This window comes from Notamacropus eugenii, chromosome 3 (assembly GCF_028372415.1).
Source record: "Notamacropus eugenii isolate mMacEug1 chromosome 3, mMacEug1.pri_v2, whole genome shotgun sequence".
In the NCBI taxonomy this organism is placed as follows: domain Eukaryota; kingdom Metazoa; phylum Chordata; class Mammalia; order Diprotodontia; family Macropodidae; genus Notamacropus; species Notamacropus eugenii.
In genome coordinates this window covers 184,835,888-185,124,245 of record NC_092874.1, presented here as the reverse complement: position 1 = coordinate 185,124,245, position 288,358 = coordinate 184,835,888, and the positions used below count along the sequence as shown (strand labels likewise).

General features: G+C 35.5%; 3 protein-coding genes, 1 long non-coding RNA gene and 1 pseudogene across 11 annotated transcripts; 4 read left to right on the top strand and 1 right to left on the bottom strand.

The window, feature by feature from the left end:
- Nucleotides 1–3,007: 3,007 nt before the first annotated feature.
- On the top strand, nt 3,008–89,816 carry LOC140533611 (solute carrier organic anion transporter family member 1B3-like). Of its 3 annotated transcripts, none has more exons than XM_072653559.1 (15): nt 3,008–3,094; nt 24,843–24,983; nt 26,923–27,064; nt 28,039–28,171; nt 33,961–34,070; nt 34,327–34,473; nt 40,016–40,114; nt 50,100–50,345; nt 52,565–52,729; nt 60,775–60,970; nt 61,760–61,925; nt 63,086–63,270; nt 66,854–66,918; nt 71,116–71,233; nt 89,164–89,816. In XM_072653559.1, the coding sequence occupies exons 2-15, from the start codon at nt 24,867–24,869 to the stop codon at nt 89,381–89,383; spliced, it is 2,109 nt and encodes a 702-aa protein (XP_072509660.1). In that variant the 5' UTR covers nt 3,008–3,094; nt 24,843–24,866; the 3' UTR covers nt 89,384–89,816. The 3 variants fall into 3 exon arrangements, with proteins under 3 accessions (XP_072509660.1, XP_072509659.1, XP_072509661.1); XM_072653558.1 differs by lacking the exon at nt 3,008–3,094 and adding an exon at nt 7,629–7,748; XM_072653560.1 differs by lacking the exon at nt 3,008–3,094 and adding an exon at nt 14,634–14,759.
- Nucleotides 7,761–9,739, top strand: LOC140533614 (anaphase-promoting complex subunit CDC26 pseudogene; annotated as a pseudogene).
- Nucleotides 89,817–93,251: 3,435 nt separating the features above from the next.
- LOC140533612 (solute carrier organic anion transporter family member 1B3-like) lies at nt 93,252–186,967 on the top strand. Of its 4 annotated transcripts, none has more exons than XM_072653562.1 (15): nt 93,254–97,517; nt 104,764–104,904; nt 112,420–112,561; nt 123,626–123,758; nt 138,606–138,727; nt 139,226–139,372; nt 143,735–143,794; nt 146,945–147,190; nt 148,416–148,580; nt 153,542–153,734; nt 158,559–158,724; nt 164,387–164,571; nt 176,037–176,101; nt 178,673–178,790; nt 186,801–186,967. In XM_072653562.1, the coding sequence occupies exons 2-15, from the start codon at nt 104,788–104,790 to the stop codon at nt 186,913–186,915; spliced, it is 1,974 nt and encodes a 657-aa protein (XP_072509663.1). In that variant the 5' UTR covers nt 93,254–97,517; nt 104,764–104,787; the 3' UTR covers nt 186,916–186,967. The 4 variants fall into 4 exon arrangements, with proteins under 4 accessions (XP_072509664.1, XP_072509665.1, XP_072509663.1 ...); XM_072653561.1 differs by having other exon boundaries at nt 93,255–97,517; nt 143,696–143,794; XM_072653563.1 differs by lacking the exon at nt 176,037–176,101 and having other exon boundaries at nt 93,252–97,517; nt 143,696–143,794.
- Nucleotides 143,643–152,749, bottom strand: LOC140533615 (uncharacterized). The gene is made up of 2 exons (XR_011977003.1): nt 152,087–152,749; nt 143,643–145,734 (listed from the first exon to the last, which is right to left on the bottom strand). It is a non-coding gene; the product is annotated as an uncharacterized lncRNA (long non-coding RNA).
- An 8,745-nt stretch (nt 186,968–195,712) lies between the features above and the next one.
- LOC140533610 (solute carrier organic anion transporter family member 1B1-like) lies at nt 195,713–262,953 on the top strand. Of its 3 annotated transcripts, XM_072653554.1 has the most exons (16): nt 195,714–195,811; nt 209,707–209,850; nt 214,883–215,023; nt 222,036–222,177; nt 223,474–223,606; nt 228,849–228,970; nt 229,203–229,349; nt 230,138–230,236; nt 234,245–234,490; nt 237,018–237,182; nt 243,542–243,737; nt 245,958–246,120; nt 249,944–250,128; nt 253,064–253,128; nt 257,473–257,590; nt 259,418–262,953. In XM_072653554.1, exons 3-16 carry the CDS (start codon nt 214,886–214,888, stop codon nt 259,632–259,634), a joined length of 2,136 nt encoding a protein of 711 aa, XP_072509655.1. In that variant the 5' UTR covers nt 195,714–195,811; nt 209,707–209,850; nt 214,883–214,885; the 3' UTR covers nt 259,635–262,953. The 3 variants fall into 3 exon arrangements, with proteins under 3 accessions (XP_072509658.1, XP_072509655.1, XP_072509657.1); XM_072653557.1 differs by lacking the exon at nt 234,245–234,490 and having other exon boundaries at nt 195,713–195,811; XM_072653556.1 differs by lacking the exon at nt 195,714–195,811 and having other exon boundaries at nt 209,683–209,850.
- Nucleotides 262,954–288,358: the final 25,405 nt, after the last annotated feature.

Genomic DNA, 288,358 nt, shown 5'->3' with positions numbered 1-288,358 from the left:
GAATCCTAAAGTGGTGTTTTATTATACTGAATCAACTTCTTATTTTAATCATTAAACAATATGCACATTAGAATCTCATATTCTCACATTTTTCAGTTAAATGTGAGATAGTAAAGATGAGGTCCATTTTTGAATATCATTTAAGGATTTCTACTAGTTCTTTACCAATGTCTTCAGGAAGGATGTTTAATATGTATTTATAAAGAATTGTCATAATGGTTTGCATAGAAACAAGATTAGACAGACAGGTCAATAGTTATTGATGTCTTCACAGTAACCTTTTTTCAGTAATAATAGCATCTAAAAATTTTTCCCTTTGGTTTCTTCCTTTCATTCAGTTGTATTACATAAAAACCCTCAATGCTCTCATAATTGTTTTGCCTCCAGCATGAGTCTCCTTTCTGCCTCTACCTCTTTTTGTCTTTATCTTTGTCTCTCTCTACATAGACACACACAGATAGATGCATACATACATACATACATACATACATACATACATACATATATTTATATATAAATGAATAAGGCACGAATGTGGTTTAGTAGATAGAGTGCTGGGTCAGAAATCAGGAAGATCCAAGTTCAAATCTGGCCTCAGATACTTACATTTTCAATGCTATATCAATCAAATTTCCAAGAACATAATTGGTATATACGTACTATGAATATTCATTAATAGAACTAGATTAAATAATAACAAAATTGATTTAGAAAGAAAAGATCCAGGATATCCAAGGGAAATTAAGAAAAGATGTAGGGATGAATGAAGAATAGCACTTCCACATCTCAAACTATATCATAAAACAATAATGATCAAAACCATCTTGCATTGCTTAAAAATTGAGATTAACCAATGGAACTGATAAGGAAGAATCAGAAATAGTGGAATGCAATAACCTGGTGTTTGATAAACTAGAAAACATAAATCAGGAAAAAACTGGGAAAACTGGAAAGCAGTCCGGAAGAAATTGAGCTTTGACCAGTACCTTATACTACATTCCACATTATGTTCTAAATGAATATGCAACTTTAATATTGAAAGTCATATTATTTTTACAAAATTAGAAGAGAAACAGATCATATATATTTCACAGTCATGGATAGCATAGTCTTAATCAAACAAGAGATTCTCTCTCTCTTTCTCTCTCTCTTATATATGTGTATATGTACACGCACACATATGTATATTCCAAACAGTTAAATATTACATTCACAGACATACGTCTGTCTTTATAAGTAATAGATATTCCCAAAATTAAAAGTAGACAAGGTACATAAGAGCATAATTCTCAAAAGAAAAATTATAAAGTATTTACAGCCACTAAAAGAATGCTCCAAATCACTGAGAAGAAATTTGTTACTCAAAACAATCCTGTGGTTCCATCTCACTCTATAAATGGACAAATGACCAAAAAATTTGCAATAGTCACAGCTGAATGTGTGATAGTGATAGTCACACTAATATATTGTTATTGAAGTTGTGTATTATTTTTGGAAAGGAGCTTGGAACTACTCAAAGTAATCAAACTATCCATACCCTTTTATGCAAAGATTCCACTACTTGGCTTATACCACAAGAAAACCATTGACAAAAAGAAAATCATTATATATATCAAAATATTTATAACAGAACTCCTGTCATTGCAAAGACTTAAAAACAAAAGAAGTGCTCATCAGTTAGACAATGGCTAAACAAATTATAGGACATGAATACTCTCATGTAAAAATTGTAAGAAAAATGTTCTCATGTAAGAATATGATAATTACAGAGAAGCATGGGAAGTTGGTAAGCAAAACCAAGAAAACAGTAGACTCAAATGACTCTAATAACATAACTGGAAAGAATAATCATATATAAAAGATAAAGCACAACTTTCAAAAATAAATATGCAACCTTTCCCTTAAAGCTGAGGCGTCCACAGTTGTTATATAATAACTGTGTTTCCAGATGTTTTCAATATATTGAAATATTTTTTTGTGTTTCTCTTTTTTGTAATTAAAATACTGTATGTTGTATAAAATAGCTCTTTAGGAGGGGAGGAAGAAGGACTGTAGAAAATTGTGAGAATAGAAAAACAAACAAAAGACATTATTAAAAACTTTGAATACAAATAACAAATCAATGGCTCCACAAGAAAGCAAAAATACTGAAAAAATCTGTAAAACTGATTGTAAAATTTCTACATTCTCTTTATTCCCATTTAGTAGCATGATGAATCCATGGTGGAAATTTTACTTTTGCCAAGTTTCTTGACATGATAATTGGGAGAACTTATCACCTGTGCAAATAGTCTTATATCTCTAGCAGGGAACTGAGTATCAGCATCCTATTGGCATTTTTAACTGCAGAAGGCATTAAAGTAGGGATTTTCAAATTGAATTTTCTAAAAAAGATATTTTTAATAATATTGTTTTAATATTTTATGTATTTTGTTTTATTCAATTTTTTTCCTGAGAAGAGGTCCATAAGATATTGCCAAATGTCCAAAGGGATTTATGACACAAAAAAGTTCAAATCTCTTGAATTAGACTATTAAGAGAAAAAGGTAGCAAATTTTATACTCCTAAGAGTTAAAAGAACTTGTAGAAGCAATCATTTCTTTTCTAAATTCAATTCTTTTATATTAAATGACTCAAAAAATTGGGAGAATTTGAGAGAAATAATTTCTTGGAGTAGAAACACCAGGTGACTATAACTCACCAACATTGCCCAATGGTAGCCTACAAATAACTCTCAGAGCTAACTTAAACAATCATTTTTTAATGTCTGTTATGTTGCAGGTCCTGTCCTAAGCTCAGGTGATGAACTTTAATGTATTTTAACATTTTTTGAAAATATCAATGTGATTATTTTATTAACCTAAGTTTATAATAAATGGAAGTAGCTGGGAAACAAATAAAAGCTCTCTTCCAAAGTTTTCATTAATGAGGTACTTTACTTCTATTTATCTAGGACTTTGGCCAGACAAATGGTTAATGATCACTAGAAAATTAAAAAAAAAAAAAACCAAGCTGACTGTTTAAAGATAGTTTATTTTATATCAGTACATAAAGGCATGGATGTGTTGCTGCTGAATTATAATTCTAAATCTAGGTAAGAACCTCTATATTTGTTAATCTAAATATTTTTTTCAATATTTCACTGTATGTACCTGATGTTTCTTTTTTTGTATTGAAATTTATTTATTTAAGTTTTCAACATTCATTTCTACAAAATTTTTGGTTTCCAAATTTTCTCCCCATTTCTCCACTCCCCCCACCCCAAAATGCCTAGCATTCTAATTACCCCTATCACCAATCTGTCCTCCCTTCTAACATCCCTCCCTTCCCTTATCCTCATCTTCTCTTTTGTCCTGTAGGACAAGATAAATTTTTATACCCCATTTCCTGTATTTCTTATTTCCTCATTGCAAGAACAATACTCAACAGTTGTTCCCAAGTCATCCAAGAAATACAGAACTATAGGAACTGGAATCATGCTATCAAACAAAGCAAAACCAATATTCACAATGTAAAATGGATGAGTTTTGAAGATTTTTTCCTTTTCCTCTTTTTTCTTAAAAATGTTATTGTAATATGAGATGGATTTCTGCTATAGGAAAGAAGGAAGTATATTGGGAAAATTTTTGGTGATGTAAAAAAGGAAAATATAAATGAAAATGTAATTATCAAAATAAGGCAATCTTTGTTTTTAATAGAGGATCATCTAGATTGATTGTACTGTTAGGTGTAAATCTATGAGAAATGCTGTATCTCATTAATTTTAGAACCAACTCAGCCTCAGAAGTCCATGGTGTAATTGACATTTTCACTTTCCTATGATCAAAAGTGGTCCCAGGAAATTAAACTCATCCAGAGAGGAAACTTAGGCTAAAATTGTTCTCTCAAAGCTAGTGTTTTTCAGGTCTGGAAAGGCATTGACATTCATCTTAAACTATGCCTAGAGGTCTGGTTCAGTTAATAGTGTCTCAATTCATGTAACTAGTAAGTGGCAGGTATCAGCATCCACATCTTCTGTCTCTCAGTCCAACAATTTTCTCACTATACCCACTAATCAACCTATCAGCATAACATTTTTCTCTTAATATTTATGTTACACAAACATTTCTTCTTTTGAACTCTGTAGAAGGCAGTTACATAGTGGGAAGCTAGGTGGCACAGTGGATAAAAAGTCTGGAGTCAGGAACACCTGAATTCAAATCCAACCTCATACATTTACTGTGTGACCCTGGGCAAGTTACTTAACTTTGCTTGCCTCAATTTATTCATCTGTAAAATGATCTGGAGAAGGAAATGGGAAACCATTCAAGTATCTCTTCCAAGAAAATCCTAAAAAGGGATCATGAAGAGTCAGACTTGACTGAAAAACAACAACAAAAAGTGTTGCATAGTGAATACAATACCAGACTGGAGATAGGAAGTCCTCAGTTCAAACCAGACAGCCTAAACGGCCTGTCTGAACCTGTTTCTCTCTCTAAAAGGTAGACTGTGTAACCTCAACTCTGAATCTACAGCCTCTGGAATTCTAGCTCTCAGTCTGTTTCATCTCCCTAGAAAGGATCAGATTCCTGATGAACTTAGGTAGAGTGTGCTAAATTTCTGAGATATCAGAAAGATCTGCTGCACAAAATACTGTCCTTACCTATTATGTGATGCTTGTAATTTTTTTTCTTTCGGTACTCATTCCTTTAATTTACAATGTTAATACTGTTATGATGGAAATATTACTGTGAGAAGTCAAAATCTGAACTATTCTCAATATATAGAGAGAGGAGAGTGTATTATAAAAGAAGGCTCTGTTTGAAGTTACAAGATCTGAATTCAGATCCTGGTCTTGCTACTTGGATGATTTTAGGGAAGTGATGTAACTTATATAGTCCTTAGTTCTCATTTCTTTTTTTAAAAAATTTCTTTATTTAACTTTTGACATTCATTTTCACAAAATTTTGGGTTCCAAATTTTCTCCCCATTTGTCCCCTCGCCCCACCCCAAAATGCCGAGCATTCTAATTGGCCCTATCACCAATCTGCCCTCTCTTCTATCATCCCTCCCTTCCTTTGTCCCCATCTTCTCTTTTATCTTGTAGGGCCAGATAACTTTCTATACCCCATTACCTGTATTTCTTATTGCCTAGTAGCAAGAACAGTACTCGGCAGCTGTTCCTAAAACTTTGAGTTCCAACTTCTCTTCATCTCTCCCTCCCCACCCATTCCCTTTGGGAAGGCAAGCAGTTCAATATAGGCCATATCTGTGTAGTTTTGCAAATGACTTCCGTAATAGTCATGCTGTTCAAAACTACCTATATTTCCCTCCATCCTATAATGGCCCCCATTTCTTCTATTCTCTCTTTTGATCCTATCCCTCCCCAAGAGTGTTGACTTCTAATTGCTCCCTCCACCCCCTGCCCTCCCTTCCATTATCCCCCCACTCTGCTTATCCCCTTCTCCCACACTTTCCTGTATTGTAAGATAGGTTTTCATACCAAAATAAGTGTGTATTTTATTCCTTCCTTTAGTCAAATGTGATGAGAGTAAGGTTCATGTTTTTTCTCTCACCTCCCCCCTTTTTCCCTCCACTGAAAAATGTTTTTACTTGCCTCTTTTATGTGATATAATTTGCCCCATTCCATTTCTTCCTTTTCCCTCCCAATGTATTTCCCTCTCACTGATTAATTTCATTATTTTAAGATATGATCCCATCTTATTCAATTCACCTTGTGCTCGCTCTCTCTCTCTCTCTCTCTTTCTCTCTCTCTCTCTCTCTCTCTGTGTGTGTGTGTGTGTGTGTGTGTGTGTGTGTGTGTTTTATCTCACCAGCTACCCAGATACTGGAAAAAGTTTCAAGAGTTACAAATATTGTCTTTCCATGTAGGAATGAAAATAGTTCAACTTTAGTAAGTCTTTTATGACTTCTCTTTGCGTTTACCTTTTCATGTTTTTCTCCATTCTTGTGTTTGAAAGTCAAATTTTCTTTTCAGCTCTGGTCTTTTCATCAAGAATGCTTGAAAGTCCTCGATTTCATTGAAAGATCATCTTTTCCCCTGAAGTATTATACTCAGTATTGCTGGGTAGGTGATTCTTGGTTTTAGTCCTAGAGCCTTTGACTTCTGGAATATCATATTCCACACCCTTCAATCCCTTAATGTAGAAGCTGCTAGGTCTTGTGTTATCCTGATTGTATTTCCACAATACTTAAATTGTTTCTTTCTAGCTGCTTGCAGTATTTTGTCCTTGACTAGGGAAACTCTGGAATTTGGCCACAATGTTCCTAGGAGTTTCTCTTTTTGGATCTCTTTCAGGTGGTGATTGGTGGATTCCTTGAATACTTATTTTGCCCTCTGGTTCTAGAATCTCAGGGTAGTTTTCCTTGATAATTTCATGAAAGATGATATCTAGGCTCTTTTTTTGATCATGGCTTTCAGGTAGTCCCATAATTGCAAAATTGTCTCTCCTGGATCTATTTTCCAGGTCAGTTGTTTTTCCAGTGAGATATTTCACATTGTCTTCTATTTTTTCATTCTTTTGGTTTTGTTTTGTGATTTCTTGGTTTCTCATAAAGTCATTAGCCTCCATCTGGTCCATTCTAATTTTGAAAGAGTTATTTTCTTCAGTGAGCTTTTGAACCTCCTTTTCCATTTGGCTAATTCTGCTTTTGAAAGCATTCTTCTCCTCATTGGCTTTTTCAACCTCTTTTGCCAATTGAGTTAGCCTATTTTTCAAGGTGTTATTTTCTTCCGCATGTTTTTGGGTCTCCTTTAGCAAGGTGTTGACCTGCTTTTCATGCTTTTCTTGCATCTCTCTCATTTCTCTTCCCAGTTTTTCCTCCACCTCTCTTACTTGATTTTCAAAATCCTTTTTGAGCTCTTCCATGGTCTGAGCCCATTGAATATGTATTTTAGATGTTTGGGATACAGAAACCTTGACTTTTATGTCTTTCCCTGATGGCAAGCATTGCTCTTTCTAATCCAAAAGGATGGGAGAAGATATTTGTTCACCAAGAAAGTAACCTTCTATAGTCTTATTTTTTTCCCTTTTTTTGGACAGTTTCCCAACCAGTTCCTTGACTTTTGGGTTTTTTGTCAAAAGTAGGGTGTACTCTGGGAATCTGTAAGATCTCAGTTCCTCCAAGGTGGCACAATCAAGTGTGTATTGGTCAGGACATAGGGAGGGATTTTTTGTGCCCAGAATCTTAACAGTTACCTGTCCACAGCCACTTGGCCTCCAGTTCCACCAAGTAAGCACTGGGGGCTGATTTTCAGATAAGCTAGATGGGTAGGGCCACCATTCAGTGTGAGACAAAGACCAGCTCCCACAGGGCCTCCACATAGATCAGAGGCAAGAATCAGCTCCTCATTGCCCCCAGGGTTTTTACGCTCCAGCTGTGGAAGCAGCTTCTGTGCCTGCCAATGTAGCCTCCATGGTGGCTGCCTAAGGCCAGAGCTATGGGAAGGCCCTTCTCCCTTCCTGGCTAACTGAAAAAACCCTGTCACTGACCTTTGGTACTTGTGGGTTGAGGGATCTGTGAACCTGCTGCTGCTGGGACTGAGGATTCTGCAACTGAAGTTTCCACCCCTAAGGGCTGTTCACTAGCAACGCTGCACAGCCAAGGCTGGACTGGGCTCCACTCAGCATCTGGTGCAACAGATGTTTCCTGTGGGCCTTTCAGGTCACCCTGGGCTGGAAATCTCTTCCACTCTGTTGTTCTCCACTTCTGCTGCTCCAAAATTTGTTGAGAGTCCCTCTCTACAGGTATTTTATGGGCTGTGTGGGGGAGCCTCCCAATCTGTGTCTTTCTGCTCCACCACCATGGCTCCATTCCCCCCTGATGTTTCTTTAAAAAAATGTTTGGGGAAGTCTTTTGCAAAATGACACATATATAGCCTGTACTGAATTGCTTGCCTTCTCAGTGGGAATGGGGAAGGAGGGAGGGAGAGAGAGAACTTGGAATTCAAAGTATTAGAAACAAATGTTGAGAATTATTATTGCATATAACTGGGAAATAAGAAATACAAGTAATGGGGTATAGAAATTTATCTTGCCCTACAAGAGAAGAGAGAAGATGGGGATAAGGGAAGGGTGGGGTGTGGTAGAAGGGAGGATACATTGAGGGAAGGGGTAATCAGAATGCAAGCTATTATGGGGTGAGGGAAGGGGAGAGATGAAGAGAAAAATCTGAACTCAAAATTTTGTGGAAATGAATATAGAAATCTAAAAATAAATAACTTTTAAAAAATGAAAAAAATGTTTGGGAGAAATGTAGTCCTTGCAGTCAAGCCTACCATAAGTTGACACATCCATCCCCACCACAGTATGCTTGTTGTAGAGCCTCTTCCTTCTCCCTAAATTTTGACAGTTCAGTGGATTTGAGTTGTATGTATTGAACTGCTACCAGGATGCTCCAACGAAAACCCACTCATCTGGAGCTGCAACTAGATGACATTGAGAAATTTGAGTATCCAGAAGGATCTGGAGACTCATAAAAAACAAAGGGAAGAGGTGGACATGGTGGGAGCCAGTGATGGGAAAAGGAGCTATTGGTCTGAGCGGTGACCACAAGACCTGAGAACATATGATCAATGACTGAATTGGTTATAAATCTCAGCCCAAATCCAATAATAATTCATCTCAGTTTGGAAGTTATGAGTTTTAGAGTTTATGGATAAATTATCCTGTGTGCTTGCCTTTGAAAAAGCAATGAGATGAAAGCAAAAGTTAAAATATTATTTAGAGAACTGAGCTCTTGAAAACAATCAGAATATTTTAACTCCATGACATCCTTGTAAGGCTTAACTTCTTTATTCAGGAAAAATTTGGACTCTAGTTGGTATCTGAAATATTTTCATCTTCCTCTCCAGAAAACTTATTTTTTTAAATAAAGACAACTTTAGAAAACTAATGTTTCCTCCATTTACTTAAAGCTTATTAAATTATCTGTCTATGTTCTGATTTTACTTTTTCCTCAAACTTGAGAATTTTGCGTTAATCAATTTTGAAGTGAGACGCACTGTTTATGTTCTTTAGTAGCCAATTTAGAGTTATACCAAGAAACTAAAGTAAGATGGGTTAGGGTAGGATGTCTAAAAGATGTTACTATTCTCACTCTCTTTTTAACTAATTCCTAATACATTGTACCCGATTTCTTATGTGTCTGCAGTCTATTTAGGCAAATTATTCATTAAGGAAGTCTACCTATGCCAGAGCTAATATCATAGATAATAGCAGATCCCAGGGAGCAAAGGCACTGATGATAGTTGGGGTAAAGGTAACTGTTAGAAATAGTTGACTGAAAATAGGAAGATGCCAAGAAACCTCTGAACTCATTCTGGGAGATATTTTTTTCATTTTGACAATAGTAATATGAGTACAGGAAGAATTAAAGTTTCGAAGTAAATAATGGACAGAAAACATGAATAGTATCTCTCTTCCCTCCTTTTCAATTTCCAGAGATTCATGGCCTTCTCTTCGTGGGATTTTCTAAGTCGTAAATAAATTCCATCCAGTTATTCTTTGGAGTTCAGGAAGTTTATATATGGGATTGTAAATATACAGATGACTTGTTATTGAGAGTAATTTTGGTTGAATAGAAAGAATTGAGATAGCTAGGTAATAGTGCCAGATGTGATATTTAATAACTATGCATACTCAGGAAAGTAATTATATCCACTACCTCAAAACAGCTTTTTGGATTTATTCTTCAAATTCCTTCCCAAATTCCTTCTTTGCTCCAATTCTATAAGAAAGCTTTCCATGTGATTTCATTCATCTTGTTTATTTTAATTTTATATGGTAATTAATTTAAAATATCTATTAAAATATATTAGTTGAACATACTAAATATCTATTAAAATATTTGTCTTTCAAACATTCTCAAAGACCAAATATAACATAAACTTTGTTAGACCAAAATTCCCAATTGTTGACTCAAACATGGTTTATATATCCTCCCTTCTAATGGTTCTGTATGAAATATAACTTAATTAATTGAAATAATGTATTGGGGAATCAACATAATTCACTAAGTAACCATATTTGATCAATTGCACGTTATTTTTCCCTTTTCATTTTTTTCTATATGCATAATCCAGAAGCAATTTAAGGAATTTTAAGTAATTAACTTTGACTAACGTCCTGTTTCACTAAAATATTCTCAATATCCTATCATTCCTCCTTGTGATATTATATCTTTCATCTTCTTGTGAGCTAAAATCATTGAAAAAAGTCATCTACAATCAGTGTCCCTATTTCTTCTCCCCTCACACTGTTTTAAACCTATATAAACTGACTTCTGTCCTTAACATCCAACTTAAACACATCTCACAAAGTTACTAGTGATCTGTTTAACATTCAATTGTTAAAAATTTTGTGTTCCAAATTCTCTCTTCCTTCTACCACTCCTTCGCCCACTGAGAAAGTAAGCAATATGAAGTCATGCAAAACATATTTCTACTTTAACAATGTTTTTTTTTTAAATCAAGAAAGATGGTGAAAAAATATGCTTTAATTTGCATTGAGTTCATAAGATTGATCTCTCCCTCCCTCTCTCTCTCTCTCTCTCTCTCTCTCTCTCTCTCTCTCTCTCTCTCTCTCTCTCTCTCTGAATGTGGATAGTAATTTTCATCATGGATCCCTTGAAATTATCTTGGATCATTGTCTTGGTCAGTGTCATGAAGTCTTCACATTTGAGCTTCTTTACAATATCGCTATTACTGCTTATAAGGTGTTCTTGCTAATGCTCATCTCATTTTTCAGAAGTTCATATAAGTCTTCCCACCGTTTTTGAAATCACTCTACTCATCATTTTTTACAGCACAATAGTATTCCATCATAATCATATGCAACACTTTGATCTTTGATAGACAGTCTTTCAATTTCCTTTTTTACCACTATAAAAAAGTGCTTTTTTTTGTACATATAGGTCCTTTTCCTTTTTTCTAATTTATCCATTTCTTTTTTTTATATGTAATCCCAATGCAATCACTAACTCCTATGCCCTCTGGCTATGTAGAATCCTTCTAACTACAGTAACAATCACAAAGTTCTTAGGAGTCACATGTATCATCTTCCCATCTAGGAATGGAAAGAGTTTAATATTAAGAAGCTCTTCATATTTTATTTTCTCTGTTTACCTTTTCTGTTTCTCTTGTATCATGTAGTTGAAAGTGAAAGTTTCTATTTCTATCTCTGGTCTTTTCATCAGCTATGATTAAAATTAGTCTATTTCATTACATATCCATTTGTTCTCCTAAAGGATGATACTCAGTTTTGCTGGGTAGGTTATTCTTGATTGTAATACCAAGGATTTTGCTTCCTAGAATATATTCTAAGGCCTCTACTCCTTTAAAATGATAGTTGCTAAATCTTGTGTGAGCCTGACTGTGGCTCCATGATATTTGAATGGTTTATTTCTGACTACTTGCAGTATTTTCTCTCTGCCCTGTGAGCTCTAGAATTTGGCTATAATATTCCTGGGAGTTTTCATTTTAGGAAGTGATTGGTGAATTCTTTGCATTGGTATTTTATCCTCTGGTCCGAGGATACTGGGGCAATTTTCTCTCATAATTTCTTGAAATTATATATATATAATATCTGTCTTTAATCATGCCAGACAGGCCACTCATTCTTATTTGATCTCACTTTGATAGATTTTACAGATAAGTTGCTTTTTTGTTCAATGAGATATATCATAGTTTCTTCTATTTTTTAGTCTTTTGATTTTGTTTAATTATCTCTGAATGTCCTCTGGAGCCAATAGCTTCCACATGCACAATTTTAATTTTCAAGGCATTCTTTTCTTCATTGTGCTTTTGTGCTTACTTTTCCATTTGGCCAATTATGCTTTTTAGTAAGTTGTTTTATTTAGTGAATTTTTATTTCCTTTTTAATTTGATCAATTTTACTTGCTAAGGAATTCATTTCCTTAGTGAATTTTTATATATCTTTTTTTCCCATTTGTGTGCTTTCTTTGCCCAGCTGTTGACTCTTTTTGCATGATTCTCCTATATGACTTTCATTTCTTTCCCCAATTTTTCTTCTGCCCCTCTGATTTTTAAAATTCTTTTTGAGCCCTTCTAGGAGTTCTTTTTGGACCTGACATTAATTCACACTTTTCTTTAAGGTTTCACGTGTAGCCATTGTCATCCTCATCTGAGTTTTGATCTTTCCTGTCACTAAAGTAACTTTATATGGTCAAATTCTGTCTTGTTTTTGTTCATTTTCCCAACTTATATCTTAACTTTAACCTTATGTTCAAGTTGGCCTCTGCTTCAGGGGCCAAGGGGATACTGTCCCAAGCTCCAGGTTTTTCATGCTGCTATTTTTAGAGCTAATTCTGGAGACCTGCACATTTTCAGTCACTCCTATCTTGACTTGTGCTTTGATGACCACAAGCCCCTTTTTAGACCTTGCACCTGTGACTAGGATGTCTGCTCCCCTACAACCTCATGCTCCACTGGGCTAATGATCCTCCTCACCCTCAGACTTTGACCTGAGTCTGTGGACCAGATCATCTTTCAGGCAATGCAGTCCTGTACACAATGTCTGATCCCCTTACCATTTGTGGGCTGAAAACTCCAGGAGTGTTTGTTGCTGATTTACTTCTCCCTACACTGCTTTTCTGGGGCCTGATGCTGGTTTGCATGGACCACCTGTTCTGAATTGTGCTCCACTTTCACATCTGTGAGAGAAAGACAATTCCTGTTGACCTTCTAAGTTGTCTTGGGCTGGAAAATTGTTTCACCTTCTCTTTTTGCTTGTTCTGCTGCTCCAGGATTCATTTTGAGGAACTATTGTAAAGTTGTTTGGAGAAGAATTTTTGAGAGCCCAGGCCAGTTCTTTCCTTACTCCACCATCTTGGTTTCTATTCCATTATCAACCTTTTTTTGGCACTATTTTAGAACGAGTTCTGGTGGTTTATAAATTTTTGATGTTTCTTAAGTTGGTGTGATCCAGATAGAGGTGTGATACCTGCTCCACTGATACCTCAGGCAATTCAGTTCCTTAGGACCCCTGCGCCCTTCGGAAAGCAATGCTCCTTTTAGCCCTGGAACTGTGCCCCAGAAATAGGTATAGGCCATAGAGGATGCCAAAATATACCCTGTATTGAACTCACTGCTATGCTGGGAGTCCTCTGTAATGTCTTTCTGACCACTTGACAGATTCCCTTACTGTCTCTGTCTTGAGATTTTCCAAATTCACTATTGCTGTTTTTTCCACCACAAGGCCCACCAATGATATTGCACCACACGGACTCTGAGCTAATCAATACACTAGTGTGATAGACATTTCCTTCTGGCCTTCTAATTTGGGTTGAGTTGAAAAAAGGCCTCACTCCAACCTTTTGTTGGTTCTACTACTCAAGAATTTGATTTTGGGTATTATTTTAGAATTTGTTTATAAGGGAAATTTGGAAGATCATGACTCTGCCATCTTGGCTCCTCTACCTTAAATCTCCTCAATGATCTCCTTACTACCAAATCTGAGCTTTTCTAGGAGAACTTCTTCGGCTTGGGACCAATTCATATTTTTCTTTGAGTCTTTGTATTTAGATGTTTTGACATTGTCCTCTTCTAAGAGGAGGGAGAACATTCAAAACATGGAAAATATTCAGAGAAAATGACAGAAGTCAAAAGATGGGGTGTGTTGTTTAAGGAACAGCAAGAAGGCTTGTGTCACAGGACTGAAGGAGTATGTTGGGGAGTAAGGTGTAACAATACTGGAAAGGTAAGACAAAGATAGGCTAAAAAGGGCTTTGAGCGCTAAACTGAGCATTTTGCATTTGCTCTTAGAGGAAAGAGGAAACCATTGGGGTTTATTGAGAAAGGGAAGTGTGTGCATTTTAGGAAAATTACTTTAATGGTTGACTAGAGAATGAATTGGAAAGAGGAGATTTTGATTTACATATTTTGTCTTCCCCATGAAGATGTCAACTTCTTGGAGCAAGGAGTGTTTTTGCTTTTTCTTTGAATCTCTAGTATTTAGCATAGTGCATGGCATATGGTAATTGCCTAGTAAATGCTTGTTGATTGACTGTTCTTTCTGAGATGATCCTCAAACAAGAGCCACAATTTAGGCTATGAAGTCTATGTTCAAAATTCTTCTAACTTAGGAATATGTAAATTACACATTGATATGTATATTTTAAATGAACTTTGTTTTATCTTAGATTTCTTCTTTTCATGTTTATTTCATCTTCTGGCACTCTGGACAACAAACTCCTCCCCCAGAATACATGTCTTCCCTATTCTTCTCTAGTACAGAGTGTACTTTTTCTCATATCTCTGTTACACTAAAAGAGGTAGGTATGTTTTCTTTTCAACACTGATAGTTCTTCTGACAACACTGACACTTTCTTTTTCAGCACTGTTACTCTGTCTCTGCTTCCATCTCTCAATAACCAGTCTTCCTTTGAGGTTCACTATATCAAAATACATCACTTTCTCAGAATCTCTGTGAAAGTTATTGATCAATCCTCCCTTCATTCACCCTTTTTTCTCAAGAAAAAATATAAAAAATTCCTCTTCACCATAACCTCTGTGTTAATAATTAAGAACTTAATCATAGATAGAGATATATAGATATATTGACGATCGATTAAGTATTCTGACTTTCCAGTCCACAGATCTCCTCCCAAAACCTTTACCTTCACTATAGTTATGATGAACAAAACTAAGAAATAAACAAAAAAAAAAAAAACCTGACCCTTGGAAATTATTATGATGACAGGGAAGAACAAAATACAAACCAGATCTGCGTCCTAAAAAGGTAAAAGCAAAAGGAAAATAACCAATATGTTAAAAAAAGTATTTATAGAAGTTTTTATGTGGTGTTAAAGAATTGAAAATTGAGAGGAAGACAATCAATTGGGGAACGGCTGAACAAGTTGTGGTATATGATTTAAATGGAATATTATATTTATTGTACTATAAGAAATGATTACCAGAATGTTATCAGAAAAACCTAGAAAGACTTACACGAACTGATGTAAAGTAAATTGAGCAGAACTAGGAGAACATTTTGCACAGTAACAGCAATGCTGTAAATTGACCAACTATGAATGACACCTATTCTCATCAGCACAATGACACAAGAAAATCCAAAGGCCTTATGATGAAAAATGCTATGTCCAGAAAAAGAACAAATGGTGTCTGAATTCAAATCAAAACATATTTTTAAACATTATCTTTCCAGAGTTTGGAAGAGTTTGTTTTTCTTTTATAGCATGACTACTTCAGAAATATGTTTTACATAACTGCACATGTATAATGTATATCAAATTTCTTGGCTTCTCAATTAGAAGTGGAGAGAGGAAGGAAAAAAATTTGCAACTCAAAATTGTAAAAAAAAATGAATATTAAAATTGCTTTTATACACAATTTTAAAAAATTAAATGTTGAATATATTTTTAACAAAGCTCACAGGAGAAAATACTTCCCTAAAAATTAGATTTGGGCAAGTGGAAGCTACTGATTGCAGGAGACATCAAGAAGCAACAAAACAAAGTCAAAAGAATGATGAAAAGGGAAAAGAGGAAGTATATCATTGGAAAAACAATTGACCTAGTAAATGAATGAGGGGAGATAGTTTAAAAATTATTGGACTACCTAAAAACCATGATAAAAATGAAAACAGCCTGGAGAGAAGAGGCACAGGTCATAGGATGTGGGAAAATTCACATTAATCTTAACTGTGGATGTGAATGGGAGGAACTCACTCATACAATTGATGTGGATAGCAGAATGGATTAAAAACTACTATCCTACAATATGTTGTTTTTAAGAAACATAGTCAAATTGAGTCACCTATGGAGTTAAAATAAGGAGCTAGATCAGATTATATATTTGCTTTAGCTGATGCAAAAAAAAGACAGGAATAGCAATCATAACCTCCGACACTGTAATGTTAATTATGTTAAAGAGACTTAAAGATCTTCCCTACCTATTAATGAGTCTGCCAATAAAGGAAGCTTGATTAGGAGAGATTTGTTTTAGAGGAAGGCCCACACCTTTTGTTAATTTCTAATGAGGTACTGGTTCTCAAGGGTTGTGATGCCTTCTGGCTCTGAAAAGTGTATATATACTCTGAGGTGAGTTTTTTGTTTTGGTGCTTGCTCATTGCAAGTGTTTGTTTGGCCAGATGAGAATCTGAGTAGCCTGCTAAGGGCTTCCCTGGCTTCGAAAATTCAGAGGTTGGTACTTCTCTTTCTGGTAACTATGTATGTATGTAATGGTCAGACAGTTGAATCTGTCTGTTGATCTGTGATGTATGTATTGCTTGGTCAGACAATTGGAAGCTCTGTCTGTTGGTCTTTATTTCTCTGTTTATATTTCTTTGAAGTTCAGGTTGTTGACTTTCCCCCCTGAACTAAGTGAATGATATAAGCTCTTGATTAAAGTGATTGTTGACCCCTCAAAAGTTTCTTTCCTTTTAGAAAAGCAGATGTAAGAACCTGTGCAGCAGACCCTCCTGCATATGCTAGAGTTCTTTCTGTTACAGACACAAAAGCAAAACTATATCTAATTAAAAGAGACAAGTAGAGAAACTACATTTTGTTAAATAGTACCATAGATAATGAGGTAATACCAATATTAAAAATAGGCACATCAAATGGCACAGCATCTAAGCTCTTAAAAGTTAAAAGACTTATAGGAGGAAATAGAGAGTAAAACTATAAAAATAAGGGACCTCAACTTTCCCATCTCAAAACTACATGAATCTAGCCACAAAATAAGTAAGAAAAAAATTAAGGAGATTCATAGAATATTAGAAAAGTTGTTTATGATCATCTTCTAGAGAAAATCAAATGGGAATTAAAAGAAATACACCTTTTCTCAGCAGTATATGGTGCCTGCACAAAAATTGACCATACGTAAAAATCTCATAACCAAAAGCAGGAAAGCAGAAATAATAAATGCCTCTTTTTCAGACCACAGTGCAATAAAAATTACCTTCAATAAAGGGCAATGGAAACAAAGATTAAAAACTAATCAGTAGCTAAATAATAGAATCCTGAAAAGCAAGCAGCTCAAAGAACAAATCATAAAGATTAAAAATTAATTAGGCTAAAGAGAAAGGCAATAATTATATAATGCATGCAAATTTATGGCATGCACTCAAAGCAGTACTTAGGGGAAATTTTATAAATCTAAAAACTTATGTGAATAAAATAGAGAAAGAGTAGAGCAATGAATTGAGCATGTAAATTAAAAAAAACTAGAAAAAGAACAAATTAAAAATCCCTGTTAAATACTAAATTGGAAAACCTGAAAGTGAAAGGAGACATTAATAAAATTGAATGTAAGAAAACCATTGAACTAAATAAATGAATAAATAAATAAATAAAAGTAGGAGCTGCTCCTATGAAAAAAATTATGATAGATAAACCATTGCTTAATTTGATTTGTTTTTAAAGAAAGGAGCAGGACTTCCAGGAGCCAAGATGGAAGAGAAGGCAGTAAATAGCTGTCACTTTCCCATATTGACTGAAAAAGTAGAAAATAGTACCCCAGAGAAAACTTTGGAACAGCAGAGCCAGCAGAAAGATGTGATGGAGCAGTCTTTTTGCCAAGAAATACTGAAGGATCAGTAAGAAAGGTCCCTTTCACACAAGTAAAAGGAGAACATATTCCAGGACAGGAAGCATCTCAACAAGGCAGCAGCAAGCCCAACCTTAGCAAACCTCTGGGAGATTCTGAGCCCCATTGTGGTGGAACAGGTAAATGTCAACACCAGAACCCACCATAGGCTCTACGATAATAAGGGGAACTGGTAGACTCCAGTTCTGAGAACTGCCATATGCTCCAGTGCAACCTCTGGCAAGCAGGCTTCCTTCAGAGGTCAAGTCTCCACATGCTTCAGTGGTGGTTGGACCTCCCCATGCTTCAGTGTAGATCTGAGAAAATGTAGAAAAAGTTCACCTGGCCTCAGCACTCACCAGACAACACCACTAGAATATCAGCTCAGCACAAGGTAAGCTGCCAGATGCCTACAGTCTCTAGCTGCCAGCGTCTGAGGCCCCAGCAAACAATTCTAATCTCAGACAAATCAAAAGCAAAAGTAAATCTAATTAAAAGAGATAAAGAAGCAAATTGCATCTTGCTAAAAGGTACTACAGACAATGAAGCAAATCAATCCTAAATATGTATGAACCAAGTAGTAAAGCAACCATATTCTTAGAGAAGTTAAATAGACAATAAAACTCTATTAGTAGGGGACCGCAACCTCCTCCTCTTAGAACTAAATAAATCTAATCCCATAATAAACAAGAAGAAAGTTAAGGTGGTGAATATAGTTTTAGAAAATTTAGATATGATAGACCTCTTGAGAAAACTGAATGGGAATAGAAAGAAATCTACCTTTTTTCTCAGTGGTACATGACACCTACACAAAAATTGACCATGTATTAAGGTATAAAAAATTCACCATAAAATGCAAGAAAGGGCAGAACTATTAAATGCATCCTTTTCAGGTGATGATGCAATAAAATTACATGTAATAAAGGGTCATGGAAAGATAAATTAAAAATCAATTGGAAACAAAATAATATAATTCTAAAGAATGAGTGGGTCGAAAAACAAATTATCAAAACAATCAATGATTGCATTACAGTGACAATAATGAGACAATATACTGAAATTTATGGAATGCTGCCAAGGCAGTATTTAGGGGTAATTTTATATATCTAAATGTTTACATGAATAAAATAGAGAAAGAGGAGATCAGTGAATTGGAAGTGCAACAATAACAACAACAAGGAACAAATTAAAAATCCTCAGATAAATACCAAATTAGAAATTCTGACAATCAAAAGAGAAAGTAATAAAACTGAAAGTAAGAAAATGAATTATTAAAAAAAACCTAAGAGCTGGTTTTATGGGAAAAAATGAATAAAATAGATAAATCTTTGTATAATTTGATTTAAAAAGAAGAAAATTGAATCACCAATATCAAATATGTAAAGGGTGAATTCACCACCAACAAAGAAGAAATTAAAGTGATAATTAAGAGCTATTTTGCCAAACTGTTGGCCAATAAATCTGAGAATTTAACTGAAATAAATGAATATTTAAAAATATGAATCAACATGATTAACTGAAGAGGAAATACTTAAAAAATACAATTTTAGAAAAAGAAATTGAACAAGCCATCAATGAACTCCCTAAGGAAAAATCTCCAGGGCCAGATGGATTTACAAATCAATTCTACCTAACATGTAAAAAACAATTAATGCCACTACTATTTAGTTATTTGGAAAAATAGGTGAAGAAATAGTTCCACCAAGTTCCTTTTATGACACAAATATGGTGCTGATACCTAAACCAGGAAGAGACAAAACAGAGAAATAAAATTAAGGCCCAATTTCCCTAATGAGTATTAAAGCAAAAATTTTAAATAAAATATTAGGAAAGAAATTACACCAATTTGTCATGAATAGAATACACAATGATCAGGTGGGATTTATACCAGGAGTGCAGGACTAGTTATTGAACTGTTAAGAAAAATATAAGTATAATTGACCATATCAGTAACAAAACTAACAGAAATTATATATTTATCTCAATAGTTGCAGAAAAAGCTTTTGACAAAATACATCACCCATTCCTATTAAAAACACTAAAGAGCATGGGAATAAATGTAGTTTTCCTGAAAATGATAAGTGATATCTATCTAAAACCATCATCAAGCTTTCTATGTAATGAGGAGAAATTAAAAGCTTTCCTAGTAAGATCTGGAGTGAAGTAAGGATGCCCGTTATTACCATTATTATTCAATATTGTCCTAGAAGTGTTAGCTGGGCCAAGAAGAGAAGAAAAAAGAAATTAAAGAATTTAGAATAGGAATAGAAAACAAAACTATCAAACTCTTTGGAAAAGGGAAGGATTTATGACCAAACAAAAGATAGAGAATATTATGAAATGCAAAATGCATAATGTTGATTACATTAAATTAAAAAGGTTTTGCACAAAGTCATTGCAACCAAGATTAGATGGGAAGCAGGAAGCTGGGAAGCATTTTTTTTAAAGCCTGTGTTTCTGAACAAGTTTTCCTTTCTCAAATATATTGAGACCTGATTCAAATTTATATGACTATAAATCATTCCCCAGTTGATAAATGGTCGAAGTATAGAGTTTTTTTTCAGATAGTTTTCAGATACAGAAATTAAAGATATTTATAGTCATCTGAAAAAAATTCTCTATAACACTGTTATTAGAGAAATGCAAATTAAAACAGCTCTGAGGTACTACCTTATATCTATTAGATTGGCTTATTTGATAGAAAAGAAAAACCAAAATTTTTGGAGAAGTTGTGGGAAAATTAGAACACTAATTCATTGTTGGTGGAGTTGTGAACTATTCAAACTAGTCTGGAGAGCAATTTGGAACTGCTCAAAGGGCCATGAAAATGCATATCCTTTGATATAGCAATACCACCACTAGGTATGTATCTCAAAGAGATCATAAAAAGGTGAAAGGATCCACATGTACAAAAATATTTATAGTTGCTCTTTTTGTTTTGGCAAAGAATTGGAATTTGAGTAGATCCCCATCGATTTGGGGAATGGCTGAATAAGTTGTAGTAAAATAAAGTAATGGAGTTGTATTGTTCTATGAGAAATGATGAGCAGGTAGATTTCAGAAAAATCTGGAAAGACTTGCATGAACTGATGCTGAGTGAAGCTGGCAGAACCAGGAGAACATTCTACACAGTAACAACAACATCATGTAATGACCAACTTTAATAGACTTACATAGTCTAAGCAATGCCATGATCTAAGACAATTCCCAAAAACTAATGATAGGAAATGTTGCCCATATCCATATAGTATGAAAGCAAATTGAAGCATACCATTTTCACTTTTTTTCTTGTTTTTTCTCTTGGATTTTCTTTTATTGTTCTGATTCTTCTTTCACAAAAAGACTAATGTGGAAATGTAATTACTATGATTTTATATGTATTACCTATATCAGATTGTTTGATGTCTTGGGGCAGGGAGAATGAACAGAGGGAGAAAATTTGAAACTCAAAACATTATAAAAGATAATATTGGAAACTATCATCACATGTAATTGGGAAAAATAAAATATTATTGCATGGAAAAAATATATTTTAACCTTAAAATGGTATTGCATATGAAATTCACATCTGTTATTGTGGAATAAATGAAAATCAGGAGCAAACCGAGGTTTCATTTGAAATAACATAGCAGTCAAAATACCAAAGATTCTTTTACAGAGTTTGAATAAAATATTGGAAAATTCATCTGGAAGATCAAAAGATCAAGAATATTTAGGAAATAAATGAAATGATATGAAGGATGGGATCTAATATTAGGAGATCTCAAACTACACTACAAAGCAGTAATCATCAAGACAGTCTAGTAGTAGAAAAGAAATAAAATGGTTGATGTGTGGAATAGATTAATTATACAATATGCAAAAGCAAATCAACACAGTAAACTAGTGTTTAATAAACCAATGATCTCAGTCAATGGACTAGGAACTATCTGTTTAACAAAAAGCCACCATGAAAAATGGGAAGTAGTCTGGCAAAAATTAGATATAGATCAATATCTCACACTATATACCAAGACCAGGTCAAAATGGATTCATGATTTAGATGTAAAAGTTGACATCATAAACAAATCATTGCAGCATGGAAGAAGTTATCTGTCAAATCTATGAAGAGAGTAAGAGTTCACAATCAGACAAAAGACAGAGACATTCACAAGAAATAAAATGTACATTTTGATTACACTAAATTAAAAAGATTTTGTACAAATTCAGTGTAGTTAAAATTAGAAGAAAATCAAGAACTAAGAAAAACTTATAGTAAATTTTCTAATAAAGAATTTCATTTCTCAAATATGTAGGGAACAGAGCCAATTTTATGAAAACAGGAACCATTTTCAACTGATTGATGAACAGTTTTCAGATGCAATCAGAGCTGTCAATATCCACATGGAAATTTTTTAAATCACTAACAATTAGATAAATGAATAATAGAACAACTTTGAGATGCCACCTATCGACAGATTGGCTAAGATGACAAAAATGGAAAATGAGAAATGTTGGAAGGGATATGAGAAAATAGATACATTAAGGTACTCTTAGTAGAGCTGTAAACTGCTCCAACCATTCTGGAGAACAATTAGGAACTACTGACCCAACAATGACACTTTTAGGTCTATATGCCAAAGACGTCAATGAAAAGGAAAGTAATTCTTATTTACAAAAATATTTATAGTAGCTTTTTGTGGTGACAAATGATTATAAAATGATGCCCACTGGAAAATGATGGATATCTATTTATATGGGATATGATTATGGTGGAATACTATCGTGCTGGAAAAATAATGAAAGGGATGGTTTCATAAGAATCTGCAAAGATCATAAAATGGATGCAAAGGGAAATAAGCAGAACCAGGAGAACAATGAACATTGCAACAGCAATATTAGTCATGCTAATCAACTTTTAACAGTTTAGCAATTCTCTTCAATGAAATGATCCACCACACTTCTCATGATGAAAAACTCTATCCACCTCCAGATAGAAAACTGATGGACTCTGAGTACAAAATTGAAGTATATATTTTTCTCTTTTTTTCTTGCATGATGTCTTATGTGGAAATATATTTTGCATGACTTCATGTGTATGATGACCATCATATTTGTTGCCTTTTGAATATGTTAGGGAGGAGATGGAAGAAAGAATTTGGAACTGAAAATTAAAATTTAAAAATAAATACATAAGCTATGAGAACAGCTGGGACTAATTTTATAACATTCCATCCTTCAGTTTCCTCATCTTTAAAATGAGGGAACTGGATCAGATAATTTCTAATTTCCTCCCCTGTTTCAACCTTTGATGTTTCTCCCAGTAGAGCCAAGAGTAGAGAGGTAGAGTCATGCAATTTAAGAATTAAACAGGACTTTTGGGCTCATCACATCTAACCTTCACATTTCATAGATAGGTGAACTGAGGCCAAGTGACTTCATCAAAGTCACAGTTGTGAACATACATACAAATTACACATCTGATTAAATTCCATTTAATAAACATTTATTGTCTTTATAGTGCATAAATCTCCAGGCTTAGAGCCTGAAAGAACAAAATATTTAGAAAAGATAAGTTTCTAAGCTCACAGAAATTGCAATCTAGTAGAGGATTTTTTCATATACACAGATCAATAAAATCCATCTTAGAATAAGTGCATTCAAGAATGGCAATTAAACTGCTTCAGCAGCTCTAAAAAAGGTAAAATTTTTACTAAGTGGGTTGTCAGGAAAGGACTTCAGAAGAGAGACGAAGAAATATTTAATTGGGGTTTTAAAAAGTGACTCTACACAGTAACAGCCACAGTCTGAAATGACAACTTTTGATAGACTTAGCCCTTTTCAGCAATGCAAGGGCCTAAAACAATCCCGAAGGACTCATGATGGAAAATGCCATCCACTTCCAGAGAAAGAAGTATGGAGTCTGAATGCAGAGAAAAGCAGACTATAATTCTTTCCTTTTTTGTTGTGGTTTTTTTCTCATGGTTTCTCTCATTCATTATAATTCTTCTGTGCCACATAACTAATGTGAAAATATGTTTAATAAGAATGTCCATGTAATACCTATATCAGATTGCAGGCCATCTTGGTGAGGAGGAAAAATTTAAAACTTATGGAAACAAATGTTGAAGACTAAAAATAAATAAATTAACTTAATAAAATAAAAGTGAGTAGAAATTCAAGAGTTTGAAAAGTGTATATGTGGGGGAGGAGTGGCAACATCATTGGTACAAAGCTAGCAGCCCATATGAATAACATGTATATGAAAAAATTGTGTTCAGTACAGTCTGGTGAAAGACTGGCATTTTTTTTTCATTCAAGCCATTTATTTGGGCTTGAATTTGGACCCACTATGGAGAAAGTTTCAGAGTAGAGTCTCCCTCTGAAGAAAGCTCATGGTGAATTATCCAAATCTTACCAAAGGACAATGATTAATTTAAGTTCCACCTCCTCCATCAGGTATATTTCATCCCTCAATGATCTCCCCCTTCTCTGAATTCTAGTTTTCACTACACAAACTAACACACAATATTACACATTTTTGTACTTTCTGTGGTTTCTTGTGTATAAGTATTATCTTTCCATTTGCATTATACATTTCTCAAGGCAAGGCTTGCTATTTTATATTTTCTTTATGTCTACCTATTGATAAATTCAAGGGCTGGAAGTCAGTACTGTTCAACAAACATTTATTATCAAGGCACTGTATTTGGTACTTGGGAAAAAGTATGAGCCTGTCCCTAAGGAACTTATATTTTACCTGGAAGTGACCTTAGAATCAGGCCATTTAACCTAACTTCATCATTTTTCAGATGAGAAAACTGAGACCCCAAAATATCTAGTACCATTTTGGGTAGTACAAGGTCACACAGATATTGACAAATCTGGTAATATAAACCAATTTTCTTTTCCCAGTGTTCTTTCTCTAAATCATGCTATTTCACAATTGGGCCTACAAAGGTACTGAACTGACAGAAAACTTTCCAGAAATTCTTGGTATTTGATTGCTGTGGAGATAACAACTACAGGAAAATATAGCAGGAAAAATGTTCTGTTTTTACTTTAGCTCTCTTAGTAAGATTAACTACGTGACGTACTGAAGCCACTTTACCTGAGTCTTAGTTCTTTATTTATAAAATGAAATGATTTGATGAGGTGTTGTCAAACATCTCAAGTGGTGCTCATTTTTGTTGCTCCTATTATATAGAGAAGTGTATCACAATCTAGGTTTGGGAAAAGTATTTCTATCCCCTCACACATTAAAATTATACAAAATTTGATCTTCTCCCTCCAGGTTATAGTTTCAAGACAAGAAAGAATGGCAGCAGAAACAGATATCTCATGTTCCAGAAAAGACTCAAGTCAAAACTCAACTGAGCAAACAAACATGGATTCATCTGTAAAGGAGAAAACCAAGTGCAGTAATGGCTTTAAGGTTCAAGGAGTTATATTCATGGAGTATAAAAATAATTACACCTGTAATTTTAGCTGAAAAAAAATAAAAACTATTTTAATTTGAAGGGAATGATATTTTCCAGGGGAGGGAATGTTGCAGAGTGGATTGAGAGCTAGTCTAAGAGTCAGGAAACTCTGGGTTCAAGTCTCACATTTGAAACATACTGCCTATGTGGCCCTGGGCAATTCACTGAAACTCTTGGTGCCATGGGAAGTTCTCTAAGACTAAGTTGCAGAAAAGGTATTTAATTACATTACTAGAAGGAGCTGCTTCATTGTATTTTCTCATATTGGTGAAATCCTAAGTTTGGGAGTGCAGGTAGAACTTTCCAGTATATTCCTAATTTGAATTAAAGTACTCAAAATCTAAAATCTTCCTTCACATTTCCATTTAATATGACAAGTTCTCAGAACTTTCAGAGAGGCTTAGAAGTATTTCAGTGATGGTTCCTTGATTAAACTACAGATTTAGAGCTGATTGAGATTAGAAAGCTGAAACTCAGCATTTTGATACCTTCACTCTACTAAATGGCAGATAAAAATGCAGAATTGAAGGGAAATGAAAGACGCTTTTTAATTTAATAGAGCCATTTGAAAAAGTATCAGGACGGGTTTATTCACTCATAACCAAAAACTGACCTTGTCAAAACAGTGAACAATAAATTTCATATTTGAGACTTTCTCAGTGGAAGCAGAAGCATCTCAGAAAGAAGAAATTTTGTTCCAAGGTGGAATGAGGAAGACCAAATAAAATATTGATTGTTTTCACTTTTTGCTTAGGGGTACCAAAATGGTTATATATTGACTAGACACAGTTGGCTTACTATCTTCCTGAGACACATATGAATCAATCAATCAATCAATTAATGAAGTGAAAATGTAATCAGGCCCTTATTCTGTGCTAGGAACTATGTTAGATAGTGGAGACACAAATACCGAAGCAAAACAGTCCCCATCGTCAAATAGCCATGCTAATAAGGAGAGACAACACATATAGGGCAGTGGAGTCCCTGAAAGGAGTTTCTGGTCTGGTGGTTGACACTTGAGAGCAGATTGCACAATCACGAGGGTGAATGATGGGATGTGACATAAAGCACGATCTATTCTGGGGCCAGCTAAATCTAGTGGGATAGGTGAATTTGCTCTCAGTTAAGAATCAAGATAGCTCAAGTCTAAGGCCAGAGTTCCAAAACTTGGTGGATTAAGTCCATCAGGGAACGGAGGCATGATTTCAAGAGATCTAATGCCAGTGTGCTGTCCTAAATGGTAAGAGTAAAAGCAGTGGCAGAAGAAGCAGTAATAAGGAGTTACAAAAATCATAAACTGATCAATGGATTGGAGTAGTGGAGGAGCTTTAATAGCATACAAAAGGAAGCACTACAACTGAGCTCTCCCAGTATTGCCCTCCAAACAACTTTCAAATATCATCTCAAATCAAATTCTGGAGTTACAGAGACAACAAAAGGTCAGGGTGAGACATTTTTCCAGCCCAAGAAAATTTAGGAACTTGGAAGAAGAAGTTTGAAACACAGGTGGGAGCCAGCCCACAACTGATGTAGCTGTAACACTAGCAGTGGATCTTAGAGGGAGCTAGAGTCAGCAGCAACTCCAGAAGCTTTCAAGACAGATATACTCCAGCACGTAGAGGAATTCTTGTAACTACAAGCTCATATAGGCCTTCAGGAGCATTATTGTTTGAAGTCACAAAGGATTAGGAACACTGAGAAGCATCAACATGTAAAGCTTCAAAGGATCAGAGACCCTTTCTTGGTAAGGAAGAGTAGAACAGTGGCCCCATTTTAAAAATGAAGGCCATATTTTGAGTAAGTAAAGATAACCTAAGTTTATGTATGCAAACACAGAAACCCTTCTGAGTTGTTATTCAAAAATTTTTCTTTTCCATTTTATCCCCTGCATAGATGTTCATGGTTGCCATTATCTGGAGCTTTATGTGCAAAGCACTACTAGCAATTTTCATGAAAAGTTCCATCACTCATATAGAAAGAAGATTTAATATAAAAACATCTGAAGCTGGTTTAATTGATGGAAGCTTTGAAATAGGTAATTTTTATTTAATGAAAATTACTATATCAGTGCTTGAAAAGAGAAGAATTTTGTAGATTTATACTTTATTAACACTAAATATTTGTTGTCTAGTTTCAAAGTATGTTCTTAACATTTTTTTCTCTCTCCCTCTCCTGAATTCTCTTCCTTCCCCAGTTCTTTTTATAGGTTCCAATATGCAAATAAGCAATGGCTGTCTCAGAACTCTGAATAAGACTTAACTCAGAACCCTTAGGGAGTCTTATTTTTATTCTAAAGATTAAATAGATTCATTTAGACTCATTAAATAGATTCATTCATAGATTGTCCCATTTTCGCATTTTTTAAAACCAATTTTCTTTCAACTTTGTCACCTCTGATCGTGTGTAATAGCCTACCACAATTTTACCAGGTGATGACCCATCCTTAGATGTGACCTGCTTACTATCTTAACATATATTGCTCCCCCAATCATTCAAACTATTTGGCCATACTAAATAACAAATATACTGAAACTTCTTATCTTTATCATGAAACTTGATTGATATTCTTTCTTTTTTCTTCCAAATAAACCCTAATAAAGCTTTAATACTTAGTAAAAGCTCCACAAACTCCATGAGTCTTTCCTTGATTATTTGTCCCTTATTTGAACTGACTATGCCATATTATTGTACTTAGCATCAGGTTTACTTCATATATGTAAGTTTTCTGTGCTTAGGTCATAAGATACTTGAGGAGAGAGATAATAGCCATAATATTTAACATTTCATTTGTCTGCTTTTAGTTTTATTTCATATATATATATATATATGTAAGTTCTGTATCCTTAGATCATAAGATACTTGAGGATAGAGATAACAGCCATAATATTTTGTATTTCCTTTGTCTTCCTGTAGTGTTTCCCAATGTAATGGCCTCACATTATTAGGTGCTCAAGTCCGACCGTTGCTATTGAATAGCATTGTACTGAAAGACAATTGTTCTTCTTCCAGGCAATTTGCTGGTCGTTACACTGGTAAGTCATTACGGAGCCAGATTTCACATACCAAGAGTGATTGGAATTGGGTGTTTCATTATGGGAATTGGAAGTATTTTAACAGCATTGCCTCATTTCTTCATGGGACAGTAAGTATTTAGCCATTATAACAATAGCTTCTATTTCAGAAGAGCTAAATTTGTGAAAATGTGGTTAGCTTTGTGCTTATAGTGGTATGTTTTAGAGCTTGCATAAGCTTATAAACAACACATGTTTAAGAAATGACAGAAACGTGAATAAGGCGTTTATAACTTTCAATACAATGTGTGCTTCACTTCAGTGTTTAGCAACCAGTAGTTTTATCAGTGAGGGGAGGAGAAAAAGCATCGGTTAAGCAGGTCATCTGACTGAATATTTCCCTTATCTTGGAATATATGGCACAGGAAAAAAAAAACAAAGGACTGAGGTTCAGGCTTAATAGCGGGCTTCTTTCTAATTCCACATTAAATATTTTCTGTGTACTAGTTTTCAAAATATTTAATTTTTAAAGAATCTATGGTATTATTAGGATAGGGAATTCCTAATGAGGAAATTCCCTCTATGATAACTGAAACCTAATTTTCATAATTTTCAAAGATTGCCAGGAGCACTGAGAGGTTCAATGATTTTTCATGGGTTACACTGCAAGTATGTATCAGAAACATAACATGAATCTGGCTTCTTGATATTGAAGCCAAATACCCATTTTTCAACACTGCTCATATGAAATTTTTAAATGAATATTTATGATTCAGGTGTTGTTTAGATGGTAAAAGTTCTTTTTCACCCTTAACAGGTAGGACAAACTGTATTCATTTCACTGATTTGAGGTGATTCTCATTTCCAACTTTGAACCATTATGCCTCTTAGAGGAGCATGATAGATAAAATGCTTGTGGTACCCTATCAATGTGTTTTGCAAACATTTTAGTGTCTGGTTTACTTTTACGTGGCAAAAGAATTCTCCAAATTAAATATTCAATCATTATAGAACAAAACAGTAGGATTTATTGTAAAGAACATGAGTCCTGGAGTCAGGGCAACTACACCTTAGTTTTGGCTCTGCTTTTACTAGCTGAGTGACCCTAGAAAAGGCCATACAACTCTCTGAGGTTTAGTTCCTCATTTGTAAAATTAAGGGATTATATGGAGCATATGGAAATTTCCTGAGATTTCTCACATTCTATATATGATATTCATCTGAAATATTTAGTGCCCATTTCATGATTTTTTTATTTGTGTTTTTTTTTTCTGTGTAGGCTTTTCAGAGTACTTCTAAATATAAGATTAATAGGCAGCTAAGCAGCACAGTGGATAGAGCACCAGTGCAGGAGTCAGGAGGACCTGAGTTCAAATCTCACTTCAGACACTTGACACTCACTAGCTGTGTGACCTCGGGCAAGTCACTTAACCCCAATTGCCTCATCCAGGGTTATGTCCAGTCATTCTGATGAATATCTGGTCACTGGATTCAGATGGCTCAGGAGGAGAAGTGAGGCTGGTGACCTGCACAGCCCTACCTCACTCAAAACAAAATTAAGTGCAAGTCGTGTCATTATTTCTCTGACGGCATGGTCTTCTTTGGCAATGAAGGATGAACATGAACACAGAAATATAAGATTACAACCCTGAATATTCTAGTACAATGAAGAGATTACTAGACATGGAGTAAGGAAAAATGGGCTTTTTGAATCCTGCCTGTGTTAACATTATATCCTATTCTGATCCCCTTGACTACCTCCCCAATTCAAGTTAGAAAAGCAAGTATAAAGTAGCCAGAATAAAGGAGCTGTCGCAGGAAATAAAATTGCAAAGGGAAATCAGGAAGTCACATAAAAACCATCCCAAAGATTGAAGGAGTACAATTTATAAATTATATCATATACTAACCAAAATTCACATTGTAGATTACTAGGATGCCCTGAATTAGGAGAGGCCATCTAAGTGCCCTTTGGACTTCTTATATGCAAGTACCAGATGGCAGACCTTTACAGCAAAGATGGATCTTTCAGATTCCCAAATGTTGCTGAAAATTTTAAGATCATGTGGACACATTAATTTAAAGATTTTTTGAAAACTTTGAAATTATTTTGGATATTTTAGTGAACTAATACTATGGTAGCACAGATAAAAGTAAATCTTAATTCTCTCCAAAAAAAAAAACAAAACCTCTATAAATAAGCATTCAAACACTTGCTCCCTGAGCACTCTTCCATCTCCATTAGGGTCCATGTTCACTAGTGCTCCCAACACTCATCCATGATTATGTGAGTGACATTCTCTGCCTTTATCACTTTCCAACCTCTTTTTCATGCTGTCTGCCTTCCTTTACTATCCCATCTTTTGTCCCCATGTTATCTGCCTTTTGATAGATAGATAGTTTTATAGAAAGATAGATATAGATATACATGAAAACACACACATATGTGTATGTGTATGTGTGTGTGTATAAATTAGTTCAGTCATCCTCTGACTGATGGGCATCTTCTGTCTCCAATTTTTTTGTTTCAACACTTCAATCAAAAGAGCTGATTATAAATACACATGTAAGTACATCTGTGGGTGGGTGTGTACGTGTGTGTATGTGTGTGTGTGTGTATAAAACAGACTTTTCCTCCTTTGATTTTTTAAGGTATAGTCCTAGTAATGGTATTGCTCAGTCAAAAGGTGTGCACAGTTTACTTTTCTAGTGGACCCTCCAGCATCTGTCATTTTTCTGTCAGTTTTTTTTTTATCTTAACCAATATGATGTGATAGTACTTCAGAGTTCTTTGAATTTTAATTTCACTATTCATGATACAGAGCATTTTTCAGGTCTACTGATGGCTTAGATTTCTTCTGAAAACTGCCTATTCATATCTTTTGATCATTTATTAGTTGGGAAATAACACTCATTCTTAAAAATTTGACCTAGTTACTTATGGTTATTAGAAATGAGACCTTTAACAAAGAAACTTGGTGCAAAGATTTAAAACATATTGAAACAATAAATAAAATGGAATATTTTTGGAAAAAAGCAATAGGTACATTTTTATCTAATTTGATTTAAAAATGCAAATCAACTTACTAGTATTAAAAATATTTAATGTAAATTCACAACAGATAAAAAAGAAATAAAATGACTTATTACAATCTATGTTGCTCAAATGTGTACCAGTTAAATTGACAATCTAAATTAAATGGATGAATACTTACAAAAATATAAATTTCCCACATTATTAGAAGTAATATAATACTTAAATAACCAAATCTTAGAAAATGAAATTAAACAAGATATAAATGAACTTCCCAAATGGGAAACAAAAATGCATTGCTAGATAGAATTACATGTGAATTCTACCAAATATTTAAAGAGCAATTAATTCCAATATTACATACGTCATTTGAGAAAGCGGTAATGAAGTGATCGTTGCTTTCCTTTGGAGAGAACCATTCAAGCTGATGAATGAGCTCCAAATATAGATTGAAATGGATGAGAAAAAGAAATATAGCAACAAATGTCTGTAGTTTCTTTTAGGAGTTTTGGTTGAGAAAGGAGGAGAAACAGGAGTGCATCTCGAAGTCATGGTAGGGTTTGTTTGTTGTTCCTTTGCTTGCTTGTTTGTTTTAGAATGGGAAAGATGTGCATATTTGAAGACAGACTAAAAGGGTTCATGAGACTGAGAGAAACTGAAGGTCAGAAAAAGTGGGGTTGATTGATGTAATATTTTATATGCAATAGCAGTACTATATGCCCTACAATACTTGGTAGTGCTTAAACTGAAATATATTCAGGTACATTCAAATACACACACATATCCATGTGCCTATGTATGTAATACATATATATGCATGTGTATTATAAATTAAATATATGTATTAATTAATTTATGTCTTGCTGTCAGCAAAGTAGGTGTTCAAAAACCATATTACATTCAGAAGAATGGAATAGGGATATGAAAGATATAAAAAGAAGTACGATCCAGTAAATTTGATTTAAGACTTTAAGAGCCCAAGACAAAACCATACTCTTGCTTAATCTAACTACAGAGTTTCATGATAGCAGACTTTCTAGCAGTCGTACAAGAATGGTAAGAGATATGTATACCACTACCTCACTCCTATTCCAGTGTCTCACTTAGATCTTCTTTGAGACACTGAAGTCCCATGTATGTATGGGAGATAACAAGAATTGATAGAATTCAAGCTGCTATTGTTTCTCTTCCCTCCTCCTCCTCCTCCTTTTTTATTATCTTCTCTCTACGTATTATGTGTGTATATGTTACTGTACATATGCATACATACAAAGAGAGAGAGTTGTATGATAATAATATTTAATAGTTAACACTTACATAGTACTTATTATGTACCGTGAACTGTGCGAAGTGCTTTACAATTATCCCATGTGGTCATCACAACCCTGGGGGGGAGATGCTATTATTATTCCCATTTTGTGATGAGAAAACTGAAGCAAACAGATGTTAAGTGAAATGCCCAGGGTCACACAGTGTTTGAGGCTGAATTTTAACTTAGGTCTTCATGATTCCAGGTCTAGCATTCTATCCGCTGTGCCACCTAGCTGACCTACCATGTATATACATGTTGCCTCTCCTGAAAGAATTTAAAATCCTTGAAGACAGGGATTACTTCATTTTTGTCTTTTACTCCTAGGAATTGATACATAGTATGAATTCATAAATTAGTGTTGTTTAATTGAGTGAAGGGCTATACTCATAAATATACATCAGTCACACTATCTGTCACTCTACATTCCCCTTGTTCTCATCCTATAGGTCCAAATGGCTCTACATTAAGTAAAGCAAATAATCTTATGGAGAAAGTACCATCTACTTTCTCCTATCTTTTTAGCTTCGTTCATGGTCATATGGTTAAATGACTGATCAATTTCAAGTTTAGATAGGAATTAATGTATTCCGATACTAACATGCAGATCCTTATGTCCTTGGAACTATTTTCACACATGTCATGTTGAAGGCACACAAACACAAATTATATAGAGGAGAATTTTTTCTTCATCCCTTTAACTGTACTTAAGGGCTTCCTTGAATTTTAGTTGCTGGCATTACTTGGGAAAGACTATATTGCTGTTCCTGAGGGGCATTCTTTGTCCATCATCACTCACTAACTCTAAAAGACAGGAAAGCAGGGTTAAGTCCCATGTGTAGGTGAATTGGGGTAAGAACAGTGTAAGATGAAATTGATCTACAGTAGAGATTTCCAAACTTATTTGGCCTACTGTCCCCTTTAAAAAAAATTATTAACCTCCCCCCTCTGACCCCAGAAATCTACTTTCCAATCCTTTAACATTTTTTAAAATTTGCATAATTTCAAAATATATATATATAATATTTTAAAAGATACATCTTAAAGTTAGTAATTTATTGTAAATTTCTTGTTTTTTTCCTTTGTTGAAATTTTGATGATACAATATTGTATAATTTAACTGTATAGTATCAGCATCACATTGTAAATAAGTTATTACATCTTAGTATGCATATATTCCTGGTAATGCATGCTTTACTTCCTAACAACATGCCACATGCTCACCTCCCAATGTTTACTTGCTAAGTCCTGTCGGCAGGACAGGTTATAACTTGAACTTTATGTTTTTATTTGGAAAATAATGTAATCACTGCAACTTTAATTCTATTATACAACAGATGAAATATGTACAAATGCATTTTTCAAAATTTTCTTATATTTTCTTTCTTTACGCTTCCACTGCTCCCTTATTTTTATTCAGTGCCCCCCAATTGTACCTGAGGTTACTACTGTCCCCCACTAGATCATTCCAGCACCCCCCAGAGAGTGGCATTGCTCACTTTGGGAACTTATGACAGGATGAAGGTGTATACAATTATGAATATCTTGTAACGAGTATTCCAAATATATTATCCTAGTTACACATATGATACATCATTAGATGATAATGCAACGGTTACCTACACTCCTTGCACAACTGTTCAACATTCAGCTGAAAATGAAACAACACCAATACTATTAGAATCAGGTATGTATTATTATTCATGCATTAAACATTATTCTTTAATTTAAAAAATTCTTTAAGAATGGTTCAAAAACAGAAATATTTATTTTTCAAGATGGAGCATTTGATAGACTATGACACTGCATTTGTTCTCTAGTTGAATCAATAAAATAAGCTCAAATTAAAGAGATAATGAATATTACATGTTCAGGCATATGGCTGCATAATCAAGGGCATTATGCTAAAAAAGCACAACAACCCTAATTTTTTGTGTTCCAAGGTTGCAAAAATGAATCTGCTTCACCCATGTGGATATATGTAATGATGGGAAACATGCTACGTGGGATTGGGGAAAGTCCACTTGGACCGTTGGGAATCTCATATATTGATAATACTGCTAAAGAAGGACATTCTCCTTTTTATATAGGTAATGTAACTTTCTCATCCTTGGGTCTGTTTTATCCTTTCACCCTATTCCTTTTTTTCAGAAACAAATAATAAGCAACCTATCAGAAACAACTACTCAGTTTAAAAAAAAAGCCATCATTTATTTATTTTTAACATTTTTTTGAGTTCCACATTTTCTCCATCCACCTGCCTCTCCCCCACCCACTGAGAATACAAGTAATATTATAGCATTTATACATGTGAAAGCTTGCAAAACATTTGTACATTAACCATATCACAAAAAAGCAAGAAAATAAAGTGAGAAAACTATTCTTCAAATTTGTACTCAGAGTTTGGAAATTCTTTTTCTGAAGGTAGATAGCATTTGCATCATAAATTCATTGGAATGAAGCAAATCTTTCACACTTGATTACTACTAAAATAATGTTACTGTATATAATAACCTAGTTCTGTTCAGTTTGCTTTGCATCAGTGCATAGAGGTTTTCCCACGTTTTTTTTTAAATCACTGCCCTCATTTTTATAGCATTATGCATTATTCTTGTGATGTTGTTGTATTCTTTTCGCTAATATCTTATTTAAAATTTTTGCATCTATATTCCTTAGGGAAATTGATTTGTAATTTTCTTTCTCTATTTTGACTCTTCCTGGGTAAAGGTATCAGAACTGTAATTGAATCATAAAAAGAATTTGGTAGGACTCCTTCACCAAATTTCCAAGTAGTCTACATAGTATTGAAATTAACTGTTCTTCAAATGTTTGATAGAATTCACTTGTGAATCCATCTGGCCCCAGAGATTTTTTCCTAGGGAGTTCATTGATGGCTTGTTCAATTCTTTTTTTTGAGATGAGGTTATTTAAGTATTTCACTTACACTTCTGTTAATCTGGGCAATTTATGTATACATATATATTTAAAAATATTCATTCATTTCTCTTAGATTGTGAAATTTATGAGCATGCAGTTGGACAAAGCAATTGATAATTATTATTTTAATTTCCTCCTTGTTGGAGGTGCATTGGTTTTCTTCATTCTTTGTTTAAATCAATAGACCAATGTGTTATCAATTTTATTGGTTTTTTTTATAAAACCAACTCTGAGTTTTGTGTATTAGTTCAATAATTTTCTTAATTTCCATTTCATCAATTTTTCCTTTCCTTTTCTGTATTTCTAATTTGATATTTACTTAGGGATTTTCAATTTGTTCTTTTTCTAGCTTTTTCAGTTGCATGCCCAATTCATTCAGCTTCTCTTTCTCTATTTTATTCATGTAGGCATTCAGTGATATAAAACTTCCCCTTGAACTGCATTTGCAGTACCCCATAAGTTTCCATAGGTTGTCTCATTATTGTCATTCTCTTGAATGAAGTTATTGATTGTTTCTATGATTAGTTGTTTAACCCACTCCTTCTTTAGGATATTATTTAGTTTCCAATTAATTTTTGGTCTGTATTTCCATAGCCCTTTATTACTCAAAATTTTTATTGCATCATGATCTGAAAAGGATGAGAGTATTTTTGCCTTTCTGCAGTGCATTGTCAGGTTTTGAATGCCCTAGTATATGGTAAATTTTTGTGTATACACCATGTGCTGCTGAACAAAAACATTTAATTTTCTTCAGAGATCTACCATATTTACCTTATCCAGAGTTCTATTCAGTTCCTTAACTTCTTTCTTGCTTATTTTGAGGTTAGATTTATCAAATTCAGAGGAGAGTTTGAGGTCTCCCACTAGTATAGTTTTGCTCTCTACTTCTTCATGTAACTGCCTTAACTTCTCTAAGAATTTGGATGCTATACCACTTGGTGCATGTATGTTTCATATATTGCTGCACTGTCTGGCTCCTTTTAGTAGGATATAGTTTCCTTCCTTATCTCTTTTGATTAGATCTATTTCTGCTTTTGCTTTGTCTGAGATTATGATTGCTACCCCTGCTTTTTTTTATGTTAGTTGAAACATAATATATTCTGCTCCAACCTTTTACCTCTACCCTGTGTGTATTCTCCTCTTTCAAATACATTTCTTGTAAGCAGCATATTGTACGATTATGGTTTTTAATCCATTATGTCATCTGCCTTTGTTTTATGGGAGAGTTCATCCCATTCACATTCACAGTTATGATTACTTATCTGTCTCTTTTTTTTCTCCATCCTACTTCCCCCGTTTGTGCTTTTATTTCTCCTTTCTCCCTTCCCTTGCACAAATGAGTTATATTTTTGATCACTGCCTCCCCCAGTCTTTCCTTTATATCAGCCCTTCTTCATTTTATTCCACTTTTCGCTTACTACTTCTTCCCTTGATTTTAATACCTCCTTTTCCTTCCTATTGCCTATAGGGCAAGTTAGATTTCTATACTTGAGTATGTTGTTACCTCCTCGAACCAAATCAGATGAGAGTAAATCTCAAATAATTCTCATCTCTCACCTCTCATTCTCTTTATTATAATGTGTTTTGTGCCTCTTCCTGTGACATAATTTATCTTTATCTGCCTCCTCCTTTTCTCTTCTCCCATTACAATACCTTCAAACCCTGTAACCATGTTTTTATCATCACATCAGTTAATTTATACCCACTCCCTCTATCTATGTATATCCCTTTTAAAAGTAATAATGAATGTACAATTCTCAAAATTGACAAGTATCACCCTCCCATATAGGAATGTAAACAGTTTGGCCCTATTGAATAACAAGATTCCCCCCCACCCCCACCCCGTTTACCTTTTTATTCCTCTCTTGAGTCTTGTATTTGAACATCAGAATTTCTATTGAGTTCTGTCCTTTTCATCAGAAAGGTCTGGAAATCCTTTATTTCAATGAATGTCCATCTCCTTGACAGAAATATTATGCTCAGTTTTGCTGGTGATTGATCCTTTTTGCTTTATGGAGTATCATATTCCAATCCCTCCAATCTTTTAATGTAGAAGCTACAAAGTTCTACGTGATCCTGACTGTAGCTCCTCAATATTTGAATTGCTTCTTTCCAGATGCTTTCAGTATTTTCTCCTTAATTTGAAAGTTCTGTAATTTGGCAACAATATTCCTTGGTCTTTTCAGTTTGGGATCCCTTTCAGGGGGTTTTTGGGGGAATTCTTTCTATGACTATTTTGTCCTCTGGTTCTAGGATCTCAAGCTTTCCTTGATGATTTCTTGGAAGATATTTCCCAGGATAATTTTTTCGTCAGGGATTTCTTGTAGACCAATAATTCTTAAATTTTCTCTCTTTTGATCTATTTTCCAGGTTAGTTGGTTTTTTTCAATGAGATATTTTAGATTTTCTTCTTCTTTTCATTCCTTAGATTTTTTTTTGACTGATTCTTGATGTTTCATATAGTCATTAGCTTCTACTTGCCCAATTCTAATTTTTAATATATTGTTTTCTTCAGTTAACTTTTGCACCTTCTATTTCTATTTCTCCAATTGTTCCTTTAAAGGAGTTATTTTCTCCAGTTAGATTTTTGTATCTCCTTATCCATTTGTCCACTTTTCCTTTTTAATTCTTCAGTGAATTCTTTTGTCATATTTTAAAAATCATTGGCCAATTTTTCTTCTACCTCTCTAATTTGGCTTTTAAAATCCTTCTTGAGTTCCTCCAAAAATACTCTTTGGACTTTAGACCAGTTCATATTCCCTTTTGAGGTTTCAGATGTTAGTGAAGTCTCAATGCTGTCCTCTTCTGAATTCGGATTTTGGTCTTTTCCCCCATAGTGAGATTCTATTGTCTTTTCTGGCTGTGCTATGGCATGACTGGGGTGCTGGTGTTGGCACTTATGGGCTCCTTCTCCTTGGACCTCTGGATCTCCTCCTGGTTCCCTGAGGTGTGGCTGTCTGTGACACCTCTGTTCCTGCACTGGCCAACTTCAACCACAACAAGAGGGACTCTCCTTGATGATCTCCCTAGCCTCCCAAGCTCAGAGACTATTTACCCCTTCAGCTGATCCCACTATTCCAGAATTTTCCTGGAGCAGTATCCTCTATGTTTTTCAAGGTCAACAAGGGAAGGGTGAGAGCACTTACAATTCACTCCACCATCTTGGCTCCCAGAAGTTCAATTAGGTGACTTTCAAACATTTAATCTGGGGGCTGATAGTCTCAAGAGTGGCTGATGCTGTTATCTAGGGTCTGGTGCTTCTCTCTCAACTCAGTTCCATTGAACCCCCCCTAATGGACTGATATGTTTGAGAATCCACACTCTTGCTCCTGATCTCGTGTGCCTCAGTGGTTCCTGCTCCACTCTGCTATGATGGAGTCTGTGCTGGTGCAGACTGTGTGCTCTGTGCAACCCCAGTCATGTTTAACAGATCCTTCCCATTGACTTTCCAGCCTGTCCTGGGATGCATATCTGCCACATTCTGTCTCCTTAGCAGATTCTCCCCCTCAAAAGTTTTTTGAGATTCTCTTCTTAGACGTATCTGAAGGAATTTGTGGTAGCACTCAGTTGAGTCTGTGCTCTCACTCCACCATCTTGGCTCCAGCCCCATTTTTCTGCATTTCTCTGGGGCTACACTTATGCACACAGAGGTCTGCTTGCTGGAGGATGTCTGCTTACCCAGGGCTGCACTGAAGCACAGGGAAGTTCACTGCTTGAAGATGCCTGCCTACCTGGGCCTTCACCAGAGCGTGTGGTGGTTCTCCCAGCCACAGTGTGTCAGTTCCCCTGACTATGCTAAGGCATGTGAGGTGACCTGATGTTAGTACTTGCCTTCTCTAACCCCTTGGGGCTTGGGATCTCCTGTTTTTTTTCTGAGGTGGAGCTTGTTGCTAGCTCCCTGGAACATCTCCATTTTGGACTTCACTCCTCTTTTACTCTCGTGAGACTGACCTTTCTATCTGATCATCCAACTTTCCCGGGCTAAAAGTTCTGCCCATCTTTCTGCTGGCTCTGTTGTTCCAGGATTATTCTGGCTGCTGTTTTCTGTTTCCTTCAGAGGTCAGTAAGGAAGAGTGACAGTGATTCACTGCTTACTCTGCCAACTTAGCTCCCAGAAGTAAATATTCTAAACATCTAGTAGTCATCTACTAGAGCCTCTTTGAGTTGTTGTCAGAGATGCAGGAGTCTCTCCCTTAATCTTGACCCTGACTGAAGCAAATCCCACAACCAATTTTTCAGTAGGTGGCTCTGCACAGAGATCACAAATTGCTGTTGCTATTTACTTTAGTAAATTCGCATATGTACTACTTACTACCTAAAGGTTATGTGACCCGGAGCATAAGGTGACTCTTCTGACCTCATGGTTCAAATGCTTATCTGATAGTCCAAATATTGCCTTGTTATTGGCTAATGTTCACATCATGAACCATAAAGTAAAAATACTAATTATTTATCTCACCACAAAAGGGAGGATGTAGTGTTTTAATATTAGAATACGTAATAGTAATCATTGTTTTAAATCTTTTTTCTTGACTTATCTTCATAATAACCTTCCATCAACATATTTTGCTGAAAAAAAATTGTTCTAAGGAAACCTGTTTTTTCAGTAAATGATCACAGTGTTATATTTACCAAACAAGGATGTTGAAGCCATTGAAACAATGCTTTTAATGATTTGATTATTTTATATTTCAGGTCTTTTGCAATCATTGTCATTGGTTGGCTCAATACTAGGCTTTCTCCTAGCAGCATTATGTGCAAAATTATATGTGGACATTGGATATGTAGACCTGAGTAAGTACAAAGAAATCAAAGAAATTTTTTAAAAAAAATTTTCCTTATTCATCATGCTTTGAAAGAATTCAATTCTAATTACAATTTATAATATGTCTATATTGTAATATAAGATGAAATGATATTTTTTCTCATTTTCAGATGTTGAAATCATGGAGAATGGTAGCTTAAATAAATTTTAGTTTCTGTGTAAATAAGTTTAATAAAATTTACTAAAAATAAAACATTCATATTTTGGGAGGATTTTTATTAGTTGCCAAATAACTATTTTTTTGTAGCTTCAGCTAACCCAAACTACCAATGATTTATATGAATAAATAGTTCTTTTGGTAGAATCCAATATGAAAGTGAAAATCATTATAGAGTTATTAACGTGGTAGTTAACTATATACTCAAAATATTTCATTTAAGTTTTCCAGTCATTATCTTTTCATGAAAATGAAGGACATTTCATGACACTGAGAACATAAAACTGCTTTTATAATTTTTTTTTATCTAAATCTTCCTATGCACATTCTTGTTTAGTAATGGCTAGGGTTGATAGATACATTTGTAGTTCTTGTTTTAAAGTTTCTGTGGAGAGTAGTATCCAGAGATCACTTAAGAAAAATCACAAGGGTCATGTTCAGATTTATTTGACTAGGCTTACTGCTCCCTCTGGTCCAATTTATGAAACCACTTCATTTGGAATAGAATCTTACTCAAATCATATAGGAATTACGCTTTTTCAGATCCTCATATTCAGGATTAACAGTTAGATTCCTTTCAGCAAAAACCCTTTCCAAAGGTCATAGTCTAAGTTTTCCTTGGAAAGAGGCCACACAAGGGTGCTTCAGTTAAGGCAATATCGGAAGGATTGCTCTGCAAGTTAACCCCATCAGATCACTTTTAAAAATAGCTGGGCACCAAATCTCAGACAAATATCAGCTTGGTAATCAAGACTGCCTGCTTACTGGAGTTAGATTTAAGGTAGAAAGAACCTAATACTCTTTAGTGCATATATGTCTTTACACCTAAAATGTTTATTTAATGTTCCAAATTTTTTTCTATTGTATATGGGTAAAAGAAGTGATTAAACATTTGAAACAAAATACAAACTACTGGATTTACAGAAAAGAGAATACTTAAATAGCCCAATCTTAGGGGAAAAAAAATATGACAACTCATAAATTAACTCCCTAATAAAAAATCCCCAAGACCAGATAGATTAACAAGTGAATTCTACCAAACTTCTAAAAAATAATCTCAATTGAATAAAAACTGTTTGAGAAAAAAGAAAAAGAACAAGTTCTACCAAATTCCTTTTATGATATAAAAATTTGTTTTAATACCTAAACCAGGGAGATGGAAAAATAGAGACATAAAATTGTAGAACAATGTCCTTAATTAAGATTTGTGCTAAATTTTTAAATAAAATATTGGCAAAGAGATTACAGCAATTTATCACAAATATCATACACTATGACCAGGGAAGATTGATATTGGAAATGAAGAGCTGGTTAAATATTAGGAAAGTATATGAATTATTGACAATATCCATAATAATAACAACAGAAATATATGGTTACATCAATAGATGTAAGAAAAAGCTTTTGATGAAATACACTACTAATTCTTTTTTGAAATATATATTTATTTTTCAGTTCTCAACATTCACTTCCACAAGAATTTGAATTCAAAACTTTCTCCCCATCTCTCTCCACCCCTTACCCCAGGACACCATGCATCCCATTCACCCCTTTCTCTAGTCTGTTCTCCCTTTTGTTACCTTCTTCCATCCCCTTCCCCTCTAGATTTCTATACCCCATTACCTGTATATCTTGTTTTCCAGTTGCATGCTAAAACAATTTTTAACATAAATTATTAAGCTTTTCAGTTCCATACTCTCTCCTTCCCCCCCCCCCCCCACATCATTGAAAAAACAAGCAATTCAAGATAGGTCATATATGTGTGACAAAGCAAAACACTTCCATAATAGTTATGTTGTGAAGGACTAATTACATTTCCCTTTGTCCTGTCCTGCCCTCTATTCATTCCATTTTCTCCCTTGACCTGTCCTCCCACAAAAATGTTTGCTTCTGATTATCCCTTTCCCCAATTTGCTGTTCCTTCTATTATCTTCCCTCTCCTATCCCCTTCCCCCTTGCCTTCCTGCAGAGTAAAATAGATTTCTGTATCCAATTGAGTGTGTGTTATTCCCTCCTTAGGTCAAATCCCATGACGGTAAGGCTCACTTGTTTTCTTTCATCTGCCCCCTCTTCCCCTCCATTATAAAAGTCCTTTCTTGCCTCTTTTATGTGAGATGATTTGCTACATTCTACCTTTCCCTTCTGCTTGCTCCTAATACATTCCCACTCAGTAGTAATTTTTTTTTAGATATTCTTCCTTCATATTCAGCTCACTCTGCACCCTCTGTGTGTGTGTGTGTGTGTACCCATGCACACATACAAAGCTATATATATTTGAGAGTCAAATTTTCTATTAAGTTCTGGTCTTTACAACAAGAATGCTTGGAAATCTTCTATTTCATTGTAATTTCTTTTTTTCCCTGAAATATTATACTGTTTTTCTGGGTAGGTGATTCTTGGTTTTAATCCCACCTCCTTTGACATCTGGAATATCATATTCCAAGCCCTTCCATCCCTTAGTTATAACACTAATTCTTGATAAAATGGCAAAAAGTATAGGAATTGATAGAGCCCTTTTAAAAATGATAAATAGTATCTTTTTAACATCAGCACATAATAGTAAATAACTATAGTAATCTAGTGTTTGATAAACACCCAAATCCATGATTTGAGGGTAAAAACTCAATGTCTGACAAAAAATTACTAGAAAAACTGGAAAGCAGTTTTCAAAAACTAAGTACAGACTAATATCTCACACAGTATTCTAAGATAAAGTCAAAATGAGTACATGATTTAGACAAATAGAGTGATATCATAAGTAAATTAGGGGAACATGAAAACATGTATCAGTCAGATCTAGATATAAAGGAAGAGTTTATGACCAAACAGAGATACAAAGGATCATAAGAAGTAAAATATATAATTTTGATTATATGAAATTCTTTACTTTTGTACAAAAAAAAAAAACAAATGCAGCCAAAATTAGAAGGAAAATTGGAACCGGGGGTGAGGAGAATTTCTCTGATAAATGGTTCATATCTAAAATATATAGGGAATGGACTCAAATTTATTTTAACAAAATAGTCCTGTGCAAGTTCAATAAACCAGGTGATAAGTGGTCAAAGAATACAAATTGGAAATTTTCATTAGAAGAAATTAAAACTATCAAAAGCCACATGAAAAATTGTCTACACCACTACTGATTAGAGAAATGCAAACTAAAACAACTCTAGATACCACCTGACATCTGTCAGATTGATTAACAAGACAGAAAAAGTAAATGACAAATGCTGGAGAGAATGTGGAAAAATCAGGACACGAATTTACTATTGGTAGAGTTGTGTACTGGTTCAAAAATTCTGGAAAACAATTTGGAACTATTCTAAAAGGGTGATATATCTGTGCATACCCTTTGACCCAGCAATACCATCACTAGGTCTGTGTCCCAAAAAGATCAAGGAAAAGGTAAAAGGACCAACTTGTACCAAAAAATGTATAGTAACTCTCTTTAGTGGCAAAGAACTGGAAATGGAGGGGATGCCCATTAACTGGGGAGTGGTTAAAGAAGTTGTGGTATATGACTGTCATGGAATAGTATTGTGCTATAAGAAATAACAAACAGAATGGTTTCAGAAAAACCTGGGAAGTTCTATATGAAATGAGGAAAAAATGGAAAACCCAATAACAGCAATATTGTAATGATCAACTATAAATGATATCATATTCTAATCAAATCAAAGAAAAACAAAAACAAAGAACAAGACAATGATCAAAGACAGTTCTAAATGAACCAAGATGGAAAATGTTATGCATTTTGGGTTTATCAAATACTAAATTAGTATTGACATTTAGTACAATTTATCATGTACCAAATCTATTCTACTGATCCACCACTATTTTTTTATTTAGTACCAGATTGTTTTGATGATTACCTCTTTATAATACAGTTTAAGATTTTGTATTACTAGGTCACTTTCCTTCATGTTTTTTTTATTGATTCCTTTGATATTCTTGACATGTTGTTCTTCCTGATGATTTAAATTTTTATTCTCTAATTCTGTAAAATATTTTGGAGAGTTGGATTGATATGTCACTGAATAAGTAAATTAATTTAGATAGAATTGTAATTTTGCTATATTGGCTCAACCTACCCATGAGCAATTAATATCATTTTTTTCTATTTGTTTAAATCAAACTTTATTTGTGTGAAAAATGTTTTGAATTGTGTTCATGTAGCTTCTGGTTTTCCTTGGGAGCTAGACTCCCATGTTTTCTATTGTCTGCAGCTATTTTAACTGGAATTTCTCTTTCTATCTTTTTCTGCTGGCTTCCAACACTTCTTAGGGATTAATAGTTTAACTTCCAACAAGACTGAAACTAAAATTCTTAAAGACAGGATCTGTCCAGACCTCCAAGTGCTTCAGTACAGTCCAATGCAAACAGGCCCTCTCCAGTGGTCAGAAATCTACATGCTTCAACATAGCACCAGAGAAATGCAGAAACATCCCTCCAGACCACCAGACACCATCACTAGAATGTCAAGTCAGCATCAAGTAAGCTGCCAGACACCAAGAGTCACCAGTGGCATCAGTCACCACCCCCACAAATGCCTCAATACAGCAGCAGAAACAAGGGTCCCCCATGGGCCTGAGGGCAACATAAGGGCAGCAGCAGGTAAACAGCCACTGGAACAAGAAACCTATCACAGAACCCCTTCTACCCTGGGAGCAGAGATCTAACTTGAAAAGTCTGAGAAAAGGCCAAAAGAAGATGAGCAAACAACAACAAAAGAATTTTACCATAGAAAGTTATTATGGTGATAGGGAAGGCCCAGGCATTAACTTAGAAGAGGACAACAATGTCAAAATACTATTGGGTAAAACCACAAAAAAAAAAAAAAAAAAACCAAAAAAAAAAACAGGTAGTGGTCTCAAGCCAGAAAGATCTCATGGAAGAACTCAAAAAGAAGCTTAAAAATCATATAAGAGATGTAGAAGAAAAATTGTGAAAAAAAATGAGAGTGATGTAAGAGAAATATTTTTGAAAGAGTCAAAAAGCTTGGATAATAGCTTAAAAAGTAGAATTGACCAAATGACAAAGGAGATACAAAAATCCACTGGAGGAAACAACTCCTTACAGAGTATAATTAGCCAAATAGAAAAGAAAGCACAAAAGTTAGCTTAAGAAAACAAAATCTTAGTAGATGTAACTGGGCAAGTGGAAGCTAATGACTCTATGAGACAGCAATAATCAATCAAACAAAACCCGAAGAACAAAAAAAATTGAAGAAAATGTAAAATGCCTCATGGGAAAGAAAACTTACCTGGAAAAAAAATCTAGGACAGACAGTATCAGAATCATTGAAAGCCATAATCAAAAGGGGGACCTGGACAGCATCTTTCAAGAAATTATCATGGAAAAATGTCCTAATGTAATGGAATCAGAAGGTAAAATAGGCATTGAAAAAATTCACTAACAACCTCAGGAAAGAAATCCCCAAATAGCACCTCCAAGGAGCATTATAGTCAAATTTCAGAACTATCAGGTCAAGGGAAAAATGCTAGAAGAGGCCAGAAAGAAAAAAAAAAATCCAAATATCAGGGATTCACAGTCAGTATTACACAGGACTTCGCAGTCACAACATTAAAGAATCAGAGGTCATGGCACATGATATTCTGGAGGCAAGGGAGCTAGGACTACAACCAAGAATCACTTACCCAGAAAAATTAAGCATAACACATCAAGGAGAAAAAATGATCATTCCATGAAACAGAAGTATTTTAAGCTTTCATAAGAAGAACAGAAGTAAACCAAAAATTTAACCACCAATATCAAGACCCAAAAGAAGCATAAGCAGGTTAAGAAAGGGGGTGAAGAAAGCAAAAGGGATTCAGCAGAACCAAACTACATCCCACCACAGGAAGATACTTGTAGTTCTTAAAAATTATATCACTAATAGAACAGGTAGAAGGAACATACATAGACAATGTATGGATATAAGGTAAATTTGAGGGAATAACAAAAATTAAGGGATGAGAAAGAGGAGTAAAATGGGTGCAGAAGGAAGGAAAAACTAAAATGGGATAATTATTTTATGTGAAGTAACACAAAAGTCCTATTACAGTGGAGAGGAAGATGGAAAGAGAGGCGATAAGTATTGCTTGAGCCTTGCTCTCATCATTATTTGACTCAAAGAGGAAATAATATACACAAGTAGCTGAATATAAAAATCGGTCATACCTGACAGGGAAGAAGAAGGAGAGGAAACTGAAAAAAGATGGGTCAGATCAGAGGAGGTGGTAGACAGAAGCAAAACACTGATAAGGAGTGAAAAGGGAAAATGAGAGAGAAGACAAACAGGAAGAAGAATGGGATGGAGGGAAATGCACAGATAGTGATTATAATTGGGAATGTGAATTGGATGAAATCTTCCACAAAACAGAAAGTAAAGTGGAACAAAAACAAGAATCCTACAAAATATTGTTTACAAGAAATATACTTGAAGCAGAGAGACATTGAGAGAAAACATAAGGGACTGGCACAGAATCTAATGATTATTTACGAAAATACAAATTACCTAGATTGACATATCAAGAAAAAGTGCTTAAATAACCCCATCTTAGAAAAAGAAAGTGAACAAGTCATTTACAAAATTTCTAGGAAAAAATTCTCAAGGTCATGTGGGTTCATGAGTGAATTCTGCCAAACATTTAAAGAACAATTAATTCCATTACTATATAAACAATTTTTTGAGAGATTGGTAAAATAAGGAGACCTACAAACTTCTTTTATGATGCAAATATGGTACTGATACCTAAACCAAGAAGAGCTAAAAAACAGAGAAATAAAATAATAAACCAATTCCCCTAATGAATATTGATGCAAAAATTTTGAATGAAATGCTGGCAAGTCAATTACAGCAATGTATCGGAAGAATTATACACTATGACAAGATGGGATATATACCAAGAATACAGGGTTGGTTCAGTATTGTGAAAAATTTCAGCATAAATGACCATATCAATAACAAAAGCAACAGAAATCATATGATTATATCAACTGATGCAGAAAAAGCTTTTGACAAAATTCAGCAACCATTCCTTTTAAAAACACTAGAGAGCACAGACATAATAGGAGTCTTCTTTAAATTGATGAGTAGTAGCTATCTAAAAACATCAGCAAGTATTATCTATAATGGGGATGAACTAGAATAGAAGTCTTCACAACAGGACTGTGATGAAGCAAGGATGCACATTATCACCACTACTTTTCAAATTAGAACTAGAAATGTTAAGCTATGGCAATAAGAGAAGAAAAAGAAACAGAAGAAATTAGAATATGCAATGAGTAAACAAAATTATCACTCTTTGCAGATGATATGATGGTATACACAGAGAACTCCAGAGAATCAACTAAAAAATTACTTGAAATAATTAAGAACTTTAGCAAAGTTTCAGGATAAAAGATAAACCCGATTAAATCATCAGCATTACTTTATATGACCAATAAAACCCAGCAGCAAGAGGTAGAAAGAGAAATTCCATTTAAAATAACTGTAAAAAATATTAAATACTTAGGAATCTACCTGCCAAGACAAACCTAAGAACAATGTAAACACAAATGGATAATATTTTTTACACAATAAAATCAGATCTAAATATCTGGAAATTAGCAATTGCTCATGGGTAGGCCAAGCCAATATGATAAGAGTGAGAATCTTACCTAAACTAATTTACTTATTCAGTGCCACACCTATCAAATGTCCAAAAAAGTATTTGATACAGCTAGAAAAATAACAACACAATTCATCTAGAATAATAAAAGGTCAAGAATATGAAGGGAATTAAAGAAACAAAAGAAAGGTGCTCTAGCAATACCAGATCTCAGACTCTATTATGAAGTAGTAATCATCAAGAATATCTGGTATTGGCTAAGAAATAGTGGATACAAGAGATGTCAGGTATATATATTAGATATTAGGTATACAATGACCATAGTAACCTAGTATTTGATAAACTCAAAAACCATAGCTTTTGGGATAACTCACTATTTGATACAAATTTTGCTTGGAAAACTGAAAAACAAGAGGACTCAATCTAGGTAGACCAATATCTCACAACATGTACTAAGATAAGATCAAAATGGGTGTATGATTTACACATATAAGTTTATACCATAAACAAATTGAAGAGCAAGGAATAGTCTGCCTGTCAGATCTATTGGGATGGGAAGAATTCATGACCAAACAAGAGAATGAGAGCATTATGAAATGTAAAATAGATAATTTTCATAGTATCAAATAAAAGAGGTTTTATACAAACAAAGTCAATGCAACCAAGATTAGAAGGAAAGGAGAAAGTTGGGAAGTATTCTTTACAACAAGTATATCTGATAAAGGCCTAATTTCTCCAATATATAGAGAATTGAGTCAAATTTATAAGAATGCAAGTCATTTCCCAATTGACAAATGATCTAAAGATGTGAACAGGCAGTTTTCAGATTAAGAAATCAAACATATCTAAAGGCATACAAAGAAGTGGTCTAAATCACTTTTGATTGGAGAAATACAAATTAAAACAACTGAGATAGTATCTCACATCTAACAGATTGGCTAATATGAAAAAAAGGAAAATGATAAATGTTGCAGAGAATGTGGAACAATTGGAACACTGATGGACAACTAATAGAGTTGAGAACTGATCAAACTATTCTGGAGAGCAATTTGAAGCTATACCCAAAGGGCAGCCAAACTGCACACCCTTTGATCCAGCAATACCAAAACTAGGTCTGTTTTCCAAAGCAATCATAAAAAAAGGGAAAAGGATCTACATATGAAAAAATATTTATAGCAACCCTTTATGTGGTGGAAAAATATTGGAAATTGAGGGGATCCCCATGAATTGGTGAATGGATGAACAAGCTGTGGTGTACGAATGTAATGAAATACTACAATACAATAAGAAATGATGAACAGACAGATTTTAGAAAAAAATCCTGGAAAGACTTGTATGAAGTGATGCAAAGTGAAAAGAGCAGAACAAAAAAAACATTGTACACAGTAGCACCAACATCATATGATGATCAGCTATTAATGATTCAGCTCTTTTCAGCAATACAATGATCCGAGACAAATACAAATGACTCATGAAGGAAAATGCTATCGATATTTAGATAAAGAGCTATTGGACCCTGAGTATAGAATTTTACTTACTTTATTGTTTTTCACTTTTTTCTTTTGATATGTTTGTTCTTTCACAACTGTGACTAATATGGAAATACATTTACGTGACAGCACACTGCCTATCATTTTCAGAAGAGAAGTGGGGAGGGAGGAAAATTTGGAACTCAAAATCTTGTATAAGTGAATGCTAAATTTTTCTTGACTTGTAACTGAGTGAAAATAAAATACAATTAATTTTAAAAAATAAAAACAGTTTTAAAAAAACAGTGCCTAGTTCTTATTTCATCTTCAGATTCCCAAATTTGATCATTTATTATTGTAGTGCATTCGCTTGCATAGTGCATTCCCTTGCACAAACATGAATGTTTGTTGTACTATGTTATATTGAATTAAATATCAGAAGTAGAATGATGCATTCTTTTCCAATATGATTTTGACATATTAAAGTTTTATTATTATTAATCTTTTTCATTGATCTCCTTACTTTGTTGTATCCCTCATTAACCTATTGTTTATACATAATTTTTTTCTTCTGTGAATGAGTTTTCTCATTGCATAAAGATAAATGTGGTAATTTTAACTTCAGTGAAGGAAAATGGTAGCAATTCTTGCATGCCACATTTACATTGTGAAATTTATTTCTAAACAGATTTTTTAAAATAAATTTCTATTACAGGCAGTATAACAATAAATCCACGTGATTCCCGCTGGGTTGGTGCTTGGTGGCTTGGCTTTATCACAGCAGGGATCTTTACCATTCTTTCTGGAGTGCCATTCTTTTTCATTCCTAAGAGCCAGAAGAAACCAAAAATGGAAAATAAAGGTCCAGAATCTTTGGATAAATCTATTATAAATGACAAAAGCAGCCAAAACCTGAATTTAAAAAATCCTGACCAAACAAAGGATCCTCAAGAATTATCAGGTGACTATTTAACAAATGAGTCTTACTCTTATTTATCTATGTAAATTAAATGTTGCAAAAGATCATTTTAAATTACAATTAATCTAAAAACTACTCCCTTTTGGCTGTGAAATGAATCTGGATTCAAGTAATGATTTTCAAACTTATTTCTTTTAAGTACAATGGCTTCAATTACAGTCTTATTAAATTTAGTTTGTATATGTGGCTAATAGAAGAGAGAAAATAGTAAAAATTCAATCAATAATGTCCAAGGGTTAATATAAATCATCATAATAAGTGTTTAATCCTTATATAGATGATAGAACCTGGAATCATAAAACTGAAATGAATATAAAGATCATGCATTACAGTCTTTTCATTATATAAATCAGAAAACTGATTTATATCAAATGGTTGAAATAGTTTCTCCAGACAAACAAGATCAGTGACAAAGCCAGTAATGGAACCCAAGTCTTCTGATTCCAGAATGAAGCAAACTGAAAAAAAAAAAAAAAGCTAAAAGAAGCTTTATCACAGTCTGTAGATTGCCTTAAATGCTGAAAAAAGCTTTCCCTTATGTCTCCTCCCCTGCTCAGAAATATGTATATCTTTTAGGGAAATTTGGTGAAGCCAAGGAATTTATGTTTTAATATGTATAAGGAATATTATCTATTTAATGCATCATAGGATTTAGTGTAAAAACAGACCTTAGAGTCCAATACCATAATTTTACAGATTAGGAAAACAAGGATTCAAGAAGTAAAGTTACTTGTTCAAGGTCACATAAATGATATGTAATGGAATTAAATTCAAACCTAGGTCATCTAACATCAAATCCATCAAATAACATTGTTCCTAAGTGCAATTTGGATAAAATTTAACTGAAATATTGTGAGGCAATGTCTAAATCTAATTTTATATTTGTTGTCTTACTATTTACATTTACTGCATTATACACAGTAACTCATTCCTGACTGAGTAAAATTTAAACTTTTTTTATTGGTATTCAAGATCCTCCAAAGCTGATACCACTCTATCTATCTAACGTTGCCTCAAATTATTTCTCTCCAAAAACTATAAGTTATAGTCAAATTATATTATTTTCTTACTAACACTTCTTATACTGCCTTGGGTAAATCTATACCTTTACCTCTACCTCTTCCCTACGTCTATAATATACCTCTTTATCATCTTAATTGATTGCAATACATTTCCCTGACCATAGACAATAAAAAGAATTAAATACATCTGTATAAACTTGATAATTTCTCTTTCCCCATATAGTCTTCATCACTAACATCTTTAAAAAAATCAGTTTTCACACTCCTATTACTTTGTTCCAGTTGTAATAATTCTATGGATTATCCTATGGATTCCCACTTCTCTCTTCCCATATCATTCACTCCTCCTACACTATATTATTTGACTATGATGCTACAATTCATATATAAAAGGACCCAAAAGCATCTGACTCTTTTAATGTTAGGATAATAATGGGTGATCATATGAAAACAAATAGTTGTATTATGGGCATAGTATGTCTTCAGTATATTACCAATGATCAAGAAGTGAAATAACGAATATTATCAAGGAAATCTATACTCCATAACTAAGGAGAGCTGCTCATATGATAAGCACAATGAATAATGCATGAAAAGCAAACATGTCCCACTGGCATCCAAAAAATGTAAATGACTCAGTGGAAAGCCAGCAAAAGAAGTGGAAAAGTGGAAAGCCAGTGGAGAAGCTGTAGAAGAATATGACTATATGCTCAGAATAAGAAACCCTCCTACAATATGAACTGTATTGATTACAGGAATATCAACATTTATAAGACCATGAAGCCATTGAAATATTAAAGAAAGAAAGTCGCATAACTGCCAACACATTTGCACCATTTCAATGACTATCCCTGAGGAAGGAGAGAAAGATCCAATGAGACAGCATCATGTTGCTGAAAGAGCAATGGGGTGAAAGTTCGAAGACATAAATTTTTTTTAAACCATCCTGCCATTAGCTAGCATTGTGACCTTGAGTAATTCATATTATCTCTTTGGGCCTCAGTTTTATCCTCCAAAATTAAATAGAATTGGTGTTTAGCTCTAACACTCCATGATTCTGTGAATAATAGTTTAATATGTGAAAGTCTAATACCTATATATCCACAGAGCAAGGAAAAAGAGGGATTTTTTAAATCTGTTGAATTATCTTTTTCAATAAAACTTTTATCTTTTTTCTAGGTTATTTCCACTCCTTGAAATGTCTGCTTAGTAACTCGATGTTTCTCATCTACTTGATTTTATCTTTGTTGGTATATACAAGCTTAATTGGAAATCTGACATATCTACCAAAATATTTAGAACAAGGATATGGCGAGTCAATTCCTAAATCTAACTTAATATTTGGTAAGTCTTAGTATTTTACTTTTGCTCTATCATACAAAATGAACCATTCCTGAATAAAATCTAAGGCTTTTTTGATTGGTATTTAAGTTCCTCCAAAATAGGTACCACTCTCTCTCTCTCTCTCTCTCTCTCTCTCTCTCTCTCTCTCTCTCTCTTTCTCTCTCTCTCTCTCTCTCTCCAAAATTACCTCATATTATTAACCATCAAAATGTTTTCATTCTCCCCAAAAAATATCATTCTCTTCCTAATATTTCCTGCACTGCCTTGACTAAGTCTACACATTTACCACCAGTTCTTCCCTATGCCTGTAATATACCCCTTTTCTTCTAACTGCAACAAATTCCAACCTACTTTTTATATTCAAGTGTCACTTTTTGCAAGAAGTTTTTATCTCCTTGGTCAGTAATGACGTCTCAGTTCTAACTTTACATAACACGTTCCTTCATACCTCTCCAATTCATTTATAATATGTTCACTATAGCTATCTATATTTGTGCTTCATACCCATGGTAGACGCTAAGCTTCGTGAAGGCAGGAGCTCAATTTTGTCTAAACATCTCATTTCCCAGGCTATGCAGCGTGCTTTTCTCATAGCTGGTGCCTAATAAATGTTTGTCGATTTGATCGCCTACAAAATGATTTTGTCTCTCTCCAGGTAATTGCTCCCACAATCACACCCCATTCTCAGTGGATAGAGCACTGAGATTGGAACCAAAACAACTCATCCTTATGAGTTCAAATCTGGCCTCAGGTACTTACTAGCTGTGTGACCCTGGGCAAGTCACTTAACCTTGTTTGCCTCAGTTCTTCATTTGTAAAATGAGCTGAAGAAAAAAATGGAAATGGAAAAGCACTACAGTATCTCTGCCAAGAAATGAGGTCATGGAGACTTGGACATAACTGAAAAATGACTTAGCATCTAGTGGAATTCCTTCCCTAGAGACCAACCACTCAAGGTTTATTGCCATTCATCTTTTATCCTTTTTCATAACCAAACTCTCAGAAATAAAGCTATCTACTCTTTTTACCTTCATATCCACTCTTTTTACTTTTTCCTCAATCCTGTGTAATTTGACTTTGGATCTCATCAGTCAACTAAAGCTGGCCTCTTCAAAGCTTCCAGTTATGCATCATGGCCAAATCTGAGGATTTTTTCTTTGTCCTTATTCCCTTCTCTCTCTCTCTCTCTCTCTCTCTCTCTCTCTCTCTCTCTCTCTCTCTCTCTCTCTCTCTCTCTCTTGCTCTCTCTCTCTCTCTCTCTCTCTCTCTCTCTCTCTCTCTCTCTCTCTCTCTCTCTCTCATTAGCATGTGAACAATTTTCCTGGATTTAATTATGATCTCTGTGCCGACAACTTTCAGGTTAAGGTCAATACCATCTATATCATTCAGTTTCATTACTTTGTTATTACCCTTGACTTTCTTTTACTTCATACAGTGGACAGAGCACCAGTGCAGGAGTCAGGAGGACCTGAGTTCAAATATCACCTTAGACACTTGACACTCACTAGTTGTGTGACCTTGGGCAAGTCACTTAACCCCAATTGCCTTCTCCTGGGTCATTTCCAGTCATCCTGATGAATATCTGATCATTGAATTCAGATGGCTCTGAAGGAGAAGTAAGGCTGGTGACCTTCACAGTCCTCCCTCACTCAAAACAAAGTCAAGTGCAAGTCATGTCATTATTTCTCTGATCACATGGTCTTCTTCAGCAATGAAGGATGAACACACACACACACACATCTTTTACTCCACAAATCCAATTAATTATCAAAATGTCTCATTTCTATTACTATAATATCTCCTTTTCTTTCTCTTTCTCTTTATTCTTATGATTGTCACACTAATACAGTCTCTCATCACTTCAAGGGTGTATTATTTCAAGAGCCTTTTGATTCGTCTTCCTGTATCAGATATCTCTCCATTCAAATCCCTTCTCCACACAGTTGCCAAAGTAATTTTTTAAAAGGGCAGATCTCACTATATTACTCTCCTGTTTAATACAAGTCAGTGGATTCTATTGCCTCTAGGATAAAATATAAAATCTGCTTAGTTTTTAAATCCTTTCCCAACCTGGCCCCAACCTATCTCACACATCACTGTTTTTTATCTTGTATGATCCAGAGAAAGTGGACTTCTCTTTATTACTTTGCACTCTTTCCCACATGTCTGTAATGTACTTTTTTCTCACACTCACCTCACAGAATCCCTTATTTTCATCAAAACTCAGTTTGAATACCATGTCCTAAACAAAATCTTTTATGATCCTTTCAGCTACTGTTGTCCCTCTGATAAAGAAAATACAATAAAACAAAAAAAACATATTTTATATATATATATTTGTGTATACTTAACTTGTTCATGTTGTCTCCTTTGATAGAACATAAACCTTTTAAGGTAATAACTCACTTTTATCAATCCCCCATAACTTGCACACTATCTACCATAAATTTGAACTTAAATAATATGTTTTGATCCACTGATTATGGTTTGAAAGCAATATTAAATGTTTCATTTTAAATAATATATATGTTCCTGAAAAGCTACAGGCAAAATGAAAATTTGTATATTGAAATAATTAACTCATATTTTTATGGGGAAGCTTACAAATTATTTTTGTGAAGTAACAAATACCCTCAAAACTGTGTTTTGAAAATAGACAATTCTTATACATAAGCAATGGAAAGTTTTGAAAAGTTGTATTCTTTCTGACATACTACTGATATTATCTGTCTCTGTCTCTTGGTCTCTGCTCTCTGTCAGTCTGTCTTTCTGCCTCTCTCTCTCTCTCTCTCTCTCCCTCTTTCTCTCTCTCCCTCTCTCTCACATACACAAACACACACAGACATACGCACACAGAGAACTATTTAAGTAATTCTTTTAAATATGATTGCTCCTTAAAACAGCATTTTTCCCAGTCTACCTTATGAGGTTTCATTACTACATTCATTTTACTCGTACTTTCAGATACATTTAAGCAAAGTCACCTGATCTCATGACTTGCATTTCAAGCAGTATTCACAAATTGCAAATCATTGATAATATGATTGACAAAAACACTAGATCAACTCCCAAGTTATTCAATGTCCCAAAGAGATAGTTTTAGTATTCAAGTAAAGCTGCTAGTGTAACCATTTTTCCAGCACCTAATCAATATTCCAACAATTTCTTTTCTTTGAGTATCTTATTTATTACCAATACCTTTTGCTAGAAGACTCAAAAGACAGAAAATTCAGTGTGAAGGTCATGCATGGCCTTTTCCTATCCCCTCAGCTACTAGTCCTTTCACCTTTAAGATGTCTTTGCATTTTTAATATATTCTTAGGTATTGATTTTTGAAAATATTCATAGAGCCATTAACAGGTACAGTAGTATCATATCAGCTAGCCATACCTATCAGCACACACACACATACACACACACACACACACACACGTATAATAGCCAATTTATTATGTGCTAGGAGCATAGTTCCATGGTTAAAGAAAATCAATGATCTATGAGTAACATTTTCAAAAAAATCTTATAAAGGACAAAGCAAGATGAATATAATTGGATTGTAGAGAGGGTAAAGAGAAAGGTAAAAATTTTTTGTTATTATTTTATTTGTTTTCAGTGTTCTACAGTCACTATCATATAATTTAGACTTTTTCCTCCTCCCTGCCCCTTCTTCCCCCCTCCTTCCCCTAAGAGAGCATACAATTTTATATAGGTTCTACACATGCATCCTTATTAAATGCATTTTCACCTTAGTCATATTGCATAGAAGAATTAAAATGAATGGGAGAAATCATAAAACAAACCAAAGAATAATACAAAAGAAAAGCATCTGCTGCATTCTGCAATCAAATTCCATAGTTCTTTCTCTGGATGTGGAAAGCATTTTGCCTTAAGAGATCATTGGGAATGTTTTAAGTCCTTGCATTACAATGAAGTTCTAAGTCTACCAGAAAAAATTCTTGCACACTGTGGTTGTGGCTGTGTATAAAGTTCTCCTGGTCCTTTCGCTCAGCATCAGTTCATATAAGCCTTTCCAGTCCTCTCTGAAGTCTTCCTATTAATCATTTCTTATAGTGCAACAGTGTTCCATTACATTCATATTTGACAGTTTATTCAGCCATTCACCAATTGATGGGCATCCCCTTGATTTTCAGTTTTTGGCTACCACAAAGAGTGCTGCCATAAATATTTTTGTACCATTTTTATGATCTCTTGGGGATACAGTCCTAGAAGCGGTGTTGTTGGGTCAAAGGTATAAACATTTTTATAGCCCTTTAGTCATAGTTCCAAATTGCTCTCCAGAATGTTTGGATCAGCTCACAGCTCCACCAACAACAGATTGGTGGTCCAACTCTCCCACACCTTCTCCAACATTTATCATCCTGTTTTGTCATGTTAGCCAATCTGATAGATGTGATGTGGCATCTCAGAGTTCTTTTGATTTGCATCTCTCTAATCAATAGTGATTTAGACCATATTTTTCATAGGTCTATAGATAGCTTTGATTTCTTCCTCTGAAAACTGCCTGTTCATATTCTAGACTATTTATCAATTGGGGATGACTTGTATTCTTGTACATTTGACTCAGTTCTCTATACATTTTAGAAATGAGACCTCTATCACAGACACTAGTTGCAAAATTATTTCCCAGGTTTCTGCTTCCCTCCTAATCTTGGTTGCATTGGGTTTGGCTATGCAAAAACTTTTCAATATAATGTAATCAAAATTATCCATCTTGCACTTCATAATGCTCTCTATCTCTTCTTTAGTCAAAAAGATCTTTATTCCTAGATCGTGTACCCATTTGGGCTTTATTCTTGTGTATGGTGTCAGGCATTGGTCTATGCCTAGTTTCTGCCACATTGTTATCCAGTTTTTCCAGGAATTTTTGTCAAACAGTGAGTTCTCATCCCAGAAGCTGGAATCCTTGGGTTTATCAAACGGTAGATTGCTATATTCGTTAACTACTGTGTCTTGGGTACCTAACCTATTCCACTGGTCTATCTTTCGTTTTCTTAGCCAGTACCAAGTGGTTTTGATAATTGCTGCTTTATAATACAATTTCAGATCTGGTAGAGCTATGCCCCTTTCCCTAGCATTTCTTTTCATTTAGTTCCCTTGATATTGTGGACCTTTTGTTCTTCTAGATGAATTTTGGTATAACTTTTTCTATCTTTACAAAATAATTATCTGATAGTCTAATTGGTATGGCACTGAATAAGTTAATTAATTTAGGTAGAATTGTCATTTTTTATTATATTGGCTTGGCCCACCCATGAGCAACTGATGTTTTTCCACTTACTTAGATCGGACTTGATTTGTGCAAAAAGTGTTTTGTAATTGTTTTCATATAGTCCCTGGGTTTGTTTTGGCAGGTAGATTCCCAAATATTATATAGTGTCTACCCTAGGTTTAAATGGGATTTCTCTTTCTATCTCTTGCTGTTGGGCTTTGTTGCTAATATATAGAAATGAAGATTTGTGTGGGTTCATTTTGTAACCTGCAACTTTGCCAAAGTTGTTTATTATTTCAAGTAGTTTTTTTTACTTGATTCTCTGAGATTCTCTAAGTATGTCATCATATCATCTGCAAAGAGTGATAACTTAGTTTCTTCTTTGCCTGTTCTAATTCCTTCAGTTTCTTTTTCTCCTCTTATTGCTACAGCTAACATTTCTAGTACCATATTGAATAATAGTGGTGATAATGGATATCATTGTTTCACCCCTGATCTTATTGTAAATTCATCTAGCTTATCCCCATTGCATATAATGCTTACTGAAGGTTTTAGGTAGATACTGCTTATTATTTTATGGAAAGTTCCATTTATTCCTATGTTCTCCGGTGTTTTCAATAAGAATGTGTGTTATATTTTTTTCAAAAGATTTTGCTGCATCTATTGAGATAATCATTTGTTTTCTATTAGTTTTATTTTGATATGATCAATAATTTTAATAATGTTAACTCATGGTAAGTTGCTGTATTCTTTATGCTAAAGTCTTATTTTTTTGCATCTATATTCATTAAAGAAATTGGTCTATGATTTTCTTTGGTTTGGCTCTTCCTGGTTTTGGTATCAAAACCATATTTGTGTCATAGAAAGAATTTGGGAGAACTCCTTCTTCCCTAATTTTCCCAAATAGTCTATATAGTATTGGAATTAACTGTTCTTGAAATGCTTGATAGAATTCACTTGTGAATCCATCTGGTCCTGGTGATTTTTTCCTAGGAAATTCATTGATGGCTTGTTCAATTTCTTTTTCTGAGATGGGTTTATTTAAGTATTCGACTTTCTCTTCTGCTAGTCTGGGCAATTGATATCTTTTAAAGTAATCATCCATCTCATTTGGGAAGGTAGAGTTTTGTAGACCAAAGGTCTGCTAGCAGAACAGGAAAATCTATCACAGGTAAAATAATAATTGGATCATCAAATATTAGGGGATTTTGTCTGGAATTTGTAGGCAGATAGAGCAAGAATTAATCAAATCACACAAAGTTTAAAGTTAGATGTCATAGTTAAAGTAAATAATGGTAATATAGCTGAGGCAGGATTGCTTATATTTTTAACTATAGCTAAATTTTTAATGTCTCCATTAAATTCAAGAGATTTTAGCTTTTTACATGGCTTACTGTCACAGGAAAATTTGTGGCAATGCTAAAATTTTCTAATGACTTTCTCTGCTTCTGATACTAGATCATATGAAATGTGTATCTTCACCATTGATTTACTTCATGGATGCCTGAATACAAGTTTTCTGATAAGCATTTCCACAGACAGATTCAAATATTGGAAAGTATTTAATATAACAGTAAAATAAAAGCAATACAATTATTAGCATTATATTACATAGGATTTTCAAAATTTCCTTGATCCAACCCACCATTGGCAGAAGAATGAACAAAAGTATGAAGGTGGGTGGGAGGAGAGGTTGGAATCCTCAGACTTTTTTTCTGCTAACTCTTGAAATTTCTCTTCTCCTAAATAACTAAGGTGATAGTGGAAGATTGCTTTACAGGTCAGCATCAGAGCTTCAGTAACCACAGAAAATCAGAGCAAATGAAGATTCAGTAATTAAATCAAGTAAAAACAAGATTTTAATTGCACAACGTCTTCCAAAGTCAAGGATTTCAATTGTTTTCACAATTCATTTTTTTCAAAGTTTAACCATACCAGAGCTCTTTTATCAGTAGTAGAGTCAACCAGAAATAATTTAACTTGCAAATTTAGAGGCAACTGTTGCAATCAGAATTATCATATCTTTCTCCAGACCACCCCAGGACTAGTCAGTAGTCAAGATAGCTCAATGACCACCTTGAATTTTTTTTTCTGTCTAAATAGTAGACAACTCAAAGGGATGTCTTTAGAAGGAGTAGTAACCTGACCAAATACTATGATGGGAATAAATCTAACCAGAAATAATCTAACTAGAAGGTGATGGATATATAAGTGCTCTCTGAATTACCAGATCAGAATTACTGAGTAACCTGTGGAATCCCTCAGAAAATGATTACAGGCCACAAATTTTTATGTAAATCTCAAACCAGACCAGAAATTTTTTTAATTTGTTTTTTATGTCCTCAACGTAGTAATTTGATAGGTGGACAATCAGACCAATCGAACCTGAGAGATTCAGAAAACAAATGTTGATTCTCCCAACACAGAATTGAGGTTTATGTCAGATTTGCATTATTTTAACCAGATCATACCAGGCCATTAGTGATGCCCAAATTGATTACTGATCACTCAAATCAGAGTTTTATGTCAATTTTAAACTAATCCCCAGACTAGAGCTACTCATAAAGGTAGATAGAGAAGGTAGCGAAAAAGCACAATAATGACAAATGACAGTCTTTTGTTTATCTGTCTCCAGTTCAAGAGATAAGCAAACAGATAATACAGGCAGTCAATACAGGCAACAAAGGACAAAGAATATCAACCTATCTCTGTGATTTTCAGCAATTCAGTTAGAAAATACCTGTATTGATTAACATTTGTCAGAGAGCTATAGCTACAAACTTTCAGCATTTCCCCCCTCTTCTTTCCTTTTCAGGAATAATCTTGTTTCCTGCTACTTGTATTTCATTATTCCTGGGAGGATTTATTGCCAGAAAATTCAAATTGGATATATTTGGAGTTGTCAAATTGTCCCTCATTTCTCAGTGTTGTGGCTATGCTGTACAGATGCTGATTTTGACATTAGACTGTGGAAACAGACCAGTAGCTGGGTTAACAGTAACCTATAATGGGTATGTATTGATGGAATGCTGTAAGGTGGTACAGAGTACTGGAACTAGAATCAGGAAGATCTCAGTTCAAACCCAGCTTCAGAAACTTAACTCAGCATGTGACCTGGAAAAGTCACTTAACCTCTGGTTACTTCAATTTCTTCGCCTGTAAAATGAAGATAAATCCCACAGTGTTATTAGGATAAGATGAGACAATATTCATAAAAGACTTTGCAAACTCTCAAGCACTGCAAAATGCTACTGGAGAGTGTTAGAAAGAAAGGAAACATTTTGAGCACCTATAATATGCCAGATACTGTACCAAGCTCTTTAATATGACAACAATGAAATCTGATCATAATGTCTAATCATGTTTCCAAATACGATAGAATGCTACCTATTTCAAATACTACATAATATGAATACATGAATATTTTCATTAATATAATTTCATAATCTGTGTCAGATAAGAAAGTTGTTACCAAAAGAGGGGTACTGAATTGTCTGGGTTAATATAGCCAATTACACACAAAATGAAAAACTGAACTTAAACCTATCTGTACAATACTCTTTTTTGGAAAAATGATATCTCTTCAAAAATCCTTAACTAGTTCCATTATTTTTCCTCCTTAAGTTATATTTGATAACTGTGATATGTCCTGATATTTTTTGTAAGTATAGAGGCAAATGTATATTTTAGAATGTTGCCTTTGTGTTATTTTTATCATCTTTGTTTTCTTCATCTGTTTAGTATATAATTTGCTCTGATCCTTCCCTTATCTCTGATAAATGTCTACATTTTGTCTACAGAAATAACCCAGGGACAGATTTTCAAAATGTCCCATTTTCTTTTTGCAATTCAAACTGCAATTGTGATGCCAACGTATGGGATCCTGTCTGTGGGGATGATGGACTCTCTTACATCTCACCCTGTTTAGCTGGATGTAAATCTTCAGTAGGCCATGGAAAGGACATGGTATGTATGGTGGTTATGATTCTCTCTTCTGCATTGCCAAGTAAGTACCTTCTCCTCCCTTTTCCAGTAATTAAACTCCAAACACATAAACCCTATCCTAGTTCCATGAAAAGGTATTTCAATCTCTTCTATTATGGTTCTATTTAAATTTGCTGTAATTTTCTAAAACAAAATGCCACCACTGGCTTATATGTGTTGTAGCCCTCTAATGGAATATGAACTCCTTGAGTTCTGAGATAGTTTCCTATTTTTATCCTCAACTGTACTATAGTCTTTGTTACATTATAATTATTTAATATGTAATTTTTAATTTATTTTATCTATATAAGCATATACAAAATATAAACAATATTAATATAAAGCATTTTGAGAAAGTAGGAGATTGTGAACAACACAAATATGAAAATCTCCTTTCTCATTTGCATAAATACAATCATAATTATACAGATTCAAACTTACATGTATGTATATATATTATGTGTGTATGTGTGTACATATATGTTTCTATTAACTTATACAAATGTTTATCAAATCTTGATCCACAATCACAACAAACCATGAATAAAGAATTGTGAGTTAATGCTCTTACATAACAGTAAATAAGTGAAAATTGACGTCAAAGAGATGAATACAAATGTGATTAAGTTTTGGTGAGGTTGGAGCATGGTATTTTAAGATGATCAGCTAATTGCTCTTCCTTTTGCATTTTAGATATTCTATACTGATGCTTTTTTTTAAATAACTAGTCTGAAAGTAACAGTTTCTTCCAAATATTTTTTCATTGATAGATAAGACCATAAAGTACATAGAGAGGTAGAAGGAAACCAATTTACCATTCATCTAAGTCACAATAGTAGTGGGAAGAGCACTGAATTTGAGTCTTAGGACCTGAGTTGAAAAGTCCATTTTGATAATTTATTATTTCTGTTACCCTGATCAATTCACTTCCTCTCTTTAGATTTCAGTTTCCTTATCTATGAAGTTTATATAAATGAACTCCAAACTCTAAAACTGTGATCAAATCAAAGACAAATAAAAGATATTTCAAATCTCTAGTATTTTGTTTAGTTGATTGATCCTTTATTTTTTACAAAGACTTTTTCAATTCTGTATTGTGCCTTGTAAATTGCATTCTGTAATAAATCAAAATTTGTTTTTAGGTGTTTCATAACTGTAGCTGCATTGAAGTTAACAATTACCACTCCAGAAATGCTTCAGCTCATTTGGGTGAATGTTCAAGGACAAAAGATTGTTCAAAAATGTATATTTATTATGTGGTAGTGCAATCTTTGGCTTATTTTTGTTATGGAATAGGATTTGCTCCTGGAATTTTGCTGGTTTTTAAGTAAGTAGTATGAAAATCACTGTATATAAGTCACCAAATAATTCTGTCTTTCTTTAAGAATCAAACATAAAAAGGTTACATTGACCTTCCTTATTTTCATGAAAATTAGGAAATACTGAATTGGAAAGAGTAAGTTACCCTAGGAGTTATATGGTGGGTTTCTTTCTAGAGGCAAAACTACTTTATTTTGGTTTTCTGTTTTTAAAAAATGATTCGTATTCATTATAGTAAATATCTAAACTCTGATGTCAGTTTTAGCTGATATAATCTCTTATTTAAGAAAAAAAAGTTGATATTTTTATGTTACCTCCATGACAAATGATATTCCTTTTCAAGAATTTATAACTGAACAAAGACATGAACTACCCAGAAGTTTCAGGTATTTACATTACAAATATTTCAAGAAGAAAACAATGGCAGTGAAGGAGTGGAATATCACTAAAAATATCCTTCCAGAAAGGAAAGGGTTTCTTGTTTATATGAGAGTTTCTTCAAAATCAGCTTATTCAGGAATGGGGGAAAAGGAAGATCAGACAGACATTATAAATAATTTTCAAGTATTTGAAGGTCTATAAAATGAAAGGTTGACTAGACTTCCTATGTCTCAGAATATAGAACTAGAAGCAATAAGTACAAGTAACAGACAGGCAAATTTAAACTTAATGTAAGAAAAACCTTCCTAATAATTACAACTGTTTAAAAGCAGATTTTTAGAGTCAGTGAGATGGTATAGTGAATAGAGTGACTGGGTGTGGAACCAAGAACACTCATCTCCTTGAGTTTAAATCTAGTTTCAGACACTTGTTACTTACGTGACCCTGGGCAAGTTACTCAACCCTGTTTGCCTCAGTTTTCTCATCTGTAAAATGAGTTGGAGAAGGAAATAACAAACTACTCTAGTATCTGTGCCAAGAAAACTCTAAATGGGGTCACAAAGAGTAAGACATGACTGGAATGACTGAACCACAACAAGAACAAAAGTAGATTTGGTGGATACAGGAGACTGCAAAATTCTCTTTCTCTAGATGATCATATATTGAGTGCATTTAGGAGAAAAACTTACCTAGATATAAGAAGGCTTTTGTAATGTCAATTTTTAGTGATTCTGTCTATATAAAATTGCTGATAGCTTTCGATGGAGATAAAAATTAATTCCAACTGAAGTGAGAGGACTGATAAATTAGGAAATATTTATTAAACATTTACTATATGACAGAAGTTTCAAAACTCTGAAGATACAAAAAGTAGGAAAAAATTATTTCTGCCCTGAAGGAGCTCACATTTTAATGCGAGAGGCAACATAGATAAGTCATACCCTACATATCCAGCTATACACACACCCATACACACTCTTATGCGCACGTGTGTGAGTGTGTGTGTGTGTGTGTGTGTGTGTGTATAAAATCAATGGAAAAGAGTACTAGATGAGATGATACTAGAAGCTAGAGGCACCATTAAAGACTTCCCTGGAAAAGATGGTGCTTACTAAATCTTGAAGAAAAGTAGAGATTATATAGAGTGGAAAGCCCAGTCTAGGCATGGAGAACAACCATTGACAAGGCCTCAAGATGAAAGATGATATGTTGTGGGGGAGTAGCAGCAAATAGACCAGTATAACTTAATCACAGAGGGCATAGAAAAGAGAAGAATTCAGAAAGATTGGAAAATGGTAAAGGAGCAGTTTATAAGAAGTGGAAATGCAAATGCAAACAAAAAAAATCATCCTGGAGATAATGGAGAGATCAGAATTAGGAGGTTGGGAGGTAGAGGAGGTTAATATAATTAGACCTAAACTTTGGGAAAATAACTTTAGAAGTTTAGTAAGGGATGAACTGAGTGAGGGAGAGACTAGAGGCAGAAATGTTGGTCAGAATAATATTGTAGTAATCCAGGCAAGAGCTATGATAATTCAACATAGGCCTGAGTTAGGAAGGTTAGTAATACTAACTAATAATGTTAGTAGTGAGAAGGCGATATATGTGAGATCTAGCAAGAATTTTTTAAGTATGCATCGGACTTAAGTCTGTTTGTAGGCAGAAGGAGCCAATATATAGAGAGAGTAGGTAATGATGGGTACAGTCTTCTGGAGATAACAAAAGTGAATGTAATCAAAGACATATGTATAGGGATTTGCCTTGGCAATTAGAAGGGGCACTTCATTATCAGAAGCTAGAGTCAAAGAAGAGATAATAGGAAATTATGTCAGAGCAACGTGAGGGAAGGAGGAGGGTCAAAGAAGGATCCTTTAGTGAATGTCCTCATTATTTTGGTCAAGTATAAGGGAAGGTCCTCAGTGGAAGGTATGGGGGAGTGTCATGTGGCAGTCTAATAGAGAGAAGCAGTAAGTTTGTGTTGTTATAGTAATGTTCCTATTGAAATTTAAAAGCATGAATTTGAAGCAACCCCAGTTAAGTGCAGCTTTTTAAAATTTTCTCAAGTTCCACTCAAGAGCATGTTAACACAGAAGACAAAGATTCTAGCAATTCTATCTAGGCTTTTATAAGAAGCTAGAAATTTATTATTGAGTACTTTTAAGTGGGTTATCTCCAGAACCCATTTCTCCTGTATGTATTTGGTCTGGCCTAAATATTGTCAAAGATTTTATTTTCTTAAATGCTGTGATGTTTTTCTCACATAGTACAGGGGATACTGTAATAGTACAGTAAAAATGTTGTAGTTCCACTATTGTTGCTGATGAGAATAGATCATCGTAGAAATGCCAATATGTATCTTCCAATACTCATCTACTTTTATTTCAGTTACAAATAATATCTGAATGGTTTTGCTCAGTGGGACTCATGCTGTCGTCTCACTCATTTTCCTCTATGCTCTTCTCACTCCTTATTTTTTTAGAAGCATCATAGCCAATAATCTGATATATTCTAAAATAATGTTGCCTTTGTCTCTTTTCTACACAAATAAAACATTTTATTTTGACTGAGGAAATCTCTGGGTTATTTTGGCCTCCTCAGTTGTCATGACTGGTTTACAACAATAACACATTTCTAGGAGATTATGAAATAAGCTCCCTATAAAATGTCCATGACCCATAATAATATAACCTGTAGTTAAATACTTCATTATTTACAGGGAAACAAATTCCATTTTAGCTCACTTGCAATTATTGGAAATTACTTTAAATTGAGATAAATTCTACACCCCCCCCATAACTTCTATCTAATGTTTTGCCACATGAGAGCTCTTATTTGTACTTTCTCTTGTTAAATATCCCCAATTCATTTTCTGGTGACAAGCATATCTATAATTACACAATTCAATTTTTATATGATATTATATCACTTGGTCCATAGTCAAAATCTTTCCAATTTATTAATATTCACTAGCTTCATGTTCTTATATATTAATATAGCTTTCAAATGTCTTTAAAAGTAGACATTTTAATCCTTGTGGAAGGTTTAATGAATTTTGAGTCATTGCTTACATATACCAGTTTTAAATTGGATCATTTAAAAGTATTACTTGGTTAGAAGATTTACCAATATTGCAAGCATATGAAGTATAATAAAAATTGTGTTTATTACATAATGTGAAGATGTCTTACTGGTCTTTGTTTATATTTCAGGAATGTTGAGCCTCAACTGAAATCACTTGCACTAGGTGTGTTTTCTCTGAGTTTGCGAGCACTAGGTATGATTTTTTAAATTGCAAATTCAAAATTCAAAAATGTTTATGAAATTAAATGCGACAAATATTTATTAAATGTGAGAAATTGCATTAGGGGTTAGAGATACTAGGACTTGACATATCTTGCCTTTAAAGAGCATACCAACTAATAAAGGAATAGATATACATAAATAGAATACAAAATATATTGAAATAGGGGCAATGGATGGATCAAAAGTGTTCTAGAAAAATCTAAGTGGCAAGTTACCCTTTTTGACTGAAAAAATCAATAAGGCCTACATGAAGCTTCTGAGCTTGGAATTGAGGAATGATTTCAATAATCTAAAGGAGAAAGACTGAATCCTAACCAGTTGTGGGAGAGTGTAAGCAAAATCAGAGGACAGGTAACGGTCAAACTTAGCTAAAACAAAAAAGTTTTCAATGAAAGGCATTGTAAATAAAGAGGCAAAGTTTGATAGAAGTAAAATTGTGGAAGGCCCTGACATTTAGGCTGAGGACTAGTTCCTTTCATTGGAAACATCCACTGGATTTAATTTTTTTGGCAGGAAAGTTACATGGTCAGACCTATACATTAGGATGTGAATTTTGGCGACTATGTGAAGGAAGTACTGAGAGAGGGAGAGATTGGAGGAAGGAGGAAAAATTAGGAGGCTCTTACAGTAGTCCAGGTATGAGATGATGAATTTCTAAAACTAGATGGTTGCTGAGTGAAGATTAAAAAGATGGGTATGAGAAATGTGGGGGCAAAACCAATAAGCTTTGACAGTTGATGGAGATGATGGAAAATAAATATTTCGCAATGAAAGACCTTTGAAATGGAATGACTGGGGATGATGGTAACATCAAAGGAATAAGTGAAATTGTGAAAAGAGACCTGAATTAAGGAATTCCAAAATGTCAGACCTGACATGGAGCTGAGAGATAATTCTCTTATGAATTAAGAAAATATGATTTTTCTGATAATTTCTTACATTTCTTAAAGACTCTCCAGTGCTCCAAAATAAAACCCTCTCTCGTACCAAAGGTAACCAAAGCAAAGCTATACATTGACCAATATGCATCTATAGTCTGCCACCTTTCTTCTGAGAGTAAGAAGACTTGAAGTTATGTATATACTGAATCATGGAATTTCAAAGTTGCAAGGAAAACCATGGTCCTGTAGCCTAACCTGTACCCAATGAAAAAACTCTCAATATATATTTGAAAAGTTATCATATAATTGAAGATATACAATGAAGCTGAGAAACTATTATTGGCACTTTGATATAATGCTATTTGGGTAGAGTTTTGGATAACTTTTGGGTAGCTCTAGTTGCTACCTAACATAGAGTTTTCAAACTGTCCATAGGGCATGATGCAGATTAAAATATAATTGGAAAACATTTAGCAAAATAAGTATACAATGTAACATAGATAATATTAATTTGTGATTTTCTAAGCCAATATGCTAGCTGTAGGAATCCTTTTCTGAGTTTGACACCAGTAATCTACCTTTTCTTTACATCAAGCCTCAAATTGCATTTTTGCAGTTTCTTCAATTTGCTCTCAGTTCTTCCCTCAACAGCAAAAAAAAAAAAAAGATAGCTATCATACCCCTCCCACCAAAGACCTGGCTTTTCTTCTCCAGGCTAAACATTCCCATGTTCCAAATTCATGATCGATCACTAAATTCATCAGAATTCTGAGGGTCTTTAAAGGTTTTCATTTTCCTTTATATACTTTTGGTAACTTTTTAAATGAATTGTTCTTCTGGTTCTGCTTCCTTGCTCTGCATCAGTTCATAGAAGTCTGTCCAACATTCCCTGAATTTTTCATATTTATGGCTTCTTGTTCCACAATTATATTATTACATTGCAAGAACACTACTAGGTCTTTATCCAAAAAAAAATCAAAGAAAAGAGAAAAGGACCTATATGTACAAAAGAATTAAATAACTTTTCTTGTTGGCAAAGAATTGGAAATTGAGTGGATACTGATCACTGAGGAATGGCTGAACAAGTCATAGTTTATGACTGTGATGACATACTGAGTTCATGCCTGTGTAAACTGATTGAAAGTGAATGAGAACAACCAAGAAAACATTATACATACTGTGAAAGACTTAGCCACTCTGAGCAAGACAATGAACTAAAACAATTCCAAAGATCCATGATGAAAGATGAATTCTGAGTGCAGATTGAAGCATAGTTTTAATTTTATTTTTCTTCCTTTTTATATGTTATCTTTTTCCACATGGCTAATATGGAAATGTTTTGCATGATTTCATATGTATAATTAATATCTTATTGCTTGCATTTCCAATGGGTAGACGTGTGGAGGAAGAGATAGAATTTGGAAATCAAAATTATTTAAATGAATATTACAAAAATAAATGTACATAGATAAATAAAAGGGGAAAACAAAATAAATGCAATGCCATTTCAAAGGATGGAACACTAGCTTTTAGGAGGATCAGGGAAGGTTTTATATGAGAAATGGTATATAAGCTGAAGTTTGAAAGAATCTAGGAATTCTGAGAGCTAGAGGTGAATATAGAATGCCTTCTAATCATGGGAAAAACCTGCTTAAAGGCAAGAAATTGGTAGAAGTATGATATAGAGGTATAGAGATAGGAGGTGAATTTGGTTGAATGATAGAGTGAGTGACAAAATAATATATAATAAAACAGGAAAATTAGATTGAGGTCAGGCTTTAAAGTTTTGTAAATATCTAGGGGTAGTTTGTATTTGGTTCTAGATATAACTAGATGTCACTGTAGTTTATGCAATAGGGAGTATCATATAGTCAGCATATTACTTTGGCCATTGTGTGAAGGATAAAACAGAGTAGAGAAATCTGACCAAGTAAGATCAATTAGGAGTTTATTATAATACTTTAGTTCTGAGGAACTGAACTAAGGTTGTTGCTGTGTAAGCAGAGAGGAGGGAATGGAATACAATAGATGTGATGGAGGCAGAACACACAAAATTTGGCAATTGCTTAGCTATATGGCATTAAGGAAAATGAAGACTCAAAGATGACTTTGAGGTTGCAAACCTTGCTGACTGGAAGGATAGTGGTTCACTCAACAGGAATATCAAAGTTCAGATTTGGGGGAATTTGAGAGGATGTTAATGAGTTCTGTTTTGCACATATTTAGTTAGAAATATCTACAGGAGTCTCTGATCAAAGTGTACAAAAGGCAGTGATTTATAATGGCACTCAGGAGAGAACCTAGGGCAAGATGTATATATCTGGAGTTTTATATGCTTATGGATGATGATTAACCCTACAGAAACTGTTGTTACTTTGAGGAAAAGTATAGTAAGAAGAGAAAGCAAGGGCAGAGCTTTGGGATCTAGTCAAGGAAAGAGAGATAAATAACTCCAGAAAAGGAGACTGATAAATGGTCATATAAGGAGAAAACAAAGTGAGAGTAATGCCATGAAAACCCTGAGAGGATAAAGCATCCAGCAGGATAACATGTTCAACATTACCAAATGGTGCGAAAATGTTGTGAATGATAGCATTGAATTGAATGATTTGTGGCATTTAAGTAAATTGGAAACATCAAGGAATAAAGTTGGAAGGCACTGAAAAGGGAGGAAAAATGAGTGAGAGGAGAAGATGTGGAATAAACAAAGACAGACACTTTTTTCCCTAGTAGTTTGAATAAGGGAACAGAGATGTATACTCTTGGAATGCCCTTACTAATTGCCCCTCAACACATTCCCAGCTATGATTTCCAAATTCTTATTCCCATGTTTGTAGCTCAGGTTCAAGGTAAGAGCTGGGGGCTATAGTGTTTAGAATAGCAGATCATCTCTCTATACTTTCTCCTACTCATGCTACATATATTACACCGTGTTCTATGTGTGCATTTTAAGAAAGGCATGGATGAATTTTAATGAGTCCACACAGAAGCACCTAGAATTGAGCACAGTATTCCAGATATGGTCTTCCTAAGGCATAGTACAAGAGGACTACAGCCTCACTTGTTCTGAATAAATTTAGTGATTAACCTGGGGTCTCTGAATGTTCAATATTTTAATAATCATTTTTCAATCTTTTTGTTTTCCTTTGTAATCCTATGAATTTTATTTTATGTGCAAAAAAAGTATTAATCTGAAAAGAAATTGATTAGTTTCACTAGGCTACTAAAGGGATTCATGACAAAGGAATCCCTGCTTCAGTTTGACGTTTGGTTACTTGATATTGCAGGAGGAATGTTAGCCCCTATTTATTTTGGAGCAGTGATAGATTCAACATGTCTGAAATGGGCCACTAATACTTGTGGAGATCAAGGAGCTTGTAGAATATATGACCCCATATCACTTAGGTAAGTTACTATAAAAAGATTTCATAAACTGATTTTTTCCCAACAAACTATCCACATTCCAAAAGAATGCAACTGAATCATCTTTCAATATTGGTCATTACGATTAGTTGGTCATATATTGTTTTGGAGAACAGATAATGACAAGGTTTATTGTAGCTTGCATTATATCCAGGAATTGTAGATGAAAAGACAAAGATAGTAGTAATAGAGAGGTCCATTCTCATATTCATTATTCACAGTTATTTTATCATGGTAGAAACAAAGACGGATGTCTTTGCTTTTTCTATCCTACAAAGAGATAATATGTTCCAGCAAAAACAACTGACATTTACATTGCACTTCATTGCATACAGAAGCACTCGTTATCTACATAATCTCTTTAAAAATAAAATAGGAATCAAAATATCTAAATTTGAGTCTAAATCTAGACTCAACCAAAGCTACTTGAACAAGTAATTAACCTATATCTATTTACTCATATGTGAAACTTATTACAGCAGCTCCTCTACATACCTCAGAATATTGTATATCAATTCAATTTAGTTAAAACATATATAGTTGGTATCTTATATATGCAATACACTGGAGATATAAAGATGAAAAAGGACAAGTTTTTTTTCTTTACAGTACCTATGAACTAAGAGGAAGGGGTGAGACAGATGCAGAAATAGTTATAATTAAGCATTAAAATGAAAAAGTGCATAGAAGTCAAACAGAGGGATATGGAAGTAGGGTTCATTGTAGCTAAGGGGAGCAGAGTCGGCATCGTGAAAGAAGCATAAGGGGTCCAGAGCCTTGGAAAAAGTAAAGGATTTCAGTGAGTAGAGGTTGGGGACAAGGCATTGGGGGTGGGGACTGAATAAATAATCTGAATTTTATTGGGTAGGGTTCTAGGGATGGAGTCAAAATTGCAGAGGAGAGGATACATTCAGTCAAGCTCTCCCAACATTCTTCTCCAAATAATTTCAAAATAATTAAGTTCTAGAAAGTCAGAGCCAACAAAAAGTTAAGGTGAGATACTCTTCCATCTCATGATAACTTACAAGGTTGAAAGGGGGCATCTGTGACACTGGGCCAGAGGCTGGCCCAGAATCCTTGTGGATGTAACACAAAGGATGGGACTGAATGATGGTGGCATAGGCAAAAGTGGGGTTGGCAGCTCTCAATCCAGAGACAGCTAGAGGTCACAGGAAGAGAGGAGCACCTTTGGTCCTGATGGAGAAGGGGCTCTGAGGAGCAATATCAATTGCAATCCCAAGAAATCAATGGACCAGGAGAGCAGTGACCACATATCTTCCAGTATCATACCACTTTGGAAGCACCAAAAACTTCCAAACTCCTGGAATTACCTCTGAAAACACCAGTGCAAAAAAGTCAAATGCTTGGGACTGTGTCCCTCTCTCTCTCTTTACATCACAAACAGAGTCAACTTTAGCATAAAGTTCAAAGTTTATAAATAGGCTGGAAAAATTGCCAAACAACAACCACCACAAAACAACCTCACCATAAAAATTTACCATGGTGGCAGAGAAGATCAAGACACAAACTCAGAAAAAGGAAATGACATCAAAACAGTTACAAGCAAAGCTTCAAAGCTATGTGAGTTGGACAGAAGCCCCACAAAATTCCTGGAAGACTTTAAAAAAAGGTATTTTGAAAACCAGAGTAGCAGAGGGTGGTCGAGTTTCAGCAGACTTCTACTGTTCTGTTACTGTTAACCTGCTGGTAGGTTTTACAGGGTCAGAGTGATTGAACTCTGGTTCCTCTTTGGTATTGTTTTCCTGCCATGGTTATTTGACTGTATGCCTTTGTACTGAATTAAAGGTTAGAATTAAGTTGCCCCTCTGCTCTTGGGGCTTAGAGTCACACAACTAAATTTTTGCAAGGTGTTCTCTGCTCTGTACATAGCTAGGGTCTCTCTTGCTTATGATTGCAGACACTCCTCTTCATTGTGGAACTGTGCCCTGAAATTAGGTAATGGATGACAAAACTGCCTGCTGAATCCCATTTATTTTCTCAGTACTGGTCTACATGTCCCCTGGGATGTCTTTCTTTCCCAGTGCTTCCAGCCCTGGTGATCTATTAAAGCCCTTCTCCCTTTCCAGAACTCTAGGATGCTCCAAATTGCTATCCCCAAAGCTACTGTCTCCCATGCTGCCTCTGTTACTATAGCCAATGTGGCTACCTCTGCTATTGCTATGCTCTAATACTAGCCAGCCCCCACCTCAGTGTCCATTGATTTTTCCATCTATCTTTGTAAGTTCCTTTGAGCTGGAAAAAATATTCACTATGTCTTTTTCTTGGTTTTTCTGATTAGAATTCAATCTAGGACATTTTTATGTTGTTGTGGAGGTAGCATGTTGGGTGAGCTAGACAAAAATTCTGATTCATCCCAGTATCTTGACTCTGCCTCTCCTTGACGCTTTTCTTAGTCTGTGATGAGTCATTTTCTCCCTGCTGCTACCTCAGCATGGGAATCCACAGGCCTCTCTTCTCTTTTTGCTTTTATTGTTTTTTGGGGGGAAGGGGGGGGTTTTCTCTATTCTCACAAGTTTCAAATTCATCTGCATGTAGATAGCAAAGTTGTATGTGCAAAACCTTAATCTGCTTTCTTTTTTTTTAATTTATTTATTTTTGTTTATTTATTTTTCATTTTTAACACAGTTCATATCACATAATACAATTCCAACTTTTGGTCAGGTGTTACTTCTTTTAAAGCATTTATAATATAGAACACAAACAATTTTTTTAACATTAACCAACTGAGACACAAATAATAACTATGCCCTTAACCTAATTGTCTCCACTCTTTACTAAGAATTAAAGGACCCTAACTTATTGTTGTTGGTCTACAGTCCTAAGCCTAATAGCTTAATTTTCCCTTAACTTCGGATGTTCCCCTACCAACAATCTATAATTTAATGGCGCTAGTATTAAGCTTACAAACCTTTTGATTATAGGAAATTGCCATTAAGAGTAGGGACATTGCAAGGAAACAATATCTCCCCAACTTCATGTTAGTTCCAGGCAGGAATAGACTGTCAACTTGCATTCAGTCAGGCTTAAAGTCTGCCAGGTGTCAGTGGGGAAATTGAGTCAGGAGAATCCTACCTTAGCCCAGACTGAATGCTGCTCTCCCATCTTTTCCATGAGATCACCTTTTGCAGTTCATACCATCATCTCACAGGTTTACTGGCATCATGATGTGGAGGCTCAGACCGCCTTTCTTGCTATCCATACCTGGAGTTAGACTCAGAAGAACAGTCAGTTAATAGTCCCATAGCATCTTAAAATAGCAAGTTCCAATAACCAGGTTTCAGATATGACTATAATTTCACATTGGCTAAGGAACATCTTTTGAGGCAAGTCTTAAGTGGTTTACATGCTTTTCTATACATGCTCTAGTTCCTGATTAAATAACAATCATAAAATCAAATTTACCATTAAAACCTTAACTTTTCCATCAATGCCAAATTTTACCTGAGGTTATCTTCCTCTAGGAAACTTAGACTAAAATTCTTTTCCCCAAACTAAAGATGTCTCTGATTTATTCTCAGTAATTAATTCAGTCAATTGTTTTAATACTAATTGCTTTTATATCACTTTGTAACATGTGCAATTTTTCTCCCCATCTCTCCCCTCCTCCCACCCCTAAAATATTGCATTCTGATTACCCCTTTCCTCAATGTACCCTCCTTTCTATCACACCCCACTCTTCCCTTATCCCCATCTCCTCTCTTTTCTTATAGGGCAAGATAAATTTCTATACCCCATTACCTGTGTTTCTTATTTCCTGGTTATATGTAATAATAATTCTCAACATTCATTTCTAATACTTTGAATTCCAACTTCTCTCTCTCTCTCCCTCCCTACCCATCCCCACTGAGAAGGTAAGCAATTCAATACAGACTAAATATGTGTCGTTTTGCGAAAGACTTCCATAATAATCAAGTTATGTAACACTAACTATATCGCCCTCTATCTTACCCTATCCCCCCTTATTTTTTTATTCCCTCACTTGACCTTGACCCTTCCCAAAAGTGTTTATTTCTAGTTACTCCCTTCTCCCATTTACCCTCCCTTCTATCATTTCCTTTACCCCACTTGTCATCTTCTCCCCTACTTTCCTATAGTGTAAGATAGATTTTCATACCAAATTTAGTGAGCATGTAAATTTCTCCTTAAGCCATATGTGAAGAGACTAAGCTTCACTTTTCCCCTCTCCTTCTCCCTTTTCCCCTTCATTGAACAAGATTTTTCTTATCTCTTTTATGAGTTATAACTTGCCCCATTTCCCTTCTCCCTTTCTCCTCCCTCCCTGACCCCTTAATTTTTTTTTTTTTGTGGATATCATCTCTTCTGATTCAACACAACCTGTACTCTCTGTCCATATGTGTGTGTGTGTGTGTGCATGCATATGTACAATCCCTCCATCTACCCAAATACTGATAAAAGTCTCAAGAGTTACAAATATTTTCTTTCCAGGTAGGAATGTAAACAGTTCAGCTTTAGAAAGTCTTTTATGATTTTTCTTTCCTGTTTACATTTTCATGCTTCTCTTGATTCTTGTATTTGAAAGTCAAATTTTCTCTTCAGTTCTCGTCTTTTCATCATGAATGCTTGAAAGTCCTCTATATCACTGAATGACCATTTATTCTCTTGAATTATTATACTCAGTTTTTCTGGGTAGGTGATTCTTGGCTTTAATCCCAGTTCTTTTGACTTCTGGAATATCCTATTCTAAGCCCTTTGATCCCTTAATGTTGAAGCTGCCAGATCCTGTGTTATCCTGATTGTATTTCCACAATACTTGAATTGTTTCTTTCTAACTGCTTGCACTATTTTCTCCTTGACCTGGGAACTCTGAAATTTGGCCACAATATTCCTAGGAGTTTCTCTCTTCGGGTCTCTTTCAGGAGGTGATCAGTGAATTCTTTCAATATTTATTTTGCCTTCTGGTTCTAGAATATCAGGACAGTTTTCCTTGATAATTTCATGGAAGATAATGTCTAGGCTCTTTTTTGATCATGACTTTCAGGTAGTCCCATAATTTTAAATTGTCTCTCCTGGATCTATTCTTCAGGACAGTTGTTTGTCCAATGAGATGTTCACATTATCTTCTATTTTTTCAAACTTTTGGTTTTGTTTCTTAACTAGTTGGTTTATCTCATAGTCATTAGCTTCCCTGAACTTGATTCTCTCTTTTAAAGAACTATTTTGTTCAGTGAACTTTTGAACTTTCTCCTCCATTTGGCTAATTCTGCTTTTTAAAGTATTCTTCTCCTCATTGGCTTTTTGAACCTCTTTTTCCAATTGAGTTAGCCTCTTTTTAAAGGTGTTATTTTCCTCAGCATTTTTTTGGTTCTCCTTTAGCAAGCTGCTAACTCACTTTTCAAGCTCTTCTGTTGCCTGAGCCCATTTTACATTCCATTTGGAGGCACTGGAGGCAGGGGCTTTGACTTCCTCTGACAGTATGCCTTGTTCTTCCTCATCTGAAAGGATGGAAGAAGACACCTGTTCACCAAGAAAGTAACCTTTTATGGTCTTATTTTTTTTTCCCTTTTTTGGGCATTTTCCCAGCCACTACTTGACTTCTGAATCCTTAGTCAAGAGGAGGGTCCTATTGCCCCTCCTTTCCCTGGTATTGTGCTCAAGGCTGAGATTCAGATAAGCTGCTTGATTCCCACAGGGGCTTTGAGTGGGGGCAGAGCTGTCATTAAGGGCTGAGGTTTAGATCAGCTGCTCCCTACCAGCAGAGGCTTTAAGCAAAGCTGCCCGGACAATGGACGCAGATTGCTTCCCAGGCATTGTAGCTATCTGCAGCCTGCTGCTGCCTCTGCTGCCATTGCCTGGGACTGTTGCTAGAGGAACCCCATCCCCCTCTTGCCCAGCTGGGAAAGCCTTCCCACACTGACCTCTGGAGCTTTCTTTGTTTCTTGTGGTTGAGGGATCTGGGGCCCTCCCTGCTGGGAACTCTGCCCTGGAGGTCTGTTCAGGCCCTGTTCCTCCCAGTGCTGTGGGGCCAGGGCTGGGCTCAGCACTGCTCAGCATCCTGTGAGATAGACCTTTTCTGGTGGCCTTCCAGATTACCTTTGGCTGAAAACCTCTTTCACTCTATTGTTCTGCGGCTTTTGCTGCTCTAGAGTTTGTTGAGAGTCATTTTTTACAGTTATTTTGTGGGCTCTGGGGAATCGCTAGAGTATATGTGTCTTTCTACTCCACCATCTTGGCTCTGTCCCCCCTTAATCTCTTTTCTGTACTCCACTTATACAGCAACATTAAACTCTTGGATCTAGTCCCAAAATTACAGAATGCCTATATTGGAAGTTTCTTTAGTTCCTACTTAGTCCAACCCCTAACCCCAAAAAAGAATCTCTACTATGACATACCTGACAAATGCTCATCATAGACAAGAATATATAGAAATTTCCACTAGCTTATGTATCCCCAGGGTTATAAATAATTTGTCAGGGAGCATGGGGAATACTTTGATAGGATTTTTTTGAAATAGTTTCTAATGTTAGAAAGTTTACTGAAAGTCAGTGAATACATAGAGTTTAAAAAGTTGGGAACCCTGGCACTATACCCAGGATAATAGTCAACACTAATATTTTCCTCTAAGTTTGCAAGGAAATATGGTCTATGTTCCATGTATTGGTATGGTGGTCATCTAGTCCCTATCTGAAGACTTCCAAAGAAGAGGAAGCTGCTATTCCATGAGGCACCTTATTTCATTTTTGCATGACTACAAATGTTAAGAAGTTTTTGTTTTGTTTTCCATTATCAAACCTAAATTTCACTCTGAAATTTCTACTGTGTACTCCTAGTCACACTTGGACCTGACAGACCTCCAAATACTGAATATACCAATCATGTCCACAAGACTTCCCTTCTCTAATCTAAAAATGTAGTCCTATTATCCCTAACAAATTATCATATGATACTAATCCTCATATAATATTTCCTGGATATATCATTGGTATCTCAATCTTAATTGGTTTAACAAGTATTTTTTTTCCTCTGAACCTTCCCGTACCACAGGCATCACTATGCACTTACTTATTTTCTTAAGGACACCACCATCTTTAAAATCAGCCTAGCATGCAAGTTTCTTTTCTCTCACCTTTGTTGATTCTGCCTTCAGAATATTTCTTATAGCACTTCCTTACCTCCCATACCTCCCTCCTCAATCTTCAAATCCATTTCATTTTCTCCATTCCTATAATCAGTATCCTTATTAAATTCACCATCACCTCTCTCCTATACTATTATAAATCTCTAAATGTTTCTCCCTTTTGTCAGTCTCTTTCCTCTCTAATTCATCCTTGTCAAACTATTACTGTAGTCTTATCTTTTTTCAAATTTATTTATTTATTTTTTTTCAGTTTTCAACAATCACTTTCATAAGTTTTAAATTTTCTCCCTTTCCCTAGCCCTTCCTTCCCCAAGACTTCATATAATCTTATATGGGCTTTACACATGCATTCTTATTAAACACATTTTTACATTAGTTATGTGGCACAGAAGAATTAAAACAAATGGGACAAACTAAATAAAAATAAACATAACAAAAGAGAAAATAGTCTGCTTCATTCTGCATTCCAGCTCCACTCATCTTTTTCTAGATGTGGATAGCATTTTGCATCATGACATCTTTAGAAATGTTTTAGGTCCTTGCTGTGCAGTGGAGGACTATCTATTAAAAACAGTCCTTGCACACTGTGGCTGTTACTGTGTATAATGTTCTCCTGGTTCTGTTCACTTCATTCACTATCAGTTTGTATAACCCTATTCAGGTATTTCTGAAGTCTGTCTGTTCGTCATTTCTTATAGCACAAAAGTATTCCACTACATATGTATACCACAACTTGCTCAGTCATTCACCAATTGATGGGCATTCCCCCAATTTCCAGTTCTTGGCCACCAAAAAAAGAGCAGCTATAAATATTTTGTGAGTCCTTTTCCCATTTTTATCATCTCTTTGGGATACAATCCTAGATGGGTCAAAAGGTATGTTCATTTTTATAGCCCTTTGGGCATAGTTCCAAATTGCTCTCCGGAATTGTTGGATCACTTCACAGCTCCACCAAATCTCCCACATCTTTTCCATCATTTATCATTTTCCTGTTTTGTCAGGTTAGCCAATCTCGTAGGTATGATATGGTACCTCAGAGCTATTTGATTTGCATCTCTCTAATCAAAAGTGATTTAGAACATTTTTTTCATATGACTACAGATAGCTTTAATTTCTTCCTCTGAAAACTTCCTGTTCATATACTTTGTCCATTTATCAATTAGGGAATGGTTTGTATTCTTGGAAGTTTGACTCAGTTCTTTTGTATATTTTAGAAATGAGGCCTTCATCACAGACATAGTTGTAAAAATTCTTTTCTGTCTTCCCCCTAATCTTGGTCGGATTGGCTTTGTGCAAAACTTTTTCAATTTAATGTAATCCAAATTATCCATTTTGCATTTCTTAATGTTCTCTCCCTCATTTGGTCATAAATTCCTCCATTCTCCATAAATCAGACAAATTAACTATTCCTGGCTCCTCTAATCTGTTTATAGAATCAGCTTTTATACCTAGATTGTGTTACACATTTGGATTTTATTCGGGTATACAGTGTCAGGCATTGATGTAGGCCCAGTTTCTGCCACACTATTTTCTAGTTTTCCCAAACAGTTTTTGTCAAACAGTGAGTTCGCATTGCAGAAGCTGGAGTCCCTGGGTTTATCATATATTAGACTGCAGTAGTCTTTGACAACTGTGTCATGTGTACCCAATGTATTCCACTGATCTACATCTCTATTTCTTAGCCAGTACCAAGTGGTTTTGATGATTACTCCTTTATAATGCAGTTTAAGATCTGGTATGGCTAGGACACCTTCCCTAGCATTTCTTTTCATTAATTCCCGTGATATTCTGGACCTTTTGTTCCTCCAGATTAATTCTGATAATTGTTTCTCTAGATCTATAAAATAGTTACTTGATAGTTGGATTAGTATTACACTGAATAAGTATATTAATTTAGAATTGTCATTTTTATTATATTAGCTCAGTCTGCCCACAAGTAACTGATGTTTGTCCAATTTAAATCTAACTTGATTTGTGTGAAAAGTGTTTTGTAATTGTGTTCATATAGTCCCCGGGTTTGTTTTGGCAGGTAGAGTCCCAAATATTTCATAATGTCTACCGTAGCTTTAAACAGGATTTCTCTTTCTATCTCTTGCTTTTGGGCTTTGTTAGTAATATATAAAAAAGCAGATGATTTATGTGGGTTTATTTTGTATCCTGCTACTTTGCCATAGTTGTTCATTATTTCAAGTAGTTTTTCCTTGATTTTCTAGGATTCTCTAAGTATATCATCGTATCATCTGCAAAGAGTGATAACTTACTTTCTTCTTTGCCTACTCTAATTCTTTCAATTTCTTTTTCTTCTCTTATTGCTAAAGTTAACATTGTCAGTACCATATTGAATAACATTGGTGATAATGGACATCCTTGTTTCATCCCTGATCTCACTGGAAATGCTTATTTGCATTCCATATAACATTTGCTGATGGTTTTAGGTAGATGCTACTTTTTATTTTAAGGAAGGCTCCATTTATTCCTATGTTCTCCAGTGTTTTCAATAGAAATGGGTGTTGTGTTTTGTCAAAACTTTTTCCTCATCTATTCAGATAATCATAGTTTCTGTTAGTTTTGTTCTTGATATGATCAGTTTTGCTGATAGTTTTTTCTAATATTGAACCAGCCCTACATTCCTGATATAAATCCTACCTGATCAAAGTATATTATTCTCTTGAAAAGTTACTGTAATCTTTTTGCTAATATCTTATTTAAATTTTTTGTATCTATATTCATTAAGGAAATTGGTCTATAATTTTTCTTCTGTGTTTGGGCTCTTCCCAGTACAGGTATGAAAATCATATTTGTATCATAAAAAGAACTTGGTAGAACTCCTTTGTCAATTTTCCCAAATAGTCTATATAGTATTGGAATTAACTGTTCTTTAAATGTTTGATAGAATTCATTTGTAAATCCATCTGACCCTGGAGATTTTTTACTAGGGAATTCATTGGTGGCTTGTTCAATTTGGGGTTATTTAAATATTTTACTTCCTCTTCTGTTAATCTAGAAAATTTATATTTTTAAAATATTCATCCATTTCACTTAGATTGTCAAATTTGTTGGCATAGAGTTGGGCAAAATAATTTCTAATTATTTTTTAAATTTCCTCTTCATTGAAGGTGAATTCACCCTTTTCAATTTTATACTGGTATTTTGGTTTTCTTTATTTTTAATCAAATTGATCTAATCTGTATCAATTATTTGTCATAAAACCAATTCTTAGTTTTATTAATTAGTTTAATGGCTTTCTTAATTTGCATTTTACTAATCTCTCCTTTGGTTTTCAGAATTTTTAATTTGGTATTTAATTTGGAATATTCAATTAGTTCTTTTGCTGGTCTTGTTTTGATGTTTTGTGTTTGTTTGTTTTGTTTTTTGCTGCATGCCCAATTCACCAATTTCCTCTTTCTCTATTTTATTCATGTAAACATTCAGACATATAAAAATTCCCCTAAGAACTTCCTTTGCTGCATCCCATAAGTTTTGGTAGGCTATCTCATTATTGTCATTCTTTTGAATGAAGTTATTGATTGCTTCTATGATTTGCTCTTTGATCCATTCATTCTTTAGTACTAGATTATTTAATTTCCAATTAATTTTTGGCCTTTCTGTGGCCCTTTATTACATAAAATATTTAATCCATCCTGATCTGAAAAGAATGCACTGACTATCTCTGCCTTTTTGCACTGTATTGTGAGGTTTTTATGCCCTAGTACATGGTCAGTTTTTGTGTATGTGCCCTGTGCCTCTGAGAAAAAGATATATTCCTTTCTATCTCCATTCAGTTTTCTCCAGAGATCTATCATATCTACCTTTTCCAGGAGTCTATTAACCTCTAGCTTCTTTCTTTTTTTATTTTGATGTTAGATTTATCAAGTTCAAAGAGGGGGAGTTTGAGGTACCTACTAGTATAGTTTTGCTGACTATTTCTTCCTGTAACTCCTTTAACTTATCCTGTAAGAATTTGGATGCTCTACCACTTGGTGCATATATGTTCAGTAATGACATTGTTTCATTGTCTATGGTGCCTTTTAGCAGAATATAGTTTCCTTCCTTATCTCTTTTTATTAGATCTATTTTTGCTTTTGCTTTGTCTTTTATTAGGATTACTACTCCCCTGCTTTTCTAACTTCAGCTGAAGTGTAATATATTCTGCTCCAGCCTTTTACCTTTACTCTATGTGTATCTCCATGTTTCAAATATACTTCTTGTAAACAACATATTGTAGGCCTATGGTTTTTAATCCATTCTGTTATCCACCTCCATTTTATGGGAGTGTTCATCCTATTCACATTCATAGTTATGATTATTATCTGTGTCTTTCTCTCCATCCTATCTCCACCCCCCATTTATAGTTTTATTTTTCCCTTTTCCCCCTCCTCAAAACAGTTTGACTTTGGACCACTGTCTCCCTCAATCTTCCCTCATTTCTATGAGGCACCCTCTATTTTCTTTCCCTTACTACTTATTCCCTCCCTTCTAACTACCTATCCCTTTTCTCTTACCCCTCCTACTGCCTATAGTACAATTTAGATTTCTAAATTTGATTGAGAATGTTATTCCTTCCTTGAACTAAATCTGATGATGGTAAAGCTCAAACAATGCTCAGCTCCCTCCCTTCTTTTCCTCTCCTATAATATGTTTTTGTGCCTCTTCACCTGGTATAATTTACACTTTCCTGCCTCCTCCTTTCCTCTTCTCCTTCTCCTCCCCTTAATTAGCTTTTTTTTTAATCATCACATCAGTTAATTAATACCCACACTTTCTATGGATATCCCTTTTAAATGTTATAATATACAATTCACAAGATTAACAAGTATCATCCTCCCATATAAGAATGTAAACAGTTTGACCATATTGAATAACGAGGTTTTTTTCTTTTTTCCCATGTTTGCCTTTTTATGACTCTCTTGAATCTTGCATTTGAAGATCAAATTTTCTATTGAACTCTGGCCTTTTCATCAGGAAGTTCTAGAGATGCCTTATTCCATGGGATGTTTATCTCCTTGCCTGAAAAATTATTTCCAATTTTGCTGCATAGTCGATCCATCCAAACTCCTATCATATTCCAATCCCTCTGATCTTTGAATTGGAAGCTGCAAGGTCCTGTGTGATCCTGACTGTGGTTCTTCAATGTTTTAATTGTTTCTTTATAGCTACTTGTTGTAGTTTCTCGTTACCTGATAATTCTGGAATTTGGCAACAATATTCCCTGGTATTCAGGAAGTGGATTCTTTGATGACTATTTTGCCCTCTGGATCTAGAACCTCAGGGCAGTTTTCCTGAATGATTTCTTGGAAGATACTATCTAGGCTCTTTCTTTCACCATGGCTTTCCAGTAGACCAACAATTCTTATATTTACTCTCCTGGATCTATTTTCTAGGTCAGTTGTTTTTCCAATGAGATATTTTTATTTTTTCTTCTATTTTTTCATTTTTCACATTTTATTTGACTGATTCTTGATGCCTCATAGAGTCATTAGTTTATATTTGGCCAGTTCTAATTTTTAGTGAATAGTTTTCTTTAGTTACTTTTTGTACATTCTTTTTTAAAGAGTTATTTTCTCCATTTGGATTTTGAATCTCCTTATCCATTTGGCCAATTTCACGTTTTAAGGAGCAGAATGTATTTTTAAAATCATTGTTCAATTTTTCTTTTACCTCCTTAATTTCATTTTTAAAATCCCTTTTGAGCTCTTTGGAAGAGCTCTTGGGGCTTGAGAGCAATTCATATTCCTTTCTGAAGTTTCAGATATGAGTACAGTGTCAATGCTGTCCTCTTCTGAAATTTATATTTTATTCTTCCCTGTCCCTGTAATAAGATTCTATGGTCATTGCTTTTCTGGTTTGATTCTTGCACATGATGATTGCCTTTTTCTTGGCTTTTAAAGTGGAACTCCACTTCTTGGGCACTGGAACTCTGTCCCATGTTTCTTGCACTGGGAGCTAGGGTCCAGCTTACTGACTTTGTGTTCTGTGGTCTCTTATTCTTTCAACTAGAAGCTATATAATGCTGCAGTTTATCTGGTGTTGAGCTAGATGGTGTGTGCTAAGGCTGAATTCAGGTGAAGTCTGAGTTTTCCCCCTTGAAGGTCCTAGCATGTGATGTGGGGGAGGGGTGGTCCAGCTATTGGAGGTCTCCTCCTCCCCTAGGGCTGCACTAGTCCCATCTGGGCTGGTATCTGCCCAATTCCTCTGGCTGTGCTAAGGCACGCCTGAGGTCCTGGTGTAGGTGCTTACTGACTCCTATCCCTCCATGGACTCAGGAACTCCTGCTGGTCTAGTCAGGTGGGGCTTGCTGGGATGTTTCTGGTCATGCACTGGTCCCATTCAGCCACAGCAAGAGGGACACTTCACAGTGGTCTCCCTAGCCTCTCAAGCTAAAAGACTGTTTACCCCTTCTGCTAGCTGTACTATTCCCAGATTTTTCCTGCTACAATATTCTCCAGGTTTTTCAAGGTTAATCAGGGAGGGTGAGAACACTTACAGTTTACGCCACCCTCTTGGCTCCTGGAAGTTCAAGTAGGTGATTTTCAAACATTTAGTCTGTATGCTGATGGTTCCAGGGGTAGCTGCTGCTGTTGTCATGGGCCCCATGCTTCTCTCTCACCCAGTTCTGCAGGATTCCTATACTGTGCTGAGCGGTTTGAGGATCCGAACCGCTGCTGGAGATTCAGCCCTCCCTTTGCCATTCCTATTCTGCTATGGCCTCATCTGTGCTGGTGCCTCTGCATGTTCCCCCAGCCTGGTGTAACACATCCTTCCTATTGATCTTTTGGGCTGTCCTGGGCTAGATATCTGCCACACTCTGTCTCTTAGTGGATTTTTCCAGTCTAAACTTCGTTCAGATTCACTTCTTAGAGGTATCTGAGGGAATTTATGGATGACCACAGATGGGTCCCTGCTTTCACTATGCCATCTTGGCTCTGCCCCTCTCCTTCACTGTAGTCATCTAAAATACAAGTATGTCAATTGTCAACCTATGTTCTATGTATTTTTAAAACTATTTTTATAAAGGAATTTCAACAGAATTTATTTCCTTTGTAATCTATTGCAACTTAGTTTATGTGTTAAGAAACATTCTGAGAAGACTGCCATAGTCTTGACCAGACTGGAGGATCCCAGGATATAAAAATGGTTAAGAAACACCACACCAGAAGCTAATATAAAATACAAACTTCTCAGGATTTCATTTAAAGTCCTAACAACTTTTGACTATTTTCTAATGTCAAAATTACTTCTCCTTGTTCTTTACATTTGGACAGGACCTTCGCCATTTGCACTTCAACCTTATGCCTCCATCTTTATAAATTCTTCTCTTCATTCAATGCTCACCTCCTCTCTTTTCCTGATGCTGAACCAAAAATTCAAAATTATTAGTACTTCCTCCTTATTAGAACATCTTAAATTATCTCATATTTGCAATTAACATCATTTGCATTATCCTAACCAGTCTGAAGATCAGTCCTAAGATCACTTGAGAGAAAAAAGGAAAACAGAAAACTAATTTTTCTTTCTCCATCATACATTAATTATCTCATCCAGCCAGACCAATAATCCTCTGCTACTTTTTTTATTTTTTTTACTTCTACCAAAGATAGCCTAAAATATACCATTGATACTTTTTGTGCCCTGAACAATCATTGACAGTCTCATAATTGGAATGTTACTATTAATATTCTTGACCCTAGCATCACAAGACCATGCAACTCTATTGTATTTCTTTTCTGTTACCTGATATCTCTATCACTTGTAAATTTCTTGACATAGTCTATGCTTTCTTCTTTCTGTGTCATGGTAATAATTTGTATACAGATATTTCTAATGAATGTCCCATAAATAACTTGAACTCTGAAGCCCCAATCAAAACTCATTATCTGTCTCTTCCCCTACCAAAAAATATCCCCTCTTCCTAGTTTCTCAATGATTATCTAGGACACTATCATCTTCCCAGTTACCCAGGCTCTCAATTTTATTGTCATTCTCTACCTCTCACTCTGTAATGCCCCATGTCTAATCATTTGCCAAGATCTGACTATTGTAGCTTTGAAATATTCTCATACATGCCCTCTTATTTCTGCTGACCTGGTCACCAACCTGGTACAGAGCTTAATCAATAATCTCCTGGTTGGTCTCCCTGGCTCAAGTTTCTTCTTACTCCAGTTCATCTCCCACTTAACTGTCATTTTGATATTTCTAAAGTGTATATCCAAACATATCATCATTCTATTTAATGATGTTTGGCAACTCCCTATTACCTCTAGGAACAAATATAAAATAGTCTATTCTTTAAAGCTCTTTATAACCTAGCCCCTTCCTACTCTTTCATTATTATACCTTAAGCTTTGATACCTTTATTATGATCCAGTAATATTGGCCTCCTTGCACAAAAGTCTCCAACTCCAGCACTGTATTTTCACTGGCTACCTTTCTTGCCTACAATTCTCTTCCTCCTGATTTCTGCCCTCTGACTTCCATAGCTGCCTTTAGCCAGATATTTATACATAATCGTTTGTCTATTGTCTTCCCCTTTAGACAGACTTCCTGTACAGCAGGCAGGCACTGTTTCCTTTTCTTACATTGTATCTCCAGCACTTAATGAAATGCCTGTAATAGTTAAACACAATAAAAACTTGTTAATTTGAGTTGATCAGAATTTCACTCTTGAAAATATCTCATTTCAGGGGCAGAGCCAAGATGGTGGAGTAACAGTATGCACTTTCTAGAGCTCTGTCCCCAAGCCCAGTCAAATACCTGTAAAAAATGACTCTAAACAAATTCTGGAGCTTCAGAACCCACAGAATGATAGAGTAAAGCAAATCCCCAGCCAAAGACAGCCTAGAAGGTCACCAGGAAGTTTCTATTGTACCACACAGGGGGCAGACCACAGTCCAATGTGGGCCCCGCCAGCACAGACAAGACTTGAGCAGCCTTTGGGGAAACTGAATCTCTCACACCTGTGGCAGTTTCCAGACTTCAGGACCTCAAAATGCCAAGGACAAATTGGAAGGTCAGTGGAAAAAGCCTGTGGGACCAATGTGGGAGAGTGCAGTGGTCCAGCGCCAGCCCCAAGGTGTCAGAGAGGGGAGGGGCGGAAGAAACTGAAGCAGCCAGAGCAACAGCAGGGGCAGAGACAGCAACTGTTTCTGAAGCTCTAGGCCCACATATTGTGGGAGAATTCAGCCACTGACAGTACACCCCCACCCCACAAACAAAGAGCTCAAAAGTCGAGTAAAGGGATGGGGAAATGAGCCAAACCCAGAAAAACAATCAGACTATAGAATCTTACTTTATTGACAAGAAAGACCAAATCAAGCAAACAGAAGAAAAAGAAGTCAAAGCTCCTTCATCAAAAGCCTCCAAGAAAAATATAAATTGATCTTAGGCCATGGAAGAGCTCAAAAAAGATTTTGAAAATCAAATAAGAGAAATAGAGCAAATATTGGGAAGAGAAATGAGAGGGATGCAAGAAAATCACAAAAAATAAGTCAACTGCTTGCTAAAGGAGATGCAAAAAATTGCTGAACAAAGTAACACTTTAAAAAATAGACTAACCAAAATGGCAAAAGAGATCCAAAAAGTCAACAAGAAGAAGAAGCTGTATTGGTCAGATGGAAAAGGAGATCCAAAAGCTCACTGAAGAAAATAATTCTTTAAAGATTAGAATAGAGCTGATGGAAGCTAATGGCTTTATGAAAAATCAAGAAATTATAAAACAAAAAAAGGAATGAAAAAATTTCTCTTCCCAAGTGGATTATAGCATATGTACACCATGATATTGCTTCTGTTTTTGCTATGAATAACCTTCACTCAAGATTCTCAACTTTAGCTCATGCTTTTCATTCCATAAGGACATTTTTGTAATAAAAAGTCATTTTCTACCATCCCATGAATTTAATTTGTTGCTTCTGAATAAGTTATACTTTCCTCTGTCCGTGGATTATCCATGAATTTCATCCTCAAACATCTCAGTGGTATCCATGTTACTCTTGTATTAGAGATATTCATTACATGAAATTCCCAAACCAATTTGGGAGATTCCTTTACTTTTTTTGGCTGATACTTCCAACCAGGTGACCTAGGGAAATGTGTTTATGAAGCCACAAAATATACTGGAGCTGATTCCCTTCTTGTAAGTACATTTTTTATAATAGTTCAGATGACAGTAAGAGAGGTATAATAGGATTAAAATAAAATGAAATTCCTTGAATTAGCAACAATTAGTATGAAAATGTGTATGTAGGCAAAGTGGCATAGATAGAACATGGCTGGAATCAGGAAGATCCAGATCTAAAACCCTTCTTAGTAGCTTAATAGTTATGGACCTAAGAAGTAATTCAACTCCTCTGAGTTTTCCTGATATGTAAAAATGGAGATAATAAGATAATCTGACTCATTAGATTGCTGTGAGAATCATGACATAGTAAATGTAAAGTATTTTGCCTACCTTAAAGCAATTTATAGGATGTCTCAAAAGTCTTGGGGCAGTTTTAAGTTATTAAGGGCTATTAGAACTGAAAAGTACAGTAAGATTTTTGTATAAATGTTAACTATCAATACACATACACACATATATACGTATATGCGTCAGAAATTCCTAAACTGATTTATAAAACTACCTTTTTGGGTCCAGTTACTATAGTCTGAATGCGAGATGCGTTCTAAGGGGAAAAAACATGGTTCTCATTGTTTTTGTAGTGTATACACTTGTATTATTTCTATACTTAACAATTCATTGTAAATCTTATAATAGTGCATCAATAGCACATTTCAAAATTTATGATTATCTTTTTTACAGAGACAAGTTCTTTGGCATGATTTTTGGAATAAGAGCACCAGCGTTCATCTTATATATCTTTTTATTCATTGCTATGAAGAAAAACTATAAAGAAAACAACACTGGGCCTTCTAAAAGTGAAGAAAAAAATGTGGATGAATTTCAAGTACCCTTAAACAATATTGAACAGCTGGGACCTCCTGCTAGTGATACACATCCTGATAATGAAACACATGTTTAAAAAAGCCTAAGTTAAGCTATAATACAATCTTTGATTCAGTTACCATCCTCTTGTTGAGCTCAGCAGTACTGATTTCTGCTGCTTTTCTCTGAGAATTCTGAAATTTTGTCTCATAAAGCATTAATTAGAAATATGAAACTTATACTGGCACAAAATCGAGGTGAAATGGGTATGTTGGAATATGCCTTGCTGCAGCATAGCCCTTCAATTATAATGAAGATACTTTGTGCATATACATATCATTGATCAATAAAAGTAACTTCTGAGATTAACAAACATTTGGAGGTTAGGATTTTCTCTGTTAATTATTTTGCTGAAGTAGTCAAATAGACAAAAATTCTGGGCACAGTTCAAAAGAGCAAAACTTCCAATAGTATTTAACTCCCTTGAACCAAAAATAAAATGCTGCTGTTCTGTTTTTTGACAAACTTAACACATCTCCCAATATGTGGAATCTAGCACCTACCACGAGACTATAGCTTTCTTTCCCTAATGTTAGGATAAGACCATTTACAGATAGGTGCCTACTATGTGCCAGGCATTGATTGAATCTCTGAGGATAAAAATAAGAATGGAAAGACAGCCCCTGCCTTCAAATAGTTTACAATGAATTGGGGAAGAAAATACACAAAAAGAATAGGGTCAGCCAGTGGTTAACTGGTGTGGAAACATGATGTTTGTGGAACTGAAACCAAGAAGAGAAGTTAATGGATAGTGACATATTTAACTGGAAAGTTCTGAGCTTTGAAATAAAGAAAAACTGAAAAAAATTTATTGCTTCACACTCCAAGCCTCTAATCAGGGAAGCAAGGCAGATGAGAGATAAAGTGCAAAATTCCTGCAAGAGTAGTAAGGGGCCAGGTTACAAATAACTTTAAATGGCAAACAGAGAAGTTTATATTTGATCTTGAAGGTAGTATTGAACCAGTGGAGCAGGCAATTGACATGGTGAGATTTACGTTTTGGAAAATTTACATTGGTAGTTTGAATGGTTGCTGAATCAGAGTATGGAGAAACGTGGCAGGGAAATTAGTGAAAAGGCTGTGGCAAGTGGTACAGGTGAGAAGTAACCTGGGTTTAATCTAAACTTGAGTCAGATCTCTGCATGGAGAAAAGAGGACATCCACAAGTGGGAAGGGAAAGGGAATAAGCATTTTTATATAGCACCTACTATGTGACAGACACTATGCCAAGTCCTTTACAAATTTTACATTTGATCTTCACAATTCTCTGAGGTAGGTCCTGTTTTATGTTCAACTCACAGTTGAAGAAACTGAGTTAGACAGAGATAAGCGACTTGCCCAGAGTCACAAAGCTAGTAAGTTTCTGAGACCAAATTTATATTCAGGTCTTCTTGAATCCAGTACCAGCATTCAATATGATTCCGTTAGCATCCTCTATGCAACTGAAAAAGTGAAATATAAGTCCAATAGTATATAATTAGAAATGGCAAAATTTGGCAATGGGAGGTGAATGAGAATGAGAAGCAAAGGATGAAAAATTATAAGCATGAGCAATTAGGAACTTCTAAAGATAGAAGTTCTTGGGGTGAAAAAGTTCTCTTTTAGCTATCTTGTGGGATTATGATTCTTATGGCATATACTATGTAAAACAGTCAAGAGACTTTCTACGTGAGCATGAGTCAGCAATATAATGTTGAAATAATTAAACGACTAATGTTATCCTATACTTCACAATGAGAAGATTTCTTCTAAGAATAAGAATAAAATAATATTTCTGTATTCTTTTGTTCTATTTTGATGATGTAATCACATGTAATCAATTCTGGGGGAGAGGAAGAAGGAGAAAGAGTAAAAGACAATGAGGGAGGAAGAGGACACAAAAGAGAAGGAAGAAGATTAAAGAAATTTAGGTTTGCTTTTTCTGCTCTACCCTCAAACTTGACACAATAAAAAACTTCCTAAAAAAGGCAATGAAAGAGGCTGGAAAATAACTTGGAACAATGCACAAAAATTACCAAACAGTCTACCCTTTGACCCAGTAATTTTAATACTAGACCTATATTCCAGAGAGATAAACAAAACATTAAAAACGGTCTTATATGTCCAAAAGGCTGGATATCTAGATGGCATTGCGCTCCACCAGGAGTCAGAAAAACTGTTCCTGAATTCAAACCTAGCCTTAGACACTTACTAACTGTGTGACCCTGGACAAATCACTTAACCAGTTGACCCTATTAGCCTCAGTTTCAGAATCTGTAAAATGAGCTGGAGGAGGAAGTGGCAAACTACTCCACTACATCTTTGCCAAGAAAACTCCAAAAAGGATCACAAAGAGTTGGTCACAACAAAAAAGCAATGCAACAACAGCAAAATACATACAAAAATATGGCATCTAGTTTTGTGATAATGAAGAACTAGAAACTAAAAAATATTCATCAGTAAGGAAATGGCTGACAAATTGTGGCATATGAATGTAATGGAATAAAATTGCATCATAAAAAATATGAAAGTGATGGTTTCAAAGAAATGAGGGCTAGGGAGGAGCAGCAATCCAGAGAGGAAGTGGGATCATTCCAGGTATGGAGGACTGTCAGAGAGAATTCCAAGAACCAAGAGAATGTTTTGTTTGTGTGATACCTAGAAAAGTCAATGGCGCTGAATCAGAGAGTATATATTGAGAGGAAAAGACTGGAAAGGTAGGAGTGGGGCTAAGTTATGAAAGACCTTGCATACCAAACAAAGCATTTTGTATTTGCTGCTGGGGCAATAGAAAGTCACCAGAGTTTATTTAAGTAGGGCAGTGACACAATTAGACCTATGATTTCGGAAAATCCATTTAGTGGATGAATGGAGAGTTGAGTGAGTATTTTTGGTAAACTTTTTATTCATTTTAAACTTTTATTACATTCATTATATAATTCATCATATAATATTCATTATAAACTTTGATTCATTTTAAACTTTAAAAGAGGAAAAAGAACATTTCCATGTATGCAGCAGAACATAAGAGGATTCAGTATAAAATAATAACTTTCCATTTCAAGAAAACCCATATAATAAATACTACACCTTGTTTTCAGAGCTGCCCAGCTTTTCTTTGCTTCCTTCTAGACTTTCTTTTGTTCTCTGTTGTGCACTTTGAACTTTATTTTTTCTTTCCTACTCTCTTCTCCCTCTCCTGTCCTTCAGAAAGCTCCAATTAAATGTGGATATATATATATGTCATATATATGTCTATATAGATCTATATAGACATATATAGACACACACATACATATATGTACAAGCACATACATATAGATATCTATAAACATGCACATATATATACATAAATATACATCCATACATATATGAGACCATACTATGCATATTTCCACTTGTCATCTCTTTCTCTGGAGGTGGATAACATCTTCCTTTGAAGTTCCAAATCTTTCCATGTTTTTATAAATCAACTAGCTCATTTTCTACACGACAATCATATCCTATCTGAGAGACTGTCAATGAACACTTTTCCTCCCAATTTTTTGCATTCCTTCTATTCTAAGAAAATTTTAATTTAAAAGAACCAAAATTATCCATTTTACACTTCAACAATGTTTTCCCCTCATTACATAGGTTAATATCTGAAACTGTTGATTCTACTTCCTTTATATCCCTTTCCCCATAGTTTCTTTGAAATTCCTAACCTTTTGTTCTTCCAAATGAATTGTCATTTTTTCTAATTCAGTATGTTTTTTACTTATGTAATTAGGATAGCGTTGAATTAATAGATTAGTTAAAATTGTCATTTGTTTTATTATAGTGGCTTTGCCTCTCTATGAACAATAAATATTACTCCAATTATTCAAATCTGACTTTATTTGTGTAAAAATATTTTATATTTATATTCATGTAATTCTTGTATCTGTTTTGGCAGGTACACTATCAGATATTTCATACTATCTAGTATGTTTCCCTGTAGTTTCCCTATTTTTGTCTTACATTTAAATCTATTTTAGCTTTAATTTTCAGGTTGTGCTTCCTATCCTTTTTTTTACATAATTATTTAATCTGTGTGGTGTGGCTCTCTCTTTTTATTGTGTTTCCTGAAAGCAACAAATTGTTGAATTCAGATTCTGATCCATTTCTATTTTATGAATGAATTCATCCCATTCATATTCTAAGCTATTCTTGTGTATTTCCCTCCTTCTTATTTTTCCTCATTATCTTTCTCATCCTCTTTATCCTATCCCTCCTCATTCCTCTATTTTACTTCTAGCCATTATCTTGCCCTCCTATTCCTTAAACTATCCACCATTGTAAGAATTCCTCTCTTAATCTCTCCCTCATTCTCTTTTTATGTTCAAAAACTTATACTCTTCTAAATACATGTTATTCCCTCTTTAACCCATTTCTGATGAAAATAAGATCCCAGCACTACCTGCTTCACTTGCTTCATTTGTGTCAATTCTTCTTTTCATGCTTCATTTGTATGAGATAATTACTCCTTTTTACCTCTCCTTACACAATGATTTATTTTAGAATCACCCCACCATATTCAGCTCAAAACAAGCCTTTCAAACCACCCAAACCACCCAAATAATGATGACAGTCGTAAGAGCACAGTTTACATTTTTATGTATAAGAATTAAACAATATGAACTTAGTGAGTCCGTTAAAATTGATCCTTAAGGTTTAATTTATATTTCTCCTGTATCTTATAAGTTGATTTTTTCCATGAACTTCTACTGTTTTTTTTCCACAGATCTTTAAAGTCTTTCATTCCATTAAATGTTCATTTTTTTCATTCATTTTTTTCATAAATTTCATTCAGGATTATATTTAACTGTACTGGATAAGTACCCTTCGTCATAACACTAGCTCTTTGGCTCTATGAAATATAGTATTTAAAGTCTACGGGTCCTTCAATGTATTACTTACTAGTCCTTGTGCAATCCTTATTGTAGCTCTATGATATTTAAATGGTTTCTTTTTTCATGTTCGTTTCAGTATTTTCTCCTTAATCTGGCAACTTTGAAACTTGGCTATGATAATTTTGTTAGTTTTCCTCCTGTGATCTCATCCAGGTGGTGAGAGCTGGATTTTTTTTTCTATTTTTGATTTGCCTTCTTGTTCTAGAACTTCAGGGTAAATTTCCTTTATAACTTCTTAAAATGCTATATCAGGATCCTTTTTTTTAATAATAAATTTCAGGTAGTCAAACTATTCTTATATTGGCTCTCTTCCATTTGTTCTCTAGATCAGACCTCATTTCTGATGAGATGTTTCACATTCTCTCCTATTTTTTTCATTCTTTTGATTTTGTTTTATTATTTCTTGTTGTCTTATAATATCGTTATCTTCCCCTTGCCCAATTCTAGTGTTCGAAGAATTATTTTCTTCCTTAAAATTTTGATTCTCTATTTCTAATTGGTTCACTTTCTTTTCATAATTTTCTGGATTTTCTTGGATTGCTCTTATTTTTTCCTATTTTTTTCCTTGATCTCTCTGATTTTAAAGTTCTAAGTTCTTCCAAGAACTCTTTTTGTGTTGCCTCTCTGTTACAACACTCATCAAGCATATGCTAATTCCTTCTCCTATACAACCCCAATCTGAGACTGAGTCAGGACAGCACAGCTGTGCTTGATGTCCCTCCACCAAGGAGATCCTCAACAGTTCAAAGTCTTTTAATCTTTTCCTGCTCAGTCATGCAATCTCCACACTGTCTATGAGGTCAAAATTCCTGAGGTTGAGGCTTCCTTCCCAACCCACCTGCCCCCAGGGCTTGTTGATTCTGAAGAGTGGGCCTGGAAGTGTTTGCACTTCACATAGGCTGAGCATCCACCCCTGGAGGTTGAGTCTTTCCTGGGATCTTCTGAAGTTTAGGAGGACAATTAACTGCTTTACCCCAACTCCTGTTTATTTTTGCTGCTCTGCATTCACTCTGAGGTGATGTTCTGTCTTTTTTTGTGGAGGAAATTTGGAAACCCTAAAGTTTTCTGATCTACTCTACTATATTCCCAGAATACTCTCTGAGTGGGGAGAGCATTAAGGCAGGCATACCCACCAGAAGGTTATGGCAATAACCAAGGTTTGAGGTGATGAGGGTGTGCAGTAGGACTGTGGCAATGTCAGAGGAGAGAAGGGGGCATATTCTAGAGATGCTGCAAAGGTAAAATTAGCCTTGACAACAGTTTTGATGGAGGAGAGTGGGGACTATGAGAAGTAGTGAGGAAGCCAGGATGAATCCCACCTTGGTAGCCTGAGAGACTGGGAGTATGGTGTTTCTCTCTAAAGTAATGGGGAAGGTAGAAGGTGATTGGGTTAAGGGGAAAAGATAATGAGGTCTGTTTTGGATGTATTTAGATTAAATGCCTACTTAGTTCAAGATGTCTGAAAAGCAATTGGAGATGTGATATTGCAGGTCAACAGAGATACTGGGACAAGAAAAGTAGATTTGTGAATCATTAGCACATAGGTGGTAATGAAATCCATGGGAGCTGATGAGATCACCAAGTGAAGGGTTATAGAGGGAGAAAAAAAAACAGCCCAGGACAGAACTCTGAGGGAAACCTATATTTACAGGTCATGATCTAAAGAAGCATCCAGCAAAGAAATAGAGAAGGAGCAGTGAGATAGGTAGGAGGAGAACCAAGAGAGAGTGGTGGCCCAGAAACCTAGAGAGAGGAAACTATCAAGAAGGAGAGAGTGATCGACAATGTCACAGGCTGTGGAGAGGTCAAAGAGAATGAGGACTGAGAAAAGGCCACTGGATTTAGCAGCTAAGGGGACATTAATAACTTGGAAGAAAGCAGTTTCAGGGGGATGATAGAGTCACAAGCCAGGTTGTAAGGCATTAAGAGAGTAAGAGGACGAAAAATGGAGACACCCGTTGTAGCTGGCCTTTTGGAGAAGTTTAGTTAAAAAGGGCAGAAGAGATATAGAGTAATAGCTAGCAGGGAAGGATGGATCAAGTGAGAGGTTTTGTTTTTTTTTCAGAATGGGGGAGATATATGTATGCATGTGTATGTGTATGCAGTAGGAAATGAACCAGTAGAGAGGGAGAGAATGAAAATAAGAAAAAGACTAGACATGACAAAGGTTGTAGTACCAAGCAGAGTTCCTAAGTCGTTTGATACTGATTTTCATTTCAGTTCCTGTGTAAAGAAAGGCCTGTGACCCAGCCAGAGACATCAGGAAAAACAATCCTTTAATGAAACTTTCAGCAGAAAAAGTCTTGCTCTTTTCACCCTTTCCCATAGAAGCTTGCATAGATATATGTTAAAGAAGTATGGTGGAAATAAGGTCTTAAAGTAAACATCATTTGGGTAATATGAAACATTCACCATGACCATTCATCATGCTTGTCCAAATTTCGGAGGCTATGAAGCTAATCAGAATATATGATAAAAGGATAGCTCAATGTACCAGGACAGAGAATGCATTTAATTTTGACAGCATATACCCTAGATTACCCTATAACCTGAATTTTAAAAAATATTTGGATAAATGATTTCTTATATAATGCTATGTATTATATTTTATGGATTCAAAAAAACAATATTCTGAGAAAGGATCCATATGTTTCTCTACACTATTCATGACACAAAAACGTTAAAAGCCTTCATATTAGTATTAAGATAGAAAGTGATTGAGTTTTATCTTCTTAAAATATAAAGGTATCAGGAGAAAAATTTATCTTTTTTGCTGAATTTCTTGAGTTCCTTTCTGTATCGGATATCTTAAAATACCTGGGAGAATCCGTGTGAGATATTCTCTAGGAGCAGATATATAAGACAAACATCCCTCTCTCAGTATTTAAGTAAACAAACGCTGAGTGGTAGCAGATAATTCATTCATATTTCAGGCATCTTGCTAAGTTTGTAGATGAAGGAACTTCAATATACTTAATATAATTTTAAAATTCTGTGAAAATGTAAATGCTGAATTTTTATTGACATTGGCTTATAATAAATTGAGGAATCTGGAAAAGAATGAAAAAAATTTCCCAGAAGTTTTCACTAGCTAGATCACTTATTTCTATTTGTCCAGGACTACGGCCAGATTAGATTGTTAATCATCACTGAACTGATTAAAAACAACAGGATGACTATTTAAAGACAATCTCTCCAATATTAACAGATCAACAGATGGATGAATGTGGTACTGCTGAAGCTGAATTCTGAGTATAGGTAAGGATCTTCAGAATTTTGAATTAAATATTTTTCTGCCTCCCAAATTTGGACAAACATTATGAAGGGTCATGGGAAATGTTTCATATTACCCACATGATGTTTATTTTAAGACCTTATTTACACACAGTTTCTTAAACATATATCTATGCTGTTGGTTTTTACTTTGTAATTTAAAATGAATTTGAGAAATGTGCATAGATCAGTTTTGAAGTGAGCAGTATTGTTTCTGCTCTTTGGTAGATTATTTGATAGATAATTTGTCCCAAGTAGCCAAGGCAGGTTGTGTGAATGGGGTCCTCATTCCTATGCCCCTTTTATTCTGTTCCTTGCACAACCTACCCCACAACTATTCCAAAGACACTTTCTCACATCCTATATTTGCTTAATTTCTGAGCAGGTCCCATAGAGCAAAGGCACTGATAGTAATAGGGATGAGGGTAACTGTAAAAAGTAGGTGAATGATAATATGACGATATCAGGGAATTAACTTTGGCAATAGTAGCTGTAAGCATAAGGAGAATTAAAATTACAAAGTAATAAACAGATGGCAAATGAAAATAGTATCCTTGAATCAAAGTGTACTAAGTAATGGCAGCTAGGTGGTGCAGTGGATAGAGCACCAGTGCAGGAATCAGGAGGACCTGAGTTCAAATCTTACCTCAGACACTTGACACTCACTGGCTGTGTCACCTTGGGCAAGTCACTTAACCCCAATTGCCTCATCCTGGGTCATCTCCAGTAATCCTGATGAATATCTGGTCACTGGATTCAGATGGCTCTGGAGGAGAAGTGAGGCTGGTGACCTGCACAGCCCTCCCTCACTCAAAACAAAGTCAAGTGCAAGTCATTCATTATTTCTCTGATGGCATGGTCTTCTTCGGCAACAAAGGATGAACACACACACACACACACACACACACACACACACACATACACTAAGTAATACAGTCAGATATGTGATTGTTACCCAGGCAAAGACCTTCACTCCAAATACAGTGATTTTTCCCAAGATACTGGAATCACTTGATGCTTCCAAACAGAAGCTACCTTGGATTTTCCTTGGAACTTCATCGAAAATTCTCTCCAGCTGTGTAAATATTATCTTTTTATGTCATAATCTTGTTTCTTTCTTTATGATCCAGAACTACAATTTCATTGATTTAGGAAACTCCCAAAGACAATATCCCTTCTATCACTACAGATCAACAGTTGTTTCACAGCACCGTTGCAGAGAATTACTTGGGGCACTGATGTTAAGTTACTCATAAGAAAAGTAGAAAGGGGTAGGACTAAAATCTAGGTTTCCTTGACTCAAATATTAGCTCTCTATCCCCAATTCCAGGCTATCACTCTGTAGTATATACTTGAACTGTCTGTTCTCTCTTAGCAGATCATAAACACATTATCTATGATAAGCTTGCCAGCTATTTCTTTTTATATGCCTAACACAATGTTTGGGGTAGAGTAGGTGTGCAGTAATTTTTCTTAATTAGCTGAATTAAATAACATAGAAAAATGAATATATCACTAGCTTTGGAGTCAGAGAAACTGAGCTCAAAACTTGTCTTCTATGCTTATGTCCTTGGGCAATTTTTTAACTTTTTTAGGATTCATTTTCCTCGTCTATAAAATAAGGCTATATCTGTTGATCCTTGAGATCCTTTGCATCTCTATATTTATGATCTAATATTACTTAATTAATCAATTTTGTTATTGTTGGTACATTACTGGCTGATGAGACTACTCCAAAGACCTGTGATTAGGTTAGTGTGAACATTTTTCCTACCCAAATGTAATGGCAAGTAAAATGGGATCTTTTGCTGTTTTTCTTTTAGTATAATCAAGAAATATAATGTCTCTATTTGAATGTGACTGGGGAGGATCTTTCCCACCTATTGTGTGGCCTGGAAAGATTTGTAAGAAAGTCCAAGGCTTTTGTTAATGAGGCATTGGTTCTCCAGGGATGTGATGCCCTCTGGTTCTAAAAAGTATATAAAGATTCTGAGATGAGGTTTTACTTTGGGGCTTAGTTTTTAGTAAAAAGGTTTGAGTGCCAGATGAGGACTCTGGGAAGCCACTAAGGAGCCCCCACTTTAAGAACTCAGATCTTGTGCTTCCCTCTCTAGTAATTATGGTCAGACAACTGTCTATCTGTTGAATTATGGTCAGTCAGAGGAAGCCATGTCTGCTGATTATTTTGGGGTTCAGGGTGTTGACTCCCCTGAACTAGGTGAATGATATAGGTGCTTGGTTAAAGGATCGATACATGTGCTTGACTGAAGTGACTGTTAACTCCTCAAAAGTTGCCTTTCCTTTTATTAATGAAGATCTAAGAACCTGTGGTAGGAGGCTCCCCTGAGTATGTTGGCATGTTTACTGGTACACCAAAGCACAGGGAAACCCTGCAACAACATAATAGATATATCCACAATTTTTCATGACTAAACAGATTTATCCACAAATGGCCAGCCCTTCCTATATCTGCTCACATCAGTCAATCAATCAATAAACTTTTATTAAGGAGGCACACCTGCTGTGTGCCAGACGCTGTGATAGGCACTGGGGATACCAAAGGAAAATAAAAGAAAGTCTCTACCCTCAAGGAGCTTACAGTTTAATAGGGGAGACAGCAAGCAATCAAATATATGCAAAGCAAATTATATAGAGAACAAATAGGAAATAATTAATGCAAAGAAAGTACAAATATTAAGAGGTGTTAGAGAAAGTTTCCTGCAAAAGATGGGATCTTAGTTGCTGAATCAATCTGGATAAAATCAAGAAACTGCTTTTACTGAATCCTCTATTAATTTATGCTAGCTAAGATCATCTGGGACCTTACTACAGTGAAGTTTAACTCCACTACTCTTCCCTAATGGATTTCCTAAGGCATTCCACACAGCAACTGTTCCAAACCTTTTCTTCTTTCCTCAAGCCTTCCATCTATCTCCTCGCTCAGCCTTCTCTGTTGATTACTTGTATCTTCACCATAGAAAATGAGTCAATTTACCAAGAGCTCCCTGCTTTCGTTTCCTCCTCATCTTATATCCTTCTAGCATCATTCTTCATTATGTCTCTGTTACACCAATCTCTGGTGATATTACCCTCTGCTTACTAAGGCCAGACCTTCTACCTATACTATTCTTTCTTTTTTTCTTTACTAAATTGTCATCACCATTATTCCCATTCTCTCTGAAATGTTCAGTCACCCCTCTTCCTTATACTCACTCCTTTCCGATGCCTTCATGTACACACCTTATTCTTTCTTATTCTTAAAAAGTCCTCACCATATCTATCATTTCTACTTATGATCACCCTAGAAGTCTCATCATCTATCAGCTAAAATCCCTGAAAAAGCTGTCTACAATCAGTGCCTTTACTTTCTCTCCTCTCACTGTCTTCTAAATCCTTTGCAGTGTGTCTTCTGAACTCACATTCAATTGAAGCTGGTGTTATCTAATTTACTAAAGATCTTTTCATTATCAAATCTGGTGGTCTCTTTTCAGTACTCATTTCTTTACTTCTCTGAAGCATTTGATACTATTGACCATCTCCTCCTGGATAATTTCTTCTCTCTGCTCTCTCTAGGTTCACTCCTGCCTATCTGACTACTACTTAGGCTTTTAGGAGGGATCTTAATCCATGTTATGCTTGATAATTACCAGTACACTCCAAAACTCTCTTCTGGTCCATCTTATTTTTTCTCTTTACTTTCTCAGTTTGGGGCTTCTTCAACTCTCATGTTTTCAATGATCATTTCTATGCAGATCATTCCCATATCTATTTATTCAAGCCCTACTTTTTTCTCCTGAGCTGGTTTCATTTCTCAGACTGCATGTCCTGAAGGACCTATCAAATTCAATAATCCAAAATAGAATATTGTACCACAAAATCCCTTCTTCTGATCTTATCTATTATTGTTGAGGGTAATATCTTTCCAGCCACCCAGTTTTAGAATGCTATCTTTATTGAAGGGGCAGCTAGGTGGCACAGTGGATAGAGTGCTGAGTCTGGAGTCAAGAAGACGCCTGGTTACAAGTTCAAATCCAACATCAGATGTTTACTACTGGAATGATCCTAGACAAGTCACTTAGCCCTGTTTACTTCAGTTCCTTATCTGTAATATGAACTAGAGAAGGCAAGCCACCCCAGTATCTTTGCCAAAAAAAAAAAATACATGAATTCATACATGACTGAAAAACAACGCAATAAGAACAATCATCATTGACTCCTTTTTCTTACTCATCACACATATCCAAACAGTTTTCCAATCTATAATTTATTTTTTAACATTTCTCACCAACACTGTCTTCTCTCTATCCACATATCCACAGCCCTCATTCATTCCTTTAACACCTTTCTCCTTGGACTATTGCAATAAACTCCTCATTGGTCCTACAAAAGACCTTTCCTCTTTCCAAATACTTGTACTGACTTCATATTTATTTTGTGTTTGTTTATATGTATAAAATGCTGTTTTCCCAGATGTAAAGTAAGTCCTTTGAGGGAAGTATGTATTTCATGTTTATCTTTGTATCCCCAGTGACTAAAGCATGCCACAGCACATAGTGGGTATTTAATAAATGCCTACGAGTTGTTTTATACACATAAGTAGAAGCATGTAAAACTTTTAGATCTGAATGTATGTGTACATGTATATGCATATATACTTGGAAGTACATACAGGAACATAAAAATATTGTCCTATTATCTTTCTATGTGTCTATGTGTCTAATATATGTATATGTATATCCATATATATGTTTATGGATTCATGTATATGCATATGAATTAAACTGAGTCAAAAATGCATTTGTGTTTTTACCACAACTATATGACTTGGGGGAGGTCAGGTAACTTCCTCCATTTCCTCATTTGTGGAATAAAGGAGATCAACTTGATCTTTAAGGTTCTCCTCTGTCCTCAACTGGACTGGCTCTGTGACTCTGTGAAAGTCACTTATTTTTTTTTAGTGCCTAAACAACTGGTAGAGTTTTCTTACTGGGAAACCTGTACAAATGAAATCACAAGTTTGGAACAAAAAATAATCATACACTTTTATACATAAATATTTCAGTATCTCTGTCTGTGATCTCATTGACATTCATTCAATCATATCATCACCCATCCATGCCTTTTAGTGCATATTTGCTTGGTAAATCAATATATGTAAACTATCTTTAAAAAACACCTGCTTTATTTAGCTTAAAAATGAAAATCTACGTGAAATGTATTCTGTTATAGGAATAAATAAAAAGCAGAAATAAGCTGCAAATGATTGATTTTCATTTTTAATTACTGGTTTAAATTTTTCCATGCATTGTCATGGGACTGTACTTGTTAAACGGCAGAGTCAAACATTAACCTGGATTGCCCTGGGGTAGCCATTTTCTTGGTCTGATTAAACATAAGTAAAATCTACTGAGCATTTCATTTCAGTCAGTTTCAGCAGGTTGTCTTATATTCAACAGAAAATTAGAATTGGAGTTGGAGACCTAAGTTCTGGCTCCAGTTTTTCACTGACTCTCAGGTTGTCACTCTCAAACTGCATGTCCTGAAGGACCTATCAAATTCAACACATCCAAAATAGAATGTTGTACCCCAAAATCCCTTCTTCTGATCTTATCTATTATTGTTGAGGGTAATATCTTTCCAGGCACCCAGTTTTAGAATGATATCTTTATTGAAGGGGCAACTAGGTGGCACAGTGGATAGAGTGCTGAGTCTGGCTCTGCTCATATCATTCAGCATCAGTTCAAATAGAGTCCTTTCACGACTCTCTGAAGTCTTCCTGTTCATCATGTCTTATAGGACAATAGTACTCCATTATATTCATATACTATAACTTGCTTAGCCATTCCCCAAGTGATGGACATCCCCTCATTTTCCAGTTCTTGGCCACCACAAAAAGAGTTACTATGAATATTTTTGTACATGTGGATCCTTTTCCCATTTTTATGCTTCTCTTGAGACTTGTATTTGAAGATCAAATTTTCTGTTGAGCTTGGCCTATTCATCAGGAAGGTCTGGAAGTCCCTATTTCATTGAATGTACATCTTCTTGCCTGAAATATTATGCTCAGTTTTGCTGGGTAATTGATCCTTGATTGTCGTCCAAGCTCCTTTGCCTCATGGAATATCGTGTATATCCATATATATGTTTATGGATTCATGTATATGCATATGAATTAAACTGAGTCAAAAATGCATTTGTGTTTTTACCACAACTATATGACTTGGGGATGTCCTATCTTGACTCCTGGAAGCTCAAGTAGGTGACTTACAGACATTTAATCTGCGAGCTGATAGCCTCAAGGGTGGCTGCTGGTATTTCTAAGAATCCTGAGCTTGTCTCTCACTCAGTTCCACTGAACTTTTGTCCTGTGCTGATTTGTTTGATAATCTGCACTACTACCTCTGATGCAGTCTGCCCCAGCATTCCTTGCTCAGCTTTGCTTTGGTGGGGTCTGCACTGGTGTAGTCTATGTCCTCTGTACTCCCTCGCCCCATGTAACAGATCCTTCCCATTGACCCTCCGGGCTGTCAAGGGCTCAAATCTGCTGCATTCTGTCTCCTAGTGGATTCATCACTCTAAAATTTGTTTAGATTCTCTTTTCAGAAATATTTGAAGGAATTTGTGACAGAGCTTAGGTGAGCTCGTGTTCTCATTCCATCATCTTTGCTTCACCCCCTATTTTTAATACTCTTAATGGAAAAAAAGACAGGAACTGCATCCAAGGAGCTTGTGTTTTACTTGGCAGGATGTAAGAGGAAAGCCATTTAATCCAACTCCATCATTTTGCAAATGAGGAAACTGAGACTCAAAGAAATGATGGATCAATGTGTATGGCAAAAGATCACACAGGTAGCAAATATATGAAGAGGAGTCACTGTTCTATTACTCATACCTTTGTGAGAGGGACCTAGAAATATAATGGACACCTAGTTGACTTTCCAAACATTCCTAATATTTGATCCATGTGAAGATAATCCCTAGAGCTAAGCACAGTGGGTGAATATCCTCAGGATTTCACTTTAGCTTCTTTTATGTGACTTACTGAAGATTGTTTCTCCTCTGAGTCTTGGCTCTTCATTTATAAAATAAAGGGGTTTCACTGATGATCTCCAGCATATTTCCAATGTTAACATTTGTGGTCCTACAGAGGAATATTTCAAAGTGGGTAAGGGCAGAGGAAGGTAGTGATTATCTCATACTTTCAATAAAGTAAAATTTGGTCTCCCTCCAGGTAATAAACTCAAGAGAAGAAAATATGTCAAGAGAAACAAGTTTCTCAGATTCCAAGAGGAACTCAACCCAGCATTCAGCTAAACAAGCAGATACGAATTCATCAGTCAAGAAGAAAATTAAGTGCAACAATGATTTGAAGGTTTCATGTATTACATTCTTTCAACATAGAAACTATTAAATCTTTAATTTTAATTAAAAGGAAAGAAAATTCTATTTAGAGGGGAATAATGCTTTTCAGGAGAGTCAGAATTGCAGAGTTTAACGAGAAAAAGATTAGGAGTCAAGAAAAGCTGAATTCTAGTCTCACTCCAACATATACTGCCTATGTGCCACTGGTCGATTCACTTAACCTCTCAGTGTCTCAGGAAACTTTCTGAATCTAAGTTGCAGAGAAGGTACATGACGTTTTCCCCTACAGGCATTTTATGTTTTGGTGTGAGAGGGTGATTTAGGGATTATAAGGTGATTAAACAGTGGTTAATCCTTCTCTGGTCTTTTATTGAGCAAATATTATTTTCACCTTTGACTTCTATTGAGCACTTGTAATATTTACCTATTGCCAATTTCCCTATCTGATGAATAAATGACAAGATTATTCTTATTCTTGCTTTATTTTTAAGTAAATGCTTTGTTCTTAAAGCTTGAAGGTGTCATGGTAACTAATTTTATGTAAATAAGATGATCACTTCTAAGGGTCCAGGAGTTTCAGTGGTTAGTAGGAGTATCCCCACTCCAAATTTGTGTTACCCCAGGACTGAAAGAAAAAGACAAACACAAAGGGACAGAAGAGGAGAAATTCAGAGACCTAGAGGAAGGAAATAAAAGAAAGAATTTGGGGTTTTAGCCCCATGGTTACAGCTAGTTCCCCACCAAACACACTGTGAAAACCTCAACAGCTGGTTGTGTGAGAGGCAAATTAGATTGAATCACATCAGATGGAGTCAAAAATGATCCAAGTGTCAAAGTTGTCCATATAGGTAAATGGGGAGGTTCATTGCATAGGACAGAAAATAGAGATAACAAAGTGTTATTATGTTGAATGAAATGCAAAAGAATGCTGGCTAGCTTTTCTTCCCTTAAGTAGGAACTTTTTTTGATGGAATTACAAATGCAAATGGATATTGGATAAGAAAAGATTGTCAATATCCTTAGTGGCCTTTATTTACTTTTATATTTATGTATTTTTATTATTATGAATTTCATGAATGTCAAAAAATATGAACTCTTATCTAAGCAAATAAGAACAGAAAAATAGGGCTTTACATGAAGCAGTGAATTTCCACTATTAAAACTTGACGTTTAAAATGTATTTTGAATTTATTATAGTAGTTCCAATACTGTCCTCCTTATCTGTGTCACTTTCCACACTTCCTCTTCCTGTCATGTGTATATTTTTAAACGATTCATTGCCATTCTTCATTTTCTTTTTCTTAGTATCATTAACACTTTTGACATTTCTTCATAAAAAATAAGGAAAAGCCCCCTTTTGCATGAAGTGAGTATAGTTAGACAATATAAATCCAAGCATCGGTTGTGTCTGAAATTCTGTGCATAGATTCCATTTATCTGTCTTCCAAGAGGTGGAAATTATGAGGGATCATCAGTTCTCTTGCTTTCTAATTGGTCATTGCATTGATCATAGTTTCTAAATCTTTTATAATTGTTTTCCCTTATAACACTAAAGACATATAAATTGCTGTGTTTTTCTCAATTTACTCTGCATCATTTCATGCCAGTTCTCTCAGGGTTTTTTTAATTATCTATCCATTCCATCATCTCTTAAGACACAGCAATATTCCATTATTTTTAGGTGCCAGAATTTGTTCAGTCCTTCCCCAATTGATGGGCACCTACATCCTTTATGATTCTTTGCTACAACACCCAAAAAAGTGTTTCTATCAGTCCTTTCTACCTGCACGCTATTTCTCTTTTTGTTTGTGTGTGTGTGTGCGTGTGTGTGTGTGTGTGTGTGATTATTCCTTATAGTAGTATCACTGATTCAAAGATTATTGACAGGCTAAAGACTTTAGGACATAGTTCAAAATAGTTTCCAGAATAGTTTGACAAACTCAACTTTTGAGTCTTATTTGCCAATAAGATGAGTATGAGGTGGAAAGTTACAGCTGTTTTATTTACACTTCTTCCATTATTAGAATTTTGGAGTTTTTTTTTTCTTTTAATGGTTGTTTGTGACTTGCATTTCTTTTTTCTGAGAATGGCTTATTCATATTTTTTTATCTAATGAGTACTATCTCTTGTTCTTATAAATATGAATGAATTCCATTTTTATTTTGGTTAGCAAGTATTTATTAGTGAAATTTGCTGCAAAGATTTCACTCAAAAATAGCAATTTCATTTCAAATAAACATAGTTAAGCAGAACAAATTCACATGATGGTCATGTCCAAAAACGTACATATCCATCTGATACCAAACAATGAGAGAAAGAATTTCAGTACAATCTGAAATGAATTGTCCCTCATGATATGGATGTAGAAATGACCTGCACTGTCCCACTCAGTAATCTAACCTGAATTCCACCTCATCCTTTAAGAAGAAGACCTTGATTTTATATATTTACTCAAGTGAAGGAAAATTGGGGATGGGGGTATTGTAGAAAACAAGGAAGTGGAAAAGAAAAGGTTTTGTATTCTTAGGAAAACAAAAACCTGGGGATGAGTATCAAACCTGGCTGGGACTAATCCTCTACTTTTCAATTTTATCCAGAGGAGGGATGAGTTCTAGTCTCCTAAGCCCAAATATGAGAAAACTAAGAACTCTTACCTTAGGGAGAATCTGTGCAGTAATGTAAAAGAAAAGTGCCAAAGGGTGAAGAGGCAAATCAGAATCAAAAAGCTGAGAATGTAGGACAGTGACTAAAAGAATCTGAAGTCATATTACAAACTTGGATAACAGACAAAAGAGGAGAAAGACTCATAAAGACAAACAAAAATAACTAAAAATCCAAGGACAGGCTAGAATCCAATGAATAATATTAATAATGAAAGTAAATAAGCCAAAATTATGTGATCAAAAGAGATTTCTATAGACTCCCTAGAGATCTTAGAAAAGCAGAAAAAGTGCCAGATTTGATTCAAAATAGGAATAAGGCATTTGAGAGGAGATAATATGAATAGAACATAAATCAGACTTCTTAGTGCAGAAATGAAATAGACAAATAAGAAGATGTACAGCTTAGAACTAATGGAAATTCATTGAAAGGACACAGAGGCCCTATAAGAGAGTTTTAGGCACACAGAAAATGGAAATGAAAGCAAATTTGTCAGAAAAGAAGCAAAAAAATACTTTAAAGGTATAAATGAATTCTAAATGTTAAAAAAACTGAGCTTTGTCAGTGCCAGTCAATAAGCATTTAATAATCACATCTTATGTGACAAAACTGTGCTAAATTCTGGAAATAAAAGAAAGACAAAGAAGAATTCCTGCTCTTGAGGAGTCCACAGTCTAATAGAGCTGAAAACATACAAACTATGTACACATAAGAAAAATACAGGATAAATTAGAAATAGTCAAGAGAGGGAAGAACTAGCTTTAAATGGGATCAGGAAAGATTTCTTGTAGACAGTATGATTTCAGCTGTCCTTGAAGATATGATGTTCAGAAGTAATTTAAGTATCATGAGTCGGTACTCAAGATGAATAAAACCATTAATAGTCAATGAACATTTATCAAGCACCCACTCTGTGCCAGAAAAAGAAAAACATTTCCTTGCAAGGAGCTTATCATTTAATGGGAGGAGTAGCAAAAGATATCCAACATAGGGATAAGATGTTTGTGAAGTTGAAATCAAATAGAGCAGCTGATGGGAAATTATAAGTTAGCTGGAAAATTCTAAGCCCTCTTTAAAGTGAAGCTGCATCAGGAAAATTTTCCTTTCTTCTCTAATCTTCCAGTAAGAGAAGAGTGATGACACAGGGTGCTGAGGAGGGGATGGGTATCAAAGCTATAAATCTACATGATGAAGAAATTTCATCTTCTAAAACTTGCAGTTTATTTATCATTTAATTTAAATTTTATTCTTATTTTTAATTGCACATTCTCTCTTTCCTTTACATCTTCCCCTCCCAATTGATAAGGCAAGACATGCAATAATCATTATAGATACAGTAATTCACAACACCTTCCTGCATTAGTCATATTGTTTTTAAAACCAGAAAAATAAAAGGCAGCCAGTAGTCAAAAGACTTGGGCTCATTTTCCTCTACAAATTATTATCTCCTTACCTATAAAATGGAATTTACAAGTCAACTTCCTGCTACTTTCCTTATGTTGTCTTTTAGGTCTTCTCTTGCTAGTAGAGGATGAGGAGACCACCTTAGTCTTGACTATTAGCTTTGTCTAGATATAGAAGACTGAATTGTATTAGGGCCTCTGACAAAGACTGAATATTGTGAATGTTGCTAAGGCTTAAATCTTACTATAAACATAAACACTTCAAAGCTCTGTCCCTAACCACAGAATCTGGGACTTGGAAAAGAATCCCAAAAACATCTAATCAAAACCATACAAGAAGGGAATTCCTATTACTACATAACCAACAAGTGCTATCCATCCTCTCCCCGATGACCACCAAGAAAGGAGGACCCACTACCTCCTGAGACTATCACACTTTCGCATAGCTCTGTATGGCTGTATAAATTATTTGGGACACGCAATCACTTCTATGTGTTTCATTTTGTGTCCACAATGGTCATGAATGTATACTTCTGCCAATATTAGATGACTCAGAAGTCTGACTTTGACCAGTTGAAATTGGATCAAGCTGATTTCCCTACCTTTAGTCAGTTTTTCATCAGTTGAGTAATAGATTTCATGCCATAGGCACATTTCAATGTTCTCTTCTGTAGCATTTTTTAGTTCTGTGGTTTTAAAAAAATAGATATCACTCCAAGGAAATGTGTATAGGCTATAGCTCTAAAAAAGCACACTTCAGTGATTATTAGAGACATTGCAATCACTATTGGTGTGAGGAAGTCAATGACTTCAGACCATTCAAAGTCACAGTAAAACATAATTGTTCTAACAGAAATGCAAAGGAAAGTGAGTCCGTCAGTTGTTGATCTAGAACTTATCATGAGTCCTGCAGAGCTGTGGTAGATCAGATCAAAATTACTGTCTTTCACAATTAATTGTTGTTATAATGTTGCCATTACTGTGTAGACTCTTCTTCAGATTCTGCTCACTTCACTTTACAACAGTTCATGTAAGTCTTCCCAGGTTTTTCTGAAACCATTTGCTTCATCATTTCTCACAATGCAATCTTATTCCTTCACCTTTATATATCATAACTTATTCAGTCATTCCTCAATTAATAGGCATCTCTCAGTTTTTAGTTCTTTGGCACCACAGAAAAAGAGCTGCTATAAATATTTTAGTTGGCACAGATCCTTTCACTTTTTCTTTGATCTCCTTGGAGTATAGACTAAGTAGGGGTATTGCTGAGTCAAAGATTACACGCAGTTTTATAGACCATTGGGCATAGTTCTAAATTGTTCTCCAGAATGGTTAGATCAGTTCACACTCTACCAAACAGTACACTAATACACCTATTTTTTCACATCCCATCCAGCATTTGTCATTTTCCTTTTCTGTCATTTTAGCCAATCCCGATGGGTGTGATGTGTGGTACCTGACAGACGTTTTAGTTTGAATTTCACTAACTGTTAGTGATTTGGAAAATTTTTCATAGGACTATCAATAGCTTTGATTTCTTCCTCCAAGAGCAGCTATTCGTATTCTTTGACCATTTATTGAGAACTGTTCCTATTTTTATAAAATTACTTCAATTATCTATATATTTGAGAAGTAAAACTTTGCCAGATGAAATTTCAATAAAAACCTGAATGCCATACTTAAAGAAATAAGGCAAGATGACTACACATGTGTACCCTGTGTCAAGTTGCTTGCCTTCTCTGTGAGGGGTGGTGGGAAGGAGCAGGGAGGGAATTTGGAGCTCAGGTTTTTGAAGGTAAATGTTGAAAACTGTTTTTGCATGAAACTGGGAAAAAATAAAATACTAAATAAAATAGAAAATTACTTGTTTAAAACATGAAATAATGCAAGAAAATTGCCAGAACTTTTGAATACAAGGAACTGACTTTTTAAAAGCTACAAGTGTTTCTCCTGAAAACCTATAGTCAACCCTGTCTTTATGTGGCTGCTTCTCCTTTAAGGAGTTAAGGGGCTAAAGTTTTAAAGAGAACCTAAAGAATTAGAAGGAGGGAATGAAAATAGCTGAATTAATATTCCATGGTTTAAATACTCTTATTCCTATAAATGAGTTGTTGCATTTTGGGAGGGAAGGCATCTTGGCAATTTGTACATTCAGGAAGAAAGGAGAGAATGAATTAAAAAGAAACTGAAGCAACATCCCTACCTGGTTCGAATCATCATTTCTTATAGTAATATGCTATATTACATTCATATAATGCAATTTGTTTAACCATTCCCAAGTTTATTTTATTTATTTTGTTTTATTTTCAATTCTTAGCTACTGTAAGTGCTATTACACATGTTTTTATATGTGTAATAGCACTTACAGTAGATAAAAATATTGTGTGTGTATGTGTGTGTGTGTGTGTGTATTACCTTTCTTTTTGTCTTTGCCCTCCTTCAGGTCTATGCCTGGTATGGTATATGGACTTCAGTCACTTTTATGGGAGAATACGGACTTTCTGATTTTTGACTTTATATTCTGAGTATTTAATATGTAGTGGGCACCTAATAATTTTGATTGATTGATTCCAAATTGTTTTGCAAAATAGTTGCAATAATTCCAAGTGTGTTTCTGTAATCTTTCCAATACTGACTGTTGACTATCTTTAATAATCTTTGAAAATTTTCTGTGTGAGATGAAGTCTTATAAGTGTATTGATTTATAGTTCTTTTATTGGTGATTTGAAGCTGCCTTTCATTGCTGAGTCTGCAATGCTTTCGAGAATATTTTGTTCATATCTTTTGACCTCTTATTGAGAGGAAAAGGTTTTTCTTATATATTCATATCATTTCCCTATGTACCTTGGATGTCAGACCACTATCAAAGGTATTTGACACGAAAAAGATTTTCCAGGTTGACCATTTCCCTTCCTGATGCTAGTTATATGGATTCTGTTTGGTCAAATTTAAGGCACCTAGGATACAGAAAAGGTAAATTAGAAAAACCATCTTTCTACCACATTTCTCAGAAAAGAGTTTGACATATAAAATAAACAGAAAAATAGCATATCTATCTATCCATATACAGAGGGAGGGAGAAAAGGAGGGAGGGAGGCAGAGAGAGAGAGAGGGCTGATATAGTCAGTTAATATGAATTTGTTAAGTGTCTACTGTGTGCCAACCACTATGTTAAGCACTGGTGATATAAAAAGAAGGAAAAAGTAGTTCCTATCCTCAAGTGACATGGTCATATCTATGGCTATATCTGTATCTATATCCTGAATCATGGTCTTATGTCAAGTTTGAAAATTATGAGAAAAGTAAATGTAATATTCAAGAAAACAGAGCACACATTTGATAGTAAAAATGAATGTCATATCTTGAAAGAGGTGTATGTTGTTCTTAAATTCATAAATATAAACAGGAACTTGTGTGGCCTTTTATTCAAATATATCCTTTTCATTCAATCCCTTGAACAGATATTCGTGGTTGCCTTGTCACTCAGCTTTATGTGCAAATACATGTCAGGAATTGTCATGAAAACTTCTATGATCTATATAGAAAGAAGATTTGGCACAACATCATTTGAAGCTGGTTTAATTGATGGAGGCTTTGAAATAGGTAATTTTTATTCCATTTACATTAGCAGTGAGTCTGGAAAAATACATTTATAGGACTGGTCTTTATTGTTTCTTTCTCAATAATTCATTTATTTAAGATTTTAGTTTACCCAATTACATGTTAAAACAATTTTTGACATTCATTTTTAAAATTTTAAGTTCCATATTCTCTCTGTTCCTTGCTCCACCCAATCAATGAGGCAAGCAATTTGATTCAGGTTATACATGTATAGCCATGCAAAAGATACCTCCATATTAGTCATATTATAAAAGAAAATGTAAACAAAAAAAATCTCAAAAAAATAAAGTTTTAAAAAGTATGCTTTTATACGTATTCAGACACCATCAGTTCTTTCTCTTGGTACGGATAGCATTTTCCATTTTAAGTCCTTCAGAGCTATCTTGGATCACTGTGCTACTGAGAATAGCTGTTATTCATGTCTGATCATCTTATAATATTACTGTTGTTATATATAGTGTTCTCCTGGATCTACTCATTTCACTTTGCATTGGTTCGTGTCTTTCAAGGATTTTCTCAGAGCACTCTGCTTGTGATTTCTTATAGTACAATAATTTTCCATAACAATTATATGTTACAACTTGTTAAACCACTCCTCACTTGATGGGTATCCTTTCAATATCCAATTCTTTGCCATGAGAAAAGAGCTTCTATAAACATTTTGGCATATGTATATGTATGTACTTATATACATATACATGTACATATATAGGTCCTTTTTTGTTTTTTATCTCTTTTGGGATACAGACCTAAATGTACTTTTGTTAGGTCAAAGGGTATGCATGGTTTTATAAACATTTGGGCATAGTTCCAAATTGCTTTCCAGAATGGCTTGATCAGTTTACAACTCCACCAACAATGCATTAATGCTTCAATTTTCCCATATCCCCTCCAACATTTGTCATTTTCCTTTTCTGTCTTATTAGCCAATCTAATAGGTGTGAGGTAGTACTTCAGAATTGTTTTAATTTATGTTTCTTTAAACAATATTGATTTAGAATTTTTTTTCATATGTCTATAGATAGCTTTTATTACTTCATCTGATCAATGACTATTCATAATTTTTGATCCTTTGCCAATTAGGGTATGGCTCTTATTTTTATAAATCTGACTCATTTCTCTATATATTTAAGAAATAAGATCTTTATCAAAGACAGCTTGTTTCAGTTTTTTTCACAGTTACTATTGCTAATTGTATTTCTCTCCATCCTATTCCCCTCCCCATTTATACTATTTTATCCTTTCACTCTGTAACTCCTTATAAGTGTTTTACTTCTGTATACTGCCTCCCCCAATCTACCTTCCCTTCTATGACCTTCCTCTTCTCTTATCCCCTTCCCTTCTGCAATGGCAAGTAAAACAGGCTTTTTTGCTGTTTTTGTTTTAGTATAATCAAGAAGTATAATGCCTCTATTTGAATGTGACTGAGAAGGATCTTTCCCACCCATTGTCTGGCCTAGAAAGATTTGTAAGAAGGTCCAAGCTTTTTGTCAATGAGGCATTGGTTCTCAAGGGATCTGGCTCTAAAAAGTGTATAAAGACTCTGAGTGTGAGGTTTTACTTTGGGGCTTAGTTTTTGGTAAAAAGTTTGAGTATCAGATGAGGACTCTGAGAAGCCACTGAGGAGCCCCCCAGTTTTAAGAATCCAGATGCTGTGCTTCCCTCTCTGGTATGGTCAGACAGTTGTACCAGTCTGTTGACTTACGGTTGGACAGAGGAAGACATGTCTGTTGATTACTTTGGGGCTTACTGACTGGAAGTGTTTGGCCAGGTGAGCACTCTGGAACATTGCTAAGGAGTCCCCCAGCTTTGAGAACCCAGATATCTCTGGTATGGTCAGACAGTTGTAGCTGTCTGTTGAATTATGATCAGGCAGAGGAAGTCATGTCTGTTGACTTTTAATTTCTCTGTATTTTCTTTGAATTTCAGGAGGCTCACTCCCTTGAACTAGGTGAATGATATATTTGCTGGGTTAAAAAAATGATACATGTGCTTGATTAAAATGATTGTTAACCCCTAAAAAGTTTCCTCTCCTTTTATAAATGCACATCTAAGAACCTGTGATAGGCCCCCCAGTTTATGTTGGAGTGCTTACTGAAACACCTTCCTACTTTCCTGTAGGTTAAAATAGATTTTTATACCCAATTGAGTACATACGTTATTTCCTCTTTGAGACAATTCTGATGACAATAAGGTTCATGGGCTGCCCCCTCACCTACCTATGCCACTTCTCCCTCCATTGTAAAAACTTTTTCCTGCCTCTTTTATGTGAGATAATTTACCCCATTCTCCTTTTCTCTTTCTCCCAATGCATTCCTCTTCCTTTTTTTTTAAAATATCATCTTTCAAAATGTTAGGAGCCAACCTGTTTTCCACACTAAGGCCGAGCAAGCAGGCTTGTGCCCTGAGCTTGGCATAAGAACAGTCTTTTGTGATCTGCATAGTCTCATCCTCTGGCAAAGTGTGTTGATTTAGTGTTCACTGAGGGACTTATGATCCATCACATTTCTTGAAATTCTCATAATCCCTGTATCTTATAATAGCTAAGCGAACAAAACTAGTTATTGTACTTCTGTTCCCACCATACTGCCTGAAAAATCACAAAGCTCAACCACTCTTAAGACTTAAAACAATCAATTTTAGAACTGTTCCCACAGGACCCAGGAATTCCTGCATTGTACACACATGAGCCTGCCATGGGAACTGCTAAGAATGATTGTCATGGTCTAGCATATTTTTGTTTTTTTTAATGTGTATAATGCCTGCTTTTGTCCTAGCGTGCTAAGCCTTACTTCTTAGGATGGGAGTTGGGGGTTGGGAGTTTCCACTTACAAGCATTTTCTTCATTCTGAAATTAATTAAACTTTGGTCTAATCCCTGACGTATCTACCTCTAGCTTGTTCACTTCAGCTCTGGCCATCCCCAGGTTAGAGGTTTATTCTGATCTGGTTGATATATCTCTTCATACTTAATGCACATCTGTGCCCTCTGTCTATACATCCTTCTTCTAACTACCCTAATAATGTCAAAGTTTTTATTAGTTACAAGTATCATCTTCTCATGTAGAAATATAAACAGTTTAACCTTATTAAAGTCCCTTATGACTTCCCTTTTCTGATTATTTTTTTTGTGTTTTTCTTGAGTCTTACATTTGAAAGTCAAGTTTTCTATTCCGCTCTGGTCTTTACTTCAAGAATACTTGACAGTCACGGGGTGGAGCCAAGATGGTGTAGTAAAAGCAGGAGCTCACCTGAGCTCTCCCCCAAATCCCTCCAAATACCTTTAAATGAAGACTGAACAGATTCTAGAGTGGTAGAACCCATACAAAGATGGAGTGAAACAATTACACAACCCACGACAACTAAGAAGGTTGTCAGAGAAGATCTGCTGCACCAGGGTGAGAGTAGAGTGCAATCTAGCACATTGCATGCCAGCAGAGACCTGGCCTCAGCAAACCAGGAGCAGATTTCTGGGCCACTGAATTAGTGGCAACAGTGGTAGTTTCCAGACCTCTCAGACCAGAGACAGTAAGGGGGATAAACAACTGGTCAGAAGATTTACAATGGTCCCTTTACTGGCACCAGGGCCAGGAGTCTGTTGCCTATACTTGAATCTGAAGGCAGGACTCATTGGAAAAGACCCTCCTATCAGGAAAGATTGAGCAAAAGGAAAAGAGTGGAGTTTAGTATAACATGAATAGATAGTATCATGGAAGCAATCAACTTGAACTTAGACAGACTTTAGGAGGTAATGGAGGATAGAAGGCCCCAGAAAGTCAGGCAAAACTGAACAATAATAATAAGATCAACAAAGCACTTTTCATCATAAGTCCTTCCCAATTCTCTTAGATCACTTTATTGCAGAGAATAATAGCTAAATCATTCAGAGCTGATCATCATAAAATAGTACTATTACTGTGACACTGTTTTCCTATTTCTTCCTGTTTCACTTTTCATCAGTTCATGTGAGTTGCCCAGGTTTTTCTGAGAGCTTACTGATGGTTTTAGGTTAATGTTTCTTGCCAATTTAAGAAAAAAAAATCCATATATGCCTATGCTTTAAAGTGTTTTTAATAAGAGCTAATATACCTTATCAAAAGCATTTTCTTCATTTATTAATATAATGATATTTTTGTTACTTTTACTACTAATAAAATAAATTACATTAATAGTTTTCTTTATGTTAATCCCTGAATTCTGGGTATTAATCCCACTTGGGCACAATGTAAAATCTTCGTAATATATTGCTGTAGCCTCCTTGCTATTATTTTATTTACATTTTTTGAATCAATATTCCTTAGGAAAATTGATCTATAGTTTTCTTTCTTTATTTTTGCTCTTCCTAATTTAGGTATCAGCACAATATTTCTGCTCTTGAAGGAGTTTGGAACAACACCTTCTTTGAATGATTTTCCAAATGGTTTATAGAGTATTGGAATTCATTTCTGCTTAAATGTTTGGTAGAATTCACTTGTGAATCCATGTGGTCGTTGAAATTTTTTTCTTAGGGAATTCGTTGATGGTTTCTTTAATTTCTTTTCTAAGATAGGGTTAATTATGTGTTCTATTTCCTCTTCTGTTAATCTGGGCAATTTATATTTTTGTAAATATATGTCTATTTCATTTAGATTGTCAGATTTATTGGTATACATGTTAGTTCCTAATTATTGCTTTAAATCCATGTTCAGTGATGGTAACTTTTCATTTTTGATACTGGTAATTTAGTTTCCTTCTTTTATAATCAAAGTATGGAAAGTATATATATTTTATTGTGTTTCTTTTTCACAAAACCAGCACCTAGTTTTATTCATTAGTTCAATGATTTTCTTACTTTCAATTTTATTAATTTTTATTTGGTTTCCAGGGTCTCCAATTTGGTGTTTAATTGGGACTTTTTACTTCATTCTTTTTTAATTTTTTTAGTTGCATGGCCAATCCATCAATCTGTTCTTTCCCTATTTCATTGATGTAAGTGTTTAGAAGTATAAAATATTCCCTAAGTACTCCTTTGGCTATATTCCATACATTTTGTTATTTTTTCTTACTGTTTTCATTATCTTTAATTAAATAATTTAGTTTATCTAAATGTTCCTTTACCCATTAATTCTTTAGAACTAGATTATTTGGTTTCCAGTTAATTTTTGAACTGTGTTTTTATAGTTCTTCATTGAGTATAATTTTTATTGCATTATGATCTAAAAAGGAGAAATTACATGTGTCTGCTTTTCTGCATTTTGTTGAGAGGTTTTCATGTCCTAATACATAGTCAGTTTTTATGAAGGTGATATATTATTTTTTGTTGCAATCATACCTCCTTTGTTTTATCATAGTATATTCCAAACACTTGGATTCTTTAATATGGAAGCTGCTAAATCCTGTATAATCCACCCTGACTCTGGTTCCACATTTGAATGTTTTCTTTGTGGCTATTTGCATATTCTCTTTGACCCTGGAGTTCTGAAATTTGGTTGTAATATTGCTGGGAGCTTTCCTTTTTTTATATCTTTCAGAAGCTGATCAGTGGATTCTTTCATTTTTCTATTTCTCTGGCTCTAGAATATCAGGGCAGTTTTCTTTGATAACTTCTTGAAATATAATGTGTAAGTCATGTTTTTTTTATCATGGCTTTCATGTAATCAAATAATTCTTGAATTATTTCTCCTCAATCTATTTTCCAGGTCAATTATTTTCCCAATGAAATATTTCTCATTTTCTTCTGGTTTTTTTTCAGTCTTTTGAATTTGTTTTTATTGATGGTATCTCATGGAGTCTTCAGTTTCTATTTGTCCAATTCTTATTTTTAAGGAATGATTTTATTCAATGAGCTTTTCTCCTCTTTTTTCATTTGATCAATTCTCTTTATTAAAGTATTCTTTTCTTTAAAGTATTTTTGTGCCTCTTTTCTCATTTGGTCAACTCTGTTTTTAAGAAACATTTTTCTTCAGTATTTTTATGGGTCCTTTATCAAATTATGACTTCTTTTTTCATAATTTTCTTACAGCAATCTCTTTTCTCTTTTCAATTTTTTCTCTACTTCTCTTATTTTAAAATTCTTTTTGAGATTTTCTAGGAATTTCTTTTTTGCCTCTTCTGATCAATGTACATGTTTTCTTTGAGGCTTTCCATGAAGTTGTTTGTATTTCATTGTCTTTTCAATGTGTATCTTGATCTTCCCTGTCACCATAGTAACTTTCTTTTATCAGGTTCTTTTCTTTTGTTTACTTCTTGTTCATTTTTCCAGTGTATTCTTTGACTTTTAACTTCTTGTTAAATTTGGGCTCTGTTCCTTAGAGAGAGGAGACACTTTCCCATACTTTAGATTTTTTGTTTAGCTATTATAAGATCTAGTTCTGGAGGTCTGTACATTTTTGGTACCTCCAAGGTGATATGATTTAAGGAGAGGTGTGGTCACTGCTTTCCTTGCCTGTGTAATCTGGTTTTTATCTATTAAGGGACTTTATTCACCTGTAATCACCAGTTCTTGCACTCTTCCTATCCTTGGGACTATGACCAAGTCTCTCTCTCTCTTTCTCTCTCTCTCTTTCTTCTTCATATGCTATTGCTAGTGTTCCCCCCTGTTTTGGAAGTGAAACCAGGGTCTCTTCTCCTCTATGAGTATCCACAATCACTCTTCTCCATCCTGAAACTGGGACCATGGTTGCAAGTGCTATTTTTTCTATTTTGCCCTGCAACTGCTACCTGGAACTATGTATCATCAATTCAACAGGGTCCTGAGTGCGGGGTGAACAAAAGGTTTTCTATAATCTCCTTCTGATCAGTTGCTCAAACCCATCACCATCTGTGGGATGAATCTTCCAAAATTCTTGCTGCAATCAATGCAGATGCCTCCAAGGTGTGCTACTGGGGCTTGGCACAGCCTGATCTCCTCTTGAAACTTGAACATGCCACTTTCATACAGATCATTCCAACTGACCTTCAAAGTTGTCTTGGGCTGGCAAATGATTTCATCTGAACTTTTGTTTATTCTGCCATTCCAGAATTTGATTTGAGGATTTTTTTAGAGTTGTTTGGAAGGTTATTTGAGAAAGCTCAGCTGAGTGTTGCTCTAGTCCGCCATTTTGATTCTATCACCCCACCAGACTTAGTTCTTTTTTTTACTTTGCCTTAAATTTCTATAATATTTAATTTTCTACAGTGTAAAAACTATTTTAACATCATTTTTTAAATGGTGAATTCCAGGTTCTTTCCTTTCCTCCCTCCCAAACTCATCCCCCCCTTATTAGGAAGGCAAGGAATCTGATACAGGTTATGCATGTGTAGTTATGCAAAACATTTTCATGATAATCATGCTATGAAAGAAAACAGACAAAAAGAAAACCTCAAGAAAAATAGTTTTAAAAAAGTATGCTTCATTCTGTATTGAAACACCATTTGTTGTTTCTCTGGGGATGGATAGTATTTTTCATCATGAATCCTTCAGAGTTGGATCAGTATATTGCTGAAAATAGTCAAGTCACTCACAGCTGGTCATCTCATAATATCGATGTTTCCTTGTACATAATACATTTTACTTTGCATCAGCTCATGTAAATCTTTCCAGATATTTCTGAGACAAGCTTGTTCATCATCTCTTATGTGATAATAGTATTCTGTCATGATCACATGCCACAATTTGTTCAGTAATTCCTCAACTGATGGACATACCCTAAATTTCCAATTTTTTACTACCAGAAAAGAGATGCTATAGATATTTTTGTACATATAGGTCCTTTTCAGTTTTGTTTCCTTTTTTTCCTCTTTTGGGCTACAGACCTAGTGGTGCTATTGCTAGGTCAAAAGTTATGCATGATTTTATAGCCCTTTGAGCATAGTACCAAATTGCTCTCAGAATGGTTGAACCAGTTCATGACTGCTCCAACAGTGCATTAACATCTCATTTTCCCCACATTTCTTCCATCATTTCTTATTTTTCTTTTCTGTCCTATTAGCCAATCTAAAAAGTATGAAGTAGTAACTCAGAATTTTTTTAGTTTCTATTTCTCCAATCAATAAATCATTTTTTCATATTGTAATAGATAACTTTGAATACTTCATGTGAAAACTGTTCATGTTTTTTGATCATTTATCTATTGGAGAATGCCTTTTTTTTTTTTATAAATCTGACTCATTTTTCTATATATTTCTATATATTTAAGAAATGAGGCCTTTATCAGAGAAACTTGATTCAAATTTTTTTTCGCAGTTAACTGTTGCTAATTGTATTTCCCTCCATCTTATTCCCCCCATTTATTCTATGCTCTCTCTCCTTTCAACCTGTCCCTCTTCAAAAGTGTTTTGCTTCTGACTACACCCTCCACCAATCTGCCCTCCTTTCTATCAATCTCCCTTTCTCTTGTCCCCTTCCCCTTCCTACTTTCCTGTAGGGAAAGAGAGATTTCTATACACAATTGATTGTGCATGTTATATCCTCTTTATGTCAATTCTAATGTGAGTAAGGTTCAGTCATTTCCTCCTCACCTAACCCCTCTTTCCCTCCACTGTAACAGTTTTTTCCTTCCTCTTTTATGTGAGATAATTTCCTCAATTTTAGCTCTACCTTTCTCTTTCTACCAATATATTCCCCTCTCACTCTTTAATATTACTTTTAGCTGTCATCTCTTCATATTCAACTCACACCTGTGCTCTCTCTCTCCTCTCTCTCTCTCTCTCTCTCTCTCTCTCTCTCTCTCTCTCTCTCTCTCTCTCTCTCTCTCTCTCTCGATATATATATATGTATGTATATATATATATATATATATATATATATATATATATATATATATATATATATATACATATATTCCTCCTAAATAATAATGAAAAAGTTCTTAGGAATTACAAGTATCATCTTTCCATGTGGGAATATAAACAGTTTAACATTAACCTTAATAAGTCCCTTGTGATTTCTTTTTCCTATTTACCTTTTTATCCTTCTCTTGAGTCTTGTATTTGAAAGTCAGATTTTCTATTCAGGTCTGTTATTTTCATCAAGGATGCTTAAAATCCCTTATCTCATTGAATACCCATTTGTTCCCCTGAAGGATTATACTCAGTTTTGCTGAGTAGGTCATTCTTGGTTATAATCATAGTTCTTTTGCCCTCTGAAATATTCATATTCTAAGCCCTCTTATCCTTTAATATAGAAGTAATGCTGTTCTGATTGTGGCTCTATGATACTTGAATTGTTTGTTTCTGGCTGCTTAAAATGTTTTCTCTTTGACCTGAGAATTCTGGAATTTGGCTAAGATATTCTTGGGAGTTTTCACTTTGTATATCTTTTAGGAGGTAATGAGTGAATTCTTGAAATTTCCATTTTACCTCTTCATTCCAGAATATCTCGAGAGTTTTGATAATTTCTTGAAAGATGATGTCTAAGCTCTTTTTATTTTTGATCACCACTTTCAGGTAGTCCAATAATTTTTAAATTCTCTCCTGGATCTGTTTTCCAGGTAAGGTGTTTTTTTCAATAAGATATTTCATAATGTCCTCTACTTTTTCATTCATTTTGTTTCATTTCATTGTTTCTTGATTTCTCATAAAGTCATTAGCTTTCATTTGCTAAAATCTAATTTCTAAGGAAGTATTTTCTTCACTGATCTTTTGTACCCCCTTTTGCACTTGGCCAATTTTACTTCATAATGAGCTTTTTTTTCCCCAGTGAATTTTTGTGCTCCTTTTTCTATTTGGCCAGTTCTGCTTTTCAAAGCATTCCTGTCCTCACTGGATTTTTGTACCTATTTCACCATTTGGTCTAGTCTGCTTTGTAAAGGTGTCGTTTTCCTCAGTATATTTTTTGCATCTCCTTTACAAAGCTATCAACTCTTTTAATGATTTTCTTACATCACTCTCATTTAACTTCCCAATTTTCCCTCTACTTCTCTTACTTGATTTTCAGAATTCTTTTTTAACTCTTCCATGACCTGAGATCAATTCATATTTTTTTTCTTGGGGGCTCTGGATGAAGGAGCTTTGATTTTCTTATTTTCTTCTGAATGTGAGTTTTGATCTTCCTTGTCACTGTAGTAACTTTCTAGGGTCAGAAAATTTTTCTGTATTTTCCTCATTTTCTCAGGCTATTATCTGATTTTTGACTCTTTGTCAAAATAGGGCTCTGCTTCCAGGGTGGAAGGCACACTGTCCCACACTTCAGTAGTTTTGTGCACCTATTTTCAAAGATACTTCCAATGACCTATAAGTTTTCAGTTCTTCAAGCTGGTATGATCTAAGGAGAAATGTTTACTACTTCCCTGGCCTATGCTCTGGTCTGTTAGTGACCACAAACATTCTTGTTAATCCCGGAATTGTGACATGTCCCTGCTCCACTGTGGCTGCAAACTTTGGTGTACTAGTATTCTTCCTCACCTTGGGAGTGTCACCTAGGACTGAGACCCAGATATGACTATAGGCAAAGAAACAGAGTACTTTCTGCTTCAGTACTAGCAAAGAGATCCCTGGAATCTCCTTCTGACTTGTTCAACCCTCTTACCATCTGTGGGCTGAGAACTCTGGAAGCAGCTGCTGCCACTGCTGATTCAATGGCTCCCAGTGACTCTGTTCCTGATTTGCTCGGGTCAGAGTGTGCTAGCCCAACCTGGACTGGACTATGTTCCACTCTCACCCAAGTGTTTCAGATTTTTCCTGCTGACCTAATTTGTCTTTAGCATCTGTGAGCTAAGAGCTCTGGAAAACACAACTACTGCCACTGATTCAGTCACCTTGAGGACTCCAGACTTAGTCTTAATGTAAAAAATGACTCTCCTAGCAATTAGAACTATCCAAAATTTGAGGAGCTAACTGACATCTTTTTTTGAAATTATTCTTTCCCTTATTAGAACTCTGACTATGCTACTTTACTATTTTACTTAGGCATACACAATTAAATAATTGGTCTGCTTCTTGCATGTTAGTTTTGTCTTCATCTAGATTTTCAGTTTCTTGAAGACAAAGAAAATTACCACAGTATTTTGTACTTCATTTTGATTCCCTCGAGGGCCTACCCCACTTAATGAAATAGCAACATTCTTAAATATACTTGTTCTTCTTCTAGGCAATTTGCTGGTAATTACATTGGTAAGCCATTTTGGAACCAAATTTCACATACCAAAGTTAATTGGAACTGGGTGTTTGATCATGGGAATTGGAAGTATTTTAAGTGGATTACCTCATTTCTTCATGGGATAGTAAGTATTAAATAATGTTGTTGTCATTACTGTTGTCATCGTGGTTGAGGCTGCTGTTGCTGTTGGGTCACAGTTGTTGCTATTGTTGTATTTGTCTTTGTTGTGGTTCAGTCGTTTCAATCATGTCCAACTCTCCATGACCTCATCTGGAGTTTTCTTGGTAAAGATACTGGGGTAGTTTGCTATTTTCTTCTCCAGCTTGCTTTACAGATGAGAAAACTGAGATAACAATATTACTTGGCTTACCCAGGGTCATATGACTAGTAAATATTTGAAGTCAAATTTGAACTCTGGTTTTCCTGGCTCCAGATCCAGTGCTCTATCCACTGTGCCACCTACTTTCTCAGGAAATGAATACTCCCTTGTAAATATGGTATTAGAATTCCAAATATTTTAGAGTCATAAAAATAAATTTCTCTTTCAAAAGGGTGCTTGAGATTGTGAAGACGTGGAGTATATTTCCCACATATATTACTCTAGGTAGTATTGCTTCATAACAAGGTTATGAACAAAGAAAATGAATAGAAACCACAGGAAAGTGAATGATGTATTTATAAAATGTCCCAGTTATATGTACTTCATTCTATTCTACTGATCCATGATTCTATTTCTCACCCAGTGCCAAATAGTTTTGATGACTATCACTTTGTTATATAGTGTGAAATCTGGTGCTTCTAGACCACCTTCCTTTGCATTTTTTCATTATTTTCCTTGCTATGTTTGACCTTTTGCTCTTCCAGATGTAATGTGTTGTTGTTTTTTCTATCTCTACAAAATAATTTTGGTAGTTTAATTCATATAAAACTGAATAAATAAATTAGTTTAGGCAAAAAATGTAATTTTTATTATATTAACTCAGCTTGCTCATGAGCACCTGACATGTTTCCAATTATTTAGATCTGACTTGTGTGAAAAGTGCTTTGTAATTATGTTCATATAATTTCTGGGTTTGTCTTAGCAGATAAGTTCTTAAATATTTTATCATGTCTATACTTATTTTAAATGCAATTTCTCTATCTCTTGCTGCAGGATTTTGTTGGTAATAGATAGAAATGCTAATGATTTGTGGGGATTTATTTTATATGCTTCAACTTTGCTAAAATTGATTATTTCAAGTAGTTTTTAGTTGATTATTTAAGGATGCCATCATATCATCAGCAAGGAGTGATAATTTTCTTTCCTCATTGCCTATTCTACTGAATTCAATTTCTATTTTCTTTTCTTATTGTTGTAGCTAACATTGCTAGTACAATATTGAATAAAAGTGGTAATAATGGACATTTTTATTTCACCCCTGATCTCATTACAGGTAATGCTTGCTGATGGTTTTAGATAGATGCTATTTATATGTAGGAGCACTCCCTCTGTGTCTTTGCTCTCCAGTGTTTTTTAAAAGGAATAGATGCTATATTTTGTCAAAAAAATTTCAGCATCTATTAAGATAATCATACGATTGTGTTGATATGGTTAACTATGCTAATAATTTTCCTAATATTTAATCAGTCATCCATTCCTCATATAAATCCTATTTGATCATAGTGTATGATTCTTGTAATATATTGCTTTAATTTCCTTGCAAGTATTTTGTTTACAATTTCTGCATCAATATTTATTAAAGGAAAATCGGTCTACAGCTTTCTTTCTCTGTTTTAGCTCTTCTTGGTTGGGGTAAACAGTACCATATTTGTGTCATAAGAGAAAATTTGTTATGACTCCTTATTTGTCTGTTTTTCCAAATAATTTATATAGTATTTGAACTAATTGTTCTTTAAATGTTTGGTAGAAGTCACTGGTACTGGAGGTTTTTTCCTAGGGTATACAAAGTCTTGTTCAGTTTCTTTTACTACAATGTGGTTATTTAGATATTTCATTGCCTCTTCTGTTAATTTGAGCCATTTATATTTTCATACATATTCATTGATTTTGCTCAGATTTCCAGATTTATTGGCATATAATTGGGCAAAACATTTCCTAATGATTGCTTTAATTTTCTTATTATTCTTGGTGAATTCATCCTTTTAATTTTTATTACTGGATATTAGGTCTTCTTCCTTTTTAATCAAATTAGCCAATTATTTATCTATTTTCTTGGGTTTTTTTCCCCATAAACAAACTCCTTATTTTATTTATTAGCTCAAAAGTTTTCTTGCTTTCAATTTTATTCATCTCACTTTTGGTTTTCAGGATTTTCAATTTGTTGCTCAGTTGGAGAATTTTAATTTGTTTCTTCTTTTAGTTTATTTTTTAGTTATAGGCCCAATTCATTGATATGCTCTTTTTCTATTTTACTGATTAAAAATTTATAGAAATAAGTTTTCCCTTAAGTACCATTTTGACTGCATTCCCAAAATTTTGATATGCTGTCTCATTGCTGTTGATTGATTGTTTCTGTGCTTTGTTTTTACCCACTTATTCTCTAGAATTATTGTTTCCAATTAATTTTAATCGATCTTTACAGTGTCCATTGTTGAATATAATTGTTATTACATTTTGATGCAAAAAGGATGCATTTAATATTTCTGCCTTTCTACATTTGGCTGTGAGACTTTTATGCCCTAATAGTCTCTTTTTGTGTAGGTTCCATAGTCTGCTGAGAAAAATATATATTCTTTTATATTCCCATCAATTTTCTCTAGAAGTCTGTCATATCTTGCTTTTCTAAAATTCTATTCACCTTCTTTACTTCTTCTCTGTTTGTTTTTTGTTGTTGAATTTATCTCCTTCTGATAAGGGACAGTTGATGTCCCCCACTAACAAAGTTTTGGGACCTGTGTTCTCCTGCAACTCAATTAACTTCTCTTTTAAAAAATTGGGTGCTGTATCACTTGGTGCAGACAGATGGATAGATAGATAGATAGATAGATAGATAGATAGATAGATAGATAGATAGATAGATAGGTAGGTAGGTAGATATTATTTCATTGTCTACGGTACCTTTCAGCAAGATGTAGTTTCCCTCCTTGTCTCTTAATGAGATCTATTTTTGCTTTTACTTTATGTAAGATCATGACTGCTACCTTTGCTTTCTTTTTTTTTTTTTTGCTTGGACCAAAGCACAATAGATTTTGTTCCAGCTCCCTGTCTTTATTCTGTATATGCCTCTCTGCTTCAAGTTTCTTGTAAACAACATATTTTATGATTCTAGTTTTTAATCCACTCTGCTATCTACTTCTGTTTTATGTGAGAGTTCCTCTCATTCACATTCACTGTTATGATTACTAGCTGTGTAGTTCCCTCCATCCTATTTTTCCTCCTCTTTTTCTTCTATGCTTTATCCTTTCCCTCATCACTATGTTTTGTTTCTGACCACTGTCTCTCCCAATATGCCCTCCCTTATGTGAGTTCCCCTGCCCCCTACTTAATCTTCTCTCTTCCAACTTCCTTGTAGGGTAGGATAGATGTCTATACCCATTTGATTGTGTATGTTATTCCCTCTTTGAGGCAATTCCAATGAGAGAAATGTTCAAGCAATGCCCATCACCCACTCTCTCATTTTACCCTCCAGGGTAATAGGTTTTATACTCCTTTTCATGTGAGATAATTTACCCTGTTCTACCTCTCCCTTCCTTCTATTCCCATTATATTTCTCTTTCTGACTCCTTAGTTAATTTTTATGTCATCCCCTCAAATTTACCCTATACCTATACATTCTGTCTATGTATATTCCTTCTACTTGCACTATTGGTGATAAAGGTCTTAAGATAACAAGTATCATCTTTCCATGCAGGGATGTAAATAGTTTAGCCCTTTTGAATTTCTTATGTTTTAACTTTTTTCTTTTTTACCTTTTTATACTTTTCTTGGGTCTTGTTCAAAATTAAAATTTTTCTTCAACTCTGGTCTTCTCAAGGAAGTTTGAAAACCATTCTATTTCATTAAATGACCTTTTTTTCCCTTGGGGGTTTGTGCTTATTTTCACTGGGTAGGTTATTCTCAGTTATAGTGTTACCTCCTTTACCTTCCAAAATATCATATCCAATGCCTTTCATTCCTTTAATGCTACTGCTTCTAAATCCAGTCTAATCCTACTAATCCTAACTGTGGCTCCCTAATATTTGAATTGTTTCTTTCTGGTTTCTTGAAATATTTTTTGCTTGACATGGAAGTTCTGTAATTTGTCTATAATGTTCTTGGGAGTTTTCATTTTGGTATCTCTTTCTGGAGGTGATTGGTAGATTCTTTCAATGTCTATTTTACCCAGTGGTTCCAAGACATCAAGCAGTTTTCTTTGATGATTTCTTCAAGTGTGATGTCCAAATTCTCTTTTTGATTATGGCTTTCAGGGAGTTCAGTGATTTTAAATTATCTCTCTTGGATCTCTTTTCTGGTAAGTTCTTGTTCCAATGAGGTACTTAACATTTTCATCTATTTTTCCATTCTTTTGATTTTGTTTGATTGATTCCTGATGTTTCATAGAGTCAGTAGCTTCAACGTGAGGCAGCTAGGTGGTATAGTGGATAGAGTACCAGTCCAGCAGTCAGGAGGACCTGAGTTCAAATCTCACCTCAGACACTTGACACTCACTGGCTGTGTGACCTTGGGCAAGTCACTTAACCCCAATTGCCTCATCCTGGGCCATCTCCAGTCATCCTGATGAATATCTGGTCACTGGATTCAGATGACTTGGGAGGAGAAGTGAGACTGGTGACCTGCACAGCCTTCCCTCACTCAAAACAAAGTCAAGTGCAAGTCATGTCATCATTTCTCTGATGGCGTGGTCTTCTTTGGCAATGAAGGACAAACATACATACAACTTCTACTTCTCTGATTCTAATTTTTAAGAGATTATTTTCTTTAGTGAGCTTTTGTATCTCCTTTTCCATTTGGCCAAATCTACTTTTTGAAGAGTTTTCTTTTTCCAATCTGTTGTCTTTTTTTCATAATTCTCTTACATCACTCTCATTTTTCTTCTGCCTCTCCTGAGTTTTTTAGCTTTTTTGAGCTCCTTCCTTTTGAGTTATTTTTTTAGCTCTTCCATGAGTTCTTTCTGGGTTTGAGTTCAATTAGTATATTTCTTCAGGGCTTTGCCCTTAGGCATTTTGACATTGATGTCCTCTTCTAAGATTAGGTCTTTACTTTCCTTGTCACCACAATAGCTTTTTATGGTCAGATTCTTTTTTGTTCTTTGCTCATTTTTTCCAGTCATTTTACTTAATTTTAAATTTGACCTGTACCCCTGGAGTAGGAGGGGCACCATCACAAGCTTCTTGTGCTGGGGGTTGCAGGTCTTGGTTGTTTGCCTAGTGCTTCACTGGAACTCCCTTGAGATGCAGGGAGGATCTTCATGTCTGCTACTGTGCTGAGGGACTGGGATAGGGTGGGGTGTGGGTGGCACTACTGGAGGTTGCGGCAGTCTGGTCTATGGTTTTAGTTTGGTACTACATATTATCTTAATGTAAACTTCACTTATTTCTGTGCCTTCATATGTTTTTTAATAGGAACAAGTGCTGTATTGTATCAAAAGCTTTCTCTGCTTCTTTTCAGATAATCATGTTTTTTTTTTGTTGGTTTTCTTATTGATATGGTCAATTATGCTGGTACTTTTCCCAAATACTGAACCAGACTTGCCTTCCTGGTATCATTCCCATTTGGTCTTCTTGGATGATCTTTCTGATACATTGCTATAATCGACTTTCTTGTATTCTGTTTAAAAATTTTTGCATCAATATTCTTTAGGGAAATTGGCCTGTAGTTTTCTTTCTCTGTTTTTTTCTCCTTTCTTTCATTGAATATCCAATTTTTCCCCTGAAGAATTATACTCAATTTTGTTAGGTAAGAGGTTCTTGGTTTTAATCCTAGCTTCTTTGACCTCTGAAATATCATATTCCAAGCCTTCCAATCCTTTAATGTAGAAGTTGCTAAATCTTGTGCTATCCTGATTATGACTCCATGACACTTGAATTGTTTCTTTCTGGCTGCTTGAAATATTTCCCCCTTGACCTGGGAACTTTGGAATTTTGCTACAATACTCCCTGGAGTTTTCTTTTGGGGATTTATTTTCCAGTTTAGTTGTTTTTCCAATGAGATATTTCATATTGTTTGCTATTTTTTCATTCTTTTGTTGTTGTTTTTATAATTTCTTGAGTTCTCATAAAGTCATTAGCTTCCAATTGCTTCATTCTAATTTTCAAGGAATTATTTTCCTCAGTGAGATTTTAAACATCTCTTTCCACTTGACCAATTCTGCTTCTTAAGGCATTCTTCTCCTCGTTGACTTTTTGGAACTCTTTTGCCATTTGACTTAGTCTATTTTTAAAGGTGTTATTTTTCTTCAGCATTTTTTGAGTCTTCTTTACCAAGCTTTGACTCATTTTTCATGATTTTCTTCCATCACTCTCATTTGTTTTCCCACTTTTACCTCTATTTCTCTTACTTGATTTTCAAAATCCTTTTTGAGCTCTTCCATGACTTGAGACCAATTCATATTTTTTAGGGGCTTTGGATGTATGAGCTTTGACTTTGTTGTCTTCTTCTGGTTGTATGTTTTGTTTCTTTGTCACCAAAATTAGATTCTATTATGAAGGTTTTTTATACTCCTTGCTCATTTTCCCAGTCAATTGCTCAACTTTTAAACTCTTTATTAAGGTAGTACTCTGCTTTCAGTATGGAGGGTGTATAATCCCAAGCTTCAGGGATTTTATGCAGTTGTTTTCAGAGATATGTCTAGGGACCTGTAAATTTTCAGTTCTTTTAAGGTGGTATGTTCAAGGAGAGGTGTTTACTTCTCTCCTGGACTGTGCTCTGATCTGTGAGCACCCTTTGCTGCCTTGAAATTATGAGGATTCCCTTTCCACCATCAACCACACCAGAGCTCCTCCTCACCTCAGAACTGCCTTCCAGAACTATGACTGAGATGTAAGCATGAACAAACCAAGAGAACCCTTCCTTAGTGCCATCAAAAAGATCCCTGCAATCCCCCTCTGATCAGCTGCCTGATCTTTGCATGGTCTGTGGGCCAAGAGATCTGGAAGCAATTGCTGCTGCTGCTGCCTCTGCTGCCTCCATCACTGCAGGAATAGGGCCTGACCATGCTCCTTCCTCATCCAAGTCCAACAAACTTTTCCTACTAAGCTTCAATGTTGTCTTTAGCATTTTGGAGTTGAGAATTATGGAAACTGCCACAGCTGTGAGTGATTCAGTCCCCTGAGGCCCCTCCAGTCTCATCTGTGCTGGCATGGCAAATACTGGACTGCAACCCTCTCCCAGCCCAGTGCAATAGACCTTTCCTGTCCACCTTCCAGATTGCCTTGTGTTGGAAATTTGTGGGTACTGCTGCACTAAAATTTGTTTAGAGTCATTTTTTGCAGGTATTTGGAGGGACTTGGGGGATAGCTCAAGCAAGGCCCTGATATTACTCTGCCATTTTGATTCCACCCCCAGCTCTGTTTTCTAATACAGGAATTTGGTAGAATAGATAAAATCAAGACACTCCAATTCACAATAACAGCCTAATCTTTCAAACATCCTCAAACTTCACCAAGAATTGCTTTTCTGAGGTGGAAAATCTCTAAGATCAACCACAGTTAGACCAAGAAAATGCTATCTTCATATTTTCTGTGGAGGACAAAAATAATAAGTTATAAACCAGAAAACTAAAATTTTCCAAGAAGCAGTATTGGTGAATGGGGAAATAGGAAAACACTTTTAAAAATTACTTTCCCATGTCACAAAGGTTAAAGATATAAAGCTCTTGTATATTTATAAATAATTCTTTCAAGATTTAAAAAAAAGTTGTAGCATATAAAACAAACCTATATAAATCATCAGAATTTCTATATATTACCAATAAAGTCCAGCAGGAAGAGATAAATTCCTTTTAAAATAATTGTAAACATCATGAAATACTTTGGAATCTACCTACCAAGACAAACCTATGAACTGTATCAGCACAACTGAGAAAAAAAAAACTTTTCACATAAAGTTATCTCTAAACAACTGCAGAAATATTAGTTGCCCATGGATTGACCAAGCCAATATAATAAACATGACAATTCTACCTAAGTTAATTCACTCATTCTGTGTCATACCAATCAAACTAGCAAAAAAAATCTTACAGAGCTAGAAAAAAATTAATAACAAAATTCATCTAGAAGAACAAAAGATTGTGAATCTCAAGAAGACTAGTGAAAAATGTGAAGGAAGATAACCTAGCAGGACCGGATCCCAAAATGTATTACGAATCAGTAATCACACACAAAAAAGGAAAGTTTTGTACTGGATAAGAAATACAGCAGGGGATCAGTGGAATAGGTTAGGTATGTAATACATGGCAACAAATGATCATAGCAATCTAGTGTTTGATAAATCCAAAGATCCCAACTGCTGGGACAAGAAGTCACTATTTGAAGAAAAAAAATACTTCTGGGAAAACTAAAAAGCAGTCTGTCAGAAATTAGCCATGGATCAGCATCTCACACTATGTACCAAGAAAAGGACAAAATGGGGTATATAATTTAGACATAAAGGGTTGATATAAGGAAATTAGTGGAACTTGGAAAATTTTACTTGTCAGATCTATGGATAAGGGAAGAATTTAGGACTAAACAAAAGATAAAGGGCAGGTTTTATGACAAAAAAATCACATTTACCACCAGAGAAAGAACTGAAAGAGTCTGAACGTAGATCAAAGCATACATTTTAAACTTAATTTTTCAGGGGGAGTTTGTGTTTTCTTTTTCAACACAGCTAATATGGAAATGTTTTGCATTATTTAACATGTATAATCTATAACAAATTGCTTGCCATCTCTCAAAAATTTTTAAAAACCAATATTAAGGTTTTACATGCAACTGAGGAGAATAAAATTAAATTTGTAAAAGATGTATGGTTAAACTATTTCTTCTTGACTCCGAAGAAGATTCTATATCCATTTTCAAAATTTGTGCCTCTGAAATTTTTTTTAAATGAAGCATTTAAATTTTATTTTAAATTCATCCATTATTTAGACAAGCAAAGGTTTTGTTTCAGCCTTGACAGGTGCCAAACCTTTTTTTCTTTCATTTAAAAATGCATTATTCAACTGATTTTATCTTATCCCCATCTCCAACCCTTAACCTAGACTTTTCTAATACATATACACAAAGCTACTAAATCACCTGCCTCATCCTTATTTGAGGGATGTGACAATGGATATGCTATTAGAGGCCAACCAAGTCATTTTGCAAATATTTTAGTCTCTGGATTATGGCCATGTGGTAAAATGAATACTCTAGATTACCTTTCCAATCACAGAACAAAATATCAGGATTGTAGTATAATGAATACTAAGCCTAGAGACAGGAGAACAAGATTCAAGTCTTGGTTCCATCTCCATTAGCTGGATGACTTTGGGCAAATCCCCACACCCTTCTGAACTTCATAATTATATGTGTATATATGTATACATATACCAGTATATACATATACAAATACATGTACACACATTTGTGTATGTATATTTGCATGTGTGAATGTGCATATGTATATATGTATGTGTCTATATATCCAAACATATCTGTGTATTTATCATTATCAGTAAGTCACTTACATGCAATTTACATTTAAACTTGTCTGAGGGTTTTAGAGGCCATGAACCAGGTGTAACAGGTTTTAGTGTCATTTCCGCATGGTTGCAGCCTACTTCACTTTCTTAACTAATTTTCATCTTGTGTTTAAAGAAATCAAATGATAATTTCTGATTTTCTTTATGAATTACTAAAATTACATGAAGCTCATGCTACTTATGTAATAACATGGAGAAATTACTTTTCTTATAACTTTTACTCATCTTTCCATATATAATAATCTCCCTGATCTCCTGGATTTATAAAAACATAAAAGTTTTTAGATACACAATTCACATGCAATGTAACAAAACAAAGACATAAACCATTATGATACAGGAAGTATGTGAATGAATATTATTAGGATGATAAGTCTACTGAAGGTTTTTATTATTGTTGCTATCGATAGTGAAGGTGATGGGAGTGGTGGTGGGGTGTATGAATGTGTTATGCATGTAAAATAATAGATGTTTGGGTGTATTTGATGACAACATGAAAGAGTTCAATAGAGAGAGAAGATAGAAAATTAGAGAACATGGGGGTGATTAGAGAGGCTGTAGAGTATATACAATATCAGTAATAAATGTACTTTAAATTTTATGCTATTATTTAAGCTGAATTACACACAGGTTTTCCCTGGTCTCGATAATTTTCTGTCATAGAGGAACTACTAAATAAGCACTCTTTAGGGTAAAAACAGCTCTATTTACCAAGACTTGCCTAGGGCAGGGAGGAGGGTAATATTTGCTTTTCATTTTGGGTGCTGTTTTCTACATAAAATCTGTAGAAAACTTTTGATCAAAATATTTAATTCAGAAACCCTAAATATATAAGAATGAGGCCAAAATGAAAAGATTCATACTTGATATTTCTTTTGTGTCTATGGACAATAAAATGAATCATCAAAGAAATATACAATGTGTTTTTAGAAATTATAGAACATGGTTGCAAAGCGTATGCATATATATGTATTCAGTTATAATATACACATATTTTCATTTACATGTATAAAAATTCATTTTTGTAAAGTATATATCTTGTTCTCTGTGAAATTTTTGGTCACATATTGTATTGTAGTCAACAGAGTACTTGGGAGAGTGGGAAGGGTAGTTATTTCATTTAAGTAATATAAGCTAGCCATGCCAGAAGCAGGATAAGCCTCTTAGTCTGATGCTGGATTTCTAGGTCCACAGATAACTGATCTAATGCCTCCCTTAGACCTCACTAAGGAGAAATGCAGCACACACACATACACATACACAAACAAACACTCATCATAGTTGATGAGAATTCATGGAATTCAAAGTGTTCTTTGTATACAGTGCATTTAACTTTAAATCAGCCCACATAAGTCTTTTCAGGTTTTTCTGAGAACATCCTGTTCATCATTTCTTATAGTACAGTAATCATAATTACATATCATAACTTGTTCAGTCATTCTCAAATTGATGTGCATCCCTTAAATTTCTAATTATTTGTCCCCAGAAATGAACTGTTATAAATATTTTTTCATCTAGATCTTTTTCCCTTCTGTTTTTTATCTTTTTTGGGATATAGACCTAGTCATGGTATTGGAAGGTCAAAGGATATGCAGGCTTTTGGGCTCCCTTCGGGCATACTTCCAAATTGCTCAAAAGAATAGTTGAATCAATTCACAACTCCACCAACATAATTTAATGTCTCACCAAATGTTGTTTTCCCAACATCCCCTCTAAAATTTGACATTTACCTTTTCTGTCCTATTAGCCAATCTATTAGGTATGAGGGAGTATCTCAGAATTGTTTTAATTTGCATTTTTCCCATCAATAGTGCGTTAGAGTTTTTATATAGCTATAGATAGCTATATCAAAAAACTGATATCTTTTGATCATTTATTTTTACAAATTCGACTCACTTCTCTATATGTTTGAGAAATGAGGTCTGTATCAGAGATACTTGCTTTGAATTTCTTTTTCACAGTTATTGCTGCTGCCTGTATTTCTCATCATCTTACTCCCTCCCACAGTTTATTCTATTGTCTCCCTCCTTTAACTCTGTCCCTCCTCTAAAGTCTTTTGTTTCTGACTATGCCCTCCCCCAATCTGCCCTCCTTCCTATCACTGCCCCCCACCTTTTCTTTTTTGTAGGGTAAGATAGATTTCTATACCTGATTGAAAGAATATGTTATCCCATCATTCAGTCAATTCTGAGGAGAGTAAAGTTCATTCCCTCCCTTTTACCTCCCCATTCCTCCCTTCCACTGTAAAAACATTTTCTTGCCTCTTTTATGTGATAGTTTAACCCATTCTACCTCTCCCTTTCTCCTTCTCCTGGTTTTTCACCTCTTAATATTATCTTTTAACTATCCCCCCTTCATATTCAACTCACACCTGTGTCCTCTGTCTATATATAGTCCTTATAACTACCCTAATATTGAGAAAGGTCTATGAATTATAAACATCATCTTCCCATGTGAGAATGCAAACAGTTTACCCTTATTAAGTCCCTTATGATTTTCTTTTCCTGTTTTCCTTTTTATGTTTCTCTTAAGTCTAGTTTTTGAAAGTCAGATTTTTCTATTTACCTCGGGTTGTTTCATCAACAATATTTGAAATTCCTCTGTCTCAATGAGTGTCTATTTTTGCCAGGAAAGGTTAAATACAATTTTACTGGGTTAGTGGTTCTTGGTTGCAGTCCTAGTTCCTTTGCCCTCCAAAATATCATAACCCAAACCTCCCATTCCATTAATGTAGAAGCTGCTAAATCTCATGCTATCCTGATTATGGCTCCATGATACCTGAACTATTTCTTTCTGGCTGCTTGCAATATTTTCTCCTTCACCTGGGAACTCTGGAATTTGGCTATAATATTCCTGGAAGTTTTCCTTTTGGGATCTCTTTCAGTAGGTGATTGGTGGATTCGTTTTATTTCTATTTTACCCTCAGGTTCTAGAATATCAGGGCAGTTTTCCTTCATAATTTCTTGAAAGATGATGTCTAGGCTCTTTTTTTATCATGGTAGCTCAATAATTTTTAAATTATATCTCCTAGATCTATTTTCCAGATCAGTTTTTTTCCAATGAGATATTTCACATTGTCTTCTATTTTTTCATTCTTTTGGTTGTTTTATTATTCTTTGATTTCTTATGAAGTCATTAGTTGCCATTCGAACCACTCTAATTTTTAAGGAATTATTTTCTTCCATGAGCTCTTGGATCTCCTTTTCCATTTGGCCAATTCTTCTTTTCAAGGTATTCTTCTCTGCATTAACTTTTTGAACTTCTTTTATCACTTGGCCTAGTCTTTTTTTAAGGTGTTATTTTCTTCAGTATTTTTTTATGTCTCCTTTAGCAGGCTACTAACTCATTTTTCATGATTTTCTTGCATCACTCTCATTTCTCTTCCCAATTTTTCCTCTACCTCTCTTACTTTATTTTCAAATCCTTTTTGAGCTCTTCAATGGCCTGAAACCAGTTCATATTTTTTCTTGGAGGCTTTGGGTGTAGGAGCTTTGATTTTGTTGCCTTTTTCTGAGTGTGTGTTTTGATCTTCCTTGTCACCATAGTAACTTTCTATAGTCAGAGTTTTTTCCTCTCCATTGTTTGCTCATTTTCCTAGTCTATTAATTGACTTCCTAGACTATTAATTGACTCTTAACTCTTTGTTAAAGCAGAGCTCTGCTTCCAGGGTAGAGGACACATTGTCCCAAGCTTCAGGGGTTTTGTGTAGGGGTTTCAAAGATACTTCTAGGTATTTACTTCTTCCAAAGTGGTATGATCTAATAAGAGGTGTCTACTTCTCTCCTGATTTGTGCTCTGGTCTGTGAGTGACCATAGGCAATCTGTTCTGTCTTAGGCCTGAGGAGAGGCCCCCTTTTCCATGGCTGCTGCAAGCTCTGTTATGCTAGTGCTACCCAGGAATACCATACATATCTAAGTATGTCCAAAGCAACAGAGTCCTGCCTGAGTACTAGCAAAAAAAAACCCTATCTCCTTCTGAGCAGTTAGTTATTCAATACCCTTACCATCTGTGTGCTGAGAGCTCTGAAAGCAGCAGCTGCTGCTGCCACTGCTGATTCAGTCACTCTTAAAGCCTGCTCCTGGTTTGCTGGGCTCAGGATTTCACTGACTTGACCTGTGCTGAACTGTGCTCCATTGTCAACCAAGTATGACTGACCTTTCCTGCTCACCTTTTAAGTTGTCTTTGGCATCTGTCGTTTACAAAGTCCAGAAACTGCTATTGCTGCCACTAATTCCATCACCCCAAGGCCTGCTCCAGGCTTGGTGAGATGCAGTCTACACTACCGTGGCTTGTGTTCAACTGTGCTAATCTCCCACTCTGGTGCAAAAGACCTTTCCTGCCAACTCTCAATGTTGTCTTGGGCTGGAAATTTACTTTTAGTTTTTGTGGGTTCTGCTGCTCTAGAATTTGTTGAGTCATTTAAAAAAGTATCAGGAGGAGTTTGGGGCAGAGCTCAGGTGAGTCACTGCCTTAACCTCTCATCTTAGTTCTGCCTCCCCAAGGGTTCTTATCCCCAGATACCATGTATAAAATTTGTGTAATATATTTACTGACATGTTGCTTCCCCTATTAAAATGTAAGATTTGAATAGAGGAAATTTTTCATTTTTGCCCTCGTTCTATCAGAGTTTGAGACATAGTAGGAATCTATAAATTTTGTTGGTTAATTGCATCAGTGGCTACACTTATAGATATTAATCAGTCATTCTAGCTGTCTTTATGAATGCTTCCTCCCCTCATCTTGTGGACAGAAAGGGCTGCATCAACGGAAGTAAACAGTCTTTTTGACAAATTACCAAACCATATCCCTTCTCTTTCTAAGATTTTTGATCTTCTGGTTGCTTGTGATCTCTGAGTAGGACAACTACTTTTTTCCCTAGTCATTCCCTGGTTGAATGACTGGTTTACCATTCTAATCAACTTAATATTTAGATAGGAATTAACAAAATTCCTGTGTTTGAGTGCCCATGTACTTGATCCCATTTTCAAATATATCAGGTTGGAGATACACACAAAAACCATGTAAAAAGGAATTTTTTTCATCCCTTCACCTGTAATTCAGTGCTCCTTTTAGTCCTTGTCTACTTGCATTACTTAGGAAAGATTATATCCTTATTCCTGAAGGGCATTTCTTCTCCATTGTCACCCACAAATTCTACTGCAAAGCAGTCAAAAAGCACTAGAGCAAAATCTAATTCTGTGTGTTGGGGATAAGGTAGTACATATAAATTTGGTTTGCATGATGAGGGCATACTAAATAAGGAATACTTTATATGATTTTTTAAATATTTTAAATGTTATCCTAGTTACAGTTATGATACTTCATCAAATTTTAAACCTCTTGAGAATTCAACAGTAACCTACACTGTTTGTACAACTGATGAAAATTCAGAAGGCAATATGGCATCATCAGTACTGCCAGAACCAGGTAAGGACTAATGATCATGTATTAACCATTATTCTTTAATGCAAAGAAATATCATTATAAAAATGTTTCAAGCATGGCTGTATTTCTTTTTCCCAAGATAAAATATGTAATAGTTGATGAAAATACGTTTAACATCTGCTTGGACCAATAAAATTAAGGTCAAACTAAAGAGATATAAACACCTTTCTATAGATAGACAGACAGACAGACAGACAGACAGACAGACAGACAGACAGACAGACAGATAGATAGATAGATAGATAGATAGATAGATAGATAGATAGATAGATAGACAGATAGACAGATAGATAGATAGGACAGATATAAATAGACAGATAGATATAGATAGATAGATAGATAGATAGATAGATAGATAGATAGATAGATAGATAGATAGATAGATAGATAGATGATAGATAGATAGATAGATATGAAACAATGGCATAGCTCAATAAATAAGTATATTATGAAAAGAAAACAAAATTCTTGTGTTCATAGGCTGCAAAAATGAATCTGGTTCACATATATGGATATATGTGCTGATGGGAAATGTGCTTCGTGGAATTGGGGAAGCTCCAGTTACACCTCTGGGAATTATGTATATTGATAATTTTGCTAACAAAGGACATTCTGCTTTTTACATAGGTAATGTACATTTGGAATCCTTGGCCTCATTTGCATCCTTTAACTATATTTCTTTATCCTAGGAACAAATTTCCAAACTTGACTCTTTGGAAACTATGATTAGCTCATGTCAGTTTAGCTTTGGAAAGCACAACTTCTCTATTACCCTGATCCCTGATCCTGATTCCTAAAAACAGCACATAAACTTTTTTTTCCCAAAGGGGACAATGACGTATAGAACTTTTATTACCAAGCAAGGAGAAGAAACATATAAAATTACAAAGGATAATGTTTCAAAAGATATAACTTTCAATTCTGGTCCTCTATACACAATTAGAAAAAAAGATTATCCTTTCTTAATTTCTCCCCATCTTCTTCCCTGACCTATCCATTTAGTTTGTTTTTAATTTTAGTTTTGCAAGTCAAGTTTTGTGTAGGTAGGCTAAATATCAAATATCATAGATTTTTAAGACATAGTGATTCAAAATCATAAGGGTACTAGGTATCTCAACCAACAGAAACTCCTTTGGGCATTAGAGACCCAAGTATTAGTTTTCTCCAACTAGATGTAAAAAAAATAACATTTATCTTTTTTATTTTGAGTTCTAAATTTTCTCTCCCTCTTTTTCCTCTCCCCTTATTGAGCAGACAAGCAATTTAGCACAGGTTACACATGTACAGTTATGCAAAGCATTTATTTCCATGTTATCCATGTTATGAAATACAGATTCCCCCCAAAACAACAAGAAAACAAAAAGTTTTAAAAAGTATGCTTTAATCTGCATTCAGCATCCATCAGTTCTTTCTCTGGATATAGCACTTTTCATCACAAGTTTTTCAGAACTGCTTTGGATCATTGTATTGCTGAGAAAGTCAAGTTCATCATACAATATTGCTGTGACTATGCACAATGTTCTCCTGGTTCTGCTCATTTTACTTTGCATCAGTTCATGCAATTGCAGGTTTTTCTGAGACATCCTGTATATCATTTTTTATAGTACAATAGAATTCCATCACAATTATATACCACAACTTGTTCAACCATTCCCCAATTTTGGAGCATCCCCTCAATTTCCACCACGGAGAAAGCCGTTGTAAATATTTTTTGTACCTATAGATTCTTTCACTTTTTGTTTTATATGCCTTTGAGATAGAGAACTAGTAGTGGTATTGCTGCATCAAAGGGCATGCACAGCTTTGTAGCCCTTTGGGTATAGTTCCAAATTGCTCTCCAGAAAAGTTGGATCAGTTCACAACTCCACCAACAGTGCATTAGTGTCTCAATTTTCCCATATCCCCTCCAACATTAGGCATTTTCCATCTCTTTCAAATTAATCAAGGCATGGGATAGTACCTCAGAGTTGTTTTAATTTACATTTTACTAATCAATAATGATTTAGAGCATTTTTATATGACTATAGATAGCAGTTTTCATCTGAAAACTGCCTTATATTCTTTGACTATTTATTAATTGTGGAATGACTTTCATTTTTATAAATTTGTCTCATATATCTATATATTTGAGAAATTAGGCATTTATCAGAGGACTTTGTTATAAAAATTTTTGCAGTTATAATTACTGTGTATTTCCTTCCACATGATTTCTCCCCAGTTCATCCTATTATCTCTCTTTTCTCCCTATTCCTCCTCAAAAATGTTTTACTTCTGACTACTTTCTCCCTTCATCTTCCCTCTCTGTTATCGGCCTCCCATTTTCTCATATCCCCTTCATTTTCTACATTTTTTGTGCAGTAAGATAGACTTCTATACATAACTGAGTATGTATGTTATTCCCTCTTTGAACCAGTTCTAATGAAATAAAGTTCAAGAATTCTGCTCCTCCACACCTATCTTATTACCTGTGTTCCTATCTTCTATCTTCCCCTCTGCTGTAAAAGTTCTTTTATATCTCTTTGATGTCAGTTAATTTATCTCATTCTACCTCTCCCATTTCCCTTCTCCCAGGCTATTTTTTTTCTCCTACATTAATTTTGTTTTTTTGGATATCATCCACTAATTCAGTTGCCCCAAAGGCCTGATCCTGGTTTTTGCTAGGGTGGTCTATGCTGGCACAGCTTGTACCAGAGCTGGACTACTCTCTACTTTCAATCCAGTATGACAGACCTTTTCTGTTGCCCATCTAAGTTGTCTTGGGCTGGAAAATTGTTTCACTCCATCTTTTTGTGAGTTCTGCCAGTCCAGAATTTATTTTGAGGCATTTTTAAAAATTGTTTGGAGGTGAAGTTGGGAAAGCTCAGGCAAGTCCCTTTTCTCTGCCATCTTGGCTCTGCCCCTCTAGATACCCAAGAATAAAGGAGACAGGTATTTAAATCCCTCTGAACTTGCCTTTATCCCCTTCCCCCAATACATATTGTTCTAGGGTTCTGGCCATAATGATCTTAAGGTCACCTTCCAATCTTTTATCCCAATAAAAAAATTAAGAGAAGCATAGCCTTGTCACAGGCTCTTTGGATAAAAAGACTCTCTCATATTAAGGACTTAAATGGCAACTTCCATTCCTTAACTTAAGCATCATCTAATTCTACCAGAAACCCCTGGAATTTTGATGTCAGAGACACAGGAATCTTCCCTTTTCCTTGGTTCATATTTCAATAAGCACATTCACTGGATAGTCTGTTAATAACCAACTCAATATATATATATATATATACATATAATATATAAATATTGCATGCATATGTTGTGTACATATAGGTGTATGTGTATGTGTATTTATGTTTATGAATAAATTATTTCTCTTATTTTTAGAATTTGTTGGTCCCTGGACTGCCTACTCTCTAAAGATCATGTAGTCCAATACAATAAAATGAATCTAGTGAGCACAATTGAAATATCCTTCCATAACCCCTTCCCTGCCCTTTTCATCACTAGTGTTCACATCAACCCAAAAATTCTCCTGCCAATAGGGTCACAGTATTAAAGACCTTCTCTGTAGCCTTTCTTCTTTTATTTCTGATAACTATGTCTATATCTATCTCAAAAGTCACCTACTTCAGCCAGTACCTTCTGGGGTTGTTGATGTCAGAGATGCAAGAATTTCCCTCTTAACTCTTATTGAAATAGATTTTCTAGACAGTTGGTGAACAGGTGGCTCTACTTATAATTTATACATATATATGTGTACATATGTAATATCTACGTAAATTATTTCTGCTTACAGCAGACCTCGGTCTAATTTTGTCCCTGGACCATCTGCCCTCTGAAGGTATTATTGCATAAGACCATAAGGTGAATCTAGAGAACTCATGATTTAAATGTCATCCAGTATCCCCTCCCCCTGACCTTTTCATTTCTAGTGTTCATATCACTATCCATAAAGTAAATAATAAGTAGCAAATTCTCCTACCAATAGGGGAAAGTTTAGCAGGCTGTTGCTGTTGTGTTTGTCCTTCATTCTCAAAGAGGACCATGACATCAAGATGATGACATGACTTGCAGTTGACTTTGATTTGAGAGAGGGAGGGCTGTGCAAGGTCACCAACCTCATTTTATTCTCCAGAGACATTTGGGTCCAGTGACTTGATTCATCAGGACTATTGGAGGTGACCCAGGATGCAATGTGAGACCCTGGCCCTTTCAGGCTAAGTTCTCATAGCATTCTCAGTTTGAATGAGACACACTCATTCAATGAATAGGTTTCTTTAAGTAGTTACTCAAGGGATGAGCCCTTTAATAAAAGAAAATCAAACTGGGAGGGAAAGACTGTCAGAGCTCCTGGTAAAAGAAAAACAGTTACTCTTTATTAATTACATTCACTCTGTGCTAAGTGGGTGGGACCTGTTGTCCAGTCTATGAGCTCCAGAGTGAATTTGGGTGTAAGGCTTGGTCTTTGAGCAAGAAATTTAGCCAGTAAACCCAAGGGAAGAAAAGGCAGCTTTTGGCCATGTAAGTGTACCTTCCCCTGGGTTCCACAGGAGAGGAGAGGGGAGTGGAAGGGAGGGGAGGGGAGAGGAGGGGAGATATGTTTGTCTTTCGTTCTCGAAGAGGACCATGACATCAAGAAGATGACAGGAATTGCAGTTGACTTTGATTTGAGTGAGGGAGGGCTGTGAAAGGTCACCAACCACACTTTCTTCTCCTGGAGGAAAGTATATGGTCATAGTGTTAAAATATGTAACTATAATCACAGCCTTAAGTCTATTTATCCTTAACTTGTCCTCATAATAATATTCCATCAATGTGTTCTTTTGGTGAAAATATAATTGTTGTGAGGAAACATTTCTTTATTTGATAATAATATATTGTTGTACTTATAAAAACATGTTGAAGACACAATGAAACTATGTTTATTAGAATAATTGAACTATTTTTAAATGGTTCCAGGTATTGTGCAGTCATTATCTGTAATTGGTCCACTAATAGGCTTTTTGCTGACAGCTTTCTGTGGAAAAATGTATGTGGACATTGGATATGTAGATTTAAGTAAGTACAAAAGGATTGAATTAGTACTTATGGTATTTTATTCCTTGTTCATCATTCTTCCAAAGAATCATTTCTTGTCTTATCTTGAAATATTATATTATGTTGTGATAACAAATTATTTCTTTTTTTCCTATTTTACATGTGGGAAACTATGAAGAATGGTAATGATAATAAATTCTCAGTTCATTTTTATAAAAAGTCTAAAAACAATTTAGAATAAAATATTCAGATAACCATTTCACAGATATCTGACTTGAACAATTTCTCCCACTCAGAGCTCACTGGGCCATTTGTCATAATTAATAGTTCTTTTGGAACAATGTAAAATGAAAGTGAAAATCATTATGGTATATTAATTGGGTGAATGATAAGATGTCCAAAATACTGCACTTCACCCTCAACTAACTTGAATAATTTCGTTATCTGTTTTCATGAAAACTTAAAGATTTTTTCCATACTGAAAAAAAATGTTCCGCTTCAATCGTGCTGGTTAACTAAAGGCTGGCACTGATTGACGGGTATATCTGACTTTCATCCCTCAAAGTTATTGAGGACTAGTCTCTGTAAGTCATTCCAGTGAAATCACAGGTATCATCACCAAACTTTTATGGCTGGAGTTCTTTGGATACATGTTACCTCTGGGGTTCTTTATGAAACAAACTGCCTTGGAATCATCTCTAGAGCAGTCCTAGTCAGACCATGTAGTAATCACTCTTGATCAAGACCTGATGCTAAAGACAGACAGGCAGGGTCATTTGGGCAGAACCTCCCTCACAAGAGTGACAGTGGGAGCTTTCCTTGGAGAGAGTCTCTACAGGCATGCCTTTACAATGTACACGTGTAAGGGCTGATCTCCAGACTGAACACATTATATCACAGTTTAAAAGTTAAGCATCAAATCTTAAACAAATACAAGCTTGTTCAACATCCCCCTGTCTATTGATGTCAGAGTTCAGTATGATGAGATTCAACATTCTTTTTTAGGTAAATAAAACAAACGTAAAAATGTTCATTTAATCCAAAAAATTTTTTGTTATTCTACATAGAAAAACTCCCAAAACAATTATAACTGAACTTTTGATCAAATTGTTTTAGATACAGGTTAAGACAGTTTGTTCATTAATAATTAAGCTGATCAAGGATGCGGATCACCTGATTTCTAGCTTCAAGTTCATTCAGTTTAACACACATTCTTAGGCAACTACTGTGTGCAGAACACTGTGCTAAACAATAGGGAAGATCAAAAGTGGAAATATATTTTTAGATACAGGTTAAGACAGTTGGTTCATTAATAATTAAACTGATCAAGGATGCAGATCACCTGACTCCTAGCTTCAAGTTCACTGAATTTAATCCACATTCTTAGGAAACTACTATGAGTAGAACACTGTGCTAAACAGTAAGGAAGATAAAAAGTTGAAATCAACTTTGTGTATACTGTGGTGTAATTGCTAGAGAAATCATTAATTGGTGATTATTGAAGAGCTTCTGTGAAGTTATCGAAACTAGTTCTTGAAATGCAGGGACATAGTCCTTGAAAGGCTTTAACTTGATGATCTTCTAGCTGGGTAGAACTGACCAGAGATGACATGACTGTTAAGAGTCTCATGTCACCATGATGAGTAACTGACTGCCATAATGTGAGCCAGTCCTCAAATGCAATATGGGTGTAGTACCAATTTAATATTCCAAAGCCAGTTAGTACTTACTAGTGAAAGCCTGATTCTGCCCTGATGATGAATACAGATTCAAGCATATAATGAGATCATAAAACGTATCTATTGATGATAATTGTGCTTGGGAAATTGTTTCACTTTCTGTCCTGGTGTATAAAGCATTTAACTCTGCCTTGAAAAATGTGGGTATCCCCCCACACTTACCATTATGTATGTATTGCCTTGAGCATGTCAATCTCTTGGCCTCAGCTTCCTCTCATATCTCTGTAGGGAGGTAAAATAGATAAGTTTTTGAATCGCCTGTGGCTCAGAAATCTTATGATTGCTTCAATTTGTTTAAAAAGAACATATATTTACAATTAATTTATTTCTGAGTAATGATTTCAGCATTATCATTAATTTTTAAAAAGTATTGTAGTGGGCTGATCCTCAGTCTGGTCACTTACTCATTAAAGTTTGCTTTTGGAATGAAATGAGGCAGTAGTAGGTCATTGAACAAGTTGAAAAAGATATGAGATTTACTTTGCCATAGTATTAAAAAAGATATTCACAACTCTCAGCTTAAGCAGAGATGGGTCCCTCTCACCTTGCAGAAGTGTTTCTGGCTTGCAGGGCAGGGTGTGGTGGCTCACTGGGCCTTGGGAGCTCAGCCCTAGTGTTGGGGCATTATTCCACATGGATGGGCTTTTTTGTATTCCCTTAGATGAACAGAAAACCATATCCATATAGCCTGAGGCTACCATAAAATTGTATCAATAAAATCTCAGTCCTCTGGGCTAATAAAATCTTAAAGACAATTTCCTTTTCTTTAGGTAAAGAGCCAAAGCATTTTTAGGGTTAGGGTTAGCAGTGAACAGAGAGGGGTGGGAATAAGCATTGATAGATAGATAGATAGATAGATAGATAGATAGATAGATAGATAGATAGATAGATAATTAAAGATATTGATATAGATATTAAAGAACCATTCCTTCTATAAGAATGTGTTGTTGTATGTCATTATTTGGGATCTGTCTTCCTCCTCTTGGGGATTAACAGTTCAACCTCCAGAGAAGCCTAAACATCAGTTTTTTGAAGTCTGGGTATGGGCATTATTTCTTTCATTTCTATATTACTAAATTTGATAATTTGTAGCACAGTCTTCTGCACATAATAGATATTCATTGTACTAGTTTATTGTACTTAGTTCTGTTGAATTGAATTTCATGAATGGATTATTTCCACCTATTTTCACATGATTTTGACATATTGAATTTTACTATCATTAATATTTTCTAATCAATTTTATTGCTTTCTATATTCTCAATTAATCTATCATTCATATTAATGTATCATAAGTGAATTAGTTTTCCCACTGAAAAAAATTTAAATGAACTTATTTAAACCACACTGAAAGAAAATAGCAACAGTTCTTTTAATTACATTTTTATTGTGAATTTTTCAGAATTTATTTTTCCAAAAATTTATATCATAGGCACAATACCGATAAAGTCAAATGATTCCCGTTGGGTTGGCGCATGGTGGCTTAGCTTACTCACATCAGGAATCCTTACTATTGTTGCTGGGATACCATTCTTTTTCATTCCTAATAATCTGAAGAAACGTAAACTGGAGAGTAAAATTGAAATATCCCTGGATACACCTAACACCAAAGACAGTAGATGCCAAAACCTGGAATTCCAAAACCCTGAGCAAATAAAGGAGCTTAAAGGATTGGCAGGTGAATATTTCACATATAAAACTAAGTATTTTTCTATGCAAATGAAGGGAAGCAAAAGATAATCTTCAATTACATTCATCTAAAAATCAGCAATATTTTACCAAGGAAAACATTCTGTAGTAAACATTTTCAAACTTGTCTTCAGATTACAATGGTTTCTATTAGGCTATTTTTAAAATTAATGTGCATATGTGGGTGGTGAGAAGAAATAAAAAGAGAAAATACAGGTTTTCACTGAATGACTAGAATGTAAAATTTTAAAATCTTTCATATTGTGTAATTTTCATGGATAGAGGATAAAAAATATAGAATCTTATACCTTAAAGGACCTTAAATATCATTTGACACAATGTTTTTATTTCACCACTGAGGAAATAGATGCTCAAAGGGTTTAAATGTTTTCTTCAAAGTTACAGATAATTTATTGCAAAAACCAGGCCTAGAACTTGAATTTTCTCGAGTTCAATGATTTGCCCGAAGTCAAATGAATTATTTGTAGCAGAGCTAAAACCAGTTCGTTCAAGTCCATTCCAGGTTGAATTATAACATCATCCATAGTTAGAGTGTATTTTAAATTTAACCCCTAATTTTTCTTACCATAAGCCATGGAAGAAGTTAGGCACAACTGGACATCATTACTTACTTCACATCATTATCTCCTCTTTCTCTCTACATTCCTCAAACACTAATATTTTTAGTTTTTTAATCAGTTCCCAAACTAATTTTACCTTGTTTTATAGTTTTGATGGCACTCTAAACATCTTCATGTCTCTGCCAGATTTCCTCCCCCAACAAGAAAGCCTCCCACAATATACACTGCATGAATGGCAGGAAAATCTGTATCAATAAAATCTCAGATTCATTGATATGTTGACAAAGCATATATACTGGCACTGTTCCAAGGATAGAAAGGTCTAATGAAGTAGCATCATGAAGCAGAAAGCACAATGGGGTGAAGTTCAGAGAACTGGATTTTAGAACTATCCTGCTATGACCTAACATCATGACCTTGGGTAAATCGCATCACTTGTCTGGGCCTCCATTTTCTCATCTGTAAAATAGGGTAGCTTTGCTATATTCTCCAGTTAATATCCTATGATTTTAAGATGCATTAATTTATCCAAGAGTCAAATATGCTTCCACCCGAAAAGCAAGAAAAACAAAAGGCATTACATGAATATGTTGAATTTTCTTTTCCAAATACAGTCTTTTATCTTCCTCCTAGGTTATTTCCACTCTTTGAAATGTCTCCTTAGCAACTGGATGTACCTTGTCTATTTGATTTTAACATTGTTGGATTTTAGTAGTCTTGTTGGCTATTCAACATATTTGCTAAAATATTTAGAACAGCAGCATGGCATATCAGTGTCAAAATTGAACATTATATTTGGTAAGTTTTACTATCTGACTTTTACTCTATGTATTACATACAATGAATATTTGCCTAATATTGAGTAAAATTTAAACTTCTTTGTTAAGTGTTCAAGGCCCCCAAAACTTCGTACCACTCTATCTTTCTAACCTTAACTTCATTCTGAAAAATGTTTATATTCTAGACAAAATGTATTATTCTCTCCTGTACAGAAAGATTTTACACTTCTGTTGCTGCTTCTATCCCTTTGTTTTGGCTCTTCACCATACACAAAGGTGGTGTAATCTATAGAGTAACATGCCTGAAATCAAGAAGACCTGAGTTCAAATCCTACCTCAGAAACTTACTAGTTATGTGACCCTGAGCAAGTAACTTAACCTTGTTTGCCTTAATTTCCTCAACTGCAAAATGAACTGGAGAAGAAAATGACAAACAACTCCAGTATTTTTGCAAAGAAAACCATCAAAATGAGGTCATGAGGAGTTGTACATGACTGTAATACTCTCCTCATGTCCTCTAAATGCACTGAATTCCTACTTATCATTCAACTAAAATGACACTTGATTAAGTGTCAAGCAGGCTTGATTTCCTTGGTCAGTGAGGGCCTCCCAACTCCTGCTTCACATAGAACCTCTCTGATCTATTTATATGATATCAGGCATTATAGTTATCTGTATTAGCACCTCATTCCATCGGTAGTCTATAGGCTTCATGAAGACACAAATTCTGTTTTATTTAAATATTGCATTTCCCATATCTAGCATGGGAAGTTCTGTAAAGTTCTCCACATACCAGATGCTTAAAAAATGTCTGTTGATTTAATGAACTCCAGAATGATCACATCTCCCATTTTTTCCTGCAAACTTTTCCCACAATCATCTCTCTTTACTCTTCATTATCTGTTTGTCTCCTGCTGCCTTCCCTAGAGTACAGAAATAACTGATATTCACACATCTTTACAAAGCCCTCATTAAACCCTACCATATCCTCCACCTATTTTGTCCTACATCTTTCATCACTTTCATAGTCAAATTCCTAGAAAAAACTGTCTACACTTACCGCCTCCATTTCTACTCCTTTCATTTGTGTCTCAGACCTCTGGAATCTGACTTCTGACCCCATTACCTGATTAAAACTGCCCTCTCCAAATGTGCCAGTGATCTCCTTGTGCCTAAATCTGCTGGTCTTTTGTCAGTCCTCATTCTTCTTGAACTCTCAATAGTATGTGGCCCTGTTGATCATTCCCAGTTCCTAGATATTCTCCATTTGGTAGTGCAATTTTCTCTTGGTTCTTTCTTCTCTCTATTTGATAATAATTTGAAGAATTAGAAATTCTTCTCTAATTTAAATCCTTTGTTCATTATGCTTTCCTGTCTCTGGGTATGGCGCAAGACTCTCTTGGGCCTTGTTGTCTGATCTCTACATCATTTAGTAGGTGATTTCGCCAGTTCCCCTGAATTTAATAATCATCTCTGAGCAGGTAGCTCCTAGATCAATATGTTTCCAGGCTTCAATTTCATGTCTTCACCCACCTATTGGAAATACCAAGTTGGCTGTCCTACAAGCATAACAAGACAAAAAAAATGCATTTTCTTTTCCCCAACAATACTTCAACTTCAGACTTCTTCACTTATTATTTTACTTCCCCTTTCTATTGTCACACAATTGAATTTTTCCCTTGTCCTTTGTACTACCTATCTCTCATAGCTGGAATGCACTTACTTCTTACTTGCACACAGAATTCTTTGTTTCTTTCAAAACTCAGCTAAGAAATGATGTCTTATATGAAAATTTTACAGAAGTGCTCAGCTACTAGTGCCTCTCCAGAAAGAAATAATCATTTATTTATTTTTCATAAATTCAGTATATACAGATCTTGGTCATATAGCTTCTCTGATAGAATGCAAATTTTTTAAGGGGGGAATATTTCATTTTTACCTTTGTGTACCCAATAACTAACATTTTGTGGCACATAATTGGAACTTAGCAAATGTGTCTTGCTTGAACAGTTATGGTTTTGAAAGTAGTATAATTGAAAAAAGTAAATATATTCCTGACTGAAATTTTTATACTGAACTAACCAATTGACTCTAATTTTTGTGATGAAATCTTTATGAAATCATCGTGTAAAATGATAATTAGTTACGTTGCAGTTCAAATACTCTTTAAACTGTGTTTTTAAATCAGAGGATACCTATAAATGAAAAATGTAGTTTCAAAAAGTCACATTCTTTCTGACACATTCTGCATGTTCACACACACACATAAAAACACACTGTTCTAGAGAATCATTTAAATAGTTTTGCAAAGTATGCTTTTCCTTCTTAAAATATCAGTGTAATGAATAGTTTCCTTATAATAGTCATTTTTATGGGTAGTTCCTGATACATTGACGGTTTGCTTCCTGAACTTGTGATTAGAATGTCCATAGACATATATAAAAGTTAATCATTGATTAAATGATTGACAAAACTCCAAAGCAGCTCTCCATTTCTTCATTGTGCCATTCAGAAATGGTTTAAATGTTAATATGAGACTAGAAGTTATGACATTCAATATTCCTGATTCCTAATCAATATTCCAAAAAGGGGAAAAAACAAGTAGGACCAGAGAGATTTACAAACAAATTCTGTAAACATTCAAGGAATAATCCTAATATTATACAAATGACAAAAATAGAAAAAATTGGATCTTATCAAATACCATGCAATAAATAAATGTGTTCTTAAACCAGAGAGGCCATTTTCCCAATAAATTTTGAGGACAAAAATTGTCTAAAGTGTTAGCAAAGAAGCCACCAAAATATGAAAATCATACTTCATAATCGACTGGATATATAACCAGGAACTCAGGTTAGATATTAGAAAATCTATAAACAGAAGACCATATTATAATAAATATCAAGATTATGTGAATAGGTAAAGAGAAAGCTTCTGACAAAACACATCACCCCATTTCTATTAATTTTTTTTATTTTTTTCCATTTCTATTAAAAACAAAAAAGGAGAGTATCAATAAGAAGGGCAGAGTAGTAGGAAGTACTTAAGTCCAGCTTCTCCCACAACTAAAAAATGAGAGGGGTCCCAGTATCAGACTAAATAGTGATCAGGAAATATAGGAAAAATCTACAGGTAATCAATTAAGACCCAAGGCAGGTGATCAGGGCAGAAACTGTGCTTGTTTATCAAAGTTCTTGAATTGCTTTTTCCTTTCTGCTCACTTCACTCTGGGTCACTTCATACTTCACAGAATTATTTAAAATCATTTTTCCTCATTTCTTTCAATATAATAATATTGTGTTACCTTCATATATCACAATTTGTGCAGCTATTTCTTTTCACCATTTTCCTTTAGATCTTAATTCTATGTTTTTTTTTTCTTTCTCTTATTCCACATTTAAGTATCAAGACTTATTTTTTTGCTAACAGTTATTCCTTCCCTGGTATTGTCATCTCTAGTAAATTCCTCACATTTATTTTTACCTTTGAAATTGGACGTATGAGGTGTGCAGGGAGGACTCTCACCTCTGGTGTGAAGGCTTCCTGAGGCCTTTCAGGGATGTCCACTTGTTACCCAAGCTGTAGCCACACCCGGAAAACCATCTGGCAGATGGGCTAAACTATGTATAGGGTAACCAGCACATCTCAATTCTGTTGGTGTCTCAAGGGGATGTCTACCCCAGTCATGTGAAGGCATTCCCTGGCAGAATGAGCAGATGAGAACAATTTGTTCCAATGGCCATGAAGGTGGCTGAAGCAGGTTCTGTGTAGCACTTAAAACTTAATCAAGCATCAAAGACACCAAGGTCGTGCACTGCATCCTGGGCCATCACCAGTCATCTTGACTTTTGTACTGCCGCCCGACTTTGATGACTCTGTAAGAGAGAGTCAGGCTAACTGACAACTCCATGAAACTACCTCCCTTAAATCCAATTCATGTACAAATCAAGACATCACCTCTTCTAAAATGAAGGATGAACATCACAATCATAAGTGCTCTCATCACTTTGCTTATCTTTTCTTCTTCTCTTTTCATCACTAATACTTTTTGCTTGAAGATTATACAGAAGAGGAAAATTGAAGACAGTTCATTCCCTCATTAACTGATGTTTTTATATCTATCTAGCCTGTAGCTTTTAGGTAAACAGTCTCCATCATGAAAATGTAAGTTCTTTGAGGACAGAGGACAGAAATTGCTTTCGTTTTTAACTGAATTATAAATGAATAGTACATAATCAGGGGATGGCATGCCATAAATTCTAGATACATGTATGTGGATTAATTAATTGGTTAATTATGTTTGGGACCATATAATATAAATAGAGAGCTTCATCTTATGGTAAATGTTTATATCTTTCCATAGTAGTGCAGGTGTCTTCTCTTTCTACTTCCTTTTATGTATTCTCCCATTAGTGTCTGTGTGTGTGTGTGTGTGTGTGTGTGTGTGTGTATTCATTAAGAGCAGGTACTGTCTTTCTGCTTGTATTTATATCCCCAATGCTTTACACAGTCCCTGCCATAAAGTAAGCAATGGTTAGCTAACTGACTGACTAGTGTTAATTAAAGAAATATGGTATTGTCTAAGGAATGATATTGAAGTGGAGGGTTTAAGAGCAAAAATGATGGAGGAACGAAGAAACATCCTATGGGACAGGTGAGACTGGGGAACTGGTAATAGTGTAGGAAATGTTCAGTAGCAGTAATATCGGTATGCCTAAAGTAACTATTTGAAGAAAGAACTCATGCTGTCCTACAAATTGCACAGGTATGACCTATGCCTATTATTTTCAGATTTCGGCTGTTGACTACCAGACCTTTGGGAATAGTCAATCAGATTGAAGGCTCATTTAGCTTTTCAGAGAATATGAAAATGCATTAGTGAGATAAAGAAGTCAATGAAAAATGCTTGTATTGACCAATATGTGCCAGAGAGCCATGGTTATATACTCAGTTAATTTTTTTCTCTTCTCTTCTTTCCAGGAATTATAATGCCTATTGTTGGAATTTCATTTTTCATGGGAGGATTTATTTCTAGAAAATTAAGACTGAGCCCAATTGGAAAACTCAAACTTCTCTTCATTTCTCACACTTGTGCTTATATTTTACAAGTGCCATATTTACTATTAGGGTGTGAAAGCAAACCTGTAGCTGGGTTAACAGTAAGCTACAATGGGTATGTAGCAATAATCCACCATTTATATAGCAATGAGTAAGTTCCTTAAAACTCAACTATAGAAATGACTGGGATTTTTAAAAGGCAGATTTCATGACTTCATTATTAGTCTACAACTTACATCATAAAGAAGTTTTTCTTTATTTTGAACCAAATATTCTTGTTCTGATAGCTAATACCATTTCCTAATATTTTCACTAGAAAACATAATGACAGTACAAACTTGAGATTTATATAACCCTTTAAGGCATGCAAAGCACTTTCCGTGTATCATGTCATTTGATTTGCAAATTGCTGATTCACAGCAATTCATGCTATTGTAATCCACATTTTACAGAAGAGTAAATGAGACTAAGGGAGTTTGTGAATCACCTAAGATCATCCAGCTAGTAAGCATCTGAAGCAGGATTCAAATTCCAGTCTTCCTGACTCCAAGACCCACATCATGATCTATACAGAGCATCCCAAAAGTCTTAGTGAGATTTTGAAACTTCAATACCTTTTAAGTGATTAGGTTTCAACAACATTGTTGGACAAGTTGTGGAGCATGGTTGTGATGGAATACTGCTGCACTGTAAGAAGTGATGAGCTCAATGATTGTAGAAAGACATGGAAAGGTCTGCAAGAAAAGAAAAGGAGTAAAATGAATGGAACCAACAGAATGTTGGATACATTAGCAACAATATTGTTTTAAGAATCATTTAAAACAAAGAAGTTATTTTGACTATTATAAATACCTAAAATTACCATAAAGGACATATGAAGAAAGACACTATGTGTATCCAGAGGAAGAATTGATAAATAGAAGCATGTAGTGAATAGTTTAACATATATGTATATATGTATATATATATGCATGTACTTGTATACATATACTTGTATACTTGTATACACACACATACACACACACACACACACTCGGGTTTTACTGGTTAGTTTCCTTTCCTCTCCTCTTGGCTCCTCTTCTTTCTTCTCCTCCTCTCCCCTCCCCTTCCCTCCTCTCCTCTCTTTTCCTGTCTTTTCCTTTCCCAGAACCTTAAACCTACTGCACTGTGAAGCCAGGACCCCAATGGGCCCCTGCCTAAGGGCTCCTCTGGACCCTCCTGACTTTAGAGTGATTATCAATAGTAACTGGTGCTGTTTCCCTCCCAGCCTGTCTTTCTTTTTCTTGGCCTTATTAAAGGGGCCATGACCTGGCTACTTCCTAAACAGGCTTATTCAATGAATGGGCATTGCCTCATCCTGAGTACCTGCAAAGACCTTGGCCTAAAGGGACCAAGGTCTCCCAGTGCATCCTGGGTCATCTCCAGTCATCCTGATGAAGATCTGGTCACTGGATTCAGATGGCTCAGGAGGAGAAAGTGAGGCTGGTGACCTTGCACAGCCCTCCCTCACTCAAAACAAAGTCAAGTGCAAGTCATGTTATCATTTCTCTGATGGCATGGTCTTCTTCAACAATGAAGGACAGACACAAACATATATATATATATGTATGTATGTATGTGTGTGTGCTAAATTATTCTATAGTTTATTCTATATGTGTGTCAAACTATTTTATATATGTGTGTGTATGTGTGTGTGTATACACCTATTTGTGTCTAATGGTAACCATTTCTGGGGACAGAGGGAAAGAAAACGTATTTACATGATAATTTCTTGTATATTTGAAAGGAATGTCAAGTTATGAAGTAGATTTGTAGTTTATTATAAAATATTTACTTTATTCCATAAGTCAAAAATAAAATTTTAATTTTCTTTTTAAAAGGTTTTTTAAAAAAACTGTAATAGAAAGTAAAGAAGCCTGAGAGCCTGGGCAGAAAAGGCAATGATGCCTGCTCCCCATCCCAGAATCTCATAGTCAAAAGCCGCCCATGTTCCACCCACCCACCAAGGACCCACAAATTTTTCCAAGGCAAAGCACTGCAAGAAGTTGTAACTGAGTAGCCCCAGAGCAGGGCCAGGGGGCAGGAGGCAACAGCAGAGACAGGGTAGGCCAATGGACCATGCTGTGCCTGCTCTCCCTGGGGACCTGCCTGGGCTTGGCCTGGTTTGTATTTCAGCAAATAGAAAGGTTTGATAATATACAAAATAAATACCAGCTACTGAAATTGGAAGCCCCCAAGTTCCATAGCCTTCAAAGTCAAGTCAATGTAATTCCTGAGAAGTATCAGAACTCTAAAGCTATGATAAAACAGTTGAAGGATTTTCAGATAATTGCTCATCTAAAACATCTTCAGGAAGATGTTTATAACTTGAAACCTTGATCCAACATGATAAATGGAAAAGGGGGATAAATTGAACAACACCTTGACAGGTCTTTTTCAAACAGTTACAAATACAAACTGCAGAACTACTTTTCCTGGCAAAGAACTTTCCTTCGTGATTATAGCTGTCGAAAATGTTATAAGGCACATTTCAGACCTAGGAACTGATGTAACTTCTTTGACAGAATCTGCACAAGACCTAGAAAGCAAATTAGAAGAAGCAGAACAGTATACAATCAAAAACACAGGTGACCTTTTGTCTAGTAGCATTGGTCAAAGAGCATCTAAAAATTCAGAAAGTATTCAGATTGTAGGAAGATGCTTTCTGAACTGAGGAACATTCAGGTAGAATTTTAAACTTTAGTAACTGAGAGAGCTAAAGTTCTGAGAACAGTGAAATTTGCAAATGATTTAAAACCTAAGATTTATAACTTCAAAAAGGATTTTTCCTTTTTGGAATCAATGATAAATAATTTAAACCTTACAAATTGGGAGAGTGATTGTTGACTTGTTACAAAAAGAAAAATAATTTCTTTTCTAAAAAGAAAAAGATCTAATTTAACTATAATTCAACATGAAATTAAATATGTAAAAGAAGAAATAACCAAAATTTCAGGTATAAATTAATTCAGAGATTTTTAACCTTTTTGTGTCATGCTTTTAAATGCATAAAATATGCAGGGTCACAAAGGAAACTAATTGTAGTGAAATTTATGCAAAAAATATTTAATTCATATACCCCAGTTTAAAAAGCCCTCAATTTTTTTTAAACCATTACCTAAATTGAAAAAAATTTGGAAAAATGTTACACACTATAAATTTCAATTTGATACGTAAAATTTTGGAAGCTTTTAAACTTTCTTGTATTTGATCAAATATAAAATAAAAATGTTTTTAGAGATCTGTCTAAAAAAATCTTTAACAGATTTTAGTACTTTTAAAGTTTTAATAGCTTAAAGCCATACTAAAAGGTACCATATGTAAATATCCTAAAACCATTAGGAAATTTCTCTTTAGATGACTTCCTTTTTTTCTAGGCTAATTAGTGTTTCACATAGCGATCCTAAGATACTTGTCTCTGCCTAAATATGGGACCAGATTTGCATGCACACTTCTATCCTTCTTCTGATGCCCAAGACTACCCACATGGAGCTTCCAATCAGAATTATCCTGGCTTTTAGGTGAACTGCTGGCTCTCTGATCACTCCTACCACCACCCCAAGAATAGACCTTAGCATGGGTTGTTCCTTTAGACAAGTCAGTGAGGGAAACTGCCTCATAAAAGGTGAAGAATTAAAGTCTGACTGGTGATTTTAGCAACATTATGAAAGCAAAACAGAAGGCAAAGACTTTCTAGGTTTGTTTTCACTGGGAGCTAGATAAGAAGCAATATAAGGAAGGAACAACTTCATTACAACCCCCATCATCTCAACTCTTAATCTTACAACATCAATATTTACTTATTTTGTTATTATTTCAGGCTACCATCACCTTTCATCATGGATCATTGGCTAGGTATCTTTGATACAAATGTTCCTTTTGGCTATATGCTTACTTTGAAAAAAAATTGCTTTTTCAATTGCTAGCTTCCTTAACGTTACTCCTGATAGCATGAATGCAGAAATAGCTCAGTGGCATCTCTGCACAAGATTTCCCATTTTCTTTCTGCCTATCAGAAAAGAACAAGAACATCTCAATTTTTAGGAATATATAAATTTTTCATGGTATTGTGGTAGGTGCTACATCAAAAGAACCAACTCATAGATCCAGATTGTGCTACTTAGGAAAATCTGTCCACATGTAATCTTTGTTTTTTCAAAACTGACATCTTGATATCATCAAAGGCAGTACAGAGTGCTAGACCTTGAATTAGAAAGACCTGAATTAAAATCCAGTCAAAGAAACTAACTTGATATTTGACCTGGACAAGTCACGTGAGCACTTGCTGCCTCAGTTTCCTCAACAGTAAAATGAGTATGATAATGGTGCCTCCCTCCCAGAGTTGTCATGAAGATTAAATGAGATATTTGTGAAGCATGTCATAAATCTTGAAGCACTATATAAATATCAGTCATTATTAATGATGGTAATGATATCTAAAAGTATTATATTATGTTTGTATACATGATATAATTATGTCTATGATGATAATCTATGATAGAAACATGTATTTTCTATCCTTTGTTAAAGTAACATTCATCGAATTTTTGATCTGCACAGATAATCAATTGAGGCCCAAAGAATGGAAGTGAGATTCCTGGGGTTATAAAGCCAGTTAGTAGCAGAATGGAAACCTAAACCTAATCCCACAACTCCAGAATTCTCTTCTGGAAAAAGGACCTCTCTTTAATAATTCATAACTAGATTCATCAATTTTCTTCCTTAAATTATAATTGTTGACTGTTTTTACTCCCAATTATTTTTGTAAACATAGAAGTAAAAATACATTTCAAAGTGGTTTTTATTACGTTTTTATCAACTTTTTTTTTTTATCAGTTTAGAAGAAAACTTCCTTTTATCCATCTCTTATCTCTGATAAATGTCTACATTTTGACTGTAGAAATGACCCGGGGACAGCTCCTCAAAACATCACATTTTCTTTCTGCAATTCAGACTGTAATTGTGATGCCAATTTATGGGATCCTGTCTGTGGAGACAATGGAGTCACTTACATGTCCCCCTGTTTGGCTGGATGTCAATCTTCCATAGGCCATGGAAAGGACTTGGTATGTATGGTGATTTTTCTTTTTCCTTCTTCATCATGTTGTCATAGTTCAGTCATTCCAGTTGTGTCCAACTCTTCATGACACCATTTGAGATTTTCTTTGCAATTATACTAGAGTGGTTTGACATTTCCTTTGCTAGATCATTTTAGAGATGAGGAAACTGATGCAAATAGGTAACTTGCCCAGGGTCACACAACTAACTCCTAAGAGTCTGAGACCAAATTTGAACTCAAGATGATGAGTCTTCCTGACTCCAAGCCCACTGCTCTATCTATTGTGCAACCTTGCTGTCCTCCTTCTACATCATAATTATTATCTACTTCATTGACACCGGCTAGTCAATTCAGCTAACAACAAAATCCTCAGATACAAGAGTAATTACTTGTTATTACATTTTTTTTGTTATTGCTGAATATAGGAATATCATTAGATATATTCTTTCCTAAGGCAAAAAGTGTGCACTCAAGTAGGCCTTCCCATATCTAAATTCTCACTCCGAGGTCATCCTGAATTTATAAAAAATATATAATATTTGAGGGTAATATTTAGATCTAAGAGAACCTTTTATGAAATAAGAAACCAACAGCAATGTTATTAATATGCTACTGTAATTAAACGTAAACAGCAATTCCAGGGAAGAAAGTAATTTGCTCTAATGAAGCTAACACATAAAAATATTCATTGGGAATGGCAAGGGGAATGTATTTAATGAAATCAACTGTAAAAATAATTGATCATTTAACTATTCAATGACATGACTATTTCCCCAAACCTATTTGTATAGGTATACTATGAATAAAGAACCATCTTGAAACTTTCATTTAACAGTGAGTTACAAACTTAGATGGCACAATGGATCAAGCTCTGAGCCTGAAGTAAAGACCTGAGTTCAAATCTGGACCCCAGACACTTACACCTTTGTGACCCTGGACAAGTCATATAACCAATATTTGCCTCAGTTTCCTCATCTATAAAATAGGAAAAATAATTTCTCCCTCCAAGAGTTGTTTTGATGATCAAATGATGTAATTTTAAGCTTCTCAGCACAGTTCCTGGCACATAATAATTGATATATAAATGTCTGGTATCATTACTATTATTATTATTATTTTTATTGTGATACAAATAAGATCTAGCATTTGAGATTAACTTCTCACTGCTGATCTATATCTGCCCATTTTCTATATCAGCCTCTTGTGAACACTTAAGGGTGCCCAGTGACAACCTTTCAGTGTTTCTAAAAATAATCTTTGTGTTCTAGTTACTAGTCCTGGCTTCATTTTACACAAGTAAGTCCAGACTTATCCCTGCTGAGAGTTTAAAATAAGACAGAAATTAAAAGCTTTTACCCTAAAACCACACTTCACTTTCGGTGGTACCTTAGTACCACTGAATTTTTCATTGGTTCTCTGACTTTCCAGACTCTGAATCTTGCCTTTTTAGAAATCTAATAGAAAAATGAAAGCAAACAAAGAAATTATGAAAAGAACATTAACCACGTGGTTAAAAAAAAAAGGCACACAAAAATACTGAAAAAAACAACACATTAAAAAACAGAACTGGCCAAAGGAAAAAGATGTACAAAAATTCACGGATGAAACTAACTCTTTAAAAAGGCAGAATTGGCCAAATGAAAGAAGAAATACCAAAGCTTACTGAAGAAAACAATACCTTAAAAATTAAAATTGGAAAAATAGAAGTTTATGACTTCAAGAAACAATAAAACAAAGTCAAAAGAAGAAAAATTAGAAGAAAATGTGAAATAGCTCATTGGATAAACAAATGATCTACCAAGTAGATTGAAGAGAAATACTTTAAATATTGGACCATATGAAAGCCATAATCAAAGAAAAAATCAGGATATCATATTTCAAGAAATTATCAAGGAAAACAGCCCTGCTATCATAGAACCAGAGAATAAAATAGAAATCAGAAGAATTCACCAATTATCACCTGAAGAAGATCTCAAGATGAAAACTCCCAGAAATATTGTAGCCAATAGCAATGCCAGGTCAATAAGCAAATACTTCAAGCAGCCAGAAAGAAACCAGTGATATACCATGGAGCTCCAATTAGGATGGCAAAAGATTTAGCAGACATCACATTAAAGAACTGGAGGGCTTGGAAGAAAATATTCTGAAGCAAAAGAACTGGGATTACAGAGAAGAATAACCTACAGATCAAAACTGAGTATAATCTTTCAAGAAGGAAAATGGATATTTAATGACATAGAGGGCTTTCAAGCATTCCTGATGAAAAGACAAAAGCCGAATAGAAATTTTGACTTGATAATACTAGATTCAAGTGAAGTATAAAAAGACAATAACGAAAGAAAATTCATAAGTGATTCAATAAGTTTAAGAATGTAAACTTTCTATGTGGGAAGATGACATACATATCTTCTAAGAACTATGTCATTATTAGGGCAAGTAGAATGATTCTACATAGAAAGGGGGTATGAGAGTAAGTCAATTATTTTGGGATAATGAGAAAAAAGATGGTTAGGTTAAAAGGAGGGTGCCCTGTAAGAAGTGTGATGGGAGAGGAAGAATAGGGGAAACTATCTCACACAAAAGAGGTGTACAAAGAAGAGTTTTTAAAGAGAAGGGGAAATGGAGAGGCAGGAAATGCCTGAACCTCACATCTAAATTGATACAAAGAGAGAAATGTATGTGTGTGTGTGTATGTGTGTGTGTGTGTATGAAACATATAGCTATATACATACTGAATTGGCAATAGATAGCCATGCCCACAAAAGGGAAGTAGGAGAGGAAGGGGATAAACAGGAGTAATAAAAGGGAGGGTACATAAAAAAGGCAGTGGTCAGAAGCAAAACAGACTTTAGAGGAAGTACGGGATAAAAAGAGAGATAAGGATAAACAGAAGGAAATAGGATGGAAGGAAATGAATAGTTAGTAAGCATAATTCTTAATGTGAATGGATGAACTCATCCATGAAATGGAAGCAGATAGCAGAATGGATTAGAAACCAGAAGCCAACTTTGTGTTGTTTACAAGAAACATACCTGAAACAGAAAGGGACATGCAGAGTTAAAATATAGGACTAGAGCAAAATCTATTATGCTTCATAATAGGGCAGCTAGGTGGTTCAGTGGATAAAACACCAGTGCAGGAGTCAGGAGGACCTGAGTTCAAATCTCACCTCAGACACTCTACATTCACTAGCTGTGTGACCTAGGGCAAGTCACTTAACCCCAATCGCCTCATCCTGGGTCATCTCCAATCATCCTGATGAATATCTGGTCACTGGATTCAGATGGCTCTGGAGGAGAAGTGAGACTGGTGACCTGCACAGCCCTCACTCACTCAAAACAAAGTCAAGTGCAAGTCATGTCATTATTTCTCTGATGGCATGGTCTTCTTCAGCAACGAAGGACAAACACACATTATGCTTCAACTGAAGTAAAAAAGGGCAAGAATAGAAATCACGATTTCAGACAAAGAAAAAGCAAAAATAGACCAAATTAAAGGGATGAGTAGGGAAACTATATCTTGCTGAAGGGATCTAGTCAATGAAGTAAAATCAGCACTAAACATATAATAAGCACCAAATGGCATAGCATCAAAATTTTTAAAGGAAAAGTTAAATGAATTACAGGAAGAAACAGACAATAAAATTATACTAGTGGGGGACCTCAACTTCCCCCACTAAATTAACTACAAATACGTAAGAAAGAAGTCAAGGAGATGAATAGAATCTTAGAAAAGTTAAGTATAACAGATTTCTGGAGAAAATTGAATAGGAATAGAAAGGAGTACACCTTTTTCTGAGCTGTCCATGTCATCTTCACAAATACTAACCATGTATTAGGGCAAAAAATTCACAACTAAATACAGAAAAACAGTAATATTAAAGGTACCTTTTTAGACTATGATACAATAAAAATTACATTTAACAGAGTGATAGAAGCACAGACTGAAAGTTAATTGGAAAACAAATAACTGGATTTTGAAGAAATGACAGGAGAAAAATTAATAATTTCATTAAAGAGAATGAGAACAATGACACAGCATCCCAAAATTTATGGGATTCAGACAAAGAAGTACTTTGGGAAAATTTCTCTCTTTCAATGTGTACATCAATAAAATAGGGAATGAGCAGGACCAATTAATTGGGCATACAACTAAAAAATTTAAAATCACCAATTAAACATCAAAATCGAAATCCTGAGAATCAAAAGAGAGGTTAATAAAATTGAAAGTTAAAAAATTAAAGAATAAGTAAAACTAGGAATTGGTTTTAGACAAAAACACTACAATAGATAAACAAATGATTAATTTCATTAAAACAAAGAAGACAACCAAATTACTTGTATCAAAGACAAAAAGTGAATTCATCACCAATGAAGAGAAAATTAAAATAATTTTATTATGGGCTTTTTCGTCCACATATATGCCAATAACTCTAACAATCTAAGTGAAATGGATGAATGTTTACAAAAAATATAAACTGCCCAGATTACCAGAAGAAGAAATAACACTTAAATAATATTATTTTGGAAAAACAAATTAAACTATCCATCAATGGATTCTCTAAGAAAAAATCCCCAGGACTAGATGGATTTAACAAGGGAATTCTACCAAACATTTGAAGAGGTTAATCCCAATGTTATATTAACTATTTGAAAAAATATATATAGATAAAGGAGTCCTACCAAATTCCTTTTTGATGCAAATAGGGTTTTAATACCTAAATCTAGAAGAGAAAAACAAAGAAATCTATAGACCAATTTTCTTAATGAAAATTGCTGCAAACATTTTAAATAATATACCAGCAAAGAGATTATGGCTTTATACCCCTAAAATCATACACTCTGATAAAGTAGAATTTATATCACAAATGCAGGACTCATTCAATTTTAGAAAAACCATCAGCATAGCTCACCATATCAATAATAAGAACAAGAAAAATGATCAGCTAATGGTGCTTTATTTACACATTAGATATTTCACAATGATCTGCTTTATTATATTGCTACAAAAAAAAACACTTACTTTTTTTTCTGACATATCAGACTACAGAGAAAATAAAAATATAAAAAATAAATAGTAAGAAACCAATGTATCTTTTAACTAAGGCACAGTAGTAGCAAAAAAAATACAGAATTTGGAGTCGGAGGACATGAGTTCAAATTCTACCTATTACTTTCTACCTATTGCTTCTGTGACTCTGATCAATTCATTCCTCTCCTAAGTTTCAGTTTCCTTATCTACAAAATAAGTTTTTATTAGATGATTTCTAAGCTCTAAAACTATGATCAAATGAAAGACGAGATCTAACAAAAGATGTTTAAAATTCTCTAGTATTTACAAGGTAGCTAGGTATCTCAATGGATATAATGCTAGGTCTAGAGGCAAGAAGACTTGAGTTCACTCCAGCCTCAGACACTGGGAAAGTCACTTAACCTCTGTTTGCTTAATTCAGTGAAAAAGGAAATGGCAAACCACTCCAAGACCTTTGTTTGAAAAAAACAGCAACTCCATGCACAGCATTAACATGCTATGGTCCATGTGGTCACAGAGAAGCGGAATAACAAAACAACGCTTGTATTAGTTGACAATGCTTCATAGAAAGAAATGTTTTTATGTTGCATGCTTTGCTTGATAAATTGTATTCGATAGTAATCAAAATTTATTTTTAGGTGTTTCACAACTGTAGCTGTGTTGGAGTTAGCCATGTCCAATCCAGAAATATCTCAGCTCTTTTGGGAGAATGCTCAAGGACAGAAGATTGTTCCAGAAAGCTAATTTATTTTTTGGTGTTAAACTCTTTTGCTTTTTTTTCCATTGGATTAGGAAAGTCTCCTGAACTAGTGCTGATGTTTAAGTAAGTAATATAAAAATTATCCCTGTATATTAATTCACAGATAATTATTTTATTAAGAAAGGGATAAAAAGATGCACTGACCTTATTTTTTCCATATAAACAAAGATATATTAAATTGATAGAATGTAGTGATTCCCAAATATTATGTATTGCTTTTGAACATGCAACAGTATTTTTTACAATGTAAGTCTTGTTTTTTTATCATGGCTAAAATTAAAATACTTATTGATGGCAACATTAGTTGATACAATCTCTTAATTTTCACTGTTTTTATTATTATATCACCTTCATGATGTATCATGATATTCCATTTCAAAAAATAAAAGAAATATCACAGGTTTATAGACTTGTCAGGAACTCCAGGTTTTTATATCATAAATACATCAAGAAGTGAGTTGAGAAGGAATTTATTGTATGGAATAGCTGCAACATCACTAGGAATAAAATGGAATAAATTTAATAGAAAGAAAGGAATAATTGGTGATGTGGGAACTGAGAAGTGAGCATGGCTACATTAGTATCTTCAAGTATTTTAAGGCCTAAAAATGGAAAATGGACTAGACCAGGGACGGCAAGATGTGTTCTCGAGGCCACATGTAGCCATCTAGGTCCTCAAGTCTGACTGAAGTTTGAATTTGGTCAAAGGGCTGCACTTGAGGACCTAGAGGGCCACACTCCTCTGTCCCTGGACTAGATTTCTCCTTATCTCTCAGAATGTAGAATTGGGTGAAGTGACTGACATGCAGATTTAAGTTTGATGTAAGGAAAATCTTTCTAACACAGCTTCCTAATAGTGAAATTGACTGCCTCAGCAGCTGTACATTCCCCCTCTCTCTAGTCCTCCCTCAAGTGCAAGTCATGTCATCATTTCTCTTGATGGCATGGTCTTCTTCAGCAACAAAGGACGAACACAAGATAATCATGTATTGGTGTTATGGTAGAAGATAATTTTGGTTAGGTATAATGAGGCTTTTGTGATCCTTTCCAATTCTAATTCTGAGATTCTATCTTTACAAAATCATGTTACTGACTACTTAAGATGAAGCTATCACAGCTAGGTGGCATAGTGGCTAGAGTGCCAGGCCTGGCGTCAAGAAGACCTGAGTTCAAATCAGGCCTCAGATACCTACTGGGTTACCCTGGGTAAATCATCAAATCCTGTTTTCTTCAGTTTTCTCATCTATAAAATAGGTTGGAGAAGAAAATGGCAAACCTCTCCAGTATATTTGCCAAGAAAGCCCTGAAAATGGGTCACAAAAAGTCAAACGTGACAAAAAAATGACTTAACGGTAACAAGGCAACAAGATAAAAGATTAACATATTGTGGAAGAGCAGTAAATAGACCAAGCATAACTGCATCATAGAAGACAAATTGAGTAGAAGGTAAAAAGAGTGGACAATTAGAAAGAGGAAAAGATATGAAGAACTTTAAATGCTACATTAAAAAATCATCTTGGGTGCAATAGGGAATTTTACGAGTAGTAAACTAGGTTGAGGTATTTAGAATGTCACTTTAGGAAAATCACTTTGGCAGTTGAGTGAGGAATAAATTAGAATGGGGAGAGACTGGAGACAGGCAGATCATTTTATTAGTCACCTATTAGTCAAAATGAAAAGTAATGATGGCCTCAAATAAAAAAGTACTTGCATGAATGGAGAGATGGGGTTTGACATGAGAGATGTTGTAGAGAACAAAATTTTAACTGGTTAGATATGGGGGGTGAGTGAGAGGAATCCAGGACGATTGTAAGATTGTGAAAGGGGGAGCAAAAAGTGATAGAGAAATTCGGAAAAAGGGAATGTTTGAATGTAAAGATAATGAGTTCTACTTTGGAAATGATGAGATTATGATACTGTAATCCAATTTGAAATGTCCCTAAATCAATAAGTGATGAAGGACCTGGAGCTCTAGAGATAAAGACCGAAGAAATAGATCTTGGAATGATCTGCAGAGTGAAGAAAATTGAAATCCTTAGAGCTGAGGTCATAACCAGAAAAAGAAAATGAGGAGGGAGCAATCAAATGTGTGGATGTGTGTGTGTCTGTGTGTGGTGGGGGGGAGAAAGAGACAGACAGAGACAGAAATAGAAACAGGAAGAGAGATGAGAGAGAGAGAGAGAGAGAGAGAAGACTATCGAGAAAAGGCTATTAAATTTGCCAATTGAGATATCATTATTAACTTTAGAGAGACCAGTTTTGGATGAATGCCAGATTCCATAGAGTTTAGAAGAGGATATGAGAATTAGAAGTAGAAGTATTAATTTGAGATTATTTTTTCTTTGAATTTAGCTGAGAAAAAAATGGGAAATAAGAGAGAATAGTTGGCAGGCATGGTTAGAATGAGGGAGGGTTTTGATTTTTTTTTATTTAATATTTTATTTTTCCCAATCACATGTAAAAGTAATTTTAACATTCTTTTTTTCAAATTTGGAGCTCCAGATTCTCTTGGTCCCTCCCCAAAGCAATCTGACATAGGTTATACATGCATAATCATACAAAACACATTTCCATGTAAGTCATGCTATGAAATGAAAAGAGAAAAATACAACAAAAAAACAAAGCAAAGAAAAAAGTAATTCTATTCTGCATTCAGACTCCACCAGTTTTTTATCTGGAGATGGACAGTAACTTTAATCCTAAATCCTTCAGAATTGTTTTGGATAATTGTGTTGCTAAGAGTAGCTGTTATTCACAGTAGATCATCACATAATATTGTTGTTACTGTGCATACCATGTTCTTCTGGTTCTGCTCACTTCCCTCCGCATCAGTTCATGAAAATCTTTCCAGGTTTTCCCGAAAGCATCCTGCTCATTATTTCATATAGCACAATATTATTCCATCAAGATTCATCATGTACAATAACTTTTTCAGTCATTCCCCAATTGATGGACATCCCCTCAATTTCCAAATTTGCCAGCACTGAAATAGCTGCTATAAATATTTTGGAACTTATAGGTTCTTTTCCTTTTTTCTGTTATTTCTTTGGGATACACATTGTAGTAGTATTGCTTGATCAAAGGCTATGCATGGTTTTATAGCTCTTTGGGTATAGTTCCAAATTGCTCATCAGAATGGTTGAATCAGAATACAACTTCACCAATATATACTAGTGTTTTAATTTTCCCACATCTCCTCCAATGTTAGTTATTTTCCTTTTCTGTCATATTAGCCAATCTGATAGGTGTGTATTGGTAGGTCAGAGTTGTTTTAATTTGCTTTTCTCTAATCAATAGTGATATAGAGCAATTTTTCATATGACTATATATAGCTTTGTTTACTTCATCTGAAGACTGCCTGTTATATTCTTTGACCATTTATCAATAGAGGAATGGCTCTTATTTCTATAAATTTGCCTCAGTTTTCTATATATTTGAGAAATGAGGTCTTTGTCATAGAAACCTGTTGTGAATTTTTTTCACAATAATGATTTCCCTTCATCCTATTTCCCCCCATTTACATTGTTCTTTTTCTTCTTTTACTGTGTTTATTCTCAAATGTTTTACTTCTGACTTCTACGTCCTTCAATCTGCCCTCCCTTCTGTCAGCCCCACAGCCCTCTTATGCCCTTCCTTTCCTACTTTCCTCTAGGATAAGAGAAAGTTGTGCACCCAACATCCAACTAAGTGTGTATGTTAGTCCCTCTTTGAGTCAATTCTGATGAAAGTAAGTTTCAAGTACTAGCCGCCCTCTTCCCTCATCTTCTGCTCCACTGTAAAATCTCTTTCTGACCTCTTTTATGTCAAATAAAATTCTACCTCTCTTTTTCCCCTTCTCCCAGTACATTCTTCTTCCTCATGCCTTAATTTTATTTTTTTAGATAACCATCCCATCATATTCAACTAACTTCTGTGCCTTTTGTCTATATATATAAACTCTTTTTACCTGACGTAATAAGAAGAGAGTTCTTAAGAGTTACAAGCATCATTTTCCCATGCAGGAATGTAAAGTTTAACCTTATTGAATCCCTTATGATTTTGTGTTTGAGTCTTGTATTTGAAAGTCAAATTTTTTATTCAGCTCTAATTTTTTCATCAGGAATGCATAAAAGTCCTCTATTTGATTGAATAACCATTTTTCCCCTTGAAGAATTATATTCAGTTTTGATGGGTAGGTGATTCTTACTTTAAGTGCTAGTTCTTTTGCCCTCCAGAATATCATATTCCAAAGCATTTTAATGAGGATGTTGGTTAAGATTCACCTTAATTCCTCCCCATTACTTCCTCAGGTGATAGAATAAATCTGCAAATACGGGTGTAGTCTGTGACACTTTTATTGAATCAACTTGAATTTTATTAAAGTGAGTGGTGGGTAAGGTTGCAAAGGAAACTCTTTTTGATTTAAATTAGTGGTGGTTGAGGTTACAAAGTTGGAAGACTCCCAGATGGAAATTCAAACTAAAATAGCAGGATCTAAGCAGATATTTGAGATGTTCAGGGAGGACTAACACCTCTGGTGTGGGGGCATTTTGAGCCCTTTTCAGGGTTGCTTATTCACAAATGATGTCTAGATTATGCACAACTCTCATCTGTGGGTCCAAAAGGCTGTAGCTTACACGGTGACCACACTCCAGTAAACCATCTCTGCAGATGGGTTAAACCAGGTTAAGGATAACAGACAGGCCTTAAACCTGTCAATGAGTTAAAAGGATGTCCATCCCAAGCATGTGAAGAATTTCCCTAGTAGAATGGGTGAATGAAAGCAATTTGTTCCAGTGGTCATGAAGACATGAAGGATGCACAATGAAGCACCTAGTGCTAGGTCAGGCACTGAAGATATCATGGTTATCCACTACAATCTGGGTCATTGCCAATCTTCTTGACTTTTTCTTGCCTCTGGACTTCTATGAATTAGGAAGAGAGTGAGACTGTTTGGCAACTTTGTACAACTTTGCTCCAATTAAATCCAAGTGATCTTCTTGGGGGAAAATAAAAAAAGAACAAACATTAGAATCCAGATTCAAAGAGACTTTCTGAGTACAGGGTGGAGGCAATTAAAAGATAAAAGCTTGATCTTAAGCAAGTTCCTCCACAATGTGGGTGAAGGGTTAAGTGACAAGAATAAAGAGTCTAGACTCACATGATGTAGAACCTGTGCGTATGTCTTCAAAATTAAAATCAGTTCTCAGTTTTATACATGATAAGGCAAATTTATGGTGTGGAATGCGTTCATTAACAAAAAAAGAAAGAGGAACTCAGATCAACAAACTGGGAAAGCAATTTTTAAAAGTAGAAAGAAAACCAACAAATCTAAACCCAATTTAGCACCAAATCAGAAAATTTTAAAACCTGAGAAAAGATTAACAAAATTGAAAAGAAAAAAAAACAATGAGTTAATACATAAAACATAAAATCAAATGGGCAAATTATTAGCTAATTTTGTCAAACACAAGAAAGAAGAAAAGCAAATTTTTGATAACTATCAGTATCAAAAATGAGAATTCACAATAAAGCAAGAAATTAAGGATATTATTAGGCACTAGTTTGCTCAATTGTATACCAATAAAACTCACATTAAATTGGATAAATTAATATTTATACAAATGTAACATGCCAACATTAACAAAATTTTAGAGAATTAAGGCAATCCGATCCCACAGGAACAAATTGAACAAGCTATAATCACACTTCCAAAGGAAAAAAAACTCAAGGGTCAGATAAGTTCTCAAGTGAATTTTATCAAATCATTCAAAATACTAATTGCAACATTGTATAACCTATTTGCAAAAGGTAGCAAAAAAGGGGTTGCCAACTGTCATTTTCATCTTTTGTCACCTTTGCCAACTTAATGAATATGACTTATTGGAGAGAGAGCTCTAAAGACCACATTTTTAAGTCAGGTTCAAAGTTGGAATGAAATGAGTCACTCATAAGTCATTGAACTAATGGAGGAGGTTTACTTTGCTCATTTGGCACAACTAGGCATACAACAAGGATTCAATGGCAATTAACTTTTCTGGACATAGTCCCTTCCTATTCATCTTGGAAATGCATCTGGTCAATCAGTCATCAGATTAGGGTGACTAGCATTGTCTAGGTCACCCATCAATTCAAGTTTGGGGAAACAGAGATTTTTTACCCAAAGGTTCTTGCACTTAGGTTTATCAAACACTGTGCTTCTGGGTCTTGTTTACCTGGACTGTTCTATTTATCAAATTATCTGTTGTTTAGCCATTACCTTATAGTTTTTATTATCATTGTTTTGTAGACCAGACCCTTTAATTCGCAATTACTATTATTTCCTTATGGACTCAAACTTATGTTGTTCTAACAAATTTAAACAAATTTAGTCGTTATTTTGTCTAATATTATAAAGTAACTGCTTGAATTTTGAGAAGTGTGTTAGTAAATCTGTTTATCAATAGGAACTTACTCTCATTTTAATTATATTGGCAAATCAAAGCCAGAAATAATTCCTGTTTCTCATGATTTAAGTCTTCTTTTATTTATATCAAAAGTGTTCTGTTGCTGAGTTTAACTAAGTCCTATCATAGGATACATGGTAGAATGACTCTCAATATTTTCTATATTTTAAAGTATTTGGAATAGAATTTCTTTTTCATTATTATAAAGTAATACACAGAAAAGCTTGATTTCTGTGTAAGTATCATGTCATTCTACTTTACTAGAGTTGTGTTTAAATAATTTTAGCCAAATCCCTCACATTCTTTTTTTAAAATCGATTTATTTCTCATTTTGAACATTCATTTTCACAAGATTTTGAGTTGCAAATTTTCTCCCCATCTCTCTCCTCTCACCCTACTCCAGGATAGCATGTATCCTAATTATCCTTTCCCTCAATTTGCCCTCCCTCCTATCTCCCCCACCTCCTTCTCTTATTCCTTTCCCTTTCTTTTTTCCTGTAGGGTAAGTTAGAGTTCTATACCCCATTGCCTGGGTAGCTTATTTCCCAATTGCATGTAAAAACAATTTTTAACATTTGTTTCTAAAACTTTGAGTTCCAAATTCTCTCCTTTCCTCTCTTTCCACTCACTTTCATTGAGAAGGCAAGCAATTCAATATAGGTTATACATGTGTAGTTGTGTTAAATATTTCCATAAGTTATATTGCAGAAGACTATTTCTCCTTCCCTACATCATATCCCACCCCCAATTTATTCTAATTTCTCCTTTGACCCTGTCCCTTCTCAAAAGAGTTTACTTCTGATTACCTCCTCACTCATTCTGCCTCCCTTTTATTACCCACACTCTTTCTTATCCCCTCCTCCCTACTTTACTGTAGGGTAAGATAGATTTCCACACCCAATTGAGTGTGTATGTTATTCCCTCCTTAAATCAAATCCAATGAGCATAAGGTTCACTCGTTTCTTCTTACTTCTCCCTCTTCCCTTGCACTATAAAAGTTTTTTCTTTACTCTTTTATGTGAGATAATTTACCCCATTCTACCTATCCCTTTTGCCCTCTCCCAGTACATTCCTCTCTCTCAACACTTAATTTTATTTTTTAGATATCATCTCTTCATATTCAACTCACTCTGTGCCCTATATTCCTTCCAACTACCCTAATACTGAGAAAGGTCTCATGAGTTCCAAATATTATCATCTTTCCATGTAGGAATGTACATAGTTAAACTTTAGTAAGTCCCTTATGATTTTTTTCCCTGTTTACCTTTTCATGCTTCTCTTGATCCTTGTATTTGAAAGTCAAATTTTCTATTCAGCTCTAATCTTTTCATCAAGAATGCTTGAAAGTTCTCTATTTCATTGAATATCCATTTTTCCCCTAAAATATTATACTCAGTTTTGCTGGGAAGGTGATTCTTGGTTTTAATTCTGTCTCCTTTGACTTTTGGAATATCATATTCCAAGCCCTCCAATCCTTTAATATAGATGATGCTAAATCTTGGGTTATTCTCATTGTGTTTCCATAATACTTGAATTATTTCTTGCTCAATGTTTGCAGTATTTTCTCCTTGACCTGGGAACTTGGAACTTGGCTACAATGTTCCTAGGAATTTTCCTTTTGGGATCTCTTTCAGGAGCTGATTGATGAATTCTTTCAATTTCTATTTTACCCTCTGGTTCCAGAGCATCAGAGCAGTTTTTCTTGATAATTTCTTAAAAGATGATGTCCAGGCTCTTTTTTGATAATGGCTTTCAAGTAGTCCAATAATTATTAAATTATCTCTCCTGGATCTATTTTCCAGGTTAGTTGCTTTTCCAATAAGGTATTTCACATTGTCTTCTTTTTTTTATTCTTTTGGTTTTATTTTAAAATTTCTTGATTTCTCATAGATTCATTAGTTTCCATTTTCTTCATTCTAATTTTAAGGAATTTTCTTCAGTGAGCTTTGGACTGCCTTTTCCATTTTGCCAGTTCTGTTTTTTAAGGCATTGGCTTTTTGAAACTCTTTTGCCATTTAGTCTAGGCTATTTTTAAAGTGTTATTTTCTTCAGTATTTTTTTTTTTGTTATTTTTAACAAGCTGTTCAGTCATTTTTTATGATTTACTAGCATCATTCACATTTCTCTTCCTAATTTTTGTTCTTCTTCTCTTACTTGATTTTCAAAATTCTTTTTAAACTCTTCCATGATCTGAGACCAATTCATATTTTTCTTGGATGTTTTGGATGTAGGAATTTGACTTTGTTGTCTTCTGAATGAATGAATGTTTTTATCTTTCTTGTTACTAAAATAAGTTTCTATCCTCTGATTTTTTCCACTATTTGGTCATTTGTCCAACCAATTACTTGACTTTTTAACTCTTTGTTAAGGAAGGGCTCTGCTTTTGGTATGAAAGGAGTACTAGCCTAAGCTATAGGGGGTTTGTGCTGTTGATTTCAGAGATTCTTTTGTAGGCCTGTAAGTTTTCAGTTCTTTCAAGGTGGTATGATTTAAGGAGATGTGTTTCTTCCTTTCCTGGCCTGTACTCCGGTCTGTTAGTGACCATAAGCACTCTTTTCTGCCCTGTAACAGTGAGGAGGGTTCACTGCTGCCACAAACTCTGCTATGTCAGTGCTCCTCCTCACCCCAGGATTACCACCCAGGGCTGTGACCCAGATCCAAGGATGGGCAAAGCAACAGAATCCTACCTCATTGCTCACAAAGAGACCTCTGTAATCTCCTTCTTATCAGTTGTTCAATCCCCTTATCATCTGTGGGCTGAGAGCTCCAGAAACAGCCACTGCTAGTGCCTACCTCAACACCACTGTGGGGCTGTGCTGAGACTAGGGCTAGGACTGGATTAAATTCCTCTCTCACCCAGGTCTGACAGACCTTTCCTACTGACCTTCTAAGTTGTCTTTGTCATTTGTGGGCTTAGATGTCTGGAACCCACTGCAGATGCTAGTGATTCAGTCCCCTGAGGCCTGCTTTGAGTTTTCTGTGGCCCTGTCTGCTCATGTGGTTTGTGTTAACCTGAGCTCCTCTCCCAGCCCAGTCCAACAGACCTTTCCTATAGACCTTTTAAGTTGTCTTGGACTAGAAATTCATTTCACTCTGTCTTTTTATGGGTTCTGCTGCCATAGAATTTGTTTAGAGTCATTCTTACAGGTGTTTGGAAGGGTTTGGGGCAAAGTTCAAATGAGTCCCTGTCTTTACTAGGCCATCTTGGTTCTGCCCTCCAGAAGCCCTAACATTCTTTAAGCAGATCACTATACCATCAAAAGTAATCATCTGTTTCCTGTATTTGTTCTCTCATTTTCTTCATCTAAATGCAAGATAGCATTGCTAAAGCAATAGACATCTTTATGTAACTCTTCATTTCATCACTACAGAAAAATCTAGCTTTTTTGGTTTAAGAAAAGATCTTTTTATTTCTATGAGTTAGAGGGTATTATGTTTTGTAAAAAGATTTTTCTAAGTCTATTGATATAACCACATCATGCTGATTGTTTCATTAGTAATATAGGCTATTGAGTTTTTCCTAACATTGGACCAACCCAGCACTCCTGACATAAATCCAAACTGGTCATGACATATGATTTTTGTATGTGTTCATAAGATCATAGATTTAGAACTGGAAGTGACATTAGAGGTCACTAAGTTCAATATGTTACCTTTATGGATAAGAAAATGAAAGTATAGAGGAATTAAATGACTTTTCCAGAGCCAATAAGTGTCTGAGGTGGATTTAAAACCAGCTCAAGGCTCCACATCTAGGGCTGTAATTACTACACAATCTTTCCCTTTTTGATAATTTTTTATTTAATCTTTTTGCATCAATATTCAGTACTCATTTCCTGTTTAATCTCTCTTTTGCCTCATAGAAGGGGTTTGCTTGGATGTTTTCCTTCTCTGCAGTATATTTACAAATAAATCTACTTAATTTTAGAGTCAATAGTTCTTTTATTTTTTAGCAGAATTCACCACCAATTTATCTGCACCTAGGTCTTTATAACATATGGAACATTGATATATAGTAATGTTGACATTGCTTCTGTTTTATGCAAAGTCACAGTTGAAAAGATCATCCTTGAGTTTACCCAATACCCCCTATATGCCACACATTCATTGCCAAGAAAAAGTTTGTTTCTTCAGGTGGACTGGGCATGCTTTCATGAGAGAAGTCCAGAAACTAAGCATCATCTTGTACAGGAAGCCTTTCTTGATACACCCAACTGCTTGTTCTAAACCATCTTGCATTTAGCTATTTAGTATTTGTTATCTTTTTAATTATTGTTAAGATACTTGTGTAAATACTTGTTGCCTCTTTCACTAGAAAATAAGTTCCTTGGGAGTAGGGATTATTTCATTTTTTGGATTTGTATCTTCAATGTCTACCTAGCACAGCCCTTGGAATTTAATTGATTAAAACCTTGTGGGTAAAGTAATTTTTTTGTTATTAAGCAAAATATAATTCAATATGTATCTCTTCTTAGCTGAACTGTCAGGACACTTAGAGTAATTTAATGATCAAAAGAAGGGTACTTACAAATTAGTCCAGATGACTAATTGACTTTATTTGGAAGTAATTGTAATTGTCTTCACTGAACTTTTGTTAATTAAAACACTTAAGCAAAATGGATCAACACAATGGTTTTATTTGACAGTATATGCTACATTCTGCTCATATAGTCTTCCATCTCCACTGAAAGGAGGGGAATGTTCCATCATCTGCCTTCCCTGAAACAGACTTACCTTACCTACTTACCTTAGTAGACATTTTATAAAATTACTATGGTCTAACTAACTTTCTGGTGAAAAGTATCTTTGTTCTTAGACAATCTAGTCTTCATATGACATTACAACACTTGGTACATGTTCAAAATCTTTCTAACTTATTAATAGCCATTTTTATGTTCCACATATTGATTTAGCTATCAATTAAAAAAAACCATGTTATTCATCCTTGAAATGCTAAAGGAATTAGGCCATTTTTTAGCATTATATAGTTAAAGGATTTGCACATTTTACAAGCATTAGAAATGTGCCAAATTTTTTAAAAGTGTGTCTGCTAAATAATTAGGTAATATGAAGACGGCTTACTGCCCTTTGCTTTTATTTCAGCAATATCGAGCCTGAACTGAAATCACTTGCAATTGGTGTTCATTCACTGGTTATGCGAGCAATAGGTAGGCAGTTTTTTTTATTCTAAACTTAGCAGCTCATAGCATGTGTTCATGAAATTAAATATAAGACATGTTTATTAAGTGGGACAAATTGTGTTAGGAATTGTATATACTAAGACATAAAAAAAATTTCTTTCCTCAAGGTTACCAATTAAAAGGTTATTATTGTAGTCCTGGTAAGATGTCATGAAAGCCTGAATTTGGGGGACTGACATAAGTGTTGACAAAAAGATGGATGTGAGAGATACAGAGATCAATTCAATAAGCTTTCAGCTGATCGTACTGAATAAAAGAGAAGGATCAAAAATGAAAAATTTTAAACCTGGATGATTGGGGCGATGGAAAAATCAATCAAAGTAGTGAAATTGAGAAGGTAGATTTTTTTTTAAACTACAAAATGTTGACGAAGTAGGAAAAGGATCCATATATGCAAAGATATTTACAGCAGCTCTTTTTGTGGTGATCACAAATTGAAAATTGAGGGAATGTCCATCAATTGGGGAATGGCTGAATAAATTATGGTATATGAATATAAGGGAATGCTAGTGTGCTAGAAGAAATGATGAGCAGACAGACTTCAGAAAAACCCGATGGAAAGACTTACATGTACTGATGTTGAGTGAAGTGAGCAGAACCAGAAGAACATTTTACACAGTAACATTATAGTTGTGTGATGACTAACTTTGATAGTCTTATCTCTGCTTAGCAATGCAAGGACCTAAGACAACTCCAAATGGCTCATGATGGAAAATGCTATCCACATCCAGAAAAAAGAACTATGGAGTCTAAATGCAGATTGAAGCAGACTATTTGATCTCTCTCTTTTTCTTTTCTTTCTCATCATTCCTACCGTTGGTTCTAATTCTTCTTTACAACGACTAATGTGAAAATACATATAATATGAATGCATATTTAGAGCCTGTATCAGACTGCATACTATGTTGGGGTGGGAGCAAAGAAGGGATGTGGAAAAATTTGGAACCCAAAATCTTATGGAAGTGAATGGTGAAAACTAAAATTTAATTAACATTAAAATTTTTAAAAGATTGCAGAATATTAGCATAGACTTTAGATTATATTTAGATCATTCCCACTCCCTCACAAATATCAAAATTAAATATTTGATTGAGATTGGTTTTTATACTTCCCAACGACCTTTTTCCTCTCCCAAATAACATCCTCCATTGTCATAAATATGACTTATGATAAGAAAATCAATATATTGACCAAATATGACAATATATGCCTTATTCTAAACCTTGAATTCACTGCTTTCCAAAAGAAAGAAGGCATGAAGTTACAGATTTACTCAATCATAGAATTTCACATTTGGATGGAACCTCAGAGGTGGTTTAGTATATCCAAACAACAATCCTCATTACAATTCACCTATGATGTAGTCATCTACTGATGAAATCCAGTGAGGGAGAAGAACCACTACTGGCAGCCCATTTCACCGTTGCCTAGTTCTAGGTGTTAGTAGCTTTCCCTTGTTGTAGCTGGTCAGTTGTTTCTGTTTTGTCCAACTCTGTGATTCCATTTGAAGTTTTCTTGGCAAAGATACTGGGGAAATTTACCATTTCCTTCTCCAGCTCATTTTACAGAGGAGTAAACTGAGGCAAACAGGGTTAAACAACTTGGCCAGGGTCACATAGTTGATAAGTACCTGAGGTCAAATTTGAATTCAGATCTTCCTTCCTCCAGGCTCAGCACTCTGTTCACTGTATTACTTAACTTTCTGCTCATTGCTCCCAGTTCTGCCCTTTGAAACCAAAGCACTGGAAAAGAGCTATCATGATCTTGCCTTTCCATCCTGCCCCTCAGCTGTCTCTTCTCCATGCTAAACATCCTCAAGTTCCTAAATGATGACTGGTCCCTGAATTGAACAGAATTTTAAAGTCTTTAATGCTTTCTTCTTTTAACCATTATTTTGTAATTGTGTGAAATGTTCTGGTTCTACGTACTTTATTCTGAATCATTTCATATAAGTCTACCCAATGTCCTCTGAATCTTTCATATTTGTGACATCTTATCACAATTATTTTCCATTGTATGTTTAAAATGATTGGGGATACCGGATATACTGCTTGCTCTTACTCAGCGATCATGTCTACGCTTGGAGCCAAAGATTTCTCTAATGCCTTTGGAATCCTTTCCTTCCTTAGATATCTTTTATATTGGTTCCTTGATATCCATATAGTTTCACCATAAGCATATTCAGTGCAGATGTCATCTACATATATTTGGTTCAATCTGGCTGGTTTTTCCTCCCTACTTTTGTTATTCTTAATTGAATTGCAACTTTTTCCCTATGCATATCTGGGACATGTATCCTTTAATTCAGAGGTTCTTAACTAGGGGTCTGTAAACTTAGTTTTAAAAATATTTTGATAACTTTTTTCAATATTTTGTTTTGTTCATGATCCCATTTATTTTATTTTATCTTTTTTTCTTCTAAAAAAGGACCCAAAGGCTTCACTAGGTTGCCAAATATGTTCACGATGCAAAAAAAAAATGGAGGGGAGGCTTAAGAATGTCTGTTTTATTTTAACTTTTGGCTATTTGATATTACAGGAGGAATTTTAAGCCCTTTGTGTTTTGGAGCTGTGATAGATTTAACATGCCTGAAATGGGGCAGCAATCATTGCGGAGAACAAGGAGCATGTAGAATATATGACACTGTACTATTTAAGTAAGTGGCTTCATAAGTGGATTTTTCCTATTGATTATGGTAATTCTGAAAACTAAAATGAAATTACCTTTGCTACTGAAAGCTTGATAATTATTAGGTTGAGCCTAACTTCTTCCATTTCCAGAAATCAAGGATGAAAGGACAAAGATGGTGGTAATAGAGAGCTCCATTCTGGTATTCATTTCTCAGACCTCTTGTTCCATGGCAGATACAAAGATAGATAGCCCTTATTTTTTCTCCCCTACAAAGAGATATTGTGTAGTAGTAGAAATAACAGCTACAATTTATATTTATATTGTACTTTATAGCATACAAATTACTTTCTCATTACGTACATGATCTCATTTTAAATTACTGGAATGAAATTAGGAATCAAAATATTTGAATTTGGGCTTGTATTTTACCAAAGGTATGGCCTTGAGCAAGTTACTTAACTTCTCCATGTCTATCTAGTGCTTCTTCTACATAACTCAGAGCATTGTTAATCAACTCAACTTAATTCAATAAGCATTATTAAATATCTGATATATACAAGACACTGCATTGAGTTCTGAGGATACAGAAACAAAGAAAGTGACAATTTATTGCCCACATAGTGCTTATTGACTAAGAGGAGTGAGTGAGACAGACACATAAACTGCTTTCATGCAAGTAAAAGAAATAGAATAAATGCACATAAATCAAACAGGGTGATCAGGAAGGAATGATCAATCATAGCTAAGGGGATCAGGGTTGACCTCAGGAAGGAAGCAAAACTGAGCCTGAACTCTGAGAATGGTGAAGGATTTCAATGAGTAGACATTGAAGATCCAGGCACAGGAGGCAGGGACTGAATGAATGAATGCAAAGAGAAATTGTTAAGTGTTTTATATTTGCCAAGAACTTTAATAAGTGCTGGGGATACAAGTAGGAAAAAAACGGTGAGAGTGCACCTGCTTTAAAGGAGCTCATACTCTTCTTGGGGGAAACAGTTCATAAAAGATAAATTCATCTGCTAGAAAAATGGAAAGCCCTGGGAGTCCTAAGGATACAAGTACAGAATGAAAAGCTAGGTACACAATAACTCAGAGTCCATCAGCAGAACAAATGACAGATGTGGAATAAAAAGGGTAGAGAGGTAGGAAAGCTGGAAGAACAATAGGATGGAGTGGCAGATGGTAAGGTCTGGTATTTCTTCCATTGCCCATTAGAGTTATTGCTCCCTTTATGGTGGCCCAGGGGTTTCAGGAGAGAAAAAGAAGAGCAAGTGTGGAGGATGCCTTGCTGAATTTTTTCCTGGGGCTCCTGGGTTAATGACCAAAAGATGTTTTTCCCTTTACCTTCCCAGGTGAGAAATGGCAGGAAAAGATTGAATGGATGAATAAGATTTAAAAAATGAATAACCTGGTTTAGCTAGAGCACAGTATAAAACTATACATTCTAGAGGACAAAATGCTTAATAATTATACAAAGTGTTATCAAATGACCCTTAATCCTACGGTAGTTATGTAAGAGTTGGTGATTTACCCTTGACTTGCTTACAAAGAATAGGGATTGGAGTGAGGAATTTTGATACCTGTAATACAGAATCAAAACCCTTTTGCAATTCAGAAAAGGAAACTTGATACAGGGATGGTAGTAAGGACAGCTTACAAGAAAAAGAGATCTAGAACAAATGCAAAAAACAATTTTGCAATCATCTAGCATGCAACAAAAAATGCAATAAGTAAAATCGTAAAAGCTAAGTCGTGGGACAATTGATTTTTTTTGTAGATCAAGGATAACAGGTGTATTAGAAGATTTGTTTTTAAAGCAGCAACACAAACATGTCATTTATGAAGGATGACAAGTGAGTGATAGATTGGACTCTAAAAGAGGAGATTTCTTACAAATAGCATTTAAAAAGTAAAAAAAAAAAACCAACAGCAAAAAAAAAACAAAAACTTGATAGGATGAGCCAATGGTTAGTCACCCTGGGGTGAGCTACAACTATGGCCCTTCCTGGTCCCATCAAGCACTTCAATCACTACGACAAACTTCGGCATAACGTGCAGCCAATTGAGATGAGAGGCTGATCAAGTTGATCTTAGTGAATACATTAATTAGACGTTTCAAAAATCAAATCAAAAATCTAATCAAAAAAGTTATGAAATTTTAAGCATACCTTTGGAGAAACATATCTTGCTCTTCCTAAATATGCTTATGAGACTTTTATTTTATTATTTTACCTCTTGTACAGAATAAAGTCTAGAATTTACATCTTTTTATATTGAATATGGAGAACTCAAAGGAGTACAGAAAAACAAGGGATATTGGAAGTGAAAAAGATTGGGAACAATTGCACACAACACTTAGGAAAAGGGACGATAATAACCTTTTTCTCAGGATATGCAAGCATACCTGGCTCTGTGCATTCCTCTATTGGTCATCCTTTCTCAGTTTGAAGACTTCCAATGTGAAGGAAAGTCTCATTTCCTGAGGCAATTTACTTTTGAATACCTCAATATTAAGAAATCATGTTTTCTCCCTACTATCAATGCTCTCCCCCCAAATATGTCTCTGAAACTTCTACCTGATTACTCATGTGTTTTTACCTTTGGAATAAGATAGAGAAAATCTAATCCCTATGGTAACTGTTCAAGGAAAGTAAATTTTGAAGCCTGAAACCTTTCTAGACATCTCTAGGTTTCTTTCTTAAAGATGGTACCTTAAATTCAATTCACTCTGGTTCTCATGGATTGGGTACAATAAGCCCTTACCCAAGCAACAGTTTATGGTTATTATTTGGGCACCTATGGCTCAGAGTGAGTGTAAATAGTAATTATTTCTCTTTTGGCCAGAAACTCTGAGGAGTTTTCTTCTCCAGGTTTGTTTGTTTGGTTTAAAAGGGCCAAGCCTGGTTCACTTCTTAAGCAGCCCTACTCACTGAATGGGCATGACCTCAATGAAAGTGAGAACTTGGAAAGATCTTAGCTTACAAGGGCTGAGGTCTCCCACTGCTCTGTGGGCCATCTCTAGTTGTCCTAACTGACATCTGACCCCTGAACTCAGATAATTCTGGAAAATATAGTGAGGCTGGTGACTTTGCACAGCACTCCCTCACTTAAATCCAATTCATTTGCAAATCATGGCGTCATCTTACTGATGTCATGATCCTCTTCAAAAAAGAAGGACAAAGCACGCACGCACGCATGCACGCACACACACACACACACACACACAAATTTATCATATCCCCTTGAATTTTCTCATCTTTAGGCAAAGCATCTTTTTTTTCCTAACAAATCCTTTTATGGCATGAATTTTCAAATCAAATCTTCCCCAATGCAGTGGTATCTCAATCTTATGTTCAAAATACCATTCTTCCCTTTGACTCTACCCCCTATCCTGCACCAGCCCCTACAAAGTTTCCTATTTTTGTTATGGGCACAACCATCTGCCCAATCACTCTTCTTACGATTTCCCTTTCCCTCATCTCACCACTCTCCATATCCATTTTGTTCCCAAAGTTTGAAGATCCTGGCTTTAGAACATTTCTCACATGATTTCCTTACTTCCTAAATATACTGCTTTCATTTTCACCATTCTCATGACCATCACCCTTGTGCAGTCCTTCATCACCTCTCTCCTTAGACAACTATAAGAATTTCCTAAATGATTCCCACTTCTTTCAGTCTCTACCCTCAGGCTTCCACTATAATCTTCCTAAAACAAAAGTCTGACAATATCACTACATTGTTCTAAAATCTCTGCTAGATCCCCACTGCCTGCAGACCATCAGTTCTTGTCTGTGAACGTGTTTTTCCCTAATGATTTGATAAGTAGTTTTTATAAATAATTTAAACATAAATTCAATATAATTTATAACTAATTTTAATATAATTTCAATATAATTGGTTTCTTATATGATTATACATTATATACATTATACATTACACTTTATACATCAAAAATCATTCTGAGTAGGGCTTGAGCAGTCTTCCAAAGAAGTCTATGACACACCCAAAAGTTTAAGGGCCTGTGTATGGGAGGTTAGATACGAATTCCTCAGGATTTCATTTTAAAGCCCTATGTAACTTGGTTTCTAGACAGTACTCTGTTCTTATTTCATATGTATTAATTCCTTTCAACAATTCCACATCTACCCAAACTAAACCACTGGCTTTTCTCCAAATGCAACACTGCTTCTGCTTCTGTGTGTTTTGAGAGACTTTAATGTACACCAGTTCCTCCTACCTGTATCTCTCAATTCTTATCTTCTTTCAAGGTTCAACTCAGTTGCCTTCTTCCCTGATAACCTCCATTCTTCAGTTGCTAGTAAAACATAACAAATTACCTTGTATTTAATGATTTGAAAATCTACGATATCCCTAAAGAGAATGAAATCTCATTAAGGGGAGAGAGAATTTTTATAATTTCATCCAGTTCTTTAGAATAAGGTATAAAAATGCTTGTAGATATTAAAAACATTTGTTTGAATGAATTGAATCTTGGTTTTGATTCTCAATTAAAACCTTTTGCTCTATCCCAATCAGTCTGAAAATCAATCTACATTGTATACCAAATAAAACCTAGAAGAGTGATTTATTCTTTTTTCTCCATCATTCCATTTACCTAAACCAATCATATCCCATTTTTGTTTTTTGTTTTTTTTTGCCTCCATCACAGTCATAAGGACTGTTTTTGTGGCCTGAGTAATCATTACCAGCCTTCAATCAGTTGCCCAGTCCTATTGATTCTATCTTTGAAATATCTTTTGTATGTGCCCTTTCCTCAGCTCTGACACTGCATCCCCACCCCACGCCAAATTCCAGGCCTTCATCCACTTCATATTTTGACTATTGCAAAAGCCTGCTGGTTAGTCTTTCTGCCATAAGTCTCTCACTGCCCAAATCCATCACTCACTCAGCTTTGAAATGGGCCTCTCTAAAGTACAGTTCTGACCATGTCACCCCACTATTGAAAATTCCTGTGGCTCCCTATTATGTCCAGGTTCAAATATAAAATCCTCTGGTTTTTAAAGTGCTTCATAATTGAATCCATTCCTACCCTTTCAGTCTTCTTACACTTTAATCTCTTGAACATATATTATGATTTAGTTACATAGGCCTCCTCATTCTTAACAGAAGATACTCCAGATCTGGCACCATGGATTTTCACCAGCTCTGTAACCTTAATTCTACTTTTCCTCATCTTCACTTCCTAACTTCCGTAAGGTCTTAGCAAAAATTCCACCTTTTTCAAGAAGCCTTTCCCTACACTCTCCCCTACCCTTAGAGCAAGTGCCTTCATTCTAAGATTAATTCCAATTTATCCTACAAAGACTGCTTTTTCCTAATTGTGTTCCTGTTGTCTCCCTGATTAAACTGTGAACTCCTTGAGGGAATGTAGGAACTATTTTATTTTTTCCTTTCTTTGTATCCACAGTGACTGTTATATATAGGCATTTAATAAATGCTTGTTAAGCAGACTTAATCAGAATTTCATTTTTGAAAGCAATCAATTTCTCTTGAGCTAAATTACACTGTTGGCCATTGGGGTCTGGGTGTGTTCTCAAAAATCTGAATTCCATTCTTGCAAAATTTAAAATAGACACTGTGCCATATCCACTTCTGCCTTCTTTACCTGTCACAAGTATCAGAAGACAAGCTTTCTTCTTTAAAGATTCTCCTTATTTCTACTTTGGCAATTATTTTCTCCTTATTGGACAAAATCAGACTGAAAGTACTAGTTCTCTATGTTTGTTGAGTCATTTCAGTCGTGTCTGATTCTCCATGACCCCATTTGGGATTTTCTTGACAAAGGAAATGGAGTAGTTTGCCATTTCCTTCTCCAACAGATGAGAAATTGAGGCAGAGTTAAATGACTTCTCCAGAGTCATTGAGCCAATAAATTCCTAGAGGTGAATTTGAATTAAGGTCCTCCTTAGGCTTAGTCTTCCTAAGGACTGCAGGGCTAGTGCTCTATCCACTGTGCCAGCTAGTTCATTTTACAGTTTTTTAAAGAATTTCTGAAGATCATTAAGGCAAGTGAAAAATTATCACTTCTGTTTCTTTTCATTCCTAGTTGGTCAGATAAAGAATGATAGACTTAAAACTAAACTTATAGTCTTATAAGACTATAAACTTAAACTTATAGATCTTATAGTCTCACTCCAAAGGTGAAGAAATTGAGGTCTAGAGAAATGAAATTCCAAAGTCACATGGGTAATAAGATCCAGAGCCAGAATTTGAACCCAGCTTCTCTAACTCTAAAGTGTAAACCTTTCTCCTACAAAATTTCTGAAAAGTTGAAAGCCTCTATTCACTATTGTCCCTTGCATCTGTGCCATTTTTGTTATCTGTTTCCCTTTCTTCCTTTTTCCTGAGTAAGCTGGACTCATATTCCCTATATAATAATGCTGTGATTTTTCTCTCCAATAATACAATTTTAAAAAAAGGTACCCACCTCTAGTTCAAAGCTTTTTTCACTTAAATATATTTTGGTAATCAGCAGCGCTACTGGATCCACCAACCTATGACTCTAAATTGGTCTTTCTGAATATTTTACACTTTTTTTTCTAGCCCTAGAGCAACCAGAAGCCCCATTTTTTTCACATCTCAGTGATATTTACGCAATGCTTTGTGATGGAAATGTTTATGATGATCAAAACCAATTTGGAAGATTCTCTTGCTTTTTTTTGCTTTATAGTTCCAAACTGGGACTGTAATCTGGAGATCCTACATACTTTACATATTACATATTTTACATACATTATATATTATATATGTGTATATAGAAATCCTCATTTATCTGGGGATCTGGGGAAATGTATTCATTCAGCCCCCAAATACAGTGAAACTGAATCTTTACTTGTAAGCACACTGTTCACAATACTCCAGCAGTAAAATGGGAAAAAAAATATTGTTTTTAAAACAAAGTTCTTTGAATCAGTAACAAATAAATTTGAAGATGATGTGGAGGCAGAAAGGATGGATAGAATGCTGACTTTGGAATCAGGAAGACTTGAATTTGAAACCCATATCAGTCATTTAGAAATTATGAAACCTCCCAAAAAGCCAACTGCTCTGAACCTTACTTTCTTCATATGGAAAATGGAGAGTATAATAGGACCTACCTCACAGGGTTGTTGTAAGGATAACATGAGATAGTAAGTGTAAAGCATTTTCAAGGTCTTGGAGCAATTTATAGAATGTCCCAAAAGTCTTGTTGAGGCAATATAGTCCACAACTGCACTAAAACTTTGGGGTTGCCCAACATAAAGGTTAGCTATTCACATATATTTCCAGGGTTTTCCTTTCAGAAATTTCCCTCTAAGTCTTAGAGGAGATATATCTTGAAGGTTTTTACTTTCCCTTTGCAGCCAGTCTTCATAGTGAGATCCATAAGGGATCTCCCAAAAAGTGGAGATCAAGTTTTTAATGTTTTCCAATTTGTTGGTCCCATCTTTCCTTTGAAAGATGAGGGCAAAATTTCAAGTTCTCTCCATCTCCTCCTCTCCTTCCCTCCCTTTCTCTCTCTTCCTCTCTCTTTTTGTCCCCCCTCCACTCTCCACCCAATATCCAGTCCCATTCCCCTCTCTGATTGACATCTAGTGAATTCACATTTATTCTCCTCATATGGAAAGAAGAGAAGAAAGGAGAAAATATCTCATCACCAAAATATATCTCCTTGATTAAGAGTTCTAGTTCCCATATACATTGCCCACTCTTTTAAAATTTGTTCCAGTTGTAAATGACCTAATTTCTTCCAAGAGCTAATACTCCTGATACTACATCAATGTTGGGGGGTAAGGGGAAGACATGTTTTGCTTGAAAGGACAGAAATCCATGTATTAATTTTTTGAATCTTATTTCAAGTGAGATTGGTGTTCAAAAGGGAATAAAACATGATCTATTTGTTTTTATCATATATATATAATTGTATTATTTCTATAAGAAATTTATTGTAAATCCTCTTGAATGCTTTTGTATATAATATAAATTGTTCCTTAGCATATAAATATAAAATTATTTTTATTTCTTTTTATAGAAACACCTTCTTGGGCTTGTATTTAGGTATAAAGGCACCAATATTCATCTTTTGTATTGTTTTACTCATTGGTATGAAGAAAAAATATCAAGAAAATGAGTGGACCTTCTTATAATGGAGAAATAGATATGAATTAATTAAAACTTATTAAACAGCCATGAACATTTGGTATCTTGTATTCATGAGGACAATGAAACATAAATTTAGGAAAAACTATACTATTGCTTGTTCAGTCAAGACTCTTTTGTCTCTTCCTTTAATGAGATCCAGAAGCATCATAAGCCAAAATGTCATAAGTTACCATGCTCTTTCTGAGCAAACAATCAGGGATATTATTGAATATCTGTTTCTTTTCACTAAAACATCCTATACTTTGTTTTCTTATAAAGCAATAATTAAGGATATGGAATGGATAATAACAGAAATCATAAATAGAAAGAATATATCTTTTTATAATGTAACCACATAATTATAGTGAACATACATTTAACACATATCACATATCACTAAAGGTCATATAAGATTAATAAATAATTGGAATTATCAAGAAAGGAAAGATCTTCTGAAAAAAAGCCAGAACAGATAAAGAAATGGAATATCTACAACTGAAGCTACTGTTTAAACTTCTAACTTGGGAAGATGAGAACCAGTCTCTTTTGATAAGAGAAAATGAAACATGATTTAAAGATAATGCAGAACTGTGTATGCACTTTAGAAAGGAGTATCTAAGTGACCTTGGACCATTTGGAGTCTGTTCCAGAAAAACTGAGGCTCCTAAAAAATATCAAAGACTTTGGACAAAGGAAAATAAATGTGAGTCCTCCCATTGATTGAAAAGGAATATAGCAGCACCTTCAAGCCCAGTCCATGTCTTTCACAGGCAGGCTCTCATATTAAAAAAATTATTCCTTTGGACTCAATTTCATCCTAGGAAGATGGCATAACTGTCATTATGAATGGGATAAGATCACAAGCAAAAAAGGATAAATTTGACAGCAACAAGAAAATAAAATATAATCTAGCTCTTCTCATTGAGTCAATAGTGTTTTAAAAACAGTAGCAGTTATTCTGGCTACAGTCCAGTCTGACTGTAAATTAATAGACTGGTCTGCAACCTGAGCCCTTCAACAACTGCCAAACACTGACTGCAATTCCAGCATAGCTGGTTCTTGTGAATAGCTTAAGTTCAATCAAACAAAACAATGTGTGCCATTTTGTTTGATGGATGGTGTATAATTCAACAGGAAACCTTTGATCAGGTTTGTTCAGATCACATTTCCCAGATCAAAGTTTGGTATTACAACAGAGTTCTTTCAAAATTTACTAGATAAAGAGTAGGAAGTCTATTTGGACCAACATTTATCAGTTCTTTTAATTCAGGTAACATTTTTACAAAAGTGGTTTTTTAAAAATGCTTTTACCCTAATGGATTATCATGTGTTATAACATGTCACAGAGACAGGCACTTATCAAAAAGTCTACTAGTAAACACTCTATAACTGTCATATGCCATCTCGGCAATCTTTTACAATAAACATCTTTGCAGGTATTTTTAATGCTAAATAAACAAGTGGAACAGAAGAATTTGATGAGTTAATTATTTATATGAATTAGATAAGTACATGGAAATTCTGGGTACAATTCAAAGGAAAAAAGAACACATAATAGATTTGATTCCTGCTAACCAAGAAGATATCACTGTTCTCTAGTTTGACCAAGGCTGAAATATCTGCCAATATGTGGAATATGGAACCTGAAATAAGACTTTCTTTTATTTCTTTACACTGAGATAAAACCATGCAAAGACAGGTGACTATGATCATTGGAAGCAGTGTGATAATAGGAATAAATAAACACATATACACATTATCTGTGTGTATATATGCATATGTGTGTGTGTGTGTGTATATATATATATACATAGAGAGAGAGAGAGAGAGAGAGCATGTGTATATGTGTGTATATTTCACCTTCAAGAGAGAAACAAGAGTGACATGTTTTTTAACATATTTTGAATTTTCTTCCAATTTTCTGAAATCAGAAATCCAGATCAGAAATTGCTAACTTCCTGAAATCCAGTAATCAGGCCCAAGAGTTTATGAACAGAACATCAATAAAGTTCATTTGCCCTATTCTGCATCATGCATTAGTGAGTCCCACACCGGCATCATTAATTCCTGAAATTCCACAAATAGAAAATATGGAGCCTCATCAGTCATTTACACAAAAGTCTGAAAGAGCTACTGATAGAAAACAAGCTTCCTGAGGACAGGGATTATATCATTTTTGTCTGAAGTCATAACAAGCCCTATGCCTCATATCAGAGTCACTTAATAAATGCTTTCTGATCAATTGCTACCACTTTGGATAATCAGGTTTTGATGGAGTCAGGAAGATCTTGGCTCAAATTTTTTTTCAGACGCTTACTAGCTGTGTGACCCTGGGCATGGCACTTAAGCTTTGTCTGCCTCAGTTTCCTCAACTATAAAATGGGGCTAATAATGGCACCTGCTTCACAAGGCTATTGTCAGGATCAAATGAGACAATATGTATAAAACACTTAGCACCAACGTAACTTTCTGGCTTTTATCTATAATGATAACAATAAAGGCTCACATAGAGCTCCTTAAAATATACAATTACATACTTTTTCTCATTTATGCTCCATGTGAACCTCAGATATTATTGCAATTATTTCAGTTTTGCAGATGAGGAAACTGAGGTTCAGAATAGTCAGCAACACCAGTGCTCACACAGCTAATAGTTATCAGAGGAAGGATTCAGATCCAGGTGATCCTGACTCTAGATCTAATACTTGAGTTCAAAAAGTCAACATCACAAATACAAAGTGGGAAACTGATGTTAACTGGTGTTAACTGGTATTAGAGAATAATTCAATCTAAGAACTGGAGAGTTTATTCCACCAGTATGTACAACTCATCATACAGTAAATGAAAGATATCTAAGAAGGGAAGACACAGGCAGCCCAAGAATCAGAAAAAGCCTTTGGCAAAAGGTGGTAATTGAGATGCCTCTAGAAGACAGCAACGGAAAGCAAGAGACAGAGAAGAAGGGACAAAGCCAGGAATGGGGGACACTAATAAAAAGGCGAGTACAAGGAACTAATATTATGACAAGGTGGCTGAATCATAGTATTCATGGAGGGGAGTAAAATATAGAAAGCTTGGAAAAAATAAGAGGGGTCCATATTTTAAAAAGCTTTACACTGGAAACACAATTAGGAAGGGGAAAGGCACGGGGGTTAATTGTGTAAGACAGACAGGGTTGCATTTATGCTTTGGAAAAAACCCATTGGTTGTTGAGTGGTAGAGGTTGGATTAGAGTAGGAAGAGATTTGAGGAAGGAGGCTGTGGCAACTGTTCAATTTAGAGGTAATAAAGACCCAGACTAAGACTGAAATTATATGAGTAGAAAGGAGGGGACATAAGCAAGTGAAAAAATATAAAGTTGGAAATGAGTTTGATTTAGTTTTACCCCAAACGAAAATGGCAAAAAAAATGTCTTGATGTAAGAAAACTTCCACACAAATAAAGTAGTCAGATGATTCTGGAAAGCAATTTGAAAGTGTACACTATTAAATAGCCTACACCTTTGACCCAGCAATGTTTCTACTAGGACTATACCCCAAAACGGCTAACGAAAGAGGAACAGGTTCTACATGTAGAAAAATATTTCTAGAAGCTCAATTTTTTTGGTAGCAAAGAACTAGATAATAAGTGAGGAACGAGGGACAAATTATGGAATATTATTAAGCTGTAAGAAATTACAAAGGGCTAGTTTTCTAAGAAAGCTGGAAAGATACATGATTTGATGCAGAGTAAAGTCAGAAGAACCAAGATTACAATTTATACATGACATTGTTGTAAAGGCATTCAACTATGGATGTGTTAAAATGGCCAACCATGATTCCAGAGAGCTTCTGATAATTTCTACTACCTACCTCCTGAAAGAGTGGTGATGAAGTAAAATGTCAAATGTGAAATATTTTGAGTCATGTCCAGTATGGAAAATGGTTTTGTTTGACTGTGCGTAGGATTTTGTTTTTCTTTTTTGTTTTTATTATTGGGGAATAGGAGGATATGTGAGGGAGAAAAAAGTAAAAGTTTCTTAATTCAAAAAATGAAACCATTTAAAGAACAGAATGAACTGTCTTGGGAAGTAGAAAGACTTCAAGCAGATAATAGTTATCTATTTCTTGGATGTATTTTTGTGGAGATTTGTTTTGGGAATCATTTGGACTAGATGGCTGTTGAGGACTCTCCCAGATCTCAGACCTGTGATTCAGTGAGTCACGCAGCATCAATGAACACAGCAATACCCATGTCTCCCAAACCTGTATCTTAAACCATTACTGAAGAATTGTCACTGTCTCTTAAGCTATCCACTCTCCAAACCTTGCCCAGAACCTCAAAAGATGTATCAGAGAATAATTCACACCTCCAACCTTGTAGGATGTCTGATGTTTTCTGGTGGTATCATTCATCTGATCTCACTGAACATGATCCTCCTAAATCTCTGCTGAACTCTTCCAGGCTCCCTAAATAGCCTCCATCTGCATTTTACAACTGATCCTGCTCAGCATCACAAGTATTCTCTTCTAGGCATTGCCCCTGCTACAATTTTCTGAGCTTGTCTCTTCAGTCAACCAAATAATCTCAACTCTAGTCTGCTAGAGTATTATAAAGAGATCATGGGTGAGGTACTGATCACAAGTCAGGTAGTTTATTACTCACAGGTATGCAGGTTTACAACCCCCAGGTCACATAGTCACATATGCAAGCATAGGTCACGGTAGAGCTAGTAGAATATGATAAGATTAGTAACCAGATTGAGAGACTAGACATTGTTGTTACTGGATAGTTTTGGAAACTGAGTGTGAATGGGACTTTTGAGGTAGGCAACCAATAGACAACCTGGACTTTGATCCCCCTTACATCAATCACAAGGGCATTGTTAGACTTGTATATCTGGATTAGCTGAAGTTTGATACATTGATCATAATAAGGGGAGCCTTATATCCCTTACTTAAATGAAGCTATTATTATTAAGTACATGCAACTTCTAGGTCCATAGGTGCATCAGTCAGTGGTCAAACATGGAGTCACTTCTGCCAGCTGGGACTTTGGAAAACGTTAATCAATCTTCATAGGTATGGTGGCTAGAACCTTAACAAAGCAGGCTGAAAGATCTTTGGTTATAGTCAATAATTTCAGCTAACAAAAGCCAAGAAGAGCTCCCCAAGGCTGAGATTAGGTCTTTCTTTTTCTATCACTCTGTGTGTGTGGGGGGGGGGGGGGGGGGGTGATCATACCCTCCTGTTGCAGAGAAGTTCCAATTTTAGGGTTCCAAAAGTCTTATCTGGAAAAGAATTTGAACTAGAACAAAATTTAGGCTAAAGAGGTGGGTCAATATTGTCCATTTACATAGAATTGTCTTTATTATGCAAATCTGGTGTTATTTCATGAAGTTTTGCAACATGTGAATTATTATTTTGGTGCCTTCATAACAAGATATTACAATACTATACTATATAAAGTCTTGGTATGTCTTATTATTTTCTCTATAAAGACCTGTCTCTTTTGGTCCCACATTATTATAGTCATTATATTCAACCCCATTAACCAAAACACGGCACTGCAGAAAATATTTAAACAGCATGTTAACACCCTGCCACTCACTTACTTGCCTAAGGAGCACAGTAATTTATGTTGGCCATCAGGATAAGAATCCTGTTTGCTCACTTTGCTACCAGTCTTCACCATTACTAAGGGAAAATTTACTTAACACCAACTAGAAACTAGTAAAAGTCACTTCTATTTAACAAACGTTTAAGTGTCTGCTACATAATATGTTGTTAGTAGCAGCAAGAAGGTTTGATTAGATTTCTCTGACATTTCACACCAGTACCAGTACATGAAACCTTATTCTAGAAACTTGACAATGTAATAACTAAACACACGTAGCATATATTGGTGACAGCACCCTCTCCTCCACAACCCCCAGGCCACTGGTCTTGTTTTCAGCCTTTCCCTCATTGCCATCATCTGGGGAGTAGCAACTCTAGTGGTAAGGGGGTCAGCCAGACCCCTAACTGCCAATGAACTACTATTTACAGGACAGGCAAACCAACTTAGCTAAAGCATCAATCTACCCTGAGAGAGGAACAGGAGGAGGATGTAGGAGTTAAGTGGAATCACCACTTCCAATTTGGCCTACATCCCCTCTTGAAACCTCATAGAAACAGCCCAGAACCTTTAGCCCAAGAACCTTAGCCCAGTGACAAAAATCATCCTGGGAAGCAAGTTCTATGAAGATGCAGCTTGGCAAGTGCTCCTGCAACTGCTGCAGTCACAAATATTGAAGATCCAGCAAAGAATGGTAAAAAAAAAAATGGTTTAAAAAAATAGTAAAAGGTCTTGGTAAATATCAGTATATCCAAAAAAGAACTCTTTATCATTTTTTCCCCTAAAGCCTCCCCTCTTTCTCTCTTTCCTATTATTGATGAGGGAAATACTCTCCTCCTACTCCCTCAGGTTCACAATTTAGGAGTCATCCTGGACTATTCACTATCTATCCCATATGTTGCCAAGGTCTGTCAATTTTACTTTTCCAACATCTCCTTTATGAGGCCCCTTTCTCTCATCTGGCATCTGTCATGTGAATATAATAGCGCAGGACCCTATCACCTCATATCACCTCACACTTGGGCTATTGTAATATCATACTGGTGGGTCTGCTTGCCTCATCTCTCCTCATTACAATCCATATCTATGTTGAGGTTTAGAGGTGCTGGAACCCCAAAATAGCAACACACTGGGTGAATGAATGAATGAATTCAACTCAAGCTTTCTTTCAGCCAAGGTAAAACAAATTATATTAAAGATCTACCATACTGGGTGGACTCTTAAAGAATCTGAGCATTTGTAATGCTAATGCTAGAAGGCCAGATTGAATGTGGGCCAAATTGAATTAGAGGACCTTATGGAGGCAAGATGGATCTTATATACAGAAAGACTGTGGGAGGGATCTACGGGTGGCTAAGTAATCTGAGGTAATGAGAGAAGGGTCCAGGGAAGGTCTGGATGGGAGTGGCCATTAGTTGGGGTGACCAGAGGTCAGACTCCAGGAACCAAGAGAATGGGATTAAGGGTGGGAAGTAACTGAAGGGTAACTGGAGATAATAGACAATGGACAACTAACCTAGGCTAAGAGTAACAGAGATTTGTACATAGTGTTAATGGAAGGTGTATGACCTCAGGTGAATGGCAGATCAAGAGGGAAGATTCAAGAAGAATTCAAGGGTTTCCCAGAGCCTGTACCCCATCACCTCCATTAAACCACCAAAGTGATTTTCCTAAAATGACAGTCCAATCATGAAGCTCTCTTACTCAGAAAACTCCAGTGGCCCCCTATTGTTTCAAAGTCCTTCTTAAGCTAGCACTCTTTTGCCTTTCCAGTCTCTTTATCCCTTACTTTCTGACAGATACTCTTAGTTTCAGTAGCAACGACCTCCTTACTATTCCATAAAAAAGACATTCCATCTTTCAGTTCTAGGCATTTTCTCTGGCTGTCCCCCATTGTCTGGAATGGTCTCCCTCCTCTGCTCTGATTATTGGCCTCCCATCCTTTAAATCCTAAATAAAAATCTATCTTTTGCAAGAAACCTTCCCCAACCCCTTAAAATTCCAGGGCCTTGATTCTGTTAATTATCCCTTATTTATCATGTATGTAGCTTGCGTTGCATTTATTTATTTGCATATTTTGTTCCCCATTATATTATAAGCTCCTTAAAGGCAGGAATTGTTTGTTCTCTCTTTTCTATCTCTAGTACTTAGCAAAGGTACTTAATAAATGTTTATTGATTGAAATGATTCAACATCAGAAACTACTATGATTTTACTAGTGAAAATGTCATTTAAAAAGAGGCATTACCATCTCCTTTGTTACTGCATGTTATGGACCATGGAAACTTTCTGTTTTACTTGCAGCTGGAACCTCCATATGTGTTGTCCCCCACAGTAAAATCTGAACTCCTTGAAAGTAGTGACTCTAGTAATCTACTACTTGCACAAAAACAATCCAACTATAATTGCCATTCAAAAAACTTCAGGAGTGGAATTAGTATTTGACTGTGAACAAGAGAGAATAAAACCTAATCCTGTGAACATGCTAATTGACTAAAAAAAGGATAGTGACCAGGAAAAAAAAGCCAGAGCCTCATTAGTCGTTCACATAAGTTTTAATGAGATTCTCATAGAAAACCTGTCTAAGAGCAGGGATTATTTTATTTTTTTCTCTGAAACCATAGCACCAAATCGTATTCCTGGAATATAGTAGACTCTAAATGAATGTTTATTAATAGATTATTAATACTTCATAAACTTCTTATACCTTGATGACAAAGTAAAGAGAAAATAGGAACACAACATCTGGAAAAAGTCAAGGAGGTAACAAAATAGAGTAGAGAAAAGTTAAGGAAGCTGTGGTTACATAAACCTCTGACGATTTTACATTTTTGCTAAAAGCAAGTGTTGTCTGAGGCATCATGTAGTATGGTGAATAGGTTGGACCTAGAGTCAAAAATACTGAGTTTGATCTTACATGAGTCAATTTATAATCTGAGGCAAGTTGATGGTATAGTACAAGGATGGGGAACCTGGGACCTTGAGGCCACATGTGGCCCTCTGCATTCTTGGTTGTGACCTTTTCACTGAATCCAAGTTTTACAGAAACAGATTCTTCACCTTTGGTATAATGGATAGTACTGGACATGGAGTCAGGGAGACCTTAGTAAATATCCAACTTCAAACACTTAGAAGCGATGTGACCCTAGGGTAAGTTGCTTAACATTTGTTTACTTCAGTATCCTCAGTAGTCAAATGGGGATACTAACAGCAGCTGCTTTACAGAGTTGTTGTAAGGGTCAAATAACAAAATATTTGATGGAAAATTTAATCTTCAAATACAAGACTCAAGAGACATATAAAAAGGTAAGCATGAAAGGAAAAATAAACAAACATGTTATTCAATAATGGTAAGCTGTTTGCATTCCTATCTGGGAGGATGATACTTGTTAATCTTGAGAACTGTATATATACATACACACATACATGTGTGTATATACATATGCATGTATATATGTATATGTATATAGACATATGTATGTATATGTATGTGTATGTGTGTATATACAGGTATATGTGTATGTATATATATTTAAGTATATATGCATATACAATGATATATAAATACATACATATGTATAAACATTTAAAAGGGATAAACATAGATAGAGGGTGTGGGTATAAATTAACTGATGTGATGATAAAAAACACCTAATCAAGGTGTGGGAAGGGATTGTAATGGGAGAAGTGGAAAGGAGGAGGCAGAAACAGAATTACATCACATTAACAGGCACAAAAACTTTTACAGTATAGGGAAAGAAAGGAGGCAGATGAGCATTGTTTGAGATTTACAGTCATCAGATTTGGTTCAAGGAAGGAATAATATTTTCAATTAATTTTACAAATCTAACTTGTACTACAGGCAGTTGGAGGGAAAAGGTGAAAGACAAGGGAGGTGTGGTTAGAAGGAAGGGAATACTGAGGGAGGCAGTGGTCAAGAGTAAAACTCTTTTGAGGACGGCAAGGGAAAAGAGAGAAATAAAAGCATAAAGGGAGTGGGAGTATAGGATGTAGAGAAAGACAGATAGTCATCATAACTGTGAATGTGAATGGGATGAATTTTCCTATAAAATGGAGGCAGTTAGCAGAATGGATTAAAAGCCATAATCTTACAGTGTGTTGCTTACCAGAATCACATTGAATGACAGGGATACACACAGAGTAAAAGTAAAAGGCAGGAGTAAAATTTATTATGCTTCAGTTGAAGTAAAAAAAAAAGCGTAGGTAGCAATTCTAATCTCAAACAAAGTGAAAGCAAAAAATAGATCTAATCAAAAGTGATAAGGAAGGGAATTATATTCTGCTAAAAGGCACCATAGACAACGAAGCAATTTCATTACTATACATATATGCATCAAGTGTTACAGCATCCAAATCCTTAGAGGAGAAGGTAAGGCAGTTATAGGAAGAAATAGATAGCAAAATTATACTAGTGGGGGATCTCAACCTCTCCCTCTCTGAACTTGATAAATCTAACCTCAAAATAAACAAGAAAAAATTAAGGAAGTGAACAGATTTCTGGAAAAGGTAGATATGATAGACCTGTGGAGAAAACTGATTGGGAATAGAAAGGAATATACCTTTTTCTCAGTGGCACATGGCACAGACACAAAAATTGATCTTGTGAGGCATAAAAACCTCACATTCCAGGGCAGAAAGGTAGAAATAGTCAATGCATGCTTTTCAGATCATGATGCATTAAAAATTATATATAATAAAGGGCCATGGAAAGATAGATCAAAAATTATTTGGAAACTAAATAGTCTAATCCTAAAGATTGAGGGGATCAAACAACAAATCATAGAAACAATCAATTGGTTCATTCAAGAGAATATACCAAAACTTACAGGATGCAGCAAAGGAGTTCCTAGGGGAAATATTACATTTCTGTATATTTACATGAATAAAATAGAGAAAAAGGAGATCAATGAATTGGGTATGCAACTGAAAAAGCTAGAAAATGAACTAAGTGAAAATCTCCAGTTAAATACTAAATTAAAAATATTGAAAACTAAAAGAGAAGTTAATAATATTGAAATTAAGAAAACTATTGAACTAATAAATAGAACTAACAGCTGGCTTTATGAACAAAAAACTATATAATTTATAAACCTTTGATCAATCTGATTAAAAAAAAAGAAAGAAGAAAACCAAATTACCGGTGTCAGAAATGAAAAAGATCAACCCACTTCCAATGAAGAGGAAATTAAGACAATAATAAGAAATTATTTTGGCCAACTGTATGCCCAAAACTTTGACAATCTCAATGAAATGAATTAATATTTACAAAAATATAAATTGTCCAGATTAACAGAAAAGGAAGTAAAATATTTAAACAAGCCCATCTCAGGCTAAGAAATTGAACAAGCCATCAATAAACTCCCTAGGAAAACATCTTCAGGGCCAGGTAGATTTACAAGTCAATTCTATCAAACATTTAAGAACAATTAATTTCCAGTACTATATACCTAAACTAGGAAGAGCCAAAACAGGGAAAGAAAAGTATAGACCAATTTCCCTAATGAATATAGATGCAAACATTATAGATAAGATATTAGCAAAAAGATTACAGCAACTTATCAAGAAAATACTACATTTTGATCAGGTAAGATTTATACCAGGAATGCAGTCCTGATTTAATATTGGGAAAACTATCAGCATAACTGATATATCAACAACAAAACTAACAGAAAACATATAATTATCTCACCATATGCAGTAAAGTATTTTGACAAAATACAGCATCCATTCCTACTGAAAACATTGGAGAGCATAGGAATAAATGGAGCCTTGCGTAAAATAATAAGTAACATCTACCTCAAACCATCAGCAAACATTATACGCAATGGGGATAAACCAGATGCATTCTCAATAAGATCAGAGGTGAAATAAGGACATCTATTATCACCACTGTTATTCAATATGGTAGTAGAAATGTTAGCTTTAGCAATAAGAGAAGAAAAAAATTGAAGAAATTATAATAGGCAAAGAAGAGACTAAGTTATCACTCTTTGCAGATGATATGATCATATACTTCAAGAACCCTAAAGAATCAAGTAAAAAAATGAAATAATAAACAACTTTAGCAGTTACAGGATTCAAAATGGACCCACATAGACCATTTGCATTTCTGTTTTACTAACAAAACCCAACAGCAAGAGAAAGAGAAATCCCATTTAAAGCTACTGTAGACTATATAAAATATTTTTTAGACTATATAAAATATTTTGGAATCTACCTGCCAAAACAAATCCAAGGACTATGTGAACACAATTGAAAATATTGTTTGCACAAATAAAGTCAGGTCTCAATAACTGGAAAACATCAGTTGCTCTTGGATAGGCCAAAATAATATAATAAAAATGATAATTCTACCTAAATTAATTGAATTATTCAGTACATTACCAATCAAACTATCAAAATTATTTTATAGTGCTAGAAAAAATAATATCAAAATTCTTTCAGAAGAAGAAAAGGAAAAAAGAAAAAAAAGAGAAGGGAATTAATGAAAAGAAATGCTAGGGAAGGTGGCTTGGTCATTTCTGATCATAAATTGTATTATTAGGCAGTAATCATCAAAACCATTTGGTCCTGGCTAAGAAATAGAGGGGTAGATAGCTGAAATAGGTTAGGCACACAAGACGTAGTAGTCAATTATTATTACAGTCTACTGTTTGATAAACTCCAAAAACACAGCTTCTGGAATACATGCTCACTATTTGACAAAACCTTCTGGGAAAAAGTGTGGCAGAAACTGCATATTGGCCAACACCTGGCACCATATATCATAATAAAGTCCAAATGAGTACACGATCTAGGTATAAAAGCTGATACTATAAGCAAATTAGGGGAGAAAGGAATTGTTTAGTTGTAAGATTGATGGAAAATGGAGAAATTTATGACAAAACAAGAGATAGAGAATATTATCAAATTCAAAATGAATAATTTGAATTACATTAAACTGAAAACATTTTGCACAAACAAAGTCAATGCAACCAAGATTAGGAGGAAAGCAGAAAACTGGGAAAGAATTTTTATAATTAATGTCTGTGATAAAGACCTCATTTCTAAAATATATAGAGAAGTGAGTCAAATTTACAAGAATATAAGTCAGTCCCCAACTGATAAATGGTAAATGGATATGAATAAGCAGTTTTCAAAGGAAAAAATTAAAGCTATCTATGGTGGTAAGAAAAAAATACTCTAAATCACTATTGATCAGAGAGATGCAAATCAAAACAACTCTGGGGTATTGCATCACACCTATCAGATCAGCTCACATGACAAAGCAGGAAAATGAAAAATATTGGAGAAGATGTGAGAGAGTCAGAATGCTAATTCATTGTGGGTGGAGCTGTGAGCTGATCCAACCATTATGGAGAGCAATTTGGAGCTTTGGCCAAAGGGCTACAAAAATGTTCATACCCTTTGACCCAGCAATATCGCTTCTGGTGCTGTTTCCCAAAGAGATCATAAAAATGGGAAAATGACCCACATATACAAAAATATTTATAGCGGATCTTTTTGTGGTGGCCAAGAACTGGAAATTGAAGGGATGCCCATCCATTAAGGAATGGCTGACCAAGTTGTGTTATATGAATGTAATGGAATAGTATTGTGCTAGAAGAAATGATGAATAGGCAGACTTCAGCAATACCTAGATAGCCCTATGAGAACTGATGCTGAGTGAAGCAAGCAGACCAGGAGAACATTATACACAGAAATAGCCACAGTGTGTGAGGACTGATTTTGATAGATTTAGCCCTTCTCAGCAATGCAAGAACCTAAAACAATAATGCAAATGCCTTCCACATGCAGAGAGAGAATTGTGTAGTGGGAACACAGAATGAAGCAGACTTTTCTTTTATTATGTTTTGTTTTTCTCATGGTCTTTCCCATTCACTGTAATTCTTCTATGTAACATGACTAATGTGAAAACATGTTTAATAGGAATGTATGTGTGGAGCCCATATAAGATTGCACATCATCTTGGGGAGAGAGGGGAAGAAAATTTAAAACCTATGGAAGTGATTGTTGAAAACTGAAAACAAATTAATAAATTTTGGGGAAAAAATTTAAAATAAAATTATTCTGACATATGATCAAAAAAAAGAGAAAATATTTGTAAAATAGTTAGCACAGTGCCTGATATGTAGTAGAAATACAAATGCTTATTCCTTTCCTCTGTTCCCCTCCATAGCCATTGACAATTCACTATTGCTAAATTTTAGTTTCCTCATGTCTGAAATGAAGGGATTGGACTTCCAAGGCACCTTCCTGCTCTAAAGCTATCATCATAGTTAAAGCTGGCATTTAGGGAGGTCCTTAAAAGTTAAAAAGTAATCATATGATTTTATCTGAATTTCACAACAACTCCAATAAAACCCACACTTCAGGTGTTATCATTATTCCCACTGTGTAGACGATGTTATTGTGTCTCAGAGCAGTCAAAGTGAAACCTATGGTCACAAAGCAGGTCAAAACCAAATTATTCTGATTTCATATCCAATATCTGGGTTCCAAAAATCAGCTTCACATATACAAGATGGGAAAGGGATATTTAGAGATCTGGAGATATTATTAAGTCGACCAACAAAGATTATTAAGCGTTTTGGTATATACAGCTCATATACATAGTGAATGGAAGGTAATCTGAGAGGGGCAGTCACTGGAAGCCTGACAAGTGGAAAAGGTTGATTGTTGGAGGTGGAAATTCAAATAAATCTTGAAGGAAACAAGGGAAACCTAGAGATGGAGGAGAGAGAACAGAGCCAGTAACAGGGGACATCAACGCAAAGATAAGTTCAGGAAACTACAAGTAGACTGATATATCTGTATCATAGAATTAATGTGGGGAATGAAGTGTAAAAAGTCTGGAAAATTAATAAGGTTTTTGTTTATCTAAAGTCACTTTTTTCTATTCATTTATTTATTTAAAGTCACTATTTAAAATGCTTTAAATAGAAAACAAAGGAGTTTATATGATCTTAGAGAAAGATAGAACCACTGTGATTTATTGAGCTGGAGAGAAGTCAGATTTAGCTTTGGAAAAATCAAATTGACAATCAAGTAAAGGTGAGTGGGGAGAGATTTGAGGCAGGCAGATGATGTAGAAGACTGTGGCAACAGTCCAAGTGAGAGGATATGATGACCTTTTTTATAATCTGAGACAACTTTGAAGCTTGGCTTCTCAAAAATAACTCCCTGGAACATTAGATTTAGAAGACATCTTTCATGACTTTTAGAGAGAAGGAGAAAAACATTTGTTGAGCTAACATGAAGGTGGACCTAATAAATACTACTCCTACTGCATGACATCCCTTGCTGCATTGACAGAGCTAGCTTCTGGAAACTCTGTGGGAGTGTAGAGGTATTAGGCTGCCTACCAACCTGAAGGTTTACAAAGTTGCGCTGACCTCATTGTTGTGTGCATATAAAACCTGCACAGTCTACCAGCACCATGCCAGAAAATCAAACTGCTTCCACTTGAATTGTCTTAGAAAGATTCTGAAGATCTGGCAAGATGAGATACTAGACATGGAGATGTTTTCCTGAGCTGAACTGCCAAGCATTCAAATTCTACATCAGAAAGTTCACTCTGATGTGCTGGCCACATTGTTTAATGTCAAATTTACATTTGCCTAAAAGGCTCTTTTACTGAGAATTTGCACAAAACAAGCGTTCACACTAAGATAGAAAAAGTGATACAAGGACACTTTCAAGGTCTCTCTGAAAAACTGTAGTATCTATTGTAAGACATGGGAGACACTGGTACAGCATCATTCAGCATGGCACACCTGTATCAAAGAAGGTCCTGTACTCTATGAGCAAAGCAGAATGGTGGTAACTCAAAAAAAGACAAAACATGGGATGTACAAATTTAGAGACATCTCCCTCCCAAATGGTCATAGGCACTAGTGGTTCCCAATCTGCGGTACAGTCATCTGAGTTCATATTGGTATGATCAGCCACAACCAGACACACTATACATTGACCTTAACATTGTAATTTGAGCATGAAAGAAAAACAGCAACAATAACATTCCATTTTACCCAAATAATTTTTGGGAAGAGTTATCAGAACCAGGTAAAATGAAACCTACGTACACAAATCTTCAGGGCTGGATGGCCCTTTAATTGGGAAAGAATAGTCAAAAACAATAAAAGAGTCTTTAGGATGATGTCGAAACAGCCTTGTCAGATACAGGTTTTTAGAATCTAAATATGAGAAACCTCTGAACCAGAGAGGCTTAACCCTTCTTAGGATAGTATTTATTTATGACAGACATTACTCCCGGATGGTGAGATACTTGGTGCTGTAGGACAGGTGTCTGTGTAGAGCAGGATGATGAAATTGCTGTTGAGCAATGAAAATTCTCTTGCCCTCAAATGGCCAATTTGATAAATAAGAGTTGTTTGAGGACAAATAAAGCAAGATGGAAACCCATCTGATTGACACGAAGAGCCCCATTGCAGAGAAATAGCTGCCTATTAAGGCCTTGATTCACATCATCCCATGTCCAGAATAAAATGATATACCTGGTTTGTGAAGTTTTTATGCCCTCGTACATTGTCAGTTTTGAGAATGAGTCATAAATAGCTGCAAATATTATTCCTTTCCATTCTCATTCAATATTCTCCAGAGATTAATCACATTGAAATTTACTATAATTCTATATAAGCAATCCATTTTTTTAAATTTAGATTTATTTATCTAGATTGGAGGGATGAGGTCCCCACTATTATAGTTTTACTTTCTACCTCATTTGATTCAATAATTTAGATATTATGCTGTTTGGTAAATATATGTTTAATATTAATATCTATTCATTGTCTATGATACTTTTCAGCAAGATGTAGTTTCCTTTGTTTACATTTTAATTAATTCTATCTTGCTGCTGTTTTATTTGAGATCATGGCTGCGAATCCTGTTTTTTTACTTCCCCTAAAGCATAATTAGATTCTACTCCAGATAATTTATTTAACTTTGTTTATCTTTTTGTATCAGTTATGTTACTTATTGGATTCTAGTTTCTAATCAATTCTGGTTTTGATTTTTAATTGTGTTTCCCTCTAGTCTATTTTCTTATACATTACATTTTCTTTATTTCCTTCTTTAGGAGTTTGTTTTGCTAGGTGGATCCGAGGATAGAGTGCTAGACTTGGATTCTGGAAGTCTTTCTGAGTTCAACTCTGGCCTCAAATACTTAGCTGTATGACCCTGGGCAAGTCACTTAACACTGTTTGTCCCAGTTTCTCATCTATAAAATGAGCTGGAGAAGGAAATGGCAAACCGCTTCAGTATCTTTGCCAAGAAAACCCCAAATAAAGTCATGAAGAGTCAGACATGACTGAACAACAGCAAAATCCCTCTCTAATTTACCCTCCTTCTTATTTTCTTCTTTCTTTCCTGTTTCTTCTAAGGAGTGAAATCTATTTGTTCAACAAGGTGTGTGAGTATGTATATTTTTCCTTCCTTGGATCAGTTTAGATGAGAGTGTGGTTAGATGAGAGTATAATGCACTACCTCATTACTTGAGCATCCCATCTATGTGAGATAATTTTCCTCATTCTTCCTCTCACTCCCCTCTTCCTCTTCCCCTCCCTTTCTGTTTTCCTTTCAAGATCTTTAAACCTTAACAGAAACACCCTCAAAGCTCTTTGCCTAATTGTGACTGCTGTTGGGTCTTTTTAAGAAGTCTAAGAGGATACATGAATCATCTGCCTACTTAAGAACTTTAAAGTTCTTAAGTTTAGTCCCTTTTGACCGTTTTTTTTTTATCCTGCTCTTAACTTCTTTGTTTATAAATCAAAATTTCTAACCAGTTCTGGTCTTTTCATCAGGAAGGGGTGGAAGTCTTCTATGTCATTAAAGATCCTATTTTGTCCTATGTAGGTTTACCAGATGTTTTCCTGGCTATATTATTATGGGTTATAAGCCTGCATCTTTTGTATTGTGAAATATCAAATCTGAAGCTTTTTGCTCAAAGTGGTAGTTGACAAAGATTGTGCAATATTCATTTTAACTCATCAGTACTTGAAGTCTCTAGGAGTTCTGGATTTTGGAATTTTGGGATTTCTTTCAAGGGATCATTATTCTATTCTATCAATGTTTACTTTGCTCTTTGTTTCTAAAAGTTCTGAACAATTTTCTTTTTTTTTAAATTTATTTATTTTTTGTTTTCAACATTCACTTCCACAAGATTTTGAGTTCCCAATTTTCTGTTCATGTCCCCCCTCCACCCACCCCAAGACAGCATGCATTCTTTCTGATTATCTCTTCCCCCAACCTGCCTTCCCTTCTATCACACCTCTCCTTTCTCTTATCTTCTTCTCCTCTATTTTCTTGTAGGGCAAGATAGATTTCTATACAACATTGTCTGTATGTCTTATTTCCCAGTTGCATGTAAAAGCAATTTTTAACATATGTTTTTTGAGTTCCAACTTCTCTCTCTTCCTCCCTCTCCACCCACTCCTATTGAGGAGGCAAGCAATTCTATATAGGTTATATATGGGTAGTCATGCAAAACTCTTCCATAACAGTCATGTTGTAAAAGACTAACTGTATCTTTCCTTTCATCCTGTCCTGCCTTCCATTTATTCTATTCTCTCTTTTGACCCTGTCCCTCTTCAAGTGTTAACTTCTCATTGCTCCCCCCGCTACTTTCCTGTAGTGTAAGATAGATTTTCATACCAAATTGAGTGTGCATGTTATTCCCTCTTTAAGCCAAATCTGATGAGAATAAGATTCATTCTTTTCCTCTCACATCCCAACTCTTCCCCTCCATTGAAAAAGCTTTTCCTTGCCTCTTTTATGTGAAATATAATTTACCCTATTCTATTTCTCCCTTTCTCCTTCTTCCAATATATTCTTCCCTCACTCTTTAATTTTTTTTAGATATAATCCCTTTTCAAGTCTCCCTGTGCCCTGTTTCCATATATCTATATCTATATATCTATAGTCCCTCCAGCTACCCTAATTCTGAGAAAAGTTTCAAGAGTTATAAATATTATCTTTCTATGCAGGAATGTAAACATTTCAGCTTTAGTAAGTCCCTTATGATTTCTCTTTGCTTTTTACTTTTTTGTGCTTCTCTTGATTCTTGTGTTTGAAAGTCATATTGTCTATTCAGCTCTGTTTTTTTCAACAAGAATGCTTGGAAGTCCTCTGTTTCATTGAAATTCCATTTTTTCCCCCTTGTATTTTACTTAGTTTTGCTGAGTAGGTGATTCTTGGTTTTAATATTATCTCCTTTGACCTCTGGAATTTTATATTCCATGCTCTCCAATTTCTTAGTGTAAAAGCTGCTGTTCTTGTGTTATCCTGATTGTGTTTCCACAGCACTTGAATTGTTTATTTCCTGATGCTTGTAATATTTTCTCCTTGACCTGGGAACTCTGAAATTTGGCTAAAATATTTCTAGGAGTTTTCATTTTAGGATATCATTCAGGAGGTGATCAGAGGATTCTTTCCATTTCTATTTTACCTTCTGGTTCTAGAATATCAGGGTAGTTTTCTACAATAATTTCTTGAAAGATGTTGTCTGGGCTCCTTTTTCGACCATGGTTTTCACATGGTTCAATAATTTTTAAATTGTCTCTCCTGGATCTATTTTCCAGGTCAGTTGTTTTTCCAATGAGATATTTCACATTGTCTTTTTTTCATTCTTTTTTGGTTTTGTTTTATAATTTCTTGATTTCTTATAAAGTCATTAGCTTCCATCTTCTCCATTCTAATACTGAAAGAATTATTTTCTTCAGTGAGCTTTTGGATCTCCTTTTCCATTTGGTCAGTTCTGCTTTTTAAGGTATTCTTCTCTTCATTGGCTTTTTGGATCTCTTTTGCCATTTGGATTAGTCTATTTTTAAAGTGTTATTTTCTTTCAGCATTTTTGGGGTTTCCTTTAGCAAGCAGGTGACCCATTTTTCATGATTTTCTTGCATCACTCTCATTTGTTTTCCCATTTTTACCTCCACTTCTCTTATTTGATTTTCAAAATCCTTTTTGAGCTCTTCCATAACCTGAGACCAATTTATATTTTCTTGGAGGCTTTGGATGTAGGAGTTTTGACTGTTGTCTCTTTCTGGTTGTATGTTTTGATCTTCCTTGTCACCAAAGATTCTATGGTCTGGTTTTTTTTTCCTCTTCTTGCTCATTTCCCCAGCCAATTACTTGACTTTTGAGTTCTTTGTCAAAGTAGTTCTCTACTTCCAGTGGGGGTGGGGAGGTGTACTGTCAGTCACTCAAAAACCTCCAGAATTTGTGGGCCTAGAGCTCCAGAAACAGCTGCTGCTGCTGCTTCCCCTGATGTTATTGAAGTTCCTCCACCGCCTCTGCCTCCCTGGGGCTGGGGCAGGACCACTCTACTCTCTCACACAAGTCAGACAGGTTTTTTCCACTGAACTTTCAATTTGTTCTCAGCATTTTGGAGTAGTAAAGTCTGGAAACTGCCATAGATGCCAGTAGTCCAGTCCCCCCTGCCAAGGCCTGCTCAGGTCCCATGTGTGCCCCGGCACAGACCACACTGGATTGCACCCTGCTCTTAGAGTGGCATGATAGATGTTTCCTATTGCCTTTCCAGGCTGCTTTGGGCTGGAGATTTGCTTCACTCCATCATTCTGTGGGTTCTGCAGCTCCAGAATTTGTTTAGAGTCATTTTATACAGGTATTTGGCTGGGTTTTAGGGGAGAGCTCTAGCAAGTCCCTGTGTTTACTACACCATCTTGACTCTGCCCTATGTAATGGGAGTTAAAAATCTTCACTGCCCATTGATAGGCCACAGGTGGGGCTATTGAGGCAGGCTTAATTAGGGGAGGCTTTTTCCTGTGAAGGTCCATACATTTTGCTGATTGCTAATGAGACACTGGGTCATACCTTCTGACTCTGAGAAGGTTGATATACTATCTATACTCTGAGGTGAGGTTTCACTTTGGGGCCTAGTTTTTGGAAGAAGGTTCTTGTGCCAGATGAGACTCTGGGCAGCTGTTTTAAGAAGCCCTTCTGCTTTGAAAACTCAGATGTTGGTGCTTCTCTCTCTGGTAATGATGTGTGTGTTGCCTATGGTCAGACAGTTGGAAGAACTGTCTCTTGGTCCTACTTGTATTTTTTCTGGTAGAATGTGTATTTGATTAAAGCAATTGTTGACCACTCAAAATTTGCTTTCCTTTTAGAAAAACAAATCTAAGAACATGTGCAGCAGGCCCTCCTGTGTATCCCAGATTACTTACTGCTATACTCCAAGAATTTTCTGTAATGCTTTATTGAAACTTAATATATAGGTTCTTGATCAAGGCATTCAGGAAATTTAATGATTCTTTTTTTTGGCCTTATTGTGTTTTTCATATCAGTTGTTTTTGCTATAAGATATCTTCAATTTTCTTCTATTTTTAAAAAAGCTTTCTGTTTTATTTTAACATTTGTTGATGTTTTGTGGAGTTATTAACTTTTATTTGATCAATTCTAATTTCTAATTATTGTCTTGGGTAAGAGTGTGTACCTCTTTTTTCCAAGCTGTTATTTCTCTTTTCATGTCTTTATTTCATAAAACTAATTTCTTTTTTTTCCATTTTTCCTTCTATCTCAATTATTTGGCTTTTAAAATCATCGTATGACTTTTTTTAAGCTCTTGCTTTATCTCTCTTTGGGAATTTTCAAGCTGTAATTTTTGTGGCTTTGCTTGTAGATATTTTTTGAGTCATTCTGTTCTTTTGGATTTGTGTCTTAAGCTTCCGTTTAGCCACAATAGCTCCTTATGGTATATGCTTACCATGGCACCTTCCACATAGTAGGCTTTTTAATGAACATTTGTAACCCCCCTTTTTTGCTCATTCTTCCTGTTTACTTCTTAACTTTGGACTTGATGCTAGGACTTGGCTCCACCCACTTCTGGGGGAATGTCTGAGCTTCTGTCTTCTCTCATTTTCTTTCACAGCTCAGCTTTCAATGCTCCCCAAATGATGTGTTCCAGGGCAAGGTTTTCTCATTGCTCACTTAGTCTCAACTCTGCAGTTCCTGACACTGTTTATGTTGGTTGGTTTGTCTCTGTTTGGGAGATTCAGTAGGTTCATATGGGTATGAGAAAGATATTGTATAAACTAGAAAGCATTCTATTAATTTCATCCTACCGATTGCTCTTTTTTTCTAGTTATTTTTTCTAATTATTATACTTATTTCTAGTTAATTTTTTCACCACATAAATCTTACTTCTCAGTTAGAACACAGAAAAGAAAATGAAACTGAAGTCCTCTCACATTTATCTCCAGACTAGTATCCTAATGAATGTCACTGGCATAGGTAACAAATGTTTTAGGACTCCCACAATCTCAAAAAATGCAAGTGAAAATTCCTGTTGCCATCATAGTACTTGAATTTTAATGTATGAAAAATGTATGGATATATCTGTTTGTTTAAAATGTATCCCTTAAGCTAGAAATTATTAAATCTATAAAATTAGTTATCAACAGCTAGACACAGTCCAAGTTTCTGTTTTCCATCTATTTCTATTTGATAACGTGGTGAATTCATGATGTAAAGTTCTTTATTTTAGCCAAGTTCCTCGGAGTTGCTTCTTATTAATTATAGAGCAAATCATATGGCAAAACATTCTGATATACAAAGATATCAAGTATTTATCAACATGAGATTAACCATTGGAACTGTTGAAAAATAAGTCTTTGACGAATTTGATAAAAGAAGTTGAAAACTGTATTCTAATATAATTTATTTCCTTTATAATACTATGTATTTTGGTTTATGCATTTAAAAAATATTATTCAAGATGGAATCCCAGTCTTCACCAAACTGCAAAATATGTCTGTCACACAAAAATGGTTAAAATCCCCTGCATTCTAGTATTGAGAAAAACAGTGAATTTTATCTTCTTAAAATCTAACAATGTAAAAGCATTTGTTTTGTTGGAGATTATATTGAGCTCTTTTCTGTGTTGATCTACAAATCATTTCCAGAGGTGAAGTCAAGTCCAGGCAAGTCAACAGTCTTTTCACAGTGCTAAGCTTGGTGGTGAACTTTAATGTAAAAATTACTTAATGTAATTTTAATATTATCAATATAACTTTAATGTAATTTCAAAATTTTGTGAAAATATCAATGTCATAATTTTATATGTTAACAAGAAACATAAAAGAAATATTGGTTTTCTGAAAGTTTGTGCTAACTTGGAAATTTACGTCTATTTATCCAAGACAAGGAGCAGATAAGATAGTTAATCATCACTGGACTGATGGAAAAAAAATTTTTTTAAACCTGACTATTTAAAGACCATTATTCCAATATCAACAAATTAAGGAATGGACTGAAATATTTCTGAAGTTGGATTCTAAGTCTAGGTAAGAACCTTCTGGATTTATTAATTTGAATATTTTTTTACCTCTACAAAATTGAGCAAACATTATAAATGATCATAGGAAAATGTTACAACTTTTCTACATGGAGTTCATTTTAAGATTCTGTACTATGTACTCAAAGTCTGTTTAACATGTATCTCTGCTCTGATCTTACTTTTTACTTAAAGATTAGTTTGAGAATTGTTCATGGATCAATTTTGAAGTGAGAAGTACTATGTCTGTTCTTTAGTAGATCATATGACTTGTTCCTAGCAGCTAAGGTAGAAAGGCTAAGTGGAGTTTCCCACCCTCTTTTTGTCCCATTCTCAATACACCTTAGCATACCCAAGAACTTTCCCACAATTAATAAGCATTTTACATAAGCACTTTCCAATGAGCAAAGGAGCTGATGGTAATTGAGGTGAGGGTAATGGTGGGGAATAAATGAGAACAGAGAGATTTAAAGAACAACTGAACTCTCACTCTAGGAGGAATTTTTTTTTAAGTTTCAGCAGCAGTTAGTTGGTCTGAGTTTCAAAACGAATATTTCAAAGGAAACCAGAAACAGTAAGAATATTATCCATGTTTCCTTCCCATCAATTCCTAAACATTCATGGTATACTTTTTTTTGCAAGACTCTCAAACTGGTAATTAAAATTCCTCTCTAGTTACTCTGAGGATCTCAGAAAGTGTTTGTTGAGATTTGGGGGACAGGGATAACTTTACAAGTAACATACTAGGAATCTTGATGCTATAGAAAGAAATGAAGATTCCTAGTAATGGTCCCAGACATTCCACCAACTAGCGGTGCAATCTTGGGAAATTCTATTAACTTTAATTATCTCAAATGAGTTTGTCTGACATGATTTCTAAGTTTTTTCCCAGATTTAAAACTAGACTCTACCTTCTCATTCTAGGTTCATATTAGAGAAGCGCCATAAGTCACTTTATTGCCTTTAACTTGACAGTTTTATCTTGGAGGGAACTTAGAGGTCATTTTGTCCAACTAAGTAATTTTTAAAGAAACAAATATACAAAAAATTTAAGGGACTTGTTCAAGGGCACACAGTTAGCATAAGGCCTATCAATAGCACCTATGGTTGAAAAAGATCTGGGTGGTTTGGTAGGAGTGGGGTGGATGTGGCAGCCCAAAAACCTATTGACCACTTAGACTGCATTAGGAAAAACGTATCTTCTGGACATGAAGAGATGATGGTCCCTCTGTATTGGTCCTTTGTTCAGGCAACAACTAGAGAGGTGTGTGCAGTTCTAGGTACAGTACTGCTGTTATTGTGTACCAGGCCTGAACAACTTGCTGCTTGTGAGCAGGCCAAGGGATTTCCTCTACATACAAAGGATGTTTTCCTCTACATTTTTCTCAGGCAGCCCAAAATCCTTTGGAGTGCTGGAAGTGGCTGAAAGGCCATCACCAGTCCATTGGCTGCAGGTTGTGCAGATCTAATGTTTACAATGTTCTCCTCATTCTGCTCATTTTACTTTGTAGCAGATCATAATCATATAAGTCTTCCTAAGTGTTTTTTTTTTCTGAAACCATGCCCCCATCATTTCTTATTGAACAAAGGTATCCCATTACCATTGTATACAACAATTTGTTCAGTCATTCCCCAATTGATGGACATCCCGTCAATTTCCAAATCTTTGTTACCGGAAAAAGAGTTGCTATAAATATTTTTGTACATGCAAGTTCCTTTCTTTGATCTCTTTGGGATACAGAGCAAGTAGTGGTAGTCTTAGGTCGAAGGGTATATGTAGTTTTATAACTGCAGGAATAGATTCAAATTATTGTCTAGAATAGATGAACCAGTTCACAACTCCACTCACAGTGCATTAGTTTCACTATTTTTCACACATCCCTTCAGCATTTATAATGTTGTTTTTATGTCATTTAACCAACTTGATATACATGAGGTGGTAATTCAGAGTTATTTTGGTTTGCATTTCTTAACTAGTGATTTAGAGCATTGTTTCATATGACTAGAGATAGTTTTGATTTCTTTTCCCGAAAATTGCCTTTTATATCTTTTGATCACTTCTCAGTTGGGGAATGATTCATTGTTATAGATTTCACTTAGTTCCCTATATATTTGATAAATGAGGCCTTTTAAGAGAAATGGGATAATATTTCCTAGTTTCCTGCTTTCCTTTTAATTCTTCCTGCCCTGGTTTTATGTGTGCTTAATTTCATATAATCAAAATTATCCATTTTACTATTGTGATACTATCTCTAACTGCTCATCAGTACTTTCATTATCTATAAATTTGATGGGTACATTTTTTCCATACTCACCTAATTTGCTTGTGATGTCTCCCTTTATGTGTCAATCAAGTACCCATTTTAACCTTATCTTCATATACAGTGAGAAATATTGGTCTCTGTCTAGTTTCTATAAGAAAAAGTGGGGATTCTTACATAGTTAGGTCATTTGATTCCAAATCTGGTTATCTTTCCATTATACTAAAATTTCCTTGGGGCAGGTAGGTGGCATAGCAGATGGAGTTCTAGGCCTGGAATTAGAAAGGCTCATCTTTCTGAGTTCAAATCTAGCATCAACACTTAGCTATGTGACCCTGGGCAAGTCACTGCCCCCTGATTGACTCCAAAAAATGCATGTGAGAGATAGAAAAGTCTATGTATATGAATGTATAGGGATAATAATAATAGTAATAATAATAGCTTTTCTGTGGTACCTGCTATGTGCTAGGCATTATGCTAAGAACTTCACAAATATTATATTATTTCATCCTCATGAGACCCTGGAGACATACTTTTATTATTCCTATTTTACAATGAATGAAACTGAAGCAAATAGTGTTTTAGTGAATTAACCAAGGACACATAGCAGGTATGAGGATGGGGATCCATATGAAGAATATACAAATAAAAAAAGTTTTATGTAATATAGTGAAAATTTTACATTCTTGGCAGATCAAGGGCAGCAAGAAAAGCAAGAGAGAAAAGTATTTATCTGACCTTGAATTTGGACCCATGATGCATAAGACTTTAACCTAGAACCTCCTTTTGAGGAATGTTCTTTATGAAATTAATTTAGTTTTAGTTTTCAACATTCACTTTTATAAGATTTTGAGTTCTAAATTCCCCTTTCCTCCCTCCCCTTTCCCTCCCTCCCCACCCCAAGCAATCTGATATGGACTAAACATGTATTAAACAGATTTCCACAGTGATCATATTGTGAAAAAAAAGAATTGGAACAACAGGGGAAAACCACGATGAAGAAAAATAATTTTAAAAAGAGAAAATATTATGCTCCAATCTGCATTCAGACTCCATAGTTCTTTCTGTGGATGTGGATAGCATTTTCCATCATGAATTTTTTGGATTTTAGTTAGATCATTACATTGCTTAGATGACCTAAGTCTATCAAGAGCAGTCATCACACAACATTGCTGTTACTGTGCACAATGTTCTCCTGATTCTGCTCACTTCACTCAACATCAGTTCATGCAAGTCTTTCCATGGTTTTCTGAAATCTGCCTATTCATCATTTCTTATGGAACAATAGTATTCCATTACATTCATATCCCAACTTGTTCAGCCATTGATGGGCATTGGCTCAATTTCCAATTCTTGACCACCACAAAAAAAAAGTTGTTCTAAATAATTTTGCACATGTGGATTGGTTTCCCATTTTTATTATCTCTTTGGGATACAGACCTAGTAATGGTATTGCTGGATCAAAAGGTATATACAGTTTTATAGCCCTTTGGGCATAGTTCCAAATTGTTCTCCAGAATGGTTGGATCAGTTCACAACTCCTCCATCAATGCATTAGTGTCACAATTTTCTCACATCTTCTCCAACATTCATCATTTTCCTGTTTTGTCATGTTAGTCAATCCGATACATGTGATGTGGAAGGAGGGATATTTTAATGCCCTTCTCCTTCTTTTCTGCTTATTCAAGGTCAAAGACCATTTAAAATCCCACCTCCTTCATTGTCTACTGAAGCCTACAATAACCGCCTTCTCTAAATTCTTATAAGATTTCAAATCTTCACTACACAATCAAATATATGATATTATGCATTGTTGTACTGTTCTATTGCTTCCTGTATGCAAACATTTTCTTTCCATCTAGTTTATAAATTGCCAAGATAAGGAACATTATCTCATATATATCTTTATATATATATATATATATATATATATATATATATATATATATATATATATATATATATATATATATATATAATCAATGAGTCCATTGAGTCATAGAACTTTAAGATTTGGAAATTGATTTTTTTTCAATAATTATTAGCTACCTACTTTGTACAAGGCATTATATTTAGCACCGAGGATGAAAAAAAGACAGACCCTGAACCAAAGGGCATTTTATTTGAAAGTATCCTTGCAGGTAGATGATGATGATGATGATGATGATGATGATGATGATGATGATGATGATGATGATGATGTATCATCATCATCATGATCATCACTACTAGCTTTTAAAATATACCTCCACTGTGCCAGGTGCTGGGCTAAGTGCTTCCCAAAGATTATCTTATTTGAGATCATTTAACTCTATCATTTTACAGATATGCAAACTGAGATCCCCAAAAATAAAGTTTCATTGTGTATGGCACAAGGTCACACAGATAGTGACAAATTACAGAAATAAGTCCAGAGTCCTTTTTCCAGAGTTCTTTCTCAGTATCCTGCTCTTCACCAATTAGATCTATGAAGATAATTCTGGATATTAGATTCATCTGTCAGTAACTACTACAGTAAAGCATGGGGTGGTGGGAGCTCTGGATTTCACTCCAATTTAGCTCCCTGTTCTATTTGAGATACTTTATCTCTCTGGGTCTCAGTTCTTTGTTTATAAATGAAGGGTTAAGTAGGTAGTCTCAAACACCCCACCTAGTGCTAGCCTCAGAAGTTCCTATGACACATTACCAAGCAACATGCCGCTAGCTGGGTTTGGGGAATTGGGAAAGGCATGATCAGTTTACACATTGAATAACGATAGTACATCTGATATTCTTCCCCAGGTAATGGATTCAAGACAAAAATACACAGCAGTCCAAACGGATATCTCGGATTCCAGGAAAGGCTCAAGTCAATACTCAACTAAGCAAATAGCTATGGCGTCATCAGTCAAGAAGAAAACTAAGTGCAGCAATAGCTTAAAGGTTCATTGAGATATATTTTTGAAAATATACAAATAATTAAAACTTTTGGGGCAGCAAAGTAACTCAGTGGATGGAGTTCTGGGCCTGCAGTCAGGAAGACTCATCTTCTTGAGTTCAAATCTACCTTCAGACATTTACTAGCCATGTGACCTTGGGCAAATCACTTAACCCTGTTTACCCTACTTCCTCGTATGTAAAATGAGCTAGAGAAGGAATTGGCAAACTACTCCAGTATTTTTGCCAAGAAAACCCCAAATGGGGTCAGGAAGAGCTGGATATGACTGAAGTAACTGCACAAAACAACAGATTAGAACTTTACTTGTTAAGAGGAAAGCAATGTCTAATTTCTTATTCTAATTTCCAGGAGTGTCAGTGTTGCAAAATTTAATAAGAATCAACCTAGGCATGATTAAACTCTGGGTTCAAGTCCCACTTCTGACACATACTGGGAAACTTCCTAATACTCTTAAGTTGCAAAGAAGGTGTTGATTTCTATGGGGAAAAGAAATTGTTCAATGGGAGCTTCTTGTATTCCTAAAATCATTGTTCCTGCATATCTTGGTGGGAGACTGTGTGACTCAGAATTATGGATTGACCCTTATTATACTGTGATTAATTCTTCTCTGGTCTTCTATTGAGTTAAAGTTATAATTATTTGACTTTTTTACTTCTATTGAGTACCTTGAAGAGAGGAAAAGAGGGGAGAGACTTTTGGTGTTAGTCCTATAATAATGATAAGTTCTCACATAAAATCACTCTAGGAAAACTCCAAGACTTGTTGGTGTGAAAGCAGGTTAGGATGAGTCATTGCAGCAGGAGAGAAGGGAGATGTGTGCGCCACAGCATGTGGCCCATCTGTAGGCTTCACTGCCCAAGGTGGTGAGTAGTGGAGTCCATACTATGGGAAAGAAAAGAGAGGTAATGATGGTATTATTATTCTTTTGAACTAAACTCAAAAGGATGTCTATGCTTTTCCTACTTTACAAAGAATGAGAATTTCTTGATTGGAATTAGAAAAGGAGCTAGACATTCACTGGCAAAAAATTGTCCAGGTCCTTTGTAGCCTTTATTACTATGAACTTGACATACAAAAAAAAAAAAATAACGTTTCCTTACACAAACATGCACAAAAAAAGAGAATTTCATATGAAACCTTTAATTTCCACTACATACAGCTTGGTTTCTAAAATGTATTTTGAATTTAGCATAAACCAATCCTGCCCTATTTGTCTGTTTCACTTTCTGAATTTCCTCTTCCTGTCTTGTATGTATCTTAAAATGATTCAGCAACACTCTTTTCTTTTCTCTTTTTTTACCATTAACACTAACCCACCCCAAATTTCCATGAATAAATTCAAAGAAAAACTTTCTCATCAATATAGTTACACAAAATATATTCACAAACTGTTTCTGAAAACATTCACCTTATTGTATACATAGATTCTATTACCTCTCTGCCAAGCAGTGAAAAGAATGATTGAGCATTAATATTCTAGAGTTTTCTTAGTCATTGGATTGATCATAGTTCTTAATTATTTAAACCCCTCTTTTCCTATATAATACTGTAGCTTTTATGTGAGTTGTTCTCCTGGTTCTTCTCACTTCATTTAGTGTCAGCTCCTACCAGTTCTCACCTTTTTTCTGAATATTTCATCATTTCTTATGACACAACAATATTTCTTTATATTCACATACCATAATTTGATTAGCTTTTTCCCAGTTCACAGGCACTATTTTCTTCACAGGTCTTTGCTACAATAGAGTAGTGCTATAAATACTTTTATACATGAGGGTAATTCCCCTTTTTCTTTATTCTTTTTTAAAGTTATTCATAGTAGTGATATCACTGTGTCAGAGGATATGTGGAAAGTTTAGTGACTTTAGGGTATGGCTCAAAATGGTTTTTAGAATGTTTGGACAAATTCACAGCTCCTCTACCTACGCACTTCTTTACTTGTCTGTTCTCCCACAGCTTACCAAAAATTGCCATTTTCTTTTTTGATCATCTTTGCCAATCTGATGAATATGAGGTGAAGCATTATAATTGCTTAATATGCACTTCTCTTTATATTAGAATTTAGGAGTTTAATTTTATGTGGTTATTGATAGCTTGCATTTCTTTTACTATGAAGTGCCTATTCATATCTGTTGGTCCTTTATCTTTTGATTAATGGATTTTGCTTTTCTAAATCTGAATCAGTTCCCTATATGTCTTGGATATAAAGATTTTATTAGAGAAACTTACTGTAAAAATTTACGACACTCCAAAATTACTGGGTTTTTTTTATTTAAATGTGTTAATTTTATTTGAACATATTCACTTTATAGGTGCAAAAAATTTTAATCTTTCAAAATTATTCATTTTATCTTTTTTGGATCATATCTCTGGCCTTTGATCAAGAACTTTCTGAAAAATATAGTTCTAAAACTTGTCTCCTTCCTTTGTCCACTAATTTATTTATAATATGACCTTTTCCATCTAGATCATATACCCATTTGGAGCTTCATATATGGCGTGAGAAATTAGTTGGCATCTAACATATGACAGACAGCCTTTTTTTAATTTCTCCAGGAGGTTTTGTTGACTAATGAGTCCTTACTCCAAATCTTGGAATCCTTGTGTTTATCAAATAGTATGCTACTACGTTTGTTTCTGTGTCTTGTGATCCGAATAAGTTCCACTGATCACATTTTCCATTTTTTAGCACTTAGCAAATCATTCCGATAAGTACCACTTTTAGTACATTTCTAAAACTTGCTGCAGGGAGATTTCTATGCTCCCCACATGTCTAAAAAATTCTCATGATACTCTTGAATTTTTATTTTTCTTAGGGGAGTTTTGTTAATTTTTCTAGATCTATAAAGCAAACCTTTGGTGGGTTAATTGGTATGACACTGAATTTTCAAATTAATTTGGGTAGGATTGTCATTTTTACTATGTTAGCATAGCTCAACCATGAGCGATTGGTATCTCTCCAAATACTGGCTTTTTTACTGAAATGGATGTTTGGTAGTTGTATTTTTGTAATTCTGGTGTATATCTTGGTATCTGGACTCCAAGATACTATATATATACATATATGTATATATACATACATGTATATATACATATATGTATATATATACATAGACACATATATACACAGACATACATACATATATACACTCATATGTATGTATATATATGTATATGTGTATGTGTATATGTATGTGTGTGTATTATGTAGCCATACTTAGTAGAATGTCTTTTTCTACCTGTTCCTTTTGCGATTTTGTGATGATATAGAGGAAGGTTTATGTTCTTCATGAATTTGGTTGTATCCTGCAACTTTATTGAAATTATGGTTTTAATTAGTATTAGTTGCTTCTCTAATTCCAAGCAAAATATGAACTTATCTAGGGAAAGTAACAATTTCATGAATTCCACAGAATCCTCAGATATTTGGGGGGAAAAAATCAAGATACATGAGAGTTGTTTAAAAAAGAAATAAAATATTTAAAAAGAGGTATTGGGAAGGAAATTGGTTTGTTAACTGAAATTCTTAAAGCAGAATTTGAAAGACAAACAGTAGAACAAAGAGCTTAGACAAGAACAGAGATCCAGTTGAATGACAGAGAAGTCCTGAAAGAGAAAACAAATTTGCCATACAAGTATCCAAAAATGAAAGGAAATTTGTCAGAAGAGAATCAAAAACCAACAACTTTAAATGGACAAAAGAAATCTACACAATTGCCTACAAAGATCTGACTGATCTTTGCAATCCGTCAGACAATGGCATTTATTAAGTACTTACTTTGTACCAGGCACTATGTTAAACTCTGAAAATACAAAAAATTTTAAGTCCCTGCTCTCACAGAGTTTATAATATAATGGGGGGGGGGGGGGGGGATAACACGTAAACAATAATGTACAAACAAAATATATGCAGGATAAATTGGAGATAACCAATACAGGGAAAGTACTAACATTAAGAGGAAATCATGCCAAGATTCATATAGATGATGAGATTACACCTGACTTTGAAATTAGGATATTCAAAGGTAACAAGTTTTGATTTCATTTTTATATTTCATAATCAATTGATTAGTCCTCTTTTTAAAAAATATTATGTGTTCAAGGACAAAAACGTATTGAAAAGAGTAAATTTATCTGCAATTCATAAATGTTATACTATCTCAGTAATATAATTTAAGATAATAGACTATTATATTTCTTTAATTTCATCTTTCATTTGTTCATCACCAGCAAAAACATAATCCCATAATTCATCTTTCAATCTGTCTTTCACTACTTCCTATATAAGAAGGAATTTTAGCTGTGAATTAAAGGAAAACAAAGTGCCCAGGAAACAGAGATGAGCAGGTTAGACATTCTCGGCTTGATGGGAAAAACAGTGAGAATGCCAAATGTGGAGAGATAGAATGAATTAATCAAGGAACAAGAAGGTCAGTATCACTAGATCACAGAGCGCTTGAGGTAGGTAGGGGAGCAACGTATAAGATTTGAGAAGACTGGACAATCTGGATAGGAGGGAGAGCAGGTTACTAAAAGTCTTGGATTCCAAAGGCTTTTATAATTGATCTTGGATCTTATTAGGGGAGAGGTCACTTTGGCCCAACAGAGTGGAGGATGAAGTAGAGAGAGGGAAAGCACTTGTCAAAGAATTCACTGGGGAGAACAGGAATCATTTGAAAGTGTCATATTCACCTTTTTTTAAAAAGTTTCATGCCTTTATCTCTGGCCCCAATGAAATAACTTGACAGTACTTTTTTTTCCTTTCATTACACATTAGGATTTAAAATTGGAAGCTGGTTTAAGGTTCTAGTCTAAGTTGTTACTTTACAAATAAGGAAAATGAGGCAAAAAATAAGGGAAATGACTTCTTCCAGATCACATGGTAAATATTAAGTAGCAGAATTCAAATTTGAGCTCAGATTCTCTGAATCCAAATCATTTTACAAATAACGTTATGTGTGGTCCTTAATTTTTAAAAAAATTTATGTATTTTATTTTTAATTTATGGAATAAAACAAGTTTTTCCATAGCATAGCATAATAAAAATTTGCACATGGAACTGCAAATCTATTATGTGCAATTTGCCATTCCTTTTAAATACATAATAAAATTATCATTTAATTTTTTTTTCCTTTTTCTCCCCCTCCACCTTACACATGGCTACCATTAGACATAAATTGTGTACGTGTGTGCATGTGCACAAAATAATTTTATACATACTTGTATTTATTTTTCAGTTCTTTCTCTGGATATAGATGCTATCTATATCCTTCATATATCCTTTGTAGTTAATTTGGGTATTTATAATAGTCAAAATAACTTAGTGACTCAGAGTTGTTATTAAAATAGTATTGCTTTTACAGTACAGTTCTGCTTATTTTGCTCTTCACTATTTCATGCAAGTTTATCCATGTTTTTCTAATATCATAATTTCTTATAGTACAGTAATATTCACTCACAACTTGTTTAAGCAATCTTCAATTAATGGACATCCACAATTTGCAGTTATTTGCCACCACAGAGAGAGCTACTATAAATATTTTAGAACATATACATTCTCTTTCTTTTTATCTAGTCATCTTTGGAAATAGACCTAGTAATGGTATTACTGAGTCAAACAATATTTTCTACTTAGTAACTATGGGCAAAATTCCAGATTGGAACTCTGCGGAATTCCAGTGGAATTATAATTCCACTAACAATGAATGTGTCCCAATTTTTCCACAACCTCTCCAACATTTATTGCTTCCCCCTTCAATCATTTTAGCCAATATGATATATATAAAATGATATCTGGACATTGTTTTAATTTGCATTTCTCTAATCAATAATTATTTAGAGCATTCTATGACTATAAATTGTTTCGATTATTTGTCTAAAAACTGCCTATTCATATCCTTTGACCATTTATCAGCTGAGGAATGACTCATATTCTTATAGATTTGACCAAATTCTTTATATATTTGAGATATGAGACTTTTATCTGAGAAACTATAAAATTTTCCCCCAGTTTCTGTTTTCCTTCTGATCTTGGTGAGGGAGATCCTTAAGAATCTCATATATATTCTATATGATTCCTCATTAGCTTTTTATTTCTTTCTGGCTCACTTCTGGGTTGAATTCTATCTCTATTTTTAACTTATAATCTCTATAACATTACACTTTATTTGACTGAGCCTTAGATTTTTCATTTGTAAAATGAGGAGGATGAACCAGTTGGTTTCTAAAATCCCTTCTAGTTCTACATCTCTGATCCTTTATTATATTTCCCCTCTCATCAAGAATCTATAGAGTCTATCAAATAAGCCAATATTTAGAGAGACATTTCTCAAGTTCTTTAGCCTACTCCTCTGACAGGGATATATGATTGTATTTAGAGCCCACATATTCTGTAGACCCCAGGCTCTAAAACCAATAGTACCTAACCAGAATAGCACTGAGACAGTTACTTAGTCTTAGCTTTTTCTGAATTTCATTTGAAACTAACTTTCTGTAATTTCCCTAACAAACTCCTCCTGAATACTGCCAGAGATAAATATCTAATTGTCTCTTGGCTCCTACTTATGTATGTAGTTGGAACTATTACCTTAAAATTAATTCAGTTGCTTCCCTCCCCATTATGAGCTTCTGTTAATATATTAGATGTTACAAAGAAAATATTGCTTATTTTATTATTATAGGCTATTATATCTAATTGCCTAAAAATTATTGCAAAATATTTTTAAAATATCTTCATATTTAAAAATTAAATAAAAAGAACAAGCATAAATATTAAAAAAATATCTTCACCTTGGTTACTCTGCCTTGAAATCCTTTGCAAGCATGCTGGTGGTAAGGTTAATGTTATTATACTAAAGTCGTATACCAAGGTTGAAAATTATGAGAAAGGTAAGAGTAATATTTGTGAAAGCCAAGGGATAAAGTTAATATACACTAACAGAGGAATGGTTGTGACCTTTAATCATACTTTCTTTTTTCATTCTGTCCCTTGAACAGATGTTCATGGTGGCCCTAACATTCAGCTTTATTTGCAAAGCACTCTCAGGAGTTATCATGAAAAGTTCCATCACTCAGATAGAAAGAAGATTTGGTATAACAACATCTAAAGCTGGTTTAATTGATGGAAGCTTTGAAATAGGTAACTTTTATTTCATTTAGTAGCTAGTCTTGGGTCTTGGAAAGCAAAATAACTATTCCTGGTAGTTAATAAATTAATTACTGTCCAGTTTCAAAGCGGATTCTTGACTCTGACACTCTCTCTCTCTCTCTCTCTCTCTCTCTCTCTCTCTCTCTCTCTCTCTCTCTCATCTTCTATTATGTTTTTTTTTCCCTTTATCACTTAGGTCATCTGTATGAATCACTTCACCTTACCTTATAGGTTCATAAGCAAATTCTCATTTTCTGTCTATAATCATGAAAATTCTATTTGCACCATAATCATAGAACAATGTATGTAGATTGCTCAGCAGATAGTGTGCTGATCCTGGAGCTAAAAAGACCGTAAATCAAATCCTACCTCAGACAATTACCAGCTATATGACTCTTGGGGAACTTCTGTTTGCCTCAGTTTCCTCATCTTTAAAATGGGGACAAAAAGGGCCATATACAGGAGTCAGTAATAACCAGTTTAGCTACCAGATGCCTTGGAAGGTATGGTTTATATTCCAAGTATTAAAAAGGCCTTTTCAGAAAAACAAACTGTCCTATTTTGGCATTGTTTTTAATTTTCGATTACATCTTTCCTTCTGTTTTGGTGCCACTGATCCTATGCATTATACATCATAATCTGGCCAGGTGTATTAGTCCACCCTTAGACTCGGGCTGTTTATTAATTTAGTATTCCTTGCTCAACTGCAGTCAATTGAATGATTTGGTCAACAAATAACATGTCATCTTCTTTTTTCATGAACCTGTCCTGATGTCTTTTCTTCCTTTTTCTTCAAATAAATCCTATGATACCATCAAGACTCACATTGAGTCCCACCACCTCTATGACTATTTCCTTAATTATCCTTTCCCTTATTTAAAGTGACCACGCAATCTTATTGTTATACTTAAGACAACATGCTTAAATAACTATACTGTTCCATATCTGTTAATTTTGTCTCCTCAGCTACATTCTAAGCTCCTTGAGAACAGAAATAATAGCTACAGTATTTTGTACTTCATTTGTACTCTCTCCAGTGCCTACCAAAAACAAAGCCTTCACATAGCCAATGCTCAGTTCATGTTATATTTAGGAAACTGAATTATGCTTAAATATGTCCTCACATTTATACTTAAATATACATTTTTATGTATATTTACATATATGGATTATATTATATACTATTATATGATATTATACTATATAATATATGCATTTCTATATAATGTATTTATATATGGTTATTACTTTTATTAAATATACCAAATATAATTATTCTACTTCTAGGAAACTTGCTGGTGATTACACTGGTAAGTCATTTTGGAGCCAAATCACACATACCAAGAATAATTGGAATTGGGTGTCTCCTTATGGGAACTGGAAGTATGTTAACTGCTTTACCTCACTTCCTCATGGGAAAGTAAGTGTTAAATAATAATCATTTGCAAATATAGCATTAAAATTCCAAAACTTTAGACTTATTAAAACCACTTCTCTTTCAGAAAGCTCACTTTTCACCCCATAAGTGAAAATATGGGGTAAACTTACCATATGTATTAATATAGATGACACAGCTACTTTTGTCTGCCAAGATTTAGAAACAAATAAAAAAAGCTTGAGAAATCCAAAAAAAGCAAATAAAATGTTTATAACTTTCCATCTAATGTGTACGTCTTATATGTGTTTAGAGGGTGCTAATTTTTTTTTATCAGTTGAGTGAGGAGAGAAGGAGAAGCATCAGTTGAGCAAATTAACAATTGATGAAGTTAACATTTTGTTTACATTAGAGACCATGACTTAAGGAAAAGTAAAGGGCTGACTTTCTGTCTTAGTGTCTGGTTATCTTGTAACTCAAAAACAAGCATTGTCTATGTAATAATCTTCAAAGGGTTTCCATTTTTTTTTAACTGTTTAAAATAAATGAATCAAGGATTTTATTGGTTTAGGGAATGCTCAATGCCGAAATTCCTTCTACCTGGGAAGATTGATACTTGCTTTGAAATTTATAATCTTCAAGAAAAGCTAGGGGCAAATTGAGGTTCACTGACTTGCCTTGGATCACAGAGCCAATATATAACAGTATATATCACAAATATCCAAAGCTAAACCTCTGTCTATTATCCAGCGCTGCCTCTCATTTCTTTTAATGCGAAACTTCTAATTCAGCTGTGTTTTAGACAGTAAAAAGTTCTTTTTCAGGTACCACAACTTCTATTTTTCTTTTACTAAGAATGTAAGATTTGACTGGTTTCACCTTATCTTTATCTCAAACCCTTAACTTAGACTTTGGCACTGATTAGTGATATGGCTCATGAATGAACTATCTCATCCCTATTTTATGACATGATAATGAAAATACTATTGGAACTCTAACAATAAGTTTTAAAGATAGAGTAGTCTCTGGATTACATCAATATACAGTAAACAATATGGTAAACATTTATTAAACCAAGCACTGTGTTATGTGCTAACAGTCCATGTCCTCAGCAAGGTTACAATCCAGTAGGAGAAGGCAAAACACAAAAGGAAGCTGAAAAGCTGAGACTGGGGGTGGGAGGGTGGGGGCAGAGCTGTGCTAGAAGGCAAACAGGAATTATGAGAATGAGGGTAAAGTCAAAACTAAGCAGAGCAGCCAGTGACAAATGAAGAGATGGTTATTATTTAGAGCCCTCTACAAAGGCTGTCTAGGGGAAGAGTGGGTTTTTTTTGTTGTTGTTCTGTCCCCCAATCAGAGAGGCAGAAGCAACTAAGGATATTGATGAGACATAAGTGACAAAGCTGAAGCAATCTCCATGATGATGTTTCCTGGTGACAAATTTATTATCAAATGTGGTAAAAAAAAAATCTTCCAATTACCTTTGCAAACATTATAGAACAAAAAGTAGCATGTAGCATAAAGAACAGTAGGTCTAGAGTCCAAGATTCCAGTCTTGGCCCTGCCTTTACCAACTATGTGACTTTGGCCAAGGTCTCATACCTCTCTCAGTTTCAGATCCTCATATTTAAAATTAAAGGGTGAGGTGGTATGTTCATGAGAGCTCTCATATTCTATGCATGAAATAGACTGAAATGTTTGTACTGATGGTTCCATAGTTTCTGCAGTGTAAGGTTTGGGGAGTACTTTTAAATGTAGCATTCTAAACTTCAGTGAGAAATATGTCGCTAGAAAATTTCGTAGTGTTTTGTGCACTTTTTCTTTTGTCCAGAATTCCAGAATATGGATACCAACCTCATTCCCACTGACAAAACATCTGTTTTTAATCAATCAACCACAACCATTTACTATTTGCAGTTATGCCAGTTACTATTCTAACACAGAAGATATGAGGCATGGGGAAGAAAATGAGAGTCCCTGCCTTCAAGGAGCTTATATTCATTCCAGGGAAGCAATATATACATTTTCTGCATAAGTAATGAAGAATGATTCCAAAATAATTAGCAGGTATTTAAAAAGAAGTTTTAGGGATCTGCAAAGGCATTGGGTAAAAGGCTATTGAGGTATATGTTGAACTAAATGAAGGATTCTTTAAGATAGATGTGAAGAAGGAGTGCATTCCAAACATAGTTGATAGCCAGAGAGGGAGAATAAGACTGGGTACTACGTATAAGAAATAGAATAGTCCATTTTGGTGAGAAGGGGAGTAATACATAATGAGGGTAGAAAGTTATATTTGGAGTAAGTTATGAAAGACTGAAGACAGATAGAAGAGTTTATATTCTACCTTAGGAAAAAATAGGGAGCTCTTGGAGTTTATTGCGTAAAGGAATGAAATGGTCAGATCACTTTGGCATCTATGTAGAGAATAGATTGGTATGGAGAGAGACTTGAGGCATGAAGATCAAATAGGAGACCATTACAACAGTTTAGATGAGAAGTTATGAGGGCTTGAACTAAGGTGGTAACTGGGTGAGCACAAAGGAGGGGTTGAATGCAAGAGAAGTCATAAAATAGGAATGGCAAGATTTTACAATTGCTTGGTTATAATAATAGTAATACTTTAGTTATAGTAACAAAAAATTATAGTAATACTTTATAAAGCACTTTGAGGCACACAGTGCTCTTTACTTGTATTATCTCATTTGAGTTTTACAACAATATTGTGAGGTACTATTACATTTTATATTTTTATGGATGAGGAAATTGAGACTGAGAGGCTAAGTGATATGTCCAGGGTCAAATAACTGAAGTATCTGAGACAGGATTCAAACTCAGTTCTTCCTTGGTCCAAATACAGCACTTTATCCACTACACCATAATATATGGGGAGAGGAAAAGGGAGAAATCAAAGATCTTGAACCTGGCAGATAGAAAAAATGACATGCCCTCAACAGAAATAGTAAGTTTAGTAGAGAGGAAGTTTTTGGGAAAACCTAATAATTTCTGTCTTGAACATCTTGAATTTAAGATGTCTTGGGACATTCAGTTTGAAATATCCAATTAGCAATCGATGATGGAGGATTAGAACTCAGGAGAAAGAGTGACTATATAGATCATTGAATTATGGATGTGCAGATGACAATTAAAGCTATCACAATTAGAAGTTATGACCCAAAATGGGTTTTATGGATGACCACATCTCTCTACATGCCATCTCACTTGATATTAAACTGTCTTCTTGTTCTTTAAAAAAATCAAATGGTTTATTCTAACAATTCCTTGCACATTGCTTAAATAGCTCTAAAATTTATTTACTTAATATGGAGAAATATCTTTTCTTATAAACTTTTGCTAATTTCTCCATATGTAACAATCTCTCATTTCCTAGATTGAGATAAACATAATAGTTATTAGATATGCAATTTATTAATGGTATAACAATAAAATAAATACATAAATCATTATTTATCATGAAATGGGTGAGAGAATATGAATAACAAAAATATCTCTAAACATCAACTCGGAAGAGGAGTCCTACTATTCAGCTCTCTCAAAATGTCTTCAGATACTCTCTTTTTGGAAGCTGAAAGTCATTTTCAAGGAAAGATGTTTCAGTGGTCCGTTCTCTTAAATATTGTCTTTCCTCAGCTAAAACAATTCAAAGGGATGCAAGAATGAAAGCTAATTTGCCACTTTCTTTACATAACCTTCACAAATGCCAGGAAAATTGTAATTCTCCAATTTGCCTTTCCTCTTCTTTATATAGTAATATCATCAACAGTCTCCGTGGGAGGGACCATTGAGACTGAGAATGCAAACCCTATGAAGCCGATGTAGTCATCAAATGAAAGATTATAGAAAAAGAAGGTTCAGTCATAGGGATGATAAGTCAGTAAAGAAGACTGTGAAGGAGTTGTCAGATAGGAAGATTACCAGGAGAGAGTAATTTTATAAAAACTCAGAGACGAGAGCATATCCAGGAGGAACTGATTAACAGTAAAGTCAAATGCAGATATGATTCAAGAAGACCAAGAAAATGACCAACTTTATTAAGAGCTCATTATTGACTTTGGAGAGAAGAGTTTGGAGAGAAGAAAGGATTTAGGAGTAAGTGGGAGGAGAGAAAATGGAGACTAAAATTGTAGGTAGTTTCTTTTGCCACTTAGGTGGAGTAAAGGAGGAGAGGCCTAGGAGCAGATCCCAAAGTCGTGGTAGCATCTGGTAGAAGGGTTTTCGTTCAATTTTTGTCTCTTAGTCTGGATCCGGATTTCTAGGGTCGTAGATAATTGATCTAACCATGAAACTTATTGACAGCCCATGCAAGAAAGGTACGAGCTGTGTGAATATTGCCATATCACTACCATCCAAAGTCTTTATCAGGGGAAGTCAATAGATCAATAGATAGATAGGTTGGTTGATGAGAACTGGCTGCCAGTGTTTCTCTCCCCCACTCCCCAAATCACCTTGTTTATATTTTGTTCATCTTTTGTATACATTTATATGTGTACATGTTGCCTGCCCTAGTAAGATGTAAAATCCTTGAGGACAGGACTTGTTCATTTTTGCATTTGTACTCACGATACCTGACAAACAGTAGACAATAAATTTTTGTTGATTGTGTCAGATATCCATCAGTGACTCTTGTTATCTCTCTGAAAGCTCATTCTCTTCATCTTTGGGGCAAAATGGACCATATCTAATTGATCTACAAAAAGTAAAGCAAATCAAATTTTGGATAGGGTACAAAATTGTCTAATTTCCCTTTTCTTTCTATGTTTTGGTTTGTTTGTTTTTTTGTCTTCTAACTATTGTTGACTCCACCTGGGACAACCATGTTTTCTCCCCAATGGCTGAATGATTATGATTTACCTTTCTTATCAACTTAATATTAAAATAGCAACTAAAATATTTCTGTAATAAGCTATGTATGTCTATATCTTTGGCTACATTTTCATATATGTAAGGTAGAGCACACACACACACACACACACACAAACAATATGCAGAAAAGGAATTGTATTTTTCATCCAGTCACCAGTACTTAAAGGTTTCTTTTTGTTTTTAGTGCCTGATTCTACTATTATTATTCCCGAGGGACATTTTTAATCAATTGTTACCCACCAAGTCTACTGAGAAATGGACCAGAACATCACTGGAATAAAGTCTATTTGAAAGATATTTTGTAAGACATTATAAAGTTGGTTTGTAGGATGGTGGCACACACAAATTATGAATAACTTATTTTGTCTATCTTTTTTTTAATGTTCTAAATATATTATCCTAGTTACAGGTACAACTCAGTATTAAATATTAACCCACTCGACAATTCAACAGTACCCTACACTCACTGCTCAAATGATTTCAATTCACCTGGCAATAACAGATCATCCATACTATTAGAGTCAGGTAAGATGATCATTATGAAAAAATAAATATTTAAGAAAATGTTTCCATGTCATATGTATTTCTCTCCCCTGAGGTAGATTATTTGAGTAGGAAAATACATCTAGTATCTAATTGAAACAGCAAAATTAAAGTCAAATGAAAGAAATATAAACATAATAAAATATTTAAGTAGAAAAGGATGCAAATGCAAAAGTATATTATGCTAAAAACTCCAAAATTTTTATGTTCAAAGGTTGCAAACGTGAATCTGGTTCACTTATGTGGATATATATAATGATTGGAAACATCTTACGTGGGGTTGGGGAAAGTCCAATTGGACCCCTGGGAATCACATACATTGATAATTTTGCTAAAGAAGGACATTCTACTTTTTACTTGGGTAATGTATCTTTATGATCTTTGGCCCCATTGTGCCCTTTAACTCTTTTCCTTTCTTCCAGGAACAAATCCCCAAACTAAATCCCCATTGTGATTAGTGAACCTCAGTTCAATTAGGAAAGCAGAGCTTTCCTCTTATCCTTATCCCTAAAAAACAAAACATTTTGTAAGAGGAGATCATGGATATTTAAAGGATTTTATGATCACATAAGATGAAGAAACATAAAGGTGGTTAAACTTACAAAGGACAAAGTAACAATTCTGGTCATGTATGCGAGTCCTATGTGCAAGTCCTATATTTATAAAAATCTTATTCTTTCAAAATTCTTTCTCACCTTCCTCCCTGATCTATATTCTTGATTTTATCTGGTGTTAGCAAGTCAATCTTGTATGGGCTGAATGTTAAATATAATCCTAGAATTTTCAGTGATAGCAACTTTAGTGACCTCATGATTGAAATGGCCTTCTCTTTCCTCTCCTTTGTCTTTTTTATCTCTAATATTCACATCCTTAATTATACAGTAAATAATGCCAGTGAACTCTGCTACCAATAGTGAGTTTAGCATCATACCACTAAAATGTGTAATGGTTATCAATCTATTCATCCTTGACTTCCTCTTCCATCAATACATTCTTTTAGTAAATATATAATTGTTTTAGAGGAACAAAGAATTATTTTACAGATTTTCTGTAGGTAATCATATAGAGTTATATTCATTAAAATGACATGTTGAAGACAAAATGAAAATCTATTCTTTGGAATAATTTGATTATTTTATAATTTTTCAGGCATTTTGCATTCATTTGCAATGATTGGCCCAATGATAGGATATCTGCTGGGATCTTTGTGTGCAAAGCTGTATGTGGACTTTGCATCTGTAGACCTAAGTAAGTACAACCAGACAAAATTAATAATTCTAGAATTTTATTCACTGATCATCATTCTCCCAAGGAATTATCTTAAACCATTTTATAGTATCTCAGTATTTTGGTATAAGATTTTTTTCTATTTTACAAGTAGGAAAACCATGGCAAATAGTAACAAGAAGAGATTTTCAGCTCTGTGTATACATGTATAGCAAAACCAGTTTCATTTAGGTTTTTTAACATGTCCCCATAATTTAGAAAGTTGTTTGTTGGTTGGTTTTTACCTCGAACTGACTAAACATTTGTCTGAATAAACGATTCTTTTGGAAGTAAAAATAATAATGATATTATTAATTTGTTGGTTGGCAAGTTGTCCAAAATGTTTCATTTCAGTCTCAACTAGCTTGCACAATTTTACCATCTATTTCATTCAAACAGAAGGATTTTATACACATTGAGAAAGCAAATTGGCACAGATAATTTTCCCACTTAAGTTCTCCTGTGCACTTGACCAATGAATGGAGGTAACTGAAAGGTACATTATTGAATTTAAATGCTGTGCCACTTGATGCATATATGGTTCTATATCACTTCGTTGTCTATGGTACCTTTTAGCAAGATGTAGGTTCCTTCTTTTTCTCTTTTAATTAGATCTATTTTTACTTTTGCCTTGTCTGAGGTCTAAATTACTCCCCCTGCTTTTTTTTTTTACTTCAAATGAAGCACAATAAATTCTGTTACAGTCTTCTACCTTTACTCTATGTGTGTTTCTCTCTCCTCCAAATGTGTTTCTCGTAAAAACATATTGTAGGATTATGGTTCTTAATCCACTTTGCTTCTGTCCTACGGGATAGTTCATTACATTCACATTCACTGCTACGGTAACTAACTGTGTATTTCCCTCCTCTTATTTCCCCCTTTTTTGACTTTTTTCTCTCCTTTCATTCTGTTACTCCTCACCAGAGTTTCACTTCAGATCACCACCTTCCCCAATCTTCCCTCTCTTCTATCATCTCCCCCTCCCTTTTCTTTCCTGTTTCCCTTCCTTCTTCCATGTAGGGTAAGACATATTTCTCTACCTAATTGAGTATGTATGTTATTCTCTCTTTGAATCAAATACTATAAGAGTAAGGTTCAGACAATGCTCATCCCCTCTCATCTTTCCCTCTACCCTAATAGGTCTTTCATGCCTACCCCATTCTGCCTCCCCCTTTCCAGGGCTGGTAGTTTGCCTTCTGCACAGAGGCTGGAGGCCTCACAGCTGGCTGACTATGCCACTGGTCTGCTGAGCCAGAAGCACCAGGCCTTGGTTGTTGATCTGTGCTGTTGCTAAGAGCCTCTTGCTGGCTTTCCTGAACACTGCCTGTACTGCCTTCTCCTTTTACCCAAATGAGATAGACCTTTCCTGAAGTTCTTCTAAGTGTTCTTGGACTGGAAAATTGTTTCATTCTGTCTTTTCATGGACTCTGTCACTCCAGAATTCTTTCAAAGACTTGATTTAATGTTGTTTCCAAGGGATACTTAAGGAGCGCTCAGCTAACTTCCTGGCTTCTCTCCACCACCTTGACTCTACTCTCTACACAGCAAATCTTAGACCAACAGAAGCTTGCAGATAGATTCCTCTGTCTATTGATTTCAGGAGGGTAGAATTCAATACTTATTAGTAGATTGATGAGTGGATTTAAAATATATTTACTTGCTGTAACTTTTTTCCTGTGGTAAATACCAATGTACAAAAAACAATTGTTTCCCAAAAAATCAAGTTATTTTATTTTCATTTAAAGTAATTTGTTGGCTAGTGATTAATCTTAGGCAATCCAAATCATTTGACTTCTGATTTCAAGTTAACTCAATTCAATGTGTATCCTTAAGCAACTACTTGGAAAGTTGTTGGTTGGTTGGTTTTTATGTCGAACTGACTAGACATTTGTCTAGTCAGAGCACTATGTTAGATGATGGGGAAATCACAAAAGTGTCACTGACCTCATGGAATTCATGGACACCTATCATGTAGTTGACACAGAAATCATTACCTGGTGACTATTTCTCTGTTGATAAACTTCTATAAACCTAATAAAGCTGGTTCTTGGTAAGCACAAAAATAATTCTTCAGTGGTCTCTAAATTGAAGAACTTTTAGCTTGGTAGAATTTTCCATTGGTGGTATGGCTATTAAGAGTCCTGGGTCACCACAATAAATATCTGGAGTAGTATTAAGCCTGAATGTCTGTCATATTGTGATCCATTTTTTCAAGTGTGATATGGGTGTAGTAGTGATTATGCATTCCAGAGCTAGTTATTACCTTTCATAAAAAAGCTTCATACTTTCCAGATGACTATTATTGATCAAGCATATAATTATATCCTAATAAATATTTATTGATGATACTGGTACTTATGAAATTTTGCTTCATTTTTATCTTTGGGAAAAGACATTTAACTATGTGTTGGAAAATGTGCTTTCTACCACAAACCCTACATGTGTATGTATGTATGTATATGCATATATGTGTATGTATATGCATGTATATATACATATATACACATATGTAGTAGATTGTCAATGTTTGTTGCTCTGTTGTGTTGAAATGAATTTCATGAATAGAATTATTCACTCCTATTCCCACAGAATTTTGATATATTAAAGTTTTTCTAGTATTTTTTTCTCATTGATTCCATTGCTTTTTTGTATTTTTTACTAATCTATTTTTAATATTTAATTTTCTTGTGTGAATAAGTTTTCTCTTTGGATAAAGAGATAAATTTGGGAGAGTCAGTCTCTAGACTCAGTTTGGTAACTTCTAGGAAGTTAAACTACATAATCTCTGAAGTTTCTTCTGACTCAGAAATTCTTATAATTGCTCCCAGGAGAGAAATCATTTATCTACAAATAGTTTTATTTTTAGATAACTAATTTCAGCATTATTATTAACCCCTGGACCATCTTAAGGACAGCATCCTTGTCTTTAAATAAAATGGCTCTAAATACTTTGTGGGGTAGATCAGGTTGGTAGATCAGGATCCTATCACAAGTTGAAGAGTGGGGAGCACACTGGATCTGAACTCAGGAAACATGAATTCTATACCCAGTTCCAACACTATCTATGTGACACAGAATCAATTGCTTCACTTCCATAAATTTTCTCATTTGTAAATTGGGTATAATAACATTTGTACTCCCTAGCTTATAGGGATTATTGTGAGAAAGGCACTTTCTAAACATTAAAGACATTGGGAAAGGGGTAAGGGAGTTTTCCATAACTGATATTAAGTTGGTGCAGGGAATCTTTGCGAGAAAATTTTCATCAATCCAGATAAGAAACTGCTCTTCAATTTATTATCTGAGAAGTTTGCCAAAGGCACTGAAAAACACTGTGACTTAGCTAGAGTCACAGTCAATACACATTGATTATTAGATCAGGCCTCAAATTAGCCATGACATACACCATCTAAAGCACATCAATGTATTATTACATATTTAATTCAATGATCTAGTTAGATTAGGCCTTAAAGGTTCATTCCATCTTTTAGAATACAAAATTCTATGTCAGAAATTGGGATTTGTTCCTACCCCCACCCCCAAGCATTTTGGGAATAAAGGGTTTAGCTTATAATTAGCCTGAACCTTAATCACTTGAAGACAAGGTCTAGGCCTAATTTCATCTTTATGTTCCCAAATTTGACAAATTGTTATTATGGTACATTTACTTGCACATAGTAGGTTATCAGTGTTCGTTGCTCTATGTTGTGTTGAAATGAATTTCATGAATAGAATTATTCACTCCTATTCCCACAGAATTTTGACATATTAAAGCTTTTCTAGCATTATTTCTCATTGATTCCATTGCTGTTTTGCGTATTTTAACTAATCTATTTTTAATATTTAATTTTATTGCTTGAATAAGCTTTCTCTTTGGATAAAGATAAATATAATGATTTAAACTTCAGTGAATGCAAGGGGTAGCAAATCTTGAAATGATACAGGCTAACATTGTAATTTTTAATAGATTCTTACATTTTTTTATCATAGGTACTATAACAATTAAGCCAACTGATTCCCGTTGGGTTGGTGCTTGGTGGCTTGGCTTTCTTATAGCGGGAATGCTTAGCATTGCTTCTGGGATACCATTCTTTTTCTTTCCTAAGAATCTGAAGAAAGCAACAAGGCAAAGTACAGGTCCAACATCGTTGGATGCACCTAGTACCAATGCAAATAGAGGGCAAAAGTTGAATTTTAAAGATTCTGAGAAAACAAAGAAGACTAATGGTTTTTCAGGTGGGTGGTTCACAAATGTAAATAACTCTGGTTGGTCTGTGTGAATTAAAAGAAGCAAAGACTGTCCTTCCACATATTTAATTTAAATATCAATAAAATTTCAATGAGGAAAGCCTAGTATCATAATGATTTCCACAGTTAGATCTTCTGGCTATGTTGGTTCTATTAGACACTTGCTGAAATTAATTTGAATGTGTGTGAGAGGTAGAAAGAGAAAGGGAAAATACATGTTTGCATTGAATAGCTGGAGAAGAAGAAAAATAATTATTCCCATTGAGTGTTTATACACACATAGAAGATAGAACAAATGGTATTAGAGCTGAAAGTAACTTTAAGATCATCTGGCACAGTCTTCATTTCACAAATGAGAAAACTGAGACCCAAAGTTTTGAAAATGGTTTCTCTAAAGGCACAGAGACAGTGGCTAAGCTAGGATGAGAATCCAAGTCTTTTGATTCAAGTAAAGCAAGTTAAAAGGAAAAAATAGATCAAAGAACTATTATATGGTAGGCTATAGATTACCTTAAATGCTAACAAGAACTTTACCCTGTGTCCCCTCCCCTGTTAAGATATATTTCTCTTTTATGTAAACTTGTGAAGCCAAGGAAGATATATTTTGTTTAAAATATATAAAGAATATTACATATTCATTGGATCATAGGAATTACAGTTGAAAGAGACCATAGATGTTATTTAGTCCCACCCCATAATTTTAGAGATTTGGAAACTGAGGATCCAAGGGAGGGAGCCACTTGCCCAAAGTGACATATGGTAGAATTTGATTCAAATTCAGATTCTCTGACTCCAAATCCATAAAATATTCCTAGGTACAGTTTGGTTTAATTTGACCTCCAATTTCTCTGACCATAGTCTAAATAAAGAACTGTTGTTATGGTTGCTTTTCCTCCAGGGGGAAGAAAAAGGTTCAGAATCATGCCATTTGAAAGAAGACTATCTTTTATTACTATGGTTATGGAGCAAGGAGAAATTCTGAACTAAACAAGAAATAAGAGCAATCAGTAAAGATAATGTAGACAATCTGATTAAATGAAATTGAAAAACTTTTCCAATAAAACACATGTAGTATTTAAAATAAAGAAGAAAACTCTTACTTTGGGAAAGTTTTACATCAAATATCTCTGATAAAGATCTAATATTTGAGGTATTTTGAAAATGCAAATAAATATGATTAAAACTCATTCCCAAAGATAAAAGTTTATTAATAAATAGTTCTCCAAAGAATTGTAAACTTGATGACCATATTGAAAAAAGATCCAATTCACTAATAATGACATATTATTAAAGAAAAAAAAACAATATTTCACCCCCAGCAAAGAAGCACAGATTCAAAAGGTGGAAATGATTGTTTAGTTGGTTTGTTACAGACCAATATGAACTTGGAATCCTCTTCCACAGGTTGGGTACAAATAATCCATGTGAACATTTGGGGTGGATTCTTGAAATTTGTGTATCTTGTGGTTTTTTTTTGAGTGTTTCAATTCTGCTCATAAAGAGCAGCACCTTCTTTGATGTGGGCACATCATGCTGAGCAGTCCTGTGCCACCGTCTCCCATGTCATACAATTAATTCTGAATTTCTTAAGAGAGACATTGAGATGTCCTTGTATCACTTCTTCTGACCACTACGTGAATGCTTTCTCTATGTGACTTCTACATAAAGGTAGTCTTTTTGACAAGCATATGTTTTGCATTTAAAATGGCCAGCCTATTGAAGTTGCCTCTCTGAAGCAGTATTTGAATGTTTGGCAGTTTAGCTTGAATAAGAACCTCAGTATCTGATACCTTTTCCTGCCAGGTGATCTTCAGAAGGCTATTCAAATGGAAGTGGTTAAGTTTCCTGGCATGGCACTGGTGTACTGTCTAGGTTTCACAGGCATGCACCAATGAAGTCGGCCCCATGGCTCTGTAAATTTTCAGTTTGTTAGTCATTCTAATACCTCTTCTCTCCCAGGGGTAATACATGAAAAGCCAACATGCTGTACTAGGATCACAAACTGCAAAATGGTCCAGAGGAAAGTCAGCAGAGCATTAGCTGAATCCTCTCTGGAGGAGATAGAAAAGAACATGACCAGAAACTCATAGAATGAGAAAGCCTCCCACAGCAGATACTGTATCAATAACAAGAATATCAAAATCAATAAATCATAGATCTGTGGAAATATTGATATATTTTCACCATTCCAATGACTACTCTCTGAGTAATGACCGAAATATCCAATGAGGCAGCATCATATTGCAATGAGAGCAATGGATTAAGTCATGAGAGCTGGATTTTAAAAACCATTATGACCTTGAGCAAATTGTTACTTCTGGACCACATTTTTGTCATTTGTAAAATGAGACAATATTGTTTTTTTCTTAATCTAGCATTCTGTGATTCTATGATTAATTGCTTTTATCCAAAAGCCTAATACACACACACACACGTGTACATATATAGATGCATAATTTCTTGAATATATTGAATTATCTTTTTTTCCCCAAAAGCCTTTTGTTTTTTCTTCTAGGTTTTTTCTACTCCTTAAAATGTATCCTTAGTAACCAGATGTATCTTATGTTCTTGATTTCAACACTGATGACTGCTAGTAGCTTTATTGGGAGTATTACCTACCTTCCAAAATATTTAGAACTGGAATATGGTGTATCCATTTCTAACTCTAACTTTCTTCTAGGTAAGTCTTGCTATTTAATTTTTATTATATCATTTTCAATGAACCATTGTTTATTGAGTGAAAGTTAAACTTCTTTCCTTAGCCTTCAAGGTTATCCAAAATGTGTCACCACTCTTTCTAAATTTACCTTATTTTGCTCCTTTTCAAAAAGTCTATGTTCTAGATCAAATAAGTAATTCTCTTCCTAACGTTTTTTTTTTTTGCACTACCCTTTGTCTGTAGCTCTGCTCTATCTGTTCCCCATACCTCCAATATCCTCCTTTCCTCCTTTAAATGCATCAAATTCCAACTTGTCCTTTAAAGTTCAACTCAAATGCCATCTCCTACAGGAAGCTTTATCTTGTTGGTCAGTAAATATTTCCTAGATCCAGTGTCACATATTTGTTTCATACTACTCTGAATCATTTATATAATATTGTACAGTATAGCTATCTACCTTAGTTTACCAAAGTAAACTCTAAGCTGCATGAAGACAAGGGCTTCATTTTATCTAAATGTTGCGTATTATTTTTCATATAGAAAGCATTCAATAAATGTTTGCTCATTTAACGAACTACAAAATGAATCAAATTGCTCCCACAACAAACCCCCTTTACTCTTCTATATCTCTGTATCTACCATCTCTTTCCCTAGAGTCTACAGACATGCCTGTGACTCCTGTATCTTTACAAATCCCTCACTACACCCTAACATCCACTCAAACTGTTTGTCTTACAACTTCCCTCCCCTTTATAGATAAACTCCTGGGGGAGAGGGGAAACTGTCTATACTTATTGACTCTATGTCCTCTCCTCTTTCTTGCTTCTCAAACCTCTACAATATGGCTTCTGATCACATTACCCAGTTAAAACTTCCCTTTCCAAATTCATCAACAGTGTTTTCATGATGAAATATGATAGCCTTTCCCCAGTCCTCATCCATCTCAACCTACAAGTAGCATGTTGCACCTTATAATACTAATGACATTGTTCTCTTTCTCTCTGTCTGTCTCTCCGTGTCTCTGTCTCTGTCTGTCTGCTTGTCTGTCTGTCTGTCTGTCTGTCTGTCTCTCTCTCTCTCTCTCTCTCTCTCTCTCTCTCTCTCTCTCTGTCTCTCTCTGTGTCTCTCTCTTTCTCCTCCTTCCTCATCCCCCTTTTCCTACCTTTCTTAACTAGTCCTCATTCTTTGTTGGTTCATTGTCCATAACATTTTCTCTCATTTGTGGGGATGGCCCAAGGCTCTCTAGGATCTTATTCTCTTCTCTCTGTATATACCAGGTTTAATTATCCTCTCCATGTATAGGTTCCAAGACCTATACATCAAGTTTTAGTCTCTCTCCCAAGCTTCAGTTGTGTATCTCCATCTACATATTGGTTTTTCCAAACTGACTAGGACCTCAAACCTCAAACACAATGAGAACAAAATAAAATGCATTATCTTTATCACAAGACTACTTCTACAGCAAATTATTTTTACTAAGACCAGCACAATTTCAAGTATTCAGGCTCATAAGCTTAGCCTTATTCTTGACTAGTCCCTCTCCTTCACTCTACATCCAATTTGTTATAAAACTTGTAATTTCTATCACCGCTGCATCTTTTGCAGGTTTATTCACATAGATAAGACAGTAGTTTAGGCTTTCATCTTTTCTAACCTGAGTTATTTCAGGTGCCTATTATTTGGTCTTATTACCTAAAATATCTATGTCTCCACCCCAATGTACCCTTCAAACAACTGCCCTAAATGATTTTCCGAATGGGGCAGGGAGATGATAGAACACAAGATTTTATTAGGGTCTTACAGTGGGGCAGGCATTATGCTAAGTGCTTTACAAACATTACTTCATTTGATCCTCACATTAGTCCTGTAAGAGAAGTACTATTAGTATCCTTATTTTATAGTTGAATAAATGAGAGTAAATATAAGTAACTTGCCCAAGGTCACATAAGTACTACGTGTATAATACTGGATTTTGACTTAGGTCTTCCCAATTCCAGGCACAGCACTCTGTCCACTGTGCCACTTAGCTACTTTAGAGAAGTCTAACAAGGTTACCCCTCTACACAATAAACACCCAGTGACTTCCTTTTGTATCTAGGATCAAATGTAAACTACTCTGTTTGGTTTTTGAAGGTTTTTAAAAACTTGGCCTCAATTTATCTTTTTAATCTTTATCATACATATGCTTCCTACAATCTATGGTTCAACCAAACTGAACATGTCTCTTTTCCTTTGTGCTGGTCATCCCCCAAGATAGCAATACACTTCCTCCTCACCTCCAGCTCAAGAAATCCTTTCTTTTCTTCAAAACTCAGCTCAGACATCAAATTCAACATAAATTCTTTCTTGATTCTCTCAGAAAACTAGTACTTCTCCAAAAAAAAAGGCTTTTCTTTTCGTACTTAGATTTTGTGTAAACTTAAATTATTTATGTTGTCTTCTCTAATAGAATATAAACTTTTAGGACAGAAACTATGTCATTTTTATCTTTGATTCCTTGGTATCCATTTCATTCTCTGTCACATGATTTGACCTTAATAAATGTGTTTTGATTCATTATAGTTTAGAAGGCAATATAAAGTATTTCACCTTAAAGGACATATTCCTAAAAAGTTGTGGAGAAAATAAAACTTTTTATATTGAACTAGATAACTAAGTTATTTTTATGATGAAATCTTTATAAAATAATTTTGCAAAGTGCTAAGTTGTTTGCTGTTCAAATATTCATCTTCTGAATCATGTATTTTGAAATCAGGTAATACTTACACTTAAGAAATGAAAAAGCCTCCAAAAGTTGTATTCTGTATGACACACTACCCATGCTCACTCACACACACACATACGCACACACGTGCACTATTAGAGAATAATTTAAGCATTTATTTCAAGTGCAATATTTGTTTCTTAAAATAGAATATGTTCTAATCTATGAAGTTTCATTATAAAATTCATTTTTGTTAGTAGCTTCAGCTACATCAAAGAAGTCTACTGATCTCATGGTTGGAATGGCAATAGGTTACCGTTATTTGATGTATCCAACTCTTCCATTTTGGGGTTTTCTTGGCAAAGATACTGAAGTTGTTTGCCTTTTCCTTCTCCAGCTCACTTTACAGATGAGAATTAAGGCAAACAGTGTTAAAGGACTTACTCAGGGCCACATAGCTAGTAAATATCTGAAGCTGGATTTGAATTCATGAAAATGAATCTTTCTGATTCCAAGTCCAGTACTTGGATCTACTGTGCTCTATGGCTCACAGTAGAACCATATCTACATGTACTGTGCTTTATCTACTGTGTCACTTAGCTGCCTGGCAATGGGATGTACAACTGGTAATACATTGATGAGATTAATACAAAAAAAAAAAAAAAACCACCAGGCAAATTCTACACCTACTTCATTGTACTAAAGAGAGAGTTTGTGTCAAAGCTGTGGACCAAGTCATATGACCAACAACCTAGAGGACTAGATTTTTTTCTATTCTCACAATCACTCAAATGTCTTTAGAGCAGACATGATGTGCCAAAGATACAGCAACTTTAATGTCTCCATAGTCTAGGAAACTGAACCAAAATGATCATGAACTCACGCTCATTTAGCACTTCCTCCCATGCCACCCAGTAGTTACCTTCAATAAGTCTACAGAAGGTGGGGGTCCAAATCCATCAGCCTCCAACAAAACAAATCTCACACTTTTGTCACCTTACTCTACCACCAACCCCACATTTCCAGGGCCTTTGAGACCCCAACTCTAAATTACAGAATTTTGTTGATGTCTCTGTATAGCCTGTATTTTGTACTCCAAAAGATCTCTACAGGATAATGGAGGTGCAAAGGGAAAGGTACATGACATATGTTTGGCCTTGAAATAGAGCTCAACCCAATACCCCTCCTCCCTCTCCTTTAAGGATGGAAAGATCTAAACTCCAAGCAACAGAATCACTCCAGCCTGCAATAGCACAAGTGTGGTAATACTCTGAATTTCTGGGCCAGACAACTGAGGTCTGGGTGCTGTAGAGGGGAGGGGGGTGTTAAGGTCAGGTGCTTTGTGACACTCCACTAAACCTAAAGGAAATTGGTTGGCATCCAGCTAGAATCAATTCTGTCTCCTAAATGTCATTTTGGGGCAAATACCAAGGCTGACGAACCCTGAATTCCAAGTGTGGGAGGAAGCTAAGACTGCTTAAGATCTAGGCCCATGAGAAACCAACATCAGAAGAGAAAAAGTCTTAAAAAAAAAACATAAGGAGGGAAAAAGGCTAAAATTATCAACGATCTCAGGAGGAAAAAATTCGAAGACCTTGAGAATAACCATGTAAAACAAGAAGGAAAATATAAAAGCAAAAGGAAATATGGCCTCCAAACCTAGTAAATGTGTTCATGCTTCCATAAATAAATGCTGCAAAACAAAGGAAAATGAATCAACACTGGATGAAACAGAGGACCCTGTGGATTTTGAAATGAACGTGGAATAATAATGTGCTATTCCTAGGTAGCTCAAAATAGAAATGAGAATTGTTCAAGCAAAGTTTACGATCTACACGATAGAAATTATTGACAAAATAGAAAAACTCAAATGTGTGATGGCATGATATGTCACAAAACAAACAAACAAAAACAAAAGAGAACAATAATAATTTACTGATAATATAAATATGCAGATATGAAGGACAATATAGAAGACAAAATCAAAAAACAACCATATTAAAAGAAAACATTCCCTATTTCAACAGAATATATTGATCTGAAAGACGGGAGGCACAGGGACAATCTAAAGGCAGAATGGGTCTCCCAGACCAATATGACAAGTCAAAAAAACTGAACACCATAATGTAAGAAATAATACAGTAAAACTCCCCAGAACTCCCGAATACAGGATACTCAACACCAACTGAAAAATTCCATGGATTGCCTTAGGAAAAGGGAAGAAGAAAAAAATGCTACAAATTCTAAGATACATGGTGGTTAAATTAAACAATTCAGAAACAACAAATTCTGCAACAGGTGAGGAGAAAAATCTCCATAGACAACAGAAGAGCAAATTAAATGATGCAAGGCTATTTTGCAAAATGAAAATGGAATATAAAAAGGCAAAAATAATAAATGCATCATTTATAGACCATAACATAATACAAATTGCCATTGGTTCAGGGATCAGAAACCAAAAGACATAAATCCACATGGGGACAATGAAATCCTAAATAATGAGTGAATCAAAGAACAAATCATATAAACAATTTATACTTATGTGAAAGAAAATGATGATAATTAAACAATATACCAGAAAGTCTTGGAGGCAGATAAAATAAGCCTCAGAGGAATAATCATAACCCTGTAAACATACATTAACAAAACAGAAAAAGAGATTCATGAACTGAAAATGCCTTTTAAAAACTGTAAAAAGCAGCAAATAAACAAATATAAACATGAGAAGATATAAAAAAATTAAAGGAAAATTAGATAAAATAGAAATCCAAACAATATAGAAATGATCAAACTAAAAGTTGGTTGTTTAAAAAAACTAATAAAATTGATAATATTTAGCTAGTCTAATTTAAAAGAAGGTAGATAATCAAATAACTCCAAATGATGGTCTGACTGTACTTCCAACACCTAATCAGTGTTTTCAACATTTCTTTTCTTTGAGTACCCTCTTAAAAAAAATATATTTTGCTTGCATAGTATATATACCAGCAAAACAGAAGATAACTCAGTATCACCTGTTTCCTTTCCCAGTCTCACCAGATTCTAGCACCTTCTATTATGAAGTTACTGCTTACATACCTTTTAGGTAGCTATATGTGTGTGTGTGTGTGTGTGTGTGTGTGTGTGCATATATGGGTATGTGTGTACATGTATTCACATATGTGTGTACATATTTGTATATACGTGTGTGTATTTGTGTATATGTTTATGTGTGTGTATACACATATATACATACATTTTCTGTCACATTAATTATGCAAATTCCTTGATGACAAGGACTTTCATTTTTTTCTTTGCATATCCATGAGTAGCTAAGGCATGGCATATAGTAAATGCTTAATAAGTTTTGATTGATCAGTTGATTAATTATAAACCATGTAGTATAAAGTAATTAGGGACCTTTATCTCATAGCCATTTGTTTATTTCAATAATAGTGCTACTATGGTGCTGTTTCCCCATCCCCACCCCTTTGCAGATTCTTTTTATGAGTGGTCATCCTTTAATGAAATGTAAGATCCTTGAAGTCAGGAGCTTGGCTTTCTTTTGGTTTGTATTTGCTTAGCATAATGTGTGGCACATAGTAAATGCATTAGAAAATGGCCTGTATTGATCAACACGCATTGGAGAACTATGGTTGCATAATTTCAGTTTTTATTCTTGCTTCTTTTTTTCCAGGAACAGCAACAATGCCTGTTGTTGCAATTTCAGTTTTCCTAGGAGGATATATTTCTAAAAAGTTCAAACTGAGTGTGATTGGAATTGCCATTCTATTCTTTATTTCCAGAATTAGCAGCTTAATTTTCCAAGTATCGTTTTGGTTTTTGACTTGTGAAAATCAACCAGTAGCTGGTTTAACAGTAGCCTACAATGGGTATGTAACTCATTACTAATCACCTATGTAATATGTTTTTTTTTCACAAAATACTATACCATGGGGCAAACTTTCTATTTACTTAAAATATTTAAAATCAGGAGGAATTTTAAAAGGACCCATTCCTTAAACGTTCAATTATAGGAATGAATGTGACTTTGACAGAGCATTCATTGTATTACGTTTCTTTACTGCACTCACTTTACAGTCACATGAATCACTCTTTTTTAGAGCCTTCAAAGGAGATCCCATGGCCTGAGTGTTAGACTATTCTGCTTTTAATAATTTTGGTTATGAGGAAAATCTTCATTATATGGAACCAAACCTCTAATTCTGCCAGCTAATTCTAAGCATTATTTTTTACTAGAAGAGATAATAATAATACATAGCTAACATTTATATAGCACTTCAAAGTTTACAAAATATTTCATATATTTTATCTCATTTAGTTCTCACAGCTCTGTGAGATGAGTGCTGTTATAATCTCTGTTTCAGATGATTTGTGTAGGATCACATAGCTAACAAGCAAAACAGTATAAAATTCAGGTCTTCCTGATTCCAAGTCTCATATTAAGGTCTCTAGAGGATATCCCAAAAGTCTTGAAGTTTTAATCTTTAATAATTTATCTCTGTATGACTATCCTGCAAACATCTTAAAACCATTCTTACCTTTTCAGCTCCCTTTTTTTAGGCTAATTAATCCTTTGTGAGGGGATTTTACCCTGCTTTTATCCCTACCTCAATTGGAGATCAGATTTGCCTGTATCTCTCCAGTCTTCCAATGTCCAGGAGTACCCACACAGATTATGTGTAGGATCAAAATTGACTACAAACTTACATACATGCTGGCTCTCTGATCCACTAGAGTAGACTCTGGCATGTGTTACTCCTTTTGGCTATTCAGACAAAGTGAGAAAATTGTTTAATGAGAAGTGAAGAATTGAAGACAAGGTAGTGATTTTAGCAGCACCATGAAAGTGAGGGAGGTCTTTAGTGAAAAGCAAGAACTTCCTAAGTTTGCTTTTACTGAGGCCTGGATAAGAAACAAAACACAAAAAGGAAAGAATGATTTCATTACAACCTTCACTATTTCAACTCCCAATGGCAATATTAGATTAGGAGTTACTGTCTTAACATTTATTGATTTTGTTATTATTTCAGGCCACCCTCACCTCCTGGGAGGGATAATTGGCTAGACATCGTTGGTACAAATGTTCCTCTTGGCCATATGTCTGCTGTAAGAACTAGTTCTTTTTTCAAAGTTCTACAAATAATTTTTGGGTTCTCTGGTCTTGATTTTATAGCCTGACTGCAGAAATAACCAAATAATATCTCCAAAATATATCCCATTTTCTTCCTGCCTCTCAGAAAGGAACAGAAACCACCATTTTCAGAAATTAATTAATTGGGCATGCTACTGTGGTAGATGCTATACCAAGAGAATCAGTTTACACAGATCCTATGCATGCTCTTCGGGAGCATTTGGCCTCAACCAAACTTCCTTAATTTTTCAAGATTCTTATGAGTTAGCAAGGTGGTATAGAGTATTGAACCTGGAATCAGGAAGACCTGAGTTCAAATCTAACAGCAGAAATTAATTCAATATGTAATTATGGGCAAGTCATTAAACTTCTGACTACTCGTTTTCTCATCTGGAAAGTAGGAATAATAATAGCATCGACCCCCAGAGTTGCCATAGGATGAGATATTTGTGAAGTATTTTGCAAACCTGAAAGTGCTATATAAATGCTAGTTATTATTCTGATGATAATGATATCTAATGGTGTTTCACTCTATTTGCCTGTATAATGCAATGCCATCTATGCTGAATGTTACTATACATATATATATATATATATATTCATAAAATTTTTGACTTAAAGACAAGGAAATTGAATCCAAGGGAAGGGAAATGAGTTGCCCCGGGTGATATAGCCAGTTAGCAGCAGAACTGAAACCTAAACCTAAGCCTAGGACTCCCTCAATTTCCTCTGAGAAAATGGCCTCCCTTCAACAGTTCTTAACTCATTATATTGATTTTTCTCCTTAAATTTGATCTGTGGACTGTATTAAATCCAAGTTTTTTAAGGATAGAAGTAAAATCAAACTTCAAAATGTTGCCTTTTTTTATTCTTTTATCACCTTTGTTTTCTTGATGAGTTTAGAAAGAAACTCTCTTCTTCTTCTCTTTCTGACAAAATGTCTACATTTTGACTGCAGAAATGACCCATGGACACAGCAAAACGTTTCATTTTCTTTCTGCAATTCAGACTGTAATTGTGATACCAATACATGGGATCCTGTCTGTGGGGATGATGGACTCACTTACATGTCCCCCTGTTTGGCTGGATGTAAATCTTCAGTAGGTCATGGAAAGGACTTGGTATGTATGGTGATTCTCCTCTCTTCTGTGTAATTATCAACACAGATTGAATTGGGTAATTGCTACTCAGGTCAGTCAACAATTCCTCAGTGCAGTAAAATGCTCAGACCCAAGAGTAGTGTCATTCAGAGTTACATTATCTGTTGCTGAATATGGGGACCTCTTTAGGTAGTCCAAACTGAGGTCAGCCTTCCTATACCTTGACTACTAACCATCAGGCCACCTTGTCATACATCTCTTGATTCTGTGAGCAATATAATATAACATTTAAAGATGATATGTAATTCTAACAAGTCTTCTTCACCTAGAAGACCAACAAAAAAAATTAATACATTGACATAACTAAAGGGAAACAGTGATCCCAGAGCAGAAAGCTATTTGCTCTAAATAAGTTAATAACAATAATAATAGTTAAAATTTATATATTCCTGCTATGTTCCAGGATTGTACTAAACCCTTCACAACACTATTTTATTTGATCCTCACAACAGACATCAGAGATAAGTGGTAATATTACCCCCACTTTACAGATGAGAGAATGTAGACAAATGGGGTTTTAGTGGTTTGCCCAAAGTTGCACAGCTAGTAAGTGTCTTGAGATCATATTTGGACTCTGATCTTCCTGACTCCAAACCCCATGCTCTATCCACTCTGCCATCTAGCTGCCATAAGTTTCTTCACAGAGGAGTCCAAGAAGAATAGCTGTTTATTTAAGTTATTACTTTTCAAATAAATCATCATTTGACTGCTATATACACTATATTTGCTTATTTGTGGGTATTTTCAGAAACCTATTTATGTAGGTACAGAATAATTAAAGGATAGTCTTGAAACTTTCATTTAAGGTGAAGTTGAAGAACTTAGTGTTTCTGTAATACCTACCATTCATTCTCTCCTGACATAAACCTGTCTTTTCTCTGCATCAACTTCCCATGAGCTACTGAGGGAGCTCAATGAGACCCTCCTCGTGACACCACCATCTCTCAGCGTCCGAGTCAGTTGCCTTTCTGGATTCAGTTAACATGTCTACCCCAGACTATTCACACCATGCTGAAAGTATAAAATGAGAGATAAAAAAAGGCCTCTACCCTAGAATCACAGCTCAGTTTCACTGGTACCTGAGCACTAAGGACTTTCTCATTGGTACTCTGACCTCCCAGACCCTGGATCTTACCTTTTCATGGAAAGATAGAACTCTGCTTTGATTATTTCCCTGGACTTTATTTCTTTCCTACAACAGAGGCAATGTGGCAGAGAAGAAACATGGTTGGGAGTCAAGAGACCTGGTATCCAATTCCTGCTGACTCTGACTTTGAACAAGTATTTTCACCCTAGAAGATCTCAGAAAGTATATCTATAAAATTAAGGGATTTGGATACGTGATCTCTAAAGTCCTTTCTAATTCTTAGACTCCAAAAACCTATGAACTTAAGAAGCTATTATACTCTTGATGACTAGCCTGCTTCCTAATCCTAGTCCCTACATGGAAATCTAGTTCCATTGCCTTCCTGATTCCAGTATGACACTATCAACATTGTCAACAAACATTTAAGCACTCACTATAAGCCAAGTATAATGCTTGGTCCTGGAAATACAAGTGCAAAAAGTGAAACAGTTCTTGTTCCCAAGAAGATTATATCTGGTTAAAGGAGAGAATATGTATGTCTTGCCTCTGGAATAAAAAAAAAATGTCCTGAAGAACTAAATTAACCCTTTAAGCCCTCTCCTCCAAACTCTTGCCCAAGAAGCATAGTTTTCAGTAGCTCCCTTTGCTGCCCACTACATCCAAGGCTGGCCCCAGGCGTGTTTTATTTCACTACTTGGTGCCAAGTATGTGCCCTCCACTCCCTCATCTATTTCTCAAACCATAATCAAGCCATCTCAGTCAGAGCTCTGACACATGGAGGCATCAATCTCTTCCCCTATGGTTGCACTCTAGCTCCCTTCTCAAAACAAAATATCCCTCCTTTAACACCACTCCCCTATATATTCTGTTGCCCTCTCTTGGAATATAAACTCCTTGAGGTCAAAGAGGATCTTTCCTTTTTTACTTTATCCCCAGCTCTACTATAGTATTTTGAACATAGTAAGTGCTCAACAAATGCCTTTCTTTTCCTTCCTTTCTTTTCCTTTTTTTTAATTAATTCATTTGTTTTCAATTTTCTACAATCACTTCCATAAATCTTAGATCTTCTCCCTCTCCCTTCACCCTCCCTTCTTGAGACAGCATGCAATCCTATATAGGTTCTACACATACATTCTTATTATACACATTTTGTATTAGTCATGTTGCATAAAAGAATTAAAATGAAGGGGAGAAACCATGAGAAAAACTACAACAAAACACAACATAAGAGAAAATATTCTGTTTCATTCTGCATTTCAATTCCATAGTTCTTTCTCTGGATATAAATGACATTTACAGGAAGATGATAAATGATGGAGAAGATGTGGGAGAGTTGGAATACTAATTCATTGTTGGTGGAGCTACAAGCTAATCCAACCATTCTGGAGAGCAATTTGGAACTGTGCGGAAAGGGCTACAAAAATGTGCATACCCTTTGACCCGGCAATATCGCTTCTAGGACTGTATCCCAAAGAAATTATAAAAATGGAACAGGGTCCCATGTGTACAAAAATATTTATAGCAGCAACCATAGTGTGTGAGGATTTTTCTGGTAGACTTAACAATGCCTATTTTTGCTCATTTTTTCATATATATTTATATACATATATATATATTCAGAATATATATAATATAAATGTTCATTTTGGGAAAGAGGAAAGGTACTAGACATAGAGATAGAAAGAAAGGCCATTGAGTATGAGACACACAAACTTATTTTTTCCCTTATTTATTTAATATATTATTTTTCCCAATTATGTGAAAAACAATTTTAACATATTTTTTAAAGTTTTGAGTTTCAAATTTTCTCCCTTCCTTCTTCCCTCCTCTTGTTCCTCTTTAAGAAGTAATTTATTATAGGTTATACATGCATAGTCATGCAAAACATTTCCATATTAGTCAAGTATACAAAATTATTTTAAAAAACACTCTTTTGTTTGTATAGTCATAATCACATAGACTCACTATATATATATGTATATATATCCATGTATCTATGAACATACATACTTGTCAAATTTTGATCCATACTCATAACTGCTGAACAATGGATATGGAATCATGAGACAGTAGTTGTACTTAATAGTAGAAAAGAAGAAGAGAAAGACATGAGTAAATTAGTGGCTTGTTGGTGAGATTAGGTGGATTTTAGAGCTGCTGTCAGTAAAAGGAATATAGAATGTTAGTTTAAAATGATCAGCTAATGGTGCTTCCATTACATTCCAGACATTTCACAGTGACCTGTTTTACTTTTAAATGTAGTAAGTAAAAAAGTAATAGTTATTTCCAAATACCTTTTCTTTTCACTGATAGATCAGACTACAGTGAACATAAGAAGGGTACTGGGGACCCAATTTGCCTTTCACCAAAGGAACAATTATAGAGGAAAAGAGCATTCTATTTGGAGTCAGAGGATCTGAGTTCAAATTCCATTTCTGCTAATTACTTCTGTGATCCTGATCAATTCACTACCCTCTGTGGGTTTCAATTTCCTTATCTATGAAATAAAGATTTGTTTATTTTAGATTATCTCTAAACTGTAAAACTGTTCAAATGAAATGTATCAACCAAAGGATATTTTCAAATCTCTAATATTTAATTGTTGATAAATGCTTCGTTCTTTAAATACAAAGAAATGTTTTTATGTTCTGTTTTGTGCTTTGTAAATGCATTCTTTAACTCAGAATTTATTTTTAGGTGTTCCATAACTGTAGCTGTGTTGAAGCTAACAATTTCCAGTCTGGGAAAGCCTCAGCTTATTTGGGCACATGTTCAAAGACAGATAATTGCTCAAGAAATTTTATTTATTATATCATACTATGTGTTTTGGCTTCCTTTGCCATTGGATTAGGAGGTGCCTCTTCTATAATATTGATATTCAAGTAAGTAATATGAAAATCATCATTGCATATGAGTCTACAAATAATTCTTTTATTATGAATCAAACAGGTAAAAAGGAAGTAATGACCTTTTTTTCATAATAATAAGGAAATGTCAAATTAATAGAATGAAATGATTCCTGAAAGATATACTGCTTTTTACACATACAGCTAGCTTTTGTTTTTATTTTGTTTTGTTTTTTATTAATGATATTTACATTAATGTCAACATTAGCTGGTAGAAATTACTGTTTTCTTACTAACATGTGAGTTATATTGTCTCCATGATATATCATTATGCCACCTTTCAAGATATGACAATTATCAAAGTCTGAGAGATTTTTTCAGAAATTCCAAGCTTTTACATTATGAACACAAAAAGAAAATAGTAATGAAGTTTCTAAATACTCTGAGGACCAAATGACAACCCTAAGGGTAAAATTTAAGATTCTCTTGGAAATCATCTTATCCAGGAACTGAGTATTTGCACTATGGAGAAGAAAGGATGGACATACCATAGAAGTTTAGGAGTGGGGAAAGTGTTGAATAAGCAACGCCTACAGTGATCTAGTTAAAGAGAGAGAGAACATCACAAAAATCCTGAGAGGAGAGTGTATTCAGGAAGAGATGAGTATCAGTATTATCGTATCATACAAAGAAGTTTGAAAAGATGACTATGGAGAAATGGCCTTTAGATTTGTCAATTAAGATATCATTCTTACCTTTAGAGAGATCATTTTCAGTTAAATGCCAGATTGCACAGGGTTGAGGAAAGAGAGAGACAGATTTGTCATTGATTACAGATGACTTTTTCAAAGACATTAGCTGAGAAGAGGATGGGAGATAAGGGGTGATAGCTGGCAAACAGGGTAGGATCTAGGGAGAATTTTTTTTGCTGATGGGGAAAACTTGGGTTTGGGAGATGTAACTAACATCTTGTATAACAGTCAGAATCCAAACAGATCTTTATAGGAACACACAATGGACTGAATCTAATATTTAAATAGTAATTATTAATATTAATAGTAAATCTAATATTTAAATATAAGGTCCTACATTTGGATTCAATTATTCATTTTCATAAATTGAGTAACAGTAGATAAGAAAGTAGCTTACCTGAAAAAATATCTAGGGATTTTCCTGAACTGCAAGTTCATTAGGAGTCAACAATGTGCTAAGGTAACCAAAAGTTGCTAATACAATCTTAGGGTACATTTAGAACCGGAGTGTCTAGGTATAAGGAGGTAAGAATATAGTTATTTTCTGTATTAGTCAGACCACAACTGGTGCTCAGGGCCTGCCCTGAGCTGTCGCCTGGAGCTTACCTCTCCAACTGCTTTACCGGTCTTCCAACAGTGGGGGAGGGGAATGACCAAACAGTGCACTCGAGGAGCTGCTTACTGCACTTTATTGCTTACCCCAGTCCTCCCGACCTTCCCGTGTTCCCCCTTATATACCCTGCCGTAGCTCCTCCCATGTTCCGCCCTGGAGGCAGAGCTCAGCTCCGGAAGGGGCGTTCCCAGCACCCGCAGGTGGGTTCTCACCCCCGGGCGTCTCTGGGCTCACCAGGGGGCCATGGGCCAGAGCTCGGCCCTCTACAAACTGGGACACTGATTTTAGTTCTGAGAACCATATTTTCAGAAGAATTTTGAGAAAGTAAAGAGCATCCAGGGGGAGGGAACCAGAATGATAAAAGATCTTAAGTTTAATTGTATGATGATCCAATATGTTTAGGCTAGAAAAAAAGAAGCCTAGAGTCAGGGTGGTGGTGGGTAAAGAAAAGATGTTTGTCTTCAAATATTTTAACGGTTGTCACATGGAAGATGTCATATGTTCTATTTTATCCCAGTAGGCTGATTCAGGCAACTAGGTTACACAATGTGTAGAATGCCAACCATCATCAGTCTGTCTCTAGTCTAACCTATCTGAAGTCCAAAGAAGTTTAGCCTATTTTAATTTTGGTCCCTACCTACTTTCAAATTGTTTAGATCTGATGATACACACACACACATACACACACACACTCACACACACATATACATACACAAACATGTATGTGTGTATATATAAGCATATATATCTATTTTTTTATATATGTGATATATATCACTTACTGCGTGCCAGGCAATGTGCTAAATGTTTTACAATAATCTCATTTGATCCTTACAACAATGCTAGGAGGTAAGCAGCACTACTATTCCCATTTTACAGATGAAGAAACTGAGGCAAACAGGTTGAGTGACCTGCCCGTTGTCACATAGCTAAGTGTCCGAAGTCAGATTTGAATTAAGGTCTGACTCCAGGTCAGTTTTTCATGCATTGTATCACCTGGTTGTGTATCAGTGCACCCCAAGATGAGATGTCTCCATTATTGAGCCCTGCTATCCACAGTACCTATGGTATTTGTACTGTTGCTTTCTGCTGGATATCACATGGCATACTATTTCTCCTTGCCTCTTCTCTCTCCCCATCTGTTCCTACTGAGGTCATTTACTGGATTTCAGCTGGAATCTGCAACTGATGTGCTACCCCTTCCTATAAGAGATGAGGATTCTACCATCTCTCTTTTAGCTTATAGTCCAGAAACTAAGTTTCAGCTATTTTAGAAAAGAAAGAATCACCAGACTAGGGAAAAGTGGTTTTCTCTCCACAAAGATGGGGATAACTATTGGCTCTAAGGGATTTAAAATCCAGCAGATAAGCTCTTTGGGAACACAAAATAGTCTTACACCTAGTGAATTAGAGCCCACAGGAGTTCAGTCTTACCTTTTGAATTCAGAATCATAGTGTTAAAGAGTATGTGGATCAAAAGGGAATTCATGGACTCTGGTGCAATCCATACTCAAAAGCAATCACCACTATAAGACCTTCAAAAGGGAGAATCCATCACCTTTGTGACAATGTGGAAATATCTCAATGCTCTTCGCCTTTCTTTCAGGTTTGTCGAGCCTGAACTGAAGTCACTGGCATTGGGTTGTCATTCAGTGGTGGTAAGAACACTAGGTAAGGCTGGGTGGGGATGGGGGAGGAGGAAGGTTGCTTTGATTTTTACTGTAAATTTGTCAGTTCTTAATGTGTTTATCAAATTGAGTGCAAAAAATGTCCATTACTGAGAAAAATTGTTTTAGGAATAAGAGATAATAGTATTTAAAATGACATAGTGTCTGCCCTTAAGGATTATGTTCATCCTTCATTGCCAAAAAAGACTATGCCATCAGAGAAATGATGACATGACTTGCATTTGACTTTGTTTTGAGTGAGGAAGGGCTGTGCAGGTCACCAGCCTCATTCCAGTGACCAGATATTCATCAGGATGACTAGACATGACCCAGGATGCACTGGGAGACCTTGAGCCCTTTAGACCAAAGTCTTTGCAGATACTCACTTAGGGTGAGGCAAAGCCCATTCATTGAATAGGCCTGTTTAAGAAGTAGCCAGTGCAGAACTAATGAAAAGAAATACTAGGGAAACTAATGAAAAGAAATGCTAGGGAACGTGGTCTAGCTCAACCTGATCTCAAATTGTATTATAAAGCAGCAATCATCGAACATACAAACTAAAATGAGGAGAGAGGTACATGTACAAAAATGTCAAACAAAATAGAATGTAATAGGATGGAATACAAAATTTTGTTTCAAAACCATTCTGGGAAAATCTGAGTTTGGGAAATTACTGTTTTTACCTGGGGAAATCAATGAGGGCTATGGGAAAGAGGTGGTGTATGAACTTGGTCTTGAAGAGTGATTTTCATAATATTATGAAGAGAAATTGAATTCCAAGCAGGGAGGATAACCTACTCAATACATGGAGGTGAGAGGAAGAAAAGTAAGGAGGAGAGCTGATGATCAAACTTAACTAAAACAAAACAAAGTGTGCAAAGAAAGGCAGTGTAAATAAAAATAGAAAGTTGCCTTCAGGTCATAGCTTGAATGGCCCTAAAATTTAGATTGAGGACTGTATTTTATCCTAGAAAAATCCACTAAAGGTTTTTGTAGGGATTAAGATGGTTAGGTCCATGCAGTGGGAGGTTTAGTTTTAGCATTTATTTCAAAGATGTTCTAGGGAGAAGAATCTGGAGGCAAGGAGACGAATTAGGATATTATTATAACATTCCAGACAATAGATGATAAAGGTCTGATGTGAGAGATGTGGAGGCCAAGTCAACAAAACTCTCAGCTGACTGGAAGTCAGATTGATGGAAAGGGAAGAATCAAAGGTGAAAAATGTTTTACCTAGATAACCCAGGAATGATTGTAACATCAATAGAAATAGTGAAATTGAGATGAAGGGGCAGAATTAAATAGTTACAGAATGTGGAAGCTAGCATGGACCAGAGGAATCATTTGGATGAGTCCCTTATTATTTTTGAAAACTGAATATTTTAATACTTTTCTTTTATACTTCCCAATGACTCTTCCCTAATAACAACACCCTTGTAACAAAGCAGTAAAGATAAAGAAAAGCAATGCATTAACCATGTGTGAAAATATATGGTTATTTCTGCATCCATGCTCCATCACTTCTCTTTTGAGGGAGGAAAGGCATGAAGTAGCAGATTTGTTGAATCTTAGAATTTCATAGTTGGAAAGGACCTCAGTGACTATTAGTTCAATCCATACCCAAAGAACTGCCCTCATAGAAACACACTTTTGAAGTTGTTCACTCCTTCAAGATATCCAGTGAAGATGGGGAACCATTACTGGCAGTCTATTTTAATTTAGTTTAGCCTGAGTTATTATCTAATTTTCCATTACATAAAGCCTCAATTTCCATCTTTACAATTTCTGCTCTTTACACTGAATTCTACAACCTAGAACCCTTGCAACCAAAACAAATAAGTCTAATCTGCCTTCCATGAGTAATAAAAGATAGCTATAGTACTCTTCCCCTTTACCCCCAGACTAAACATCCCCAAGTTCCCAAATCATAATCAGTCATTGAGTTGATCAGAATTCTAAGGTCTTTCAATGTTTCCTTTTTCCTTTGTGTTATTTTGGTAATTGTATAAATTGTTCTTCTGGTTCTGCTTACTTTGTAATGAATCATTACATACAAGTCTGCCTAATTTTAATCTAAATATTCCATATTCTTAATTTCTTGCACCACAATTATCTTCTATTACATTGATGTACTGCAATTTGTTCTATTATACCCCAATCTTTCCCCTAATTGTTTGCTATTGCCCAAACCGCTACTATAGATATTTGTTTACAACTTGTATTATTATTTCTCTATTAATTTACTTACTACATGAGGAAACTCAAATCTAGGAGGTTAATTTAATTACACAAGAACATGCAGTTATTAAGATCATAGAGCTAGATTTTGGAATCAAGAATTTTAATTGAGGTACGGTGCTTTTTACATTTTGTCAAGGATTTTTTAAAAAATGATGAAAATTTTACATTACTGTTCTTTCCAATACCAAATAGTTTTGACTACAAAAAAAAAGCATAAAAAAATAAAGCTAATAGAATGTGATATTTATTCTTATTCATTCAAGCAAATGAAATTTTAAGGCAATTAAACGATTGAACTAAAATAGATATGGGAGCAGTTATTTTTATGTTATATTATTATATTATATTATATATTATTTTATATATAATATAATAATTATTAATATTATATGTTATTATTAATTATTATATATAATTATATTGTATGATCTATTATATATAATAATATAATATTGATAATATTATTATAATAATTATTATTAACATAATTATATTATAATATTATAGAAAGGTGGACATATTATAGAAATGATGTAAACATTCTGCTAGCCAATAGGTATACAATGAAAAAAATGAAAGTCCATGATATTTATATTGTATAGTAGGAGAGTGTGTCTATTCATCCATCCATCCATCCATCCATCCATCCATCCATCTCCATTCATTCATCTATCCATCTGTCTGTCTGTCTTTATTATGTATAATAAATATGTGAAGAGGAGTGGACTGGAGATCTATAGTTTAGTTGTATAATGTTACGAGGTGAAATGCTAACTACTCTCTCTTCAATCAACACCACCCTTGGAATATGGAAATCATAGGTCTTTCTTGCACTGCTTTTATCCTTTTACCTGGTATGACCTACAACATCCATCTCTACAGAGGGATTTTTCTGGACGTGAGGGCTACTTGATCTAATGGCATAAACTCCTATCATGAAGTCAAGTGCTATTTTTAAACTTTCATTTTCTTTCATCTAGGAGAAAAAAGAGAATAGGTCCATTTCTTTTTCAACCCATTTTGGAAAGCTGATTTTAAAGAATATCAGTCAAAAAGACTGTCATATATATCAAGATCACCCATTCAGACTCTTATTTTCATCTGAATATTTTCCTCTCATTGTCATTGCCTCTTTTTATCATTGCCTCTTTTTTTTCAGTACCCTGTTCATAAGAAATGAAGCACACAGTTTAGCATAATTATGACCAATCAAAATTTATCTAGTTAGCATTCAAACTAATTAAATAAAAATTGAAAAATATAACTTTAAAAAACATAGATAAGTTTGGATAAGACCTCACCATTCTTAGGAGAAGCATAAATAAAAGATGAAAAGGGAATAGGATGGATATCATTACCAGGCATCATCCTAGACAAACTAGATCAGCCACAGTCTATGTTGGTTCTTCCCTGAGTGATGGCAATATGCTTTAGAAGTCATTGACCACAATGGAAAAAGTGAGTGGTCTCTAAATCTCCATCAATCTTTGGTAATTCACTCATCATTGTTTTCTTCCCATCTGTATGTTCTCTCTCTCATTCTCTCCCTCTCTCTTTCCTTCCTTCCTCCCCTCTTTTCTTCTTTCTTCCTCTCTTTTCTTCTTTCTTTCCTTTCTTTTTCATGAATAGTATTTTCTGAAGGCATAAAAACTGGTTAGTGGGATATTTTGACAGATAAGATCTCTTAAGAGTTATTTGCATCACACATGGAATAAGTCCAGTCACACTTCTACATACTTTCAATGTAAAATTAGTTGTCTTATTTTCCTATTTGATTCCATTTGGGAGTGAGAAGGGTAGAAGAAAGAAACCCATTTGTATTATTTTATTAAAATGTATCCATTTGGTATATAATCCAGTCAGTTCTATAATATATCCTTTAATTCAGAGGTTCTTAACCAAAGGTCTGTGATTTTTTTTTATTTTGATAACTGTTTTGCAATAGAGTTGGTTTCCTTTGTAATCCTAGGTATTTTTTTCTGTATTTTAAAAGACATTATTCTAAAAATAAATCCATAATTTCACTAGGCTGCCAAGGGAGTCTATACAACAACAAAGGGTTAAGAATCCCTGCCTTAATTTGATATGTGGTTGTTTTATATTATAGGAGGAATTTTAGCTCCCATTTATTATGGAGCAGCGATGGATGTAACATGCCTAAAATGGGGCACCAATAATTGTGGGGATCGAGGAGCTTGTAGAATGTATGATCCTGCTTCATTCAGGTAAGTTGATATGTGATTTCATAAAATGATTTTTCCGTTGACTATTCTGATTGCAAAAGAATGAAATGACATTATCCTTTGATAGTGAAAGTCATGTTTCAATAGCTTCTCTTGAAGCCTAGATTAATGACCAGGTTAAGCCTAGCCTACAATCATAGACAAATGTCGAGGAATCATAGAGAAAAGGACAAAGATGATAGTAATAGACTACTCCATTCTAATATTCATTCCTCAAAGCGATTGGTCCGTAAAGGCAAAAGATCAATATCCTATTTTTTCTATAACATAAAGCAATAATATGTTCCAATGGAAAAAATAGTATGTAAAGCACTTTCACGTTAGATACATCTTCTCATTGTAAAACCCTAGCAAGAAGCTAATAATCAAAACACCTGAATTTCGTTCTGAATTCCATCAACCACAAGATCTTGGACAAATCATTTAATCTCTCTCTGCCTAGGTTTTCTCATCATTGAAAATGGATGTGTCTGCTCCACACAATTTTGGGTGGTGTTAATGAATCAAATTAATTCAATAAATAATTATTGACTATTTCACATATGCAAGAAACTGGACTAAGTTCTGGGGATATAAACATGAAAAATGGCAAGTCCTTGCCCTTATAGTTGTTATAGACTAGGAAAAAGATTGAGATGACTAAACAAAGCACCATCCTACAAATAAGAAAATGAAATACAAAAAAAGTCAAACTAAGTGATAAGGAAGAAACAGTTTATCATAGCTGAGAGGAACAGAAGGAAGTAGAGCTGGAGCTGAACTTTGGTAAAATTGAAGGATTTCAGTGAGCAGAGACTGGTGATCCAGGCATAGTGGATGGGGAACTGACTATATGAATGAATATATGAATGAGCAAGAATTAATTGGGTGCTTTTTATGTCTCAAGCATGAAATAAGTGGTGGAGACACAAAGCACATATTCCAACTAAAGGAGAGAACACATAAAAGAAAGTTCATTTACAGGATGGATGGATAGCTGGAGAGGTCCTAAGGGCAAAATGACAGGGTGAATGGCAAGGGACAGATGTTCTGAATTCATCAGCAGGTCTAATGACAGAGTAGAGGAGGAGATCATGGAGTGAATAGAAGACATGATAAGGCCTGGAGAACACTAGAGCAGAGTGGCAGACACTAAGGCTTGATGGTCCTCCATCTTCCATCAGAATTATTGTTCCCTTAAGGTTTGAGTGACCCAGGCATCATGGGAGATGCAAAAGAAGGGCAAGAAGGAAGGGTTACATCTTACAAGTCTTCTTGGAGCTGGTGGGCAGAAGAAAGGCCACCACTAAGGCAAACCTTCTTATTTGCCTCTTAATCCATGTTTTCTAGAACACTGAATTCATTAGATATATTAAATTTGGAGCCTTTTGTCCTTGTACAGGCTGCAAAACTCCTGAGGACAGCCTGAATTGGATTAAAGTTTAATTGAAAAATATTTAATGAATGGTTATTTCACTCATAAAGAAGGAAGAGAATGAAGGGGGAAAAGATCTCATCATCAGATATATCTCCTTCATTAAGAGCTCTTGTTCACAATACTTATTGACAATTCCTTTAAAATTTGTTCCAGAAAGAAATGAATATGTTTACAAGGACAGAAATTCATACGTTGGTTTTGAAACTACTCTTTCATGTGTTGTTGGTGGTAAAATTTATATTCAAAGGGGAATAAACAATTCTAATTGTTTTATCATATATACAGTTTTATCATTCTCTACTTAAGAATCCATTGTAAATCCTCTTAACGTTTTTAAGTAGTCTATAATGGTTTCTTAGAGTTAAAAAATATTTTTAAATTTCCTTTTATAGAAACACATTTTTTGGCCTGAATGGAGGACTAAGAGCACCGGAGTTAATCTTGTATATCTTCTTATATATTGCTCTAAAGAAAAAATATCAAGAAAACAACACTGGACCTTCTAATAATGAAGGAATAGATGTGGATCAATCAAACTTTAAAGAGTCTTTAAAAAATAACGAACAATTGGTATCCTCTGCTTATGTAGACAATGAAAGCCACATTTAGCCTGAAAAATTACTTCTCTACAACCAAGGCTCTTTTGCATCCTTCTTTAATGAGATCCAGAAACATCAAGAACAAAAATGTCAGCTAGTAGAAGACCCTCAATTTGATTACCATGTTCTTTTTTTCAGGTGGATCTGAGGGATATTATTAATGCCTACTGTTTCTCACTGAGAATTTTTATCCTTTTTATTCTTTGTTGTTGTTGAGTTATTCAGTTGTGTCTGACTCTGTGATCCTATGGGCACTTTTCCATGGCATTTTCTTGGTGAAGATACTGGAGTGATTTGCAATTTCCTCTTCCAGTGTGTCCCCATTGTACAGATGATGCAAAGAGGAGTTAAGTGACTTGCCCAGGGTCACACAGCAGTATGTATCTGAGGTCAAATTTAAACTCAGATCTTCCTAACTCCAGGCTCAGTGGCTATCCACTGAACCACTTAGCTGCCCTTTTTATTCTTACAGAGTATTAATTAAGCATATGAAACTGATAATGAACAAAATCTAAACAGAAAGACAATTGTGGAAGATATCTTGTTATGTGGATATAAGGAAGATAAGTTCTGCACATTTCATGGATCATTGAAAGTAATTTGTGAGATTAATAAATTATAATTATTCCTATTAATTAGTCAAAGAAGGAGAAATTTGGGCACAATTTAAAGAAAAAATGAAAGATGAGTCTTCCATAATGGCTGACTTCTACTAACCAAGAAATTACTAAAGTTCTCTTTTTCAACCAGTTTAACTCATGTCTAGCAATGTGTGGGATCTGGAACCCACAATGAGACTGTCTTACATTATTGGGACAAAACTGTCTAGAGGAAGGTGACTACGAGCATTGGAAAAGATGTGAGAGTAGGAATAAACACCTCCATATTTTTTTCCATCAGGTAGAAATGAGGGCAATAGTCTTTGCAGCACCTTTTAAATGGTCTTCCTATTCCCAATAATGAGATCAGAAATGATTCACTTCCTGGAATCTAGTCATCAAGACTTAGTTTTTGAAAAGAAAATGAGTAAGATTCACTTGTCCCCATCTGCATCCCAAACTTCCCATACCTCACACTCATGCCTAGAGTTAGAGAGCATATGGAGCTTTATTATTCTTTCACATACAAATTGACATAATCTAATGATAGACTGTAAGTTTCTTGAGGGTGGGAATTATTTCATTTTTGTTGGTATACATGGCACGATGCACAGTACCTGACATATAGCAGGCACTTAAATGATTGTTGATTGATTATAAACACTGCTTAAAATCAAGTTTAATGGGAAGTTAGAGAAAACATAATAATAGTTGAAGCCTAAGGAAAGTCAAGGAGAAAATAAAATATAGTACGGAAAGATTAATAGAAAAAGGAAGAGGGAATCATTACATAAACCTTCAACTCCTTCAAATTTTTGCTGAAATCAAGTTTTGTCTGAAAGGGAGGGAGGTGTAGTGGATAGTAGGTTTTTTTGAGTAAGGAAATAAGTTCCTTCCTTAGCATAAGGAAGACTTGGGTTTGAATCCTACCCCAATCATTTCATTATTGCTATAACTATTGACAAGTCATTTGTTTTTGCTAAGTTCCATTTTCCTCATCTGTAACATGAAAGGACTGGACCTCAAAGGCATCTTCCAGACCTAAATCTATTGTCTAGTAAAGGGTGACATTAATAGAGTTCCTTAAAGTTTAAAAAGCAGTTATGTATAACATCTCCTCTGAGCTTCACAACAGCCCAAAAGGTATTCACTTCACATATTATTACAATTATTCCTATTTTGAAGATTACAAAATTGAAATTCAGAATAGTCATAGTGACACACACAGTCACATAGGTAGTATCAGAAGAGGTTATTCAAATCCAGGTCTCCCTGACCCCCACTTGCATTCCAAAAATTAATTTACAAATGCCATTTGAGATATACATGGTTTGAAAGCAGTTTGTCTGAGAAAAATCTGGAGATTTTATTTAACCAGATATATTAAATACCTAAGTGCATACAACAACAATGACTATTCAGAGGAAGCTATTCTGAGAGAAGGCACCAGCAGCCCAAACTCTGGAAAAGACCCTTTGTACAAACTTAAGGGACTTAAGATGAGTCTCAAAGGAAACAGAAGAAACCAAGATTCAGAGGAGAGAAGACATTCCAGGAAGGGCTGACACCAATTGCATAGACATATTCAAGGATCTGTAAGTAAGTCCATGTAAGTGGATCATAGAATTCATGGAAAGAAAATGTAAAAAGACTGCAAAATAGGAAAGGGGTAGGTTATAAAGAGCTTAAAATGGCAAGTAGAGGACTTTATATTTAATGTTAGAGGGAGCCACTTAGTTTTATTGAGCAAGGAAATGAGATATACAACTTTAGAAAAATAGCATTGGTAGTTGAGTAGAAAATGAATTAAAGTGAAGAGAGACATGGGATGGGGAAATCAGTTAGAAAGCCATTAAAATAGTCCAAGTGACAATGAGAGCTCAACTAATCTATGAGTAAAGAAAAGGCAATATCTACAAGTGGAAAACTATAAAGTTGGAAATTGGATTTGTTCTATTTGGCCCCAAACAAAAATGCAAAACAGTCTTGTTGTAAGAAAAAAAAATCCCTAACAAGCAAATGGAATGAGCTGATTATGGAAAATAATTTGGAACTGTGCACAAAAACCTACTAAACAGTATACCTACTGACCCAGCAATATTAATACCAGACCTATATCTCAGACAGATTAAAGAAAGAGGAAATGGAAGTTATAAGTACAAACATATTTATACCAATTCTTTTTTGTGATAGCAAAGAACTAAAACTAAAAGAAAGTCCATCAATTGAACAAGGGCTGACAAATTATGGTGTGAATATAAAGGAATATTAGCTCCACTCTTCTATCGCTCCGTAAGAATTTGTGAAGGAGATGGTTTCAGAGAAACCTGGGAAAACATATATGAATTGATATAGTTAAGTAAGCAGGACCAAGTTTGCATTTTATAAAATAACATTTGAAAGAAAAAGAACTATGAAAAATTAAAGTTTTGATCAATGCAATAGTCAATCATGATTCCAGAAGATTGTTGATGATTTATACCACCTACATCCTGAAAGAAAGGAATGGACTAAATATGCAAAATATAACACATTTTTGGATATGTCCTATATAGGTATGTATAAGTGTATGTATATATGTGTGTATATGTGTGTGTGCATATATATCTTTTGCTTCATTATATATGTATTGCAAGAGTTGGGTTGTTTTTTTCTTCCAATGGGTAGGGGAGAAAGAGTTTGAAAATAAATGTTGTTAAGTAAAAATAAAATTTAATTTTAGAAATACAATGGAATTACTCAGGAGGTAATGAGCTACCTCCATTGTAAGTCAAAAAGAATCTGGCATCTCCTTGCTGAATATGTTAGGGCAGAAATTTCTTTTGGGTATTGGTTGTACTAGAAGGATTCTGAGGTCTCTTCCATCTCTCAAATTCTATAACTCTATGATCCATTCCCACAGTATTAGTTATCACTATAATGCAGATGACTCCAAAAACTATTTCCAAAGCCCATACCCATGAATTACCAACTACTCTCATTGAGCCTGGTACTTTTCTGCTGGTTATATTGGTCTGCTGGGCTTTTCTGGTCTATGGTCTCCACTGGGACATTGCTGCTACTCTGATATGCAATGGAACAGCTCAAAAAGAATTTTGAAAATCAAGTAAGAGAGGTAGAGGAAAAATTGGGAAGAGAAATGAGAATGATGCAATAAAATTAAGAGAAGCAAGTCAACAGCTCAGCAAAACTGAGCATAAAACTTCAAGGGAAAAAATGATCATTCAATGAATAGAGGACTTTCAAGGATTCTTGATGAAAACACTAGAGCTGAGTAGAAAATCCGACTTTCAAACACAAGAGTCAAGAGAAGCATGAAAAGGTAAACAGGAAAGAGAAATCATAAGGGACTTACTAAAGTTAAACTGCTTATGTCCCTACATGGAAAGATCATATTTGTAACTCTTGAAATTTTTCTCAGTATTTGGGTAATTGGAGGAATTATACACATATATATTGACAGAGGGCACAGGGTAAATTGAATAGGAAGAGATGACATCTAAAAAAATAAAATTGAAGGGTGAGAGAGGAATACATTGGGAGAAGAAAGGGAGAAATTGAATGGGGCAAATTATCTCTCATAAAAGAGGCAAGAGGGGGGCGGAGCCAAGATGGCGGAGTAGAAAGAGGCACATACACATAGCTCCAAACCCACAACCCATAGAACATCTACAAAAAAGTAACTCATGGCTAATTCTGCACCCAAAGGCCACAGAACATTGGAGCGAGGGAGATTTCTGTTCCAGAGCGACCTGCAAACCTCTCGCAAAAGGTCCTTCGCGCCACGGACTGGGCGCCAGGACTGGGAGCTGAGTACAGCCCTGCCGCGGCCGCGGCACCAAAAGGAAAAGATCCGAGCAGGCTTCAGGGACAGAATCTCCAGGGGCCACACGGGTCCCTCCACCCACAGGTGACAGGGGTCGGTGAGAGGGCCTCTTTGGCGGGTCGAGAGGGGAGTGGGGTGCCCCCATAACTCAGGCTACCTCGGGAGGCAACAGTGGAGGCGGGAGTAGACCGGGGCTCCCCAAGCAGGCAGGAGCCTGGATCCATTGTTGAAGGTCTCTGCATAAACCCCCTGAGGGAACTGAGCCCATGAGGTGACTCGGCCCCAGCCTGAGCACCTGAACTTAATCACACACTGAATAGTAGCCCTGCCCCCGCCAAAAGCCCTGAGGCTGGCAAGCAGCATTTGAATCTCAAACCCCAAGCTCTGGCTGGGAGGATCTGAAGGAGAAGTGGGTGTGAAGAGAATATTCAGAAGTCAAATCACTGGCTGGGAAAGTGCCCAGAAAAGGGAAAAGAAATAAGACTATAGAAGGTTACTTTCTTGGGGAACAGGCATTTCCTCCCTTCTTTTCTGATGAGGAAGAACAATGCTTACCATCAGGCAAAGACACAGAAGTCAAGGCCTCTATATCCCAGCCCACTCAATGGGCTCAGGCCATAGAAGGACTCATAGAAAATCAAGTTAGAGAGGTGGAAGAAAAGCTGGGAAGAGAAATGAGAGACACGAAGTCAAAGCATGAACAGCAGATCAGCTCCCTGCTAAAGGAGACCCAAAAAAATGCTGAAGAAAATAACACCTTGAAAAATAGGCTAACTCAATTGGCAAAAGAGGTTCAAGAAGCCAATGAGGACAAGAATGCTTTCAAAAGCAGAATTAGCCAGATGGAAAAGGGGATTCAAAAGCTCACTGAAGAAAATAATTCTTTCGGGGGGCGGAGCCAAGATGGCGTAGTAGAAAGACGCACATACACATAGCTCCGAACCCACAACCCATAGAACAACTACAAAGAAGTAACTCATGGCGAATTCTGCACCCAGAGGCCACAGAGCATTGGAGCGAGGGAGATTTCTGTTCCGGAGAGACCTGCAAACCTCTCGTAAAAGGTCCTTCGTGCTGCGGACTGGGCGCCGGGACTGGGAGCTGAGTACAGCCCTGCCGTGGCCGCGGCACCGAGAGGAACAGATCCGAGCGGGCTTCAGGGACGGGATCTCCAGCGGCCGCACAAGTACCTCCACCCACAGGTGACAGGGGTCTGTGAGAGAGTCCCTTTGGTGGGTCGAGGGGGGAGTGGGGTGCCCCCGTGGCTCGGGCCCCCTCGGGAGACAGAAGCTGAGGGGCAGCGGCAGACCGGGGCTCTCCAAGCAGGCAGGAGCCTGGATCCATTGTTGAAGGTCTGTGCATAAACTCCCTGAGGGAACTGAGCCTGAGAGGCAGCCCTGCCCTCACCTGAGCATCTGAATTTAATCTCACACTGAATAGCAGCCCTGCCCCCGCCCAAAGCCCTGAGGCTGGAAGCAGCATTTGAATCTCAGACCCCAAACACTGGCTGGGAGGATCAGGAGGTGAGGTGGGTGTGAGGAAAATATTCAGAGGTCAAGTCACTGGCTGGGAAAATGCCCAGAAAAGGGAAAAGAAATAAGACTATAGAAGGTTACTTTCTTGGTGAACAGGCATTTCCTCCCTTCCTTTCTGATGAGGAAGAACAATGCTTACCATCAGGCAAAGACACAGAAATCAAGGCTTCTGTGTCCCAGCCCACTCAATGGGCACAGGCCATGGAAGAGCTCAAAAAGAATTTTGAAAATCAAGTTAGAGAGGTGGAGGAAAAGCTGGGAAGAGAAATGAGAGACATGAAGTCAAAGCATGAACAGCAAATCAGCTCCCTGCTAAAGGAGACCCAAAAAAATGTTGAAGAAAATAACACCTTGAAAACTAGCCTAACTCAATTGGCAAAAGAGGTTCAAAAAGCCAATGAGGAGAAGAATGCTTTCAAAAGCAGAATTAGCCAAATGGAAAAGGAGATTCAAAAGCTCACTGAAGAAAATAGTTCTTTCAAAATTAGAATGGAACAGATGGAGGCTAATGACTTTATGAGAAACCAAGAAATCACAAAACAAAACCAAAAGAATGAAAAAATGGAAGATAATGTCTCATTGGAAAAACAACTGACCTGGAAAATAGAGCCAGGAGAGACAATTTAAAAATTGTGGGCCTACCTGAAAGCCATGATCAGAAAAAGAGCCTAGACATCATCTTTCATGAAATTATCAATGAAAACTGCCCTGAGATTCTAGAACCAGAGGGCAAAATAAATATTCAAGGAATCCACAGAACACCGCCTGAAAGAGATCCAAAAAGAGAAACTCCTAGGAACATTGTGGCCAAATTCCAGAACTCCCAGGTGAAAGAGAAAATATTGCAAGCAGCTAGAAAGAAACAATTCAAGTATTGTGGAAATACAATCAGGATAACACAAGATCTAGCAGCTTCTACATTAAGGGATCGAAGGGCATGGAATAGGATATTCCAGAAGTCAAAGGAACTAGGACTAAAACCAAGAATCACCTACCCAGCAAAACTGAGTATAATACTTCAGGGGAAAAATTGGTCTTTCAATGAAATAGAGGATTTTCAAGCATTCTTGATGAAAAGACCAGAGCTGAAAAGAAAATTTGACTTCCAAACACAAGAATGAAGAGAACCATGAAAAGGTGAACAGCAAAGAGAAGTCATAAGGGACTTACTAAAGTTGAACTGTTTACATTCCTACATGGAAAGACAATATTTGTAACTCTTGAAACATTTCAGTATCTGGGTACTGGGTGGGATTACACACACACACATGCACACACGCACACACACATAGAGACAGAGTGCACAGAGTGAATTGAAGAGGATGGGATCATATCTTAAAAAAAAATGAAATCAAGCAGTGAGAGAGAAAGATATTGGGAGGAGAAAGGGAGAATTGAATGGGGCAAATTATCTCTCATAAAAGAGGCAAGCAAAAGACTCATTAGTGGAGGGATAAAGAGGGGAGGTGAGAGAAAAACATGAAGTCTACTCTCATCACATTCCACTAAAGGAAAGAATAAAATGCCTACTCATTTTGGTATGAAAACCTATCTTACAATACAGGAAAGTGGAGGATAAGGGGATAAGCAGAGTGGGGGGGGATGATAGAAGGGAGGGCATGGGGAGGAGAGTGCAATTTGAGGTCAACACTCATGGGGAGGGATAGGATCAAAAGAGAATAGAAGTAATGGGGGACAGGATAGGATGGAGGGAAATATAGTTAGTCCTATACAACACAACTATTATGGAAGTCATTTGCAAAACTACACAGATTTGGCCTATATTGAATTGCTTGCCTTCCAAAGGGAAGGGGTGGAGAGGGAGGGAGCTAAAGAAGTTGGAACTCAAAGTGTTAGGATCAGCTGTAATGTTCTTACCACTAGGAAATAAGAAATACAGGTAAAGGGGTATAGAAAGCTATCTGGCCCTACAGGACAAAAGAGAAGACAGAGACAAGGGCAGAGAGGGATGATAGAAGAGAGAGCAGATTGGTCATAGGGGCAATTAGAATGCTTGGCATTTGGGGGAGGAGGGGAGAAAAGGGGAAAAATTTGAAACCCAAAATTTTGTGAAAATGAAGGTTAAAAGCTAAATAAAAAAAAAAAAAAAGAAAAGAAAATAATTCTTTCAAAATTAGAATGGAACAGATGGAGGCTAATGACTTTATGAGAAACCAAGAAATCACAAAACAAAACCAAAAGAATGAAAAAATGAAAGATAATGTGAAATATCTCATTGGAAAAACAACTGACCTGGAGAATAGATCCAGGAGAGACAATTTAAAAATTATGGGCCTACCTGAAAGCCAGGATCAAAAAAAGAGCCTAGACATCATCTTTCATGAAATTATCAAGGAAAACTGCCCTGAGATTCTAGAACCAGAGGGCAAAATAAGTATTCAAGGAATCCACAGAACACCACCTGAAAGAGATCCAAAAAGAGAAACTCCCAGGAACATTGTGGCCAAATTCCAGAGTTCCCAGATCAAGGAGAAAATATTGCAAGCAGCTAGAAAGAAACAATTCAAGTATTGTGGAAATACAATCAGGATAACACAAGATCTAGCAGCTTCCACATTAAGGGATCGAAGGGCGTGGAATAGGATATTCCAGAAGTCAAAGGAACTAGGACTAAAACCAAGAATCACCTACCCAGCAAAACTGAATAGAATACTTCAGGGGAAAAATTGGTCTTTTAATGAAATAGAGGACTTTCAAGCATTCTTGATGAAAAGACCAGAGCTGAAAAGAAAATTTGACTTTCAAACACAAGAATGAAGAGAAGCATGAAAAAGTAAACAGCAAAGAGAAGTCATAAGGGACTTTACAAAAGTTGAACTGTTTACATTCCTACATGGAAAGACAGTATTTGGAACTCTTGAAACTATTCAGCATCTGGGTACAGGGTGGGATAACACACACACACATGCACACGCACACGCACACACACATAGAGACAGAGTGCACAGAGTGAACTGAAGAGGAGGGGATCGTATCTTAAAAAAAAAATGAAATCAAGCAGTGAGAGAGAAATATATTGGGAGGAGAAAGGGAGAAATGGAATGGGACAAATTATCTCTCATAAAAGAGGCAAGCAAAAGACTTTTTAGTGAAGGGAAAAAGAGGGGAGGTGAGAGAAAAACATGAAGTTTACTCTCATCACATTCCACTAAAGGAAGGAATAAAACGCACAGTCATTTTGGTATGAAAACCTATCTTACAATACAGGAAAGTGGGGGATAAGGGGATAAGCAGGTTGGGGGGGATGATGGAAGGGAGTGCACAGGGAGGAGGGAGAAATTTGAGGTCAACACTCATGGGGAGGGACAGGATCAAAAGAGAGAACAGAAATAATGGGGGACAGGATAGGATGGAGGGAAATATAATTAGTTCTTACACAACACTACTATTATGGAAGTCATTTGCAAAACTACACAGATCTGGCCTATATTGAATTGCTTGCCTTCCAAAGGGAAGGGGTGGGGAGGGAGGGAGGGCAGATTGGCAGACAGGGGCAATTAGAATGCTCAGTGTTTTGGGATGGGGGGAGGGGACAAAAGGGGAGAAAATGTGGAACCCAAAATTTTGCGAAAATGAATGTTAAAAGTTAAATAAATTAATAAAAAAAAAGAGGCAAAAAAAAGCTTTTTCAATGGAGGGGAAAAGGGGGGTGGTGAGAGGGAAAAAAGTGAAGCTTACTCTCATCACATTTGGCTCAAGGAAAGAATAACATGCACACTCAATTTTGTATGAAAACTTATCTATCTTACACTACAGGAAAGTAGGGGAGAAGGGGATAAGTGGGGTAGGGGGATGATTGAAGGGAGGGCAAAGGGGAGGAGAAAATAATTAGAAGTAAACACTTTTGGGAAGGGACAAGGCCAAAAGAGAGAATAGAATAAATGGGGGGCAGTGCCCGGGGCGACTCCCGGGCCTTCGCCTTCTACTTACCTATCCCCGGTCTTCGAACGTCTCCGGTCCCTCTCCCAGTTGGGGGAGGGCAATAAACAGGCAGAGCACCCGAAAGGAGTTGCAGTCAGCAAGCTTTATTGCATTTCCTCTCCTCCAGCTCTCGTGGTCATCCCCTTTTATTATCCCCTGTCTCCTCCCCCGTACCTCCCATGGGCGGGCGAGCTCCTCCCAAGTGCCTCCCCATGGGTGGAGCCAGCCTGTTACCAGGGCCATCCCAGTACCCCACAAGGGGGCAGTTTCGGACCCTCAGGCGTCTCACAGTCCTCACGGGGGACCCTGGTCCAGAGCTGTCCCCCAACATCTCCCCCTTTTTGTTTTACACGGGTAGGTTGGGCGATTCCCCCATGGGGACCTGCCCTCGCGGTGTCTCAGAGACAAGACATTGCCTTTAAGACTCTCCAGTGCCCGTGTCAATAATTGCAGGAGGCACTTCAGGAGGCACGGCAGGACGAGACACATAAGGACAAGAACTGCAACGGAGGAGAGCACCCCTGGCAGCCAATGCAAGTCCAGGATTCGTTGTAACCAATAGAAGATGGAACGCTCTTCTTGTTCACGCTTTTCCTCAAACGTTCTGGAAAGGTTATTCAGCTGATCAATAAGCAAGTCCAACTGATGGATGTCATCTGTGGCGTTGTAAGCCAGCATAGCCCCCTGGAGGGCTTTGCGGACCGCCGGCCATTGATTGGGGAAGGTTGAGGAATCAATTGGGAGGTTAAGCATGCAAAGCAGGCAATATTTATAATGGCATTGTAACATCTCATAGCGTTGATGTAACGCCATTTGGTCTCCTAGCCAAATTACCGTGTCTTGCAGGGCGGTGATTTGGCTTTGGAGGAGATGGTCTATGTGGTCCTGACGGTGCCACGCCGCTACCTCTGATTTCATGAGAGATTGAAGAGTGGAAGCTAATAATTGTCCTTCCTCTATTAGTTGTTGAATCTGAAACTCTTCATAAGGCAGGGAGTCCCTGTGCTAATGCCCAGTAGGTGTCACCCCTTTGATCCGCGGCTCGCTGCTCTGCGGGGGTGGCGTTGTACCATTTGGACTGGACAGCCTCGGACCCAGGAAGGAACTGTTGTAAGGCCATCAGAAGTGTGAGCATGGTTATCTCACGCTGTTTGCACACCCGCTTTGGATGGTGCCTTCCTCTCCGCCCTCGTCTCCTCCTTGCTTTCAGCTTCTCGCAGCTCAACTGCCCATCGTGTGGGGATCCAGATCTCCGTCCCTGGGTCGGCTCCATCTGGTTGGACACAAAGATACCCCTGACCTCTCGCTATAACTACTCCAGGGCCATGCCATTTGCCTTCTTGGTCCCTCCACCGGATTCGAGCTCCAGGGAGGCAGGCAGTAGGGGCCTTTAACGGCCTTTCCCTTCTGCCTCCCATTTCGTGGAGATAAAATCTTTGTGCGGGGCATGTGCCATCGTCTCGGATTTGCAAAAAATTTTGAGTGAAGACGGCTTGTGCCAGATCACCTCGGGAGAGGCGCCCCGCCGCCCTTACTCCCCCTTTTTGTTTTAACAGAAGAGTTTTTATAGTGCAGTTAGCACGCTCAACAATGGCCTGACCTGTGGGATTATATGGGATGCCAGTAATATGAATAATAAAAAATTCTCTACAAAAGGCGGCAAAGGCAGAGGAAATATAAGCTGGCTCATTGTCTCTCTTTATGGCTCGAGGCACCCCAACCATGGCAAAGCAACCATAGAGGTGGTCGATCACTGCACGGGCTGTTTCCTTAGGCTGTATAGAGGCCATAATAAAATTGGAGGCCGTATCAATACAAACATGTATAAGAACTTTGCCAAAATGTGTTACATCCATTTGCCAAAGATCATTAGGGAGATCACCACGGGGGTTAATTGCGGTGTCTCGGGCAAGAGGGCGAAATGGGGCACAATTGATACACTGTTTGACTATTTGGCGAGCGTTTTCTCTGGACAATCCATAAAGGCGTCGCAAAGATCGGGCAGATAGGTGATACTTATCATGGGCTGCCTGTGCTTCTAAATGCAGAGGGAATATAAGGGCTTTATCTACAATATCATTACCCTGATAAATGGGTCCTATGGTGGACATATGTGAGCGAATATGCAATACATAAAGAGGAGTAGAGCGTTGTAACATGGACTCTTGAATATCATATAGGATTTGAGCTATAGTTGAAGCACGGGGATTAATGAGGGCAAAAGGTAAAGCAGCAATAGCATTTGCACAATACAAGCTATCAGTAACAAGATTAAAGCTCTCATTAGGTAATATGGAGAGAGCATATTGTATTGCCAGCAATTCATTTTTCTGGGCTGAGGAATGCTCGGTGGTGTACACCTTAAGGAATTGCCTGGAAGGGATATAAACCGCAGCCCTATGGTTTTTAGTAGCATCCGTAAAAACAGTGGGTCCCGTAACTGGCTGTAGAGATACAATAGTAAAAGGCCTATGGATAGGAAGGACTTCCCATCCTCTAAGCGCTGGGGGGAGCGGAAGCTTTATGGTATTACACATACATAAAAGAGAGGCCCATTCTGGAATCTCATCGGAGAAGCACCTTAAGGCTTCCTCTGATGCCTCTAAATTCAAAATGGGAAATCTGCCAAAAGCCAATAGGCAGCGCTCAGCACCTAAAAGAAAAAATTGGGTGACCATTCGCCATTTATGTGGAAGGGCCTTTTTGTTGCGAGGGGGGTACAGCCACTCCAAAATGCCATGTGATTGATAGAGGCACCCAATGAAAGCACTGGCTTTTAATATAGTGGCATAAATGGGTTGGTTGGGTTCCTGCCGCACAACAACTGTGGAGCATCTGTTGAGGATGCTCTTGGCTGCCATTAAGTCCTCAGATGTCCAATATCTGAGTGAAAGCAGAGCGGGATCCCCTCGCAGCAAATCATACAACGGGTAAAATTCACCATCAGGGATAGGGGTAACTGCCCGCATCCACTGTATAGCACCAATCAGCTTTTGAAAATCGTTGAGAGTGGTGAGCTGAGAAAGATCAATGCTCGGAGGACGGCGAGCAATCTGTCCTTGTTTCAATTCATGGCCAAGATACTGAAAAGGGGGTGTAGTCTGTACCTTGTCTGGAGCCACAGTTAGCCCGTGGGCAGCTAAGGTATCGACCATAAGTTGAGTAAGCGCCATTGTGGAATCCTGACTAGGTGTGGCAATAAGAATGTCATCCATATAATGAATGATAATGGCCTTGGGGAAGCACTGTCTGAGTGGGGAGAGGATGGCGTGGACATACATTTGGCACATAGTAGGACTGTTTGCCATCCCTTGAGGGAGCACAGTAAAATGATACCTTTCATATGGCTGCTGGCGATTTTCCGAGGGAATGGAAAAGGCAAATTTGACTCTATCTTGTGGATGTAAGGGAATGCTATAGAAACAATCTTTGATGTCAATAATTGTCATACTAAAATCTCGGGGGATCGCAGCAGGGCTAGGGAGACCAGGTTGTAGCGCCCCCATAGGCAGCATGCATTTATTAATCTCTCTAAGGTCTATGAGCATGCGCCAAGATCCATTTTTCTTTTTTATAACAAAAACAGGAGAATTGTAAGGGCTTGTGGTGGGCTCAATGCGGCCCTGCTCCAAAAGGGAAGCAACTATAAAGCGTAAGGCGGTGAGCTTTTGAGGGGTTAGGGGCCACTGCTCAACCCACACAGGGGTCTCGGTTTTCCATGTTATAGGTGAGCTGCTCACCGTCACAGTGGCCCCGGAATGTTTAATTGAAGGTGTTCTGGGGTGGTAAGGTGTAACCCAAGTTGCTGAAGAAGGTCACGCCCCCAAAGGGCGTAGGCAAGGCCGGTCAATTTCAAAGGCCTAAAATACCCCTGATGATTCTCAAAGGTCCAATTCAAATGTTTAGCAGCCCGTAGTGCCAAACTGGCACCCCCTACTCCAGCAACCTGGGCAGCACCATCGTTCACCGCCCAACTGGGGTCCCACTGGGATGCATTGATGACTGAAATATCTGCTCCGGTGTCGAGCAGACCCATGATTGGGCGTCCTTCAACCAAAACTTGTACCATGGGGCGATCGCCCACAATGGGAGAGCACCAATTAACTTGATGTGTTTCCTGCCCGGACTCTTCAACCCAAGGCAGAGAGATACCCCTCCCAACGGGAGTTCCTGGGGCAATGTTTATGGGATAACAATGAGGATTGTTCAAATAAATGGTAGAGGATCCGCTAGCCAACAATTGAGTATGGACTATAAATGGCACATAGCCAGAGGGTCCCACCACCAGACGGGGGAAAGGAGCGGGGGGCATGTCGATCCCTTCAGTATGCCAAGGTCTTATAACTAAATCGGCATCGGGGGAATCCGTGGTAGACGTGCATATTAGGGTTGCAATTTTTGGAGAGCCTGTTGATACTGCTGCGGGAACGATAGGGATACAGAATTCCCGGGCTGGGGGACAGGGACAGGGCCTACAGCCTCCACTGGGAAGATCTGTTTCTGGGGTCGGGGGCCCCCCCGAGGGAGGCCCCCTTTCCTGTTTCCCGACCAAGGTGGTTGAGGCTACGGCTTAGGGCGGCAATATCTGGCAATATGACCTGGTTTCCCACAGCGAAAACAAGTGGGCAGTGGTCCCACCTTAGCGGCAGGGCACTGGTTCTTAAAGTGCCCCATCTGACCACAGCGATAGCATTGCCTCTGGTCCTTGGCACCCTGAAGGGCCTGGGTCACCCCTTGGGCCACCACCGTCACCATGGCCTGGTGGGTGTCTTTAGGTGGAATGTCTAACAGCCTCTCTACTATCTCCTCAAGGGAGGCGAGAGGCCCCAAGCCCGCTAGGGCTTGGGAGCATTCAGGACGCAGGCCATCTCGGACCAGCTGAGTTATCAGGGAATCCATTCCTGGTCCCGAGCCAAGAGACCGCCGGACCGCAAGCTGGACCCGACTCACAAAATCAGTGGGGGACTCGCTAGCCCTCTGCTTTAGCCCTACCAACTTGTCCCTCATAGTCCCCGGGGCGTCAATCTTGGCAAAACCCCTAATATGACAATACTGAACTGCAGCCATCACCTGAGGATCGAATTGGAGCTGGTCAATAAGCTGCGAGTATGGCCCTGCCCCTGTTATCATATTCACAGCGTCCTCTGTCTCTGCAATATTGTGTTCCTTGACATATCTGAGCGCCTCTTGTCTAACGGTGGCGCCATAAGCCACTAACTGTCCTGGTGTAAGGATAGCCCCCGACACTTCCTTCCAATCAGCTGGGGCCCACGGCCAAGTGGCTGTGATATTCACAAAGAGATGCTTCACATAAGGTGACGAAGGGCCATATTTGGAAACGGTCTCCTTCAGTTCTTTCAATAATTTGAAGGGCACCGGTCGATGGAAACAGTTCTTGTTTCCCATCGGATCCCGCTCCACAATGACAGGGTAAGCACCGGCCCCCTCCCACTCCTCTAAATCTATCTCCTGTCCCTCCGCCAAAGCTGCAGATAGGCTCTGAGTGAGTACACTCAGAGGCTCCGAGGGCCCGGACCGCCCGTAGGTAAATGACCGCACTCCTTGTGATGATTGTGACAAGGACGTGGCGGCTGGGGAGAAGGAGAGGGCATTCAGCCTGACCTCGGGAGGACTGGGAGTTCCCCAATTCCGTTGAAACTTCTTCCTGCGAGTTCCCCAGCCCTCTCTTGCTGTTTCAGGGACTTCCCATTCCTTCTTGAGTGTTCCTCCCTCATCGGACTTTCCCTTTGTCTTGGGAACTTTCCACTCCCTCTTGGACGTTCCCTCCTCATCAGACTTTCCCTTTGTCTCGGGGGCTTTCCAGGGGACCTTCCACTCCCTCTTGGGTGTTCCCTCCTCATCAGACTTTCCCTTTGTCTCGGGGGCTTTCCACTCCCTCTTGCGCGTTCCCTCCTCATCAAACTTTCCCTTTGTTCTTCCCCTCGGGGCTCTAGAGTCCCGCCCCTTGCTCAGCTATGTGCCATCTGGAAGGGCGCAGTCCTGGTCCCTGCCTGCACATTCTCTTAACATACCCCATGGATATAAAGGCTTGGGGTTGGGATCATCCTCATCGGATTCCTCTTCTTCTTCTGTCGTCCCTTGAAGGGACTGCCCTGTCTGGGTCTCGCCGTTTGATCGCCAGGGGGGACGGGGATCCGAGCACAAAAGTGCGGCGACCACTTGGAAGAACGTAAAGTCCTCCTCTGTTAATACACCCGGGTTCACCCTCTCATAGGCAACCATCTGTTGTCCCACTATGTCCCATTTAGCTGGGCGTAACCCACAATGCTCTAGCCAAGGGGAGACATCCCAGATCTTTTCCACAAATGCTCTACAGTCCCGAATGTGGGGCTTAAGCCCATGGATCTTACAAAGCTTATACAGCTGACAAGCAAGTACTCCTTTATCTTCGGGCTTTAAACTGGGAAAACTATTTCCCTGACCCATCCTGGCCACTTCCCAATATTAAGACTGCCTGAATCTTCCCGCAGTAGCGAGGCAAGGCCACTTCTCAATACTGAGGCTGCCTGAATCTTCCCGCAGTAGCGGAGCAAGGCTACTACTGCGGGGTAAGGCGGATTCTCCTCTCCCTACGGCGGTCCCTGTTCAGGGCGCCAGATGCCCGGGGCGACTCCCGGGCCTTCGCCTTCTACTTACCTATCCCCGGTCTTCGAACGTCTCCAGTCCCTCTCCCAGTTGGGGGAGGGCAATAAACAAGCAGAGCACCCGAAAGGAGTTGCAGTCAGCAAGCTTTATTGCATTTCCTCTCCTCCAGCTCTCGTGGTCATCCCCTTTTATTATCCCCTGTCTCCTCCCCCGTACCTCCCATGGGCGGGCGAGCTCCTCCCAAGTGCCTCCCCATGGGTGGAGCCAGCCTGTTACCAGGGCCATCCCAGTACCCCACAAGGGGGCAGGTTCAGACCCTCAGGCGTCTCACGGTCCTCACGGGGGACCCCGGTCCAGAGCTGTCCCCCAACAGAGCAGGATAAGATAGAGGAAAATATAGTTAGTCTTACACAATATGGCTGTTATGGAAGACTTCTGCAAAGCTACACATATATAGCCTATATTGAATTCCTTGCCTTCTCAGTGTGGATGGGTGGGGAGGGAGGAAGGGAGAAACATTAGAACTCGAAGTTTTAGGAAGGAATGTTGAGGATTGTTCTTGCATGCAACTGGGAAATAAGAAATAAAGGTAACGGGGTATAGAAATCTATCTTTCCCTATAAGAAAAGACAGAAGATAGAGATAAATGAAGAGAGGGCTGTGATAGAAGGGAGGGTGGATTGGGGGAAGGAGTAATCAGAATGCATGGTGGTTTGGGTGTGTGGGAGGGGAGAGATGGGGAGAAAATTTGGAACTCAATATTTTGTGGAAATGAATGTTGAAAACTAAAAATAAATAAATAAACCTTAAAAAAAGTTGATTGATTGAGATGAAGCTTGATAAGCAGATTATCATCAGGAGAACCTTACATTCTTTGTCTAAAATAAACTGAATAAACCAGTTCTGGGTCCACAGATGGGTCAATCAGTGATAATGAGGAAGTTATTGAAGTTAGGTAAGACCTTGCAAAAAGTCAGTCCCCAATAGTACACTGATTAGAATCTTACTGAGGCAGGTTGAAAGTTCTTAGCCAGCACACACAGCTAACAAAATCCAGGAAGAGATCCCTCATCCTAAGATTAGGTTTTTCCTTTTCTAGTCCTCTGTCTGAGTGCAGAACAAATGTACCTTGTAAAGGTGCAATTGCTAATTCAGGGTTCCATCAGTCTTACATTTTCCCCAAGATCATCTCTGACTTATTTGGAAATGAATTTGAGCCAGAATAAGATTTAGGCTAAAGAAACAAGGTCATTGTTTTCTTTGTTATGGAAATTTGGGGTTTCTCAGTACTTTTGTTTTCCTACAGGGGAATTATTTTTATTTGTAATGTCTTAATAATATTATGCTACAGCACTGTAGAGGTTATGACTTTACTCATGTCTAGGTTCCTCTCACTGCTTTCTCTCCATCCATGTCTCTCAGCCCCATTTGACCTGTCATTGCAGTCAGTCCCCTAACCAGAACATCAAATTGCAGAAACTCCTTGGTTTAAGTGGCATTAGCACCCTTCTGTGCCTTAGAAATAGCCATTCACTTACCATGCCTAGGGATCATAGTCATTTCTACTGGACTTGGGGGAAAGAATCCTGATTGCTCTCCGCTACCAATCCTCACCATTGGAAAGGACAAACTTTGTTAGCAACCACAAATGCAAACTATTTGTAGCACATGTGGGAAGTCAGAAAACTTGTCCTACTACTAGCCCAGTTCTCATAAACATCACCCAGGTGAGAAGTAATTTCTTTGTAAATGAACCAGACAACACCACTAACCGCCATATATAAGACAAGGATATTAGCCCCGCTGAAGCAGTGGACTTCCTACTGAAGCAGGGTGGCTGAGGATACTCTGAGGGAGAAGCAGGAGGCATCTAGTGCTAAGGAAGTTGAACCATCATTACTATTTTAATAACCATCTTCTCCTTCATATTCTAATGGAGATAATTCAGTACCCTGAATTCAAGGCTTTGTAACAGAAAAGCATCCAGTGCAGTGTTCAAAGCCATTATCTTGGGGAGCAACCCCTATGGAGATACAGCCTAGTAATTACTCCTGCCAATTCCATAACCACATTTACTAAAGACCCAGAAAGGAAATTTCTTGTCATTAAATTTGGTACTATCAAATGTTTCTCATCAGAAACTGCTACAATTTTATCAGTGGAAATGTCATTTTAAAAAAGGCATTAATGTCTCCTTTGCTAAAAGATAGTGATTGATTAGGACAGGCTTCAAGGAGAAGGTAGTATTTTAACTGGACTTTAAAGAATGACTAGGAGCTTAATAGACTAACGGGGTATTTCAGACCAAGGAAACAATGGACAGAGATGCTAGCAAAGGCATGGAAGTGGGAAAGTGCAGGTCATATTCAGAGAAAAAAGAACAAGCTCATGTGATTGTGGCAAAAAGTTCCTGGAGGGAAATGAAATAGGTCAAAGCTGCAAATGCAGGATGGTGCCAATTACAGAAGACCTTAAATTCTGGACAAAGGAGATTGAAATTTTCTCAGTATGAAATAAGAAGTCACTAAAGAGAGTTGAACAGATAAATGACTAACTCTTTGCATAAGAGAGTGTGATTAGGTCTTTCTTTTTCTAGTTCTCTGTAGTGTGAGAAATAGATTGGATACACGGGTAAAGAAATATATCTTAGAAGGTGATTGAAATAATCTAAGTGAATCTATATGAGGGTCTACATGTAGGTGACAACAGTGGGAATAGAGATAGTAGTTTTGTCCTACATTCTCAAAGAGGTCCAAAATGACATCACTGCACTAAAGTTAAGTTTCATTGTGTCCAACTGTGGCTGATCAGACCACTATGAGCTCAGAATGTTCTAGCATAGGTCAGGCACAAATAGTTCATATGAACATTTGGGGTAGAGTCTCTAAATTTGTCCATCTTGTGTTTCTTTTGAGCTATTTCAGTTTTGCTTTGCTCATAGAGCACAGTACCTTCTCTGATGTGGGCACACCATGCTGAGTTGTTCTGTGCCAGTGTCTACCATGTCACACAATCAATTACAAAGATGTTAAAAGAGACCTTGAGAGTATCCTTGTATTGCTTCTTCTGAACACTGTGTGAATACTTGCTGTGTATCAGTTCTTCATAAAATAGTCTTTTGAGCAAAACACACATTTTGCATTTAAGCAACATGGCCAACCCATCAGAGTTGCCTTTCTAAAGTAGAGTTTGAATGCTTGAGAGATATTGGGGCATATGCAAGAGAGGACCTGAAGACTGATTGTGAAAGATGAGGTGGAATGACCTTCATTCAAGAAAATACCAAAGTTTCTGAGTGGTAAACTGGAAGAGGTGAGTACAATGACAGAAATACTGAAGTCAGAAAAATGATTGAGACTAGGGAGAACGTAAGCTGAATTTTTAAATATTGAAAATGAGGTAATGATAGATTGTTTCTGTATATGCTTTAAGATTCTTGATTTACTCTCATAAAGAGAGATACAGACTGTAGATGAGTATTTAGGGTTCCTTTGCATTGATCAAATCATGGTATGAAATGGAATAACAGTGAAAAGATTAAATTTAGAAAAGAGGGTCTAACAACCTTGGGTGCCACCCACATTAAAGAGCTCAGGAACAAAAGATAAAATGTCATCAAAAGATGCAAAGATAAACCAGTTGGAGATTTAGGAGAATCATAATTATGGAGCACAGATTAGAGGTGGAAGAGATATTAGGAATCCTTTAATCTAATCTAATTTACAAATGAGGCCAAGAAGGAAGAAAATGACAGTCACCAATGTAGGATACAGACCAAAGCTAGAATCTCAACTTATTTCTTCAGACTCCAGAGATTTTTCTAATAAAACAGACTGTTTTCTAAAAACAAGAAAAATCAAGAGAATGTCGTGTGTCTGAACCCAAGAAAGAACATAGTATATAACAGAATGCAGTGATCAACTGTGACAAATATTCTGAAAAAAAAATCAGCAAAGGACAGAAATGGGTGAGTCTAATTTAGATGAGTACTACATATACTTTTGTGGGCAAGAATTCCTTAGAAGAAATGGAGTAGAAGATGGCTCTACCACAAATTCCTTCAGAAATCTCTACAAAGAGAATCTGAACAAATTTTAGAGTGGCAGAATTCACTATAAGAAAGAGAGTGGCAGATTTCTAGCACAGGACAGACCAGAAGGTCAATGGGAAGGATCTGTTACATGGGGCTGGGGGATCACAGAGTGCACAGGCTGCACCAGCAAAGACCCCACCATAGCAAAGCCAAGTAGGAACCATCAGGGTAGACTGAAGCAGAAGCAGTAGTGCAGATTCTCAAACATAACAGCGCAGAACAGGAGTCCAGTGGAAGTGAGTGAGAGAGAAGCGCAGGGTCCCTGGTGATAGCAGCAGCCACTCTTGAGACTATCAGCTCGTAGACTAAATGTTTGAAAATCACCTACTAGAACTTCTGGGAGCAAAGATGGTGGAGTAAACAGTAAGTGCTCTCACTCTGTCCTTGTTGACCTTGAAAAACCCAGAGAATACTGCCCCAGGAAAAGTCCGGGAATAGTGGGATCAGCTGAAGGGTGATATAATAGTATATAATATAATAATAATAATAATAATCTATCAGCTCAAGAGGCAAAGAAGATCCTTAAGGAGAGTCTCTCTTGCTATGGCTGAAGGGGACCAGTGCAGGAACAGAGCTGTCCCAGACAGCCCCACATCAATGAACCAGGAGGAGATCCTGAGCCCCAGGGGGGAAAGGGGAGTAGAGCCCATAAGTGCCAACAGTAGGACCACAGGTATGCCTTAAGACACCAGGGAAATTGGGCATACACCAGCACAGAGGGGGTTCACCAGCTCCTGAGTCTGCCTGTGCTCTAGCTCAGAGGAAGAAACCTCATGTGGCCAGACTATACCTCCCCAATTCCTCACTCAGTGAACTTCAGAGCAGCCCTGAGGAAACTCAGAAAGATTTCACCTCACCTCAGCCTTGGCTCATACCAACCAGCTCAGCACCAAGCAAGCTGTAGCATTCTAGCTTCTAGTTGAAAAAAATCAGAGACCACAACAAATAAAGCCTCAAATTCTCAGCACAAGAAATGTGGCACAGAGCCCCCTGTGCCCCAAAAGGCAATCATCATGAGAAAGAAGCAAATCAGAAAAGCAAAGAACATAGAATCTTAGTATGGGAAAAAGACCAAAATGCAAATTCAGAAGAGGACAGCATTGAGACTGTACTCACATCTGAAACCTCAGAAGGTAATATGAACTGATCTCAAGCCCAAGAAGCATTTTTGGAAGAGCTCAAGAAGGATTTTAAAAGTCAAGTTAGGGAGGTAGAAGAAAAAATGGCCAATGATTTTTTAAAATATGAAAAAAGAATTTGTGGAAGAATTTAAAAGGAAAATTGGACAAATGGTTAAGGAGATACAAAACCTAACTGGAAGAATTGGATAAATTGAAAACAAAATCCAAAACCTAACTGGAGAAAATAACTCCTTTAAAGGAATTATTGGACAAATGGAAAAGGAGGTGCAAAAGTTAACTGAGGAAAACAATGTATTAAAAATTAGAATTGGGCAAGTAAAAGCTAATGACTCTATGAGATATCAAGAATCAGTCCAACAAAATCTAAAGAATGAAAAAATAGAAGAAAATGTAAAATATCTTATTGGAAAAAAACAATTGACCTGGAAAGTAGATCCAAGAGAGAAAAATTTAAGAATTATGGGTCTACCAGAAAGCCATGTTAAAAACAAGAGCTTGGACAATATCTTCCAAGAATTCATCAAGGAAAACTGCCCTGAGGTCCTAGATACAGAGGACAAAATTGTCATTGAATTAATCCACCAATCACCCCCTTGAAAGAGATCTCAAATTGAAAATGCCAAGGAAGATTGTTGCCAAATTCCAGAACTATCAAGTTAAAGAGAAAATACTTCAAGCAACCAGAAAGAAACAATTTAAAAATCTAGGAATTACAGGATCATACATGACTTTGCAGCTTCTACATTAAAAGATCAGAGGGATTGGAATATGATATTCTGTAAAGCAAAGGAGCTTGGACTACAGCCAAGGATCAATTACCCAGAAAAATTTATCATAATCTTTCAGGCAAGGAGATGGACATTCAATGAAGTAAGGGATTTCCAGACCATCCTGATGAAAAGATCAAAACTCAATATAAAATTTGATCTTCAAATATAAGACTCAAGAGACACATGAAAAGAAAAACTTGGGGGGGAAACAAACTTGCTATTCAATATAGGCAAACTGTTTTCATCCCTATGTGGGAGGATGATAATTATTACTCTTGAGAATTGTATATTTATTATGACATTTCAAAGGGATATACATAGATAGATGCAGTGGGTAAAAATTAACTGATGCAATGATAAAAATGTTATTAATGGGGGCAACAGGATTATAATGGAAGAACAGAAAAGGAGGAGGAATAAAAAAAGGAAGAGACACAAAAACATATTATAAGGGAAGGAAAGAGGGGAGGGAGATGAGCATGGTTTAAAATTTATTCTCATCTGATTTGGATCAAAGAAGGAACAACAAACTCAATTAAGAATAGAAATCTAACTTGTCTTATAGGCAGTAAGAGGGGAAATGGGAAAGAAAAAGGAGGGGAGGCTAAAAGGGAGGGAAGACTGAGAGATGCAATGGTCAAAAATAAAACTCTATTGAGGAGAGAAAGGGAGAAGCAGGAAATTAAAGGATAAATGGGGGAAATAGAATGGAGAGAAAGACACAGATAGTAATCATAGCTGTAAATGTGAATGGGATGAACTCTCCTATAAAATGGAGGCTAATAGCAGCATACATTAAAAACCATAGTCCTACAATATGTTGTTTACAGTAAACAAGTTTGAAACAGGGGGATATACACAGGATAAAGGTATAAGGTTGGAGCAGAATATATTATGTTTCATCTGATGTAAAATAAGCAGGCATAGCAATCCTAATCCCAGACAAAGCAAAAGCACAAATAGATGTACTCAAAGGAGATAAGGAAGGAAACTATATTCTGCTAAAAAAACCCATAGGCAAAGAAGCAATATCATTTCTAAACATATATGTACCAAGTGGTAGAGCATCCAAATTCTTACAGAAGAAGTTAAGGGAGTTACTGGAAGAATTAGACAGTAAAACTATACTAGTTTATATCCCCTCTATGAATTTGATAAATCTGACCTCAAAATATACAAGAAAGAAATTAAGGAGGTAAATAGAACTCTGGATAAGGTAGATATGATATATCTCTGTAGAAAAATGAATGGAGATAGAAAGGAAAATACCTTTTTCTCAGTAGTACATGGCACATACCCAAAAATTGACCTTATACTAGGGCATAAAAACCTCACAATCCAGTGTAGAAAGGCAGAGATAGTCAATTCATCCTTCACATATTCAATAAAAATAATATGTAATAAAGGGCCATGAAAAGATAGACCAGAAAGTAGTTGGAAACTAAATAATCTAATTCCAAAGAATGACTGGATTAAACAACAAATCATAGAAATATCAATAACTTCATTCAAGAGAATGACAAGAATGAGACAACCTATCAAAATTTATGGGATGCTACAAAAGCAGTTCTTAGGGGAAGTTTTATATCATTGAAAGCCTATATGAATAAAATAGGGAAAGAGGAGATCAGTGGATTGGGCATGCAGCTGAAAAAGTTAGAAAAAGAACAAATTGAAAATCCCCAAGTAAATACCAAACTGGAAATACTGAAAACCAAAGGAGGGATTAATGAAATTGAAATTAAGAAAACTATTGAACCAATAAATAATACTAAGAGTTGGTTTTATGAAAAAAATAATAAAATTGATAAACCTTTGGTCAATGAGATTTTTTTTAAAAAAAGAAGGAAGAAAATCAAATTACTAATATCAAAAATGAAAAGGGTGAACTCACCTCCAACAAGGAGGAAGTTGAATCAATAATTAGAAATTACTTTGCCCAACTGTATCACCATAAATGTGACAATCTAAGTAAAATAGAAGAATATTTTTAAAAAATATAAATTGCCCAGATTAACAGAAGAGGAAGTTAAATACTTAAATAACTCCATCTCAGAAAACCAAATTGAATAAGCCATTAATGAACTCCCCAGGAAAACATCTACAGGGTCCAATGGCTTTACAAATGAATTCTATTAAGCATTTAAAGAACAGTTAATGCCAGTACTATATAGACTATTTGGCAAAATTGGTGAAGAAGGAGTTCTACCAAATTCTTTTTGTGATACAAATATGGTTCTGATACCTAAACTAGGAAGAACCAAAATATAGAAAGAAAATAATAGATCAATTTCCCTAATTAATATAGATGCAAAAATTTTAAACAACATAGAACCAAAAACAATACAGCAATTTATCACAAGAATAATACATTATGATCAAGTAGAATTTATAAGAGGAATGTACAACTGTTTCAATATTGGGAAAAATATGAACATTACTTATCATATCAACAACAGAACTAACAGAAACCATATGATTATCTCGATAGATGCAGAAAAAACTTTTTACAAAATACAACACCCATTCCTATTGAAAACACTGGAGAGCATAGGAATAAATGTTATTATAAAATAATGAGTATCTACCTACAACCATCAGCAAGCATTATAATGGGGACCTGCTAGATGCAAATAAGATCAGAGGTGAAACAAGGATATCCATTATCACCACTGCTATTCAATATAATACTACAACTCTAAATCTTAACAATAAGAGAAGAAAAAGAAATTGAAGGAATTAGACTCGGCAAAGAAGAAACTAATTATCACTCTTTGCAGATGATATGATAATATACTTAAAGAGTCCTAGAGAATCAAGTAAAAAACTAATTGAAATGAAAAACAACTTTGACAAAGTTGCAGGTTACAAAATAAACCCACATAAATCGTTGGCATTTCTATTACTAACAAAGCCCAACAACAAAAGATAAAAAAGAGAAATCGAATTTAAAGTTATAGTAGACACCAAAAAACATTTGAGAATCTAACTTCCAAAACAAACCCAGGGACTATATGAACACAATGACAGAACACTTTTCACACAAATAAAATCAGATCTAAGTAACTGGAAAAACATCAGTTGCTCATGGGTACGCTGAGCTGATATAATAAAAATGACAATTCTACCTAAATTAATTTACTTATTCAGTTCCATGCTCATCAAACTACCAGAAAATTATTTTCTAGGACTAGAAAAAAATAATATCAAAATTCATCTAAAAGAACAAAAGGTACAGAATATCAAGGGAATTAATGAAAAGAAATGCAAAGGAAGGTGGTCTAGAAACACCAAATCTCAAATCGTATTGTAAAGCAGCAATCATTAAAATCAAATAAAGGAGTAGATCAGTGGGAAAGTGTAGGTACTCAAGACACAGTAATCAATGAATATAGCAGTCTACTGTTTGATAAACACAAGGACCCCAGCTTCTGAGATAAGAACTCACCCTTTGACAAAACTGTTGGGAAAACTGGATAACAGTGTGGTGGAAACTAGGCATAGACCAATGCCTGACACCATACACAAGAATAAAGTCCAAATGGGTACATGATCTAGGTATAAAGGCTGATACTGTAAACAAATTATGGGAGCAAGGGAGAGTGTATTTGTCAGATTTATGGAGAATGGAGAAATTTATGACCAAACAAGAGATAAAGAACATTATGAAGTGCAAAATGGATAATTTTGATTACATTACATTGAAAAGCTTTTGCACAAACAATCCAATGCAGCCAATATTAGGAGGGAAGAAGAAAACTGGGAATTTTTGCAACTAGTGACAATGATAAAGACCTCATTTCTAAAATATGTAGAGAACTGTGTCAAATTTACAAGAATACAAGTCATTCCCCAATTGAAAAATGGTCAAAGGATATGAACAGACAGTTTTCAGAGGAAGCTATCTATAGTCATATGAAAAAATGCTCTAAATCACTATTGATCAGAGAGATGCAAATCAAAGCAACTCTGAGGTACTGTATTACACTTATCAGATTGACTAACATGACAAAACAGAAAGATGATAAGTGTTGGAGATGATGTGGGAAACCTGGAACACTAATTCATTGTTGGTGAAGCTATGGGCTGATCCAACCATTCTGGAGAGTAATCTAGAACTATACCCAAAGGGCTGCAAAAATATGCATACCCTTTGACCTATCAATATCACTTCTAGGGGTATATCCCCAAGACAACATAAAATAGGGAAAGGGTTCCACATGTACAAAAATATTTATAGCAGCTCTCTTTGTAGTGGCCAAGAACTGGAAATCGAGGGAGTGATCATCAATTGGGGACTGGCTAGAAAAGTTGTGTCATATGAATGTAATGAAATACTGTTGTGCTATAAGAAATGATGAACAGGAAGACTTCAGAGAGGCCTGGAAAGACTTATATGATCTGATGCTGAGCAAATGGAGCAGAACCAGAAGAACTTTGTACATAGCAACAACCACAGCATGTGAGGAATTTTTCTGGTAGACTTAGCCCTTCACAGCCATACAAGAACCTAAAAAATTTCCCATGGACTCTTGAGGCAAAATGCCTTCCACATCCACAGAAACAACTATGGATTTGGATAGCAGAATAAAGCAGATCATTTTCTCTTGTGTTATGTTTTGTTTTGTTTTATTTTCATGGTTTCTCCCATTCATTTTAATTTCTCTATGCAACATGACTAAGGTAGAAATATATTTAATAGGAATATATGTATAGAACCTATATAAGATTGCATGCTGTGTTGGGGAGGGAGTGGGGAGAAAGAGGGAAGGTGAGGGAAGGAGTGGGAAAAAATCTAAGATATTTGAAAGTGATTGTAGAAAACTAAAAACCAAGAAATTAATTAATTTTTTAAAAAGACAAACAAACAAACAAGAAAGACAAACAGGAGGACTTCTGAGAAACCTGGAATGACTTATATGAACTGTTGCTGAGTGAAATGAGCAGAAGCAGGAGAACATTATACGCATTAACAATCACAGCGTGCAAGGACTGTTTCTGATAGACTAAGCCATTCACAGCAATGCAAGGACCTAAAACATTCCCAAAGAACTCTTGAGACGAAATGCCATCCACATCCAGAGAAAGAATTGTGGAATCAGAATGCAGAATAAAGCAGATTATTGTCTCTTGTGTTATGTTTTGTTTTGTTTTGGTTTTTCTCATGTTTTCTCCTATTGGTTTTAATTTTTCTATGCAACATGACTAATGTGAAAATGTGTTTAATAAGAATATATATGTAGAACCCATATAAAATTGAAAAACCATCTTGGGGAGCGAGGGAAGAGGAAGGTGGAGAAAATCTAAGGCTTATGGAAGTGATTGCTAAAAACTGAAAACAAATAAATTAATTAAACTTTAAAAAAGAAATGAAGTAGCCATCATAGTTAATAAAAGGGTGAGAAAAGAAGTACTGGAATATAATTACAAAAAATATCTGAAAGATATCCCTGCAAATCCAAAACAAACTGTTCAGTATCACTGTAGTATAGTTTGTGTTCAAACCACTGATGCCAAAGAAGCTGGAGTTGATCAGTTCTATGAAAACTTACATTGCTAAGAAATAACACCTTCCCCCAAAAAATGCTACATTCATCATAGGGGATTAAAATACCAAAGCAGGAAATTAAAAGATCAGTGGAATAACAGGCAACTTTGGCATTGGGGTATAAAATGAAGCAGAACAGAAACTGATAGAGTTTTGTCAAGGTAACTCACTGGTAATAACACTCTTTTTTCAACAACCCAAATGTCATCTCTACACATGGACATCACCAGATGTATAATATAGGAATCATATCACCTTTATACTTTGCAATGAAACATGGAGAAGCAGATCATGAGTTTCTAACTGCAAAATTCAAACTAATTGAAGTAGGAAAAACCATCAGGCCATATAGGTATGACCTAAATAACACCTCTTATGAATGTTAGGTGGAAGTAATGAATAGATTTAAGGGATTATATCTGGTAGACAGAATGCCTGAAGAACTACGGGAAGAGGTTCACAGTATTGTACAGAAGACAACAACAAAATCCCTCCAAAGAAAAAGCAGCACAAGAAAGCACAGTGGCTGTCTAATGAGTCTTTACAAATTGCTGAAGAAAGAAGAGAATGAAAGGTAATCCAGATACACCTGACTGAATGCAGAATTCCCTAGAATAGCAAGAAGGGATAAGAAGATTTTCTTAAATGACCAATGCCAAGTAATAGAAGAAAA

Bases quoted from the DNA above. Each gene is read 5' to 3' on its own strand.
- LOC140533612 (XM_072653561.1), top strand. From the start codon at position 104,788: ATGTCAAGAGAAACAAGTTTCTCAGATTCCAAGAGGAACTCAACCCAG. The intron at 112,562-123,625 runs GTAATTTTTATT...TTCTTCTTCTAG, and splicing joins TGATGGAGGCTTTGAAATAG to GCAATTTGCTGGTAATTACA. The intron at 148,581-153,541 runs GTAAGTTTTACT...TCTTCTTTCCAG, and splicing joins AAAATTGAACATTATATTTG to GAATTATAATGCCTATTGTT.
- LOC140533611 (XM_072653558.1), top strand. From the start codon at position 7,644: ATGTTTCCTGTGGGCCTTTCAGGTCACCCTGGGCTGGAAATCTCTTCC. The intron at 60,971-61,759 runs GTATGTATTGAT...TTTTGTCTACAG, and splicing joins TTAACAGTAACCTATAATGG to AAATAACCCAGGGACAGATT. The intron at 63,271-66,853 runs GTAAGTAGTATG...TTTATATTTCAG, and splicing joins GGAATTTTGCTGGTTTTTAA to GAATGTTGAGCCTCAACTGA.
- LOC140533610 (XM_072653554.1), top strand. From the start codon at position 214,886: ATGGATTCAAGACAAAAATACACAGCAGTCCAAACGGATATCTCGGAT. The intron at 223,607-228,848 runs GTAAGTGTTAAA...ATATTATCCTAG, and splicing joins CCTCACTTCCTCATGGGAAA to TTACAGGTACAACTCAGTAT. The intron at 229,350-230,137 runs GTAATGTATCTT...ATAATTTTTCAG, and splicing joins ACATTCTACTTTTTACTTGG to GCATTTTGCATTCATTTGCA.